Genomic DNA, 251,643 nt, shown 5'->3' with positions numbered 1-251,643 from the left:
GCAAATTAAGTATTTTAATAATTAAGTATTATAATAGTCACAGTAATAGTAAATCGTTGCTGAAATATAGCTAGGGATGCATGATGTCCAATTCAGTGGACAGATTAATCAGAATTTCCTCCCAATCTAAAATTAATATGTGGAGAATTTAACAGTGATATGACTCCTTAGGTGTCACTTGATTTTACAAAAAAAGTTTTTACCTGCAAGAGTCTCATTGAATAGAAGGAATGGATATTCCGGAGCAACTTGGCATTTCCGACTGGCCGTCCGCCATCTTGGTTTGGAGAAAACAAAAAATCCCACATCCAAAGGCTTGCCACTTGATGGCAGTGTTTAAGATGATGCACTAGAGTCCACTGTAATGGTTGATGTCAGGACCGTTGCTAGTGGGGTGAAAGGTGGTGACAATTATAGGGGCCCCACAAAATCCAGCAGTTATACTATATCGGCCCCTGTTGTATGAATAATTATAATATTTATATTAGTTGTATGCCTGAGATTTAAATCTCCATTAAATCTCCATTAAATCTCCTAAACCATTTCTCTCATTTAAAGATCTTGAGAAATTAGTGCACGCTTTTATTTCATCGAGATTGGACTATTGTAACGCATTATATCTAGGAATTAGTAAACAAACACTTTCAAGGTTACAATTTGTCCAAAATGCTACGGCACGTTTTTTATGCGGAAAAAAAAAGAGAGAGCATATCACACCAATTTTACGATCGTTACACTGGTTACCAGTGTGCTATAGAGTAGATTTTAAAGTATTACTTTTAGTATATAAATCTTTAAATGGACTAGCACCCACATATCTTGCGGAACTACTAATGGAACATAAGCCTGCAAGGTCTCTACGTTCCTCAAATCAAGCCCTACTGTCTACTCCAAAATCGCGGCTGAGGCGCAGAGGAGATCGAGCCTTCTACATCGCTGCCCCAAGACTTTGGAATACTCTCCCAATCAGCCTAAGACAGGCTCCAACTCTTAATATTTTTAAATCTAAACTTAAAACATTTTTATTTTCGAAAGCGTTCGACTAAACTTTTGTACGTTCGTATATGTTTTTAAAACCTTTATGTTGTTTATCTGTGACTTTGTGGAAAGCACATTGGTCAGCACCTGCTGTGTTTAATTTGTGCTTTATAAATAAATTGTCATTGTCATTGTCATTGTCATAAATGAAAACCACAAAAACATGCAATTTGGTTAAATATTTTTTTCCAAATATCTGCTTGTATTACCTCCCTAAAAATGGTTTAGTCCAAATCTAAAGCATTTATTAATTGTTCAGCCAGTGACAAACATCAGATGGACCCAATAAAATTGCAAGTCCCACCCCAGCTCGTGAACAGAACCAATCAGAGTTGAGGCGGCAGTGCCTGAAGTTAACGATGAACTTGGTGGAAGAGCAGGAGATTGACTGAAAAATGACGGGGAAAAGAAAACATAAATCAGGGTACCAGAAACACCATGAAAAGATGGAGAGGGAGGCCAGGGGAGTTGTTGTATCCCAGTCGATCAAGACGTTCTTAAAGACAACTTGTATTGTTATTTCGCTGGGAATAAGAAAACTGCCGTCTACAGCCTGCCGGGTCCTGTCACTCTTCATTATCGGTGTGCACCACAATCGACCGAATAATTACGTGGTCAAAATTCCTGTCTTTTTACATCATTGTAAATAGAGTTAAAAAATTGACACGAATCACGACGCATTGCATTATGTAGCCGACCTGACCTGCCGGCTGATACAACACGAATACAACACACTGCACTTGGATGAATACATTTATTAGCTTAATTTAATAATATATTACCAGTTCCAAACGATCTTTATTAAAAAATAAGACAATAAATTATAAGACAATAATTTACTGTATTCTTGTCAATTTCAAATTTCAAATGTCATCAATTTTTTTTCAGGGGGCCCCGAATCCTCTAGCTATGGCCCTGGTTGATGTGCAACTATGACATTCCAGAACCCATGCATACGAAAGAATGGCTTTTTAATTAGCTGTTCACTCTAGCGTGAAAGGGTTAAATCTGGGATGAAAAGTAGGCTAGTTAATGCTAAAATGGCGTGATAAATTGAACTTACTTAAAGGGTTAGTTCACCCAAAAATGAAAATTCTGTCAGTAATTACTCACCCTCATGTTGTTCCAACCCCGTAAGACTTTCTTTAATCTTCAGAACACAAATTAAGATATTTTTGATGAAATCTGAGAGCTGTCTCACTCCTCCACAGGCTTATGGACACTATAACTTGCTGGCCCAGAAAATGTATTAAAGACATTGTTAATATAGTCCAAGTGACTCCAGTGGCTCAATCTTAAGTTTATAAAGCGACAAGAATACTTTTTGTGCGCAAAAACAAACAAAAATAACGACTTTATTCCACTTTTCATTTCCTTCTCTCTGGGCCTCGAGTCTTTTCACGTAGTGTTTAAGCGTCACCACGTAGGCTCACTATTGGCTGACGGTGGTCATGTGTGTGATGCGTGTGACGTGCGTGTGTTAAAGGACAAGTTCGGTATTTTACACTTAAAGCCCTGTTTACAGATCGTTTCTGATGAAATAGAATGGTTGAGATAAAAATGTGGACACATGCTGCTGTCCCGAGAATTTTAGGTTTATTTCCCTTCTCCCCCCCACCTACAGAATGGCAGCCTATGGGCACTGGAACAATCCTTCCTAAAACGCATTAAACTTTCGATTACAAAGACGTGAAACTCACCGAGTGGTCAGGGGTGTTCACTGATATGCTCACACAAAAATCGCTGCAAAAGATGCTTTCCAACAGGTTTTATCGTAGTTTTTGTCCAACTCCATTGACTTGAATTGGATGGGCTGTGTGAGGTACGGTATTACTCCGCCGCTTCTTCTTCTGCTTCTTCTGTGTATTCAATGAAATGCCAGTGGTTTGCTTGCAATTGGCAAAGGTGCATTATCGCCACCAACTGGGCTGGAGTGTCTATTATTCAAGCTCTCAACGGAAGAATCTACGGGTGTGAGACGTTTGGAAAAATAGGTCCACAGTTTTACAACGAATGGTAAAACACCTGTTGGAAAGCATCTTTTGCAGCGATTTTTGTGTGAGCATATCAGTGGACACCCCTGACCACTCGGTGAGTTTCATGTCTTTGTAAACGAAAGTTTCATGCGTTTTATGAAGGATTGTTCCAGTGCCCATAGACTGCCATTCTGTAGGTGGGGGGGAAAGCGAAATAAACCTAAAATTCTCGGGACAGCAGCATGTGACCAAATTTTAATCTTAACCGTTCTATTTCATCAGAAACGATCTGTAAACAGGGCTTTAAGTGTAAAATACCGAACTTGTCCTTTAACTATATTAACAATGTCTTTAATACATTTTCTGGGCCAGCAAGTTATAGTGTCCATAAGCCTGTGGAGGAGTGATCCAGCATTCAGATTTCATCAAAAATATCTTAATTTGTGTTCCGAAGATGAACGAAAGTCTTACGGGGTTGGAACAACATGAGAGTGAGTAATTACTGACAGAATTTTCATTTTTGGGTGAACTAACCCTTTAAAATTATGAGCCGCTTATAGCAACAGTTTTAAAGTAGGCTCCACAACAATGCTAAAAGTGAAGAATATAAGACAAGTTTCTGCTCTACCAGTTCAAGATTTTTATGATACGTTTATGAGGTTGGTTGGTTTTGTTGAAGGATTAAATATGCTGAACTATTGTTACTGTACTTGTTTGTATGATTATGTGCTTGTCTGTATATCGATGTTATCGGTACATTGTCTGACAGTCGTATTATGTGTGTGTGAGTGAGCTGTTGTTGATCTGTATCTATAGTGTAATTTCTAAACGGATGTTGATTTATATCATGTTGTATTGTTTATAGCGTAATTGTTATGTATGTATCATGTATATATACAGTACTGTGCAAAAGTCTTAGGCATGTTAATATACCCCCCCCCCCCCCCCCCCCCCGAAAAAAATGGTTTTAAGTCAGTTATTTATATCTTTTGCTGTAGTGTGTCAGTAGGAAATATCAGTTTACATTTCCAAACATTATTTTGCCATTAATTGTAATAATCCAGTGAGATTTGTGTATGCACAAGGAGTCTGACAACAGCCGGTCTGATCTGATCTCACCATCATCGAGTCCGTCTGTGATTACATGAAGAAACAGAAGAAACTGAGACAGACTAAATCCAGAAGAACTGCGGGAACGTCTCCGAGACGCTTGAAGAAACCTTCCTGCAAAGCTCCCTGAAAAACTATGCGCAAGCGTACCTGGACAAAAGCCGTTTTAAACGCAAAGGGTCGTTACACCATATATTGATTTGAATTAGTTAATAGAAGTTAAATCATAAATAAATTCAATTTGTGATTTTATTTTTGAAAGCATTCTCACTTTACAGCATTTTAACACAAGTGCCAGTGCTTTTCACAGTCCTGTAGCTTTGCAGGAAGGTTTCTTCAAGCGTCTCGGAGACGTTCCTACAGTTCTTCTGGATTTAGTCTGTCTCAGTTTCTTCTGTTTCTTCATGTAATCACAGACGGACTCGATGATGGTGAGATCAGATCATACCGGCTGTTGTCAGACTCCTTGTGCATACACAAATCTCACTGGATTATTACAATTAATGGCAAAAAGAATGTTTGGAAATGTAAACTGATATTTCCTACTGACACACTACAGCAAAAGACATAAATAACTGACTTAAAACCATTTTTTTTGGGGGGGGGGGGGGGGGTATATTAACATGCCTAAGATTTTTGCACAGTACTGTATATTGTTTTGTATTTTTAGGGTGACAATTTTACCACCAGTCAAGGAACATCAGATGTAAAATAGCCTTTTGGCTAATTCTGGCACATTGTACATTTATGTATTATTGATGTGCATTGTCCCTGTCAAATAAACCTGACAAAAAAAAAAAAAAAAAAGTTGGTAGGACACACTTTAAAATGGGCTGTGCATCAGCGACATGTTTCCCCCTTCACGGCTGGTTATTAGCGCAAGTTCAGTTCCTCTACCATCAATGTAACATGGACCATCAACCCACTCCACTCTTACCTCTGCCCTGGTTACTGAGCAGTATCATCCACACCTCATTTTTCAATCATCCCCACCTTTCTCTCTCACTCAACACCAAGATGAATGAAATATCACACAATGCACATGGCGAAAAATTCGTCTCAGAGACACCTATTCAGTGGGATCATCAATACACAAGCCAACACGGGCATGTCGGCTCTAACAGCCCTGTGGACTCGAGGACCAAAAGCAGCACCTTCATTAAAACTTCACCAAAGTGTGTGACTGACAACAAACCGCTCAGCAGATGTGTCATGACTCGCAGTGAGCTCGGAGTGAAAAGGCTCTCGGCACTTTGTAAATGGAGCCGAAACGCATTGCTGTCCCTAGTGTCTGCCATTAGAGGAAAAATCCCGTTAGGGCTGAAAAGTTTTATGTGTGGAAAATTGCCGTGGGTTCTCTGAGGTTCACATTTGACCAGGTCTGGAGTCATTACGATAACGGGCCACTGCTTTTAAAGTAGCTGATCGTAATCCAGAAAAGAAGTGGAGATTTGAGCATGCCTGAAGCTGACATGCACAGCACGTTTATTTAAGTAGCCTATCATTGAGATACTATAATACATGTAGTATTTTGAATTGCTTTTTATTTTTATATTTTTCATTTTCATTTGCATTACAAGTAACATGCATTACGTAATCAGATTACTTTTTTGGAGTAACAAGTAAAGAACACATTACAAGTAACGTGCATTACACAATCAGATTACTTTATTAATGTAACAAGCAAATTAACACATTACAAGTAACATGCGATATGTAATCAGATTACTTTTTTGGAGTAACGAGTAAAGTAGCGCATTACAAATAATGTGCAATATGTAATCAGATTACTTTTTTGATGGAACAGGCAAATTAACACATTACAAGTAACATGCAATATGTGATCAGATTACTTTTTTGGAGTAACGAGTAAAGTAACGCATTACAAATAACGTGCAATATGTAATCAGATTACTTTTTTGTTGTAACGAGCAAATTAACACATTACAAGTAACATGCAATATGTGATCAGATTACTTTTTTGGAGTAACAAGTAAAGTAACACATTACAAGTAACGTGCATTACGCAATCAGATTACTTTATTAATGTAACAAGCAAATTAACACATTACAAGTAACATGCAATATGTAATCAGATTACTTTTTTGGAGTAACGAGTAAAGTAACGCATTACAAATAATGTGCATTACGTAATCAGATTACTTTTTTGATGTAACAAGCAAATTAACACATTACAAGTAACATGCAATATGTGATCAGATTACTTTTTTGGAGTAACGAGTAAAGAAACACATTACAAATAACGTGCAATATGTAATCAGATTACTTTTTTGGAGTAACGAGTAAAGTAACGCATTAAAAGTAATGTGCATTACATAATCAGATTACTTCTTTGATGTAACGAGCAAAGTAACACATTACAAGTAACAAGCAATATGTAATCAGATTACTTTTTTGGAGTAACGAGTAAAGTAACGCATTCCAAATAATGTGCATTACGTAATCAGATTACTTTTTTGATGTAACGAGCAAAGTTACACATTACAAGTAACATGCAATATGTGATCAGAATGTTTTTGGAGTAACGAGTAAAGAAACGCATTAAAAGTAATGTGCATTATGTAATCAGATTACTTTATGCCTGAAGCTGACATGCACACGTTTATTTTAGTAGCCTATCATTGAGATACTATAATAGTATTTTGAATTGCTTTTTATTTATTTTTTTTTATTTTTTTTTTTTCGTTTTCATTTGTAATATTTTCCATTCCATTCATAATTTACATTAATAAAACAAACTACTTAGTACTGCGGAGCCTTCTAACAACCAGCCTTGTGTTGTAAAACCAGGATTTTTTCTGGGAAGGTTGTTGATGTCCACTTTGCCAATTGATCGGCTGGGAACTCAAAGTGAGGCTCTGATTTTCTGCAGAGATGCTCTTGCATCCTTTGGTCTGCAGCTTGAAAGTGTCACAGTCCAAAGCACCGGAGAGCAGCCGGTTTTAAATCAATAACCCTGAATATCGCCCGAAGGTCAGAAAACACAGAGGGAGGCGGAATTCATCAAGCAACAGGAGACGAAGCCGAAGGGATTTACATGAGTTTTGCAGATTTTATGGTAAAAGGTCAATGACTCCTTAAGAAAAGGGTGGGTTTGTCTAAATAATTCACTTTCTCCTCAAGGGCCTTAAATCAAAATCTCAGTTCTAGTATCTTAAACACCCACATTGAATCTGTACAAACAAATGCAATAAACTAGTTTTAGGATCATTAAGAGTTTTTTACTCTTAGTTCTCGTAACTGTAGATAAATATAACGGCAAAAATACCTAATTTCTGTAAAAACGTTTTAGGTATTAACTCTTTCCCCGCCATCAATAGATTTTTTTGCGTCTTTTATGACACAACGCTTCCCAGCCATTCCATGTTTTAACTGATCTACTATAGGGGGCGCTATTACGCCTCTTCTAAAAGAGTACAGAATCTCTGGATCAAAACACAGGCGAAGAAGATGCAGAAACAAGCGATAGAAGCATTGCTTATGCACATGTCAAATAACACGACCATTAGACATTCAACAGCATATAAATAAAATATAATAACGTTACTGAATGAAATGACGAGGTACAGGACTGTGAAGCTTTGGGGGTCTTTGTTTTGATCATCGTTCTGAATCCCATCCAGACACGTGATCTGCTTGCTCTTTTATGAAACTTTCAAACATTCAAGTGTTGATAAAAAATAATGCATGCATTTTTGTTTGTCTGTTTGTTTAAAAGCAGAGGCTCTTTTCTGTCTTTTGATATATTGCATGTAAAGATATTGATACAACAAAATATTCTGGGGTGCCATGACATTTTTGTGAAAATGATCATAAATGCTGGAGCTGGCTGGTTATGTAATTAGGTGAACCAATAATATCACCCACCTTTACTAAAATGTTGATTTACAGCTTAAATAACAAATTTTTGCTGTTAAAAAGTGCTTTAACCAAGACAGCATTTTTATTAATAAATGTAATAAAATAAATTCTTCAGAATTTCTGCAAACTTTTTTGTATCTCCCTAATATATCTGAGATCATAAATCAGAGGCTTTCTACAAAAATTTTTCCCACTTAAAAAAAACAAAAAACATAACCTTGTTCATTTTTCAGAGTTTGGCTTGCATGAAGGGAACACGACCGCAGCCGACCATGACAAACACGAGCTTCACAAGCGCAGATCTCTGCCAGCTTTGGGATTTTTGCAGCATGCAGCCATTTCTCAGCGATGCTGTCAAGATGAGAGGATCTGCCTGTGAGCCCACATACAGCGAGCCTTGGGCTGCCTATCGTACTGCTATGAGAAGAGGGCTTCATGCCGGCATTTTAAGAGCATGACTGACAAGTTTGTTGAGATACACATGTACAATTTCATATAAAACACTGTTATCATTGCACAACTTAGAGAACGGAGATTCGAATCAAAGTTACCTTGATAATTTAGGATAAAACAGTGAGATGTACAATGAAAATATACTGTATAACTTTCCCTCACAGCCCAAAAAGACCATCTATTCAAAGAAGCAGCAAAAATATGACATGTTCAAAACAATAACACATGAAAACCCACAAATAACTTTTTATTTGATGCTCAATTTGGTCCTGCCAGTCCAGCCCGTTCTCATCCCAAGGCGTCATATACTGACGCTTTTGACATTTCGTCTACATCGAACGCACATGGCACCCTTTAGCGTCAATATGAGACGCAGATAGATATGGGCCAGAAGGCGCCTCCTAGCGGTCTAACCCTAACCCTACCCCAGGCCTAAACCTACCCATAACCGAACAAAGCTCTGTGCGTGTCATATTGACGCTAAAGGGTGCCATGTGCGTTCGATGTAGACGAAATGTCAAAAGCGTCAGTATATGACGCCCTAGGATGAGAATGCGTTGGCCAGTCATATGAGCTAAGGAGAAAGTAGGATACTGTGATTCAGCAGAAAAACTAATGATAAGAGTAAAACATGGAAAGTCTGCCAAACCTTGTGCTGATCTTGGTTGTGTAGCACCTACAGCTCTGCTGATGCTTCTAAAGATTCCCAATGTAAGAAATGAAGATGAGATGCAAACTTTATTGGACCCAAACAGCAAACCACAGCTTCTGGTTAGCAGAGCAAAGCACAGCTGAGCTGCTCATTTCACATGCAATGTCTTAAAGGCACAGCGACATAAAAAATAGCCCTTTTTTAAAGTCTTGATTTCAGTCTCTACTAGAACAGGTTTTCATGCTTGAATGTTCAAAAACACATTTTTCTTATTTTGCAGCTCCTCTCTCCCCAGTCTGTCAGTAACGCTCTGTTTAGTCCCTGTCTCTATGAAGCCCCTCCTTCTGAAAAGCACACTGTGCTCTGATTGGTCAGCTGGAGCAGTGTGTTGTGATTGGTCGAGCGCTTCGAGTGTGTTTGGGAAATGTTCCGCCCCTTACCATAACCACCAGTTTCAACACACTACTAACTAACTCAACCAGGCCCCGCCCCTTTATTCTGCGTATGAATTATTCAAATGAGGAATATTATGACGTGTTCGTTCCCGGAAGAAAACTCAAGACTACAATGGAGGCGTTTCAGGGAGTTCAGAAACACTGACACTGATAACTTTTGCAGACCTTTTTCATACTCAAACAGAAATATTATACACTTAAGAAGAACATGGGGAAAAAGCATTATGGGTATACAGTGAAAAATGGTTATGAAACACTAACTTATCATGCAAAAAAATTATTACAATGTTATTTTTAAGACACAAGCACTTACATTCGTATTAATAAGAGTTAATGATGGTTTTTAGAAGGCAGTGGTTCAGTGCACTCCTGTCTCAGGCAGCATGTGTGTGTTCACATGCCATAAAATCCCGAGTGCTCCGATCGTAATTAACCAGATGAAGCACCAGTAACGCTTTCGTCTCGACGGCATTCATGGAGACGGGATGATTGACAGCAATGGCATTTCTGACAGCTCGCGTGTCTCAGGTGTGGTGTTTTTCTAAATGTTTTGGAGTCATTCATATGTTCGCTTTCTTGTACCGAAGCCAAGGGAGAGAAATCACAAAGCTGTGAAAAAATAACAGAACAACAAGACCAAGGAGCATTAGTACAATACTAACTCAACTAAAACACTAGATTTCGTAAAGGAAGTGTTAAAGTCAGCATGAAACGGAAGTTGCGCTAGTTTTTTCTTCTCTATTGTGACGTATATCCGAGTGAAACGGCTTCTGGAACAAGAACAAATGTGGGCGGGGCTTGATTTTGTCTGTGGGGAATTGATTGGATGGTTGTGGTTTGCTATTGGCTGATCTCATGTGAGTGACAGGTTTAGCCCCGCCCTCATCATCAGAGAAGAGAAGAGCTGTAAGAGGGAGGGTAAATTATTCTGATTCAAGATTATGAGGAACATGAAAAAATAATAATAAGGATGTGCACGATAATTCACTTATAATAAATACTGCAATATTCCATAAAAAAATAAATGACTATACATTTTTAGGGAAGTTTAGGTTGCCTATGAATTAAATAGTGTATATTTGTGCATGAGAATTAACAAATGATGGGCAATGTAAATTCTGTTGTAGACGGTTAAATTAGATGCAAGCAAAACCAAGACCAATTACAATTGAATATGCAAATAAATACAATGAAGTAGACCAATCAGAATTCACTATGAAAACAGAGGGAATGCATTGACGTCACTTTCCCACCGGAACACACTCAGAAGAGCTGAAGCGTGACTGGATCAGCATATTTCAAGTCACCACATTAACATCTCTCATCTTATGGGTGGGGGAACGGATTCCGACAGCTGGATTGTTTGCCGTCGGATTCTGTTCATGTTTCTTACAACATGAGGTTCTAATATTAAAAGAAATCCTTCCTCCTCTATCTCCTGCCGATAGCGTCATGGGCAACGCGCTGACATATAACACAGCTGTGCTTCAGGAGACCCGAGTTCGAGTCCTGGCCTTTTCCTGATCCTGTCCTCCTCTCTTTGTTTCTCCCACTTCGTTTTTTGTCTTCATACTGTCCCATCATGATAAAAGGATAAAAATAAATCTTTAAACGGATGCTGGTTAAGCTCCTTCAACACATAGAACACAATCAGAATCTTTTATGTCACTACAGCATCTCTCATCTTATGGGTGGGGGAACGAATTCTGACAGCAGGATTTTTTGCCGCCGGATTGTGTTCCCCCAATGTTTTAAACACAAGGTTGTAATATTTATCAAACTGATGCTGGCTAAGCTCCATGCACACACCCGATAGAATCAGCATCTTACAAGTCACCACATTAACATCGCTCACCTTTAATAGAGGAAACTGCGAAAACATGAGTAAAACAAACAATTATCCGTTTAAACTAAAGGTTGGACTTGATATAGTGTTCATTACAACTTACCAAAGATCCAGTGATCTATGGATATTGACATGCAGCCAGGAATCGTGTTTCCTGACATTTATATGAGCCTGTTTTCAATGCCGGGGAAATACATAAAGCAAATTTGCCTGTGAACGCTTTATATAAATATAATATAGGTATATCTAAATCACTTATATCAATGATATATATAAATCATCATATCGTCCAGCCCTAAAACTTGTATAGTTTTTTTGTCAGTGTTTATCTAAAAACATCCAATTTTGCAGAATATGCGATACTAAATATTTAATTGATAAGTTGTCAATACAATATATAGGGTATTATTTCCCCCCAAAATTCAGCATATTGACACAAAATGATAACTGCAAATCCACCTTTTGCTGCCTTGAGTCCAGTTGTTTCTGTGTATTGCAGCGATCCATTTGCTTCTCTGTTCTGTATCGGCAGTCCGTAAAAATATACCTCAAATCTCAAAGTTCTTTTCTTGTTTTAGATGTTTTTTGTGTGTTTTCCACGGCATTCACGATGAAAACAAATGCTGCCGCCAAGTCTTTTTACTCAGTTGGCGTAACCACAGTCACTCGGCCCAACGATGACGTCACGCGCATACATCATATTACAAAGTCATTAATGTTGGTTAGATATCAAATTGCAAACAATGATATAAGTAAATGGTAGAATTTAAGATTAAAATTTTAAAATATAACCTAGAAAAAACCTACAATAGATATCAACATACCTTTGAGATTGAATATTGTGGAGGAGAAAAAGATGAATGTCAAGACAGTAAACGTAGAGTTTTGCATGGGCTTTTGGAGCTTCTCTCACTCATAAGTTCCTCTTTCATGCAGGTTCCCCGGAGAGATTATGTCTCATATAACAACTGACAAAATATATCATACGTTCATATTCGGGTGCAATTGTGTCGCTATCTGGCAGCTGGAAGTCTGGAGATTAAACTTATTTCCAGCCTCATCCTCCTTTGGGGACGGACATTCTAGGTCCCGCAAACAATAAGCGGCGCTTCGACTCAAAATTATTCTGGTTTTCACTGTAGCTAAATCTTATTAGGCAAAACTAACACACACAAAAATAGCTTTCCACGAGTCGGGAGAGAAGCAAAGTTGAGGAAGAAACACAGAAAGGAAAAGATAAACTTATCTGAATTCACAGTTCTCTGATTGGGGAAACATTTCCACTGGAATAATTTTGAATCGTGGATGCATTTAGACTAGAGTATCATAATGGTTTAGATATAGTGCATATGCATTTTTGGATTAAAAATCATGATGCTCATTAGTGCACTTTTTTTTTTCTCTCGCAAAGTCTGTCTATGCAAAAAATTCGGTTGTAAATCCAAAAGGACAAATACTTCAATAACAAAAAGGGATGCAATCGACATTTGGTTCAGATCAGCTTTATTAATATGTTTTTATTAATATTTAACAGAGCACCTAAAGGGACATGGGAATATGAGATGGGAGGAAAAAATATATCTTATATTAAAGCTGCAGTCTGTAGTTTTTCCTCTTTGTCGCCATCTCTGTTCAAAATCTGCAATTGCAGTTGTTCGCGGAATTATCAACTTTATGTGGGTTGTGCCTCGGCACGGCACAGCGCAGATGAATCCCATGTTTTGAGGAGAATGTGCGGCTCTCAGCCGCCGCCGGTGTGGATCCTGGCATTCGCAATCACAGATTCTACTTTTTGGAAGTATGACCAACATAAGAATTTTCACCGGAAAATGTCCTCTGAACAAGTATCATCCACTTTTATTCTGACCAACTAAGGGGGAAATTAAGCATTGCAGTAAATCGCGCTGATTAAATCTAACGATCGCTTATCATATCACGTCAAACCGTGCAAATTATACTTTGTTCTCAAATTGTTAATGTTAACAACATCAGCATTGCGTGACTACATTTAATGCCCTTCCAATATTTGTCCTTGTTTTCGCATGGGCCGGTTGCAGTCTCTTTTTTTCTGTAGCCACTCCGAAGTCCGAAGTCTTTTGCATTTTACAGCGGGTGAATCTCCGGTTGTCACTGGTTATTGTCGTTTGAACCTTTCTGGTTCCGCCATCAAATTGATAAGTTTCATTATATCAATTGCCGTGAGAAAAGGCTATAAATCTCCACCTCCAGCATCCTCACACTCATAGCCTACTAGCCGAGACTCTTCTTTATGTGTACAGATGTGACGATAAGACGCAAAGACATGCTCAAATTTCCCACGGAAATCCACCAGTACCGCTGGAGTTAAAAACATTATTACAAGCTTACCGTTTTGAGTCGAGCTACGGCAAGCAGAGAGTTTTAAACACTGGCTGGATATGTACTTGCTCAAAAATTTATTTTGGATCATTTTTAACCCCAAAAAGTTACAGATTGTAGCTTTAAATAATACATATTTAAATTATAGTTTTGCGTTCCCCCAAGAAACTTTGAGTTTCTTTCACAAAAGCATTAAAATATACTTTTTCCATCACCATCACCACTTTAGGCTCTCTGTAAAATATTAACTAAGTATTAATAAAAATATTAAGAAACCAGATGTCGATTGCTTTCCTTTGTGCCTGTTTCAGATCAAGCAGTCAGATCGAGTGTGAAAATGGCTGTAGAGAAAACCCAGAGGAGATCAAGGTCTAAACACACAACAGTTGTTAGGCTGCCATGGCAACCGCATCCCTCCAAAAGACGAGTGCGCTGATTCTGGTCTTACCCGAGACAACATCTGCCTCTTTACTCCCTGACTGACATATCTAAGTGCGAGCGAGGCAGACGGAAGGGAAGAGAGACGTGAGATTGGATGTTCTCTGAATCTCATTTGTACGGGGGGCAAAGTAATTCAATTAGCTTGGTGGAGATATCAGGGATTAGTGCGCGGGGCAAACCGACAGCCTCGAGTTTCACTCAACACCTGCTGTATGGTTCCACAGGAGCGGGAGATGGTCGTGCCACGGGCGCTGTGCTGTCAAGTCAGGACTCCAGCCAAGGTCGTCTCACACACAACATTGGACTCAGTCTCAGTGCTCATCAAAGCCCTGTCAAGTGGAGCAGGGACTGAAAAGTTGAACAAAAAACTCTTTTCAAGATCATTATTTCATAATCAGCCCAGTAGCTCATTAAATTGAGGACATCTATGGTGTGAGGCATTCCAGAAAGCTCATATATAGAGAGCGTTATTTTAGCTGTAAAATCGATGCATTTCCAATGTAATTGCTTTTCGTTTTTTTTGTTGGCATCAATGTTTCCATGAAGAAACCTTTAAACAAACAAACTCTTTTTAGGATTATTATCTCATAATCCGCACAGTTGAGTAGATCTATAGGGGAAGGCATTCCAGAAAGTTTAATAGCAGAAATGTGAAACTCATATATAGAGAGAGTTATTTTAGTTGTAAAATTGATGCATTTCCAATGTAACTGCTTTTCGTTTTGCTTCATGTTTCCATGAAGAAACCTTTAAACAAACAAACTCTTTTTAGGATTATTATCTCATAATCCGCACAGTTGAGTAGAGACATAGAGAGTGTCATGAATCTGCCATCTAGTCCATTTCATTCTTTAATTCTTGAGGCAGGATCATGACAGACCCATGTTTTGTGCAAGCACATGGCCTTTTGTTTGGGCCATGTGCTTGTGTTGTCTCATTCTCTTGCCCCGCCCCCTTGTTATACTCGTTTTGTCATTATTGCTTTACCTGTGTCACCTGTTGTTTTATCATTAGTCTCTCTATTTAATCCCCTTGTGTTTGCTGTCTTGTGCTGGTTCATTGTGTGATTCTCAGTGTGTGTATCCTGTGATACATTACCTGTGTATTAACCTTCCCGTGAGTACCTTGTGAAGAACTCTGTCTTGTAAAGTCCTGATTTTGTTGCTGTTGTTAGTTATTTGTCTAGTTATCTGTCAAGTCTTAGTCTAGTCATAGTTTAGTCTTGTCAGCCTAAGATTCCTTGCCCTGTCCATGTTTTGCCCCCTCGTGGGTTTTGTTTTCCTGTTTTTGTACCAATAAACCTAGTGTTCATTGTACACTGTCTGCATTTGGGTTCATCTCCTTGCATCTTCATAACAGAGAGAGTTATTTTAGCTATAAAATTAATGCATTTCCAATGTAATTGCTTTTTAGAGGGGTTCTTTATTGGCATCAATGGTTCCATAAAGAACATGCTGCGAAACCTTTAAACAAACAAACTCTGTTTAGGATTATTCTTTCTTAATCAACCCAGATCTACAGGGGCTTTCGCATCAGAGGAATGTTTTCCTATAACTATAACTTGCATTTTGACGTGTTCGCACCGAGCATGTGTGATAATATTGAAGTTTTAAGGCTATTTCGAAACTTTAAGGCTATTTTTTGTTATGTTGATCCTGCATTATTTGGCCAATGAATCTATGTGACTTTTCCAGTCATTTATGGAGTTATGGAAAACAGAGTTTGAGTTTTGCGCGCAACAGTTTTTGGACCGTGGAGGTGATTCAATATGAATGAGAGAAACGAGAAACAAATCTGACTGAGAAACACATCTAACAACGCTGCACATTTGCAAAACATTCCTTTATTATAAATAAATCTTCATTTTTTTTTGGTATAAAAACTAGCATGCTTCAACCATGGCATTTTACAGCTTCACAACCCCGCGGTCAGCCAATACAAGACACGTCATCTCAGAATGCAGGTTTCTGACAAAGTGGGACAAGAATGAAAAAATCTGCACGACCACAAAAATACAATAACAACAAACATAGTTCGACTGTGTTAGTTTTCATATATTTTCTTTTTTTTTATTTTTACACATCCACATTTCCAAAGTTAACCGTGAATGTTTCCGTCTGCAGAATGCTTACACGATTATTTGTGGAAAGTAATTTTTTCGTATGACTGCAAGCCTGCACCTTCAGTTTTGTGAGTGTGTGCGTGTTCACTTGTGTGTTCATGGCAGGATCGGTAGCTCTTGAACGCAGTCTCACTGGAAGGTCCCGTATGTCCGTTCGTCTCCCAGGATGCTGCGGGTTTTAGATTGATGCAGAACGATATAAAAATCTCATGCTCAGATGCCCGTTCCAGGTCAGCGCATGTCACATGACCGCGCCGCTTCAGACGGGCCGGCCCTCGGCTCCGCCCACAGAGAGTGGCCCTCTTCAGATGGCATGATTGCTGTAGCTGACGTACGTCATCTTGGTGGAAGAAGCTGCTGGAGGGGAAAGCACATTAGAGAATCACATTCACTCACTCCACTGCATGTGCATTTCAACAACTCCATTGTTTTATGGTCACTGTTCGTATGCAATTTTATCTACGCTGCCGTTCAAAGGTTTGGGATCTGTAATATATTTTTAAAAGAAGTTATTATTAAAAGAACATTCATTATTATTATCAATGTTTATTTTTTTTATTTTTTTTTCTGGATTCTTTGATTAATAGAAAATTCTTACTGAGCCCAACGGTAGAGTATAATGTTACAAAAGCTTTCGGTAACACTTTATAATAACTGCATGCTATTAATCATTAGTTAAGCATTACTAAACAGTTAATTCATCATTTATAAAGCATTAATAAGCAGCTTATAAATACAGCTATAAATGCTTTATTCTTGATTTATAAGCATATCTATAATGTGTTTAATAATTGTATTTTCATACTTTATTAATGATCACTTTATCATTTCTAAATGAAGTATAGCATTATTTACAAACCAGTTACATTATTTACACACTAGGTGTTGTCATTGATTAATTAGATCACTTAGAAAGTGTAAGTAAATGAAGTAAATTCAGGTAGTTATAACGCATTTAGTAGTGGTCAGTTAACTATTTTGTGAGCTCATCTAAAGTGAGGACTATTTATGCTTTGTAATGTCTATTAATGCTTTATAAATGACGAATTAACTGTTTACTGATGCTTAACTAATGATTAATAGCGTGCAGTTATTATAAAGTGTTACCAAGCTTTCTATTTCAGATTGAACTTTATATTATCAAAGAATCCTGGGGAAAAAAAAAAATATTGGATTGGTTTCTTGAGCATCAGATCATCATATTAGAATGATTTCTGAAGGCTCATGTGACACTGAAGACTGGAGTAATGATGCTGAAAATTCAGCTTTGATCACAGGAATAAATTACACTTTAAAATAGATTCAAATAGAAAACAGTTCATTTAAATTGTAATAATATTTCACAATATTACTGTTTTTTTTTTCCCCAATGTAATCAAATAAACCAATCCCTAACTTTTGACCGGCAGTGTAAGTTGTTCCAGATTTTGGCTATCCCTACTAAATTAGACAAGCTTTTATTTGATTTTATTTAGTAAAGAGAGGACTTGGAAGAGGTAATGAGAAAAAAGTGGTGGAGATCTTGATTAATTTAAGTGAATCTTGTGAATCACCAAAAAAATTAATTTCAGCAAGGTTTCATTGCGAGTCCTTCTTATTTGAGTCCTTTTTTCAATAAATAAATGAACAGCAATACCATGACAAACTGTCACGAAACTGCTCCGAGACTCGAAGGTGAGATCCAATAGCAGCTTTATTAAGGGTCAATCCAAACACGTAATCCAATAAACAGGCAATGGGTCAAAACACAGGTAGACAGTCCAAACAAACAAAACAAAACAAAAACAAGACAGGCAGGGGTCAGAGGCAAGAGAGTAATCCAAGGAACAGGCAAGAAATCCGAAAACCAAGAAACAAGAAAACCAGGAAAACGCTCAGAGTTGCAGTGTGACACTAAACAAGTGTCACTAAACTTTACTTTGCAGGGAATGAATGAGTGTACAAGGTAAAAATAGGCTGAGACTAACAGGGTAATAAGATACAGGTGAATGCAATCAATGATGATGAGTCCGGGGAGTGAGTTCTGGGAAATGTAGTTTGTGAGAGTGACAATAGTCTGGTGTGCATTGCCCTCTGTTGGCTCTCATGGGCACTCCAGCTTGTGACCGTTACATAAACTAGTGAGCCCTGACCAGAGGTGGGTAGTAACGAAGTACATTTACTTCGTTACATTTACTTGAGTACTTTTTTAGAAAAATTGTACTTTTAAGAGTAGATTTGAATGTGGGTACTTTTTACTTTAACTCGAGTACATTTCTAATGAAAAAACTGTACTTTTACTTCGTTACATTGGGCGACGTTCCTCTCGTTACTTTATTTTAATGCAATATGTGTTGTTAAATGCGTAGTTTATTCCAAGCGCCCTGTATCTTTTTTTTCTGGACTTGAGCGATGCTCAATTCACAAATGAATGACTCTTTTGAGTCGATTCTGTTCAAAGACTTCATCAAACAAGTTGGCAGATCTGTCTAAATCGGTTCGCGAATCAGTTTGAATAATTCAGTTCCTGATTCTGTTCAGTTCCTGCACGCACTGAATCATCTGAAGCGATTTCAATTCACACTGGACTCGGAGCCGTAACAGGAAGATTTAAGCACATCAAGAGCGTTAGATGAAGTGGCAGTGGACCTACAGTACAGTCAAGTGAGAGCAAATCTTCAAATGCATCATATTTTTGCCAGCGATGAAGATCTTTATTAGTTGAACATCTTCGTAAGCTGTCTGTGAATGAATGATTCCACAGGAGTCAGGACGATATATTCGATTTCATTTCACTCAGGTAATACATTTTACAACCAAACAGATTATTACGCCACGATACTAGAAAGTATGACATTACCCGTTTTTTGGACATATACATTAATTTACATTAAATAAAGCTACCATGCTACCAAAGCTTGTCTACTTGAAGCTTGTCTACTATGTTTTCATGAAAACAAGTTTAAATTGAGTAGTTTGCGATGTCGTGTTCTTTGTGAATGAATCAGTGTTTTTGAACGAATCTTTTGAGTGAACGAACTGGTCATAAATGTGTCAAAAAGGCCAAAAATCAAATGTAAAAAAATGTCAAACATATTCTCATGCAAACAAGTTTCAATTTGTCTAGTAGTTCTTGGTGAATTAATCTTTTGGTTATTTTCAATAGTATTTTCAATACATTCAATTAAGTGTCTTCTTTTAATAAACACTCTTGAATTTTAATTAAGAATAATAAAGTATTGTTTAGGTTGTGAAAGACAAATCTGTTGAATGAATGATTCAATGATTCATTAATAACACACAAACAGGCAGACTTTATGCCTACCTACTGACATAATGATGTAAAAGAGTTACAGAATTAATCATTTTGGTGAACAGATTCACTGAAATGAATTGTATTTCCCGTTCCCTCCTCTGAATCCTCTCTTTGCTAAATAAAAGTGGCAAAAAGGCCTAGCATCAAATACAAACTTGGCTAATTTAGTTTTGGGTGGTCTTGATACTGACACATGAGTTGTTCTTTAATGTTTCAGAAGGCAAAGCGTCACCCACGGCACACAGCAAAGTAATTGGCTTGATGAAATGGGCTTATTTCCCCTCAAAGCTTTGGATCACTTCTGAGTGATTAAATTTTCAACACTCCATAATCCCACACTTTGCAGAACAAAAAATAAATAAATAAATAAATCAAAAAGAGCCAATTTTTTTTATCAAGCTGGCAAATAACGCAGCTAGTCGGATATGCTAATCAGACCCAAGACATTGATGTCATGCTTTACTTTGCTTGTCTACTTCCGGCAAATATCTCAGCGGGAAACTTTTGGGCTTAAAACAAGACTTGTGTTTGGTTAAGTTTACCATTCTGTAGTAAACAGCTGTTCAACATACAGATGGAGCATTTACCGAACATCTGGAGGAAAAATAGAGATAAATGTGACGCTAGCAGACTTGGATTAACAAAGCATCTTTCCTATTCATTTTCTACATTTAAATAAACTTCAACCAAAAGCTTTAAGTCTTGAACCAAACCAACCAGTTCCGAGAATAATCACAGCATTCGATTCAAAGCAAAAAAACTTTTTGAAAATCAGTCCAAATTAACATCTGCTATGCGCAAATTAATAAATGAACTACTTGTCATGTAAAGCAATGGGAATTCATTAAATCAGTCTTGGTTTTTGTGTCTTTTTAATGCAACTTATTAACTAGCACTATGGGTGGCCTCCTAACCTTTAAAAACCAAGTGGTCGTGGATAATCGCTCATTTGAAAGGGATTTTCTGAAATACTCACTGTTGGTCTCCATGCTCTCACAAAGCTCGGTCTTCACCTCCCCGTTGGGCCGGTCGCTGCCCTTCGGCACTAGTTTTCCTGACATGGTGGCGGCGGTGACGATGGCTTTGAAGCTGCGCTTGCGTTTGGGCACGTTCTGCTCCGGGTGGAAGAGGATGATGTAGACCTTGGGCATGTAGAGCATCCCGAGAGACACAGACGCGCTGAGGCTGAGAGAGATGGTGAGGGTGGTCGTCTGGATGTACATCTGAACACAGAGAGAGAGAGACTTGACTTTAAGATCACTTTATTTACAAAAACGTTAAAGATATAACATTTTTAGTAAAAAGCTACAAAAAAGCAGCTAGAAGGGAACGTAATGGATTTATAAAACAGAGTCTCAAGACGTGAAACAGCATCTTAGACACGGCAACACTCGTTTCTAAAATATGTTTAAAAAAATACAAAAAGTTAAGGTTTTCCCTCTTATTCTTTCCTTTCCTTTACAATCATAAAAATTCCACTCATGCATGAATATGAGAGAGAGAGAGAGAGAGAAGGGGGGAGAGAGAGAGAAAGAGAGAGAAGGGGAGAGAGAGAGAGAGTTAATCAGAGAAGGGCCAGATCTGTATATTGTTCCTCCCTCAGAGTTCAGAGTCTCTCTAGATATAATAATCAACTGTTTTAAAGGGGTCATGACATGAGAGATCAGAGTTGCCTTGAGGTCTTTGTACCATTAAAACATCCAGCAAAATCCTCCTTGTTATAAATAAATTATTTAATCAAGCTCTAAAAATGGTTTGTTTTGATATTGCGGGATCTGTGATGTCAAACGGGCAAATGCATTTGCATATTACTGCCTCCAAACAAGACATCGATGCATAGTTATACATCATCGCATCATAGGCCCCGCCCACTGGCGTTCGGTCGCTTAACTCCATTATAATGTACACTGGATACAGTATACAGATGTGTGTTCAGTTTCTGACGGACTCGAGCGCTTGAGTCTGCCGACAACAGAACAACTGGAATTTTATAATTACAAAAATTACAATTTGTGGAAAATTACAATTTTATTTTGAAAATGAGGCACAGTGTAATGGAGTGTTTGCTATCCATCCATCCATCCATCCATCCATCCATCCATCCATCTATCTATCTATCTATCTATCTATCCATTTATCCATCCATCCATCCATCCATCCATCCATCCATCCATCCATCTATCTATCTATCCATTTATCCATCTATCTATCTATCTATCCATCTATCTATCTATCTATCCATTTATCCATCTATCTATCTATCTATCTATCTATCTATCTATCTATCTATCTATCTATCTATCTATCTATCTATCTATCTATCTATCTATCTATCTATCTATCTATCTATCTATCTATCTATCTATCTATCTGAAAATCACCACAATACATGCTACATCAAATACATTAATAAAATACAAAATACATTATTACAATTAGGGGCGAAAAATCTTGTACGCGTGGTACAAGTTAATTTTTGACTCAGATCATAAAAACTCATAATAATCATGCTAAAACTAAAGAACATGTCTGGATTTGTTATTGATCAGGCATTTCGAGCTTGATAAAGTTTCACAGAAGCCACACACACACACACACACACGCACACACACACACACACACACACACACACACACACACACACACACACACACACACACACACACACACACACACACACACACACACACACACACACACACACACACACACACACACACACACCAAGACTTCTCAGATGCTGGAAGCATAATTAGCGGCTGATAAGGACACACGCTCGCACTCAGCGACAGATTTACAACTTTCCTTAATTAGAATTTAAAAATGAAAGCTCTTACTCAATTAACAGACATGAGCACATGCAACACACTCAGTGCTGAGAACACACACACACGAACAGAAGAAGAATCCTCAAAGGCTAAGCACTCATGTGTGTCTTTGTCTCCAGCAGGGGGTAAAACTCACGGTGAATGACTGCTAACAGATGGCGAGACACGCTCGAGTCCAAACGCACGGCAAAAATGAAAGACAGATAATAAGTGTGCAAACGTAGAAGTGCGAACAGCCTGTAATGAAAAGCATGGCCATGAAAAAGCAAAGCTCCAGCCACCCGCTGATCCCTGATCCGTAACCGGACGGGACTGGATGGCATTGGTTGGTGAGCTGACATGTTCAGAGCAGTGATCAGTGCGCTTTTAAAGACAATCCACTGGGGTAAATGCTTAGTGACATTTACTGAGCGAACGGATACAGGCTAAAGCTGCTGCTGGAGGAGCAAGATCTCAAAACATGAGCTGCCACATGGGAAAGAGGCATGCTAAGTGTTCAATCCACACTAGCTAAAGCCTAATACAGAAATAAAGCTCTGCTGCTAAACCTATGAGCTGCTCTGCAGACTATTTCATACATAGGTGGCTGCCTTATAAGTGAATCGAACCAAATCTCAAACAACCTCATGAATAAAGAAAACAAAGACAGCAAATAAAGCATAACTCATTTCCACAAAAGTATTAAGCCAAGCAATTGTTTTCAACACTGATAATAATCAGAAATATTTCTTGAGCAGCAAATGATTTCTTAAGGATCATGTGACACTGAAGACTGGAGTAATGATGCTGAAAATTCAGCTTTGACCACAGGAATAAATTACACTTTACTATATATTTACATTTTACTATATATTCACATAGAAAGATATTTAAATGTTATTAATATTTCATATTTTTACTGTTTTCAAATAAGAATAAGCGACTTAACCCTAACATAACCCTAACAGGAATAAATTACATTTTACTATATATTCGCATAGAAAGTTATTTAAATGTTATTAATATTTCATAATTTTACTGTTTTCAAATAAGCATAAGCAACTTAACCCTAACATAACCCTAACAGGAATAAATTACATTTTACTATATATTTACATTTTACTATATATTCACATAGAAAGTTATTTAAATGCTATTAATATTAATTTCACTGTTTTCAAATAAGCATAAGAGACTTAACCCTAACATAACCCTAACAGGAATAAATTACATTTTACTATATATTCACATAGAAAGATATTTAAATGTTATTAATATTTCATAATTTTACTGTTTTCAAATAAGCATAAGCGACTTAACCCTAACATAACCCTAACAGGAATAAATTACATTTTACTATATATTCACATATAAAGTTATTTAAATGTTATTAATATTTCATAATTTTACTGTTTTCAAATAAGCATAAGCGAGTTCAAAAACAACAAAATTGTACTGACTCCATATTTCTGTACTGATTTTGATAGTTATGTAAATGCATATATCATACACTCAAAAAAGTCAACTAGCCACTTGCTTGATTTGCAAAATACAAATATGTCTGATTAATAAGAATATAACGAGTTTACTTGTGTTAAATGATTCATTCTTGTTATTTGTAACTAAATTAAGAAATAATTAAACGAATTAGATCATCACTTGTTGATTCAATGAGATTGAGTGTATCATCATGACATTACAAGAGTCGCATAGACAAACATACACACACACACACACACCAGAGAACAATTCAAACTCACAGCCGTCAATGAATCCGTGAATATTCTACCTTTCTAAGGTCGGAAATTGCAGGTAATCACCTGAGACCGGCTCCGCAGATATTGATCCAAAGCAGTCTGACACCGACTGGATATTTTCCACTAAAAGCTACACATAACTCAGTGTTAATTTGCCAGTAGATCAAAGCCAGTCAGAGGAACCACTGCTCATTATATTTAATCACCAAACTTCTGAGTTCTCACAAACTTCAGCTGCAAACCCAGAACAACTATAGGATATATGACAACTCTGATGCTATTTGCCATCATCTTCCACTCCGCGGGAATATCATGTATCGATCTGTGCAATCGCGCTGTATTATGAGCAGGGGCTCTGGCAGACAGTGGCTCATACTGTTAGAACTTAATACTCCCATAAACCCTCAGGAGGGACCGAACAGAACTTTCACAGCAGAATGTAAGTTGTATGGCATTTAATATAAATTAAATATAGATTGATGTTTGTTAAAGCTTAATTAATGACATTAATGACATAGACAGCAGCAGGTTTTTATAGGTTGCTGTCACTTTAAGAGTTAATGCACGGATCCAATATAATGATACACATCCGATTTCTTTCCATGTGATCTGTCATTTGTGTTTATGAGAACACTTGCCTTGTATAACAAGTACTTTGAGATCATTTTTTTGTATGTGTCAGATAATATCTGTGGTGTCTTTTCAAAAGTTTTATGTCAAACAATGTTTTATTCTATCTATTAAAGTTGATTTATAATGTTATGTCATTATATGTTCTCGATCATGACTTCATGGCTGTTTCTGGACTTGTTTTTGAGCTGTACCATTAAGAAACACTATACAGGGAAAGTACATTTCCTCGAAGTTCATTCATTTTTGCAGCTATTTCTGATCTGGGAAGGAGGTTTTGAGCTCTGAAAGTTATGTCAAACTCTTTCAATCAATGGAAATTTGTTTTCTCTTGATATGACCCCGTAGGCTCTTAAAGTTGGAATAATAATGGGAAATCCCTGCCAAATAGATGATAAATCAACTCTCAAAGGACCGTTAAAACATTTTCTCAGCAGGTTTTTAATAGAATCAGCCGTATATGAGCAAGAGGAATAATTAAAACAAAAATCACATCAGGACGTGGTGAATTTCTGAAGTTTCACAGCAACATAAAGAGACAGAGTGCATGTGACTGTATAATGGTGTCACACTGAGCACTTAATCACATGATGATTACCCAGAAGCCTCTCAGAACCCTCGAGGTCTGAAGTTAAACATATGATTGTGCCATATATGCCATACATTCTTAAAGTCTAAATTACACTTTCCTTAATGCATTTCAGAGCCAAAGCCAAATAAAACGGTACAACTGCTGTGTATTCAATTAACCTGGAGATATACACACACACACACACACACACACACACACACACACACACACATAGGCCTGTCACGATAGTCAATAAATCAATTAATCGCACGATAAAAAAAAAAGAGCTCGATAATTTTTACGGCCGCGATAATTCCATTTGCATGCTTGTTTGTTTTCCTCGTCTCTCTCTCTCTCTACCATGCTCTCTACCAAATAGACTGGATGACCACTCTCGGTTCCTTAGCATATAGGAGGAGTGAACCCTCTTGTCAGTTGCATGGTCTTTGTGTGGGGTGGCGACGCCGCGGCGCTTGTCAGTCACATGGTCTTTGTATGGGAAAGCGCCGGCGGGACTGCTTGCGGCGACTGCCGGGAGAGACAGAAAAGACGCTAGTTGTGAGTTGGAAGGAAAAAAAAAAAGAAAAAGATGGAATTGGTTTCAAAGCCAAACGCGACAGCGAGCCCGATCTCATGAAAATGCGTATCTATACCACGAATGTTATTTCTCGTGCCATTTATACGTCAAAAATAGTTTTTGCGTGCATATGATACGCACTTTATAGCGTTTAATATGCACGCACTCCTCACCCCTAATCCTAACCAAGTATTTTCAGTGCGTAGCATATACACGCAATAAAGCGTGTCTCCATCTTCCCGACAGTAAACTACACAATCACTCGGGCGTTTGTTTAGTCGACAAAGTAACAGGAGGACAGTGCAAAATGCTGTGGTATCCTGTTGAGGCTTTTTTTAATTTGTTTACAAAGGTCCTAATCGGCAGTTTTGCCTGTTATGGAATGTATCACTATTTATGTCTGAGCCTAATGTTTAATATTTTTTGAAGTGCAATTTTGTTTACATCCATTTTATTTATTGTTTTTGGTATTTATTCAAGTGCATTTTTTGTTAACAGACACTGAGAGTCCATTTCTTTTATTGTTTTTGGTTGTTTTGTTCATTTTTTGTGGATATTTAAAATGTTTTTCCGTTTTCAATGTTTAATATTCTTAAGAAATAAAAGTTTATAGATCTTTGAAAAGGTGTACCTGCATTATTATGCCATTATCATTATATTAGATGAAAATGGTGTTGAACGACAATATTATCGTTTATCGCAATAATTTCTTGGACAATTTATCGTCCAGCAAAATTTGTTATCGTGACAGGCCTACACACACACACACACACACTAAACTAACCTCTGACCTCCCACACCTCCAATTTACGGATTTGAGGAGACACACGAGGGCAAGTAACACATGTACGCAATATCTCGTGAAAACTATTCCGACAGCTAGAGCTGCACTTGCTTTATTTATATCAATGACACAGAAAAATATATCATTACTCGTTCATTACTTGGACTGGGCAAATGTCCACTGTCCATTATGTGTAAACTGCTTGCTATTTACTGTATTTGTGAAGCGTCCTTGAGCTTGGGAAAGGCGCTATATAAATTAAACATTATTATTATTATTATTATTATATTAAGTGTATGCTGTTACTTTAAGACCGATTGCACGGACCGATAAAAAAACTTTTTTTTTTTGCCAAATATCCGTTTCTTTCTCAGCTGTTCACATATGACATAAACGAGAGAATACTTGTCGAGATGGTCATTTAGGCCGGTATTTTGACAATTTTGTGTTTATGTGTCCGTTCAAGGCATAGACTGTGGTTCAAGGGCAAGGAAACGCGAAAGAGGAATCAATTCTGCATTCGAGCGCTGTCTGAAACGCGCCTCTCTCTCTCTCTCTGCGCTTCGAGTGTGTGTGGCTTTGCGCACAGATAACGCACGAGTCCTTCCGCGATTAAAATTGTTTGAATGTGTAAATTGGCATGTCAATACACGTCCAAATTATGAACTTTTACTCTATGATGGTTAAATTTAGCAGTTAATCCGGGAATCTCATGAGTGCCGAACCGAATCTAGTGCGATCCGTTCCACCCCTAGCGCGTTATCTCGTTGAATATCATTGGCAGAATCGTAGAAATGCAGGATTAAGAGCGCGTGGGGGGTTGAATCGAGATCGTGATCTTTTAACGATTAATCGTGCAGCTCTACCGACAGCTCTAAAACAGGCTTACCATAGTGAATCAGGGTAAGACAAAAACACATTTTGGAAGAAGGATTGATGATGTAGGCCTATTGACTGAAAAACTTACATAGTGCACCTTTAAGTATATTTTGATTACAGATTACAAAGACAAACTTTTTTCTTTGGTTTACATTTACATTCATTAATTTAGTTTCTTTCATATAACATGCTCTGATAACAAGACAATGAAATTCTGTATTATGCAGGCCAGACAAGTAATTTGGTGATGTCACTTTGTAAAGAAAGACTACGCGCCTGCGCACATACATATTCAACGCGCATACCTATAGACTAAACAAGCAATATGCATGTGCACGCCGTCACCGTTTTCACAGATTCACGCTTTTGAAGTTTACACAGAGATGATAATGTTTAAACTTGCACCTTGGAGCCTATTTCAAAGTTTGCGTTCTTGAGCCAACAAACACCAGCGCTGCCAACTCTCACGCATTGAGCGTGAGACTCACGCAATTGACACTTTTCACACGCTCTCACGCCACACATCCATTTTCTCACGCACAGAAAAATTGCGGAGCAAAGAGGTACTTTTGATATTAAACTAATTCTCAGCTCTTAGATTCCGTCAATTTTATTACGAAATTCAGACAAAAATACGTTTGGCGCTTGTAAATGTGACGTGACAGATCGCTGAGCGCCTCAGTTCAAGAGCACGTGAACCGATCATCTGTTACTTTTTTATTTAAAGATGCAGTACAACTTACCAAAAGTATACATAATATCGACCAATTAGTGTTTTTCAACCACGGAAAGAGGTCAATGTAACAGCAGGAGAACACATAACGTTACATTTAGCTCAGGAAAGCCATTTAATGACCATAGCATGTTAATTGAATAGAAAAAATAGCTAGAGAGGAGATTTTGCTGAGCACTATTACATATTTATTATATTTTTACTTATGTCATTAAATAATTGTTATTATAACAAAAACTGCATTATATTTAATTTAATTTGTTATTTTCAACCTTTAATAATACCAGCAGATTGGGCCCTCTATGTTTACAGCATAAGGTGAGATTATTTTTTTAAATAAAATGTAAAATAAACATGTATCCAAATTAGTCAATATTGAATCAAAATTGTAATCAAATCACAAGAATGGAATTGAAATCTTGAAATTTTTGTCAAGCAATAATAAAAACTGTATTCTACCAGTCATTGTACCATGTAAACATTGTACCATGTTGTCACTAAACTTCATAAAATTCTATTTAGTTACCAAATGTTTTGACAATCACAATTACACTTATTGTGATGCAATATTTGTTTTTACATACCACCCCCCTCCCCCCCCCCCCGCCAAAAAAATTAAATAAAAAAATCTCACTCCAAGCTAAACTCAAAAGTTGGCAGCCCTGAAACACCGTTAAGCAAATGAACGGCTAGAACACATTAAAAGTTTTCTGTTTTCAGTTAAAACGGTGTCGTGTAACTAACGATGTTTAAAACGCAAGTGAATCAATCAAAAAACGTACTTTAGGTGGATAAGAACTTTATTCTAGAGCTGCTGTAAAGCCAAAACAATCTCCACTCCATTATTTTCCAAGTATCACTGTAAAGCTGCTTTGAAACAATCTGTATTGTTAAAAGCGCTATATAAATGAAGGTGACTTGACTTGACTAAAAGCAGGAATGTGTGTGTATATATAATAACGTGCTGTCTAGCTTTCGGATCAGAGCTCCTGTGTTACGGTTGTTGGTGAGGAGATGCTGGTGGTTTATTGCTGATCTGTTTCCTCGCCGCCCACCCAAATAGAAGGACGGATTGCAATAAAATCTGAATTACTGTTGCTGCATGATCCAATAGCACACACACACACACACAGCGCTCACCAGAAATGACCTGTGCAGTGTCAGTCCTTGTTTTGCCTGCCAATTCCCCTGTTGTTTCATGAAGCTTCTTAATGCCCTCATGTCACTCTTAATTAGTTTTGAAGAATCCCAGTCCAGCAGCATCCAGCAGACTATCACCCTGCACTTCTAATAGTCCTCCGTCTCCAAAGCCCGCGGCTCACAGAACTCATTGGATCAGGTTTGTAAAGGCTATTTCTCAGGTGACGGCACATGTTATTTTCCGGGCCGGCGAGCACAACCCCATGTGTTCGTGTTGGGGTGGAGTTTGGGATAGTAAAAGTAAGCAGATCACAGAACTTCAGTATTTCTTATGTCACTCAACGGGCCACATAAACATCACATGCAATTGCGATCTGCTACAAAAAATTATTTTATGCATTTATTTATTAACTTATGCATGATAAACATCATGCATTTGGCGTTGGAAATAACGTGAGCACAACGCTCAAACACGTATAGAAAACGGGTTCTGTGTTAATGGCCCCTTATAACATATTTGTGTTATCTGGGTTTGACTGCATGTGGTGTTCAGCACTTGCACATATGCGTAACCAATTCACGCTTTTCATCTGAAACACGAAGTATGGGTGACAGCTGTCCGAGAGCAACCAAGTTAACTTAGCATGCACAGGTACAAAAACTAATTTCTCCTTTTTGTCGCATAAAAAACAGCTGAATAGTCAATGTTTCCTCTTTCTTTCCTCAGCAGCTTTAATGGATGCATACTTTAAAACCAGCATGAAAAAAACAAAACAAAAAAACATACACCTGTGCTGAGACAACATCTGTTGGTCACCATAAACAAGCGTGTGAGATTTCCTTCTTTGAATGAATTAAAACAGGAAGCTGTTTATAAGAAATCATTAGGTCACTAAAGCCCAACTAGAGGCTTGAAAACAGCGCTCAATTAAATCATATTTGAGAGAATAACTCTGACATGATGTGGAATTAATGTTCAAAACAGATTTGCATCAGAGTGGAAAAGCTCTCTAAATTGTTTGCGAATCTTTGTCTGAAGAAATTAACTTCACAGAACAGTTCAACCACCTCTTCAAACTTTTAAATCAACATGAAATTGTGTTCACGACTCATTTGACTTGGTGAAACAGACTATTCTGCAAGTAAAATATAAGATCAAGAGAGTGTATTAGGCAATATCAGCTACATACGCTTAAGTATTCTGCGTTAACTTTTAGTCGAGATGAATCAAAATGACAATGACTTGTTAAAGTCGGCATGAAACAGAAGTTGCGCTAGTCTTTTCTTCCCTATTGCGCAGTATATAGAGCAAAACGGATTCTGGAACAAGAACACATGTGGGCGGGGCTTGATTCTGTCTGTGGGGAATTGATTGGATGGTTGTGGTTTGCTATTGGCTGATCTCATGTGAGTGACAGGTTGAGCCCCGCCCTCATCATCAGAGAAGAGATGATGTCACTGCAAGAGGGAGGGGAAGTTATTCTGATTCAAGATGGAACATGAATTAAAAATAATAATGATGTGCTCGGATAAATAATTTATAAAAAGCCTACTTTTAAAAAAAAAGTTTTAGTTTCTTGTCTTTTGTTGTTATTTTATTAGTTTGTCTTACACATTTGCTTGATGATTTTAAACAATAATAAGTTATTAATCACTCAATGCCATTGTTTTGATATAATATTTATATAGGCTACACCTTTGCATATAAAATAAGTAAAAGTAATCAACTTTATTTGTCTATTTTGTTATTTTAAGTCCTTATTAGGTGCATGACACCAGATACAGATAATACACTGCAATATTCCATGAATAAACAAGAATTTTGATTTCATGGTGACTTTTAACATCGACTGATTAATTCTCATTGAGCGTCAGTGCATCTTTAGAAGTCGGACAGCGTTGGACTTAGGCTAGCGGTAGCGGTTAGCAGCTGATGTTCCTGTTCATGTGTGTTATCAGAGTGATGGAAGCGAGACTGACAGCCATCTGTTCACCCAATCACACGGTACGCAGTTGCACGACAATTAATCAAAGCAGGATTAGCCACACATATGCCAGTGCACTCACTAACTACAGATGTTGAACCTAGAAACACTGACCGCTAGGTACAGGTCAGGCTCAGAGATTCTGCTCTCGGTCTCTACACATCTGCCCCTCAAATTTGACTGTCAAACATGAGCACAACTCGAATTTGTTGTTCATCAGATTGTACGTGTCTGACATAAAACAGCGAGACGGAAAGAGGAGATACATGAAGGAATGTTTGATCGCAGAATTCGCTGCCCGAAGACCAAAATAAATAAAAAATCCAATTAGATTACGATGGAGAAAAAAAAATTGCTTTATATTAATTTAGTAGTTCCCAATATAAATTTAGGACGGTGTCATGAATAGACACAACACAATAAAACATCATATCAGAATGATTTCTGAAGGATCATGAGACACTGAAGACTGGAGTAATAATGCTGAAAATTCAGCTCAGGAATAACTTACAGTTTACAATATATTCACATAGAAAACTGTTATTTTAAATTGCAATAATATTTCACAATATTACAGTTTTTACTATATTTTTTGATCAAATAAATGCAGCCTTTGTGTGCAAAATTATTTCCGACCACAAACTTTGAACTTATAACTCAAAATAATATAATAGGTGGTTTGCAGTCACGTGATTGTGATGACGCGCGAAATTCAAATGGAGGGCAGGAAGTGAAGAGCGGAATGGACGAGATGGAGGAAAGTCTGTACTGTACCAGAGCCCGTCTACGGAGAGCCTGGCCACTCCCTATTAAGTCCTATTGTACCGAATTTTGGTTGTAGTTCCACCAGAGTTCCACTGGGGGCGATCGCCATGAGTGCAAAATGAATGGGAGTCTATGGGGCTAGACGGCTAAATTTGTCTCTTTCACCCGATTGCCGTTGAGAAATCTCAGATCTGATTGTAGATTTTGCAAGTTCAACATGAGTTATAGGTCGAAAGTTGAATGAACGAGTACTTATGTCCTTTTGATTTCTTACAGGTTGAGTTGTTGTTGCCCATAACACGCTAGCATTCTGCTAATGAACGCTGATTGGTCAGTGAAGGACTGATTACGACCAGAGATACCGCTTGATGGCATCGTGGCATCCGAAGCGGGACCAGAAACAAACTAAACAAAAACTCTTCTAGCACGTGTATTTCCCTGAGTCAGCTGTGTTGTCGATGCCTCGAGTGAAAAGAAAGTGCAGAGCGCGAAAGCACCAAAGTGACTGAAGGATTGCTGTAAAGCAGTATCTCTGGTCGTACATGTGTATGACGTCATTGACACTTTAAAATACTTTTTAAAGCAAATAAGTGACTCAAAAAAATCTAACACCCTGCAATTTGTAATTTATTTGCATCTCCTTTCGAATACAACATTCAAATTACTAGACAAAAAATTATATCCTGAGAAAAGTGGATTTTGAGGGGTATAGCGCCATAGACCTCCATTCATTCTGCACTCGTCCTGTGAGCGCCCTCATATGGAGCCAGAGTGGAACTGCAACCAGTTCAGAAGCCGGAAGTGTACTGAGAGTGAAACTTCTCGCCATATTAGACATTCTCTGACTGTACTACTTTAGACGCCATTACAAGAGAAAGATATAGACAAAAAATCTAAACATATGTTGGATGTGATCCTTGCGTTATGAAGAGGAGTGATTTTTCAACTGAATTGAAAGATTTGCCTCTCATTCTTTTTTGTCCTGTGGATTAATCCGTAACGTTAACCCTAACAACCATTCAACGCTGCGGCGCTTCTCGACGTTACTTTTACGGCTGTTTACTTTACGTTATTAGGTTAACCACTCTCAAAGGTCCGCCGAAACACCACTAAACCCCTGAAGGCTGCACCCTCAAAACACTTTGTAGGTAGCTTTGCTAACGTTACGCATTTGTCTTCAGTTACAGGGGTAACTTACAAACTCAAAGAAAAGAAGAAACAATTACTTTGACTTTAAAAAGTTCGGAAACTGGTAACTGTGTGTGTGTGTGTGTGTGTGTGTGTGTGTGTGTGTGTGTGTGTGTGTGTGAGAGAGAGAGTTACATTACACAAACATAGCCACATAAGTTGTATTAACTGACCTTTGATGAAGTGATCACTGCACACACGGGCATTTTCCGATTCCCGACCGCAGACGTAGGTTTGCAAGCCATTTTTTCTGGCGTTTTTCGGTCAATTTCTTGCATTTTTCCCCCTTATGAACAACAACTTTTGGTACACGATAAACACTCCTCATGGTTTCTCGGTTTGATCAATTTGAGCAACCATAAACGACGCAAAACAGGCATTTTGAGTTTGTTATAGTGCTTCCTAAATGTAGCAAATCACTTCCTGACCTCCATCTGCATTTCGCGCCATGGCAATTCAGTAACGTGACGTCATATGCAAACAACCTATATACAGATATTTTCAAGCTCTGCTTGAAAATCTGAGAGGGCATGTCTGAATGAGAATGACATGTGTGAGTGACACAATATCCAAAGAAAATCCCATCAGTTCTGTGTATAAATGACAGCTGTCCAGCTGTGCTGTCAGACATCTCTCGGCTCTTCAACACCGACTCCATCTTTAATGGATTACAAGTGTAGAAATCACCGCACTAGCGCTCAGTGGCTTAGTGTCATTCTTCCTGTTCGATAAACAAATTCATTTGGCTAATTGAACACTATAAAAAAAATCAATGTGTTTCAATGTGTAATGTGAAGACCTGTGTGTGAGAGAGAGCTCAACGGAAACATCACTTTTGCAATGCTTTCCTGTGCAAATTAATGATCAAATTAATTATAGATGTCTTGTCGAAAATTCTGTTTCACTTGGAAATTAATCCAAGATTTTTTTTTTTCATTTGCACATCATATACCAACGCAAAGTGAATGTGTAAACAGAAGTGGACCTGCGTTATCATGCAATACATCATAGTAATGTATGAATAAATGTATGACTTTTAACACATACGCCTTATGCATAGTGCAACTACATTATGCAGCCACAATCAAACAAATTAAATGCATTTTTGTCTAACATGAACAATTTTCAATGTGAACAAAATGTTCAACTAGTTTATATACAGTAGTCAACATTTGAAGTGGATCTAAACCTTTCATCAAAGTTAGACATGAATTTTGAACAATACCCGTTCTTGTCTTAGGACAACTTTGATGACACACACACACACACACACACACACACACACACACACACACACACACACACACACACACACACACACACACACACACTAAAATGGCCACTGAGAGACATTGTTGTAGTGTACTGGAGAACGTTTCTCAGTGTGAGACTGGGCTGTGAAGAAAAAGCAAGTGAAAGCAATAAAGAAACCATTCAAACAAGCAGAACCAATCGCTTTTCAAACGAGAGAGTTGGTATGACTGTAGCTGACCTGATCCCTGGCTTATTGTTTGCAGTTGTGACTCTACCTTGAGCTATTCTACCCATTCCTCTTTTGTACAGTGTCTTCTCTCTGGTGAGAGTCGTGGCTATATCGTTTATATCTATTTTGTACCATAGTTATACACTGACAACCTCCAATCACAGTGGAGATGAAGATCACATGATGAATTAAAGCTCATCATAAGCAGCTTTTTAACAGAAAGTTAATACTAATATATAGAAGCTGCACAGTGTCTTTCACACAAACACTAAACACCATCATGGTAACACACGTGCAATTTTAAAAATGCACTAAACATTAATTTAACAGCATTAAATGTAACATAACTGATTAGAAAAAACTAAGAAAAATATGAAGAAACATAGTTATCTCAACAAAAATACATCAAATGTGAAGTGTCACGCAGGGAATTGTGGGAACGTCAATTTACGTTTTTTCACTGTAAATTATACAATGACTTGTTCTTTTTCACTTCCAAAAACTGACATTTTACAGTCAAATTACATTAAATGTACCGTTCGATCTATCACAGTTGTTTACCGTATATAGTAAGGAAACTGTGGCATTTTTACAGTCTTTGACTGTTAAAATCACAATCATTTTTTACAGTGCTGGGCAGGAACATCATCCGCTGAGAAGACTTCATTATGACCAGTGCTTTTTTGTGGCAGGTTCACCTTCATGTATTATGATATTAGCAGAGCAAATGTTACTAAAGCTTATCTAATCTGAGGTAATACGGCTTTCACTGCACAGCATGATCCTACACAGGAGGAGAAATAGCGTGATATGTGTGTCTAGAACAGATATGATACATTACAAATAAGAAGCAACAGCCTTAGCTAGCACATTTATAAAGATCAAATGAGGTGTGTATTTTTTTTTTTTACAGGATCTAAACAGCAGAACATTATTTCTAAGGTCACCAAAATGACAAATATGGAAAATAGTTTCAAAGATTGTAGTGGAAATTAGTTTTTTCCAAAAAGAAAACACCACCAAACACTTGGTCTTTGATTCAAAACACCCTGAAGAACAAAGGAGGCAGAACTAATCGTGAACAAAGCTGGCCTTCAAGGAATTAAAGACACTAAAGTGAAACAAAAACATCTAAATGTCACATAAAGATCCGGTTTAGGTATGGTGTCTCGGATAGAGTAATTGAAATTACTGCTCAGGGAGCGCAGGCTGATTGTGTTATTTCAGTCATAACATTCCTTATGCAAACTTAAATCTTCATAACATCATTCATCACTGAAAAATAGTACAATATTTCACGCTCCAGCGAGAATATGCTTACACCCACGAGAGGATTATCATAACAGGAGTGCAGTTACTAAGAACTTTGCCACGTTTCAGATCATGTTGTAATATGACTGTGCATATCAATGTATTTCACCCACTGATCCGCTTGAAACGTGCATTTACACACTGAGCCAAATCACTTACAATACAACAAAAAAAGCCAGGAAAAACACATTTCCATACATTTTGGCTAACAGCCATTGCATAGTTCAACAGAGACTCAAAACTTGCCTAAAAAAAAAATCTAAATAGCCCAAGCTTAAAGGGGGGGGGTGAAATACTCATTTTCACTCAATCTCCTGTTAATCTTGAGTACCTATAGAGTAATATTGCATCCTTCATATCTCCAAAAAGTCTTTTGTTTTATTACATTTTTAACAGAAAGATAGGCTGTACCGAGTCTTTCCGGAAAAAAACGAGCGGCTGGGGGCGGGCCGTGTGGGCGAAGCTTAGCTGTGCTAACGCGCCAAGCTAGTGACAACACACAGAGACATTTGTTCAACAAACAGTTTTACTCACCGTCCAGTTCCAATGCACGACCGCGAATCTTTATCATTGTGACTGCTCGATCCTTAAGCATTAGACGATCTGCAAATCCGTAGATATGGGCTTTGTTTATAAAACAATCATCGTCGAAATGCAGGGAACAACAGTCTTACACAACTCCGTTTATGCTCAGGAAAACAAACTCCATCCACGGGTTCCTTAACGCTGGGTTCTTTGGGAATCTGTGCAGGGTTGTCTTGCCCTGGCAACCAAAAACACACTTCTTTGGTGACATTGACTTCCCAAAAGCCGGGCAGGGCGCTTTGATGGCGAACTGCTTTCACTCTCTTGCTCTGGTCTAAGAGTGCGCGCGCGGCCGCGATCTTACCGGAGAAGTGCCCTTAGGACCCATATAAGGAAATTCCGCCCTATCTTACGTAAGACAGAGCCATACTCGAAAAAAACTTTCCGAAACTTGTGACAAACCGGAAGGAGTATTTTTGGAACAAAAATACTCCTTCAAACGTACAACTTAGTTTTTGAAACTTTGTCCATGTTTAGCATGGGAATCCAACTCTTTACCAGTGTAAAAAACTCAGTATGCATGAAATAGCATTTCACCCCCCCTTTAAGTCAATTTACCATGCATTTCAATTATTTGAGGAACGCATGGGGCTCCCGAATGGAGATCACACAATGATTTATATGAGACCTGAAGGGGGTGGATTGGAATAAACTGTAATGAGTGATTACAATCAAGGTATTAATCAATATTTTTCCTTCTAAATATCAAATGAGTTGAATGACTTCTCTGGAGATTTTACTTCGTTATAGAAGTTACCAGTGTGATTACTGAATACGTATTCTCTAATGTCTGTATTTGATATCTGAATGCAGTAACGGTGCTTGCTCATTTAGCCCGGCTTACAGAAATGAAATAGGGACTTGCTTTGTGTTTGAGAAAGATCTTCAACGTGTTAAAACATACAGGGGTCATTGAAGCCAATAGTTTAAGGGACCATTTCTTTGTTGAAGCCTTACTTTCCAGTTATACTAAAGTGTCCTCTCCTTGAGAGAAAGAACGCATTATCTTGATGTTTTGAGAGGACTCTCCTTTTTATAGTTAGAGCCTAGCCAAATCCAACCTTGGAAAAGCAGTGTGTCGGTGTGTGTGTTAGTCTTCTTGGTTACAGGTTAAGGAACCACTGGCATTATTGGAGATTGACTGAGTTGTTGTTCTGGACATGTTGGCGCCCAGCAATGCAGATCTGAGACCTGGAAGGTCACGACGTGCCTAACTTCAGGGTCAGAGTGTCAGCCGCATAATCGATGGAGAAATGCTTCAGTCTATCTGTATATGTGTGGAAAATTACTGTTTATCTATTTCTTAGCCAATGAGAATCATTCAACCTGAAGCAAGGACGTAGCTTAGACCTTGGTGTAGGGTATAACTGCTGTGTGTGTGTGTGTGTGCGTGTGCGTGTGCGTGTGCGTGTGTGTGTGTGTGTGTGTGTGTGTGTGTGTGTGAGTGTGTGTGTGGTGAAGGGTATAACTGCTGTGATCTTTGTAACTGTAAACAGGGCGGACTACAAACTCCCGTGTGAGTCTTGAAGCTGAACTTCTGCTGATGAAAATGCAAACTATCTTCAGTAAATCTTTTCTTCAATTTATCATAATTCTGACTCCGGGTCTTCTTTCAAACATCTGGACCTTGGGTCCTAAACTGTTACCCCCTAACACTACAATATGCAGAGCCAACTTTCAACAAATTTTTACAATTACAAAAACAACACTGTATAACGGGGGAAAAAATGGTATCTTCATGACTGGTAATAATGTAAATGTTGGCTAACAGCCATTATATTGTTCTACAGACTCGCATCAAAACTTAACCCAAGCTTAAATCAATTTAGCATGCATTTCAATTACGAGGAATGCATTTCTAAATGGGGCTCCCGAATGGAGATCGGGTCACATGGTGAATTTAAAACCCAATAAAACGATCTAGCAGTTGTTTATATGAGACCTGGGGCCGGTTTCACAAAGCTATTTTAGACCGGTCTATAGTGTTAGACAAGTCTAAAATTTGCTCATCGACTAGTCTAATGCAAGTTAGACTGTTTCACAAAAAATAAAGACTGACTTAATTTAGACCAAAAAAATTAGACACCTTACCCCCAGGCTAACCTTGGCAACCAGCAGTAACAATCAGTTACATTACAAACAGCCAAAAGAAAAGGGAAATGGCTCATAATTTAAATATTTCTTCTTGTTACTACATTCTCCGCTAAATTTCCCATGTAAAATGCCCTTGTAACTTTATACTCCTCCAACAAACACATATTTTCCGCTGGGGTAAACTGCACCAAGCGGTTGAATGCGCTTACTCGATCTGCCATGTTTTTTGTTTTGAAAAGTGTCTTATTTTACCCAAAATGCATTGCAGTGTAGTCCTACTTAAGATAGTCAGAGTCTTAAGTGCTTTGTGCAATGGTCTGATTTAGATGTCTATCTGAAGTCTGACTATCTACTATATCTAAGTCATAGTCAAAGTCTATCTTTGTGAAACCGGCCCCTGTAATGTGATTCTACAGCACGCAGAGCCAACTTCCAACACATCTTTTATAATTAGAAAAATAGCACTGTATAATGGGGAAAAACGCCAAAGAAAAAAACTGTTAATAATGTAAATTTTGGCTAACAGCCTTTATATTGTTCTACAGAGACTTACATCAAACCTTGACTTCAAAAAAAATCTAAAGAACCCAAGCTTAAATCAGTTTACCATGCATATCAATTATACGAGGAACGCATGGGGCTCCCGAATGGAGATCGGGTCACTCGGTGAACTTAACGAAACCCAATAAAAATATCTGTCAGTGATTTATGCGAGACCCGTAATTTGATTCCACAGATATGTGGAGTGATTATCTTAACCAGTCACCTTTGGAAGGCATTGATTTCCCGAGGAGTCGTGAGCACGCTGGCCGCTGTTCATGCAACACTTTATTGACTCTTTATGATTCTGCAGAGTCTCTACATTGGAAATGTCAAAGTGCACGTATTGGTTTTTTGGCGGTGATACCATTCTCCAATGCAGTGAGTGTAGATCGTATCACACTTGATATCTTTATGCTAGTGGAGGTAATAGACGCCGCAATGAAAATCCACACAAATTGATTTTTGAAGCATTAACCAAAGCACATTTTTAATAATAGAGGGATATTTTACAGGTGGTGGAGTTTTAGCTACTTCTCTACTCTATTATGGTTCTTTGCACAAATGTGGCAAATCGATACGACATTCACTCTTTGTTATGATATTAATTCAGTCGTAGTCATTTTTTCATTACAAACCAATTATGAAGCCCTTTTGCTTGGTGTGGTTGCCAATCAGACGACAGTTCAATAAATATAGACTCAAGGCCATGTTTTGTTATTCGTGACAAAGGGAACGGCTCATTTTTTTCAATAAGATGTCTTTGTTTCCTTATCAAATGATTCATGTCGTTGCTTTCTTATCTTGAGTAATGTGATGGGTTGGGGGGGGTCTATGTTAATAGAATGCCATCCATCCCACAGTTCTAGCGTTAAATAAGAATATAAATAAGCTTGTTAGTGTAAGGAATAATTGGTATATCCATAATTGTCTCTCTTGGCTAGCACACAGCGCAGCAGTCACAGTGAGAGGCTAATGTGACTAAAGAGAAATGTGGTAATGAGCTTTTATCGTGATCCACTGTGAAAGCAACTCAAACTCAAAAGTTTTAGCATTCACACTGAATAACTTGTTTGCATAGATATTATACTTCTATGGCTTTTAATAACACAATGAATTCATCCAAAAATTAATTTTCTGTCATTGTTTACACAACCTCACATGGAACCTTGTTTCCGCCACAGAATAATTTTTTTATTTGTTCAGAGTTTACATCTCACAATTCTGACTTTTTTCCTCGCAATTACGAGTTTAGATCTCGCAATTCTGACTTTATAACACGCAATTGTGAGTTTATATATCACAGTTCTGAGAAAAGATGCCAATTGCGAGTTATAAATTCCAATTCTCAGAATTGTGAGTTTATATCTCACAATTCTGACTTTATAACACGCAATTGCGACTTTAAATCACGCAATTCTGACTTTATAACATGCAATTGCAAATTAAAAAATCTAAACAAGCTTCCATAACCTCATGTTGTTCCAAACTTATACATGTATGCCATGTTTTTTTTCAGTACAATAGTAACATGCAAAAAAACAAACAAAAAAAACCCTTGGCATACATGTATAAGTTTGGAACAACATGAGGTTATGGAAGCTTGTTTTGATTTTTTTAATTTCCAATTGCAACAGGACTGGAACATAAACAATGATTGAATTTCAATTTTATTTTAGGGCTAAGCTATCCAGAGTTTTCATATATTTCAGAGATACTTCTTGGGTTGCACACTATCTGATCAATATTGCCACCCACCTGATCGCCTCTGACCCATTTGTCTGTTTCCTACAGAGCACCTGAAGCTAATATCCATCAATCTGAGGGTGTGTAAAACCCTGCTCTCGGCTTCCTTAGGTTAGCCTTTTAACATTAATGTTCTGGAGGCTATCGCCTGCTGGCTCAGGTGAAAGGGTAACCAGCAGGCGATGTTATTATCTGTAGCCCACAGCCACCTATAGCTCACACACACAGAAACAAACATTCGCAGTCTCACACCACATCCTCTTCTTAATGCCAACGGGAGCACTGAAGAATCAGATGCATATAAAAATGGTGCATCTGATTCAGATGCACGGAAAATTGTTTGCGTTTCAGGGCTGAGAAAGAATATTATACGTAGCATTGCTAAAATTGTTCTAAATTACAGAGAAATAGTAAACCTTTCAAAAATAAATTAAGTGCTCAAGCACATGCATAAAGCTTGGCACAGCAAACCGGCAAAAGTAATGATTATGAATGTGAAAAATCTGAAACGAGTCTGTCTGAACATTTTGATAAATATTAATAAACTATGTTGGTGGCAAAGATGAAGTTGACGACGCTGACTCTCATTGTCACAGTATGGTGGATGCGCATCTAAAGAGAAACACACATTAAACTGCTTGACTTTCGCCACTTATTGTGGAGTTTTTTTATCTGCGACTAACCGACTAATTTAGTTGACTATTAGCGAACTTAAATGCAAAAAAATATAAATAAATAACAGCAAAAACTCTTAATAATTTTAAAAAAATCTAAAAAAATACTTGCATAATTGATCATTGCTGTAACTTTGGGGAAGCCCTACTTAAAAAAAAAAATATGCAAAAAATGCAAAAAAAAAAATTAAAAGCAAAAATTCTGAATATATACAGTATATATATATATACAGTGCTATGCATAAGTTTAGACACCCATGCTAAAGTTGACTAAAAAGAGGAATAAAAAATCATCTTTTGGAAATTGAACTTAATGCCTTAATAAAAAAAAATAGGAAAAATCCAGCCTTTAAGGACACCAATTTTCTTTGTGAATGAATAATGTATCGTAAATAAATAAATGTTCTTCCTTAAAATACAGGGTGCATAAGTCAGGACACCCCTATGTTAAATTCCCATAGAGGCAGGCAGATTTTTATTTTTAAAGGCCAGTTACTTCATGGATCCAGGATATTATGCATCCTGATAAAGTTCCCTTGGCCTCTGGAATTAAAATAGCCCCACATCATCACATAGCCTTCACCATACCTAGAGATTGGCATGGAGTACTTTCCATAAGATCATTTCTCAATGCAAATCAAACTAGCTATTATAGGCTAACTGAAATAAAACCATGCCAATCTCTAGGTATGGTAAAGGCTATGTGATGATGTGGGGCTATTATTCATTCACAAAGAAAATTGGTGTCCTTAAAGGTTGGATTTTTCCTAATTTTTTAAATTAAGGCATTAAGTTCAGTTTCCAAAAGATGATTTTTTATTCCTCTTTTTAGTCAACTTTAGTATGGGTGTCTAAACTTATGCATAGCACTGTATATATATATAAAAACTTGCATAATCGATCATTGCTGTAACTTTTGAGTACTCAAATATCCATGCCAGTTCCTACCAAAACTGTGAGAACAACCAGGGCACATGTATTCACTATGAAAATAAATTATTTGCAATGACATTGAAGATTTCGTACAGATTTATCACTTACCCTTTCTGCTGATTGTGCGGTGCCAAAGAAGATGGGTATAAAAGCTAACCAAATAATGCAGGTAGTGTACATAGTAAATCCAATTGGCTTGGCCTCGTTGAAGGTCTCTGGCACGCCGCGGGTCTTGATGGCGTAAACAGTGCATGTGACCATCAAAAGGATGCTGTAGCCCAGCGAACAGATGAGCGACAGGTCCGAGATGTCGCACTTGAGAACCCCGCGGGCCTTCGCCGGGTCGGACGTGCGTTGCTCGCCGTAGTCCACGACCGTGTGAGGCGGGTCGACGGCGAACCACACGAACACGCCGAGCAGCTGCACGGAGATCAGGCTGAAGGTGATGACCAGCTGGGAAGCGGGGCTGATGAAGCGTGGCGCCGCCACCGACTTCTTGCCTTGTTCGAAGATGCGATGGATACGGTTGGTTTTGGTTAACAGCGCCGCGTAGCTGAAGCACATTCCCAAACCCAAGAACACACGCCGGAAGGAGCACACGGCCAAAGTCGGAGTGGCGATCATCAAGAAAGTGATGGCGTAGCACAAAAAAATGCCCGTCAGCAACACATAACTCATCTCTCGACCAGATGCACGGACTATGGGAGTGTCGTTGAAACGGACGAAGGTAACCACCACAAAACTAGTAGCCATGATGCCAAGAACCGCAACGAACACCGGCACGGCGGCCCACGCCGAGTGCCACTCGAGTTTGATGATGGGGATCGGGATGCATCCGGTGCGGTTGCGGTCTGGACGCTGCTCGTACGGACAGAGCTCGCAGAGGAACTCGCTGGCCTGGAAGTGGTAGCCTTCACATCGCTCGCAGTGCCAACAGCACGGCACTCCCTTCACGACCTTCTTCCTCTCACCCATTTGGCAAGGCACACTGCACACCGAGATGGGAAGAGTGGGGTCGCCGGTTCGCCAGTGCATGCCGTCCACCTGGAAAAGGACAAGGAAAAAAAGTCCAAAGATGAAGACCAGAGCTTTATTTTGATGGTCCCTTTAACACATTCTGTTGACTGTAAATAACGTTGCACCTACATGTCTACTAACTCTCATTAGAGTGTTAACTGAGTATAGACATATTCGTCTAAAATAATTCTGTTTTCAGTTTCAGAATCAAGTCCAAGCCTGTTCATTCACACCCACAGTGTCAAAGCAAATTTAGCATTTTAATCAACAGTTCATTTTTTGTTACCCTTTTATCATATGTCTTGGAGTATCGCAATAATATCGTATCGTGAGTTCAGTATCGTGATGCTATGTATCGAATCGTGACATGAGGGTATCGTTACACCCCTAGTAGTTTAATCTTTTAAATCTGAGTGGAAAGAATATAACTGCTTCAGAAATGTATATATTGAATTGTTAGTAGTTTCAGTGAGTAAATAGAGGCCTTTAATGTGACCCACATACACACTGTAAACAGTAAAAGTCCACATGCAAAGGATAATGAAAAAAGTCCTGTCAAAGACGAAGAGCAGAGGCGCAGTGTTGAATTAGAAACTGTGCATTCAAAAGAAAGTCTCATTACCCACACAGATGCATCACACCAATGTAGGTTGTGTCATGTGAGAAAGAATTCATTTTATTATTCCATAGCGCCTGAAAGCAGTGGAAAATAAGAAGCCAACGTTGCTCTTTTAAGTGCAGCTGCAGTTTGGCTCCCGGGCGCAACTTTGATGACAGATATATTTTGGGACAAACTTGTGCCAGAGGCGTTTGAGATGAAATAAATAACATGACAAACCCAGAGATTGATGGCAATATTTAATGCACAGATCTATTAAGTAAGGAATAATTGATGATGGGCCATTGAATTATTAAAAAATAATGCACACCCGAGGTTGTAATGTGGCCACGATGTAAATTTCTAATAATTCAATGGACCAGAGACAATTATTCCGCAGTTACCTCAAGCCATTGTTCAGATGTTGTATTTCAAGACATTTTTTTTTCCAGCTTTTTGTTCTTAAAATGCTTCTTATTTCTTTTATCTTGTCACAACAGTTTTTGGTTCTCAGAACATTCTTTTTAAGGTTTGCCAGGAAAGTTTTCTTAACAGAAATCAAAAGTTTTTGGGTTGTAGAATGTTATTCTAACGTTCCCCTATACACTCAGTTCATCATGTTTATTCTTACATATTCATACATCCGTTATTTAAAAATAACTACCCTGCAACCTGGGAATGCTATTTTATGGTTGCAAAAAAATAAGACATAAAAAGAAACGTTCCTAGAATGTTATTATTTAGCTCCCCAAAACAATATCCAAACAGAACGTTCTGTGAAACTGTAAGTTTATCTGCTTCAAAAACAGCACCATTGTTACATCGCTAGTGAGAAATGTCATGTAGATTTTAAGTTGATACACTTTTTTACGGCTAAAATCGTCAGAGCAGCGCTGATTTATGTGCAAGTGTCTATCCGTACAATGGAAGTATAATTAGATAAGATTTTATGTCTTGTTTTTCGGGGGAATTAATCAAAATTAAGTGAGTGTTTGCTTAAAACAAGCAAAATTATCTGTCCATGGGGTAAGAAAAATAATCTTAATATTTTGATGAATACTTATTATTCAATATTATATGAATATTTTTTGAATACTTAATATCTTATATTCAAACAGAAACAAGATTATTTTTCTTACCCCATGGACAGATAATTTAGCTTGTTTTAAGCAAAAACTCACTTAATTTTGATTTATTTACCCAGAAAACAAGGCATAATATTTTATGGCATTTTACTACTTTAGTAAATGGATCTTGATGTAAAAATATTTTTTTGATATTTTGATATTTGGACTGAAAACAAGACAAAAATACTAAGTAAGAAAAGCATTTTTTGCAGTGTGTGTGTGTGTGTGTGTGTGTGTGTGTGTGTGTGTTTGAGTGGGAGAAAGAGAGCACATAATAAAACTTAATTTGGAGCACAAAACCATGAAATAATTTGTCGTTTTTATCCTATTGTTTACTATATTTATTTGCTTGCTCAGTGTCGTTGTGGGTTTGGTTCTTTTGCTGTTGTCGGCTGTAAAGACCTTTGAAATAACTGAAGTCATTTGGCGAAGTGATGTAGAACTGTAATGCGGACAAGTCCTGCTGGAACTACTTTAGCCCTGCATTTCCCTGAAAATAATTGCACACCTTTGAATGTTCGTCAACCAATCAGATTCAAGCATTTATCAGCCCCGTAATATAAGAAATTTTATTGCAAGATTTTGCCAAACCAACCAAGGACAGCTCTATACTTCTGCTCTATGGCTCTCACTGTCGCTGCTGCAAAGAGAAGGCTGTGAATGAATTATTCATGCCTGAGACAAATTACGCCTGGCAAAAACAGATTGGCTTTAATTAGAGAAGCAAAAAAAAAGGGACATATTAAAATGAAAAAAGACAGAATTTGCAAATGAACAGAAGTTTAATTTGACTTATCACATAAAAGGGTATGAAGGGTATTTAAGAATAATTGAAAGACCAAATCCCTTCATTTGATTCTTCCCATTCTCTGTCTGAAACAAAAGCCACACTGACCATTCACAATTAGGCTGTTTAATTCGGTTTTATTAATCCTGAAGACACACTAATGGGGAACAAGAAGGGTGTTTGAGGTTCAAACGCTGTCAGAATCAACGCTAACCATTTACATGTTTCAGTATTGCTCAGGGTGAGGGATTTGAAATAATCTTTAACCCCATGTGCTAAATGTTGCAGCATAACTCGTCCCAATAATTTGTGCTACAGAAATCAAATCCCTCAAACTGTGTGACTTGTGAGATGTGCAGTTACTTTTCTAAGTGATCTGACTTATTTATTTTACTTTTACACACCCTCAATCTTGCTTATGCTACAGTATATAACTGCTTCGGCAAGTTTGCTATTAGTAGTTTCCCTTTAAAGTGGCCCACATCTTTCAGTGCGACACATTGTAAACAGTAAAATTGCTAAAATGATTTTCCGTAAATTAAATGTTACGAGCCACAATTTTTCAGGGCTAACAAAGTCTTTTTTTCGGTATGCGTCGCCCGTAATGAGCTGAATGCAAATCACCATAACTCTGCTTCCCATCCTCTGGAACACATCCAGTGCTGATCTGTTTAAGCGCTTAAGGGGCGGGTTTGATACCTGAGTTAAGAAGCGAGATTTAGAGAAGTACAAGCGGCTGGATCACAGCTCTGTAAAGCGACCACTTCCCCTCCCACACACCCAGAGGAGCTGCGATTCTCCGTCACCTATTGAAAAACTACACTTCAACCTCCCCACTGCTGCGAGAGCTTCTGGCCATGAAAACACCACTCGTTTTTGGCTCCATTAATTTCGTTTTGCAGCCAGGCATTACAAGCTTATCTTCCATCCCGTTGACTAATGAAGGCCCGAGAGTATTCATGTCACATGCATCATCAGCAAAGATGAGATTTCCAACAAACATTTATGCTTGAATGTATCTTATCTGAACATGCGCACATTGTTATGCTCTGGAAAAAACTGGATAGATGCATGAATGCATGGATGGATTTCACCATGAGGAGCAGAGAAGGCTCTTCACTCACATTAAGATGCAGTTTGTTTGTCCACTGGCCGATCACTTTGTACTCAGCTGTCGATTTGTTGGTGATCTGATACTGGAAGATGTCGTATCGTCCCGGCGCATCTCCGTTGTGGTTGAAGACCACCGGAGTCCCTGCACTTCCTGGAAAACAGTTGAGGAGCTTGTTTAGTTGCACGCTTTTTTTATTCCGTGGACAATAAAATGACAAAAAATCATATTTACAATTTTCCCACACACTGTTGAAGGAGGCACCGAAGTCAGCATGAAATAAAAACTCAGCATAACTATTTCCTAAAAAAAATTGTTATTGTGAATAATTCATCTGTGCATGTTTCAGTTGTTATGTTTTAACCTCGTAATGTTTATTTCAAATGTCATAAAAATGGATGACTTTTCTTTATATCAGAAAGAGATTATACTTATACTCCATTTCAGTGTCACTGTTTCTGAACTCCCTGAAACGCCTCCACTGTAGTCTTGAGTTTTCTTCTGGGAACGAACACGTCACAATATTCCTCATTTAAATAATTAATATGCAGAATAAAGGGGCGGGGCCTGGTTGAGTTAGTTAGTAGTGTGTTGAAACTGGCGGTTATGGTAAGGGGCGGGGCATTTCCCTTGACCAATCACAACACACTGCTCCAGCCGGCCAATCAGAGCACAGTGTGCTTTTCAGAAGGAGGGGCTTCATAGAGACAGGAACTAAACAGAGGTGTATTTCCCAAAAGCATCGTTAGTCAACTATGGTCGCAAGTTCCGTCGTTATCAGCATAGTTTAACGACTCAGTGTTTCCCGAAACCATCGTTCCAACGAACATTCGCAAACAGCATCGCAAAGTTGTGTAGTCTGAATGACAGATTTTGACCTGTGGTTAGAAGCATAGTTTCTTGTTTGCATGACATGTGGACTTAATAAATCCTTATCTTAAGCAAAATAATCAAGCTGACATTCATTACAATCTGTATCTTTTATTTAGGATACCTACTAATTTACATCTTTTAGTTTGTCAAGAGACCGTTTTTGAAGAGTGCGCATTTGTGTACGATCTCTGCTACGAAAGAATGAGCCTATGAATGAATCTGGAAATGAAAATGAGAAATAGTCCTCAGATGCCATGTTCGTAATTTATAGCAAAACATCTAGCGTTAATTCGATCTCAAACAGATTAATTAAAAGAAGTTATTACCCCACCACGTGCGTGACGTCATAAACCAACTTGGTTGAACGACCGGTTTGCGACAGTACGGTTTCGGGAAACAGTCATGACTCGCTAGTTGATTTCTTCAACGATGCATCGTACTATGGCAGTGAACTAGCGAGTTACGTTGTTGTTTGGGAAACACACCCCAGAGCATTACTGACAGACTGGAAGAGAGGAGCTGCAACAATGGAGAATATGTGAAATGTGTTTTTTGAACATTGAAAACCTGTTCTAGAAGAGCATAAAAAAAGACTTTGTAAAAGGGCATAATAGGTCCTCTTTAAGATATTAAAGTATTTATACATTTACACATTCTCGTAGCTCCACAAAACCCACTGCGTTGCAGGATCGGGTGTCACAGCAGGTGTAAATAATACATGCCGCTTTCTGCTGTACGTGCAAAGATCATTGCAACCTTGTGAGGAGGTAAGAAGGTGGAAAGGTCATAAAATCAGCCAACCTTCACTGAGGTGAGTGTCTTAGAAATACCACCTGACCTCTACATCCATGTACCTTCACCAATGATGTTGTTTTGACACTTGGTTTGGTTGCTTGGCTCAAACTTGAATTCGAACCTGCATTTTGAAAACCGCTTTGAGATCAAATTAATGAACTAAATGTCAAAAGAACTTGGATTTGCATCTATAATTCTAGCGTGAAGCCCTTAGGCCTTAAACTCTGATTAAAAACCTTGAACATCCAAAAATGAAGGGAAGTTATTAAACATATTAAAGTGGGGTTGAAAAGTCGGACATTTTTCTGACATAACACAAATATTTTCATAACAAATGTTGAGAATTGAATCGATTATGATTCAAAGAGCAAATTAGACTTTCTTCAAAGTCCTCAAACTTTGTTTATGTCACGTACTGCTCTGAGACAAGAAGGTTGAGGATCCAAACGCAGTATTTATTGAACAGGGTAATCCAAAGACGTAATCCAAATCCAGACAAGGGTCATACACAAACAAGCAATCCAAACAATAAGAGAAAAGGGCTGAGGCAAGGAGAGAAATCTGAGGGAACAGGCAAAGAATCAAGGTAACCAGGACACAAACACGCTCAGAATTGCAGTACAAACACTAAACAAGACTTTGCAGGGAATGACAGAGAGAACTAGTGATGAACTAGTTCATGAATGATCCGTTCATTACGTCCGTCACGTGACAAATGAACGAAAGACTCGGAAGGTAAAGTAATTATTTATGTTCCCTGTAAATTATTTTTGACTGCATTATAATGATTTCTTAATTCAGAATATGATCGAGATTGCGTAGGTGGATGTGGAATTTCGGGGAATTTGCCTGTTAAAAGTACAACATTTAAAGCCACTTAAATGAACGAAATGACTTGAAAAAAGATTTGTTAATTTTGATGAACGAGATCGAACAAGAGAGTCAGTATATTGATCCAAACTTCCCATCACTAGAGAGAACCAGGCTTATATAGTGTGAGCAAACAAGAAAATGAGGCACAGGTGAAAACAATGAGAGCTAATGAGTCCAGGCAGAGAATTATGGGAGATGTAGTTTGTGAGGGAATGTTGTGGAGTGCCTTCTGGTGGCTCTCAAGGGCACTCCAGCTGGTGACCGTTACAGCATGGAAAATGTCAGCGCCTATAAGTTCACTTGTACTAAGCAAATCAAAATGTCCTAGGAAAGTTTTAACATTTTTACATGCCCTCGACTTTTGGAAAGGTTGTTATTTGTAGTGTCAGTACTTTATAAGGGCACTTTCGACCATCAGATGCCCTGGCTTCAGAAAAACACAAAGAAGAGAGAAAATAATGTGGCGATTTAATTGCTTAAGAAAAGCAGTACGCTTAAACAAATGTCAGGAACTCAGTCCCCGGGGGCCCTGAAACACAACCACATCTCACAAACTAAAAACAGATTAAAACCAAATTAAAAACAGAAAACAATCTAACAGGCATGTCTATGTCTTTATGCATAACCTTGATAGAAAAACTCACAAGTTCAGCCACACAAACATGAACATGGTGCTTTAAACTCATACAAACCAGTTATAAAGTCTACAACGGATGGAAATAATTACTTTTTTGTGAACTGATTAAATTTTAAATCCAACTTGTTAAACATTTTAAAACATTTACAAAGTATTTTTGAAGAAAATTATCTTAGATCAATAATAGATGACTATGTTTCATGAGACTTTTACCCTTCAAAACAAATATTTTGTTTTGTAATATTATGTAATATAAGAAATATAAGAAACACCCTGTTGGCTGGATTAATGCCCATGTGAAAAACACAATTTCGGGTTTCATTCATCTTATCATATTAGAACAATCTGAAAAGTGAGAGAGACACAATACTATATTACAGTGTTATTAGCTTTGCTAGATGAAAGTCTAACAAAAAAAAGCCACCACATAGTTAATTTAGTCCACTGCTAAAGCTACATGAAATTGTTTTTTTTTTTTACGCTTCCGGCTACAATTATTTCCTTTCCACTTCAGCCGAGTGAAACAAAACTCTTAAAATACTCTGATTCCCTCCCAAAAGCTGCTACACCCCTGAAAGAATCGTGCAACCATCACTAATAAGATGTTTCTATATTTGTTTGCTTTCGATCTGCATTTAGACTCTCATTTGTATCCGAGGTTCTGGCCACTGATTAGCCGAATCTCTTTTCTACAACTTTCTTCAATCCCATCGCCATCGTCTTCCTCATCAGCGCCTTCATTACAGCGGTTCTTGGGACCGTTTGTCTGGAGCTCAGACGTAAGAGGACCTCAGTCAGGCCTCAGTCGCTGCATCTATACACACAAAAACCCCTTTGATTCGCCCACCATGAAGGAAAGTGAGAGCTGAGGAGGGCAAAGCCTCCGGAAGCAATATTTTCAGCGAATATAATGAGCCAGATTCGGCAAGCGTTTGTGCAGGGAACATCCAGACAGCTCTGTTCTTTTATTTAAGGAGACATCAAGAGAAGGAAAATACCGCTCCTTTCTGCAAACCCAAGACAGTGAGTGTTTTGTGTTTGCTGTGCATGTGAGAGCTGCCATGTGAGATACAACATCCATTGTCTTTAAATCTCTGCTCTCGCATGCAAACATCATTCCCCGCGTGGCAAAGGTGGTTACGGCTCTCTTGGGATCAACGCAGGCTTGTTGTCACTGCAAATCAACACTAGATTAAACATTTTGTCAAGATAAACTTTGATGTTGGGTTGAGGAAGACTGACCAGAAAGTTTGAAGGTTTTCAGTTTGAAGTAGTTTAAAGTTTAAAATAGTTTTAAGGCTTTAAGGCTCAATTTTGAAGGCAATACAGTCTACCAGAAAACAGACAGACAGATAGACTAGCATAAATTAGCACATTGCAAACTTGTTTTTTGCACGTTTCTAGCATGATCTAGCATGAATTAGCATATTGCTAACATGCTTTACAATGTTCTTAGCATTAATTAGCATGTTGGTACCATGAATTAGCAAACTGCAACCATGTTGCTAGCATGAATTAACACACTGCTAACATGTTTTTGCATGTTTCTATCATGATTTAGCATGTTGCTACCATGAATTAGCAAATTGCAACCATGCTAGCATTAATTAGCACATTGCTAACATGTTTTTGCATGTTGCTAGCATTATTTATAATGTTGCTTGCATTTTTTAACATGTTGTTAGGCTAGTTGTTAAATTTTGCAAGTGATAGTCAGCTTAAATACTCTATAAGGGTTATTGCATGAAAGTTCTGACCCCCCCCCCCCCCTCCCCCTCAATGAAAGTCTATAGGAATTTGTGATTGTTCGGAAGTCCGATACGGGAGTTTCGAAAGTCAGATCAGTTAGAAAAGATACATAACAGTCTGAAGGTCTGAGGCGAGTTTGGTGGTTGTAGAGTTAAAGCTCGAGGAGGAATACATTTATTTTCAGAAGAAGAAACTTAAATATCATTTCAGTATGTTTGGCTTTCTCAAGTCTACGTAACACAAGTAAATAAGCCGGTGTGCAGGTTAATAGATTACTTCGTTATTAATCTAGCAACATAATCCCTGCATAAGAAAATGTTCATGATGAGAGAGGATAGCGGCACAGAAGACGAATCGACTTACTGAGTTTATCCACTGATATTGATCAAAGCGTGGCGTTCCAGGTGGACCGGGGCAGCGGGAAATTGAGGATTACAGGAGACCAGACAGACGCAACAATGGACCACTCGTGGGATTAACCTTTCTGCCAACCCTTACATGCTGCTTCTGTCAGCAGAAATCACTGTTACTATCGCACATTTTGGTAACACTTTACAATAAGGTTCATTAGTTAACTACCTTAGTTTACATGAATGAGCAATACTACTTCCACATTTATTAATCTTAGTTAATATTAATTTCAACATTTACTAATACATTATTAAAATCAAAGGTTGCATTTGTTAACATTAGTTAATGCACTGTGAACATTGTATTTAACTAACATTAAGATGAACTAATATAGTAACAAATGTATTGCTCATTGTTAGTTCATGTTAGTTAATACATTAACTAATGTTAGCTAATGAACCTTATTGTAAAGTGTTACCCACATTATTTAGGGTTAGTGATTTGAACAACCCCCAGAAATATACTTCACACAAGTATGCAAATGCACACATACTTGAGTGACATACAGTACAACGCTGGTGGGTTGTCTTGACATGAGCCAAAGTGTAACAACACACTGCCTTTCCTCTCAGTATAGCCTGTCTGAATGTCTTTCTGTGAACATGATATGATACTCCTCCTAAGGCCGTTCCTGTATTATTTCAGCAGAAAATGATTTGAGAAGAGGATAGATCTCTGTTACGGAGTTAAACGCCAGATCCTGCCGCCGCTCTCCGTTTTAAGATTCACCGTCACGCCGCCTCGACTTACATGGGGATTTGTTTTACACAACACAATTATCATCCCTTTTTTCCCCCACAGCTCGTCTGAATGCACACATCCACAATCTCACTTCCCGCTCCGTCCATCTCCAAAACACTAATCTAAAAATAAGTGTATGTAGGGAAGCACTGGAGCGGGGGGTAATTGTGGCTGAGCTGCAGGCAGTGTGAGGCTCGAAGTTGGACGTCTGCCTTCGTATCAACTTCCATTTACCGCTTCTGTGGCCTCTTTTCTCTCCAAACGCTTCTGTGTGCACACTTATGAACATGGCATACTAGCATACTAATCCTATTAGCAGATGCGGTGTTTGCAATGACATCCCCACCTAGAAATGAGTGTGTGGGGGGGGGGGGGGGGGGGGGCAGACAAAAACAGTGTATGCAGTGCGGCTGCAATTACTTTATTATCCCTGTTCGGGGTGGTTGCTAGGGTGTTGCTATGTGGTTGCTAGGGTTTGCTTTATGGTTACTAGAGTACTTGGGGTGGTTGCTAGGGTACTCCAGGTGGTTGCTAGGGTATTGTTATGTAATTTCTAGGGTACTCATGGTAGTTGCTAGGGTGTTGCTATGCAGTTGCCAATGTATTTGTGGTGGTTGCTATACAGTTGATAGTGTACTCGGGGTGGTTGCCAGGATGTTGCTATGCAGTATAGAATAAATAAATAAAGTTTAAGGCATGTAAGAAATATTTAGTAATATTTTTTTTTTTTTTTTTTTTTTGAAGTCTAGGGTACTCATGGTGGTTGCTAGGATGTTGTTATGCAATTCCTATGGTACTCATGGCGGTTGCTGAGGTATTTGGGGTGGTTGCTAGTGTACTCCAGGTGGTTGCTAGGGTGTTGTTATGTAATTCCTATGGTACTCATGGCGGTTGCTGAGGAATTTGGGGTGGTTGCTAGTGTACTCCAGGTGGTTGCTAGGGTGTTATGTAATTGCTAGGGTACTCATGGTAGTTGCTAGGGTGTTGCTATGCAGTTGCCAATGTATTTGTGATGGTTGCTATGCAGTTGATAGTGTTCTCTGGGTGGTTGCCAGGATGTTGCTATGCAGTATAGAATAAATAAATAAAGTTTAAGGCATGTAAGAAATATTTATTAATCTTTTTTTTATTTTAAAGTCTAGGGTACTCGAGGTGGTTGCTAGGATGTTGTTATGTAGTTGCTAGGGTACTTATGGCGGTTGCTGAGGTATTTGGGGTGGTTGCTATGCAGTTGCCAAGGTATTTGTGGTGGTTGCTATGTAGTTGATAGTGTACTTGGAGTGTTCATTTGCAGTATAGATTAAATAAATAAATAAAGTTTATGAAAAAATATTTATTAATCATTTTATTTTATTTATTAAAGTCCAGATGCAGGTTTGGCAAACAGTGAATTTTGGACACTGTAGATGCCTCTTATTAATGCAGTTTTGTGAAATTATTTGACAACAATGTAACAATGTAACTCAGCATTCTGAAGCATTCTATGCAACATTCCATTAGACATTAGTATGCAGTGCACTAGCATTCCTTCTCACACACTACACAAGCTGACCTGTTGCAGACACACACACACACACACACACACACACACACACACACACACACACACACACACACACACACACACACACACACACACACACACCTACAACCCTTCACACTTTTAAAAGGTCTTTTCTGGACCTCCACACACTCTCATCCAGTCCTTCCATTTCTCTCGTCATAATTGGCCAGCGCTGTGTTCATTATCACACACTGGCCCATAGTTAATGCAGTGTGTGTGTGTGTGTGTGTGTGTGTGTGTGTGTGTGTGTGTGTGTGGTGTCTGAAGGCAGTAACGAGAGCTCCAGTGCGGGTGAGTTAACTCATCAACCGCGGCTCAGATGTAATTGTTCCACAGTATCAGACATATTAATGAGAAACCTTTCGCTTCCCCTGTGATAACGGCCAAACGGCAAGACATCGGATATCCATCAACCAGTACTGTTCAATAGCACGAGAGTGTGTGTGAGTGTGTGTGAGCTCCTTTATAGGTGCAAAAGGGTGAATCTATCTATCTATCTATCTATCTATCTATCTATCTATCTATCTATCTATCTATCTATCTATCTATCTATCTATCTATCTATCTATCTATTTCCTTTTGCAAAACACAATTTTTTAGCCCAAAAATACAATCTTACAGGAATTAGTGGCATAAAATGTGGATGTTTTCGCTCCGTCACACTTGCCATTCTATGACATCAACAATAGTGTTTCCATTAATCTAATGGTGCTTTCCAATTCATTTATTATTATTAGTAGTAGTATTGCATACTTAGATTTAGTGACTGGAACACTAACCCTAAATATTAAACCAGATTAATTAATACTTTACTAGAGCATGGCATGGCCAAACCCCAATAACACTGCTCATTTCTCATGAGATACGAAAACGTAAAACTCTAGTCTTTTGATTACAATCATAAACTCACCCTGAGAACAGTTGGCCCATTTCTGTTTAGAAGACACTCAACGAGGCTAGTTTACAACGCTGTTTCTCACAGTAAGGACCACTTTGCCTAGATACAGCAAAGAAAACATAAAAAGAACAGCGGCGAATGCATCGCTGAATACAAAGAGTTCAGATTGGGAGGCACGGCTTTGGGAACTACCATTAACAACAGAGCATAAAAGTGTCATCATAACAAATGGCAGGTGTACAGCAATGAGAGGCAATGCAACCTCTAAACAGGCCTAATGCTGATCCACTGCGATGCATGTGTGACCCTGGATCACAAAACCAGTCACGAGTCGTACGGGTATATTTGTGGCAATAGCCAACAATACATTGTATGGTTCAAAATTAGCGATTTTTCTTTTATGCCAAAAATCATTAGGATATTAAGTAAAGATCATGTTCCATGAAGATATTTTGTAAATTTCCTATCGTAAATATATAAAACATTGATTTTTGTGATGAATGCAGCACAATCGCGAACATAAATGGACAACTTTAAAGGAGATTTTCTCAATGTTTCGATTTTTTTGCACACTCAGATTCCAGAAGTTCAAATAGTTGTATCTCGACCAAATATTGTCCTATCCTAACAAACCTTACATCAATGGAAAACTTATTTATTCAGCTTTCAGATGATGTATAAATCGCAATTTAAAAAAATTGACCCATGTGACTGGTTTTGTGGTCCAGGGTCACATATGAGCATTCGTTCAGCGGGATTCACCTCCTGGATCTGATCGCGAACGATTCTCTAGCTCTGGTTTATTCAATAGCAGCCAATTAACTGCAGATTGTTGCGTTATAACTGCACCAAAACAACAACAAAAAAAATACGGTAAATTTACAGTAAAAAAACAGCAGCTGTGGTTGCCAGAAATTTACCGTAAAAAATACAGTAGGAAAATTTTAGGTTTTACAGACTGAACTTAAATTTACATTAAATGTACGATTAGATCTATCACAGTTATTCACCGTATATAGTACAGAAACTTTCTTTTAACCAATTAACAGTTTTTTAATTTTAAGTCTTTTACCGTTAAAATCACGATCTAAGTGAAATGAACCAGTGTGCTTTCTCTCATTGTTTTGGCCACGTCTGCTTTCCTACGGCAGCATCATGATGTAATGTGAGGCTCTGGTGTCAGGACTCTGAGGAACTCTTATCTGCGGGAGTTTCTGATCCACTCCAGGAGGGTGTCAATAACAGCCAAGTGTCTGCAACGGACCGTGGGATCACGCGCGGCCCGCCTCATGCTGCTGAGAAAGGTTACACCAGCACGAAAAAGAGCCGCAGGATCGTTAAACAGACTCGTTTGGCAGCCATAGCCTTTTCCCAGAATGCTCCAGGGCAGAGTAACGATTTTGATTTTGATTTCCTTTTTCCATTCGAGGTTGCTCAGGAGACAAAAATAAGAGTTTCAACTTTAAAAGATCCATAAGATATCTCTTTTAAAATTACTTCATTTCGGTCTCCATTTACTCTCTATTGATCTCCATAGGCCGTCTAAGTTGCAAATTTAAGTTATGCGCATAAAACATTTGAAAATAAAGCACTGTTTCCATCCCATGTGTTTAAGAGAACAAAATCGGCACTTCCAGGGATATTCGCACAAAATATCTGTAAAAGAAAAATGAAACTTGATGCGATCAGGGAAGCCACATGGATCTGTTTTCATATTTCATAAATGACTTGCGGACGAAACGCAATGTCATGTTCTCTTGCGTTCGGATGCCTGGTGTTTGGGAACGCGATCATCTAAAACACATCTCTGAGGTCATTATTCCCAACCATTTTGATGACAGACTTTGACTCAGGCGATTTCAGAACGACCAAACCAACACTTGAGATGCTGAGCGATGCGATTGGTCCACTGATTAGGCCAATTATCCAATCACGTGAGTTTTTTGTTGTGCATTGAGGGATTTATTCTGTAAATGTGTTTCCATCATAGTTTATGTGCATGTCTTCCTATTGGATAAAAAATTATCCGTCTAAATTTAGGCATTTCAATCCAGCGTTTTTATGCAAAATCTGGCAAAAAATAAGTGAATGGAAACAGCTCTTGATGTCTAAGGGAAATCTCATTTGTGGTTTGCCTTTCTTACCACCGTTAAGACACCAAGGTGATTTTCCTGCATGGTGAGAATGTAAAGGAATACGCTGTTGGGTTGATGAATTGGATTAATAAAGATCTCTGTCCCCTGTTTCTGACTTTTCACAGAATTGCATGCCTCCCGTGATCACCGCTGGTTTGAATATTAATGAGGAACATACTGAGTCCTCTTCACCTCGCAATTAACTTTAAACAAGAGCATCTTAACCTGATCTCACCTAAACAAAAGACCACACATACACACAAATAAAGAAGCTTCAGTGGTGTCCATTTCTCTCAAATCACCAGCAAAGACAATGACAATCCAACAGCAATCAGTAGAGCCAAAAGTCAGTGTGTCATGCCTGTGTTTAGGTGTAAAGCTGAGTAATAAACAAAGTTTAAAGGGTAACTCTCGCCAAAATTTGAACCAAGGCTCTTTTTGTGAATCTACCCGAGTCAAACTTCCGTGTAAAAGCATAATTAGAATGGAAAAGCCACTTGACCGTATTTTCGTTTTAGGCCAAAATGCCTTTTGAATGGGAGTGCTTGGAGCACTTCTATGATAGCATCAAAAATCACTATTTTTAAAACACTAATGCGGCTCGACACAACATGAAACTGTGCTTGAAGTATCCCCAGGGGCTCTACACATTAACTCCAGCATTGAGAACATTGTTTGTGTACACAGAGTTTACTAAAAAGAAAGGTGTTGTCCTAAAAAGAAAGGAAAGTTGTCCGACTTTCCGGTGGCTGGAATTTTGTCAGTCAAAAGTAGTCGATCTCCGAATGCAACGTAATGAACTGACTCCATATGAGGAAATGTCATGAACTTGTAATTTCAATGAAAAGCATGATAACGTAGATAAAAAATGATCCGTGAATTTATATGGAAGCAAGCTTTAGGAAGCTTTTCATCTTCACTCTCCTCATGTTACGTTGCATTCGGAGATCGACTACTTTTGGCTGACAAAATTCCAGCCACCGGAAACGCTAACTGATAAAGTGAGTCGGACAAAACCTTTCTTTTTAGTAAACTCTGTGTACACAAACACTGTTCTCAATGCTGGAGTTCATGTGTAGAGCCCCTGGGGATACTTCAAGCACAGTTTCATGTTGTGTCGAGCCTTCTTAGTGTTTTAAAAATAGAGATTTTTTTATGCTATCATAAAAGTGCCCCATTCACTCCCATTCAATAGGCATTTTGACCTAACACGAAAATACGGTCAAACGTAAAAGTGGCGTTTCCATTCTAATTATGCTTTTAAACGAAAGTTTGACTCGGGTAGATTAACAAAAAGAGCCTAGGTTCAATTTTGGCGAGAGTTACGCTTTAACTGAAATTATTGGAAGCAACCTTTTATGCTTTTTTCCATGATCAACTCTCTTTAGTGTGTAATGTTGCTGTTTGAGCATGAAAAAGATCTGCAAAGTTACAAAGTCCCTCCAGCAAGAGTTCTTCTCTATATCAGTGTCAGTGTTTCTGAACTCCCTGAAACGCCTCCATTGTAATCTTGAGTTTTCTTCTGCGTCACAATCATGGTTGTTTTCCCATGTATTGACTGACAGCTCTCCTGTCCTCATGTTGAGAGGAATCGTGAGTAAAATGTGTGTGAACATGATAGTTATTGTAGATCTATATGAGAACATGCATTTACTCATCTCACTTGCACAAAAACAGATTCAGTATTCCTCAAAATGAATAAAAACAGTTAAACAAACTCAGAATAACGCCATTACTTTGAAAAGTAACAATATTTCCCATTTAAATAATTCCCACGCAAGGCATACACAAAATAATGGGCTGGGACCTGGTTGAGTTAGCTAGTAGTGTGTTGTCTCCATGTTTTTTTTCCACCCCGAATCTAAACCCCCTTTTTACGGCCTTTCTACGTTTCTGGTCAATCCACTTGTTTTTTCACATTTTCATTATCCGACTCAGATCACAACACACTGTTCCAGCCGACCAATCAGAGCACAGTGTGCTTTTCAGAAGGAGGGGCTTCACAGAGACAGGAACTAAACAGAGCGTTACTGACAGACTGGGAAAAGAGGAGCCGCAACAATGGAGAATATGAGGAAAATAATGTGTTTTTTGAACATTCAAGCGTGAAAACCTTTTAGAGCACAAAAACAACATCAAGACTTTGTAAATGGGCAAAATATGGCATCCTTAAAATAACTTATTTGAATAAATTTTTAAATGTAATTTATTCCTGTTATCAAACCTGAATTTTCAGCATCATTACTCCAGTCTTCAGTGTCTGTCACATGATCCTTCAGAAATCCTTCTAATATGATGATTTGCTGCTCAATAAACAGGAAAACAGTTCACCTGAAATTATTGGCTGCACATAACAACTATTTTAACTCTAAACCATTGCTTCATCAAACTGTGCAATCGATACACATCAGACTAGAGCAGAAAAACATCTACCAGGTCTCTCTCTCTCTCTCTCTCTCTCTCTCTCTCTCTCTCTCTCTCTCTCTCTCTCTCTCTCTCTCTCTCATTACGTTTCTGGTCACATTCGAAAGAAGCATGCGCTGTCTGTCAGTGAATTTTCCGTATCTGTCTTTCACTTCAAACAGTCAGATGAGGAACGCAAGGTGCTGGAGCAAATAACCCAGGTTGCACTGGCCGCTAGAAAGTGAATGAATGAGGTTTTAATGGACGCGCGCAGCCCCGCCCCACCGCGCGCGCAGCAATCGCTCAATGCAGTTATGCAAATTACACAACTTGAAGGCAAACATAAGCTAGCAGATGATAACAAAACGACGGAGTTGTGGGGTAGAAAAATGAAAGAGTAGTGAAGACGCATGGAGAAAAACTAATATTTAAATGAATCGTTTGATTCCGTTTCAAAGAGAATGTTTAACTTCCTTTGTTTCAACATGATTCAAGGCGCACGAGGTGAACAAAAACAGTCAATCACGCGCAGCTCGCCTCGTGAGTTATAATGCGCTCTTATTAAGACACGAGCTGAACTGCACATTATGAAGAAATATGAGCATCCCTGCATGCGCTTAACTCACATTTCCCAGCTATGACGCATGTGTAATGATTTCAGGGGTCACTGAGGGGTGCCGTAAGGGTAAGACACGGAAATGACAAACACAAGAGGGAAGAAGATTGTGCCAGTTGCACAGGGCGATCTGTGATTGCGAGGATTAATGAATGATGCTAGAGGTAAGAAATATGAAAAATGAGTGAAAACACTTGAATATGTACATAGAGAAGCTCGACTGTTAAGATAAGTATGCTGCATTGTTAATAGACATGCCAGCGGCGTTGCATAGTAAAATATGGCATAACACTGTATAATAACTTTCATTAATATGGCTTTAACACGCATTATACTGTGAGGCTAAGAGGGAATAATTGAAAAATGAGAATTCTTTGATCATTTATTCACCCTCGTGTTGCAAACAAAACATTTTTTTTTCTTGGAATACAAAATTCCATGATATTTAATTAAAAGTCATTGGTTTTTAAATCTCGTTGTATCAATCACAACACTAAACATTTGAATATGCACAAGGGGACTTTTTTTATTAAAGCAAATAATAACTTCAATTTGAGTTCTCAAACAATTCTTCAACATCTCTTTTTGTGCCCCAAGAAGAAATTTTATAATTTGATATATACCAATGGTACATAAAAATAATCACTTGTACATGTTTTATGACATTTAAACAGTTTTAATGTACACTGCTGTTCAGAAGACTCTTCTGCTCACCATGGCTGCATTTATTTGATTAAAAATACTGCTATATTGTGAAAAATTATTAAAATTTAAAATAACTGTTTTGTGTGTGAATATATTGTAAAATGTAATTTATTCCTGTGATCAAAGCTGAATTTTCAGAATCATTACTCCAGTCTTCAGTGTCACATGATTTTTTGCTGATTTAAAAAAAAAAAAAAAAAAAAAAAAAAATATATATATATATATAACAGCATTTATTTAAAATGGAAATCTTTTGCAACATTATAAATGCCTTTACTTGCACTTTTAATGCATCATTGCTGAATAAAAGTGCTATTTTATTTTATATTATCATACTCACCCCAAAGCTAATTAAGCATTACATAATGTAAAAATGTATAATATTTGTATTAAAAGTAGTTGTAAAGTGTAACCAGAGGCAGAAACCAGACTTGAATCACTTACTGTACATTGCAAATAAATTGACTTGAAACTTGACCTCCATCATTGATTTGTGAACAGCACTCTTGAGATTTGGTTTGAGACTCGCAAACATCTCTGACTGTGGTTCAGCTGAGCATCTGAGCACTCACCATTGAAATTAACGCTCCGGATGTATCCCAGCAGCTCCTTTCCATTGATATTGCTCATGCGGGGACAGAGTCCGGGGTATCCGAAGCAGTAATCCCTGTGCATGCGGTGCAGAGCGTGTGCCATCGCATACACCGCATCCATCACGAACTGAACCTTCCCTTCCTGCTCGTAGCTGGAGTCACGGCCCACCTTCTCCAGGCCTGCGCAAACACACACAAAACACACATCTTCAGCAAACACAGCTTTAGTCTCTTAACAGGGAACGCTCTCAGGAGGTTCTGGCAAGGTTCTTTTACAGTTATGAACAAATGTTCTTCCAGTAATGTTAATAAAATGTTCATTCTTAGTTATCTGGTCTTTCATAATGTTCTCAAAACGTAAGCACAAAAACATTATCTTTACATCGGTCATGGCCCTTTTTTTTTTTTTGGAAATGGTTTAGTTGGAGTTTATTTTATTTTATTTTTTTTTACAATTTTACCACTTGTTTCGGAATGTTCAGAGAACATTCAAAAGTAACATTCCAAAAATGTTTGCAAAATGATCAAATGGAATGTTCACTTAAAGGGGCTATATGCACTTTTTCTACTAAAATGAATCCTTTTTTTATTGCCTGTGTAATCTCACATTAAAATGATCCACTTGGCGGGTTTTGCTATTACCTCTGAAAGCAAGTATTCATATTTCTATGTGAAGGCTCCGGGTCGGATTTACCGCGAAATCCAGTGACGTGACTGAGACATGCATGCGCGCTCCCGAGCCTCTCGCCTCGTCTACTGACTTTGCACTCAACAGCGACGACACTGCAACTTATGACCTGGAGTCTGTTAACACTAAGAAACGACCTGCTCCCAGCACAACACAGACTCCAACACAAACTCCACATAATGATAAAAAACAAAAAAAAGTTTTATCTGCTGAAGCTCGTAAGGCCAAACGTGAATCGGATCAACTTCGGACGAAAACACGAATCAACATCGGCACTCGCTTGTAAACGTATTGGTTGCAATCTGAAACATCACCGCTAGAGGCCACTGAAAACTACATATAGCCCCTTTAACGGTCGCATTACATTTTTAAAACATGAAAAAAAACGTTTAGGGAACATTCAGCAAAAAAAAAAAAACGTTTTCATAGGAACGTTAACCAAACATGTTTTTGCTGCTGGGGAGCATAAGATGTTTAATTTGGAGACTCCACTCTTGCAGATGCAGTAATTCTCGTTGTAATAAATTGCTCTTATGCACGTATGCACTCGTTAGAGTAATTAGCTAATCGAGTCCTTGAGGAGGCGTGTGTGTGCCGGCCATCTGATGCACACATTCTCCGTTAAAGGCAACAGCGAGAATGTGATCTTTCCAAACAAATATGTTCTTCCATATCTCTCAAGATGGCGAAAGTAATATCACGCCTGCCGTTCTGAACAAATATTCCAGCTGTTGTTGTGCGTAAATTGAATTTGGCTCAGGCATCTATGATTATTTCTCTCATAATCACCAGAGCGCTTTCCAAGTTGGTGTATTTTCAACAAAAGCATCAGATGCCTCCAGGAAGATCTTTCTTCTCCCGCCACAGTTTTTGACGCAATGAAAGATAAATAAAATATGAAGGTGAATTAGCAAGACCTGGAGTCCTCCATCGCTTCTGCTGTCAGTGAGGAATTAATAGGCTCCTGTAAATGAAATCCAATCCGCTTTTATAGTGCTTTCAGAGCAATGGGAAAATGATGCATTTGGTCTTCCAAACACCAGACAGATTACCTGACCTGCACCGTGTGATAAATACAGCAGAGAAAATCACTCCCAGTGTCAAAACAAGGTGGACATCACGTTTATTTGTGGTTTCAACAGCACAACGACATAACATTTACACTCAAACTCAAAAGTCATGAGATATGTTTGGAAAGCAATGCATATACTATATAGTTCCTACCATTAGAAAAAGAGAATGTAAAGCATCATGCAATGATTTCAAACAGTAGTATGCTACCATGATGTCACATGATTTCAATATTTCACCAGATGTTATTATGTAATATACAATATTCATATTCATCCTTTACATTTTATGCGATTTTCCAATCCAGTCAAATAAGAAAACGTGTTAAGAAGTGTGACTGATATCATTTCTGGCACATTTGTCAACTCAAACTATTTTGCAATATACAGTGTGTGCACTGCATATACTAGAAGTGAAATAATCAGATGACCTATTATTCTAAAATATGACACACCCAAAGGACAGTGGCTGCGTCCGAAATCACATAAAGTAATTACTTCACAATCTCTAAAAAAGTATGTTCTATACAGTATGAATGTGTGTATAATCTGGACGTTCTACATTTGCCATGTTGTCATTATCATGTGACCTACCAGTCGCTTCACTGCCATTCACAAACCCTCTCCCGTGGCCTCATGGGATAGTATAGTGTCCATCATATGCACACTTCAGAATCTCACTAGAAGTATAGGACATCTGGGCACTTTCTACCGACTCTTTTATGAGTACTGTGAATTCAGACATGCTTCTTTTGTCACATAATGTTTTTCACCTATTATGTAGTGAGGAAGTATGCGATTTTGGATGCAGCCACTGTGTGGAATACTGTATCCCACAATGCAATGCTCTCGAATTGACCTTCAAACCAGAAGTAATGACAGATTTAAAAATTTGTAACATTTTACGCACCAAAAGTTGACACAAAACTAGATAAAAATGCAAAATACTCAGTTTGAATATTTTAAATAAATAAAATATAATAAATAATGTAAACATGTAGTTAATTAATATTACTCAGTACTTATGTTACGATTCCTGTTCCAAAAAAAGAACATGGGAAACACTGGGGTTTAAATACACAAGATAACAATGGCTGGAACAAGGAACAGGTGAGAGTGAGTAGCTATGCAGATAAATAAGGGTAACTATGGAAACAAACCAGGGACTAAGGAAACAAGGCAAACACAGGATGTAAAACACAGAAACCATGAGGACAGGAACTACATATCAAAATAAGAGTCCTATGACACAAAACGGGGAAACACAAAATGTATAATTATTACACTGAAACAAGTACCATTACAATAAAGTGTAGCCTAATATAATATAATATAATATAATATAATATAATATAATATAATATAATATAATATAATATAATATAATATTATATAATATAATATAATATAATATAATATAATATAATATAATATAATATAATTAGTGCTGTCAATTTGATTAATCGTGATTAGTCACATCTAACATAAAAGTTTATATATATATATATATATATATATATATATATATATATGAAGAGTTCAGATGCAAAAGCCTCTAAGTGCCATCTGAAATTTTCTTCTAGAATGATCTTTTTATGAAGCTCATATTTAAGTTCAGTAATTTCACTTAAATGGCAATGGAAATTACCTATTAATTGCCATTTAAGTGAAATTACTGAACTTAAATAAACGAGCTTGATAAAAATGATCATTCTAGAAGAAAATTTCAGATGGCACTTAGAGGCTTTTGCATCTGAACTCTTCATATATATATATATATATATATATATATATATATATATATATATATATATATATATATATATATATATATACATACAAAATGTTTGCTAGGTGCGATTAATTGTGAATAATCAATCTGACAGCACTGTATAATATAATATAATATAATATAATATAATATAATATAATATAATATAATATAATATAATATAATATAGAAATTATGGAAACTACTCACATGTAAAAAATAAAAGCCTATACACTGCATACTCCACAGGTAGTGAGCTAGTATTCTGAACAACCTTGCATATTTATTTTGTTCATCAGATGCTTTCATCCAAAATGACTTACAAATGAGGAAACGTGAGCGATTAACCCTAAGACGGCAATACTAGCAGTGCCACGATCCAGAAGTTCACATGTTGCCTTGGGTGCAGAGCTGGAGCTGAGGGGGTTTGAGTGATCAAACAATAATCACAGAACAATGTCCTGTTTTTATGTTGATTAAGGCTGTTCTGTGTCTCTGTTGAGCAGGACTAGAGGAAACAAACTGACGTTTATTGAGTGTTTGATGACAGCACGGATGACGGACAGCTTAATGAGACGAACAAGAGTCTAAATTAAATGTCAATTACTGGCACAAATTAAATTCCCTCCCTTTCATTTCGCTTCCATTTCTGGAGACTACTACTGTTAAAAACACCAGTACTTTCCTCTCTCACTAGAGTTTGTCGCAGGCTGACAATATCATAGAAAAGGAAGAAGATTGTGCTCACCGTAATGACTGGCAGTGTCATGAATATGCACAAATTGTCCGGCTTCCAACTTATGCAACTCTCACACTGAATTACGCCGTGTGTGCCAACATTGAGACAATAATCACCATTCTATATGCTATCTTATGCTAATGAGGACACTTTTGCTACATAATATATGCACATCTGACTACATTACTCAGGCCAAGCTTGGAAAAACATCCAAACCTGTCTTTGTCAACAGCAGCACTTGAGCTGAAGTGTTCAGGGCTGGTTAAAGTCATGTGGTTAAAGCTAAAATAACAAATACATTGTTGCATGTGCAAACAAATGACACACAATCACTATCTGAGTCAATCTAAAAAGACTATTGAAAGAGCCCACCCACAGGTCTCTATAGGGGTTTTCACACCAGGTAATTATAGGAACTTAGTAATAGGAACCAGTAGAAGTGAAACTAGAGGAGCTGAGTAAAAACATTAAGGGCCCTATCTTGCACCCAGCGCAACTGACGCATGTATCATTCCTATTTTGCACCCGACACACAGCGGACTCTTCCCTCCACAGACGCACGTCGGTAAATTAGGGAATGAACTTGCGCTCCCGGGGGCGGTTCAGTGAAAAGAGGAGGCGTGTTCTGGCGCAAACGTTCCCTGGTGCTATTTTGCAGTTTCAGAAAACAATTCCTCCACTGACCAGGAAAAACCTCGTCTAAAGTCAGTGGCGCGTTATTCAATGGTGCGTTCAAATGCTATTTTAAGGGCGCATGCTTGGCCATAATGTAGCGTGTGCACAACGCGCATACACTTTGCTTCTCTACTCTACACAGACGCAGCAGTTCACATTTTTGCAAACCATACATAATTACAAGGAAAAATATTCCACACGAGGGAAATCATTGTGGTGTCCATGAAGATGTGAAAAAATAGGCATAAATCTAGCTTACACATTTACCCAAATTATTATACGCCTGTTTAACCGAAGCTAATCTGGGTGTGTTTCTCCATCCCTATTAGGGATGTCAACGATTAATCGGCGATCGATTAATTGTCGACAATACGTTTAATCGATACAACTTATCGATCATCGATTAAGCAGGTCTTCATGCGCGTGCGCGCTGCTCAACCGCGAAACATGTAAAGCGAGCGCGCCGGAGTTATGTTTGGGACCATTTTACACCTTCATCATGACTATAAGTTTGCGTGTGTATTCGCAGCCTTTTGTTTTGTGCAAATGTAAGTTGTAATACTGTTTATTTTGTTTATGCCTATATATATCTGATTTATCTCATATTGGATGCGTTTGGTTAAGAATTAACTCTGTAGTAAAGCGTCAGCTTCAGCGCGCGCAGCTCAAACGGCAGTGCACGACTAATAATGACTATTGGGACTGTAATATTACATAACATTATAAAGAGAACAATACTGTAATAAAACGTGAATTATTTGGGTTTAGTTGCCGTGTCGCGTTGCTCCAGGAAGAGCGCGTCCACAACATGAGTAGTTCTGAATGAATGGCACGTAACTTAGTTCAATCAATCACAGTTTGTGCATGAATTTGCGTCATTTTGTGCAGATATAATTTGTAATATTATGTTTATTTTGAATATATCTGATTAATCTCATATAGGATGCGTTTCTTTTAGATAAATAATGTGCTAGCAAAGTGCTCCAGTTTAACGGCAGCAGATTCATTCAGCGCGTGCAGTTGTTCCAGGAAGAGCGCGTCCACAACAGTCACACATTATAAGCGCATACGAGGCAGCGTTGGTGACACGTTGTATTAGTAGTTAATTATATTTGATTATTAAATAATTAATTTAATTATCAATCACATCGAAACATTTTACAATCCTACTAGCCCTTTATTTATATTTAAAACCATTCTCATTGATTTGGTGAGGAACATAGCGTTTTGAGCAACATTTGCAGACAGGCATGCTGTTGGCCATAGTCACTGCAGTAGACGCATATTGCAGTATTACGGCTAACGATTAATCGATTAATTGATCGTTAATTTAAATGACGATCGATCATGGGAATTTGTGAAAATTGACATCCCTAATCCTCATACAATGTCACTTCTCTGTGTTTTACGGCCCTGATGAGAACGTCGGTCTCCTCGGCTGTGAACCGCTCCTGGCAAATCTGGCGTTATAATAGCAATCCGCCATGGAACAAGCGCGCCTGCTCTTAAAGGGAATGTGAGATGACGCTCTGATTGGTTTATTTCACGTTACGCCCAAACCACACCTATGAGTAATGAAGCGACTTCAGACCAACACATTTTAGATTTGCGTCGGGCGCAAGAGTCATTTATCCCGCCGGTATAATAGCAACAGCGCCCGAGATCCGCCCACAAAGTTACTTGTGTTTCGCGTTTGATACTTGCGTTTCAGATCGTTAAAATAGGGCCCTATGACTCTATGATTTTCTGATCCAGAGATATCTCTCATCTTTTAATGGAAGTCTAGTGGTTGCTAGGGTGCTGTAACTGGTTGCTAGGTCTGGTTTTAGAATTTATGTCACCACTTATTGGCTGCTTGAACAAAATAAGCCCAACCCACAAATCTTCGTGACATTCTGAGCTAGAGATACGATCTCACAAAGTTCTTGCCAATGTTAAGTCTATTGGACTTTTTCACCCAGTTTTCCCTCCCACCAGGACGAACATCATAAGCCCGATCGATTATAAAAGTCATATCAAGCCACACGATTGGACGAGTTACACGCCAAATTTATGTCCGGAAGAATAATAAGCATGAGAGATTACAATAGAGACACTAATTATAATCTCACATATATAAAACTTAGTTTGAGATGCAAACATTTAAACACTTTAAATGATAAATGTAATATAATCAAACCAGAAAAGGCAGCGTTTCACAGTTTCGCCTGCAAAATAACCCCAAAAAAGCCCCTGAATCTGACCGAGGTCCAGACAGCCGATCCGGTTTGCCACCGGGGAGCACATTTCTCAACCCATCACTGCAAATTCTCCAAGCTGATGGGATTCCTGAACTTCAAAATGAGACTGACACTCACGCTGCCCGAGACCCGGTGCCCTCTTTCCCCGAGCCATTACAGCTCACGGTGTGCTGTCGCCAGTGCAATACAGGACTTTAAACAGCTTTGATTCATGTGAGGAAAGGCTAAACACATTCAGACAACTGTTATTTTATTTCAAAGCGTTCTCCTCTTTTCAGCAGGTTAGTCATTGTGTAAGTGCTCGCCCGGTCGAAGAAAGAGTCAAAGCACGGCATGGCACCGGAGACTAGTGTTATCGTTGGCAATAATACGGAGCGTGAAATCGCATTAAGAGTTGCGGCTGAGGTTCTGCCACCTTGTGCTCTCCAGGGTTTGCAGGGATAAAGTTTTCCAGGGATGCGAGACCGACGCCAATCTCACAGGAGTCGGATCCGTCGTGTCAGAAGAGGAAGTCAAGGCTGTTTGTTCACTTAGACTTCCTGTTCCTCAGCGAGGTGAGAGTCCCAACTGAGGATGCTGGCTTTTAATTACCACTCACTCAGGGTAATAAATTACACACTCCAGCAGAGGACTCTCACACTGACAGACTGAGCCCATTCATCACTCACACACCACGAGGTGAAATGGAGAAATAGAAGGAAAAAAACACATGAAACACGTCCAAGTCATATTTTACTTCAAAATCTGAAGAACGAAATGAGAAAACACATTGAAAAGGAACTTTATGCCAGTTTCGCACATCACCATCTCAATTTTTTATTGTTTTAAATCAAATAAATAGTATAATAAATAAATGAAATAAAGATAAAATAAAATGTAAGCTACAATACAATTAAAAAGTAAAATCAATTTAAAGTACAATAAAACAAAACTAAATAATAACAACAATAACAATATTAACTAATTACTAAGAACATTAATATAAATATTAATGTAATGAGATATATATATACACTGTATCTATCTATATATATTTGAAATGTGTAGTTTGTTTAAATTAAATTACATTTAAAATACAATAAAACTAAACTAAATAAGAACCAATAATAGTGTAGTATATATAATAATATTTTGTATAATATTTCATAATTATATATTGCATATATAATAACATTTAAATTTAAAGTTTACATTTTTATTTATTTTATTTATCATATTATTTTATTTATTTTTACTTCATTTAAATAACTTTATTTTAATAAATGGTAGTATGCTGATTCAAATAAAAAAGTCCTATGTATTGTTGTATTTTAATGATAACAGTGAATAAAAGTTTTACAGAAAAAAAATTAAATCATCATTAAAAATCACAGGTATTACAAAACAAATGTAAATGAAAACATGAAAATACCTAATGTAACATTTAAAACATTTTAAAAAAATCTTCCTTTTCTTCTTGCAAAATCTAACTAATCTAGCGAAATGTGAAGAGGATGTGCTTTAATGATAGTAACCTTCAGCACTTGGAAAGAGGAAAATACACAGCGTTTCTGAATTATTCTCTTGTTTTTTCCATGAAATGGCCAAAATTGCTCTAAATGGTGCCAAGTTATAGCAAGTGCAGCACTGAGAGGCTTCACAACGCTTGGTGTTACAGAAACATAAAAGAGACACACATCTGAACAGTAAGTGCATGTCACAAAGTCAGAAGATGATGTGATAAAAGCCAAGCATGTGATTTCCAGCGTGATTCGCAGTGCATGATGGGTAATCGAGCGCCTTTAGCATTCACAGCACGATCCTCCAAACACCGCCTGCCGTCTTCAAAACCCTTTACTCCATTATACGTCCTCTGTCTGAAGACGAGCGCTCTCATGTCTGAGAGATCAATGAGTCTGGCGTGTGATGATGAACCACGAAACCCTCCGAACGAACGGGGGAAAAGCAGAGAAAGACAAACTTCCATCGTTCAGCTAATGACACCATGCCTGTTTCCCACTGAGAGCTAATAGTCGTGTTTTCTATAGGGAGATGAAGACACGTTTCTTTGACTTTTTATCAGATGCACATGGGGTTTATTCACTTTAGCATTCTCTTGTTTCGGATTAAACAGAAATAAACCACACAAGTGACACTACAACAGCAGCTCCAAAGTTAAAGATAGCATTTCTACTGCAGAAACATCAGACTCTGCTGAACCTGTCACATCACAAGTGGTTATCGCCGCTGATGACTCTGAATTTGTCAGTGCAAATCGCTGTCAGACTTTCTGACCAACAGGACAAGGAGTTCAGAATTGTAGGTCAGTCTGTGAAGGGTTTTAAACGACCAACACACACACGTCTCAAACGGCCCTTCAGGGGTTAATCAGATCAGCAACATGCATGTGTGTTTCAGATTATTAATGTAACAGATGAATTAAAACTAACATATACTATTATAATATACACTTATCATTCATTTATGTATCTTTTTTTTAATTAATTAATACTTTTATACAGCAAGGATGCATTAAATTGATCAAAAGTGACATTTATAATGTTACAAAAGATTTCTATTTCAAATAAACGCTTTTGATCTTTGTAATCATCAAAGGATTTTTTAATTAGCACAACTGTTTTCAACATTGATGATGATCAGAAATGTTTTTTGAGACGCAAATCAGCATATTAGAATGATTTCTGAAAAAAAGATATTCTTATAGAAAACAGTTATTTTAATTAATAATAATATTTTACAATATTATAGTTTTTACTGTGTTTATGATCAAATAAATGCAGCCTTGGTGAGCAAAAGAGACTTCTTTTAAAAAGTAAATAAAAATAAAAAAACTTTAAAAGCGACGTTGGTGAGTATGAAATGATGTCAATCGTTAGTTGGCTGGTAATATTTTTTATAACTTCTAACTAGGGCTGCACAATTAATCGAATTTGTAATCGCGATTACAATTACAGATGCCACAATTATGTAATCGTTTAAAGGTGCAATTACAAAAAAAAGTTCACTTACATTATTCTGTGTGCTTAAGATGTGTTGTTGTTCTTTCTACAGCTTATCTTAAGGGTTTTCCCCATTGTTTTTTGTTTTTTTGTTTTAATATAACATTATAATATACCATGCATATATTTAGGCCTACTTTGGTTTGGTTTCTTGAATTGTTTTATACATATATATATATATTATATATAATTATTATTATTTTTTTTATTATTTTTTTTTTGACATTTGAGGCTTAATGCTATAGAAAAGCAAAAATAAACGTTTTCCAGGAAGAGTGTTTTCAGCTGGTTTATTTTGATATAACAATATGTCATGCAGTGGCTTCAAACAATGGCATAAAGCTATTCAAAACATCATTCAATGTAAATTGTATCAGGAATAATCGACAATTATGATTTTTGTCATAATCGTGCAGCCCTAATTCTAACAATGCAATGTTGTGAGAACATGAACGATGCTCGGGACGGTGCACAGGCCAGCGCTGCACATTCACCAAAGTTTAAGAATTGCCCATTTAAATATTCAAGTGCAAGAAGGAGCGATAGGGAGCTCAATCTGTTACTCACGCGTGTGTGGGAAGTTTAAACACCCGAAGCGCGCACACAGAAAGCTGCGTCTTCTTGCGCTTGAATGGTCAAATTCACACAAAATGAGGTTATAAAACTGCCTGTCTCAGCGAGTATCCTAGCAAACACTGCCGGTTATGGCTTAAGTGAACGTAGACACTGGAGAAAGACAACGCATGTGTATCAGTATCAGTGTATTGGATCCGTGCATTCACTCTTAAAGTGACAGCAGCCTAATATTTCTGCAGCTCTCTGTGTTTTTAATGTTAATAAACAACAAAAGGCAAAGAATAAAAATGACTCGCTGCTCTTGACTGAATAACTTCTGAAACTTTAATAAGGATTAATTTGTTTTTTTATCCAGTGAAGACTATCCAGTGTTATTTTACATTTGATTACTTTATTCAATGTCTCTATCTGAAAACTACTGTTACTTGTCTTTAATAATGTCTTACATTTATATTAGTTAGGCTTGTCGTTTTAGCTGTGGTATCGAAATTGGAATAGAAAACTGTGAATTTTCATTGCTATCTAAAATTTTGGTAATAGTTTTTGCATAAACAGTTTCATTGCCGGTAAACTGGCCATTGGCAGGCGTTTTAGGCCCTGAGTGCACATAATTAATTCAATATAATAGAAGTAATACGTTTTTAGATGCAAATCATGTTTATTAAAGTAGCTACTGGTAATTTTTGAGGTAACATTTCAGAAGGCAAGACATGAGTTTAAATGTGATTGGATATTTGCTTTGATTTGACTATTCCAGTCTATGAATACATTTCCCAGGCGTTCTCTCGTCTCCATCTGAGTCTTTCTTTACAAGCAATCAGGCTGTTTAATTACACCTGCCATGATCCGTGTCACCGCGACACGCGCCTCGCGATGGATTCCTCACCGGATGATTGTTTTCCGTGTTGATGATGCAGAGGTGACGAATCCACCCAGCTCTTATTAATAAGAGCACGAGCGCTCTTGACACTCGTGTTTGTGTTCGTCTGGGTGTTTCAACTAACAGCCCTTGTTTACTCACTCAATGACCGAACGAGACACCATCCGCAGCTTCATTACAGACAAGCCTGGCGTTTCAGCGTCACTGTCTTCCATCATTAGACATATTGACGCTGGGCAATCGATGGCTTTATTTAGGAAACAGCGGTATTGAAGGTCTAGTGTGTGTTGTATTTAATGTCATGGCTGTGTAGAAGCGCTGATAGCCTGACAGGAGAGCTTTCTACAAGATAAGTTCATCAATATTTGAAAACACACTTCAACCTGGCTGGAGCGTCTCTGGTTGTGATGAAAGAGCTTTTTTGCGCTGACAGGTCTGTGACCGACTGCAAGTTTTCTATGAAGAGTAAAAAAGCTGTAAATGTGTTGGATACGCATTAGTGTTGACATGTGAGGTGATGAAATCGTGGTCCTGTTTTCCCTTCAGCCGCATGATTGTGGAGATTTTCACATCATACCGAGGTGTTCTTTTGTTTAGTTGTTATTTACGTCGTCTGCAGCAGTCAAACACACGGAGGGTTTTAACAAGATCACGTCGACACACAGAGATGAGATTGGAGTGTGTGCGACAGCGTAATGTTTTTGTTTGTGTTTCTTTCCTCTTTACAGTCTGTCAAGCGTGACATTGATTTGAATTGGATCCAGGAGCTGATAGTAGTCCTCGCAGAAACATAATCTGCCTTTGATTTCTATCAATTTAGATACTGTATGATTGGTGAATTGTGAAGTATATAGGCTACTACTTTTTTTTCTTCTTCTGCTCACCAAGGCTGCATTTATTTGATCAAAAACACAGTAAAATTGTGAAATGTGTTTACAAATTAAAATAACTGTTGCAATATATTGTAAAGTGTAATTTATTCCTGTGATCAAAGCTGAATTTTCAGCATCATTACTCCAGTCTTCAGTGTCACATGATCCTTCAGAAATCATTCTAATATGATGATTTGATGCTCAAGAAACATTTATGATTATTATCAATGTTGGAAACTGTTGGATTCTTTGATGAATAGAAAGTTTAAAAAACACTTTTTTAAACACTTTTTAACATTATAAATGACAGTTTTGATCAATTTAATGCATCCTTGCTGAATAAAAGTGTTAATTTGTTTTATTATTAACACTTATTATTACCCCCCCCCCCCCCCCCCCCCATTTAAAAAAAATCCTTTTCTTTTAAATTAAAGATTTTCCATTATCTTTTAAATACTGACCCTAAACTTTTAAACTGTATATTTGGCCAACAAATATATATGATTGTGTAATATAATAATAATAATAATAATAATAATAATAATAATAATAATAGTTCGTTTTTTTCAACTAATAGTAAAAACGTTGGTCATCATGTTGTTTTTGAAAGTGCATTTTTCAATAATCATAACATATTTAAATAATAAATACATTTGAGGAAAATTCAGAAAAAATTGCTATGCAATTCTTCTGACCACAATCCAACGCTTTCCTAAGTATTGTTGCAATGCTGTTATACTCAGTCAAAAGCATGATTTATAACAAATATGACCAATTAGAAAGGTAATAGCACACCTCTCCCCTAGAAAACACATGATTTGAGGAATTATGCATGCCAGTAACACAAACACTGCAATGCTGTTTAATACTTTAGGTTTGTCAAATCCATAAGCCTAATTCTGAGCAAAAGCAACAGTGATGCTTAACTATGCAAGCCCTAAAAGCGCTCTATTCCGCTCAGTTTTCTGTCAGTCTGCAAGCTTAAATGCAGCTGTAATTCTGCACACACAACCAGCAGTGTGTTTCTTTTCTTTTAGTGTGTGGCAGTGGCCTCGTGGCTTGAGTTACTGTGTGCATTATCATGGGAGAGTAGAGAGCGCAGAGAGGTTTGCATCAGCTCTGGCAGTCTGTCGATAACATTTACACATGCAATTAGAAGTAGATGGAGGCTTCATAATGACTGAGCAAAACAATATCAATTTGAAAGTTAAACCTGTCATTATTCATTATGCAAACATTATTTTTAACACATAAAGACACACCTAGTCTGTTAAAACACAGATACAAAATCAATTTTTTTTTTAATAATTAAGTTATATATACACACACACACACACACACACACATTCATATATATATATATGAAGAGTTCAGATGCAAAAGCCTCTAAGTGCCATCTGAAATTTTCTTCTAGAATGATAATTTTCATCAAGCTCGTATATTTAAGTTCAATAATTTCAATTAAATGGTAATGCAAATTACCTATTAATTGTCATTTAAGTGAAATTACTGAACTTAAATATACGAGCTTGATAAAAATGATCATTCTAGAAGAAAATTTCAGATGGCACTTAGAGGCTTTTGCATCTGAACTCTTCATATATATATATATATATATATATATATATATATATATATATATATATACACACATATATTTAAAAAAAGAAGTCTCTTCTGCTCACCAAGGCTGCATTTATGTGATCAAAAATAAGTAAAAACATTCAAATATTATTACAATTTTAAAAAGCTGATGTACATATCTGAGAATTCTCCTCTTTGTTTGATAATCACCTGCTAAACAAATTCTTATATCATTGCATTCAGCAAAATGAACCTGCTTCAACTTGTTAAAGAGCGGCTGCTTTGCTGAGAACTGCTGTGGTGCTTTTGTTCGTTTGTTTGAAGAAAGCGTGTGATGAAGCTTTTCCGCTAATGGTGCCGTTGCTGTGTTTGAGTGCGAAAAACAACTGATACTGCGAACGACTGAGACGTCACAGAATATGAGTGCTGGCGGTGTGTGTGATGGTATAATTATGTTCATTATGTCAAGCACGTTCTCTCAGAAGGGGCGGAAGTTTCCTAATATGAAAGGGTTGCGTTCGTTCCCCTGTGCGCTTTTCCAAGCGTACATTCAAATCTTCTGTCACTCACAATGGCTTTCTTACTACTCAACTGCAACTCTCACTCTCCTCTTTACTGTAGATTTAATAGCAGCTCTGCTGAGTTTTTATTTCGTTTAGTATCAGATAGCAGGGCGCACTGTGGATTTTCTTGCTCGTTTGAAATAATAAAAGTTTGATGTGCTGTATATAAAAATCTCCAGTCCATCCACAACTGTGCTGCACAAGCTCATTAACATATTAATGAATGCACATTTGCATATTATCACCTGTGCAGGATTCAGCCAATTTACAACATTAGTCTTTCCCAATAAAGGTAATTTACATACAGTATCCAAGCCTTAAAGGTACAGGAGGAAAAGCCACAGTTGGTCTCCAGCTAAATATATATGTGTGTTTTTGCTGATCAGTGTTCATAAAAGCCTCAATTAAACCTATTCATCATATAAAGTGATCGTGTCTTTTCAGAAGACTTGGATTAAACCGCTCAATTCACATGTACATTTTTTGAACACTTTTGAAGCATTAGAGTTTGGGGTGAATAGGCTTTCAATGGAGGGACTGAAATCTCAGCTTCATTTGTGTTATGAAGATGAAAATAAATCTTATGGGATTGGAACGACATGTGGGTGAATATATTTTCATTTTTGGCTGAACTAACCCTTTAAGTCATTTTGCGTCTCAAGTAAATCCATCTTGATTTAATATTTGTACTGTAAAACAAGTCAAAGATACCGAGTAAGAATATCATTTTGTAGTTGATATAATGCACACACACTTATATTATCCTGCATTAACATGCACGCACACACGCAAAGTAATGCAAAGTAATGTATTATCATTCAAAATGACACACACAAACACACACACACACACACACATGTCTGGTTCACTATCTTTGTGGGGACTCTGCATAGACTTAATGGTTTTTATACTGTACAAGCGGTATATTCTATCTCCTTACACTAACCCTACCCCTAACCCTACCCATCACACAAAACTTTCTGCATTTTTAATTTTCCAAAAATACTCATTCTGTATGATTTATAAGCTTGTTTACCCATGGGGACCTCTATTTAGGTCCCCACTGTGACACGAGTCCCCATGAGTCTGTGTGCATTCAGGTTGAAGTCCCCACCAGTATAGAAAAACATGAACACTAACCCGACCCCTAAACCTACCATCACACACACACACATACTCACACACACACACACTAACCCGACCCCTAAACCTACCCATCACACACACACACATACTCACACACACTAACCCGACCCCTAAACCTACCCATCACACACACACATACTCACACTCACACACACTAACCCGACCCCTACACCTACCCATCACACACACACATACTCACACTCACACACACTAACCCGACCCCTACACCTACCCATCACACACACACATACTCACACTCACACACACTAACCCGACCCCTACACCTACCCATCACACACACACATACTCACACTCACACACACTAACCCGACCCCTACACCTACCCATCACACACACACACACACACACACACACACACACACACTAACCCGACCCCTAAACCAACACAGAAAACTTTCTGCATTTTTACATTTTCAAAAAACATAATTTAGTATGATTTATAAGCTGTTTTCCTCATGTGAACCAAAAAATGTCCCCACAAGGTCAAGGTCCCCATTATATAGGGTTTACCAGGACCAGGACCAGGACCAGGACCAGGACCCTCCCCCCGCACACACACACACACACACACACACACACACACACAACTCAACTCAACTCAGCTACAGTAACCTCTGAAAGCCTGCGTCAGCGTCTGCATTATCTGAACTGGAGTGCTGGAGGTCAAGGCTGATGTTCAGGTTCTGCTGACGGTCACTGTGATTCTGACCCGGGTTTGTGTGAGCTCATGTTGTGGGACGAGGTCGCAGGACTCAGGTAGACCAGATCACACACTCTGTGTTCCCCTCAGATTAGCACAGTGACTCACGCCACACACTGAGCTTCCTCTCCATCTGACCGCCGTGTGTGTGTGTGTGTGTGTGTGTGTGTGTGTGTGTGTGTGTGTGTGTGTGTGTGTGTGTGTGTGTGTGTCGACAGGCAGCTCCAGGCTGACAGCAGATTGCATCCCAATTGTTGTAACAATACAACATTCCCCCTGGCATACGGTCACAGTTACTGTAGAGATCAGCCTATATTGTTTTTAAAAATACTAATACTGGTTATCTATATTTTTATTAAAGTCGCCATGAAATTCAAATTGACAGACTTCACACTTATGAATTTTAACCAAAGCTACTTGCATTGCATTCAAAGGAATACAGTTGCATATCAGTTAATACATGGTGTTATATAAAAGTCAAACTTATGACATACCAAGTCATATTATTTTTTTATGGAATAATGCAATATATATTATAAATTATTTTTCCGTGCACATCATTATTATAATTTTTTTCATTCATGTGCATCATAATCTTGAATCAGAATAACTTCCCCTCCCTCCTGCAGTGACATCATCTCTTGATGAGGGCGGGGCTCTACCTGTCACTCACATGACATCAGCCAATAGCGAACCACAACCATCCAATCAATTCCCCACAGAATGGTGGGTGTGGAAATTTACAGTCGCAACACAAGCGACATTCGAACATTGTCAGAGAAACTAACGAGTGAAACAAATGTGTGGTTCGGCAGTTAATGAACCCATAAACGTGCCTTCTGTTCAGTTGTGTTAGACTGTCAATCCGGGCACACTTAGACCTTTAGGACAGGAGAGAGGAGAGTAAGGATGAAGTCAGACACTGGACACTATTGTTTGCATTGACGGCTCGAGCACGGGCACCTGACAGCCCTGAAGAGACGTGTCACTTCCTGTCCTCTCGAAGCCATTTGGCTTTTGTTGCATCTTCCTTTTTCTCTTTCAGAGATGAGTGGCTGACCTAAATAAATAATGTCTCGAACACAAACACATCTTACCGGTGCACTTTTTCAGGCTTCCGGGCCGTTTTCCGTGCATCCCGAGCTTGCATCCGAAGTTCTCCTCCCAGAATTCGGCAAACCACACATTCCTTCTGTTGTTGGAGAGCGAGCGACTGCGGAAGTAGCGATCGAACGCTGAGGAGAGAGAGGAGAGGAAAAGAAAGCGATAAGAATCTGAAGGAATGAATTACAGAGAAATGCAAAATAACAATGGAAAAGTTTTGAAGTAGAAAGACTGAAATAGTATTTTAAATTGTTCTTGTAAAAATCATACAGTACACATTATTTTGGTAACACTTTACATTAAGGTTTAATTGATTAACATTAAGCATCATACATTAGGTAACATTAATTAAAAATGAGCAATCATTTTTTACAGCATTTGATAATCTAGGTTAATGTTAAGTTAAAAATATACTATTGTTTATTGTTAAAGTGCCTCATACATAAAGTCTCATACAATAGGTTTATATGCATCCTTTTCTCACAGTGTCTGAAATGCTTCAATCAAGGATATGGTCTCTCGAAACCCCGCCTTTCTGAGAGCCTACTCTGCTCTGATTGGTCAGATGGCCCAGTCTGTTCGGGATTGGTCTACTCTGCTCTGATTGGTCAGATGGCTCAGTCTGTTGTGATTGGTCTACTCTACTCTGATTGGTCAGATGGCCCAGTCTGTTGTGATTGGTCTACTCTGCTCTGATTGGTCAGATGGCTCAGTCTGTTGTGATTGGTCTACTCTACTCTGATTGGTCAGATGGCCCAGTCTGTTCTGATTGGTCTACTCTACTCTGATTGGTCAGATGGCCCAGTCTGTTGTGATTGGTCTACTCTGCTCTGATTGGTCAGATGGCTCAGTCTGTTGTGATTGGTCTACTCTACTCTGATTGGTCAGATGGCCCAGTCTGTTGTGTTTGGTCTACTCTGCTCTGATTGGTCAGATGGCCCAGTCTGTTCGGGATTGGTCTACTCTGCTCTGATTGGTCAGATGGCCCAGTCTGTTGTGATTGGTCTACTCTACTCTGATTGGTCAGATGGCCCAGTCTGTTGTGATTGGTCTACTCTGCTCTGATTGGTCAGATGGCCCAGTCTGTTCGGGATTGGTCTACTCTACTCTGATTGGTCAGATGGCCCAGTCTGTTCTGATTGGTCTACTCTACTCTGATTGGTCAGATGGCCCAGTCTGTTCGGGATTGGTCTACTCTGCTCTGATTGGTCAGATGGCCCAGTCTGTTGTGATTGGTCTACTCTGCTCTGATTGGTCAGATGACCCAGTCTGTTGTGATTGGTCGACCACTTACAGCAACTGCTATTTTTTGGCACAATAAAAAATCACTACAACAACATAAACAGTATATGCACTATACATTTTAAATGTATTATTATTAGTAGTAGTAGTAGCATTAAATAATTAAAATTATGGACTGGGAAAGGAGACAAGCATCTAAAGGAATGACACACATTTGTGTCAGTTAAGTGGCAGAGCATTTGTAAATCCTCGGCGGTATTCCTGTCTGGATGTCTGCGTCTAATCCCTGTCCCCACAGACACAATTATACAATGTGTTCTGACAAAAGTGCTCAAATTGGTGGGTCTATTCCCAAGCTGTTGCCTGAAAGCCGAGAGCCGCTGCTTGAGGGACAGTGCTATGATTACTTGAGTGCAGACAACCACCAGGAGGAGGCTGGGATGCACTCGCCACTGTATGGATACGGTATTAAGTGTCGGACTATGATGCTAATTATTAGCAATGCTTGTCTGACAACATTGGAGAGCAGAAATAAATGTCTCCACTAAGTCTGAGCATTGCGATCTAATGGGTGAATTCAGGTACAGTGAGAACTTTTTTCTATTGAAATGACAGTAAGATTGTTGACCAGTTTAGTTGAATACACCCAAGTTTTTTTTGTTTTTTTTTGCCTACAACAAAAGGATCATTAAATAAAAATGAAAAGATATTCCATGACATTTTCATGATTTTCCATGTCTTTTTATATTGTTTTCCAGTTAAAAAAAAATAAAAATAAATCATTTTATAGAGATTGCACTCACAAAACTCATTTATAGCCAGAACTAGTTCACTAAAAGCAGGGGGAAAAAATAGATTCACTATTGAATTTTTTATGATTTACTGTGACTTTTCGGGCCCTATATTGCACCCAGCGCAATTGACTTTGTACACCGACGCATGTATCATTCCTAGTTTGCACCCGACGCACAGCGGACTTTTCCCTCCACAGACGCACGTCGGTAAATTAGGGAATGAACTTGCGCTCCCGGGGGCGGTTCAGCGAAAAGAGGAGGCGTGTTCCGGTGCAAACGTTCCCTGGTGCTATTTTGCAGTTTCAGAAAACAATTCCGCCACTGACCAGGAGAAACCTCGTCTAAAGTCAGTGGCGCGTTATTCAGATGCTATTTTAAGGGCGCATGCTTGGCCAGAATGTAGCGTGTGCACAACGCACATACACTTTGCTTCTCTACTCTACACAGACGCAGCAGTTCACATTTTTGCAAACCATACATAATTACAAGGAAAAATATTCCAAACGAGGGAAATCATTGTGGTGTCCATGAAGATGTGAAAAAATAGGCATAAATCTAGCTTACACATTTACCCAAATTATTATACGCCTGTTTAACCGAAGCTAATTTGGGTGTGTTTCTCCATCCCCAATGTCACTTCTCTGTGTTTTACGGCCCTGACGAGAACGTCGGTCTCCTCGGCTGTGAACCGCTCCTGCAAATCCGCCGTTATAATAGCAATCCGCCATGGAACAAGCACCCCTGCTCTTAAAGGGAATGTGAGATGACGCTCTGATTGGTTTATTTCACGTTTAGACCAACCCATTTTAGATTTGCGTCGAGCGCAAGAGTCATTTATCCCGCCGGTGTTATAGCAACAACGCCAGAGACCCGCCCACAAAGTTACTTGCGTTTCACGTTTAATACTTGCGTTTCAGATCGTTAAAATAGAGCCCTTTAAGGTTTTATTTCCTTCAGCTTGGTAATCACAATTTTAAATTCCCTGATATTTTCAGGTTTTCCTTTTTATATTTATTTAAATCATTATCTAGTTCTAAATATCGTTTTGCTAAATATCGATTTTCTGGTTACTAACAAATAATTAGTTTAATTAATAATTGATTGCTATGGAGCCCCAAAAGGGACATGGTGAAGGAAAACACTATGAGAAGGGAGCAAAAAATATTTGTCAATGCTTTTTGCGTTATCTGAGAAACCGAGAAACTTTGCATTCACTCACAAAGAACTCAAAAGTTTAGCAAGCAAATGCAAAGTTTCTTGGGGAACACAAAACATTTGCGAGAGAATGCAAAAGCATTGAAATATATTCCTTCCATCCCATATTTTTCCACCATTATTTCCCTTTAGGGGCTCTGTGAATTGTCACCAGCATTCAAAAAGTATTAATAATGTTACAAAAGATTTCTATTTCAAATAAATGCTGTTCTTTTGAACTTTCGGTTCATCAAAGAATAGAATGCATCATGGTTTCCACAAAAATATGAAGTAGCGTAACTTAAAGCTACACTGTGTGATTTTTACCCCCATCTAGCGGTGAAATTGTATATGACTACCCAGTGAATATTAGATTCTGTTCCTCTCAATTCCGAGGGCGTTTTAACTCCTACGGTGGCCGTATTATTCCAAGATTAACATAGCTTCCAGTTATCGACTTCGTCCATGACAATAATAAACAATAATACGTCTAAAATGAATAAAACTACAGGACAGATGTCAGGAGGTAAACGTCACCCTTGGAATCGGCTATCCCAGCATAATCAGATTAGGCTAACGTTACAATGTGTACAAAGTAAAAGCAATTAAAAATAACTAAAATTTACAGTGTCCTTTTTTTATATAGCTTAAAAAATTGCGCCTTTAAAACTATTCATTACCTGTGATCCGTCGCAGCACAGATTTATGTTACAAGGTAAACAATACTTTTTCACCATTGACGCGAGGATGAAGTTATACTAGAGGTCGTTCTGGCGTTATGCACAACCATGCTATGGTTAGACAAGCAAAGTTATAAAACTTCGAATTTACACAAATGAATTACAACAGGCTGAATTACCTGTCGAGAAGAAAGCAGGCAACCTCGGCGTCCGTTTTAAAATCTTTTCTCCTCATGAGCTCTTTCCATCTGGGAAAAGTTACTCCAATATTGACTATGGTCTTGCTGATTTGTCTGTCGCGTTGACGTTTTAATTCTCTCTTTCAAATGTGAGTACGCACGCACGCACGCACACACACACACACACACACACACACACACACACACACACACACACACCACACTATCTTTCAAATCTGCCGGCACTCGCGAGCTCGCGAGTAATCTCCCCCTCGCATTCGTCACGGTGTCACTGAGTGAAAAACGCAAAAGGCGAAGCTTGAATTTACAGGCATGTCCCTCTTTGGCTAATGTAGTTTCAAGATGGAGGGGCAACATGGCGACTGGCATTCGAACCCCACACCCGTATGTACTTTCAATGGCAGATTATAAACTTAAGAGAATACTTTATTACTTGAAAGAAGTAAATATACATTAATGAGCACAGATATTTTTGAAAGAACTAAGTGTTTTTTGCTAAGAATCAACTAAAAAAGTTACACAGTGTAGCTTTAACTAGCGTAAATAATATACAGTTAAAAATATACAGTTTGGGTCAATACTTAAAAGAAAATTGAATTTTTTTATGTTTTTATGAAAAATAATGTATTTTTGGGGGAGGGGGTAAATTAACACTTTTATTCAGCAAGGATGCATTAAATTGATCAAAACTGTCATTTATAAAGTCATTTATAATGTTAAAAAAGTGTTAAAAAAATATATATATTTTTTAAACTTTCTATTCATCAAAGAATCCAAGTGTTTTCAACATTGATAATAATCAGAAATGTTTCTTGATCATCAAATCATCATATTACAATGATTTCTGAAGGATCATGTGACACTGAAGACTGGAGTAATGATGCTGAAAATTCAGCTTTGCATCACATAAATAAATGATATTCTAATAAGTATCAAAATATAAAAACTTTTAAACTGTAATAATATTTCACAATATCACTGTTTTCACAGTAAAGTAAATGCAGCCTTGGTGAGTAAAAGACACTTCTTTCAAAAACACTTGAGCGATCGATAGTATATGTCACATGTACACACCGTCCACCGTGGCTCTTTTGGGCAGGATGGTTATGGCTCCTTCCGCCACTTTCTCCTGCTGGATCACCGGAGAGATCTTGGCTCCCCAGCTGTCAGACCCGACCCACAGAAAGTGGCCCGTCTGGTTGCTCCTCTTGGCAGCATCCAGCACTCGTCTGTGGACAGAAACAATGATACATCAGCCTCAAACAGCACATCTATATCTCATCTAGTGAAGCGCTTGAGTTCAGATAAATGTGTGTCAGGAGCTGCAGGCTCTGCGACTGATATTCAGATAAAGACACACTCGTTCCTCACTCACGTCAGAGACTCTGAGATGCTAAAGCCTTAAGAAGATCTGTAACACTTACAATAAGGTTCATTAGTTAACATTAGTTAATGTATGACATGAACTAACCATGAGCAATACATTTGTTACTGTATTTGTTCATCTTTGTTAACGTTAGTTAATACAAATACAGCTGTTCATTGTTTGTTCATGTTAGTTCACGGTGCATTAACAAGATTTTTATTAAGTATTAGTAAATGTTGAAATTAACATTAACAAAAATATGATTATTAGTTTGTGCAAACTAATGTAGTTAACTAACGTAAACTAATGAACATTATTCTAAAGTGTCTTGTAAAGATCTTGTCCAGCTGTCTCATGGATATATATTTTAATCGAGAGGGATTTGGGAAAGAGGACAGGAGTTCTGTTAAGATATTGCTCATTCTGTCAGTCAGGGTTATGTTTGTGTTTGATCTGTTTCCCTGTTTTGTTCATGTCTGAGTTTCACATGTTCCTTTGTTCAGTTTCCCGCCTTTGTTCAGTTTCCATGGTTACCGTCATTAGTAGTTCATTGGTTTCAGCTGTGTGTCATTTATTAGCTCTTTAAGCCTCAGCCTTTTGCCTTCACTCTTGGTCCAGTCTCTGTTATGTTGAGAAGTGTTTGCACTGCCTGTTTGCTTGCTGTTTGAGTACGAATTAAACTTATTAGTGTTTTGAACCTGAGTCTTCTGTCTTCAGCTTCCCTGCATGCATCGTTACACTGTCACTGTGAAAGATGAAGAGAGAAGTGACTGGAAAGAACAAATTAACCCAAGAATTATTAAATAATATCTGGATTAACTGTGTACAGAATGTCCAAGATGATATCCAAAAAGAGAAATTGAGAAAACCAATTTGTAATGGAAAAGGTCTGATTCAGAATCAAAGTAAATGCTTATCAGTTATCAACTAAAAAGTTAGATATAAGTTCAAGCTAAAACTCATCTCACTCTCACTATCTTAAACCTAAGTCTCTCCATATATGTTCACAGAGTGAAATAGTTAGCATGCCCTCGGTCAATCTGTTAATAAGCCCAACATTTAACACTCATTTTCCGCCTGTTTTGCCTGAGCTTGCTTTAAAACTCTATGCAACTTCAGTATGAAGTCAGATTAGCATTCGCCTCCAAGGCATAAAAATAAATATTGTACTCATCAGCAGCTGTTAAATCAACAAACATATGTATAGATGGCAGGAAAGCCAACATTTTTTATTCGTCTCTGTGTGATGAAGCCAAATCTGTGTGCGCAGAGCAGCTCCTCGGGGACCGGCTCAGGAAAGCTGCGAGGACCTCCACAATCTGAAGAAGCAGAGGAAAGTAGAGCATCCCTCCCTCCAGGCACAGAAAGCCTCACTTCACACCCTCTCCAGCATTCTTAATTGCTTTCCATCTGTACTTAGTGCAGTAAAGTTAGACAATATACAGGTGGCAACTGAGATAAAGGAGGGAGTTGAGCAGAGGCTGCTGGGAGGGACGGTGCGTTAGGAGAAGTGTGTTAATGAGTGTGTTTTAGCTGTTCCTCCCCTCTTAATCGCTCTATGGCTGCGTCCCAAATCACACACTTCCCTACTAGTAAGTGAGAAACAGTATGTGACCAAAGAAGTATGTCCGAATTCACAGTACTCATACACACATTCATATTCATACTGCACACATACTACACACATTCATATTCATACTGCACACATTCATATTCATACTACACACATTCATATTCATACTACACACATTCATATTCATACTGCACACATTCATATTACACACATTCATATTCATACTACACACATACTACACACATTCATATTCATACTACACACATTCATATTCATACTGCACACATTCATATTACACACATTCATATTCTACACACATTCATATTCATACTACACACATTCATATTCTACACACATTCATATTCTACACACATTCATATTCATACTACACACATTCATATTCTTACTGCACACATTCATATTCATACTACACACATTTATATTACACACATTCATATTCTACACACATTCATATTCATACTGCACACATTCATATTCATACTGCACACATTCATATTCATACTACACACATTCATATTCATACTGCACACATTCATATTCATACTACACACATTTATATTCATACTACACGCATTCATATTCATACTGCACACATTCATATTCATACTACACACATTCATATTCATACTGCACACATTCATATTCATACTACACACATTCATATTCATACTGCACACATTCATATTCATACTACACACATTCATATTCATACTACACACATTCATATTCATACTGCACACATTCATATTCATACTACACACATTCATATTCATACTATACACATTCATATTCATACTGCACACATTCATATTCATACTATACACATTCATATTCATACTGCACACATTCATATTCATACTATACACATCCATATTCATACTATACACATTCATATTCATACTACACACATTCATATTACACACATCATATTTATACTACACACATCCATATTCATACTACATTCATATTCATACTACACACATTCATATTTATACTGCACACATTCATATTCATACTACACACATTCATATTCATACTGCACACATTCATATTCATACTACACACATTAATATTCATACTGCACACATTCATATTACTCACATTCATATTCATACTACACACATTCATATTACTCACATTCATATTCATACTACACACATTCATATTGCTCACATTCATATTCATACTACACACATTCATATTCATACTGCACACATTCATATTACACACATTCATATTCATACTGCACACATTCATATTACACACATTCATATTCATATTACACACATTCATATTCATACTACACACATACTACACACATTCATATTCATACTACACACATTCATATTCATACTGCACACATTCATATTACACACATTCATATTCTACACACATTCATATTCATACTACACACATTCATATTCTACACACATTCATATTCATACTACACACATTCATATTCTTACTGCACACATTCATATTCATACTACACACATTTATATTACACACATTCATATTCTACACACATTCATATTCATACTGCACACATTCATATTCATACTGCACACATTCATATTCATACTACACACATTCATATTCATACTGCACACATTCATATTCATACTACACACATTTATATTCATACTACACGCATTCATATTCATACTGCACACATTCATATTCATACTACACACATTCATATTCATACTGCACACATTCATATTCATACTACACACATTCATATTCATACTGCACACATTCATATTCATACTACACACATTCATATTCATACTACACACATTCATATTCATACTGCACACATTCATATTCATACTACACACATTCATATTCATACTATACACATTCATATTCATACTGCACACATTCATATTCATACTATACACATTCATATTCATACTGCACACATTCATATTCATACTATACACATCCATATTCATACTATACACATTCATATTCATACTACACACATTCATATTACACACATCATATTCATACTACACACATCCATATTCATACTACATTCATATTCATACTACACACATTCATATTTATACTGCACACATTCATATTCATACTACACACATTCATATTCATACTGCACACATTCATATTCATACTACACACATTAATATTCATACTGCACACATTCATATTACTCACATTCATATTCATACTACACACATTCATATTACTCACATTCATATTCATACTACACACATTCATATTGCTCACATTCATATTCATACTACACACATTCATATTCATACTGCACACATTCATATTACACACATTCATATTCATACTGCACACATTCATATTACACACATTCATATTCATATTACACACATTCATATTCATACTACACACATTCACATTAAACACATTCATATTCATACTACACACATTCATACTGCACACATTCATATTACACACATTCATATTCATACTGCACACATACTACACACATTCATATTCATACTACACACATTCATATTCATACTACACATAGTCATACTACATAGAACATACTATATAGCGTTCGAGAAGAATTTCTTATTCAAAATAAGTACCAACTAAAGTATGCGATTTCGGACGCAGTCTATCTCTATACACACACTAACCATCCACATTATTAGGTACACCTGTTCAATTGCTAAACCCAAAAATCTAATCAGCCAATCATATATGGCAACAACTCAATACATTTAGGCTTGTAGAAATGGTGAAGACGACGTGCTGAAGTTTAAACATCAGAACGGGGAAGAAAAGAGTGACTTCATATGTGTCATGGTTGTTGGTGATAGACGGGCCGGTCTGAGTAATGCAGAAACTGCTGATCTACTGGGACTTTCACACACAATCATCTCTAGGGTCCAGAAAAGAGAAAATATCCAGTGAGCGGCAGTTCTGCTGGTGAAAATGCCTTGTTGATGCCAGAGGTCAGAGGAGAATGGCTGATGGCTGGTTGAACGACTGGTTCATCTGATAGAGAGGTTACAGTAACTCAAACAAGCACTCGTCTCAGCCGTGAAGCAGAAGAGCTACAGCAGCAGAAGAAACACACCGGTGCTCCTGTCAGACGAGAACAGCAAACTGAAGCTACGATTCACACGGACTCAACAAAAAAACCTTGCCTGTTCTGATGAGTCTTGATTTCTGCTGCAACATTTAGACAGTCGGGTCAGTATTTGCTGTAAACAACACTAAAGCATGGACCCGTATGCCTTGTATCAGTGGATCAGCTGCTGGTGTAATGGGGTGTGGGATATTATCTTGCCACACTTTGAGACACTTAGTACCAATTGAACCTCTAAACGCCACAGTCTATCCCTGACGTCCATCCCCAGCAAGCAATAGCCGTCATTTCACCATCTCTGTTAACTGTTGACCCGATATAGTCCGGCTATGAGTAACCCACTTCCAGCCAGAACAACCTTGAATTTGGTTAACTTGCAAGGTGTCTGATAGTCCATCATGTAAGCAAAGTAAACAGTGATTACAAGGTGTTTGGTTTCATTTCTTTGACATGCTCATGTTCTAGATGACTCGTCTATTCTTGGGATATGGTTAGACATCTACACAATTTTCACTGACAGCCCAAATCTTGCCTTGTTTTAGCCTAGACGTCAGGGCTGTGCTTAGACAGCTATGCAATCACATGCAATGTGATGATGTGTTTGAAATGTCTGGTATAATTCACCCTGTGGTGAATATCCAGTTTTTAATGTTGCTTATATGTCTATGTGGTGTTTTTAATATGCTTTAAGACAAATTCATGTGCAAATTCAACAGCATTGCTGAGTATTTTCTCCTTAAAACTGCAGTGAACCAAAGACAGTCTCAAAAACACGGTTTGAAATCGCTGGTGTTTCTGACGTCACAAACTACCTTGTAACCAATCAGATCAACGTGTGATCATCAACCAGTGGATCTCTGAGCTGAGTGAGTGAGTGGAGGCAGGGCTCATTTGCATATTCATAGATCCACGTATACCTAATGAGGCAAGGGTGTCGAGTTTCATTCAAGATATTTTAAGGCATGACGATTTTATTTTTTCAAGGAAAAAACATTAAATATGTAATTTTGGTGATCAAAGATGAGTTTTAAGTGATAAAATGATTGACTACAGGGGACTTTAAATTTTTTAAAAAGCAGTAGGCGGTATATATATATATATATATATATACACTCACCTAATGGATTATTAGGAACACCTGTTCAATTTCTCATTAATGCAATTATCTAATCAACCAATCACATGGCAGTTGCTTCAATGCATTTAGGGGTGTGGTCCTGGTCAAGACAATCTCCTGAACTCCAAACTGAATGTCAGAATGGGAAAGAAAGGTGATTTAAGCAATTTTGAGCGTGGCATGGTTGTTGGTGCCAGACGGGCCGGTCTGAGTATTTCACAATCTGCTCAGTTACTGGGATTTTCACGCACAACCATTTCTAGAGTTTACAAAGAATGGTGTGAAAAGGGAAAAACATCCAGTATGCGGCAGTCCTGTGGGCGAAAATGCCTTGTTGATGCTAGAGGTCAGAGGAGAATGGGCCGACTGATTCAAGCTGATAGAAGAGCAACTTTGACTGAAATAACCACTCGTTACAACCGAGGTATGCAGCAAAGCATTTGTGAAGCCACAACACGCACAACCTTGAGCACAATTTTGAGCGTGGCATGGTTGTTGGTGCCAGACGGGCCGGTCTGAGTATTTCACAATCTGCTCAGTTACTGGGATTTTCACGCACAACCATTTCTAGAGTTTACAAAGAATGGTGTGAAAAGGGAAAAACATCCAGTATGCGGCAGTCCTGTGGGCGAAAATGCCTTGTTGATGCTAGAGGTCAGAGGAGAATGGGCCGACTGATTCAAGCTGATAGAAGAGCAACTTTGACTGAAATAACCACTCGTTACAACCGAGGTATGCAGCAAAGCATTTGTGAAGCCACAACACGCACAACCTTGAGGCGGATGGGCTACAACAGCAGAAGACCCCACCGGGTACCACTCATCTCCACTACAAATAGGAAAAAGAGGCTACAATTTGCACGAGCTCACCAAAATTGGACAGTTGAAGACTGGAAAAATGTTGCCTGGTCTGATGAGTCTCGATTTCTGTTGAGACATTCAGATGGTAGAGTCAGAATTTGGCGTAAACAGAATGAGAACATGGATCCATCATGCCTTGTTACCACTGTGCAGGCTGCTGGTGGTGGTGTAATGGTGTGGGGGATGTTTTCTTGGCACACTTTAGGCCCCTTAGTGCCAATTGGGCATCGTTTAAATGCCACGGCCTGCTTGAGCATTGTTTCTGACCATGTCCATCCCTTTATGACCACCATGTACCCATCCTCTGATGGCTACTTCCAGCAGGATAATGCACCATGTCACAAAGCTCGAATCATTTCAAATTGGTTTCTTGAACATGACAATGAGTTCACTGTACTAAAATGGCCCCCACAGTCACCAGATCTCAACCCAATAGAGCATCTTTGGGATGTGGTGGAACGGGAGCTTCGTGCCCTGGATGTGCATCCCACAAATCTCCATCAACTGCAAGATGCTATCCTATCAATATGGACCAACATTTCTAAAGAATGCTTTCAGCACCTTGTTGAATCAATGCCACGTAGAATTAAGGCAGTTCTGAAGGCGAAAGGGGGTCAAACACAGTATTAGTATGGTGTTCCTAATAATCCTTTAGGTGAGTGTATATGTATAATAAAACAGGATTCAGTGTGCAGGTATTATATTCGTAAACGCAGCCAGCTTCCCTTTTGCTTCCTCTTTCCTTTCTTTCTCAAGGCACTGATGATGGGATTCTCTCAGCTGGAGATCTTTAAGGGAACAGGGAACGGTTAGCCAGGGAAAGTCTTTTAAGAACAGAAAGGAGACACCTGATATCGTCCTCGTTTGCGAACATGATGACGGCCCGAGCGTTGGGGGTCTCCAGGAGCCGGCGGATGATCTTGTCGAATTCCCCAGGCCTGGGTTCCCGAGGGATCTTCAGAGACTGAGCGATACACACGCCACCTAGACAGACACACACACAGAGAGTTAGGCTTTGTTCATTCTGCACACAAAACCTGATTCAGGCTGTGCAACTTTCAGACAAAAACAAATAAAAACAAAACAACAACATACAAACAACAAACATAATGACTTTTTTTTTTTTTTTTTTTTAAAGAAATTAGTAGCCTACTTTTATTCAGCAAGGATGCATTAAATTGATAAAAAAGTGACAGTAAACACATTTATAATGTTACAAAAAATTCTATTTTGGAAAAAAAAGCTGTTCTATTCGTCATAGAATCCTAAAGAAAATGTTTCACAGTTTCCACAAAAAAAATTTGAAGCTGTTTTCAACATTGATGATAATCATAAATGTTTCTTTAGGAGCAAATCATCATATTAGAATGATTTCTGTAGGATCATGTGACCATTCAGGTTTTATTCACATAGAAAACAGCTATTTTAAATTGTAAAAATATTTCACAACAATATTACTGCTTTTACTGTTTTTAAGCAAATAAATGCAGCCTCGGTGAGCAGAAGAGACTTCTTTCCAACCTCAGACTTTTGAATTCTGAGACGATGGTAAAGCAACAAATTCTGTACATAAAAGAAAAGTAAAACGACTTAAAGAAGCACCACTATGTGGTTTAGAGCAGGTTTGTAAATTACTGGATTTCATGCAGTCAAATTAAGAAAAAATACACCAAGCAATCTGTCTATAGTTCAAAATGACTCAAACATTTACAACCTATTACTGATGTGGACATAAATGAAGTTCGTTCCATCATTCAAATCGCGTCTCCAGGTGCTTGACATCATTTATTCAAACTTAACACGACAGACTTACAAAAATCAGGTCTTGACATGCCATATTGAGGTGGACAGAGTCATATTTCATATTTAATGTAAGTTAAGCAGCCAACCCTTTGAGCGCTCGATTATACCATTAACGTCCCACATGGGGGTGACTGATGGACTTCCTCCTGGATGTAATCTCCTCCTGTTACAGTCCATTTAATGAGCGCCAGCGTTTCCCGCTAAACCAATGCGGCTCCTTATATGTTCTGTCAAAATGACAAATACTAATTAGCTTTAATTAATGTCCCTCACAATGGTAATCACCAATCTGTTGCGTTCATGCCCTCCTCCGATCCGTGATAATTGTGAGTTTATGCAGTGCAATATTTGCTTGGGTTACTACACTACTGCGGAAACAGTCATTTAGCCCATTCGCTGCCATTTTCAAACACGCACGAGCCGTTTCTGTCATTTCTTTCTGTGTATTTGTTATATTTATGCTATTAAAGCCTGATGGTGATGTTTCTAGCCTTCTGATGTTATCTTTTTGAAAATGGGGTTAGCTACATATTATGCTACCAACAAAAATAACTATTTTGAAGCTTTAAAAGTTTTGGGTCAGTTTTTTTCCAAAAGAAATTAATACTTTTATTGAGAAAGGATGCATTCAATTGATCAACAGTGACAGTAAAAACATTTATAATCTTACAAACGATGCTGTTCTTTTGAACGTTTTGGTCACGCTTTAGACGAGGGTCCAATTCTCACTATTAACTAATAATAATTCAATAATCTCAATAATTACTGCTTATTAATAGTTGTTGTTAAGTTTAGGTCAAGGATTAGGGATGTAAAATACGGTCATGCAGAATAATGTATTAATATGTGCTTTATAAGTACTAATAAACAGTCAATATTCTAGTGATATGCATGCGATTAAGAAACTAGTTAATAGTGAGAATTGGACCCTAAACTAAAGTGTTTCTGACCTTTCTATTCATGTCAAGAAAATGTTTCACAGTTTCCACAAAAATATGAAGCAATGTTTTCAACATTGATAATAATCATAAATGTTTCTTCATATTAGAATGATTTCTGAAGGATCATGTGACTGAAGACTGGAGTAATGATGCTGAAAATTCAGCTTTGATCACAGGAATAAATTACATTTAAATAAATGCAGCCTTGGTTAGCAAAAAAAAAAAGACTTAAAAGAAATCCTAAAAAATCTTACCGACCCCAAACATGAAACACACACCTATTGAATGATAGTTATTTTTATATACCTCAGTGTAATAAGTATTTATATAGTATTATGTAGTTGATATCCTACAGTACGTGAAAAACACAGTAACAAACAATTTCGTCACACTTCAACAAAATCTACACTGTTCTGAAAACAGCTAAGCTACTGTCACGCTACCGAACCAATGTAGTGACAACACGGGCCACAGCGCGACTCACTGATGTCTCTCCAAATCTCTTTCCCAATGCAGAATGAGGCTTTTATGTGCCATAAATGGGAAAACATCAAAAGGCCAATGAATTAGCATTCCGGAGCTTGGTGGCTTTTCAATACACCAAATTCCTTTTACATTTTGTGCCTCTCCATTTATTGTGCGTTCAATGGCAGATACAGCAGCTCTTGTGCTGCGCGGGGACACAAACACTCAGCTAAACGGTGAGGAAGAGAAACACTGCTTTACTAAAGCTCATAAACTGATTGCATGGGCAGACATCAGTATTGCAGCATGTTGCAGGGGGTGAGCTGGAAGATTTTGGGTTTGACATGAACACTGAGATAAGCAGCTCTGCCTACCGCTGACTAACACATGTGTCAAACCCAGAAATTAGTCACTTCACAATTAATATGCATGAACGATTGCATTCAAATAAGGCTGGCTTATTTTTAGTTCTGAAAGAAAAGGAGGAATAACTGCGAAAGCATCATGCACTCACTCGAAACCTTCAAAACCATTCTCTAATTGTTTCAAGCAGGAGTATGAAGTCATTTAAGCAGCTCGTGATAATAAAATGATCCATCTTAAATCACGGACACGACGAGCTCCGGCGTCTCTGCTAATCTTTAATGATTGGATTTTCACTGCTTTATGAATCATGAATTATCTAATTGTATCCAACCTTGCGTGTCGCCGCTCAAACACACACACATGCGACGGATAATGCTGTAATTCATCTCCAGTGGTGGGAAACTCAACATTTTCCTAAGTAAATCACTTTGGGTAATTAACTTTCCTGTTTGAGAGCCATTGGGTTTTGTGACTGACCGGAGGTTTCAATTTGCTGACTAGGACACCATAACACATTCATTCTGTCCAAAATGGCCATCTTTTGCAATAGCATTTTTGCCAGCTTTGCCAATTTTTTGGATAATCCATTGAAATAAACACAAAAACACCCAAAACCTTGGCACTAATAGTATAAAATGGAGCAAAGACGAGACACTGAAAGTTACATTGAAGGTGATTTGTTGCCAGTCAGTCTGTCCAAATTTTTTTATATAAATGTAATGTGATGATTTGTATATCAAATTCAGATTTATGCCAGATTTTCAACCCCAGGTATGCACTAGGCTATATATTAAATCACCATGAGGTTATGCATACTTTATTTTTTTGGATAATGTATTAAATAAAACAGTAATAGTGATACTAATAGTATAACATGGACCAAGAGACACTTAAATTGCCAATGAAGTTACCATCAGTCATCACTTTATCTTTTTCAGTAGCATTTCTGCCAGATTATCAACCCCAAAACTGATTTGTATATTAAATCACAATGAGATAATGCCTATTTCTTTGGATAATCCAGTGAATTAAATGCTCAAATACCCAGACAAAACGACACAACTTCTAAAACAGCCCAAGGAAGAGTGTCAATGAAGTGGATTTGTTGCCTGTCATTCTGGTAGGGATGCGTGTTGATCCTTTAAAGCTAAATGCAAACATGAAATTCATAAACATTCGTTCGGGCTCGAATCATGAGACATATGCTTAATGGATATTTTGATTCATTCCACATTAGTGCCCGTGTGACAAAGCATGTTTCAGGACGGTAATGGCACAGGACTCAGCAGCACAATCCTTATTATAGTGGCTTATTACACCATCCATTAAGCAACAAAATTGTGCCGTACTTCCTCGTGTTGAGAAATTTAACACTTTCTGAGGTGGTGCTACTCTTCCCGAAGGAGCCGATATCAGGCAAAGCAAATAACGCTCAATAGAACTCAAGCATCAGAACGGCTGTGTTATAAAATATCCATATTTAATGCGTAATATCTCATGTGTATTATTGTTTCCCCATGGCGCTGACCTCCTCCGCTCTCTGCAAGAGGTGATTCGGTCGTCAGTTCCTCCAAACATCAAATGTGGGAGCGTTTCTCGCTCATGAAAGCAGCACAGAAGCTTCGGGAACGTGTTTATTCAACATCTCCACCCACACACGACTCACAAAGGTGTTGGAATACAACCCGCATCCACCCACGCGCGCGTGCCTGACGCCATGCGTTTCACACCCCACACTCACTGCCATACGCTCGCCGTTCCACACGACCCGCTGCTGAGGAACGTGAAATGCATGTAAAACACCACAGTCATTTTGATGCAGAGCATTTCTGTGCACTAAAGCAGGACTAAAGGGATTGAGGAAGGACCTCGAGTGATTGGACGGAACCAGAGATAGTCTGGATTGTATGGAAGCCCAGTTATGCATAGAAGTAGAAAATTAAACGGGTAATTATGAGATACACTTCAAATGAAGAAAGTCACAGAAAGAAAATTAACATTTTGAGATACATAGATACATATATATAAAAAAAAGGAATTATGAGAAATAATGTATATATTTATGATATAAGATATAAGAGATATAAGATAAGATATAAGAGATATAAAGTCATAATTATGAGATAGTCATAATTATGAGATATAAAGTCATGATTCTGAGAAATTCATAATTAGTTGTGAGTAATGTTAAAAATATGAAAAAATATGTAAAGATTTTGAGATGTAAAGTCATAATGGAAAGTCATTATGAATTATGAGATATAAAGTCATAATTATGGAAAATAAAGTTGAAATTATGAGACAAATTCAATTATGAAAAGTTGGAATTAAGAGATATAAAGTCATAATGGTACGTCATTATAAAAAATATATTTGGAATCATGAGACAAAAATCACTTATGATAAACTGTCTGAATTATGAGATATAAAGGCATAATTATGATAAATAAAGGTGGAATTATGAGATAAAATTATGGAAATAATGTTAAAATTATGAGACAGAGTCAATTATGAAAAAGGAAGTCGTATGAGACATAAAGTCATAATGCAAACTCATTATGAAACATATATTTATAATTATGAGATAAAAAGTCACTTATGAAAAACGATCTGAATTATGAGATATAAAGGCATAATTATGAAACATTAAGTTGGAATTAGGAGATAAAGCCATAATGGAAAGTCATTATGAACAATATATTTGGAATTATGAGACAAAGTCAATTATGACAAATAATGTCTGAATTATGAGATATAAAGGAATAATTATGATAAATAAAGGTGGAATTATGAGATATAAAGTCAGAATTATGGAAATAATGTTAAAATTATGTCAATTATGAAAAAGGAAGTCGTAATTATGAGACATAAAGTCATAATGGAAACTCATTATGATACATATATTAATAATTATGAGATAAAAAGGCATAATTATGAAACATGCAGTTGGAATTAGGAGATATAAAGCCATAATGGAAAGTCATTATGAACAATATATTTAGAATTATGAGACAAAGTCAATTATGAAACATAATGTCCGAATTATGAGATAAATAAGGTGAGATTTGCTATTGTGCAGTGCAAGTTATGGAAAAATAGCTTGCAAACCAACAAAATGAACCAAACTTTGACATCAAACACACTTGATCCGAAAAGCGCTGTAAGTCTTTGCATCAGCATGAGTTTAGAGCGCCATTCCCTTAGTCCTAAAAAACCTGTTAGTGCTTCGTTCGACACTCCATCGTGGTTTTAAAAAAAGACAAGTTTGTGTTTTGCAGGCCAGAGGCACATTGGAAATGGTGCTGCAAAGACTTTGAAGTGGGGCATCTGGTAGAAACGAGCCTTAGACAACAGAGAAGGACAGACAGCTCTTCACTCGTGCTTGGGGAACCACAACCAATTGGATTCTGAGGACGGGATTTGGGCGAATTGGACTCAACAGAACAGTAATACTTGGTCTTGTTTGGAAGGGAAAAGCATGCTTACTGTTTCGGTAACTGATACAGCCGCCAGCACTGGAAAAAATAACTTGTAGGATTTACTTACTTGTTTGCACTAACACATTTTAAGTAAATTTTTACTGCTACTGCTCTGTACAACTTACCTGTTATTATCAAGTAAAATCTACTTACTATTGAACTTAACATTCATTTGACATTTAATTGACACTCAACGTTTAATTGAAGTAATTAAGTAAATATTACTGAATTATATTTAATTTATTTAACTTCACATATAGCATTAACTAACATACTTACCTAAGTTAAGTATATTTAACGAAATTAACTTTTAACTCAAGCAATATAACACTGAATTAAATTAATGTTTTACTTAGAAACTAATCGTTTCTAGCAAGTTACTAAACCTAACAGCAAGTTACTAAACCTAACAACAGAAGCAATTAAAAAACAGTGTAAATACAGCTGGAAAACAGTGAGAAGTCAACCTTATTAATTACTCAAGCCCCAGTGAATGATGGGAACACCAGTATTAGACAAGTTGAGTAGGTTTAACTTAATTTTATATCGTTGATATTTACGCTTTAATTTCTACAAGCTTAAATTGAGTACTAATATAGGATTTGCTTTGTTTTTCATAACAAACTTTTTCATGTAGAAATTACATTTGTTTTTACATTTTTATCAGTTGAGAGGCTTCGTCTATAGCACGGATCAGCTGTCTTCAGGCTTTGAGCGAGTTACGCTAGAATCTGACGAGAGAAGAGTGACCGACAGCGGATTCCTCAAGGTCAGATCTCTACTCTAAATCCCAGTAGTAAATCCTTCTGTCCCATTCTCTTTGTTCCAGACACCGTCCTTTTCTCTCAAGTGTTGTTCTCACATATCAATGAGTCAGAGGGATGTGTTTTGTCTGAGGAGTTCGACAGACTCTTTCTCACTCGCTGTACAAATGCAAACCTGTGAAGATGTGTCGCCGCGACAGAAACATCTCATTTCCCCGTATGAATCCTAATTAAGTGTCTAGCTATTAAAGCATGCTTAGACTTGCCTGTGGAAAACAATAAGACACAAACAGACAGTTGTGTGTTCATAAGTGTCCAACTACACTAAAAATAATCTGAAGAACCTTTTTCCATTGTAAAGAACCTTTTGTGGAATGGAAAAGTTTTTTCCATTTTATTTTAATTTTTTTAAATATAAACATGCCAGAATGAGAACATGAAAACACGGATGTGGAATGGAAAAGTGTGGATGTTAATGTTTCTTCATGGAACCATCAATGCCAATAAAGAACCTGGTCACATGTTAGATTAGGGTCCAGTTCTCACTATTAACTAACTATTAACTACGAATCTTGCCTCATTAAGCTCCTTATTAATATTTAGTAAGGTAATTGTTAAGTTTAGGTATTGGGTGGATTAAGGGATGTAGAATATGGTCATACAGAATAGAATCATGTATTAATATGTGCTTTATAAGTAATAAACAGTCAATATCCTTGTAATATGCATGCTAATGAGCAACTAGCCAATAGTGAGAATTGGACCCTAAACTAAAGTGTTAACAGAACTTTAATTTTTAAGAGTGCAACACACAGATAATCAATATTTGTCAGTATAAATGATTTCATTTAAAGGGATAGGACCCCCAAAGAGATCAATTTTGGTAATTTTTCCCCATGAAACCGCATTTAATGAGCTCTCGAGCTTCAAAAAAGCTTCATGAAAGTACCATAAAAGTGTCTCAAACGAGTCACCATGAACCATACGATAGAGGATGACTTTGACTCTTTAAAGGAACACGCTGTCTTTTTGGGACTTTAGCTTCTTCACCGTATCCCCCAGAGTTAGATAAGTCCCTTCTCATCTCCGTGCGTGCCGTAACTCTGTCTGACGCACCCACCGCTAGCCTAGCTTAGCACAAAGACTGGAGGTAAACGGCTCCAGCTAGCATACTGCTCCCAATAAGTGACAAAATAATGCCAACATTTTCCTATTTACATGTTGTGATTTGTATAGTCACAGCGTGTACAAACAACAAGGTCACATGAGACACAGCCATCTTCTAAATGGATACATACTGGGAACTATATTCTCAGAAGGCGAAGCACTGCTACTTCTGCGGAGTGACTATACAAATCACAACATGTAAATAGGAAAATATTGGCATTATTTTGTCACTTATTGGTAGCAGTATGCTAGCTGGAGCCATTTACCTCCAGTCTTTGTGCTAAGCTAGGCTAGCGGTGCGTCAGACAGAGTTACGGCACGCACGGAAATGAGAAGTATGGACTTATCTAACTCTGGGGGATACGGCGAATAAGCTAAAGTCTCAAAAAGTCGGCGTGTTCCTTTAAAAGTAGTAGAGATGCCTGATTCGTAATTGAATCATTCCTTTAAACCAGATCTTTTCAGTAAACCATTTGATTCAGTTCACAAAAACATTATCATTCTATTATGAATCGGACTGATCAGGTTCTCAGGTCCAACTCAATGAACGGCTCACTGGAGAGAAAGTTTATGGGTTAATTTAATTTCTCATGGCTTCAGAGGACTTTAATTCTGCTTTTATGGTGCCTTTGCTTCCTTTTTGAAGCTTGAAAGGTTCAGTGCCTATTAACTGCAACCGCTTAGAAAGACAACGGCCAGTGCTCTTCAAAATGTCTCCTTTTGAACGACAAAGGGAAGAACAGTAAATTATGAACCGTCAAGCACATGAAAAATCAGTTTGCTACTCAGCTAAAGAGTTACTAGTAAGAATTAACCCATTTAAAACAAGAGCCGCTGTTAACTGCGATTCCAGTCCAGCTGAAAATCATGAATATGAATCATAAACTGCAATAGAATCTAAATACCAGACAACATGCCACAAAAGCACACTTATTTCACTGGAACGTTATGACTTTCTCTTAGAAGATATGAAAAATTCATCTCCATTATGACAGACATAACCCCTGCTGCTGCACAACTGAGTATAACTGAATATAGAGTGAGAATATTTCCTTTTCAGTGCATATAATAAGACTGCAGTGGTTGTGAATGAGCCGTGGCAGAAAGAAAGGAATATGTCTTTCGATTAGTATTGAAATGAAGTTCTTCCCCCTCCATCTACAACGCTCTTTACCGTCACGCCGTCTGATGATTTTTGGGGTGTAGATTTTGCTGCTCTGTTAGTCTCACTATGCGATTCAAACATTGACATTTTTAAATGCACGCAATATTCCCGTATGAGCTCTGATTAGACTGATCAATGAAGAGAATAGGAACGAGGGAAATTATGTTACATATCATTTAGCAGATGCATTTGCAAAGTGACTTATAATAAACAAAACTGCAGAGCGATGGGTCGTGATTCATCATCATTACCAAACCTTGCGTTACTGTTAGCATTGCACTGGGTAATAATGCCAAATCTCTAAATATGTTTAACTAGGATGCACAGTGCTTGAAAAAAGCACTGTTTTTTTTTGCTACAGGCAATTTTTAAAGGATGCATGAAACAAAAAAAATCACATTTTCCACATTTTTAAAGGGCACTCAATAAATAAGTGACTCAACAGAACGAAACACTTTATAACAAGCCAAGTAAGCAAACTATAAAAAACTGATGTTGAGATCTTAATTATATCAAATTAATTTGTAATTTAAATGAGATAAAATGGTTGTATCAGCTTTATAATTAAGTTGGTCTGTGCTTTCAGCAAACATAATATAATAAGTTCTACAAACTCAATAACGTTTTTTTTTTGTTTTTTTTTACTTGTGGGTCCGAGTTTTGAGCTGAGCATTAACATTAATATGAATGCAGAATTTTCTTAGTTTGTCTAACTTGTGTTTCAGCTTGTTTAGCAAGCAAACTATTCTAGAAACACCTAAACAAGCATGCACTCAATGACGTGGAGGAAACATTACAGAAGAGAACCCTAAACACTCTAACATGAGACATTCAACTTTTACAAAAACACTACATATATTGCTAAAACTTCAATTAATTCTGAATAACAAATATTTATGTCCTCATGATTTGACCAAAAACACAAATCATTCAAGTGCTTCATCAGTGATTAAATAGTTGGATCCTCATCAACAATTTGACATTGTAAGTTGTTTAATAGGTTACACTTTATTTCTTATAAGCTTCTTATAAGCTTAAAGACCCCTGTAGTCAATAATTATAATTATCCCTTAAAACTAATCTTTGATCACTAAAATGACATATTTAAACGTTTTTTCCTTGAAAAAAAAATGTCTTCATGTCTTAAATTAGCTTGAATGTAACTCTACACACTTTGATTACTTATAGTTACTTATAGTCAGTAGATTATAAACCTTATTGTATTTCTCATCCCACACCATTTGTGCTAATTTTCTTATGCCAGGTTTAGAATACACAATATTTTTTGCTGGTTTACGATAGTCACGGTGTCAGATTATGCAACTATGGCCCTGTTTACACTTGTATTAAGATTTTGGATGCGTTTTGGATGATCGGATCACAAGACGAGGGAGACACATTCCCGTTCACACCTGGTGTTTTAATCCGGTGTCTGATTCGAATGTATTCAACATGAGCGTTAACACAATACATGCGTATTCAAAAAGCTCCGGAAGTGGTTAAAAGTGGACAAGCTCAAAACTTTATGTCTTATAAATATATCTTTATATACCTTGTGACCCGAAAACACATCTTAATACTAGATGAACCTTGACTCCTAAATTCTTGTCATGTCGTGGACAAGAAACATGTCACAGTACACGCTGCTTCCCGACCAATCATCTCTTGCTGTCTTTAACGACGTGCGTGATGTCATCGAGAAGGCAGAACTAATGACTGAATTCTGGAAATAAAAGCGTGAAGACTGTCTTGGCTGTCTGGCTATCTGTCTTGTCGTCAGAAAAGCCCAAAATAAGAAAGAAAACCCCAAGTTTCTAAATTGCACGAAGAGGACAGTATGTGCTTTCAATCTTCCAAAGAGAACTTAAAGGGATGGTTCGGAGTAAAATCAACCTAGGGTCCTTTGCACCATGACCTCGAGCAAAACACCCCCCCAGAAGCCTTTTTTCCCCTTGGTTGAACATTATTAAAGTTAGAGCTTATTAAGAGATATCAGCCGGATGGCTTATTGCAGGCGCTAACGGATCCAAGGATGTATCTGGTAAATCACCCCACTAATAATGCCCAGAATGGCACCAAACTTCTACAGTAGTACAAATAGGTTCTGTACTCATAAAACAAGGCATTGGAAAGTTTGTAAGTACATCAGGAGTTTATTTAATTAACACTTGCCTGACGGCTCATGCTACTGCTAACCCGGACATCGATTTGGGAAACGTGTAACGACGAATTATAATTTTTTCCGAAGTGTTGACAACTTAGTGTTAACTAATAATTGTTGCAAACTGGTTCTACAAACAAAATATTAGTGCATTCCTGGAACTGGGCGTCGTTACACGTCGCTTTCTGCCAGGACTTTTACGGGCTTTTCCCAAACCACGGAAGTGACCTCGACGTCCGGGTTAGCAGTAGCATGAGCCGTCAGGCAAGTGTTAATTAAATAAACTCCTGATGTACTTACAAACTTTTCAATGCCTCGTTTTATGAGTACAGAACCTATTTGTACTACTGTAGAAGTTTGGTGCCATTCTGGGCATTATTAGTGGGGTAATTTATGGGATACATCCTTGGATCCGTTAGCGCCTGCACTAACCCATCCGGCTGATATCTCTAAATAAGCTCTAACTTTAATAATGTTCGACCAAGGGAAAAAAGGCTTCTGGGGGGGGGGGGGGGGGGTGTTCGAGGTCATGGTGCAAAGGACCCTAGGTTGATTTTACTCCGAACCATCCCTTTAAGTAGCCTGGGAAAACCCAGACAACTTCCGGCAAATTTAGATTTGCTCTGAAAGTAGTCTGGCAAAGAGCTCATTCAAGCCCATTTCCATGGCCTCGAAATCACGGCACCAATCAGAATCGTTGAGGCGGGCTTTACAAGATGACGATCGCTCTGATTGGTTTTAGGACTAGCCTATCCAATTGCGCCCAAAGGCATTTGAGCGACGTCCGTTGGTGACGCCCCTTTGGAAATGAGTTATTAAAGGAGCTTTGCCAGACCATAACTCAGTTACTACTGAGAATGGTCTGGTTTTAACCAGGCTACCCTTTAAGGTAAAATATCCACAAAGCTTTCCTCCATTGCATAATTCCACCTAAGCACCAAATCGGGCTGATATTGTGTAGTCTGAACCTGGCATTAGTGCTCTGACAGATGAAAACATAAAGCTTCGTCTGCAACACAAAGTCACAATTCGTCTCACAACAGAATATCAAAGCAGAACCTGTGTGTGAACCTTTGGCTCTTCATATTACTGAGATTTTGAGAGTCTGCTATGACATAAAAATAGAGAAACGCACTCTAGACGGGCCTTTGGATCCGTAGCCCAATTACTCTGAGGGATCTTACGAATGTGGACTGTATCGAGTATAAAGAACGTCACATCTGAAGAGACTGAAACACTGGAGACCATTAGGGTTTGATCGTTGAAAGGACAGACGCAGAGACATAATAGAGCCGTCATATACTATAACACACCATGGAGTAAAGAAGCTTTCAGAATATAAATACTAGCCTCCTGCTTACTAAATCCTGCCTACTATTTAAAATCTAAAATAAATAGTGTGTAAAACAGCATGCATTATGTAACGATAAATATTTCAACTTCATTTTCATGGGTTAAATTCTCAGGGAATGCAAGCACTGATAAAATGCATTGATTTAATGTACAAATGTAGTATCATGCTATTTTGCAATCATTTGACGAATGCTAGCAGGGAAAGAGTTAAGTAGCTATTAGGGCTACAATGTGCCTGTATAGCTTAATGACTTTAGTAGAAAAGGGGTAGTCATTTCAGAGGTGGAACAAGTTATTATGTTTTGACAAAAAATGACAATAACAAAGCCAAATGGGTCCATTTTTGGCAATCTAATTAAGTAAAGAAGGTTTTTAAGAAAAATCACAGAAGAATAATTGCTCGCCATTACACTGGAAATAAAAGGTCAAGTCAAGCTTATTTAATTTAAAATATAATATTAAATGCAAAGTGGGTCAACTAGGAATGCATAGAGAAAACGAGCATATTATGCACAGAATTCATAATGTATACAGCAGATCAGTGAGTTGTATGATAACAGCATGAACAGTTAGTGGCAAGATCCGCTGATTGTTCTGGTAGTGACACGTCCATGTGGCGTTTTTCCAAGAGGAGCTTTCCAAATGGATGTGACATTGCATCCCTGAGGGCCAAACATGGTTGGACTCGGAGGTCACGATCCTGACAACTAGAGCACATATGCTCCACATCTTCAGGCTCACATCTCATTCAGCTTCTAACTACCATCTGAGACCGTCATGAACCTCCACAGTTACAGCCTGCCTTTTACACGCCAATTCAGACGCATTATGATGAAGCTCTATTACAAAGAAAGCTCTGAGATTTCCCACGGCTTTGTTTTTATGGACTCTTTGCTTCTTTTTTCCCTCGATGGGCCTGTTCTGTCCTCTCAAACACGATGCAGCTCAAACACACTTCAATCTTTTGCAGCTCTCCGGAAAAATAAAGGTTTACAATTGGCAACTATAGATCCTGAAGAAATGTGCATGTGGCTTACAGCAGGGAGGCTTAAGAGTGAATTAGCATATTATAGGTTGACAAATAATTTATTGGGTTTTTGTGATGTATGGTGTGTTAATGAAGTGTTATGTATGTTATATGAGGAGCAATTTGTTTTAAATTTTTGAAGGAGGTTTTATAATAATAAGAATATAAATGTGACCCTGGACCACAAAACCAGTCACATGGGTCAATTTTTTTTAAATTGAGATGTATACATCATCTGAAAGCTGAATACATAATCTTTCCATTGATGTATGGTTTCTTACGATATGACAATATTTGGTCGAGATACAACGATTTGAAAATCTGGAATCTGAGGGTGCAAAAAAAACGAAACATTGAGAAAATCTCCTTTAAAGTTGTAAATTTATGCTCGCGATTGTGCTTCATTCACTCACAAAAATAAATGTTTTATATATTTACAGTAGGAAATTTACAAAATATCTTCATGGAACATGATCTTTACTTAATATCCTAATGATTTTTGCCATAAAAGAAAAATCGATAATTTTGACCCATTCAATGTATTGTTGGCTATTGCCACAAATATACCCGTGCGACTCGTGACTGGTTTTGTGATCCAGGGTCACACATGTATTTATAGTAGTGGCTATATTGCTCATAATTGTGAAGTAAAAATGTAAAAATAAAGGTATTGTTAAACCTCTCTCTCTCTCTCTCTCTCTCTCTCTCTCTCTCTCTCTCTCTCTCTCTCTCTCTCTCTCTCTCTCATTGACGATGCGTAGCACACGTTTTATTCCAGTATGTGAAGCAGCTGGTCTTTGCTGTCTACCTCCACGACCTGTTAAAACTACCTCCTCTCCTCATGTAAAAAACATCAGTGTGTTTCACAGCTGAATATATGAAGCTCAGATCAGAAGACATGCTCCACTACTTCTTCATCTTAACCTCTGCACAGAAATGAACCCTGCAACACAAACACCATGAGGTCCTTTGGAGAGGAAAAGTTTGGCCATAATTTAAAATTCACTTACTCAGCCTTATGTTGTAAGATATTTTGTATAAAATATATGTGTATGTAAAAATGTTGGGGTTGGTAAGATTTGTTTTTGAAATAAGTCTCTTCTCAGCAAGGCTACATTTATTTGATAAAAAATACAGTAAAAACAGTAATATTGTGAAAATTTATTACAATTTAAAATAAATGTTCTGTGGTGCATAGCTGAATTTTCGGTGTCAAATTATCCTTTAGAAATCATTTGACTTATCAATGTTGAAAACAGTTGTGCTGCGCAATATTTTGTGGGAAACTGTGATACATTTTTTTTCGGGGGGGAGGGGGGATTTTGATGAATAGAATAGGATTTTTTGTCAATTGAATGTGTCTTCGCTGAATACATTTTTTACTTTCTTTCAATCAATCAATCAATCAATCAATCAATCAATCAACAAATCAACCAATCAATCAACCAACAAATCAATCAATCAATCAATCAATCAATCAATCAACCAATCAACCAATCAATCAATCAATCAACCAATCAATCAATCAATCATGACCCCAAACATTTGAACTGTAGTGAATAGGATAGGATATATATATATATATATATATATATATATATATATATATATATATATAAACACATATATGGGGAAAAAAAATACTGAATATGTATTGCCAATCATAAATGTAGTTTGAAGTTACTGAAAACTTACTTTTATGGTTCTTTTTTTTTTTTTTTTTTAGCTTGCCAGTAAAACTTTCATTTTGTGAACCTCAAACATTCTTCAAATAATCAGCGTTTGTGTTCCATAGAAGATTTGGAACAACATGAAGGTGGGTAAAAGATTTTTGATTGTGATTTTTCCATTTTGGGGTGACCTTTCCCTTCCTTTCCCAAAGTGAGCATCTTTTATACCAACGAGCTTCTGTTAATCCACTCATGTCTCGGTGCCCCGGCCATCTGAACCCAACATCGTTACCGTTACGCCGAAAACCAGATAATCTCTACAGGACACACGGCGTGTTTACTTCAATCCTGAAGCACTGATCTCTATTTGTCAGGACGCATTTGAACAAATGCCATTCTTGGTTTGGCTATGGTTATTTGCGAAGACAACACAGTGTGACCAAGAACAAGAAAAAGTGACCTGCGATAGCTCTGCTGGCATTTGCTTTAGTTTAATAAGGTCAAACAGTGAGCGCTTGATATCGGCAGAATATCCTCGCGTCCCCGTCGAGTGCCGGCGTGTGAATTATTCCTTTCCTCCCGCTGATATCCAGGGAGGAATATGACAGCTCTCAGCTGCATGTCTCCGAAGCACCCAAGTGCAGATTCTGTAAAATTCCTCAAGCAAACTTGAACAAGGGGGATCGATGCACCATTCTGATTGCTTTTGCTCTACTGAGAGAATGAGAAAGCGGGCAGACTCGAGACAGCTTGGTCTCATGTCTCCTGCACACTGGGGGAAAGAGCTCTGAGCAGAGACCGTATGCACTAATTCACTTATAGGTCAGACGCTTCAGGCTAACTGTGATCCTGATGGGACAGTATTGTGACGGTTAAGGCCACAATGCTGTCAAATCAGGTATACTAGTGCTCAATGGCATGAAAGTGAACATTTTGTGAATCCCAGACTGTATAACTGCATGGCGACACTGTGGCGTGAAGCAAAAAAAGTTCATGTTTAGGGATGTACCAATTTGACAATGAAATTTCTGATCACAGAATGTAAAAAACAATTCACGTTCTAACAAATGATAAGAGCATGTACTCTAACCTTGCACTTCAAATTGAGAATATGCTGCCAAGTTTGATTTTGTGTCATTTTTTATATTCATGATAATATGACATTATTTATAAAAAAAATTAAAAAAAAAAAAACTTATTTTAGCAAAGTAATTTAATTTAAAGACTATATGGAAATGCAATTGAAACTTATGCTGAGATCAATGAGAATTGTGCGAGGATTTAATCTGCTCAACTTGATGATGTTCTCCTTTATTCATATCTGATCTGTAATAAATGTAGTCCAACATTCATGTAATTTTCTAATTGTTCATTCAAAGTGAGAATTTCAGTATTCATCCAACCCTAGAATGAAACACAAATGATTAAAGGGGTGGTTGATTATGATTTCACTTTTTTATCTTTAGTTAGTGTGTAATGTTGCTGTTTGAGCATAAACAACATCTGCAAAGTTACAACGCTCAAAGTTCAAAGCAAAGGGAGATATTTGCTTTTAAAGAAATCGCTTTTTAAGGACTACAACAAACGGCTGGTAGAGACTACACCACAGGGTTAGTGACATCACCAACCCTAAAATTTACATAAACCCCGCCCCCGGAACACGATTTATAGATTATCAAGACAGAATATGCTAATCAATGACTAGAAGATAGTTAACTACACATAAGCTACATAAATTCTTCAACTAAGCATTCAGAAATGTCCTGTTGCTTCTACATGTTGTCACTTCTTCTTGAGTCTCTCCATCTTTCTGAATCTGGTTTGAACATAAAAGGCTAAAAGTTTTTGAAATGTTCAGTGCATGTCTGTGTGAGTGCAAGCTCTTGAAGCTCCGCCCTCTGTGCCAGGAGCAGCAGCTCATTTGCATTTAAAGGAACAGACACAAAACGGTGTGTTTTTGCTCACCCTCAAAAAGTGACAATTTTAACATGTTATATAAAAATATCTGTGGGGTATTTTGAGCTTAAACTTCACACACACACTCTGGGGACATCAGAGACTTACTTTACATCTTGTGAAAAGGGCATTATACCACCCCTTTAAGTTTAATGCTTAAAGGAATAGTTAACTCAAAAATTAAAATTCTGTCATCATGTGCTTTAAAATATTTACGTCATACAAGTTTGTAACAACATGAGGGTAAAATGTGTGTGTGTACTATCCCTTTAAGAATTAGGGTTTGTTCAGATCCATAGTATGAGTGATAGTAACTGATGCATGACTAAGCAAACATCACTAACAATGCTCTACAATAGAGCAATCAACCAAAACAACTACAAAACAGGACAGAAATCACTCAAAAAGCCACTTTCTTTTCAAGTCAGACCTTTATATATAGAATGAGACTGGATTCCCTCACTATATTTATTTTCACCTGCTGCTTTCTCAGCGGTTAGCACCTGGGTTGTAACAGTGGATAAATGTCAAGAGCCATGTACGCAGAGTGACAAGACGCAATTTCTGTGTTGTCAACATGCCAAGTGTTTGTTCTGCCAAAGTGTGTGTTTGCCGTTCTCTAAAATGAACACGATGTTCTGCAGCTGCTGGCGTTACTGCATCGCTGCTGGCAACACACACACACACACACACACACACACACATGCACGCACACACATGCACGCACACACGCACGCACACACACACACACGCACACACACACACGCACACACACACACATTCTTGTACATCTATCTTTATGAGGACATTCATTGACACAATGCAATCTCTAGCCGCTTACCCATCACAACTAAGTGCCTAACCCGACCCCTGACCCTAAACCGACCCTTAACCTCATTATAACCTTATCCCTAAAACCAAGTCTTGACCCTCAAACAGGCCTTTAAAGGCTCTCAGAAAGTGAGGACCGGACAAAATGTCCTCACTTTACTCTCTTTGTCCTCTCTCCAATGGTCTAAAACTCAAACTGGTCCTCACAAAGATAGTTGTACAAGTACACACACACACACACACACACACACGCTAACGAAATACAGACACGCGTCCACATTATGCAAACTACATGTTCTGAACGCTAATCAATAATTCAAATGATTCTCTAAATTATAGAAACAATCCTCAAGCCAGGACGGTGTCTGATGTTTCTTATGCCTGACTTCCCATTAAAACTGCATTATAAGTTTGGCATTTGAAGGATGAAACGTCTGCCTTTATACGAATTACCCTCCCTTTAATTGCATTATTATATCTCTGATTTCACCAGCTACAGCAATTTGTAACATTCGACACGGTCTCCTATACAAAAAAGACCTGCGTGGAGCTAAAGTCACAATAAAGTCAAAACTGCAGAGCATTAAACAGGTCCATATTATGGTTTTTATCTTTCTTTTTTTTACATCTTTCTTTAGTGTGCAAAGTTGCTGTTTGAGCATGAAAAAGAGAGTTATTCTCTATATCAGTGTCAGTGTTTCTGAACTCCCTGAAACGCCTCCATTGTAGTCTTGAGTTTCTTCCGGGAATGAATAAATCACAATATTCCTCATTTAAATAATTAATATGCTAAATAAAGGGGCGGGGCCTGGTTGAGTTAGTTAGTAGTGTGTTAAACTGGCGGTTATGGTAAGGGGCGGGACATTTCCCAAACACACTCGAAGCGCTTGACCAATCATAACACACTGATCCAGCCGACCAATCAGAACACAGTGTGCTTTTCAGAAGGAGGGGCTTCATAGAGACAGGAACTAAACAGAGCGTTACTGACAGACTGGGAAGAGAGGAGCTGCAACAATGTGGAATATTGGAAAAATAAAGAACATTCAAGCAGGAAAACCTGTTTTAATAGAGACAAAACAACAACAACAAAAAACACCAGGACTTCGTAAGGAGGCATATAGGTCCTCTTTAAAATGTTAAGAAAACTGGGGAAAAAAAAGTTCTCCAGAAAAGTTCGATCGGACAGCTGGAGTTGTCGAGTAGCCTGACAGTTTGCGGATAAAACTGGATGTTTTCATCACCCACTGCACGGCAGAGTTTCTAAACAAAGCCATGATGGATCAAATCAGGACGCTCACCATGACTAGATGCAGAGGAGGACGCTTTGCAGACCGACTCTAGTAAATCTTCTCTGGAAGATGCAGAAAAAGACTCCTTTGCCAAAGACACAAGTGCCTCTTTCTTGCTTAAATGTATTTAAATGCTTAAAACCTTTGCTGAAGTCATTGGACTGTTTTTATGCTAAATTGAACCAATATTTGGAACAAAAAAAAAAAGTGTAATGGGAAGAAAAGGTATAAAAACAGGGGACTTAATCAAATGTACAATACAGCAGCACTACGGTTCGGACCCGAAGGTGATTACACCAAAAAACACAATATGCAAAATAATGTCCTGAAGCTTTGGTAACTTATCAAAAATATGGGAACTAAATCAGAGTTTTAGAGTTACCTTCCAGGAAAACATTACTGCTATATTAAAGGTACTAAACACAAACAGCTTTAATTCACACCCACAGGGTGTCATGACTAAGCAGAGTTTAATTACTTTATAGGCTTTAACAGCGCCATTGTACAGACTGAAAGAAAGAAAAGAACCTTGAATCCAACAAAAAAACCATTTGATCTGTAACAAAGCTCTGCTAGCATCACTGCTCAATCTACAGGACCACAGCAAAGGAAATTATATTTTAAATGATATATTTTTTGAAGTTTTCAAAGGTATATGTTCTGAGTGGTTTCCAGGATGTTGCTATGCAGTTGCTAAGGTGTTGCTAGGTGGTTGCTATGGCATTGCTAAGGTGGTGTTGAACTGTAAGCACCACCATTGAATCTAAATTACTGTTGGACCGGTTCTCTTATGACTAATTAACAAAAAGACTTACCAATTTGAATCAGTCTAACCAATTTGGATAAATGCTCAAATACTCAAATGCATAAATGGATGGATGGATGGATGGATGGATGGATGGATGGATGGATGGGTAGACAGATGATAAAACAATAAAATGATGGATGGATGAATGGATGGATGAACAGATGATAGAATGATGGATGATGGATGGATGGATGAACAGATGATAGAATGATGGATGGATGGATGATGGATGGATGAACAGATGATAGAACAGTAAAACAATGGATGATGGATGGATGGACAGATGATAGAATGATAGAACGATGGATGGATAGACAGATGATAGAGTGATAAAACAATGAATGGATGGATGGATAGAAAGATGGATGGATAGCCAGATGATAGAATGATAGATGATAGACAGATGATAGAACGATGGATGAATGGATGGATGGATGGATGGATGGATGAACAGATGATAGAATGATGGATGGATGGATGATGGATGGATGAACAGATGATAGAACAGTAACACAATGGATGATGGATGGATGGACAGATGATAGAATGATAGAACGATGGATGGATAGACAGATGATAGAGTGATAAAACAATGAATGGATGGATGGATAGAAAGATGGATGGATAGCCAGATGATAGAATGATAGATGATAGACAGATGATAGAACGATGGATGGATGGATGGATGGATGGATGGATGGATGGATGAACAGATGATAGAATGATGGATGGATGGATGATGGATGGATGAACAGATGATAGAACAGTAACACAATGGATGATGGATGGATGGACAGATGATAGAATGATAGAACGATGGATTGATAGACAGATGATAGAGTGATAAAACAATGAATGGATGGATGGATAGAAAGATGGATGGATAGCCAGATGATAGAATGATAGATGATAGACAGATGATAGAACGATGGATGGATGGATGGATGGATGGATGGATGGATGGATGGATGGATAGACAGATGATAGAGTGATAAAACAATGAATGGATGGATGGATAGAAAGATGGATGGATAGCCAGATGATAGAATGATAGATGACAGACAGATGATAGAATAATGGATGGATGGATGGATGGATGGATGGATGGATGGATGGATGGATGATAGAATGAATGATGGATGGATATAAATATTTTGCTTTTCAGAAAATTAATATTTTTACTAGAAAACAAAGTCAAAAGTGCCGATCATGAAAATGATATTTTGCTGCATATGGAATTAAACATACACATTAAATGCTTAGCGCAGAATATCCTTATGTAGATGTGTGTGTCATCCAGGTGAGATTACACCAGTTTAACACAGGAATCATAGTTATAGATTTGAAATATACCTCGTCTTTATTGCTTTCATCGAAGCGTGCTTTTATATGTGTGTCCATGATTGTTCCGTTTAAAAAGAGCCCAGCAAAGAGATCTCAAGATCTCATTGAGTTTTCCACAGAGAGGCGGGAACATATATATACGCTCCAGCAACAAGCAATCAATGCACAATTTATATATCTCCTCCACAGACTGGTGTGGAGCAAAGAGGAAAAAGACCAGCAAATCAACACACTCACATTCACAAAGAAAAACCAGCAGAGAAATAAATACATACACTCACACAATCCATCTTCTTATGCTTCCCCATAAAACAGCATGATTATTCCCTGGACGCCGTGATAAAATGGCCCGCTTCATTAGGCATTTTCTGAACGCAAGCAGTGCTGATGTTTTGTGAAGGCCAGACAGCTGCGGCTTTTATTAGTGGATCTTGCTGCTTTTACGCCACTTTCTGATGCATGCACAGAGAGACAGTCTTCGGTGGATGAAGAAATCATTTAAAGTCCCCTTGTAAAGTCAAGCCCGAGGGAGTAATCTGTGCTCCTCTGGCTTGTAAAGCCTCTGGGCTACAAGTAACAACAAGTGACCCCTAACATGACCCTCAAGAGTCACCGCTACACATGGACATAAAACCATGAATTATTCTTTCCAGAAAACTCTGCATGAGGCTTTCATTTCTGTTTATGAGTTTATCTGAATGAGATGGACTAGTGGCCAACCAGACAAAAATACACTGACAACTCGTAAATACGAACCTCCCGAAATCCGAAAAATAAATAAATAAATAAATAAATAAATAAATAAGGTCTTGATTTAAATATACATTATATAAAAACACTATGCTGTAAAATGCATGTCATTAAATGTCTTTTGTTACTGGAAAACAAGACAAAAATACCATAATATAATAATATTGTAATTTACCATAAATTGCATAGTATTAATTAGACATCTAATGTGCATCATTTGCTCTTTATTGGTTTGACAAAAATACTATAAATCACGCCACAGCTAAATATGATATATTCAAGATACTGTATATTCTCCTAATATGCCTTAATTACATTTAAATTACCTGTATATAAAAACATTATACTATAAAATGTGTCATTAAACATCTTAATGTCATATGCAGTTTTGCTTTTCAGTAAAAAAAATGAAATTAATAATAATCTACTGGAAAACCAGCTAAAATATTGATTAAGATGTCAAGATAAATTACACACATATAGTACTCATTAGACTAATCTAATGTGCATCCTTTGCTCTGCTTGGATAAGGGGGGGTTAAATACCACATTATTCCCATTAAATCACACCACAGCTGCTGAACTCATAAATATGAACTTCCGTAATGTTACGATTCCCGTCTCGCGCTCCCCTGTCTTGTGTTTAAGGACTCTTATTTTGAAGTGTATTCTTGTTCCTATTGCTGCTGCTGATTGTCTTCCTGTGATTAGTTCCTGTTTTCCTTGATTCTATTGCTCCCTTGTTTGTTTGCATAGTTACCCTCATTAGTAACCATAGTAGCTACTCATTACCTACACTTGATGAATGACATGATAAATTACACTGATGTAGTATGTGCTTTGAAAAACACCTCTATTTTGATATTACTGCAAAATAGACCAACTTAACCCAGATTTTTCCTGCAGATCTGGTTTTATTGAGTAGTGTTGTGCTGGAATAGCCATGTTGAATAGCAATGCATTGCAATTCAATACAAATCTGATGATTTTGCTATTAAATCAGCACCTAATTTGCTGATCTTTTCATAAGTTCTCTCGGATTAAATAATTGTCTCCTTTGAAGGCATTCTGCTTCAGGCAAACATGCAACACTGAAAAACAGACGTCCTGAGGCTATAAGGATAACGTTTACTTCATAGAATGATCACTTAAAAGTCTTCCTTTCGAGATAACACCGGCGTTTATAGCATATGCACAAGTCGTGCTTTGAAGAAGCCAGTTCGCTCATCTTTATTCCCATCAGTGTGTTCAGTGGAGGTCTGGATGCCTGAACTGTTACTCCACTGATGATTACAGCAATTCCATTTCCTGGAAGGCAGCTATTCATTCAGACGCGCAGACACGTTTGGAAAAGCCGTGATGAACGGAAAATGTGTGGAGGAATAAGACATCCTCTCATGAATTTCTCAAAGTCGTAGCGATGAGAATGACCTCGAGGTCCTGAGAGAGAGAGAGAGAGCGCCTGATTCAGAACGGTTGTTCAAACGGACACTGTGTCCTCCTTATATTACAATGGCAGAGATATGCCTTGCTTCTAAAAGAACTGTAACAATTTACTCAGCATAAAATACTGACTATTATGAAAATGAAAGCTTTCAGATATCTAACTTGAACAAAAACATGAAAAAAAAAAAAAAAATTAATTAATTATATATATATATATATATATATATATATACTTTAAATTATTTGTTTAAAATATTCATATAAATACAATACGTTTTTTTATAATATTAAATAAATAATGTAATTTAAGAATTATATATTTATATTATATATACACATTGCATTATATATTATAATATATTATATAATAAATTATGATTTAAATTAAATTAAAATCGAAAAATAAAATATTATTAATATAATTTATAAATGTATATTTTCTAAATATAACTATATAAATACTTATATTTATTATTATTAATAATTATATGATATATTACAATTATATTATAATAAAAAAAATATATATATATCATAAAAATTAAATAAAAAATGTAAATATTAAGATATAATATAATATATATTAATTCAAAATTTCAGGTCAACATAACCACCTACACTGTAAAAAAATCCAACTTACGTTTTGTATGACAAATTCAGTTTTTAAAGTTTATTCAACTATTTAACATGAAAAAAGTTGAGATAACTCAAACATGTAAGTTGAGAAAACTCAAAAATGTCCTGCAGCTGGTTGCCTTAAACTTTTACGTTTTCTCAACAGTGTATTTCAGGCCAGTACTTGACTTTTACCGCATTAACTTTGCAGTTTTGATGTCAGTTTGATTGAACTGGATTTGATCCACAGCGCTCAACTACACTTCAACACACAAACACACATCCATGGTAATACCTTACGGAAACCAATAACCAATTTCCATTAAGGGTTTAATCTGTCGTTCGACAAAACCTGCCCGAAAGGAAAACACAACATCCTGTTCCTGCACTTTCCCATAAGCTGTTTTATCTTTCTCCACAAGAAGCTGAAGGAAAGGGATTTCTAACATTCTCTGGCATTGGCAGAATGCAAATGGAGCTCTGCTCATGAATATGGACGACGGCACCAGCGAGACCTCTTTTGAATACATTCTTTCTTTTAACCTGATGGACAAACAGGCCGTGTGAGAACACACTTCCTCTCCTGATCATGCATTGGGAGTCCTTCAGTGATGCACTTCAACTCAAACGTATCAAAAATACGTATGTGTGCAGCCGTGAGAATTAAACACAGGCTTTCTTTCAAGTACATGTTTATATCAGTTCTTCTCAAAGTCTCACGCCCTCTCTCTCTCTCTCTCTGTCTCTCTCTCTCTCTCATTATCTGTGTCTCATTCAGTCCTTCATAATCTCACACTCAACAGTTCCCTGGTTTCTACACTGAACTTTCTCAAAACAACATAATATTATATTCAATTTTGCATTAAAAAAATCAAGCCCTGTAAAAAATATTTTTGCAATTTAGTTATTTCAACTTATTTTTGTGAGTAGAGATAACTAGATTGTCCAGACAACAAGAAATTTTAAGTTTTCTTGTCCTCAACTAGACTGAAAGTTGAATGAACAACTTAAATTGTTATTTTAACTCAAAAATGTATGTTTAAACAACTGCACTAGATTGTCTGTTGAATTAACAAGTATTATTGTTATTTTAACTTATACATTTAAGTTGAAACAACTGCACTAAATTTCCTGCTGGTTTTACTTCAATTATATTCTAATGAAGTATAAATGACTTTAATAGAAGAAAATTTACTTTGTAAAGTAAACTTAGTAAACTAAACTTAATTTATCTATATATCTTGCTGTCTGGTAGACTGCATTAAAACCTAAACTTCAATTTTATTTTAGTGTGTAACGTTAGCCTACATTAAAAACATTACTATTATTTAAAATTATGAGCACAAAGTAATTAAATTACACAAAAAAATTGTATAGCTGTTTCAGTTTTTATCTTATTCATGGTCAGATTCAATCCATCATGGGCGGATTTGAGCGATTCATGAAAATGAACCTCTCAAGATGATTCGGTGAATCATTTTTTTTCTCTCTGAGAATTTTCGAGAAGCCCGCGGAAACTGGATGATTTTCCCTGTTGGACCTTAGCTGCTACGTGTCTTCAGAAGAAGTGACACAGAGTAAGTGAAAGTGGATGCAAGGTTTTAGTTCGTTTTAGAATTATATTATCCATTTCGAGTCAGAGTGTTTTTGTACATAGAAGATTCGCTGATTTGTTTTACTTCCTTGTGTTCAAGCTTCAGTCAAAAGCTGCTCGTTCACCAACCGGAGTTACCGGACCAAACCGGATTTTTTTTTTTTTTTTTACCTCAGTTTCATCTCAGTTGCAGAGCGCCAGATATAGGTAAGTTTTCACCAAAATATTTGAATTAAAAAAGTAACTGTCAAATTGAATCGATATGGGTGATAAATATCAAGTAACGCTAATACGTCTGTGGTTTGAAATGTCACGGTTTCCAAGTTAGGCTGCTGTTCAGTGTTTGGATTTTGCCGGCCTCGCGCCATTTCGTTCATGTTTTAAGAAATTTTGATAATAGGGTGAATTAACGTTACTCACGATGTTGTCACGAATTTAAGACTATTAAGTGTATTTTTTTCTGCACATAGAATATTCGCTCATTGTACTTTCTCGTGTTGACTCACAGGTTCAGTCGACTAAAGCTTGTTCATCAACCGGAATTTTTTAAGTTACCTCAGTCACTTCAATTCAACTCAGTTGCAGAGCGCCAGATATAGGTAAGTTTTGACCACAATCTTTGAATTAGAAAAGTAAATGTTAACGTGAATCGATATGGGTGATGTAAAATTAATACGTCTGTGGTTTTAATGTTTTCATTATTACTAACGTTATTCGGAGTTTGGATCTTGTGCCATGTCGTCGCGCTTATGTTCATGTTTTAAGAAATCTTGATAATAGGATGAATTAGTCACGATGTTGTCACGAATTTAAGATTATTGAGTGTATTTCGAATCAGAGTGTTTTGCACATAGAAGATTATCTCATTGTATTTCCTCGTGTTGACAGGTTCCGTCAAGTTGACTAAAAGCTTGTTCACCAACTGGATTTTTTTACTTCAGTCATTAGGCTACATAACAGTTGCAGAGCACCAGATGCAGGTGAGTTTTCACTGTAATCTTTGGGAATTCTTAAAATTAACTATCAATTTGAATTGATGTGGGTAAAATAAGTAACTTATTATATCTGTACTTTTAAATGTGACTGTTTTTATTAATATGGGAAATGGTTGTGATTGACACGCACTGCATGTTATGCGTGTTTGAGTCACTTGTAATTTGAGAACACATTTAAACCATCTTCCTAAATTCATCATGTGAATCGTTTATAAACCTGTAGTCTGAAGTTTTAGGCATTTGAAAGCAAAAATATTTGGGTTAGTTCATTTAGGGTTAGTTCACCCAAAAATGAAAATTCTGTCATGCATTAATCATTTCTTGTAAAATAATTCTGTAATTACTCATCCTCATGTTGTTCCAACCCCATAACCCCTAACTTCCACCAACTGCGGAACGGCTGCAGATCTACTCCGGAACGGCGGCGGAGTCAGAAGGTTTCCATTAAACCTCAATACACACAAAAAATACACACAAGTTAATGTGTGTATTTTCATTGAATGCGGAACGGCTGCGTTCCAACTCCGGCGATCCGCAGCCCTCCGGAGCAGATACGCAGAGCTTCTATTTTTGCCAGATGCCAGAGAGCTCCGCAGCAATTCAGCACTTATATCGCGCGATCATATACTTAGATCTCGTGGGTCCTTGTGACCTCAGCTGTCAGTCATGGCCACAGCCATTCCGCAACAAATCCGGACCTGGTGGGTATTGAAGGATGATGGAGCACAGAGCCGACACGCAGCGGAGCCGATCCGCAGCCGTTCCGCAGTTGGTGAAAATCCGGGTTAAGACTTTCGTTCATCTTTGAAGCACAAATTAAGATATTTTTGATTAAATCTGTGAGCTGTCTCACTCCTCCATAGGCTTCTAGGCAATTTCATTCTGCCGGTCCAGAAAAGTTAGTACAAACATTGTTAAAATAGTCCAAGTGACTACAGTGGCTCAACCTTAAGTTTATTAAGTGACGAGAATACTTTTTGTGCGAAAAAAACAAACAAAAATAATGGCTTTATTCAACTCTTCATTTTCTTCCATGTGGGCCTCTGACGTGAGTTCACGAGAGCGCCACGATGCATGCGCGAGAACTGAGAAGATGTTGAAAAAAGTCTGGGGGTTTTTTTTGCACAAAAAGTATTCTCGTCGCTTGATAAACTTAAGGTTGAGCCACTGTAGTCACTTGGACTATTGTAACAATTTTTTTACTAACTTTTCTGGGCTGGCAGACATCGATTACCCAGCAGTCTATGAAGGAGTGAGCCAGCTCTCAGATTTCATCAAGATGTTCCGAAGATGAACGAAAGTCTTACGGGGTTGGAACAACACCTTTAATGCTTTTCAGAGTTTCTTTTTGAAAGGAATGTTGTGAACAGGATGTTTCATGTGTTGGTATGTTGTGGGAGTGGCATTTTAGAGTGTTTAGTTTAATTGATGAATTTGTTGAAGCTTGAGTGCATAAATAATTGGTAACTTAGTTGATATTAAAATGGCATTTAAGCCAATTCATAGGTCTTTAATGTGTTTAACAATGTTTAAACGGTTTCTTTTGGAGCAAAGGATGTTTCTATAGTGAATGCTGTGGGTTGATCTTGTTTAATGTTATTTAACAAATTAATCCACAAGACATGCATTGAGACAGGTGTAAAACACCTTTCCATGAGGTTGTTTTCTGCAATTTCATTGCAAAAAAAAATTGTATTGTATATAACACCTGATGTACTCGTTACATCATAAGAAGAATGGCATCTACGCTAATGTTAGTCTTTGTTTATTCCAAGGTTTACTGAAGTCAGCCGGATCCGGGCCGGATCCAGATCAGGTGGTGGACCTGCGCCTGGACCCATCTACAACTCATCCCTGAAGTGCCAGCCTCATCAGCCCTGTGAAGGCCTCATCGACACGACAGCCATCAGCACTGATCCTCAACAAACTCGTATACATACCGGCGTGACTCCAACTTCCAACCAGATGGAACTGGATAAATATTCTGAATGTTCTGATCCAATCTGACTTCTGACCTGTAACGCTGCCTGAATCATAATCATACACTGTTCGTTCTTTGGCCAGAGGAGAACTGGCCCCGACTGAGCCTGGGTTCTCCCAAGGTTTTTTTCTCCATTCTGTCACCTGATGGAGTTTTGGTTTCTTGCCACTGTTGCCTTGGCTTTTGGCTTGCTTAGTTGGGGACATTTAATATTTAACAATATTATTGATCTGCCTTAATTAAGGTGGAAGATGATGCAATTTTCTTCTAGAAACAAACTTTGTTGTATTATTTTCATGTTATCACTGTGAAGCTGCTTTGATACAATCTGTATTGTAAAAAGTGCTATATAAATAAAGGTGACTTAACTATTGTAAATTGTATCAGTGATCGATAATTTTCCATTTTTTTTTTTTTTTTTTAATCAAATGTATTTTACAAATTAATGTTCTAGTAGTAATTAATTATTTGGTACTGCTGCAGGTTTCAAAATACTACTTTAGTTGGCTGAACTTATTAGATGTAGTTTAGAAAACTTAACTTTAGTTTGCTGAACTTATTGGATGTAGTTTAGAAAACTTAACTTTAGTTGACTTAACTTAAATTCGAAGTTAACTTAACTAAATTAAATCAGTTCATTGTACTTCATAACTTGTCAGGTAAACTTTTCCAAATTTGTCAGGTACACTTTTATAAATAAGTTAGTTTAACTTAAAAATATCCATGCAAAAAGATAACAAAAAATAATGAGTTAAGTCAACAAAATAATTTTTTACAGTGTGTTAGGACAAATTAAGATTTATATATATATATATATATATATATATATATATATATTCCATAAAAAAAAGTCTTGCTCTGGTAAATCATAATTATGACATTTAAAGTCAAAATTAGGACATACTTCGAGATAATTATGAGATTATGACTTTAAAAGTCACTATTATGACATAAATAGTCAAAAGTATGATACACTAAGTGATAATTATGAGATTATTATGGCTTTATTATTTCATTATTTTGACAAAATGTCGAAATTATAAGTTGCACTTATGACTTAAAATGTCAAAAATATGACATACTAAGTGATAATTATGAGATTATGACTTTAAAAGTCATTATTATGACATTAATAGTCAAAAATGATATACTAAGTGATAATTATGAGATTATTATGACTTTATTATGTCATTATTATGACAAAATGTCGAAATTATAAGTTGCACTTATGACTTAAAATGTCAAAAATATGACATACTAAGTGATAATTATGAGATTATGACTTTAAAAGTCATTATTATGACATAAAAAGTTTTAGTGTGTCATAATTATGACTATTTAAGCCATAATATTTACTTTTCATTTTATTAAGATTTACCAAAGCATGATTTTTTTTTATATATATATATGTGGTGGAAATGGGCTTCCATATATGAATGATACATTTATCAAACATTTATATCTAAATTGTAGATTTTAGTATTGTCCTTAAAACAGCGTGTATTTCTGTAATGACTGTGCATGCCATATTTTCCCCAAAAGTGAAATAAAAAGGGAACTAAACACAGGGAACTAATTTGTTCATGACACTGACCCAGAACTCAGTTCTTTCTCTTCATCCAGCAGAGAGCGAGCGCAGATGATCCAGCTTTCTAGCAAGATGGGAAATTAAATTTTAATCAGTGACATTTAGAATTTATGACATCATGAATGGAATTTTCACACACAGACGATAAATCTGAAATGTCAGCAAGGAAAGTGACTTTATGTGCTTGTTTATGTGGGACTATCCATTTCATGAAGACACACAGGAGAGACGGATATGAGCGACAGCGCTAAGGGCGTCTTAAATATCATATTTACTCGTGCCTAACAACGCCCCTTAGCTGTTCTAAATCCACTGTAAAACACGGCTTCGCATTAATTGCTTTAATTATTTATTTCTTTTTTGCAATGTCCATTTTTCTTTCTTTCTTTTGCATGTATAATCAACCCTATTTTAATTCATTTTCTGTTCAAGCAACAAGTCACTGTTCAAGTCTTTTATTAACTAGCACACTAATCCTAACTTAAACACCCACACAGTTCTCTGTCTCTGTTTGACTAAATGTGCTAAATGAATATAATTTAATGGCTGTAATCGCCTCCATCAATTTGATTGCAGACTCTAATAGCGGGCTTCGGTCAGTGACTCATTCCTGCTCTTTTATTCACTCTTCTCTCATATTTCTGGAGTATATCTGACACACGGCTCAGTAATGGGATACAGAATGATGCTCTCTGACCTGCTGGCCAAATATTTAATGGGTCATTCCTGTTATGTAGGACCTTATGAACTCAAAATGAATATGCTTGAACAGTCTATTCAGTAAAAAAAAAACCTTTATTAGACTTTCAGATTAGACTTTTCATTAAGGAACTGGTTCAGATTTATTATTACATTTATTATGGTTGCTTTTATTTATTTATAAAAATTCTAAACATCCCTTTTAGAATTTTTTATCTTGTAATCAAAGACATTTTCAGATTTTTTTTATTATTTTTTATTTTTTATTATCTTCAGCTTTAAAAATTCTGAGTTTGATATTTTATCCAGTATAAAAAGACATGGGCTTTCAATCTTTTTATATAAAATTAATAAATTAATTATAATAATTTGTTTTTTATCCAGTATAAAAAGACATAGGCTTTCAATCTTTTTATATAAAATTAATATATTTTTTTTTTATCCAGTATAAAAAGACATGGGCTTTCAATCTTTTTATATAAAATTAATAAAAAATTATAATAAATATAAAAATATTATTAATAATAACAATATTTTAAAACAAATTTGTATTTATAAAATGTATCTAAATAATTACACTATAATGTGCATACACGCATATTTATATATTATTTTGCATTTTTATCAAGTAATTTTTTATATAAAAAATAAATTAATAATATATATTTTTTATATATTCACAGAAACATGAAAGGGATGAAATGAGCTGCATAGATGGAAGCACTCAAGTGGTTTGTTAGTATTCTTGTTACCCTTGAAAGCTGTTTTTGGGATCACAATCCTGCACGTTCCCTATGAGGACAGACTCACCGTGAGTTTTTAGCATTCTTGGGAGAGAGACACAGGCCTTGTTGATTTGCAAAGTGGCAAAGGTTACAGAGATGTTTTCTTTAATTGACAACACTGTCGGCCCAGTTATTAATGAGGCCAGTGCAGTGTGTGTAAAAGAATGAGCCCCCACCCCAATTACAGCTCCAGTGTTCTTCTCAAAAGCCTCTCAGCGGGATGATTAATTCTAATCACCAGTCCTTTCCTGCGCCCTCCACGACGAGCTCATTACGACACCGATACGACTGTGAAGATCCAGCATCCGCGCTGAAGAGAGTGTGTGAGCCAATCAGAGCAGCGGACCACATATTAAGCCAGACAATTACTCGACTTCTTGAAACGACTAAGATAGACAGAACTAACACTGAAGAGTTCATCAAAGAGAATGTGTCTCCAATTTGGATGACTAGCTTCCGCCGCTCTGACCATCAACTCTCCTTTAATGACACTCACGTCCAACAGAAGCCAGTCTATGGATTCACTATATCAGGCTTATCTTATATTTAGCACTCACTGTCACTGATCTGAAAACAGAAAGAGTTTTACAGCAGGAATGAGTCAAAAACTAGTCAGTGTTGCTGAAAAACCAATCAATCAATCAATCAATCAATCAATCAATCAATCAATCAATCAATCAATCAATCAATCAATCAATCAATCAATCAGTATGTCTGTCTGTCTATCTATCTATCTAACTCTCCATCTATCTATATATCTATCTATCTATCTATCTATCTATCTATCTATCTATCTATCTATCTATCTATCTATCTATCTATCTGTCTGTCTGTCTGTCTGTCTGTCAGTTAGATTGGACTAAAATTAGATATTTTAGGAGTTTACTGCTATTTGGAACATCCGTCATGCCCATGATGCCTTAAAATGATGCCTAGGTAGAAAGCTCGCTAGGTTAAACACAGAGAATAATACAGAAATACAGTATGTTCGACTTTTTGAAGAGAAAAACTTTAGTTGTTTAGCTCATAAAGACACCAAAAGATCCAATAAAAAAGGTCAGACAACTGAAATAAGCAACATTTAACTTCCCTGACCCCTAAAATGAGGCCAAGTTGAAGAAACGTAATGATCTCAATGTGTCATTCCGACATGATTTTGGAGGAAATATCTTGATTTCTTACCCGGCATGCTTATATATCACACTTACCCAGCGGGTGCCATCAATCTGAACCATACATCACCTCAGTCACTGCTTCAATGACGACTGACACACGAGTAAATCAACAGAGGAGAGAACAGTAAATAACGGTGTGTATCTCTAACACGTAAAGAGGCGAGCGTTGTAGTCCATTCAGAAAAATTACTGCTACCTGCAAAGAGAGAGAGAGATGAAAGTTTCTAAAGGGCGAAAGAGCAAAGCTGACGGAGATAATGATCAGACTCACACATCCCGGCATGAGGCGAGCAGACAATCAGGCAATGCGGTCTTGTCATTTCTCTGGCTGTGCTCGGCTCATGCCTTGCGCCTCAGGCACGGCGTACAGATGAAACTCACAAAACCAGCCACTAAACCCCATGCTTTATGGTCTCGCTCCGAACACGACGGGCTCCGATCCTGATTATTGAGATTGCATCTTCATTTGAACACATTAGACAAGACTCAACCCTTCAGACTGTAAAGACATACGGAGACATTTAGCAGAATGTCCCAGATCTTTTCCAATGGGGACAAACACTTTTGGGCTCCAAAAAGGACAAAATGCATCATTGAATTATTATAAAATCCGTCCACAACTTCATGCTGTGTTGAAAGTCTTCTGAAGCTGCACTTTTATGGTGCTTTTTAGTCATTTTTGGAGCTTGTCCTTGTGAAAAAGAAACATACTTTTTAGCATTCTTTTAAAAATAGCACTTATTATGGAAATATAAAGGAATATTTTTAAGTGCAAACTGAATGCAATGTTTTTGGACACTTAATTGCACGTAAAGTGCAATTAAATGAATATGTATTCTAGTTTTTAAAAATTTGCTGAACTTTAGAGTTTCAGAGTTAGAATTTTTGACCCACTTATTGTAAGTACTTTATGTACTTTCATAATTACCTTTGACAAATGTACTGGCAAGCATTTAAACTACTTTTATGTCATTTATTTACAATTGCATGTCATGTACATATATTTGTATTTACATATAAGTTATAATTTAATATATTAATTTTAAATGTGATATCAGTTACATTTTACTTTACATGTGCTTTAGTACAAGTTTAAGATTATTAAAACAGAATGATTTACTTAGCAAAACCTTTTTTTTTTGTGCAGTTTTTAAGTGTGTTAATAAAGTGTACTCTCTGTAAGTGGCCTTTTATTCAATTCATATTATATTATCTGCAAGCACAGTTTTATTAGATTTAGGTACACAACAAGTGCACATTAAAGACAATTAAATTTACAAGGGTGAAAATGTCTGGCCTCAATCTTTTCGTGGAATAAAGAAAATAATCTGATCCACAGAAGAAAAAACGTACGACATATGCATAAAATCGTCATATTTGAGTGAACTGTTGCTTTAAAGGGTTAGTTCACCCAAAAATGAAAATTGTGTCAGTAATGACTCTTCCTCATGTTGTTCCAACCCCGTAAGACTTTCGTTCATCTTCAGAACACAAATGAAGATATGAAATCTGAGAGCTGTCTCACTCCTCCATAGGCTTCTCTGTAATCGAGATCTGCCATCCCAGAAAAGTTAGTAAAGACATCGTTAAAATAGTCCAAGTGACTACAGTGGCTCAACCTTAAGTTAATCAAGAGACGAGAACACTTTTTGTGTGCACAAACAAACAAAAATAACGACTTTATTCGACCAGCATCACACACATGACCAGCGTCGGCCAATAGTGAGCCTCCGTTCTGACGTACAACCCAGAAGTTACACTACGTGAAATCACTCAGAGAAATATAGTCATTATTTTTGGTTGTTTTTGTGCACAAAAAGTGTTCTCGTCGCTTGATAAACTTAAGGTTGAGCCACTGTAGTCACTTGGACTATTTTAACGATGTCTTTACTAACTTTTCTGGGATGGCAGATATTGATTACCTAGAAGCCTATGGAGGAGTGAGACAGCTTAATCAAAAATATCTTCATTTGTGTTCTGAAGATGAACGAAAGTCTTACAGGGTTGGAACAACATGAGGGTGAGTAATTACTGACAGAATTTTCATTTTTGGTTGAACTAACCCTTTAAGTGCTTCTCCAACAGTTCTGCCTGCATCTCTGAACATGAAGATCTGGCAACCCATCTGATTTCACCACGAGTCTTCTGGCCCGAGGAAGCTGGTGTCTGGAGCTACAGACGCTCGGGGTCAGATCTGTGACAAAGCCGAACCGACAACCCAGCCGACCCTGGCGAAAACATCATTAGTCCTGCACGCGTCCACTGACTTTTTGCACCATTCTTTAATTTTCCAACAGTCCAAGCGCTGTGTTTCACGCGCCGGTGAACTGCTGACTTCAACGTGAGAACAGCATTACCCTCAGAGGTGTGGAGGAAATACATTAAAAGCGACGCAACGAAGGGGAAAAGCACTTCCTCAGAGAGAGCTCAAGCAAACACGATAAGCTTTGCAAGTCACAGCTGGTTTTTCTTAAATGATTCTATTAAACATGAAGGAAGAGTGGAGGAGGAACGGAGACATGGACAGATACTGTAATAGAACAACGCTTAATCCTGTCCTTAAATAGAACGAGATGGTTTTTGTGGACAAAAATATTACTAAAAGAAGAATGCAACGCTATTACTAAATGTCAAGAAAGACCCACTGGTGAAAAGCAAGCGCTTAATGTTGTTTATATGTCTATGTGGTGTTTTTAATATGCTTTAAAACAAGCCATGTTCAAATTCATCAGTCAACACCATTGCTGAGTATTTTCTCCATGAAACTGCAGACAGTCTCAAAAACACGGTTTGAAATCGCACCGTTTCTTACCGTCACAAACATGTAGCCAATCCCGTTGACGTGTGGGGCTTTTCTACAGTGAGCACAAGAACATACAGCAATATAGCGGGTGAATTATGTTTATGATGGATGTTATGATGAGCTATGCACGTCCAGATTTTGCCAAGTTAGACACGTTCATGGGTCAACCCCTAAATCTAACCCTACTCATAAGTTATCCCTAAAATCAGAGGGAAATGAGAGGGAATAACACATGTAGAAGCACCTAACCCTGGTTGTAAGCCTAAACTTGACATAAACTGTAAACTTGTCCCTGAAATCTGATTGGTTGATTGGAATGTTGTTCGGGGACTAATTTGCATATTCATGGTTCCACCTATACTAAATGAGGCAAGAGTTACATTCAAGCTATTTTAAGGCATGGAGAAATTACTTTAACAGTTAAAAAAATGTTTATTTTTATCAAAGATGAAAAACTTATTGACTGCAGGTGGATTTTAAATAAGGTAGTTATTAAATAAGTAAATTAAGGATATTTTATTTTTTAGAACAATTAAGAATTTTTCATCAGACATAATTGTCATTACAATTAAGCACATTTAAACCCAATGACTTTGACTTATGCTTCCTGCTTCCTGCTTTGCTACTGTTCGGACGCTTTTGCCTACTGCTCCGCACTTTGCTCTATCGCTTTCGTTATTATTACATTTTATCACCTAATTTTAACTTCAGTGAATCAGCACAGTGCTCAGGACGCTTGGATTACTATAAAAAAGCAGAATTAGTTTCATTCCTTCAGAATTCACTGAAGCTTACATTCCGAGGAAGAGAAAACTGAACTGCTTACATTCTGGCGGAAGAGAAAACATTCACAAGGATAAGAGAAAATGCGTCCTTTTGATTCTCACCTTTGACTACAACCTGAGAAAGTAGTTACTATGTCTGATTTTGAAGAAATTGATGGCACAATTCTGAAAGAAACCGTTCAGCACCTTAAAACATCAACCTGCGCTCTTGACACACTTCCCACATCTTTTTTTAAAAGTGTGTTAGACTGTTTAGAAGCAGATCTCCTAGAAGTGGTAAATGCCTCACTTTTCTATGGAAGTTTTCCAAACTCCCTTAAAACTGCTGTTGTCAAACCCCTCCTGAAAAAGAGCAATCTGGATAAGACTATATTAAGCAACTATAGACCGATCTCAAATCTTCCTTTCACAGGCAAAATCATTGAAAAAGTTGTCTTCAACCAGCTGAACAAATTCTTAAACTCAAATGGATACTTTGATAATTTTCAATCTGGCTTCCGATCGCATCACAGCACAGAGACGGCGCTCATTAAGATAATAAACGATATTCGCTTAAATACGGATTCAGGCAAATTATCAGTGCTGGTTCTACTCGACCTCAGTGCTGCATTTGACACTGTCGATCACAAAATACTTCTAGACAGGCTGGAAAACTGGGTGGGGTTTTCTGGGACAGTTCTAAAATGGTTCAGGTCATACTTAGATGGGAGAGGTTATTATGTGAGTATAGGTGACCATAAGTCTGAGTGGACGCCCATGACATGCGGAGTCCCTCAAGGCTCAATTCTTGCGCCACTCCTGTTCAACCTGTATATGCTCCCAATGAGCAAAATAATGAGAAAGAACCAAATCTCTTACCACAGCTATGCAGACGACACACAGATCTACTTAGCCCTATCGCCTAATGATTACAGCCCCATTGACTCTCTGCTTCAATGCATTGATGAAGTCAACAGCTGGATGTGCCAAAACTTTCTACAGTTAAACAAAGACAAAACTGAAGTCATTGTGTTTGGAAACAAAGATGAAGTTCTCAAGGTGAACGCATACCTTCACTCTAAAGGTCAAACAACTAAAAATCAGGTCAAGAATCTTGGTGTGTCTTTAGAGTCAGACCTTAGTTTCAATAGTCATGTCAAAGCAATAACTAAATCAGCATACTATCATCTGAAAAATATTGCAAGAATTAGATGCTTTGTTTCCAGTCAAGACTTAGAAAAACTAGTGCATGCTTTCATCACCAGCAGGGTGGATTATTGTAATGGACTCCTCACTGGCCTTCCCAAAAAGACCATAAAACATTTGCAGCTCATACAGAACGCTGCCGCCAGGATTCTTAGCAGAACCAGAAAATATGATCATATCACACCAGTACTCAGGTCATTACACTGGCTGCCAGTTACTTATAGGATTGATTTTAAAGTATTATTACTAGTATATAAATCATTTAATGGCCTAGGACCTCAATACATTGCAGATATGCTCACGGAATACAAACCCAACAGATTACTCAGATCATTAGGATCACATCAGCTAGAAGTTCCAAGAGTTCACTCTAAGCATGGTGAGTCTGCTTTTAGCTATTATGCCAGCCGCAGCTGGAACCAGCTTCCAGAGGAGATCAGATGTGCTCCTACATTAGTCACATTCAAATCCAGACTCAAAACACTTCTGTTTAACTTTGCATTTAATGAATGAGCACTGTGTCACTGTTTGTCCGACTGTTTATACTGTGTCTTATTTTAGTCTTTATTCTAAACTGTTTTAATTATTTTTAGTTCTTTCTCGTTTCTTTATTTTAAACTGTTCTTTATTCTAAACTGTTTTAATTATTTTTAGTTCTTTCTTGTTTCTTTATTTTAAACTGTTTTGTATATTCTTATTTCTTCTGATTATTTTTAATAGTATGTAAAGCACTTTGAATTACCATTGTGTATGAAATGTGCTATATAAATAAACTTGCCTTGCCTTGCCTTGCTTAAATCAATAAATAAATAAACTTGTTGCAGTATGATGATGAGAATTTTGGGGGAAAACTAAAAATATAAAATGAAAGAAAATTTAAATAAACTACTAGACAAAATATTGATGAAATGGAGAGCAAATGGAGACGCTAAAGCAATCAAAAGTCTCATTATGAACTCGTTCACTCTTGCTGCATGACAACAGCTGACAGATTTGTATTCCTCTCCAAAGGAATTTTAGGAGAAACATCTGAGACTAGGCTGACACTTAAATGAAGCATGTGACTGTCCCTGGAGTCTCTCGCTCTCTCTCTCTCTCTTCATTTACAATCCAGCCATGGCCATCGGGAAGAGCAGGAATCCTCCTGGACTGAACTGCTGCTAAAGCGCTCCATGAGGAATGCCAGCGTGACTGGGAATACAGAGACACTTTCACTCTGTAGGAATATATTATTAACATCACTGGGTTTCATCCGGAAGCTCATTCTGAGGGACTCCACCACAGTAACAAATAACAGAGAGTTTTTCTCCAGCCGTCTGTCGTGTCCCTCATCCTCTCGCGCTCATATTGCCGGATGACTGAGTCAGAGTCAGACACACACGAGATGGAGAGCCTCCGGGGGTCTAAACATACTCTGTGAATCAGATCTAAAAATACTCGTCATTAATAAGCCCAATCTGATACGCATGAGCTTTCGTTTCCCCTCCACTGCTACTCTTTTACCCTGTTTCGCCAGTCATTATTACACATTCGGGTCATAAGAGACCCGGCTCTATATCTAACATGATGGCTCTCTAACCGCCGCAACAGTATAAAACTATCCTGATATTTAAACAACAGTAAAATAAAGCATATTTCATTACCTTTTAAACTGGGAAGGGTTCAGTTTGAGGAGAAGCTTTTGTAATATCATAACTGTCGTCGTCAGATTTCATTTCCCCATCTGGCTCATATTCGGCATCTCAAAATCATAGTTTTTAATGTTTACAAAATCAATATTTTTATCACGGACAGCTACTTCACTCCAGTGTACTTGCTTTGCTGTAAATCGCTGAGCAATTTCGAGTTTCCTGGGTCAATTAAGAAACGAGGTATGAATTTTTTAACTTTGTGTGAGGAACAGTTCAAAATGTAAACTGTTATTCGCTTAAAATTGTCCCTTTGCTTTAAACTCTCAAATTTATGTTCAAGTATGCCAATATATCAATGACTTTAAAGTCATTTAATGTCATTTAAGTCAAGCATGCATCTCGAGGCGCCATGTTTGAGATTGGAGAGTTGGACTGGAGGGGAAATGAACAACCTTTATTCATACAAAGCTATCGTTCGGCTTTAGAAGACTCTGAATGAGTCGTATGGACTACTTTTATAGTGCTTATTTCAGTTTGTTGTGTAGAAAAGAGCAGCGTGAACATTCTGCTGGGAAAAAAAAAAGTAAAACATCATTCATGTTTAAAGCTAAACTAATGTTTTTGGGGGGCGAACTTCCCTTTTAAACTATGCATAACGTTGCCCTTTTAAATAAATTGAAATTAAATGGCCCAATTACTGCTTTCTTTCATGTTAAATCAATATGTCAAGCCTTTTCTATTTATGGTAATGCAGTCCCATCACTTCACTGACAGGCAGCAGACTGCAAGCTCCTCTTGTTCCCACACTCCCTTTCAGCTAATTTTCCCAACACAGAGAAGACAGCATGCCCGGAGAATCTCATTTGCGCTAATACAGTCGTGTTGGATTCGCCGCAGAAAAATGACAGAAAGGGCATTAGCTGTTTTTCAAAAGCAACATCTTTATCTAGATGAGTGCCGGCCCTCCCCGCAGGCTTCCCTTCCCATTCATCCCGTGTTTCCTGAGAGCGCTCTTGACTGATGGCCTGTCAGCGCTGGTTTGTAATTACCCCACATCTACAAGAGGTACTTCATTCCAGAAACTCAATGGACTCGATAGGTGAGCTGACGCTAATGAACAAGTGAGAATATTTTGTCATATGCACATCCAGGCAAGCATATTCAAAAAGATGAGATGTGCGACAGCAGTAAATGCAGTCTGGCACTTTAAAGGGCTCAAATTGCATTCGTTATCGTGAAGTCCCCTTGTCCTAGACTTCTGGGGGCCCTAAGCAAAACTATGCTATGTTCATAAAAAACTCCAAATGACCCCCGACCCCTTTAATCTGAGCTTTCAGTGCCGTTTCACTGTCAACAAACAACAGTTTAAAATACTACACAAATGAAAATGACAAACAATAGGACAATTACGATCTAGTATACAGAAATCGAATAAAGTAATCAAATGTAAAAATAAAACTCTGTATAGTCTTCTTCACTGTATTAATTAAATATAAACTGATTCTTAAAGTTACTAAGGTTATTCAGTGAAGAGCAGTGAATGATTCTCCCGTTTACTGTTGTTGTTTGATTAACATTAAATGACAGGTTTATTAGGCTGTTGTCACTTTAAGACCAAATGCACACAGTTATTGTTATTGTTCACTTAAGACATACCGACTGCGCCAAGACAGGCTTTTTTGACATATTTTTGTGTGTTTTCGTCCGTTTAAGCGCATACCCGAAGCCTGTGTGCTTATATATGTATCTGTATCTATAAATCTATACAAATATATATATAGACATTATACATAAAACAGCTATATAGTTTATACATTGCATATAGTTCAAATTTAATATTAATTTATTTGTTATTATTTAATTACACATTTATTTATATAGAAATCACTTAATTATTAATATATACAGGCTAGTTATATCTATGAAGAATGTAACCAAAAACAGAGAATGCTAGATGCTAAATACACATTCACTTTTACTCACTTAATATTCAGATATATTATTATGACTGCACTGACACTAGAACTGAACTGCATAATGGCATCAATGTTTTCTACAGAGCTGCTTTATTAATTGAACTCATTTAATAACAGATGTAGTTTACACAGTTATTGAACCAAAATGAATCAACACTGAACACTGAATAATGACTGTTTACTATTGTCTTTTTAGAGCTGCTTTGCAGCAGAATTGAATTCTGTTTGCATCAATGAATCATTACTTTCCAGTTTATCCCTAAAGCTGCTTGAAAAAAAATCTCTATTGTATAAAGCGCTATATAAATAAAGGTATTTTTAAGTATTTAAAATGGATCAAAAGGTCAAAGTTAGTAGTTTAAAGGGGTGGTATAATGCCCTTTCCACAAGATGTAAAGTAAGTCTCTGATGTCCCCAGAGTGTGTGAAGTTTTAGCTCAAAATACCCCACAGATATTCTTATATAGCATGTTAAAATTGTCACTTTTTGAGGGTGAGCAAAAACGCACCGTTTTGTGTCTGTTCCTTTAAATGCAAATGAGCTGCTGCTCCCGGCACAGGGGGCGGAGCTTCAAGAGCTCGTGTCCTTTTACCTCTCACACACACATGCACTGAAAATTTCAAAAACTTTTAGTCTTTTATGTTCAAACCGGAGTCAGACAATGATGGAGAGACTCAAGAAGAAGTGACAACATGTAGAAGCAACAGGACATTTCTGAATGGTTAGTTGATAAAACTATGTATCTTATGTGTAGTTAACTATCTTCTAGTCATTGATTAGCATATTCTGTCTTGATAATCTATAAATCGTGTTCCGGGGGCGGGGTTTATGTAAATTTTAGGGTTGGTGATGTCACTAACCCTGTGGTGTAGTCTCTACCAGCCGTTTGTTGTAGTCCTTAAAAAGCGATTTCTTTAAAAGCAAATATCTCCCTTTGCTTTGAACTTTGAGCGTTGTAACTTTGCAGATGTTGTTTATGCTCAAACAGCAACATTACACACTAACTAAAGTTAAAAAAGTGAAATCATAATCAACCACCCCTTTAAATGAAAATAATAATAATAAATAATAACCAAACACCTGCATTGCTATTTTATGTCCTTATACGTCGTCATATGGGTATCTTATGCAGCTTCACCTGTATTGCCCAAAAAAGTATTATAAAATAAAGTATTAAGTATTAAGTAAGTACAGTATCAGTGTGTGTGTCAAGCTATGGAATGGCAAAATGGTTGGAAGTAGTATCTAACATTCAATTTAACAAACTTAAAGGGATAGTTCAAATCAATGTTTTCATTTTCATGTAACATGACACTTTTCATTCTGTTCAGTGTCTGGAGTGACAGAAAGCTTGTCATCCGTTGTTCTTCAGCAGAACAGGGCTTCAACCAGGCTTGACAATCAGAGGGAGTGTAGGTCTCGCAAACACAAGGTCTCTAGACCGATCGTGTCCCTACAGCGGACAGACTCACTTCGAGCACAAACAAGAATCAATGAAAGCAAAGCCCCATGGGAAGGCCGGCGCTGAGGCGAAACTCTTCTGTCGATTGTAATTCAGCTGGTGGAACGCCAGAATTACGCTGGACCGGCAGAAGATATCACAGCTCGCCAGAATGCATCACGATGAGCAATATTACAGCACGCGCGCATCTGACCAGGTGTTCGACTGCCAATCACGGGACAAAAGAGCCATTCTGCTGAACACACTGTCACGGATCTATTGTTGTTAACAATGGCGACGGACTGAGAGGTCTGACACTACAACCGCCACTTACTCGCTTTGAGAGGGTCTTGATTCGCATGTCAATTTGATATTGCCTCTGGTGAAAGTCAAACCCTGTCGTTTAAAGGGTGACTCTTCGATAAGAGAGATTCGGGAAACAGGGAGGTCGTTTCAAAAGTCGAGTCGAGACAGCATTCGAGGAAATTACTGTTAGAGCTGTTTGCTAAGTGAAATTGTGAGGCTCGTTTAGGACAGACATGCTTTCATATGATTTTTGCATGCATGAATCCCACTTACATTAAAAAACTTAAGAAACCACCAAGTAAACACAGAACGCCCGAGCAACCGCATATCCACAAGATAAAATCACTCAGAACTTTATAGCAACAACATATGAGCTTGCTAAAAAACTATTTATAGATACAGCTTTATAATATAGTTAAAATGTTATTTTCATGCATATGTGTATATATATAAATATATATATACAGTATATATGTGTGTGTATGTATATATATATGTATATAAACGCAGACACACACACATATATTATATAAACACAAACTGTGATGCGATTAATCATGATTAATCGATTTGACAGCACTTACCAATACTATACTTTCAATTTGATAATGATATTTTAATATTGTTTAATTATAAATGAATGTATATAAATTATTACCTTTACTATCACATATGTGACCCTGGATCACAAAACCAGTCACGAGTCGCACGGGTATATTTGTGGCAATAGCCAACAATACATTGTATGGGTCAAAATTATCGATTTTTCTTTTATGCCAAAAATCAAAGATCAAAGATCATGTTCCATGAAGATATTTTGTAAATTTCCTATTGTAAATATATAAAACATTTATTTTTGTGAGTGAATGCAGCACAATTTATTAAGCTTTCATGTGATGTATACATCTCAATTTCATAAATTTGCTCCATATAATAAAGCCATGCACTGGATCGTCCACCTGGAGTTGGATTTCTAACTGTGCTAAAAATACTTTACTATAAGGCATGGACTTCTCTAATTACATTTATTTACATTGCATGAATAACAGCTGTCAGTTGGGCCATGCAGATTTGTTTGCATATATGAATAATTATAGTAGTTGAACATCCTGAAGAAAAAGCTTGTTTTGTAGAGTGTTAATATGGCCTAATGTGAAGAATATATTGCATGTGGGGTAACAGCTTTACACAAGGATCTTTAAATCCACTCTGCCAGAGTTTTCACATATGGCAGGACGCTGCTCACTCACTGAGATGAGATGGGTTTGCTTTGCTGCGCTCACAGAGGAACAGTTAGAGCGAGCCGAGGCAGATGTCTGAGTGAAACCACGGTAAACCGACTCAATCAGCCACACTCTTACGGGAAACATGGAACATGTGGAAATCCGAGGGCCTAATTAGCCAATTTCCTTCATGAAATTACGCATCTGCGATGGGTGATTGGACCACCATGTCAATTTGAGACCTTGATCCGAGGCTAATTGCGTATCCCTGAAAAACCCACCCAGGGACACGATTGAAGTTAATCTGACAAGATTCACCCTTCTGACTGCTAGATGGTATTAGTGTGCTTTACCCTCAGAGCCAAACACGACCTGTGCTCTGTTAAAGATACTGCACCCTCTGAGGCATGCATGAGCCTATATGAGACACATTATTTAAAAAAATAACATCATAAAACTGACAATATTCCTTTAGGACAGAAAAAGAAGCACAGAAAAATATGAAGGCTATTCGGAATGGAATTATAGAACAATGCTTAAAGTTTGCAGAATGTACATAGAGTTGTGTTGAAAACAGTATGATACTACATTAGTCGTATGACTTCTATCAATATCATTGTATGTATGCATACTGTATGTGTGTATATATGAAGAGTTCAGATGCAAAAGCCTCTAAGTGCCATCTGAAATTTGCTTCTAGAATGATCATTTTTATCAAGCTTGTATATTTAAGTTCAGTAATTTCACTTAAATGGCAATGAAAATTACCTATTAATTGTCATTTAAGTGAAATTACTGAACTTAAATATACAAGCTTGATAAAAATGATCATTCTAGAAGCAAATTTCAGATGGCACTTAGAGGCTTTTGCATCTGAACTCTTCATGTTTATATATATATATATAGTCAATTATATCAGTCATCCTAGTGCGAATGTTGGTACTGGCCATTAAAAAATGAGAGAGACCGAGAGACCGAGAAAGACGAGGCACAGAATATAAAGGCAGGCCTAAACCCTGCATAAATGCACATCCCAAGGCTGAATAATAATTTTTTTTTTCTGTGTGAGAAATGAGAGGCTTGGGAATGATGAAACTTTTAAATCCATGGTTTTATGGTGTTTTGTGGTATGGGTGAATAAATTACGTGTCAAGCACGGACGCGGCCAGAATCGCTTCATTTGAAAAATTGAGAAAGAAAGGAAAAACCACACCGACATCTGAGTTTGCATTCTCTCTCTCTCTCTCTCTCTCTCTCTCTCTCTCTCTCTCTCTCTCTCTCTCTCTCTCTCTCACACACACACACACACACACAAACACACACACACACACACACACACACACACACACACACACACTTTAAGTCCTTCATGATAGTCTCAGTCTTCCTCAAAGCCTAAATGAATTTATAATGGACATTTTGCTTTATTCTTACAGATATCCACACTGGAATTGTGCATGTTATTCAAAATAATTTCATATTCGGCTGAGGTCACCTGTGTCACACAGTGCAATGTTACTGATAATCAAATTTACTCCCGCCCTACTTTTATTTTATTATTTATTTATTTTTTTTGCATTGAATATCTTGTTTCACTTGGAAATACTTCTCATTAAAAAGTGGCTTTTCAATGCATTTTAAAGTCAACTTCAGTGTGGCATGATCTGCATCACGACATATGTAAATCTATTGTAAATAATAAACTTAAGATTATAAAATGCATGTAATTCACCCAATATTTGCCTGAGCAATGCATGTAATTCACCCAATTTTTGCCTGAGCACGACCCCTAGTGAAGGCACATGCTTTGAGATAGCAGAACCCTGGCAGACGTCAGGACAGCGTGTGTCATGACAGAACGTCTCTGAAGACTTTAAAGAGTGAAAGGGGTCAAAAGATTACATCAAAGTCAACAAAACGCCTGACGGGACAGCGTCTTTCCCTGTGGGCCACCGGCTCTTGACCTCGAGCAGGGAAGCGGTCCTGAGACGAGAACTGTGGCGGCAGTAAACATTAATTTCCATTCAAATGTTTTTAAAAATGAAATATATATATAAAAATATGAAATATAGAAATATTATAGAAATATTAATTCTTCTCAGTCTCAAGTCAAAAAAAGTGCGTCAAGTCATTTACAGTATGTAGTGCTTTCCACAATACACATTATTTTTAAGGAAACTTATCATTTTATAATGAAATATCATCATATAAAACTGACTAAATTCACATTCCTGGTTTTCATCGGTCATGTGATATAATCCTGAGCACTCATCAAAATTACTCTGAAACATTTCTTTTTTCAGCTGACATCAAGCCCTTATATTTTCTCCAACCCCTCCCATCACTTTTCACTATCCAATCATATTCCAGTTGATCAGTTAAGTCCCACCCACTTTATCTCATTGAATATACTTGTAAATACATCACATTACGTATGGTTAAATGGGTTGCAAACTCATTTCATGTTGATTTTAAATGACTATAGTTGTCAAAGAAGAAGAATAATTCATATGTATAGAATGCACAGAGAAGTGATAAAAGACAAAGTGAAAGTAGAAGGCGAGAGGAAAATGATGCAATGTAACACACACACACACACACACACCGCTGTAATTGTCAGCTAATCAGCACTGGCGGACAGTGACATCTATCACACAGCTGGCCAGAGCTTGATTCATTATCAGCCGCCAGCTGCCGCTTCAGAGCGACTCTGGGATCGGCTTATCCGGCCTGGCAGGTGGGGAGCTTCGGGAGCGTTTGTCTTTCCTAAACCGTAAAGTTGTCCGAGCTCGTTAAGGAGAACAGAGTCCGCTTGCACTGGGATCAATGGCCGTAGTCAATCTGCAGACATTGATGAAATAGAAAGTATGGATGTTCTGCTCCCTCCGCCTAATCGTATATCCACTAGCCAATGCGCTCTGACAGCTTGACTTTCAGCCGGGTCACTTTCACTGAAATGACAAATCCCAGTCTGAGCAGCCAGTAAGTGTGCAAATCCGCATCTGAAACCAGACCAGCTAGACACTTTTCCACAGCAATGTTGAGCTCTTGAAGCTGGACTTCTCTTAAAATAAAGTGTTATCACACCATTGTTCATTCCAGAGTTCCCCATGAAGTCTTCGTCTTTATAGGCATTCGTATGAGTTCTCGAGGCGTTTCCATTTAGAAGTACTTCTACGCTCTCGTGTTTCTCCACATAATAACGGGAGTATTGGTTTTGCAATTTATTTCAGCCGTGATACTCCTGACCTCCCTCTAAAGATGTTTCCTGCAAGGCTTAAAGTAAAAATAAAAGCAAGTGAAGCGGAAATTTGCAGATGATAAAAGCTCTTTCAGGAAGTCGAGGCAGACGTTCACACACATATTCTGCTCTATTGTCAATAGTGCGGGTTGAGGAATTAAAACTGCATGTGAGTTATTCATCTTCATGTTCTTGAATCAGAAAAGTTTAATGGATAAGTTGAAACTTGATTTAAAGAAACGTATTTAATTGATCATAAATGCAAGGTTTACACATTGTTTCCCACAAAATGAGCACAAGGAAGAACAATATTTAATCATTTTCATATGCATATCAATCATTCAATGTATAAGGAAAAACATTTTTCTGTTAAGTTTACGGGTGTTTCCTTCAACCCTCAAGCACAACACAACAATGCAAAATACAGGTAAAATACACTGAAAATAATAATTCGTTGAAATTAATCAAAAAAATTATCGTAAGTGGTTGCATCCAATTGATTTTATCTACATTTAAACAAATGCATTAAGTTGAACTAAAATTGATTGAGTTCAACTTAATGCATTTGTTTAAAAGTAGATCAAATCAATTGAATGCAACGCCTTACAATAAAAAAAATTGATTCATTTCAACAAATCATTTTTTTCAGTGTACCTGTGAAAAATCAATATGGAAAATTCCTTTCCATTAAATTCCATAAATTTCCATTTATTTAACACTGGGCCATAATTTTATGGAGTGTATGGACGAATGTAATGTAATATCCAGTGATATTTACATACAGTATTTATTAAGATATGTACTGTATATTAAAAAAATATACATATATGAAAAAAAATATAATGAATGGAAAATTCAGACAAAGAATTTCATGAACATTTTTGAGTGATGAATAACTGAGTTTTGAAATAATTCACTGATTGAACAAATTCCAAATCCAATGACATTTTGGTCACTAAGTTTAAATCAGAGACACTCGTGAGTCATGAGGAATTGCCAAAAAAAATCTAATAACACAATCTTTAGGATCTTTTATCCTTTGTAAGTTTTGTAAATTATCCAGATTGAGAACTTTTTGTCATTGATGTTGCACACTGTTAAATAAAATGAGCAAATGAAAGTGTTAACTGGAAACATATGTTGTGATTGATGTCCTGTGGTCGTGTCTCTCACTTTTGAGAGCTGATAATGGCGATGAGCGAACACACACTGTCAAAGATCTTGATAGCTTGAGTTACAGTACCTAGAGGACAATTATGATATCCAGTAATATGTTCCCTAATTGTGCTTTAGTTGTTTAGTAGGAAAATTGTGAAAATATCTAAACCAAACCATGTCATGGCGTGTCATGTGATTGGAGGAAATCATCCCATCTGAGTTGTTCCAACTCTCTGATTGGCTGACTGTTAGATTTAATCTTGTCTTCGTTTGCATTTAAATTAGTTTTCTCCATTTGCATTTTTTTAGCCCTGATGAAGGCCCGTGTGCCGAAACACATTGGCAAAATGAAGAATAGATTACTTCCAGCTTCATATTCTGATTCATGCATTTCTCCACTCCACATGTGTTGCTGGTTTTGTGTTTGTGATCATCATATAAACCAAATTGCAAACATTGTAATGTTCAATCTGTTTGGAAATAAAAATTCCATGCACTGCAAAAAAATAAAATAAATGTATTAATAAAAAAAAAAGCAAATAATAAAAAAGCAAAATTACTAAAGGTACTAAGTATTGTTTTCTTTTTTCAAAATGATCAAAATTAAGTGAGTTTATATACTTAAAACAAGAAGAAAAAAAAGATGCCAATTTATTTTTCAGACCCCATTGGTAGATATTTGTTCGTCTCTTAATTTTGATGAATTTTCTCTCATGTCATTTTGCTTCTAAAGTAAATGTGTCTTAATTTAAGAATGTTTCGATATTTTAGTGCAGAACACAACAAAAATGCTTTTTAGTAGCTTTCAGAAACCCTTGTTATTAGCGACTCCGGTGGCCGTTAAGTGAACTGCAGCCAGAAACGTATTGCTCGTGTTTGTACAAGAGACTGAGCGTGATTTAACCCTGATTCACTCGCGGTGAAGTTCTTTTTCCTCCTTTGCCTAGAAGTAAAAAGATAGATGAACATTAACTTTTCATTAATAACATACACACAATAATGACAGCGGTGAGAAAACAGCAGTTCAGAAAGCATCTGATCGTAGCGATGAGGAAATGTTTGCACCAGTTCTGGCATTCAACGGCATCATGTCGACACATGAGGTATTAAATGTTATGATATTATAAAGTATATTTTAGACTATATAGACTATTGATCTGGCTATGTGAGACTATAATGTGAATTAATCACGTTTCTTTGCATGACACATTGACATTACAGTACAGAATGGCTTTTCCAACATTATCCTGAACATTGTATAAGCATTCATTTCATGTGTCATAAAACAGAAGAGAGAGTATAAATGTCAAATCCTTTTGATTCAGTACTTCACATAAAAATCAGTCTGCAGACTCTCATAGACGTTACCTTGGAAGGTCTCGTTTGTTAAGTTTTGTTACAAGCTGTTCACACATTGCCAATAAAAAACAAATTAATACATGAAAATTCTTACATATGGCCTGTTTAAAGAGGCACTACATAACTTCTTTATGAATTCTACTCTCTACAGATCTAACCGCATCCAAATGTCACCATGTATGATGTTAGAAACACTATATGGGTTGTGCTGTGCGGTTTGCACCATCTGTTCCCCAGTGGCGTTCACGGGACATCACTTGGCAGCCGTCTGTGCAGGTCACAACCCCGGAATAACAGAAGCCGGTGTTTAATCTATAGACAGAGTTTGGCTTCCTAGGAATGTGATGGCTTCATTAGGCCCTTTAAACAGAGAAGACAGGCTCCTCTCTCCTGAATTCCTGTGGGAATGCACTGGACCTCTGCGTTTGAAGAGCGCGTAAAGTCTTCAGCGGCAGGGTCACGCGTTCAGCTCAGGAGGTTACCGAGGATGACCAGTTTAGATATGAGCAAAGGACTGTGAACATACTATAGAAGGACATGTTGGACAAAGGGTGGTAAGATGGTAGAAATGTGTCAATCTCAGTCTATCTAGCTCATCATTTCAGTCTAGTCACAGCACTTCAGGTCCCAGACATGCACTGCAAAAAAAATTAGTATTTTTTAATATCTATATATTGTTAAATCAAGATACAATTACTTGAGAAGCAAAATTACTTCATGCCTAAAACAATAACAAATATCCACAAATGGGGTCAGAAAAATAAGTGTTTTCCCATTTGAATTAAGCACTTTTCTGACCCCATTGGCATTTTCTTGTTTTAAGTATAAAATCACTTAATTTTGATAGAAAACAAGACTTAACACTTACTTATTGCAGAAGTGAAAGCAGCTTAAAAAAAAAAAAAAAAAAAAAGTTAAAAAGTTACTAAAGTTTAAGTTTGCTGTAAAGCAACTAAACATTTTTTTATTTTATTCAAAACAAAAATTGCTTGGAAATGTGTATCCAAGTTGTATTCCAAATTTAAAGTTGATATCACAAACATTTAGCTTGCTAAAAGGATTTAAAGTACCGTTTTCATGGTAACTCAGTTTTATAATGAATGAATTTTGAGAGTTTAAGCTTTCAAATGATACCTAATTCATTATTACTAAAAACATGTGACAGGAAAAAGGTCAATAAATTGCTAATTCTCCCGCTTCCGGGACACTGGCAGGTGACAGGTTGTGAATGTTTGGATATATGTTAAACAAGATACTGAGTGAGAAAATCCTTTTTTTGCAGTGCATGTCTGGGCCCTGAAGTGCTGAAGCCCAGCTGCTGAAGTGACCGTTTCACATAGCTTTTCCGAAACTACAGGGAAATCCCATGACACACATTAATGCAATAATCTATGGCCCATTGGCATGGTAATTAAGGCTAATGTCCATTAGCATCTATTGCTACTCGCTCCTCAGAGAAGTGTTCTCACTAACCTCGTCCTGGCAGCTGCCTTGATGCTATTAATATGAATTTACACATATAAAAGACTTTTAAGAATCTTAGTCTCCTACCTGGACAAAGACAATATGGAGCTATTAGCATGTAGACAAAAATAGGCAATTTTTTCCTGCACACTGTGCTGCAATTTCAAAGAGAAATCAAAACTAAAAGCGTATTAAATTTTCCCAGAAACAGATGCACATGAATGTGGCGACATTGTATTGCAATGGTTGTTGTGTATCTCGCAGTTTGCATTTGAAAATAATGTACAACCTACTCTAAATCCTACACTAAACCTAACGTATAAGCAAATGTGAAAAAAAGATGCATTTACCATGCCATTTTAGCTTGCTTCTACAAGTCTTTTATCGTTACTTACGTGAGCTACAGAGCAAGTTTACTACATCTGAAAAGACATACTGTACATAATGTCAAAATGTGTTCATGAACTATGGTAAAAGTGTTTTGCGGTCATATTGCGCAAGAAACAGTGCAGAAAAAAGCTGTTATTAATCAATAATCCGCTCCATGATAATAGTTTGTGTGAAAAGGCATAAAAGTTAGAAACTGCAGTGAATTGTATTGGAATTCCAAACTGTTGATACATGAATGGAACACATGAGAATTCTTGAGTTCTTAAAGGGGTGGTTGATTATGATTTGACTTTTCTAACTTTAGTTAGTGTGTAATGTTGCTGTTTGAGCGTAAACAGCATCTGCAAAGTTACAACGCTCAAAGTTCAAAGCAAAGGGAGATATTTGCTTTTAATCGCTTTTTAAGGACTACAACAAACGGCTGGTAGAGACTACATGACATTCCTCCCGGATTAGTGACATCACCAACCCTAGAATTTACATAAACCCCGCCCCCAGAACACGATTTATAGATTATCATGACAGAATATGCTAATTAATGACTAGAAGATAATGACATAAGCTACATAAATTCATCAACTAACCATTCACAAATGTTGTCTACATGTTGTCACTTCTTCTTGAGTCTCTCCATCTTTGTCCGTTTTGAACATAAAAGGCTAAAAGTTTTTGAAAATTTCAGTTTATGTCTGTATGAGGTAAAAGGACACAAGTTGTTGAAGCTCCGCCCCCTGTGCCGGGAGCAGCAGCTCATTTGCATTTAAAGGAACAGACACAAAACGGTGCGTTTTTGCTCACCCTGAAAATGTGTCAATTTTAACATGCTGTATAAAAATATCTGTGGGGTATTTTGAGCTAAAACTTCACATACACACTCTGGGGACATCAAACACTTATTTTACATCTTGTGAAAAGGGAATTATACCACCCCTTTAAAAAAAAAAAAAAAACTATATGACTAAGAAATTTTTCCCCTCTGGGGAAATAAAATGGTGTTAGTGTGATGGGAAACTGTCCACGGCGTGTTGGCACAGATAAGTCCGCATAGCGAGAGTCATCTTTACAAGAACAAATGCAGTGAGACAGGGTACTTTACCCAATTATGGATACCTCTCAACAGTCACACGTAATACAAGCTAATCCAGCGTAGTTCTTGCCTAACCATGGGATGGCTAATATAAAACGATGTAACAACCACAATGACAGTCTAGCTCATCTACTCAGCGAGCAAAATCCAGTCTATATACCCTTTTTTGCCCCCTGAATTTTGGATGAAACCTTAAGTCTGTTGGTTTTAAGATAAACTATAGTTGGTCTGCCAGGTTAGCCAAGATGGCAAGGTTCAAAACCCCTATAAAACCATTAAACTAGATGGGTTTTCACCACTATAGCTCAATGCATCAACGCATACACGCCATCCACTAGGTCATGACATCTGTTCACTCTCAGACAGCGAATACAAACGTGCACGAAAAAAAATGGTCCTTAATTAAACTCAAAGTTTGTAGAATAAACTGTGGTTAATGTTTATAGCCTCAAAAGGGCAACTGCTATCTGATGCACGGTGATTTCCTGAAGTAGTGACAAGCAACGAGGAAGATCTCAATTGTCTCGGCCATTAGCGGAAACTACAATGAGGGCATCATTGTTGCAAAGCTATTGACTTTTCATTCGCTTGTTGCATGACATTCATTTTAACGGCTAATTGCATGCTTGTTCAATTCTTTTCTCTCCGTTTTAATCCACCGCTCACGTTACTGCTGGGACACTCGAACCTGCAGTCTGGGAAATGCAACACATGAAACATAAAGCTCCTTCACAATCTGCAAACAAAGGCAAGGGTAACTCCTCTACCATGGCCACATCCTTTCTTAGATCGTCTCCCTCCATCTTTTACCATATTTAATTGAATTCAGTCCAGTGACAATAAAAGCCATTCTTTTGATTGAAACGTTTTCCTTATAAAATCAAGCTTAATTATGTATCTCACAGTATCAATGAGTCTACTATAGCCTACTATAGTAAAAAACATATTTTGTTTTGTGTTTATTATAGTTCTTATAGTTCAATTTTGTAGTTACTTTGGTTTTATTGCAAGTGCTGTAGCAAAATCAAGGCTATTTTTTTTTTTAATTACCATGGTTTTACTGCAAATGCAGTAGTAAAACCATGGTTAGTTTTGTAGTTATAATGGTTTTACTACAAAAAACATAGTTAAACCATGGTTACTACAGTATAAAGCATGCTTAATTTAAAAAAAATATATTAAAACCATGGTTTATTTTGAAGTTTCTGTGGGTTTACTACCAAAACCCTAGTTAAACCATGTGTTACTATAGTAAAACCATGGTTAATTTTGTAGTTACTTTGGGTTTACTACAAAAATATATATAGTTAAACCATAGTTACAATAGTAAAACCATGGTTAATTGCTATGATTTTACTACAAATGCTGTAGTAAAACCGTGGTTAATTTTCATAAGGGTTCTTTGCCCAGTTTTAAGTGTTTGTACAGTAAATGCAAAACAAAAAATCAACCATTTGAAATGTCAACACTGCACTCTAGTAGCTAAACATCATCTATCTCCATGTGCGAGGGGGGAAAACTCTCTTCATGCTTCAGCTAGCTGCATTTTCAGTTGTGCAGATTCTGTCTTGTCTCCGGTTAACTCCTTTAAATGATGAGCAGCAAGTAGCTTGAGCAGAGACAGTTTCTAAGTAGCTGTGAAACACTACGTGTGATGGTAAACACTGGAGTCCGGAGGATGCTAAAGTGGATGTTATTACACAAATGTGTATCATCACTCATGAATTTTTAATGCACAATTAAACCGTGCGATTAGTACAGCTGTGTGATGTTTGCATTTGCGGATCAGCGGGGTCTCTGCTAATAGCTATAATTCCATCTCGTAGGGTGAGGAAGGGGGTGAATAATAGCGTAGACGGGGTTTACCGGAGGAGGAACTGTGTGTTAAAGCCCGTCATTACACTTTCTGTCCATCCGTGTCCTCCTCTCACCCATTCCCTGCTTATATCTTCATCTGAGGGTGTTTATTGATACTCCAGGGCACTTGATAGCGGTCAGCGCAATCATTCCTGAAGAGGATGTGCTTCGCATACTAGTCCATTTTACACTCTCCCATCCAGTTTGCATGCCTGCTTAGGCAATGTGCAAACCCAGTGTTTGTCTTTCTAGGGCTATTAAAGTGCCCATTTTCATAACTTTGGAATACTTTTACATTGTTTAAAGCAAAAAAAAACATACTGTACATTATTGCAGCACCTCTTTTCACCCTCTGCCTGAAACACTCTTTCTTAGTTCCTGCCTCTTTAAACCCCGCCTTTCCGAGAAGCCCAGTGTGCTCTGATTGGTCAGCTGGACCAGTCTATTGTGATCGGTCAACCGTTTGGAGCGCATGTCGGAAATGTGTCGCCCCTTATCATAATTGGGTTTCAGCTCCCGAGACTTCATGAGCAGCTGTAGTAACAAATTCCTCAGTATTGAAAGTCCATACAATGTTTTTTGCCCTCGCGGTGCAAAGAAACCCAGTATCTCCTCGACATGCAACTGTTTTTTGAGGACTGGCTGATGCAGCAAATAGGCGGTCACTATGCAAATGTGTAACATGATGACGTAGCTAAGTCACTGAAATAACGGCAGGACTACAAACAAGGCGTTTCAAGTGTTTTCCGTTGGATTGATGAACTCTTTTTGGTGTGGATTGTGGCATGCACGCATGCATTGTTTACATGCACAAACTGCTATATTACACACAAAAGGAAAGGTAAAATCAAAAAAGCATGATATGTGCCCTTTTAACTAATGTTCTGGGTGTAACAAAGGTTAGGTCCTGAATACCAACTATAAGCAGACTACTGCTATTTGCCCTATTTTATGGTCCTGAACCTGGATAGATCTTTAAAATGCAGAACGTGCATTTGGCTGCATGGCGTGTCTGGAAATGTGCCCAGTTTTAACCCTCTTCTCCATAATTTCATGAATTACTGCTGCCATGATCAATTAAAAATATCTTGTCTGTTTACCTGCAGAAAAACAACATTAAATGCATAAAGGGCTAATCTACTGTATAACAAGCCTCATTCGCATAGAAATGAGATGCGTTCGCTCTGATAAGAATGACAATTACCTAAATACGGCTGGCACAGCGCTAAACAACACTAAAAAAATATTTATTGAAAGATTACTGGAGTATGTTCTACAAGAAAATGCTGTTTCAGTTTTTTCTACTTCGAAATGGGTTAAGTAATGTCTGAGTTGGCAAACTTTTTCAGTGCAATATAAGTAGCCATTCCCACCAGAATTTTTTCAGATATTTTTAAAATTGTGATTGAAAATCACATTTTTATTTTACATTTACATTTAGTCATTTAGCAGACGCTTTTGTCCATTTTATGTCCATTATATAAGGATTTTATATCATTTAACTTCTATCAACGTTCAATTAGTCCCATGCGTTTAACACAAAAACATAAACATGCCGTTGGATTACATGCGCAGCCATGGCTCTTTTAACATGCAATCATAATTATGGATTTTGATTGGCTGATACTGCTCTCAGGCTAATGTTTTCTGCGTAAAAAAATAAAAAATGCATTAAATGAGTCTGCACTAAAATTCTGTGATCACAATCCTGGAGAGGCTGTGTGCAACATTTTAAGGTGTTTAGTGAATAAAATGCAGGTTTGTGTTGAAATAGCACATGGTAAAGTAGTGCTTCACCCTGTGTTCTTTCTGTAAGACTCTCTCATTGCTGCGTGGTCAACAAACACCTACGGTCTACATCACCTTTGGCTTCTGTGAGCAATGTCAACATCCACTGAACGTACAGTAAACCGCTGAACACTCGACCCAGAGCGCTCCTGGTCCCATACACCATCAAAACCAAGAACATCCATGACATTTCGGTCAATATGTGAAAGAGCAGAGGTTCAGGAACACTGCAGTACGTAAATCCCCGTTTATCCTTAGTTTAACAACTAAGAATTAATTAAATGGATTCAACTTCTGCACACGGTGAGCAGATAAGAATGTGCGAGATAAGAATAATAATACGCTTTCCCTGCTTTGACGAACTACAGGCTGGAACACACTACACCATTTCTTTCTTTAAATCTGAATAGATTTTAAAACCCAATTTATCATTCACTTGCCAACTTTGTAAGAGTAAAAACTAGGGATCATACACATGCCAAATGAGGATTATACACTACCAGTCTTTTAACTCTTTCCCCGCCATTGATGGAATTTTCCGGCTTTCCGTATTTTCACTGTTATATGGAGGCTTGTTTCCGCCACAGAATAAAACATTTTAAAAGATAATTGCGACTTTTTGTATCACAATTGCTAGTTTACATCTCGCAATTCTGACTTTATTTCTCAGAATTGTGAGATATAAAGTCAGAATTGCGTGATATAAACTCGCAATTGCGTGTTAAAGTCAGAATTGAGGGATCTAAACTCACAATTGCGTGTTATAAAGTCAGAATTGAGGGATCTAAACTCACAATTGCGTGTTATAAAGTCAGAATTGAGGGATCTAACTCACAATTGCTTGTTAAAGTCAGAATTGAGTGATCTAAACTCACAATTGCGTGTTAAAGTCAGAATTGAAGGATCTAAACTCACAATTGCGTGTTATAAAGTCAAAAATGAGGGATCTAAACTCACAATTGCGTGTTATAAAGTCAAAAATGAGGGATCTAAACTCACAATTGCGTGTTAAAGTCAGAATTGAGGGATCTAAACTCACAATTGCGTGTTAAAGTCAGAATTGAAGGATCTAAACTCACAATTGCGTGTTAAAGTCACAATTGAGGGAACTAAACACACAATTGCATGTTATAGTCAGAATTGAGGGAACTAAACTCACAATTGCGTGTTAAAGTCAGAATTGAGGGATCTAAACTCACAATTGCGTGTTATAAAGTCAGAATTGAAGGATCTAAACTCACAATTGCGTGTTATAAAGTCAGAATTGAGGGAACTAAACTCACAATTGCATGTTAAAATCAAAATTGAGGGATCTAAACTCACAATTGCGTGTTATAAAGTCAGAATTGCAAGATTTTTTTATTCTGTGGCAGAAACAAGCTTCCACAGGGCGCTGTTATGCATCTTCTGAAATCATACTTAATCTCATGATCTAAACAGGCGAAGAATAAGCAGAAAAAAGCGATAGCATATGTATGCAGATGCATATGTAAAATAACGCGATCATCAACGTTAAAGGGCTCATCGGATGACAAATTCACCTTTATATGGTGTTTGCATATAAATGTGTCTTTGCAGTGTGTGGACACAACCACCATACAATGAAAAAAATCCATTCACTCCTTTTTTTTGAATCCTCAAAAAGTCTAAACACTCTCAATAATCAGGCCATTTGGATATTCTGAGCACTATGATGTCATATTTCTCATGCTCATTATCATTTAAAGAGACATGCACCGAAACGGGTCGCTGTGAACAGAGCTGTTTTTAAAGAGGTAAAAAGGGTGTTGTTTTACACAACCATTGAGGAATTTTAACCAAAGTATATTACAAACTTTACATGAAGACCCTAAAGAATCTTACCAACTTGTGGAAAATGGGCATCTGATGACCCCTTTAAACATTGTATAAATTTCCTAAAACTGGTTTAAATTCATCAATGCATCAAGCCAGTCTAGGCAACCAGGAAAAGCCATCTTACCAATCTCTCGAGAGATCTGCACGAACGCTTCCACGCCGCTTTCCCCGTAGTTCCCTTCCGAGGCCAGCGTGGAAACGTAGTTCCAGCCCATCGCCGTGACGATATCCAGCATGGCCTGGGCCTGGTAGGAATCCGGTGGAACGACGCGGGAGAAAAAGTCATAGCGAGTGTTGTCGCTCAGCTCCGGAGCTGTGGATGCATAGCTGATCTGAGGAATCTGCAGGGAATAAAGAAAGAGAGCGTTCAGAGGGATGGTTCTCTGCTATCACAACATATTTACCCAACATATGCTGTTTTGTTTGTGCATACAAGTATTGCATTAGCTTAGCAACATGTGCTAACTAGGATCGTTAACTAAAAAATAATCTAAAACCATTAAAAAAATGTTTTTGCAAAGCCCTACACATGATGTGCGGACAAAAATATATATACAATGGTAACAAATTATGAATTTTTCTCTCGTTATAGTAAATCGTGGCCATATTGTACTAATTCGTTCCCTCATTTTAATTTAACTAAAACAAGGGAATTAATTATTACAACTTGGCCACGATTTAGTAAAAATAGGGAACAAATTACAATATTGTGAGCACGAGTTGGTAAAACGAGGGAACGAATTAGTAAAACGCGTTGGCGTATTAATAATTTGTGGGAACAAATTGTTAATTCGCTGCCACAATACTATTTTATTTCAGCTTGTTGCATAGGAAATATTTCTTATTTTCATTTAGTTGTAGTTAAAGTGCTAAAAAATTTAACCAAATAACCTAAAACTAATAAATAAAAATGAATAAATACTACATAAAATAACTAAAAGAATAAAAATTACAAAAAACACAACAAAATGACTAAAACTAACCACATTTAGTTAAAATAAAATCTATCAAACTCTACTCAAAAACTAGGTTTTGTGAGAACAGTGAATTCAGGCCAGATATCTCTGTTTGAGTAGGCCGGTTTGCTGCTGAGAATCATGGGTAATGGAGTCAGGGCGGTTGGAGGTTTGACTGACAGATTCATAGTCTAGAGGAAGAGTACAGGTGGATGTTAAAGAAGCTCACGGCTGAATTATCCTGAAGTGTTCCATTACAAAACTGTTTTGAGATGCAGCTCACGTCAATCTACACAAACAGAGTTAAATCCAAACATCCCCAGAGGTGCGACAGCACACAATCACCTAGACTGTGCGTTCACCGCTCGAAGCTGTAAATAAGAAAAGATTTAGCCACAAAGTGCTTGAGGAACATCGCTGTATGTGTGTGGATAGCTTTGTCAAGTAGATCCATGAGTAATGATGCAGAAAGTTGTGACATTGAAAAATATATCAAATTTACACCGTCTCCATCCAGCAGTGAGGAGTGGAAATTGAAATCTTACACTGTAAGACTGATAGATAATCAAGAGTTTTTGATAAACGTGCAACAAGAATGCCATGTAGAGCTAAAAAAATAAGACAGACTCAAAGCTCGCAGCGTCTTACACATAAACTATGTTGCTAATAAGATGTCAAGTGAACTTTTGCAGGTTCACTCATCTCAAAAGGTTAAACATTTTGCAATGCAAACTTTCATTAAGTATAGCAGCGGCGGCTCATGAATATTTCATGAGAAAAGGCTACACAAATAAGAAAACACCCAAGAGGCCAAGATACATAAAAGACGGGAAAGATAACTCCACTTATTAATGTATAAAACTTTTAAAATAAACAAATTGCTTTCTGAGATAAAAGTAGCATATTGTGAATATTAAGTAATTAATCATTGGTATCTGGTATGATGAGCATCATAATTAAAGGAGAGTGAATTTTAAACATCTTTGCTTATGAAATAACTAAGTATTACACATGGAAAATGTTTTACCACGTTTTTACTATTACAGTTGTCAAGGTTAACTGATTGTGGAAAGTGTTGATTATAGCATTATATTTAGATCTATGGCGTTATATTTAGATTGTGGCATAAAAGGTTGCAGTGATGAGCATGTAGCCAATCACAGATATGTTGAGCGCATGAATGCAGTGATCTCATCATTGTAACTCACGAAATGCTTTCATCATAACTAACACTGCAAACACGAGATTTGTTGATTATAACAGGAGTTTTGGCGAGAGTCCAGAACTCAGTCACTGATAAACTCTGGGTTTTGATTGACAGGTCCGTCAATTGTAAAGGGAGCTTTCTTTGAACGATTTCTATCATTTAATCACAGTTTAAATAACAGATTATTTTCATCCTACTAAGAGAAACAATGTGAAATTGACAGTTTAGTCTGTTTGCAAAACCTGCACCGATACTGCAACTGATTTACCAAAGCATGCGCCGAAATTGCGACTGATTTACCAAAGAATCCCCAGTGAAATGTACCGAATACAGTTACATTAGTGTTACTAAATGTTAATACACATTAATAATACATGACAATATCTAAAATGCACCAGATTAAACCAAATTTTCATCCGTTCAGAATAGAATGAGGCATTTATATAGCGCTTTCATATGTACTACTGTACACCCAAAGTGCTTTACAATCATATCAGGGGATCTCTCCTCAACCACCACTAGTGTGCAGCATCCACTTGGATGATGCGACGGCAGTCACAGTACAACGGCGCCAGTGCGCTCACCACACACCAGCTATAGGTGGAGAGAGGAGAGAGAGTGATAGAGCCAATTCAATGTAAGGGGATTATTAGGAGGCCATGATTGGTAAGGGCCAATGGGTGGAATGTGGCCAGGACACCGGGGTTACACCCCTACTCTTTACGAGAAATGCCATGGGATTTTTAATGACCACAGAGAGTCAGGACCTCGGTTTTGCATCTCATCCGAAGGACGGTGCTCTTTGACAGTATAGTGTCCCCATCACTATACTGGGGCGTTAGGACCCACACAGACCACAGGGTGAGCCGCACCCCCTACTGGCCTCACTAACACCTCTTCCAGCAGAAACCTGGTTTTCTCAGGAGGTCTCCCATCCAGGTACTAACCAGGCTCAGCCGTCTTGGGCTACAGGGTGATATGGCTGCTGGCGTATCCCTCAACTGAGACATTCACATTGTTGAAAATGAATTACCACATTCCTAGCATTAGGATCCTTGGGAAAGTAATCAAGTAAAGTGATCCTGTATCTCTCCTCTCCCTTCGTCATCTCACTAACACGCCAGTGGACGGGCCAAAGTAGCATGATGAAGTAGGCGTTGATTTTCTTCTCTTTCACCTATCATAGATAGGTATATTCCACAACAAGTCGTTCTCTGGCCTTGATTTCAATAAAAGCCGTTTTTGTTTTTCTTACAGGATATTCTTATAGTATGATGACCTCTTATATGTCAAAAGCTCAAAGAAAATATGATGGCCCCTTTAATTGTAAAACCACTATAGATCAAGTTAAATTACAAAATAAAATGAATAACCCATCCCCTGTGAACATAAAAGCATTAAAGTGTTTGATTTTTACAGTCAATGAACTCTTAATCCTTAGTAATCACATTTTTCTATATTTCCTCAAGTTATTGCTGCATTTATTTTACCAAACATTTAAAAAAAAAAAAACACAAAAAAAAAACCTTTGTTTACCTGTCACCTCAAGTCTCCAATGCAGGTGTAAAACACGCCAGAAGTAGTTTTAAAGCTCACTGAATGAGAACTTTAATATTGAGCTGAATATTGAGCGGTTGTAGTTTATGATTCCGGCGGATAAAAACACTACTATAAAGATCTCTGCATGAAATGTTCTTCTGGCCAAGCAACAGAGATCTCACAATGATCACACCGCATGAGCACAGAGGCATTTGCATTAAAAGAACACGGCATTGAAGACATACAAATGAAGGGACATAGCAAACCCGAGGTGATGTACGAAAGGCTGGAAGATAAGAATGAAGAAATGGGATGTTTGTGACAGCTCTGTGGCTTTATGCAAAAAGGAAGTGATAAAGAGATCCTTGAGCATTTAAAACCTAACAATCCTCAGATTACCGCTAACTCAAGACCTGTTTAATGGTTAAAAGAAATGAGATAAGCTGTTGACAGCATTTGTGACAATGTTTATTACCACAGACTACAATGCTGACATATGAACAAACATTGGATGGATGGATGGATGTTTTTTGGGGCATTAAATATTGGTAAAATACCAGTAAATTGATGAGCACAAAGCTTTTTGTTTTTCAAAATATTACTTTTTTATTGTTTTTTAACACCAAAAGAGTGTTTGCGCTGGTGCAAACTGTTGCTAAATTCGACCCTAAGTGCCTTAGCCTACTGTAACAGCATTTGACATAAATGCTGTGGTTTATTGTGTATATGCATCCATAAACAATTATGCCATTATTGAGGAAAATTCTCCCAGAATGCTCTGCACTTTTGAAATTATTTGCAGATTGTGTTTTCATATAGAGAGGTCAAACAACTAAAGCTATAATGCAAGATTGGAAGTCACGAGTATAATATCTGATCATACTCACAAATATATGTGCGTGCGCATTAATCTGAACAGTGTGTGTGTGTGTGTGCGTGTGTGTGTGTGTGTGTGTGTGTGTGTGTGTGTGTGTGTGTGTGTGTGTTTGAGTCCCAGGATAATGGAGCTGCACTCTGCTGTATAAAGCTGATAGATGCTTCTCCAGCACTGCTAATTAACCCTTGCACAGACCTTTATTGTCCGACATTCAGCAGCGTAAGGCAGACATGGACCTTAACAAAGGGTGCAAATGCAAGATTGGCTCCGGACAAACACACACAAACACACAGGCACCCTCATGTAATTACAGCTCCATTGATTAATGCGTCTTGTATGCTGAGATTACATGGATCTGACGACACGACTGATTCCCTGGCGAGTCTGTATTGTGTGAGTAGAGGAGACGTATTATATTATAAGTGTGTGTGTGTGTGTGTGTGTGTGTGTGTGTACTTATGCATGCAATAGCACATTATAGAAGGCTAACACCTCATTACTATCAAACCTTTTCCTCAAATCTTAAATGTACAGTATAACAAAATTAAGGTAAACAAAATGTATATATTACAACATATCCATACTACAATATAATTAATTGATACCCTTTTATGTAAAGTAATTCAAAATCCCAAATTGCCCAAATTATGCATTCAGTTTAATATTGTAATAATTTTCCAATAAAAATTATCTGTAATTTCCTATTTTACAAGACTAAGAACATTTTTGGGGTAGCAAACTAGTTTAGATAGATTACTTGGTTTTAAATCAATAACTAATTTAATAATAAAACAGCCTCTGTGTATAAAAGTCCCATTTTTCTGAGAACGTAACCATAGTAACTGGCTGATTAAGATCAGATTAGATTATTAAGATAATATTGAACAGTACATCAACAAAACAGTAGAGCCTACTGTCATTAGTTATAAATCTATTATAGATTTAAATATCATGTATAACAAAAACTGGTCTTTAAGACAATAGATGTTTGGCTAACTGTGCTAGAGGGACCAAAAGACAATTTTTGGGGTATTACAATACAAACAACAACCGAGAACGCTCTGAAACGATCCATAAAAAAAAAAAAAAAAACTTTAAAAAAGGCTGAACCTCCTGAAAGTTATACTGTATGAAATAAATTAAAATAAATTAATTCAATTAAATAAATTAAATAAAAAATAGAACAAAATAAATAAAAATGTACAAAATAAAATAAAAAAGTATATAAAATATTTAAGATTAAGACAAACAAAATGTATTTAATTTAAAATAAAGCATATGCATACTATCATTAATTGATTCATTTCATTCATATAATTAATGAATTTTATTTAATGTAATTTAAAACTCAAAATTGCACAAATCATGCATTCAGTTTAAAATAATAAAAAAAAAAATTAAGATTAAGAAATGAATTTTTGGGTAGCACGAGATAAACAGCCTGAAATTATCTATACATGTAAATACACCTTTAAAGCAGTCATTGTATGATTTGCACAGCATTTCCAACTAACAAAAATGTTTCATGCACTTTATAGGCCAAAAAGATGTGGGTAATCAGGTCGTGTAATGCATGTTCCCCCTCAGTTCCTCTGTGACATCTGGTTTAGTGTTGCTTTCAGTCCAAACAAAGGGATCAGCTGTGGGCATAATGTCAAACACAAGTGAACGTCCAGCATCTCGGACAAAAAGCAGGTGGACTGAAGAGACATTGTACATTTAGCTGTAAGCATTTGTCTTTGTGCTAAAACAGTAGATTGGATTAGTTGCTCAGCTTTGCCTGCAACAACATTATAAACACCTTATCTCACATTTAGTGACAGAAGCAAGACGACCACACACAATACAAACAATAGGACTCTCGCCCAGAACAAAATCCACTGCCAATATAGTAGCATTACGTCCTGAAAATAAACCAACACCTCAGACTCTGAATGTCAGACGTTTGGCTCAGTAGACTCAGTAGTTTGGTGCTAGTGTTGTTTATATGTCTATATGCTTTAAGACAAACCATGTGCAAATTCATAAGTATTTTCTCCTTAAAACTCTCCTTTCAAACACGGTTTGAAATCGCTGGTGTTTCTGACGTCACAAACTACCTTGTAACCAATCAGATCAACGTGTGATCGTCAACCAGTGGATATCTGAGCTGAGTGAGTGAGTGGAGGCGGGGCTCATTTGCATATTCATATACCCGCGAATACTAAACGAGGCAAGGGTGTAGAGTTACATTCAAGATATTTTAAGGCATGACCAAGTTTAAAATATGTAATTTTGGTGATCAAAGATGAGTTTTAAGGGATAAAATGATTGACTACAGGGGGACTTTAACCCTCCTTTAACCCTTTAATCCTCTATGCGCCGGCGCGTTTTTCTGGATTTTTTTCACATATAGCAGCAAAATAGACTTAAAATACTCCGCCATTTATGGTCATACAGACTTAAGGAATATGAAAAAAGAAACTATTAAATGTCTACTTTTTTATGTGTCCACTTACAATCGAAACAACACATTGTGCTTTTGTAAAATAAAGAAAATAAAACAGGGTGTGCTTTCTGCCTCTCCGTCTCCGTGAACTTTTTTTCTGGAGCACGTCTCTAAACTTAAACTAAACTCAGCGAATACTATTCACCCAGGCATGAGCAATATATCTTTATAATCATTTAAGTGTCTACTATTGAATTATCTAATTCAAAACTAAAACAAATATTCTCTGTTTATGTAATCTGTATGAAAAGAGAGAGATGTCAGTCGTTCTCATTTCAGCTCATTATCTGCTAATGTGAACACGCCTACTGAAACGATCTTCGAGGAGCAACGGATCCAGCTAAGGATTAACTACCTTGCAACCAATCAGATCAACGTGTGATTGAGTGGAACTCAAAGCTGCTGTGAGTGAGTGGAGGCGGGGCTCATTTGCATATTCATAGAAATGCGAATACAAAACGAGGCAAGGGTGTAGAGCTACATTTAAGATATTTTAAGGAATGACCAAGTTTAAATGTGTAATTTTGGTGATCAAAGATGAGTTTTAAGGGATAAAATGATTGACTACAGAGGGACTTTAACCGATAACAGCCTGAACAATGAGATGAAGCACTTGAAATTTACTGTATAATTTGCACAGTGGTTCCAACAGGGTTTGTTATATTTTACAAAGCTATTTTACAAAACTAAGATCATTTTTGGATAGCCAAAAAAATGCAGCTGATGCCAAGCAGTGACCACAGTAAAGCAACAGGGACCCAAACAACTCAGACTCTGAATGTCAACATGGCCATTTCACCCGCAATGAGGCGGATCGCTTACATTATGCTCTACTGATAATGGCAGCGTCGGGGTGTAAACGCAAAGCACCCTCTCTCCTCAGCGGGACACACACATTTGGCAGGTGGCTTAGCACGGGCTTCCAGCGCCATAGTTTCATCCGTCATCTGGACGGCCTGTCGGATTGGACGCTTGGACTGGCAGAGCTACGGGTGGTCAGAGACAGATTCGCTGACGGGGTTTATGTGACTGTTGAGATAGCAGAAGAAGCCGCTCTATCGCCTTACATTACCACTTTACGTATGAAGAGATGTTTGCTGTAGGCTCAACTGTAATCAGACTGATGCAGCTCTGCTATCGTACAACAAGAGGTGACCTTTGACCTGAAGGTCTCATTATTCTGCCATTCAGACACTTATACGTTATTAATTATGACTTGACTAGTTGCACGAGAAAATGAACAGAATTCAAATAAAGAGATTAAGCCTTTGCTCGCTCAGTGAGGGACTGGGAGTTTACATGAAGGTGACAACGTTAATTCTAATATTTTTAATAAATAAAATATTATAATATATTATAATTATTCAAAAATAAAATATTTGTATAAAGTAAAGTGCATGTACACTGTAAAAAGTGAACAGTTGGATCAACTTAAAAAAATTACATCAATTGGTAACACCTAAAGAAATTAAGTTTTCTCAACTTAAATTATCACATTTTATCATGAAAAACGTGATAATTTAAGTTGAGAAAACTTAATTTCTTTATGTGTTACCAATTGAAGTAATTTTTTTAAGGTGATCTAACTGTTCACTTTTTACAGTGTATATCACAGAAACAGCACCAAAAAGGCACCAAAATAATTTTTTTGTGCAGCACAAGACAAATATTAACCGAATGTTTACCGAAATGACCCTTTAAAGTTAAATAATTTAAAATATATATATTTTGGACCACAAATCCAGTCACATGGGTCAAATTTTTTACAATTGAGATGTATACAAAACCTGAATGCTGAATAAATAAGCTTTCCATTGATGTATGGTTTGTTAGGATATTACAATATTTGGTTGAGATACAACTATTTGAACATCGTGAATCTGAGGATGCAAAAAAATCGAAACATTGAGAAAATCCCCCTTAAAGTTGTCCATTTATGTTCGCGATTGTGCTGCATTCATCACAAAAATAAATGTTTTATATATTTACGGTAGGAAATTTACAAAATATCTTCATGGAACATGAACTTAATATCCTAATGATTTTTGACATAAAAGAAAAATCGATAATTTTGACCCATACAATGTATTGTTGGCTATTGGCACAAATTTACTCGTGCGACTTGTGACTGTTTTTGTGATCCAGGGTCACACACATATATATATATATATATATATATATATATATATATATATATATATATATATATATACACACTGATCAGGCATAACATTATAACCACCTAATATTGTGTTGGTCCCCCTTTTGCTGCCCAACAGCCCTGACCCGTCCAGGCATGGCCTCCACCAAACCCCTGGAGGTGAGCTGTGCTCTCTGGCACTGAGATGTACGCAGCAGATCTTTAAGTCCTGTAAGTTGCGAGCTGGAGCTCATGGATCAGACTTGTTTGTTCAGCACATCCTACAGATCTGGGGAATTGGAGGCCAAGTCAACACCTCAAATTCATTGTTGTGCTCCTCAAACCATTCCTGAACCATTTTTGTATAACGAGTCGTTTGTGGAGCTTGATTAAATAAATGCTTTGTTTATAATGAGGACAGTTGAAGCTATGTAACTTGCAAGATGTTTTAATGGAAGACCTTTTATATGTCCATAGATCAAGGCAAATTTGATTTCTCATTTCAATTTTATCCAGTATATTAAGGGGTATATGAAGGGGACATGAACATGTCAGATTATACACTTCCCCAACGGGCTCGGCAGACCCAGGTGATTAGCATGCTAAGCCTCTGAGATCACGACGTCTCCCAGCATCTCACCCTGTCCTGAACGCGCTGAGAATTGGATGATCTCTCAGCTCACTCCTTTCAGACTTACTCTATCCTCGTTTCAGTGTGAGAGACGAATATCACAGCTCCTGTACTCATACCACCCCGTTACAGCCATCCTGTGCCAGAATTGAGAGGATCACAGAAGTCTCAAGCTCTGAAAGCAAGCCATTGACCATCCACACAATGCATGCAAATATGACAAGAAATATTGCTAGGTATTTTGCATGCATATACGGAGTAATAATAAAAGTAATACCTTGTGCGTGCGTGCGTGAGTGAGTGAGTGCGTGCGTGAGTGTGTGTGTGTGTGTGTGTGTGTGTATATGCATGCATAGTGTATAGAATAAGTAATGAGAATTTTTTTAGATATAATCACATATAAAGCTCGACATATTCATGTAATAGGTGTGTTTGCGCACATTCTTGCTTTGAACACATGCTAACCATCCCTCCATTTATCTCTGTCAAACGCACATGTATCATAAGTGGCCTCATGGGAAGTGTATGTTTTTTTACTTTTAGCAGCTCATTTAAACCCTTAAGCACCACCACTTATAACTATTATCAGTAGCCAGCGGTTCAAACGCGTCACGTGACACATCATGATCCCCAGTGATGTCAGCAAACTCTCTTACGCCATAACAGCTGTTCCAATTAAAACCACACGTCTAAAGCCTCTCTGATCATCCCTGCGCTTCCATTACTTCCCCGAACGCTCCCTCGGCGTTAGCCTCAATGCTAATTTCTTCCTGGTTGCCGCAATAAGGGCAAATTCGACAAACATCAGAAGTGTTTTTGATGGTGGGAGGATTTGGTGACTGAGTCAGAGCCGCTGAGGAGTTTGATGGCTCTCTCTGAATACCAATGTGCCTGGCAGGCCTCCATCATATTGTTGACTGAATACGAGAGGGAGAGAGCGAGCGCTAATGCACCAGTTGAATTGCTATGCAGCTCGACGCTTTAAGGGTTGATCAGCGCTAAAGGCGGAGAGCGCAGGGTCTCTGAGGGTTGAAGAGTGTCATTTACCTTCAGCCTCGACTCAAGTTCAGTAATAAGTGATAGGGACACACTTGTACACCACTGCTAATTTAAATAGTATTGATAAAAAAATGAAATATCCTCTATGAATTTGAACACCGATTGAATATCGATCCAGACCTTTAATAGAAAAGATCCCTTTTATGGTAGAGAAACTGACTCTTTGTTGATTCTTTGCTAATTTCTTTCAGGGAAAGAACAGGGAAACTTCCTACTTAGAAAAGTGTGATAAAATACCACTTGAAATCAACAAGCAAAAGCAACAGAGACTAGAGGTAACTAGCATAAACATTATTGCACAGTCCAAAACTGCCTAGAACATTCATGGTTTTTGGATTTTTTTCAATATTAAAAAATGTAAGGTAATACATACCGTATGGATTTGTATATTTTAACCTGAGTAGAGGAAAAACATGCATTTTAAATTAGTCAAAATATTTAATAAAATATAAATTATCGATCTGAATATGAAATCATTCAATTATTTCTAGAAAAAAATATATAAATCACACACTAAGCAGCAGAAAATGTGAAAACACCTAATTTAGAGTGCAGAGAGTACTTGATTATTCAAAATATTATATTATATTCAAAACTTTTAAAAAAATAATCAAAATAGTATTTGCATTGTCTCTAATAATCGTTTGTGAATAATCCTTCTGCTTGATAAAAGTCAAGTTGATCCCCAGATCCTTTTTTGCGGTTTACAGTGTCTAAGACTATCTTAAAATAAACATACAAATAAATCAATAAATGCAAATATAGCTTCACTTCTAAATCAGCTCAGAGTATAAAAAATATTATTTTTTTAGGTTCTATTTAGAACTTTAAAGGGTTCCATCAGGTGCTTCATACATAGAACCTTTAAAGGGTTTCAATCATGGGATCATTTTATGGATTTATAGTCTTAATGAATATGTTTTTTAGTTTTAATAAAATGTTATGAATTTAACAACAGCTTGTAAACATACTTTATCACTATAAAAAAAATTTTTTTTTAAATATTTTAAAAATATGAAAGTGTTATAATCATTAAGACATTTCTTCTTAAATAGATCCTTTAGGAATAAAGGGTTCTTTATAATTGAGTCGAGAATCCTAAAGTTCTATATAGAATCTTTTCATTTGCATGTTCTTCCTGGTATCTCTCCCAGTAGTGGATCGAGCGAATCTCCATTTATCCCTCAAGGCATCTGGGTGTTTTTTCTCTCCTCTCCACTCCATCCGCCTGAAGAAATCCTCTTGTTCACCGTTCACTCTTAAAGAAAATAATCTCTCCCACCCATCTCTGCCAAGTGTCATTTTAAAGGCAGCTAAGCATCCACGTGAACACATATGCCACAGAAACATCCACCTTCTTGTCTTCATTTTCTTCCTTTAGCAGCGAGCTGTCGGTGTGTGGGAGGCCTGTGTTTCTGCACGCCTGCTCATTCCCCACCGAACACCACACAAATCACCTAAACTCATGTGGCTAAATCAAATGTGACTGATAAATCTATACCATATATATATTATTGCACTGCACTGGCCTGAGACGTATACTGGCCCATCACATCCCACTACAGACAGCTGTCCACTGTATAGAACACATGGAGATTATCACTGTATTGCCTATAATTATAGGCTGATTTTCACTCTATTTAATATAGAACCATTTTAATAATTAATAATAATAATTTGTAACATTTATATAGCGTTTTTCTGAGTACTTGAAACGCTTTGCAAACTTCCTTGCACAGAACTTTTAAAGTGCCGCTATTATGCTTTTTTAAAGGCTAATTTTGTTTTCGAGTCTCTTACAAAAGTTTTACACACATCTAAAGTAAAAAAAAAAAAACTTTTCTTATGGTTCAATAAAGCATGTGGTCTCTCTAAACCCCGCCTTTCTGAGAGTCTGCTCTGCTCTGATTGGTCAGATGGCCCAGTCTGTTGTGATTGGTCTACTCTGCTCTGATTGGTCAGATGGCCCAGTCTGTTGTGATTGGCCTACTCTGCTCTGATTGGTCAGATGGCCCAGTCGGCTGTGATTGGCCTACTCTGCTCTGATTGGTCAGATGGCTCCGTCTGTTGTGATTGGCCTACTCTGCTCTGATTGGTCAGATGGCTCCGTCTGTTGTGATTGGTCTACTCTGCTCTGATTGGTCAGATGGCCCAGTCTGTTGTGATTGGCCTAATCTGCTCTGATTGGTCAGATGGCCCAGTCTGTTGTGATTGGTCTACTCTGCTCTGATTTGTCAGATGGCCCAGTCTGTTGTTATTGGTCTACTCTGCTCTGATTGGTCAGATGGCCCAGTCTGTTGTGATTGGTCTACTCTGCTCTGATTGGTCAGATGGCCCAGTCTGTTGTTATTGGTCTACTCTGCTCTGATTGGTCAGACGGCCCAGTCTGTTGTGATTGGCCTAATCTGCTCTGATTGGTCAGATGGCCCAGTCTGTTGTGATTGGTCTACTCTGCTCTGATTGGTCAGATGACCCAGTCTGTTATGATTGGTCTACTCTGCTCTGATTGGTCAGATGGCCCAGTCTGTTGTGATTGGTCTACTCTGCTCTGATTGGTCAGATGGCCCAGTCTTTTGTGATTGGTCTACTCTGCTTCCAGTCTCAGCTACAACGACAGTGTTTGAGGGCGGGGCAAAGCAGACGCTGTGAACAGCCAATGAAGAGCATAGACTGGCATTATGCAAATGTGTTACAAACCTACAAAGACTTGTGCAGGAAGACTGGAATTACTGATGGAATTGTCTGAAAAAGCATAATGGGGCATTTTAAATATTTGTATATCTCAACAGATTTGTATAATTTAATTGTAAGCAACAGCAAACAACAAAAATCTAGGCCAAAGTAACTACAATTGAATGTCAGGTGTCATACACAACACAAATTGGCTAAACTAAGAGCGATTGTTATAATGTTATTATATTTAATGACACTACGACATTGCTTATTGTATTCTCTCAGTCATAGTAAAAACACGAGAAAGAATTCAACCTCTTTTATCTCCTGTAGGGGAAAAAAAGCCTTAAGAGATTCATTTTAGTGGCGGTAATTGAAAAGATTAAGTAACACTGGAGTTCAGCAGCGGTGCATTGCACAGAGCGAAAGACTGATTGAATTTTTAAGTTATCAGGGGGTGTTTGATTTGCATTGAGAGTCCGCAGTGGTGCCACTTTCAGCGGAATATAGAAAATTATTCTTAACATGCTACATTATGGGTGGAAAGGATTTTATAAATCAAAGCACTAAGGAAAAATTGCAATTAACTCAAACGCACACGGCATCTATGAAAAAATGGCAGGGTGTGTCACTGTTGCCTTCGAGCTGAGCATGATGGGATATTTAAAGTAGTGTTTGCTAACGCAAGCATCACTAATATGGAAATCTGTTTCCGAATGAATGAATGAATGTACACTTTTCAATATCAAAATGTGACTTTCATTCTTATTTGAAACTTTATCTCACAATTAACTTTAATATTTTGCTCTGAGGCAGAAATGGAAAGTGGACCTTTTTAAAGAAATATGACTTGAGCTGAATATTGACACTATTGTCCTTTTCAGAGCTTCTTTACAGCAGAATTTGAATATGCTTCATATTTGATGAAGTTTGCGTCATTGATCAAACAAGTTCACATGTTTATGTTCATCCTCAATGTCTAAAAAAAAAAGTGGAAAGCATTTCCTTCCTCATTAATGGTAGGTAAATGAATATTGTAATAGATATCGATATCATATGATGTAGAAAAAATATTGTGATAATATATTTGGTCATATCGCCCAGCCCTACTCTAAAGTGGACAATCGAAAGTAAAGTAAAAGTGTATAAATAAAGTGTTCCCTTTTTCTTTTCTTTTTTTTCTAATAAAGCTTGCAGACTGGCAATATATTGCCAGAATCAAGGAAAGCATTCAACAGGAACAAGACTCGGATCAGAAGTACATTATGAAGGCTTTGAAAGAGGTTTTGAAAATCTCTTCACATCAATCCTTGACGCCGGCTCTAAGAACAGCAAGAAGAAGAAGAGAGAGAGGCTCATGGACGCCAGTTCGCTCTCAACAATAACACTCTGACTCAACAGTCGGCACACCAAGAGAAAAATAATGATTCAGATTCTTTGTCCGCTGAATTCTAGTAAGTGGAGGAGGGATATCAGGATACCTGTGCGTCTGAAACATCAGCTCTCTGCCATCAAATGTGGATCGGTTCCTGCGGTGGAGTGGCTCAATACTCGAGTACTACAGTGTTTCTAACCCGAGCAAACACACAATATTCTAAACAAACCACTTGGAGAAGTCTGCACCATTATGTAAGATTCTCATAAACACTGCGATAATATCAAGTTGCCTTCATTTCCGCCAGAACGGCTTCACTCACGCGAAAACGCACTGATGTATTTTTCATTAGAATCACAACTGGCAGCATGCCGAGGTGGCACATAATTGCTCTCATATCTTCTCGGATTGTAACCTGATCTTTTTGTTGCAGAAAAACGCACAAGGCTGGGTTATGAAAGCCTAGCCGCAGGCATGCTGGTTTACATGTGAACACACACCTCCCTGAGCTCCACTGGCTTCAGAAACATCTCAGCACATTACAGACTCCATCTGACGCCACGTGCCGGTGACGGGCGCTGAAGGAACGAGGTCTCCACAGGGCACTGAGCCCAATACAATTAGGCAATCAAAAAGTGATCCCTGCCAGCACAAAGACTTCATTTTTCATGGCCAACAAGTAGACCTGAGCTTTGATAATACACTGGGATGTGCCGAGTGGGATGAGTGAAGAGTAAAGGCAATTTAAAGGAATATTCAAGTGAAGTTAAGGGTTCAGTATAAGTTAAGTTCAATCAACAGCATTTGGGGTGTAATATTTCACACAAAAAAATTAGGGATTTACAATGGAAGTGAGCAAGAGCAATTTTTGGAGGGATTTTTTTAGGGATTTATCGTTTATGCATTGTAAAACTGGATATAACTTTTCACAGAAAAGGTGAGTAAGCTTTTTGCCCGCGTTAAAATTATTTTTACCATGCATGATGTGTATACGTCGTGTGGCTGTATTTCCATTCACTTCCATTGTCTCACCAAAACCCAGATTTTGTTAGACAAAGAGAGACGATTAGAGATATTCTTGACATGAATGCTGAGTTAAGTCAAGTAGCCGACATCAATCATCAAAACACAAAATCATAAAGAAAAAACAGAGGTTATGAGGCACTAACAATGGAAGTGAATTATACCAAAATTTGGAGCATTCAAAAGCAGAAATGTGAAATGTGCATTATTTGAGCTGTTTAAATCATCATTTTTACAGTAGTTTTGGGGTTTCATATGCATATTTATATGCATATTGTTCATGTTTTGTTGCTGTATTATTGAAACAGTGAGTATTTCCTTCCACTTCTATTGTAAGTGCCTCCCTGTAATCCAGATTTTGTTAGAAAAAGAGAGATGATTGAAAATGAAATTGTGAATATTCTTAACCTTCATTATTTGAGCTGTTTAAATCATAATTTTTCACAGTAGTTTTAGGGTTTCATTGTTTATGCGTTGTAAAACTGGATATAACTTCTTAAAATTAAAGTTATTTTACCATGCATATTGTTTGCATCTTTACTATTGAAACAGTGAGTATTTCCATTCACTTCCATTGTAAGTGCATCACTGTAATCCAGATTTTGTGGATATTAGAAATATTCTTGACATTACATGACATAAATGCTGAGTTAAGCCAAGTAGCTGACATCAATCATCAATATAAGGGTAGCTGACATTTATCGACTTTTCAGCATCAATATTTCAGATTAAAATAAGGAAACTGTTTATGCAACATTTTAATCATTTTTCACTTCCATAGCTTTGCTGTGTGACGACTGCATGAATTCTGTAACGCTGCTGTTAGTGCTTAAGGCACTTCAGCGAAATCAAAGAATGAGCTAGAAGAAAATCAGGCCAAAATGAAGATCGGTTTGTGTTTGTTATGGGAGTTCGAAACATGACATGTTTATTATGGAGTCCCAAATTGCAGAGCTCGTGCAAACATCCACGTCGCCATGCTTTCTTAACGACTGCTTTCTCACCGCTGTAATTTTTGTGTGTTTGTGTTGTTGTTGAGAGGAAAGCGTGCAGCACATATTTACATATTCATCTGATGTTCGTAAACAGTAATCATGTATTTCAAACTTCTTTTTACCTCTTAAATGAAGAAAGGAAAAGATCTTTTGTATCACGGCTTTAATCTGTCATGTCAAACACTCAAGTACCCAGTGTGAGTCTCTCTGAAACTTAATTCTTACCCCTGCATAGCTGTCAATAATCTACTCCCGTGACCCAGCCGCTCAGGAAAATGAAACAGGGTGACCTTTAGCGGCTGCTTTGATGCTTAAATGAATAATAAATGGTATAGACAATAGTGCTTTGGTCAAGTATTAACTATTTATGATTACAGGGAGACCCCGTGGTGTGCAATCACAGAGAGAGCGGTCGATCTTCATCGCAATAATGCTGCACTGTAAAACACAATATTGTGTCAGGGGTATTTAATACTATTTTATATACTATTATAGTATTTATTTATAGTTTAGCATTAGTTTTCATTTAAATTTTATAATAATAATCATTTTTATTTAAATAGCGCATTTCAAGACCTCAAGGTCGCTTTACAATAAATAGAAAGTAATATAAAAACAAGTACGGCGCCGACATAGCGCCCTTGTGTTTCGGGAGCTTTCCCGATCCCGTCCCCCTTCTCTCTCTCTCCCACCTCACTTCCTGTCTAGCTACTGTCCTATCATAATAAAAGGCAAAAATGCCACAAATAAATCTTTTAAAAAAAATTAAATAAAATAAACATCTGAAATTTGCTTCTAGAATGATCATTTGTATCAGGCTCGTATATTTAAGTTCAATATTTTCACTTAAATGGCAATGCAAATTACCTATTAATTGTCATTTAAGTGAAATCACTTAACTTAAATATACAAGCTTTATAAAAATGATCATTCTAGAAGAAAATTTCAGATGGCACTTAGAGGCTTTTGCATCTGAACTCTTCACATATTCTATTCCGATCAAAACCTGTGACTTTCTCATTAAAAGAAAACACGCAGATCTTACTTCAACTCCAGGCTTTGTGCAGAATTTGATCGATTTAATTTGATATGCGAGATCTTTTCTCTCGAACAGTCTAGAGTGTTACTCAGTCAAATGTTCAGGGACTGAAATGCCTGTCTGGCTTCGCTGCGTTCTTACAGTTCAAGACCTCCAAATGTCACCATCCGTATTAAATGTCCTTCCTCGCTCAGGAGATCAACTACTCGGACTCTTTTTGCAATGCTAATGGCTGTTTTAAGCGGCATTATTTTATGAAAATAACAACCCTGTTAGTTGCAACTAAAGTGCCAAAAATAAATGTCTTTCTTTAAAGTAACACAGCAGCATGACACCCAGTAAAGAGCTGCATGAGGCTTGCCGCTAAAACACAACACACATGTGTGATCTGGACAAATACAAAGAAGAACTGACTCAAATGATGGGGAAATTGCCACATAAAGAATAGTAAAGTTGTGTTTCAATTGGAATACTGGCATTATACTTTCTGCATACTGTCTTTTATTACAAAAATAGTACGCAAAACAGCAATGAGCATTTCAAACAGTAGTTTGCTACACGTCACATGACCTCACTATGCTTAATTCAGCTAATGGCACTCAGTTATCAACTTAGAAAATTTGACTGCCGGCGAACAACGTCTACTTTGCCCCTCAAACACTGTAGTTGTAGATCCAGAGCTAGAATTCAGATATGATTATGAGCGTTGTAAACGGACGACCAATCACAACAGACTGGGCCATCTGACCAATCGGAGCAGAGTATAATATCAGAAAGGCGGAGTTTAGAGAGATTGAATCCTTTATCAAAGCTTTTCAGATACTGTGAAAAAAAGAGGTGATGCTGCAATGTATATTAGAGTTATTTCGTTTGTTTTTTAACCTTGGATGCATGTGGATGCATGTAAACCCATAGTAGGAGAAACCAAAACAAAATTAGGAACATTTGAAGTAACAAAAAAAGGGTCACTAAAATTAAGGTTGCAATCACTTCCAATTACTTGAAAAGGAAAAGTCAAAATGCATAAAATTGCGGTATACGCAGTGTTTTCTAGTTGTACACTTCATCTTTTAAAATTCGCACTAAAAGTCCAACCTGAACTTGAGAAAATGTAACTATTTTACGAGATGGCGATTTCATGTGAATTCGTACAACGTGACTCATATGAAAATGTACGATTTTTAGAAAAATGAGAGCACAATGCTCCACCCCTAAAACTATCAGTGGGGCATAAGCAGAATAAACCAAAATATATGAACGAGACTGTACAGATTCATATGAACTAGCCATCATTTCACCAAAACATCAAACAGTTGGGAATTGCCATGAGATTGTGTTGGCTATTCATAGTAACTGTAGAGCAAAGTGTTGACACTATAGCTTTAGCACGTTCTCGCTCCAGTACTATGACCGTCTAGTGCATAGACCGGGCCACATTTCACACTTCACTTTTACAGCTGAACAAGTACATCATCCACGCTCACGTATGTTCGTTTTCTCAGCGTTAACCACAAATTAGCACTAGGGCTTTGACTTTTGCCATAATATTCAAATATATTCGGATATTTATTAATAATATTTTGACGGAGATAGCATGGAGTCGATTCGGGCCTGCCTCGCACCCAGATCCCTCCCCCTCCTCCTCTTCCAGCTTGCCGGAATGTAGTGTTGACAGGTGGGCTCTCATGTTGCTGGTCGTCACGTTTGGTCCTAGCCTGGGAAAACCCAGACAACTTCTGGCAAATTCAGATTTGCTCGAGAAGTAGTCTGGCAAAGAGCTCAATCAAGCCCATTTCCATGGCCTAGAAATCGCGGCACCAATCAGAAACGTTGAGGCGGGCTTTACACGATGACGATCGCTCTGATTGGTTTTAGGTCTATCCAATTGCGCCCAGAGGCATTTGAGCGACGTCCGTTCAACTTTTAAATGCATTATTATATTCAAATTGCAAATACATGAGGACAGTCTCCATGAAAGACCCACTGGCAGATGAACGTGCTACTACATTTCTCTCCGAAACGGTAGGAAAGATTTAATAGAGGATTTTAACTGTGACACGATGATTGACAGGGCAGTTTAAGTGACAGGATGCACGCGACAGATCCGTCCGATAAAGATGACGAAGTAGTATGTCCCAAAGCTTGCCTACTTTTTTGCTACACATTCAAAAGTAAATACCTTTTCTTCACAAAGAGAATACATACTTTTATGGCGTAGTGTAACTTAGGCGAATTGGGACGCAGCATATGGCTTTACACGATGACGATCACTCTGATTGGTTTTAGGTCTATCCAACTGCGCCCAGAGGCATTTGAGCGACGTCCGTTGGTGACGCCCCTTTGGAAATGATTTGTCTATGGAGTTTTGCCAGACCGTAACTCAGTTACTACTGAGAATGGTCTGGTTTTAACCAGGATAGTTTGGTCCTACATATTTTACACATCACTTTGTCCTTACTCATGATTTTTTCCTGTTTCTTTGGGAACCCAAAGTAGCACCACATGTTGCTTTTCAAATTGTCAGGAGTGTAGAAATCGAACTTCTCGTCATGCGTGTCTGTTGTAGGCGTTGGCGCGGCCATTGTTTTGGTATACAAAATAGGCATTAACCAGGACGCTAACGTCACCTACCGGAGCCCAGATGATCAATAATAGCCTAGCTAATGAGCTCACGATTCACAACTTCACCAGGCGTGAAAAAGCCTCGGAATCCGTTTACAAGTGATTTACACATTTACAAAAAATAATGCCCATAACAGGTTCGAATATTAAAGCCTGCCTAATATTCGTTCGAATATCATTTTTTTTGTTAAATATTCGAATTATATTCGAATAACGAAGTTCGGAGTCAAAGCCCTAATTAGCACTCACAGCTACCCTGGTAATCCAGAGTTCTCGCGAGAGCACAAATTGAATTTGCTCAGCGAGTTACTCTGGCATTGAATAATGATGCTCATTAACTATGCCCTAGTAGCCGAGCTGCACCAATCACATCGGGTTATCTGATAACGCTGTCACAGCGCTAGTGACAGTGCAATCACGACAGTGATTGGTCGTAGTGTTATCCAATTGCGTGCAGTGAGATTTTCAAATGCATGCTTGGTGCCGCCCCTCGAGCTGGCCGATTTTCATTACTCGATGCCAGACCCTTAATCTTTCAGATCTGGGTCTGGATTTCCAGGCTAACTCACAGCATATATACTAAAAAAATGCTGTAGAAGAGTGTGAAATGGGAGGCAGCTGAAGAGAGAAATAGGAAGAGAGGGAGAAAATGAACACGACTCGACAATGTTTCCCCTAAATAAGACAGAAATTGTTGCATGGATCACAATGGCATTTGGGTGACATTTACCAGTGTAGCCTGAGGGGATCGAGAGCATGTCCTGCTAATTTAGTCATTAACCGGGTTCGTTTCTAAACTTCAAACAGAAGCGATAAGGGAGCAGAAACCTGTAGATGATGACAGAAACCAAGCTCGTGTTCATATCACCGCTCTCTACCAAATGTATCTGTTAATTATGATACAGGCCTTTAATAATGAATGGTGGCAATGGATAATTGATATGGTCTGTGTGAACTGCAGTGTCTTGCTATTTCTGCACTCTAGATAATGATCTTCCCTCACTTTTGTTTGAGAGTTTGATGAAGTGATGACAGACTGTTAACACAATAAACCCTTTTCACCCCCAAGACCATTAAGAAACCAAGCGAAACGGAGCGAGCGAGAGCAATATTACAGGGTGTAAAAGACATGAAGAGTGTGAAACAGCTGCTCAGCTTCAGTCTGCTCATGTCGGATGTTTAACAATGAAAGTGTAAAACTCACAAAGCCATCCAGTCTCACAATGGAAACGTCATGTACAAAACCTCTCAGTGGTTGTTTTTGACCTGATCCAATGAAGAGTTTTTGAAGGACGGGGAGCCAGAACAACAATTGTTTTCAACTATAGTCCTTAATGAATTACATTTGAATCTATCTATCTATCTATCTATCTATCTATCTATCTATCTATCTATCTATCTATCTATCTATCTATCTATCTATCTATCTTTCTATCTATCCATCCATCCATCCATCTATCCATCTATCTATCTATCCATCTATCCAGCCATTATAATATAATATAATATAATATAATATAATATAATATAATATAATATAATATAATAATCTATCCATCTATCCAGCCATTATAATATAATATAATATAATATAATATAATATAATATAATATAATATAATATAATATAATATAATATAATATAATAATCTATCCATCTATCCAGCCATTATAATATAATATAATATAATATAATATAATATAATATAATATAATATAATATAATATAATATAATATAATATAATATAATATAATATAATATAATATATAATATAATATAATATAATAATCTATCCATCTATCCAGCCATTATAATATAATATAATATAATATAATATAATATAATATAATATAATATATTATAATATAATATAATATAATATAATATAATATAATATAATATAATATAATATAATATAATATAATATAATATAATATAATATAATAATCTATCCATCTATCCAGCCATTATAATATAATATAATATAATATAATATAATATAATATAATATAATATAATATAATATAATATAATATAATATAATATAATATAATATAATAATCTATCCATCTATCCAGCCATTATAATATAATATAATATAATATAATATAATATAATATAATATAATATAATATAATATAATATAATATAATATAATATAATATAATATAATATAATATAATATAATATAATATAATATATTTAGGGCTGTCAAACGATTAATCGCGATTAATCGCATCCAAAATAAAAGTTTGTGTTTACATAATACATGTGTGTGTATGGAGTATAATTATTTTCTATATATAAATACACACACATGCATATATATTTAAGAAAAATGTGTTATTTATATGTAAAATATTTATATATAATATAAATTATATATAATATAAATATATATACACAGTATATACATGCAAATATTTCTTAAATATATACATGCATGTGTGTGTATTTATATATAGAAAATAATTATACTCCATACACACACATGTATTATGTAAAAACAAACTTTTATTTTGGATGCAATTAATCGCGATTAATCGTTTGACAGCCCTAAATATAATATAATATAATATAATATAATATAATATAATATAATATAATATAATATAATATAATATAATATAATATAATATAATATAATATAATATAATCTCTTTAAAATGTTGTTATCGTATTTAGGCCTATGTTTATTTTATTATTTTTCATTTTTAACTTTTAACTTTTATTTCTGGTATTTATTTTAATGAGACCATATACATAAAAATATGGTGTCTAAAAATACAATCAAATAATTTGAAAATCACGTCTGTCACAATCATTCAATCCTCTGACATCGAAACGTCTCTTGAGAGAATGAGTAAGAACTGTACGAGTGTGAGACTGTTTAACCACGGTGAGCTTTCAGACTACTGTTAATCCATTAAACAGTAATGTGGGAGATATTCCACAGCAAAAGTGTCTTCCCACACGCCTGTAAATGTGTACCAGCACACACACACACCTGGCAGTGAGTGTCAGAGCGCTGAAACTCCACTGACCCGCAGACGACAGGAACACAGCACCCGTGAGTTTGCTCATTTGGACAGAATGAGCCCACGCTGATGCCCTGTTGTTGTTTCTGCTTGATTGTGAAATACAGTTGTCTCTCAAAAACTCACTAATATGTGAGTTTGCCGGGCTGGGGAAGCTTTCACACCACATCATTACATCATTACATCAGGAAAAGTGCTCATACTGAGGGTTAGTGATTTTAACAAACCCTTAACACTGAGTATTAAACCACAATGTATAACTATCAGCCTGGTTTATACTACAGACATGAATGAAGCGAGAGAGAGTATTGCTTTTCAAAAGCCCTATGAAAACCAAAGAAAAGAATATTAAAGGGACTTGTTGATGGACTGAGAACAGTAAGAAACCACCTAGCAACCGCCTAAAACACCATAGAAACTACAACGCAACACACTAAAAACCATTCAGAACACCTTCAGTCGGATGGATGGATGGATGGATGGATGGATGGATGGATGGATGGATGGATGGATGGATGGATGGATGGATTTTTTTCAGGATTGTTTGTTAAATAAAAAGTTCAAAGGAACAGCATTTATTTGAAATAGAAACATTTTGTAACATTATAAATGTATTTACTGTCACTTTTAATCAATTTAATGCATTCATGCTGAATTTGTGTGTGCGTGTTCGTGTGCGCGCGTGTGTGTGTGTGTGTGTGTGTGTGTGTGTGTGTGTGTGTGTGTGTGTGTGTACTTGTACAACTATCTTTGTGAGGACCAGTTTGAGTTTTAGACCATTGGAGTGAGGACAAAGAGAGTAAAGTGAGGACATTTTGGCCGGTCCTCACTTTCTGAGAGCCTTTAAAGGCCTGTTTGAGGGTCAAGACTTGGTTTTAGGGATAAGGTTATAATGAGGTTAAGGGTTGGTTTAGGGTCAGGGGTCGGTTTAGGCACTTAGTTGTGATGGGTAAGGTTAGGGTAAGCGGCTAGAGATTGCATTGTGTCAGTGAATGTCCTCATAAAGATAGATGTACAAGAATGTGTGTGTGTGTGTGTGTGAGTGCGTGTGTGTGTGTGTGTGTGTGTGTGTGTGTGTGTGTGTGTGTGTGTGTGTGTGTGTGTGTGTGTGTGTGTGTGTGTGTGTGTGTGTGTGTGTGCATTTGATGTGTGTGTGCGTGTTATCCCTTTAAGAAAGAGTGAAAACCGGATCCATGTATAATCAGTCTCCGGGGTGTTATTGAGAACTGAACTGTGAACAGGGCACCTCTAGGACACTCTTGACTTCTAAACGACCCGAGATTTTTCAGGCCAATTCACAGTCAGCACGTCACAAACAATGAGCTTTAATCGGAGGGATTGCACTTCCGTGGATGGTGGAAGAATAGGAAAACCCTGGATGAAGAGCCCTGGAGTTACGGAAGAACAAAGTTACTTTACGGCGAATCAAAACAAAAAGTCCATGGGTGAAAAACCTGATGAATTGAGTGGGTGTGGATTAAGAGATGAACCGGAGGAGGAAGGCGTTGCCGACGGAAAGCTTTGAGCTCAAGAAAGGCTGTAGCCAGAAGCTACAAAAAACTGTATTTAGTTGCTGTCAGAGTCGATTAATTCAGCTCGTGTGGAGAATCCACAACACAAGAACACAGACGCACGCGGCTCTCTGGGGACCGAACTAAAACACCTTTTAGAATACAAAACAACCCGTGCAGATCCATAACACACTCGATACATTACAGATGTGTGAAATCACAAGCTAAGACTTTGTGATTTGGAGACGTCGCTTTCAAAGCGAAACCTCAGACCTGCTAATGGTTATGAAAGCCCCCTGGTTTGGTTTCAGATGTATATTCCACCACAATTCTGTCATTATATGAAGTTTGAGATTATGAATAGGTGATGCAATCGCGAGCAGACACAGTCTACAGTCATGTGATCTTTGTCAAGGATCTCTGATGTTATGATCCAGTCTGGCTTTGATTCAGAAGTCAATACTTTTGGGATTTCATGTTACTCATGTTTAACTCAGTATGTAAGGGTTTTTATACATAAGCAGGCCCACACAAAACACCTGTCACTCACACATACACACACACAGACATACAGTATATAAATACATATACTAAAGAAACTTGGCACGGATCATAATAACCCATTTCTAATTTACCCTTTCTTTCTAAATTATCAGGAAAAATAGTTGCTCGACAGCTAGATGCTCGTCTTACACAGAATAACTTGTTATTTCACAGCACTTATTAAAGTTGTGAATGATTTGTTGATGGCTGCGGATTCTGGACTTTTATCAATGCTTATTCTTTTTTATTTAAGCGCAGCTTTTGACAGCGTTTATTTCTGTTTTATTTTTTGCTTTTGTTATTCATTTTTTATTATGTATTGTAATATATTTATAAATGTTGTGTATTCCTCCTTTTGTTGTGAAGCACTTTGTGATTTTTATCTGTGAAATGTGCTATACAAATAAATTTTACTTACTTACTTACATAATGTTTTATTGGAGAGACTGATTTCCATTGGAATCACTGGTATTTCATTTGTCTGGTTTAGATCCTATTTATTGGGTCAGACATTGTACGTTCAAATGAAAGGTTTCAGATCGTGGACCTCTCAGATTACTAGTGGCATGCCTCAGGGCTCAGCTTTGGGCCCGCTTCTGTTTATAATTTATCTTTTGCCTTTAGATCACATTTTCATTCAATTCTGTATAATTTTTTATTGTAATGCTGATGACACCCAGCTCTATCTAATCAATTGGCAATTTCCCCTTAAATTCCACTTAATTCAACACAAAAAGCTCACAGATTTCACCTGGTGACATATAAAAGATAACTTATTTACATAAATGTCAATTCCGCAGTTTTTCCCCTAAAATGAGCAAATGAATAAAAAATAAATAAATAAAAAAAAGCTCACGGATTTCATATGGGGGATCTTTATGAGAAGTAATATATACATTAGCAAAACAATTTTTTTTACAATTTTTCCCAAAATGATCTCTAAAAATGCAAAACTGTCTGAGCATGCTGTACTTCGCATCGTACAAGAATACTAACTGAATGATTATTCTTACAAAACAATTGCATTATGCTAAAATAAATAAATAAATAAATAAATAAAATATTAAACCTTTTATGGGCCATGACTCACTTTGAGCAAACATGTTGGGTGTTTCATTATGCGTTTCAGGTCTCATTTTTTTCTTCTTTTTTTTGGTTTGTTTTGCTCAGCCTAGCAGGAAGTTTCTTTTTAAATGGAGCAGGTACTGTGTTTAAAACCACAATGAAGTCAGGAGTCATCTGCATTTGAATGCTGGTTTAAGTGTATATTTTTCTTTCTCGCTGAGTCACGGAAGGAAGTTTACTGCGGTGAGTGAATCGAGGCAGAAAAGCAGGATTCTTCCGTGCTGTGTGCGTGTTCCAGCTGGTGTCTGCTCACCTTTCACCTGTGGAGCGCTCACTCCCCAGGACATACTAATGCACACAATGGGGGCATTTGCTGGTTCAGAAAGCAGAATTGGAATCTGAAGGTTTTTGTTGTCTACTGGAGACATTTTAAAGGTGCATTTTGTGATATTTAGGAGGATCTGTTGACAGAAATGCAATATCATATACATATCTATGTTTTCAGTGGTGTACTAAGGCCTTACATAATGAACCATTATGTTTTTATTACCTTAGAATGAGTCATTTCTCTCTACACACGACATGTACATCGACATGTTTCTACAGTGGCCCTAAACGGACAAACGCGTTTCGTCACTATGTTGTTCTTCATGCAAAGAATCTAGCTAAAGTCAGCGAATAAAACACTGACACAATGATGAACAAGTAACAATAATATTCGCAAAAACATAGTTTGACTGAATAATTAAGTAAACCTAATTTATTAATTTATCTTTGTAAAGAAACCTCATTGCTTAACTGGCTACTCTGCTGTCTCAGACGACGACATCTTTTCCTGTCGGCCACCATAACTTCTGTTGGTTGCAATTCGCAACCTCACCACTAGATGCCGCTAAAAATCACACACTGCACCTTTAAACAACGGACATTACGTTAATGATATCAAAATTGATATTTCTGGTCTTATTGTGAACGATTCATCAGCGCAAAATATTCTAAAGATGAAAATAATTTGTGATAATATGTAATAATTCACTGAAATGTAATAACTTGCGCACCTGTCATACAGAGAGTGATTTTCACTGTCCGATTGATTCTTGATGCATAAAATGAAGTAATTTTCCCCTTGTTTTCCGTCACATTGCAGAAGGAAAATAGGTTTGCATGTTGACTTAATGTTAAAAATATTATTTGGTAACACTTTATTTTACAGTATCCATATATATGTTGCATGTACTCACTGTAGTAATCAGTAAATTATGCATAATTACATGCAACTAACACGAAAACCATATCCATAGGAAGTACATGTTATTAATTCATATTAATATTACTAATATTACCTAAATGCATAATCTGAAACAAGGACACCTTAAAATAAAGGTTAAAATTAGCTTCAAAATACTACTACTACTATTAATAATAATAATAATTCTAGAAAGGGCGCAGGTAATGGAGACGCAGGGCACCTGCTGATACTAGCGTCCTGAATGTTGAAGGAGAACCTGTTGTTACCAGACTGATGTAAAAGATAACAGTCGGCATGACAGAACAAGACAAGAAGGTCACGGTGGACAGCCTCAGCATTAATGCTTTTCAGCATTTTATCAATAATTATATCAAAGTCAGGTGGTAGTAAACATAGTTCTCAACCCTGCAGTGTCAAGAGAACATGCACAGGTCAACATTAATTCGAAATTGCTCTATTTACTTTAATGCATGTTCTTGGTCTTATGAATGATTCATCAGTGCAGTGTAATTTCAAAGGAAAAAAAATATCTTTGTAATCGTTCATCAAAACATAATAACATGCTCCGCTTCTAGAACGACTTTCCTTCTCAGCTGACAACTACCTGTCACATTCAGACAACCTTTTACCAATCCAATCAATTCATGACGAATAAAATGAATTGCTGTCCTACAGTTTTGTCATGCTAATTATCTTGTTTCACTCCAAAATTAATCACGTTACAAAAGTAAAATGCATCGTAAACCTTGTTTCATGCTGATTTTAATGAAGAAACTGAGGACTTTGAGGACAGAATCGTTCTGTGTGACACCCTTTTTCTCATGGCATTTAGTATTCATTAAAATCAAATCAAATGTGATTGAATGTGATTGTGGTGATTGAACACAATGATCAAAAGCTCAGACTAAATAGTGAGTCTCTCTGCTGGGATTCAAGTTGAATTTCATGATGGCAGTGATTCATGTTCTCCACATTAAACGCAAGAATTGCCCAGAAAGTCAAACTTTACTCTACATTTGTCATTAATCTACAGCAAACTGAAGTGAACACATTGACTGGGCAGTTCTCAGAGATGCAGATCTATACGCTCACCAGCGGAGACAAAACACTTCAGAACTCAAGACATCATGACTGTTGCTATACCGATAAAACTAATGCGCAAAAGTCAAGCTGTTGACAATCTCACGAAATCTGTCTGGAACAAAATTAACAGAAAGGGAGTTTTGTTTGCTTAAGAACTGGATGGATGGATGGATGGATGGATGGATGGATGGATGGATGGATGGATGGATGGATGGATGGATGGATGGATGGATGGATGGATGGATGGATGGATGGATGGATGGATGGATGGATGGATGGATGGATGGATGGATGGATGGATGGTAAAAAGAATCTTAGTGGTCCATAAAATAGACTTCACAAAATTTACAGGTGAAACTTTTGATATTGGGGTGAAGTACGACCTGGGCATATTTCCATTAGATTCAACCAGCCACATTTGTGACAAACTAAAATAACATCAGGCCACACTGACAGAGCTATTACAGCTGCATCATTTCCTGTGAAATGAAATGGTTTGAGACAGACCTTTTCTTTTAGGATGTCAATTCCACTGGTCCGTCTGTCCATGGAGAAACTAAAGTATATCATAATGCGAGTGCTGCAGGGATCAAAGACATCCTTTGGTTTCAAGTTCAGTCTTTAAATGAGACGAAATCTCAGAAAAGGTGATGTATAACTACAGCCTTCTTGTCTTTCATCTCTGCTATTCGTCATTCTCTTTTCATCAATTTCTCATGTGTCACACACTGATTCAGCACCGGGTCTTCCTGTTTCGTGTCAGCTATTAAAAATTCAAGACAGGAAATACTCACAGCTACAGCAGAGATAAGATGTGCCAACACAAACATAAAGCAACAATGGATGGATGGATGGATGGATGGATGGATGGATGGATGGATGGATGGATGGATGGATGGATGGATGGATGGATGGATGGATGGATGGATGGATGGATGGATGGATGGATGGACGGAATAAAAAATAAAAAGATAGATAGATAGATAGATAGATAGATAGATAGATAGATAGATAGATAGATAGATAGATAGATAGAATGACATAGATAGATAGATAGATAGATAGATAGGTAGATGGATAGATGGATAGATAGACAGAATGACAGATAGATAGATAGATAGATAGATAGATAGATAGATAGATAGATAGATAGATAGATAGATAGATATAATGACATAGATAGATAGATAGATGGATAGATGGATAGATAGATAGATAGATGGATGGATGGATGGATGGATGGATGGATGGATGGATGGAATTAAAAATAAAAAGATAGACAGACAGACAGACAGACAGACAGACAGACAGATAGATAGATAGATAGATAGATAGATAGATAGATAGATAGATAGATAGATAGATAGATAGATAGATAGATAGATAGATAGATAGATAGATAGATAGATAGATAGATAGTAGGCTAGTTTCAAGCCTGAGTTAATAGTAAGAACGCTTCCATCTGTTGCAGTGAGAACAGAGAGCATGATGGGGGATGGTGTTGTCCTGGCCGTGGCGCTCAGGTTGGCAGCCAGTCCTGCTGGTGGAGGAGTGAGGGAACACACACACTCTCGGCAGGACGACTCCAACCTTCTGTCCCGCCGGAGGGAAGCCCGGGAATCAAGGCATCGGGACCGAGAGCGGTCAGTGAAGCGGAGCAGAGCCAGACGGGTTCTCCGGGGCCGAGGCCAAGGGGAAGCGCCTGAGGTGTCAGCGCCCTGTCCAATGCAGGACCGGCCCAGGAGAACACACCACATAGGGGCTTTGGTGTTATACATCCACATTTAGAAACACATTTGTTCACAGTTTGTAATTTCCTGTTGCCATTTCCTGTCACGACAATAAGTATAATCACAGAGTCCAGTTATCCCCTGTGAAAAAGAAGTGTGCCTAATTGTGTTGAATAGTGTACTTCAAATAAAGAAAAAACTGTACTTGCAGGTAAAATATTAATGAACCACTTAAGTGCACTTAAAGAGAGTACACTCTCATGACGGTTTTAAAAGTGCACTTTGACATAAGGTCAAACTAAAGGTTTTGTTGCGGTTAACAGAGAAGAGGAGAGTCGAGGATCAAATCACAGCAATAGTTTATTAAATTAACACACAAAGATAATCCGAACAGAGAAGGAAGGAGACAATAATTCATATAGGGAACGGGACGCAACAGCTTGTAACATGTAAAGAGAGGTAAATGTAAAAGCAGGCTAACAAGGAACAGGTGTGGGTAATGAATTGCCATGAAACAAACAAGGGTAAAAGGCGAACAGGAACAAACCACAGGAAGTGAACAAAGGGAACAATGGAAACAGGAAATACACTTCAAAATAAAAGTCCTAGAACACAGAACACAGGGAGAATAGTGACTTTCGCTTAAAGAAAATCATCATCTTTTGTCGTGTTTTAAAGAAGTACACTTATTTTGATGTGTTGACTAACATGCTAAAGCACTTGTAAAGTACATGATTATAATTTTAAATGGAGTGCACTATTCAGTATTACATATATATATTTAAATGTACTAAATTGCAAATTCATCATCATTAACAAATGTGTACATTTAAATACACGACATACAAATTTCAATAGAAATTACATTAAAGTATATTTTAGTTACCATAAATGCTTGTCAGTATTTAACAGTACACTAACTGACAGTAAAATTAATTATGAAATTACATATAAAGATGTACTTAAGGCCTACTTAAATGGGTCAAAAAGCACCCTTATATTCAAATAACTGTATTTAATTGTTAAAAAAAACAAAAAAAAACCTAAGTATGCTACTTCCATAGTAAGTAGCCTACTCTTTTTAAAAGTATGCTCCTGTTTCACAAGGGATTCCTAATTTTTATCCTTGAAGATATCGATAGAAAATACAATCAATCAAAACACGTTTGCTGAAATAAGCACCACTCACACCGACAGGGAGCCGCCAACACTGCAGCGCTTTTCCACGCAACGCCACAGATTAACGACGGTTGCATTTCTTTTTTGTCATAACTATCTGCTCGCCACCAATAACACAGAAAGGAGAGGCTGCACAGTGATGAAAGATGAGCAAGAGACGCACTAAATGACAGGAGGGTTTCTCGGTGTCAGGGAGATTATTTGTGGTTCTCCAAACCCATAAATCAAGATCCTGCGGGCTGACGGCGAACCGCTGTGAGTCACAGAGTTCTGGACACTGAGTTCCCTTCATCAACTCTGACCTTCAACTAGAACTAGCAGTCCTCTAAAAACCCCACACAGTCTCTCCAACAATGCTCTTAGTCAACACCGCGGTACATCTGCAGTGCCAGACACGCCACACACACCCTCACCACATTTAAATCAACTCCAAACATCAAAATCACTGCAAAACATGTCTGTTGCATTCTCTTTTAATTGGTGCAAGTACATGCAGGAACACTTGATGACAAACAGAACAAAGCAATTTATGTTTAATACTCATGAGACGTCTGCTTGCTTGCTGTACAGACAGGCTGCTTAGCGAGATGTAATCTGCTCTGAAATGTTTTCTGCACTTCTTAAAGTCCCCCTGTGGTGAATATCCAGTTTTTAATGTTGTTTATATGTCTATGTGGTGTTTTTAATATGCTTTAAGACAAACCATGTGTAAAGTCAACACCATTGCTGAGTATTTTCTCCTTAAAGGGGAACTATGTAGTTTTTTTTAGCTTAATTTACCTTGACTGAACAGCTTCGGAGTCATTGGAATGGTTATATGACTTTTTTCGGGTTGAATGGTGGTCTTATTGCTCGCCCTAGCGCCTGTGAGCGGATAAACCACCCTTGCAATTTCACGTGATATCAGGTCTCGCGATGTAACGAATCACTTTACGGCACTGCACACATACACTATCTAAACATTTATATGCTAGCCTTCTGTGTGTCATACATACCTCAGTGGACATGGCTCCGTGCGTTTGCACATGACAAGAGGGAGAAGACGGGAGGGGGGAGAGTCGCCAACGAGTTTTGACGACAGTGTTGTCAAATATCTATTCCGAAGCTGTAGGGGGAGCTCTATAGAGAAACCCGCGAGCAAAAAGCGAGAAAACAGCGAAGAAATTGCCAAAACTGCATAGCGCCACCTTAAAACTGCAGTTTTGACAGTCTCAAAAACACGGTTTGAAATCGCTGGTGTTTCTGACTTCACAAACTACATTGTTATTAATCAGATCAACGTGTGATCGCCAATGAGTGGATCTCTGAGCTGAGTGAGTGAGTGGAGGCGGGGCTCATTTGCATATTAATAGAACTGCGTATACTAAATGAGGGAAGGGTGTAGAGTTACATTCAAAATGTTTTAAGGCATGAAGATTTTTTTTTTCAAGGAAAATTTTTTTTTGGTGATCAAAGGTGAGTTTTAGGGATAAAATGATTGACTACAGGGGGACTTTAAAGGGAACCTTTTGTGCCGCTTTTTACAAGATGTAAAGTCTTAGGTGTCCCCAGAATGTGTCTGTGAATTTCAGTCCACAGATCATTTATTAAACCATGTCTAAAATGCCCGTTTTTGATTGGAAACAAAAACACGCTTTTTTCGTGTGTGTGTATCTTTAAATGCAAAGGGGGCAGAGCCTTTACAGCTTGTGCCTCGGATTATCCAGAAACAACAAAACAGGAGAAACAGTATGGGGCTGTTTCCACAGAACGCATTCTTGAATTGCACTGTTTTTCCAGTATTTGCTATGTAAACAATATTATTAAAAACATTTTTGTAAGAATATTGCGTAGTTGTGCTTGGAGTCAATAGTTTTATTTGTGATAATAGCGCAATGACACATGAAATTTTGTGCACATCATTTTTTAGCAAGGCTGTCATACAAAGATATTATAAACACATGCACACACACACACAAAAAAACAAAAAACAGAGAGAAACAATGAAATATTAATAACTGATTATGTTGTAGTCAATAAATGTTTGTTTTTTTCCTGTGAGCTTTTTGCTTTTCTACACACATCTGTTTTTTGTGTTTTTTTTTTTTTTTTGCTAAATAATTTTGTCAGATAAATATATTAACCAAGTTTAGTGTTTTGTTCTTCCCTCATATTTAAGATGTTTAAAAAATATAATATATACTATCATATTTTGATAGTTTAACCAAACTTGTAGGGACATTAAAAACAAACATCCCCTCCGGACATCACTTTTGGCCACTTCTGTATGTGCATGTTTTTAATGCAAAAGCTGTATAATTACATAGATTATGTACCTGTGAACTGTTTATTTGATTATAAACAAAGAACTCAAATTCTTAATTTTAATTTTAAACTTAAAAAGAACTCAAATTCTTAATTTATTTAATTATTCAAGTTAGAAATTCATAACTGTGTACTGTGATTAATGCTGTGAAAACACAATTATTAAAGTAATAGCTTAGTCATTTGTAACAGATCATTTTTTTAACTTGATGGGATGCAAACACTTTTGCATGTTGATTTAAAAAATGTGATTTATCGAAACATTTTGAACCGTTACCTGACCAATAATAAGAATATATATATATATATATATATATATATATATATATATATATATATATATATATTTTTTTTTTTTTTTTTTTTAAGTTACTCCTCCTTTCAGGCATTTCTTCAGACTTTAATAATTCTAGAGGCAGATATTAGATGCTGTGTCGCAGAGATGAGATGATTTGGTGACAGAACAAGAAATCTGATGTTCACTGTGGTAACAAGATTAGATGCGCTGAGGGATTGGAATGGGAAAAAATAACCAGAATTCCAATATGAAGAAAAGACCGTTAAAAATATAAGCAATACTTCCTGGTATTTTCATCAGATCTGATTCTATTAGAGTTCAGGCTGGTTCTGTGCCTACAGAGCCAATTTCATGCTCTGGACTTCATTTTTATTACTTCTCCTAAAACCCTTCTCGTTTCTGCCCCAGTAAACATCAGTAGTTGAAGTTTTTTGATAGGCATCAACTACATACGGATATCCTCACATTCCATACATGCAACACACAAAAATGGTAATACACACAGACAAATTTGCACAAACAGAAAAAAATATGTGGGAAATACTTCAAAGAGTGTGTTTGAAGTGTAAAAGGATGCATATCATCTTCAGCCAGAGTTGTGCGTTTGATATGAGCGCCTGATATTTTGATATTTTTTCCCAGGGTTCAACAGTCTGCTGTACATATCCACACACTCTCCACGCGTCTGTATACAGCAGCACATCTGACACCTCAACATCTGCAATAAACCTGTAATTCACTCTTACACATAAAAGTTATTTATATCGCATCATTGCACAGAAAGTTCTTTATAGTGGAAAAAGGTTCTTTAGATTATTAAAATGTTCTTCACACTAGAAAAGTTCTTCTGAAAGGTTCTTTGGGGAACCAAACATGGTTATTCCATGGCACTGCAACAAAACCCCCTTTTGGAACCTTTTTTTTTTTTTTTTTTTTTTAATTTGAAAAATATCAATAGAATGTTTAAAACATAACAGTGTCGATGTCATCATAATATTTGCATATTGTAATGTATTGCATTTGGTCTTTGGTCAATATGAACATTTATACCAGACAGACGGATGGATGGACAGATAGATGGACCGATAGAACGATAGATAGATAGATAGATAGAACGATAGATAGATAGATAGAACGATAGATAGATAGATAGATAGATAGATAGATAGATAGATAGATAGATAGATAGATAGACAGACAGACAGATAGATAGAAGATAGAACGATAGATAGAACTATAGATAGATCGATAGAACGATAGAACGATAGAACGATAGATAGATAGATAGATAGATAGATAGATAGATAGATAGAACGATAGAACGATAGATAGATATATAGATAGATAGATAGATAGATAGAACGATAGAACGATAGATAGAACGATAGATAGAACGATAGAACGATAGAACGATAGAACGATAGAACGATAGATAGATAGATAGATAGATAGATAGATAGATAGATAGATAGATAGATAGATAGATAGATAGATAGATAGATAGATAGAATGCCAACAGGCATCTTTTCCCATCATCCCGTGTATTTAATGGGAACAGCCAATTAATGTAGTCAGGAAAAGGAGAAGGATTGCGCTCCTGCCCCTCAGGGGTTAATCATTTCTCAAGTACTGCCTGTATTTTGTACTTTGCTCTATGCTCTTTAAACTCTCTTCTCCTTTTCTTCCTCTCATTCTTCCCCTTTCGTGGCCAATCTTTGCCCGTGGCACTTTGAGATCCGGGTTTCTCTCCGTTACCTTTGAAGGTCAGAGCATGTGAATACAGAACGAACCACCAGATACTTGGGAAAGCTCCCTAATCACAGAGGAGTGATGCGCTTTTGTTTCTTTTTAGACAGGAAAAGCTTTCCAGAACTTTCCGGAGTACAACTCTGCTACAAGAAATCAACGGCCTAAATTCAGGCACAGCAGGATACGAGTCAATATATATAAAATGTAGGTATTATATATATTTACATTAACAGTTCTTAAAAAACTAAAAATGGTGCATTTTTGCATTTCAAAAACCCTGCATTTTTTTGTCCTAACAAACACTGCAAGAAGCTAAAAGAAGACTGCGCTGCTGTGAATAATAAGTAATTCAGCGAGAATGTGAGACGCCTGAGGATTCACACATCTTAATGCGACAGACATTATTCTGCAGATTTAATTACAGGTAAAATGCTTATACAACTCAATTCAGTCTGAATGGAATGTTTAGCTTCACAATCCAATCAATATATGACACACAGTTGATATTTACTTGGTATTAACCACTATTTAATATCAATATATATAACTCCATATTGATCGTTAAAATCAATCATTCCTGCAGCTAGAATATAATGAGTCACTGTGATACTATAACATAGTATAATACCTGGTGAAACTGTCGGAGTGCAGCGATTTGTTGCATTTAGTGGCATTAGATCTCATTAATAATTGACTTATTGATTCACTCATCACCTGTCGAGGTCAGAAACACTGGACAAAAACAAGACTTTTAGCAAGAGAAGTCCATTATCTTGATGCATATTGCACACGAGGAATTTCTCAACTAAATGCATACATTTTACAGAAGAAACTATAGTCAATCCCAGTCGGATACAAACTTTAAATCTCTTCAAATGTCCCTTTAAATGTCAGTCAGGTCAGTCTATGGTCAGAGTAAGCTGTTATGGAGACTGTGACTTTGTTCAAGTTGCAATCAAAAAGCCACTCTTTGACCTTGCTATTCCTAATGAACTAACGCGCAGTCTACAATCTTCTTGCGACTGGCGCCCTGTAATTATTTGTAATTAAGCGACTGCTGCAGAGAGAAACTAGCCGACGTGTCACACACAACATTTTCACAGTTATCTAGCAGTGTCAGTCACCTTTACACACACACACTAACACACAGGTCCCCCATCATTACGATTAGCATGCACACGCGTCATGCATTTATAAACACACAACTCGCCTCTTCTGCCACCTTCCCACACAAACACATGCTACGCTTCCTCACGCTGGTATCATGCGTCAGTGCATTCATACACACAGCATCATATGAAAAACATCCCAGTGAGAGTCACAGGATGAGTGTGTTATTAATATCTCCACTCGCTTCACTTTGAAAACTCTTCGTCGTAAATTAGTGTAAGCCTAAAGAAAAGTCTTGAGTTATAAATTACCGCTCAAAAGTTTTTTTTTTTATGATTTATGCACACCAAGGATGTATTTATTTGATAAAAAACAGAAATATTGTGAAATAGTATTACAATCTAAAAGAACTGTTTTCTATTTGAATATCTTTTAAAATGTAATTTATTCCTGTGATCAAAGCTGAATTTCCAGCATCATTACTTCAGACTTCAGTGTCATGATGTTAATTATTGATTAGCCTAGTATCTCATAATTATGACTTTGTATCTCAATTTCAACATTTTATCTCATAATTATAACTTAGTATCTCATATGTTTTACTTTTAATCTCATAATTCTGATTTAGTATATTCATTTCGATTTTTCATCTCATAATTGTGACTTATTCTCTCATGATTTTGACTTTTTGTCATCAAAATTTCTCATAATTTCAACTTTCTCATATTCTCAAAATTACGATTTAATGCATAATTACTATGATCTCAATTTCAGCTTATGTCAATTATTAATATCTCATAATTATGACTTAGTATCACAATTTCAACTTTTTATCTCATATGTAATAATTATGAAATTTTACATAATTTAACATTATTTTTGTCTTTTTATCTCATAATCATTAAGTATCTCATAATTATGACTTATTCTCTCATGAGTTTGACTTTTTGACATCAAAATTTCTCATAATTTCAACTTTCTCATAATTACGATTTAATGCATAATTACTATGATCTCAATTTCAGCTTATGTCAATTATTAATATCTCATAATTATGACTTAGTATCTCAATTTCAACTTTTTATCTCATATGTAATAATTATGAAATCTTACATCATTTCATTATTTTTGTCTTTTTATCTCATAATCATTATGTATCTCATAATTATGACTTTTTATCTCATAATGATGCCAGAATCTCATATCTTTTACTTTTAATCTCTTGGCTGATTTTGATCCTCCAGAAATCCTTCTAATATAATTTGCTGCTCAAGAAACATTTCTAATTATTATCAATGTTGAAACAGTTGTGCTGCTTCATATTTTCATGGAAACTGTGATACCTTTTTTTCACAATTCTTTGATGAATAGAAAGTTCAAAAAACAGCATTTATTCGAAATAGAAATCTTTTGTAACATTATAAATGTTTTTTAATCAATTGAATGCATCCTTGCAAGTATTAATTTCCTTCAAGAAACTTTGAACGGTAGTGTTTGTACACAACTAAACACCACAGGTCAAACACTGGATCCCACATAGAAACAGAGTGAGAAGATACTACACGTCGACAGATCAACAAAACCCATAAACAACTTACAGGCATTTTCAGTCTGTAAATGCAGCAAAGAGAAAATATACAAAGAAAAAAAACACCAAATAATGAGAATGAATTTCTGGAGATGCACAAGAGATGCCCATTCGTCTGTGCTGAACACAAAGGCATTGTTTTATTAGGCGAGAGGCACAAAAAGTTTGCCAAAAATTGCTATTGTCAGAAAATTTCATGGTTGCAGGAGCAAAGGCATCATTTGAGGAGCCGCTGGGCGGGTGAGAGACACTTTTCTAGCTCTCAGAAAATACATTTCAAGCATTAGTGCCTCCAGTTCTGCGGCTCACGCCTTGCCGACCTCACAAAAACACTTCAAATGAGTCGCGTCGGCTGCGGTTCAGAGGTCCAGACGCGATGATTCTGAGATACACAAACACACAAATCTGCTCTCAACCAGCAAGAGACAAACCTCACCAGTAGAGATCCTAGTTAACCCGCCTGACTCTCAAACATCTTCCACGTGAGTAATATGAGCTAAAAAAAAACATGGATAAATCAAAAGTAAATTGGCTAAGCGTGTGGCCTCTGGTTTGTGTTGCGGATGAAGGGGGTTTCGTCAGAGGTGAACAGGTTTTACTTTGACAGACCGTTGGTTATGACAACCGACCCACACACTTCTTTCACACTCCATTTGGTTTGATTTCCATCATTTTACCCGCCGTCGAAGGTAGAAGGAATATCGCGCCCACACACATCGAAGCAAGGTAATCTTTGGTTCAACTTTAATCGTGGAGACAGTCATCAAAGCCGAGCAGATGTCATGCTGGATGAGGTCGTTAAATTAAGGTTATGGCACTCATGATAATGATTTCATTTATTAGGATCTCAGGACTATAAAGCATGGCCTCATTTGCCGCAGTTTTATTCACTCTCAACACGTCAAATGACTATTGGTTCCATCACCAAAAAAAAAAGATTCACAGATGTTTAGAAGCCCATTTCCGACACATAAGAAGAAAAAAGAGTATGTTTTGTAAGCAGAAATTATGAGATACTAAGTCATAAATATGAGATCAAAAGTCGAACATTATGACTTTCAACTTTGTCAATTATGACTTTTATCTCATAATTAAGTCTTAGTATCTCAACTTTGACTTTTTCTATCATAATTGTGATTTAGTGTCCCATAAAATACATTTTATCTCAATTATGACTTTGATCACATAATTATGACTCAGTCTCATAATTTCAACTTGTTATCTCATATTAGGACTTTTTATGTCTATTATTAATTAGTATCTCATTATTAGGACTTAGTATCTCAATTATGACTTTTTATCTCCTAATTATGATTTAGAATCTCATAATTAGGACTTAGTATCTAATTTGTTTGCTTTTTATCTCATAATAATGATTTAGTGTCTCATAATAAGGACTTAGTATAATTTTTTTTGCTTTTTATATCATAATTATGATTTAGAATCTCATAATTAGGACTTAGTATATTGTTTTGCTTTTTATCTCATAATTATGATTTAGAATCTCATAATTAGGACTTAGTATCAATTTTTTTTGCTTTTTATCTCATAATTATGATTTAGAATCTCATAATTAGGACTTAGTATCAATTTTTTTTGCTTTTTATCTCATAATTATGATTTAGTGTCTCCTCTTTAAATGTGTCTCCTTAAAACCCAACAATGTCTCAAACTGTGTTCAGTTCATCAGGATACTAAAGTCTGCAAAAGTTAGAGATCTCAATAAAGAAAAAATAATAATAATAATAATTTAATCAAATGACTCCAAGAACAAATCAAAGCTATGCTACCAGTGAACAATGGTCTCATTTGTATCTATTCCTCTAAATGAGGAAAATTTGAGGCAAATCTGGTCCTTAAATAAAAGCAAATGAGGGTTCCTGAGCTGTGAAAGAGCAGAGGTGATATTTCCCAGTGGTACAGTGCAGTTACAGCACATTTCATTCACACACACTCCTCTTTCATACAGACACCGAGTGAAACACTTCCTTTAATGCTTCATCTCATTCTCTCTCACACTCCCTTCTTCCGCACATTTCTTTATCAATGTACGGTGATGTGTTAAAACAGAAGAGATGAGATGTCACGTCTGCTCTGAAATTCAAGCACAGCATCTGTCATGAACATTTCACAGTTTAACACCAGAAGCATTTATAACTCATTTGTCGTCAGCCAATATATAATCAATTAGATGACTCAGAATCCTCTTAAAGTTATACAATAAGTCACCTGTGATAGCTGACTTTCCACAAAAAAAAAAAAATGCAAAAAAAAAAAAAAAATCACTCGAATCGCTTGTAAGAGGTAAAGAAGTTTTCTAATAATAGTATGTGAAACAGTATTTAGTATGCAGCAATAAAAAATGAAATGAAATTAAATGAAATATTGCATATTTATATTTCTGTGCTCTCTTGCCGCTTTTATCTAAAGTGACTCCCAATGCATTCAAGATATACATTTCACCAGTTTATGTGTTCCCAGAGAATCAAAGTAGCTGAGCTGCAAAAACATGCAAAAAAATACTCTTTGCACTTTTAAATAAATTAAATTCAAACGTTACAGGCACAGGAGTAAAGGAACGTGATCACATCCTAGTTTATAAATACATTTTCAGCTGAATATTTATCGCGAGCGAGCGCCTGCTGAGATAAACGCTACGCCAATTAACAAGTCATAAGAGCCGGGGTGATGGAATCCATAAGAGAGAAGTCATCTGTTGAGTCTGACAAATGAATCCTTTGTAACACTCAGGCCGTCCCGCTGAACGGAGAGGAAGCAAAACACCTTTTTGCTGCATTGCATAGCCCCATTGCATCCTGGGATTGCAGTAATGTATTGTAACATTAGGGAGATGTGCCGAGGGGCGTCGTATATGAAAGTGTCTTCTGCGACTCGATCAGATTACTGTTAATTGGAAACAACCTGAAAAACTGTTCTTTGGCACTTCAGTCTGGGATGATTTAAGTATGTGCTGCCATTCTATCTCTGGTCGTCCATGAGTCCACGTTCATATCAGAAACACACACATTCTTGTACATCTTGTGAGGACATTCAGTAACACAATGAAGGAATTGACTCTGATCTTCAACCAGATGGAACTGGATAATATTCTGAATGTTCTGATGCAATCTGACTTCTGACCTGTAATGCCTGAATCATAATCATACACTGTTCGCTCGATGGCCAGAGGAGAACTGAGCGAGTGAGTCTGGTTTCTCCCAAGGTTTTTTCTTCATTCTGTCACTGAACGAGTTTTGGTTCCTTGCCACTGTCGCCTTTGGCTTTTGTCTTGCTTAGTTGGGGACATTTAATATTCAACATTATAGATCTGCCTGCATTGACACCATTATTTGAGAACTGAACTGAGCTGGATGTATATATATATACTAAATTAATAACCTTTTTACAACAAAAATGAACCTTCACTGAACTTACTTAAAGGGTAACTCTCACCAAAATGCAACCTAGGGTCTTTTTGTTAATCTACTCGAGGCAAACTTTCGCTTAAAAGCATAATTAGAATGGAAACGCCACTTTTAAGTTTGACCGTATTTTCGTTTTAGGTTAAAATGCCTTGTGAATGGGGCACTTTTATGATAGCATCAAAAATCACTATTTTTAAAACACTAAGAAGGCTCGACACAACATGAAACTGTGCTGGAAGTATCACCAGAGGCTCTACACATGAACTCCAGCATTGAGAACAGTGTTTGTGTACACAGAGTTTACTAAAAAGAACGATTTTGAACAACTCACTGTGTTTCCGTCCGCCGGCATTTTGTCCGTCAAAAATAGTCGATCTCTGTAACAGGGAGGAGAGTAAAGATGGAAAGCTCCTAAAGCTTAGTTCAATATAAATTCAAGGATAATTTGTTGTTTGCTCGCTAGTGAAAATCAATATTGACCTTGTATTTGAAAAAGGATCCTCATATAAGAAACAATACTAAAATTCAGAGTCAGTTCATTCGCATTCGGAGATCGACTGTTTTTGACTGACAAAATTCCAGCCACCGGAAACACTAACTGATAAAGTGAGTCAGACAAAACCTTTCTTTTTAGTAAACTCTGTGTACACAAACAATGACCTCAATGCTGGAGTTCATGTGTAGAGCCCCTGGTGATACTTCGTGCAAAGTTTCATGTTGTGTCGAGCCTTCTTAGTGTTTTAAAAATAGCGATTTTGATGCTATCATAAAAGTGCCCCATGCACTCCCATTCAAAAGGCATTTTAACCTAAAACGAAAATACGGTCAAACTTAAAAGTGGCGTTTCCAATCTAATTATGCTTTTAAACGAAAGTTTGCCTCGGGTAGATTAACAAAAAGACCCTAGGTTGCATTTTGGCGAGAGTTACCCTTTAAGCTGGACTATGACGCTATTTTCTTCTAAATCTGCTGTACAGCAGAAACAAACTTTGTTGCATTATTTTCTCTGTAAAGCTGCTTTGAAACAATCTGTATTGCAAAAAAGCGCTATATAAATAAAGGTGACTTGACTTGACTTGACTTGACAATGAAATCTCTAGCTCTTTACCCTTAAAGCCCAAAGTATACTTCGGTTTTTAGTGCATGTGACGCAAATTTCGTCACCAGAATAGAGTTTACACGAGCGCCTCCCATGAAACTATTAAGAGCGAATGTGTCGACAGCCTACATTCCCGCATGCTATCAAACGGAGTATACTTTGAAAGGCTAAGCTAGCGCACACATAAACAAACTGAAGTATTCTTACCTATCACACTCAAACCCTTACCCTAAACCAGCCCTTAACCTAATTATAACCTAATCCCTAAAATAAAGCCGTGGCCTTTAAAGGGGTCTCAGAAAGTGAAGACCAGCCAAAATGTCTTCTCTCCAATGGTCTAAATCTCAAAATGGTCCTAACAAAGCTAGCTGTACAAATACACACACACACACAAACTAATATTATGCAAACGTGTGTTTTTAAACTTAGAGATTCTTTTATAACAATACTAAAGTCCTTATTAGAGCAAGTCAGTTCCTCTGTGGCAATCTTAGCATTGGGGAAGCTGTTTTCACAAACACTTACAACGTTTATCAAATAACCAATGAAATCTGACAACAAATAGCTCAAAAGCAGGTTGACAAACTGGCAATCTTTGCCAATAAGGTGATTGGTGGGAAGTTCCTGTTTATGAGTTTTGCACGATGTGATGTGACTTTAAGTGATTTGCATCGGAAGACAATTTTAAATTTCTCTTTTCCACTTATTGACAAATTCAAGAAGCTCTTTAGTGCTAATGGAATAAAATGAGGAGCAAAGTACATTAGGCGACGCTCTGTGATCGGGTATTTTGTAATTCTCCAGCCGCCACAGAGAAAGATGGGAAATGCAGTTTGGTAGCGCAGGCCTGTCACCTCATAAACAAGCTAAATTAGTATTTCTGACAAGCTGTTCTTCTAGGAAACCATTTGTAGTTCGCGATCCTTCATCAACAGTACATGAAATGCATTCCCAAGTCCTCAGTACTTTAGCTAACGTTCTGGCAAGGTTCACTCAAAAGTTATGAACAAACGTTCTCAGAACCAACTCAGATAGAAAATCCCTGTAAATATGATCATTCTGACATGATTTGAAGGCAGGATTATTTTCCTACAACCGCCACATTGAGCATCAGGATTTCTCTTCAACAATATGTTACTTCTTTAAATGGGAAAATCAACTAGAAAAAAAAAAAAACGTATAGGACAGCACATGGTTTTATCTATCGGGAACTAACTGGATAGTGAAAAGTTTCAAGTATTGAAAAATTAGAAATTGATATCAGCTAAAAAGTAAAGTTATAGTTTGTTACTTTTTTTGTGTTGGAATAATGTACACTGATGAATTGCACACAATATCACTAAGGAAGTATAGTTAATTTTGATTTCATGTTGAATTAAGAAAAAAACCTGCAGTGTGCAAGTGCGAATACGTTCACTTTGCCGTGTAAACTGCTTAAGGACTTTTAATCAAATGCACAACCGAAAAACTGTTTATTTTGATGCCTACATGCAGGTTTTGATGGGGTCAGATGAACTTTAAATGCATGCTATTTCCTGCGCTCCCGCAGAGATAACATTAGAAGCAGTGCGAGGTTAATCGCTTCGCACTAGGGCGTCAAACAACTCCACGGCCACATATGTCAGGCATCTAAAGACATGCTTTAATGCACAACACCTCCACTGTGAAAATGCATGCATTGCCAAAATCTCCATCAAAACATTTCATTATTGCGTAAAAAACGAGCAGCTGCGAGCTCACGGACAATGGAAGGAGAGGCAGTAACTGGAGTGGGCGCGAAGCAGGTATTTATCGTTTCGCTGCGACTGCAGATTTTGATTAGCAGGTGCTCTGACAGAGGAGTGTGTGAGACTTGGGTGCAAACAGCAGATGGGTAATTTCAGGTTTTACATGTGGAGAAAAAAAGCTGTCACGTCCGCCACACGGGAAGCGTGAGCCGGTTGGGGGTTCATCCGCCACCCACTCGCTCCTTCCCACACATGCTCCAGAAAAATCCACTTTTTATGACATGATTTCTCATGCTGAGACTGAGACGTCTTCCCCGGGGAGGTGGAGGAGATCTTATCAGCTCCCCGAGTTGCAAGATTAATACTTGCTTCTAATAGTGCACTTATCTGGTCACAAACAAGAGCGAGTCATTAGTGACTCCGTGTGAAGAGCGGGCTGGAGAGGGATCCTGGGGGGCTCAATTAGCACCCTGCCACGGGACACAGCTCCATGTGAGGGCCGTCGGATCGGAGAGCCGGGGAGCCGGGGAACTGGGGAACAGAGGCAGATGGCCTGCAAACTCTTTACTGAAGGCTGCATGCAAAATGGAGGGATTTCAGGCGATTTTCGTATTCATTTGACAGTAATAGAAGATGCCATGCAAGAACATCAGTTTCATGTTTAACACAATGCATTTTCATACAAGCATCAAAGCAGAAGTTCACCCCCCGAGAAAACTTTCTCAATCACAATAGATGTTTTGCAAAATGTTCATGCAGCTCTTTTCCATACAATAAAAAGTGAATGAGGAATGAATGCTGTCAAGCACTAAAAAAAAACCCATAAAACCACATAAAAGATTCCTGCTTTTGAAGTCAATTTGATAGTTATTTGCTGAAAATACTTTCTGCGGACGCTCTTAAATGTCATTTGAACACATTTAAACTTCAGGATGCATCAAACTTCATTGTTGTTTTTTTTTATGCATCTTTCAATGCTTCTGAATTGAATGCAAGAGATTTTCAACAAATAACAGCCGATCTGTATTGTTCATTATGCAAAGCCATTGTATGACTCTAGAAGGACAATTTTTATGATTTTTTTTATATGATGCTTTGAGCTTAACAGCCAGCATCCCATTTATCTTTGTTAATGCATGAGCAGCTTTACTAAATTGTCCCAATTTAGTTGCATGGGTCGAAACGTAGACAGACATTACATGTTTACTGACTCAAATAAAATGCTATGTGAGTACAGAAGGATCCTGTACATTTGTAAACGTGCCACCCATGAGTGAAACAGAAAAGAAACCTTAACAATGAACAATGTGGGTCATTTAGTGAATTACAAACCCGACACACAAACCTCGACGTGGCGCAGCACGGGGAAAGCATGTCAGTGGGTTAAACGGGGGAAGCATTAAAAAACATTCAAAGGAAAATGTTCCCTTGCTCTCTCTCTTCTGTAGAGCGTGAGAGCGGTGAGGTGGGGAAATTTACGGTGTGAGTACAGGAGAATGGGGCGCAGGCGGCACGACTTGTCATTACAGAAATGGAAATGGGATTTATAGAAGCGCAGCGCCGCTGTGACTTCTGTCGTTCCCGAGGGCATTTCTCACAGCACGCCTCCCACCAGGACCTCAATACACACCCAATTACTATGTGCTTAAAACTATTATATGCACTCAGAATAATGCCCCTGTCCATTACCCTCACCGTAGTCAATGGAGGAGCATGCTGGGAAAACAATCTCCCTTCCTGATATACCTTTTCAACAGGGTTGCAGTCGAGACCATTGCAGTCAACAGCATGACAAAATCAAGACCCATCCAGACGAAGCGTCCAGGCATTTGCCTGACAAGAACAAAGGTCATTTGCATATCAAGAATGTACATACAGGTAAAGCAACTTTAATTCTGTCTAAAGTGAAGGGCGAAAAATGGCCAGCTGAATCAGGCCAGTGATGCATTTGAAAAAAAGAGCCAAGCAACTCAACTTTAGGCCATGAATTCATGGCTTTCAAAGAGCTACAGTTGTATTTCCAGGTATCATTGCAAAAAAAAAAGAAAAAAAAAAAGACTAAAAACACTAATTAGTTAATTAAATAAATCTGAATAATTGATTGTTTTTATAATATAAATATATCACATACAAAATATGTAAATAATCAGATTTATTATTTTGTATTAAACCTCCTTTTTATACAAAAAAAAAACTTAATGTAATATCATGATTATTATTTTTTAATTATTTTTTAAAATTCTGACAAATATAAATATGTAAAATATATATAATATAAATAATAACAATATTAGACTAAAACACATTAATTAATAAATAAAAGATTTAATGTTTTTAATTAAACTTCTCCCTTTTTTTGTAAAAAAAAACCTTAACCATTTATGTGTAGTATTGTATTATTATATATTATATAGTATATTGTAATGTATAACATTAAAAAAAATCTGAAAAATATAAATATACTACATAAAAAATAGACTAGAACACATAAATATAAATAAACAAATAAATAAGTAATTAATGAAATCTTGCCCAACATGCACCTATAACTTAGAAAGCTGTAAATTCTGATTCATAAAACTCGTGACTGGAATTGAGTGGGATTTGAAGTTTATCACACTGAAGTCAAAGCATTTCCGCTGATCAGTGATATGCGAGCAGCCGTCGTGGCAGACAGCCAAGAGTCAGCCAATGCCCTCGCACAACAACACGACTGAAGCCAGACACGGAGAGGAAACATCTATCAGCGGAGATTCTGCTTTGTCAAACTTTGTGCACTTAAAAATGACAGTTCGATACATTTTTGAATTTCAAATTCAAATTTAGAATTCCGCATCCTGTTTCACACCGACATTCAAATTCCGGAACTCGACTCAAATTCTAAGGTCATTCTAAATTCAACTTTGAATGATGCACAACCGCACGATCAATCTGATTTACTGTTTTTAATTTGACTTCTCCCTTAAAGAGAAACAGTGTTTTCATGCTCCATTGACAGAAGCGAGCAACAGTCAATCACATGTCCCTAGTGTGTCAATAGGTCAGGTCATCTCATTCACAAGCTATCAGGGTAACTATATGGCCTTTTCTGACTATTTATATGCATTCATCAATGTTTTTTGCATCACACTTTCTCCTCCAACGTTCCTGTCCGCAGTCTCGCGGGCTGTTCTGTTCAGAATGACCCCCGACGGATTCAGGCCTGACCTTCAGAGCCCGTATAGGACATCATGAACGCTCGGGTCCCTTCACTGATAAAACTTTATGGCCATCTGTGTCTCTGTGTAGTTTTTACATTTTATTACCGACCTGCCTCGTCAAAAAGACGGATGAACGGACGGAGCTGTTCGTGTCTATGCGACCCACGGCGGGCTAATGTGCGACAGAATATTTTATGACATATATCCCCATCCAGATTCTGCACAACATTGTGTTTGACTCGTACAGCTCTGTGCATTTGCATAAGGCATTACAGCTTGTGCATATTGAAAAATGTAAAATCAAAGTCACACTACTGTCTACAATTACTTGGGGCACATTATTCCATGAGATGTTTTAAAAAGAAATTAAGGATGACTTTAACAGATTTCTATTTCAAATTAATGCTGTTATTTTGAACTTTCTATTCAGCAAACATCACAGTTTCCAAATAAATATGAAGTTTTCAACATTGATAATAATCAGAAATGTTTCTTGCATATTAGAATGATTTCTGAAGGATCATGTGACACTGAAGACTGGAGTAATGATGCTGAATATTCAGCTTTGATCGCAGGAATAAATTACAATTTAAATTACATTACAATAGAAGATAGATATTTTAAATTGTAATAATATTTAATTGTTTTTACTGTATTTTTTTATTTTTTATTTAAATGCAGCCTTGGTTAGAAGAAGAGACTTCTTTCAAAAACCAAAAAATCTTATTGACCCCCAACTTTTGAACAGTAGTGGTATATATATATATATATACAGTATATATATTTAATCAAAATGAGAAAAAAAACAACAACAGCATTGCTCCACCTCTGAAACGTCTTTTCTTTTCAGCAGATGTCCTTCCCTATTGACAAAATCAAGTCTAATCCTACATTTTTTCTTGTTGAATATGATGTATTTTAATCCAAAATATGACCCACTACGGAAGAAACATGCTGATTTTAGCACACCTGTGTAAAGCGTTCACTTCAGCTTTCTTCATCATTCCCACTCTAAAAGCTGGTCAGGGATTTTAAAGCTTCCCTTTTTCTTGGAAGCTCCTCTAAATTCTGTTGAAGTCGATACAACCCAGATCGGAGAATTGTGCGTGTTTCACGCATCCCTACAGAGAGGAAGTTGCAACATCCTTAAAGAGAGATTACCAAAGCCTCTCTTCCACGACTGCCGCTCCAGATCTCTTCAAAGACACACATCTCTACAGACAAAAGGAAACATGCGCTCGGGCCATTTTTCTAACAATACGTTCCCACGAAATCTGTGCAAAGCATGTTCGGAATTCAAATGGATAATACTTGGAAAAAGGCATAAATGCCAACTTCTATGGATTAACAACTGGTTGCATTTGATAGAAAAGATCTTATGGAAATTGTATGCGCCGCTGTTTCATTAGCGAGTCTGATGGGATTGTATATTCCGCCTGGAAAGGAGCCGGTGGTCGTCATACTGAATTAATAAGGTCAATTAGCAAACACACAAAGCCATCTAGAGCCAATAGCAGAGGCCGAGAAGGAACACAGGTGTCTGTTTACTCCTCAGCGTGGCATGGCTTTGATTTATGGACACTTGACTTCTCGGCTAAACACGTTTCTAATAGAGCGGCGGCTAGTGAAAAATGGCCTGTAGTTAATTATATATGACAGGGAGAGGGCTCTTATTAAAGGGAATTTTATCAGGAAGTGCCACTGCGTTCTTCTCAGCGAGAAAATTGTGATTCATTGGGAGCGAGAACGAGAATCGCACATGCTATTGTTATTAGCTATGATATCTGCAGCAGCAGCGATGGAGAAAAAAGTTGTGTCTCACATGCGGTTACAGCAAAGAATGAAACGCTGCAGGATCTATGTGCAGCAGATTTATTTATAACAAAAAAGAAAAATAGCAAAAAATCTCAGGCTATTTGGCAGTCTTGAAAACTGAGAACAAAACAACCACATTTACAATGACAATAACGGACTAACTCAAGAATAAACTGAGGGATAGATGTATACAAACTAATGATGGGTAAAACAGGACAGGTGTGACTTAATCAATGAACTAATGAGTAACCATTAAAAACAACAACAAGAAGAACAAAGGAAACAGGAACAGAAAACAGTGCAAAAATGTTTACACCACAACAATGCAACAAAAACTGGAAAGCTTTTCCTTTGCGTATTTTTTAGTACAGATGTGAACATTGTCAAAATGATTTACGTTCACACGGATCCACGAAAATGACTAAAAACACTGTATTCTGCTGCCGGGCCAGTAGATGGCGATGTCGCATTCGCGTTTTTGTAGTTTACACAGAGATGATAAATATATAGTTTTTAAAAATGTACACTTTGAAACCACTTTTTAAAAGTTTGCATTTTCAGGCCCTCAAAACACAGTTGCCGTGTAAATGAGAGGCCAAAACACATAAAAAGTAGTCTCTAGACTAGCGCTGAATTTCAGGACGAACAGCTCAGAACAGAACGTCACATGTTGCCATCTCGAAACTACGGTGATTATGGCATGCGTGAACACAGCATTTCTCACTCAAACCAATGTCTGCTGCTGCTGTTTTTGAGGCGTTGAGCAATGTAGCCAATCACAAACCTTTCTGAACTCACTGACCAATCAGATGCTTTTCAGTTAGAATCCACTCACCGCTCAAAACGCAGCTAAAACAAACAAAGTGTAGACATTATGAGAGAATCATTGTGCAGTCGGCTTCATTCATTATAACGGAGCTTTGTGAGATCGCGATAAACTAAAATGAATGACAGGTTTTTAGTGATTATAAAGGGAGCGCTCTTTGCACACTTTCTGTCATGCCAAATCACGCCGATGCTAAACAGTGGTGTGTGAACATAGACACTTTATCAGGATGTCTAGGTTGTGCTGTGACGTACTATTTCATGTAAATGTATTTAAATGTGTTTTTTAAAGCAAAGCGCATCTCCTTAGCCTTACCCTGGAGCTGATTCACCCTCCGTCTATATGGGACTCTTTTGAAAAAAGTTACCAACAAAAAAATAAATAACTATATGATTTATAGCAGTATTTACTGTATGTGGCACCAAAACAATGACTCATTTCGACAGTCCGACGCAAATATTCCTGCTGTGCTGTTCAGTTATAATGCAATTTGAGAAATATTATACAAAGTAAAATGCAAAAAAAGCAATGTTTGCACGTTTACTTGTTGAGGAAAAATAGGCCTATAGGCTCCTCGTTACTGGAAAGCTATACAGTATTAAAAAAACAGCTTGTGGCATGTCTAATTTTAGTAAGCTACTCCCAAACTGGGTTCCACTAGCTCTTTTAGCTTAACTTCTAGATGATATTAAGTCGAAAATGTTTTTTCACCTGTAGCTAATCACATACGCAAGTCAGTCTGCTTCACCCATTCATTCACCATAACCATCCTCCATCTCTCATTAGCAGCCGGCAGCACCTCAAACAACCTCCTGACCCGCCTGGAAGCAAACTCTAATTAAAACTAGTAGACTCGAGTCTTTCAGAGCCGTCCGAGCTCTAATTACAGGCCAAATACGAGGCTTCTCTCGTCTGATGGGAAAGGAGTGTGTGTTGATTAAACTCGCTGCATTTCTGTGCTGCCATAAAAAAATGCTGTTTCTTTTTTTTGTGAGCCAAAACCAGAAGTTCGCATCACCCTGCTTCCCTCAACAAAATCCCAATAGGGTTTTTCCATTGGCTTTTGGATTGTTGCATAAAATAAGCTCGGTGAGGTGACCAACAAAAGCTGAAGAGTTTTTCCTTTGCGTACAGTAAAACTGATCCCTGTTCACACAGATCTGCAAAAGAAAAACATCTAAAAACGGTGTACTATTCTTACCAAGCAAGTAATTAGCAGTGTCACTTTGTAAAGACACTATGGGCCCTATTTTAATGATCAGGAACGCAAGTATCAAGCGCAAAACGCAAGTAACTTTGTGGGCGGGTCTTGGGCGCTGTTGCTATTATACCGGCGGGATAAATGACTCTTGCGCCCGATGCAAATCTAAAATGGGTTGGTCTGAAGTCGCTTCATTACTCATAGGTGTGGTTTGGGCGTAACGTGAAATAAACCAATCAGAGCGTCATCTCACATTCCCTTTAAGAGCAGGCGCGCTTGTTCCATGGCGGATTGCTATTATAACGGCGGATTTGCAGAAGCGGTTTACAGCCGAGGAGACCGACGTTCTCATCAGGGCCGTAAAACACAGAGAAGTGACATTGTATGAGGATGGAGAAACACACCCAAATTAACTTCGGTTAAACAGGCGTATGATAATTTGGGTAAATGTGTAAGCTAGATTTATGCCTATTTTTTCACATCTTCATGGACACCACAATGATTTCCCTGTGTTAATATTTTTCCTTGTAATTATGTATGATTTGCAAAAATGAAAACTGCTGCTTCTGTGTAGATGAGAGAATCAAAGTGTATGTGTGTTGTGCACACGCTACATTATGGCCAAGCATGCGCCCTTAAAATAGCATCTGAATAACGCGCCACTGACTTTAGACGAGGTTTCTCCTGGTCTGTGGCGGAATTGTTTTCTGAAACTGCAAAATAGCACCAGGGAACGTTTGCGCCGGAACACGCCTCCTCTTTTCACTGAACCGCCACCGGGAGCGCAAGTTCATTCCCTAATTTACCGACGTGCGTCTGTGGAGGGGAAAGTCCGCTGTGCGCGGGTGCAAACTAGGAATGATACATGCGTCGGTGTACAAAGTCAATTGCGTTGGGTGCAAGATAGGGCCCTACATGCATATACACAAGCGCAAGATGTCACCGTTTTCACAAATTCACGTTTTTGTGGCTAACACGGCGACGATAACTGTATCGATTTAGAAAACTTGCACTTTCCACTTGCAGCTATTCAATAGTCTTGTGTTTCCACACTCCCAAAATGCTGTTGTCTATTAAATGAGTGGCCAAAACACACGAAAAGTTTTCCGTTTTAAAATCGTATTGTGAAAATGGTGTAGTGTAAACGACCCCTTAGTAATCATGTCTGAAAACAGTGTTTCCAACAACTAGGGAATACACAGCCTTGTTTATATATTTATATACAGGGCTACACTGCCATCTAGTGGTTACACCATGGTATTACAGGTGATAAATGGTGCATAATTTAGAGGTAAATATTTAGTACCGTAAAAATCACACAAAAAAATAATATACCACATTAATTTTTTTATATACACAGTATATATATATTGTGTTGGCAAAAGCTAGTATTTCCCATGAGCCCCACTGACTGGTCCCACCTGTGCCATCCCACTTTCTCTGCTGCAACTCCATTTTATTCTCTTTTTCTGATTTTTTTTTTTCCCTTATTCTCTCCGCTACTTCAGGATTGTGTGTGTGCTCAAGAGGAGCTGAACGGTATCAGTGCCCCGGCTGGCCTTGGGGAATGTGGGAATTAAAGTCGAGGGGTGACGCAAGTGGTCAAGTGAATGGAGATTATGTGCCTCCATCAAACTGCAAATAAAACACACTTCTTCCTCCTCCTCCTGTGACAAACTCTCATCTCGTCCCTGCACATGAATAATTCACTCAGATACTCCAAAAGGAAGAGCTATTAAAATTACATGGGGACGGGAGAAGCAGATGAAATATTCGTACCTTTCCTTTCTTCTCGCTGTCCTGTAGCTCAGAGCTCACGATTAAAGCAGTCCGTTTGAGTTTTCTTCACCCCCTTCTACACATTAGTAAATGACAAGATATCCAGCAGCAGTAAATATCATCTGGGCGAGAACTTTGCATATTGGAAAATGTTCTCATTAGCATATGTTTGAGTGAGAACCTGTTAAAAAAGCAGGTCAAATATCCCCAAAGCTCTGAAGGAAAATCGAAGGCCTCGTCCAATAGTGTTTAGTCTCAGCGGTGAAGCATGGTTTGCTAATCAGAGGCAGGTGACATGTTCATTCTAGAGATCATTTGATTGGTTAAAAGTTTGGCAAATGGACACATATAGACTAAAAGCAACTAAACTCCAATTTTAACGTCATGGGATGTTTAAGCATCTTTCATTTTACCTCATTAGAGTTGAAGGTAACTCTCAGCAAACTGTACCTGAAAAAAACAGGCATTTTTTTGTTTGTTTTAATCATTTAACATCAAAATGAAGTATAAAGAAAATAAAATCATCAAATATGTAAAATCGTGCATTTTCTCGTGCAAAATGCCTGATATTTTAATTCCAAATAATGAAGGTATAATTAGATTTTGTTGAATGTAAATGTGATCTTGCTAATTAATTTGCTTATTAAACAAATTAAATAAAAAAATATATATATATATTGCATTACTCATTAAAGAGTTACAATTGTGACTAAGTTTATTTTTAACAAAAACTAAAATTGTTTTTATCAACTGAAATAAAGCTGAATTCAAATGAAATCATTTATTTAAAATAAAATTTAGATGAAAAACTTAAAAGTTACTCCTAAATGAAAATTAGAAATGTTGCCTTGAAGAAAAAAAAAAACTAAGCTAAAAAGAAATATTAAAATAAGCACATAACAAAACAAATAAAACGTAAAATGCAAACAGAAATTATAAAAGTTAATTCAAAATATGAATAAATATTATAATTGCATATAAATATTAGCCTTCTAAAACAACTCCTATAGGTTCCGCATCCTGGGATAACGTTCATGGGTTCAAATGCAACGTTTCATAAACAATTCAAATGCAAAATTACATTGATGAAATCAATACGCAGATCTGTAAAATCAAGACGACGCTTCTCGATTGACGAGCTGAACTCAGGCTTGCGACACAGAGAAAGCTGTATAACTGAAGTGCATTGATGTCTATAGATCTGTGATGCACATTGGCACTGCCGGTGAACATTTCATGCTTTAATTAGACACCGAAGGACTCCTGAGGGACTCCAGCTCTCAATCTACTACGGCAAATCAACTAGTCACACATCTCTCTCTCTCTCTCTCTCTCTCTCTCTCTCTCTCTCTCTCTCTGTGCTAATGTTTTTTTCTGTGTCTTTTATCAATAATGTCACCAGCCTAATAAAGTGTGCGAGGCTTTCCCGTGAGGCGGGGAGGAGTTCATGCTATATCGGTGACGGACACCTCCTCCCATGCTGATCAGAGGGACCGAGAGAGCCGAATGCACTGTCAGGTCACATAAACGCCTGTCGCTGTCACATATCGCCCCGAATGACGCTGACAGAGAGACGGAGGAGGAACGAGACATTATCATTCAGGTGAGGCGAGAGGAGGCTGTAGCACTGCAGTGATGACATATCTTTACAGGCCACACCGGAAGTGATCATCAGCAAGTGGATCTCTGAGCTGAGTGAGTGAGTGGAGGCGGGGCTCATTTGCATATTCATAGAACCACGTATACTAAATGAGGCAAGGGTCTCGAGTTACATTCAAGCTATTTTAACACCAGTATAAAAAACTGGACATTTTAAATGTTCTGAGAACATTTCCATAACTTGATGTTATCTATATAACTATCCCAGTTCACTTAAAAAATAAAAATAAACTGACAAGAGGATATTACTGATGTATTGAATAAAACGTGGTGAAAATATCATAAAGTCCCCCTGTAGTCAATCATTTTATCCCTTAAAACTCATCTTTGATCACCGAAATTACATATCTAAACGTTTTTTTCTTAATGCCTTAAAATATCTTGAATGTAACTCGACACCCTTGGCTTATTTAGTATGCGTGGTTCTATGAATATGCAAATGAGCCCCGCCTCCACTCACTCAGCTCAGAGATCCACTCGTTGACGATCACACGTTGATCTGATTGGTTGCAAGGTAGTTTGTGATGCCAGAAACATCAGCGATTTCAAAGCAAAGTCTTTGGTTCACTGCAGTTTTAAGGAGAAAATACTCAGCAATGGTGTCGACTTATGAATTTACACATGGTTTGTCTTAAAGCATATTAAAAACACCACATAGACATATAAACAACATTAAAAGCTGGATTTTCTCCACAGGGGGACTTTAAGCTAGTGTTAAACACACCTCATTTCAGGCATTTAACCAAAAACCCACGATGGAAACAGAAGTGCTAAAATTCTCATTTCTGGGTTTAGATTTCAGCCCAAATCTTTAACCACTTGGCCACACGATGCGATGCGAGTGCTGATGTAAATCGCCTGGAAAGCCCACATCAGCAAGAAAAGCAATTAAAAATTTACAGGGGAGAAGTTCTAAGCCTGCTAAAGGATGTGCACGGATTTCAATCCCACTCGCCGTGAAGTCTGGCCTGACCCATAAAGCAAAAATGAGAGCACAATTCAGGCTCCTCCATCTACAAATCGCCACTCTGTCAATGCAAGAGGTGTTGTTTACCAGCAGTCTCTGAAGAAGCTTCCTCAGTCATTTTCAGCCAGGCACCAGATTTCACACTCATCTGCTTCGTCCCAATGGGCTTTACTGTGGGCAGCTAAGACGCTACGCTAGCAGTCAAAACACACTCCAAAGTGCTCTGGATTCACTGCTCCAAATGGGCGTCCAAGTACAAACAATGCCGAGCACTTCAACTGCGTGTGCATGCATTCTGCTCTAATATCTATTGCTCATTTGCATGTTTAAAAGAATAGTAATATTTTGGAGGTTTGTAAGGCTCTATTCTGTAAAGCTGCTTTGGAAATAGATGTGTTGTAAAAACCATGGCATTATTTTGAATCAGTCAGAATCAGTATTTTGTGATTATCACTGTAAAAAAAAAGAAAGAAATTAAATGTATGTATTTAAATGTATGTTTTATTATTGAATGGCATATTGGTGCATGTACACATAAAAAAAAAAAAATAAAAAAAAGATTTTTGTCTTGTTTTTCAGTAAAATATCTAAACATTCTTACAATAAGAAACATTTACTTGAGAAGCAAAATGACGTGTTTACTTAAAAAAGAAAGCATAAAAATTAAGTGACTTTATGCTTAAAACAACAAATATCTGCCAACGGGGTCAGAAAAATAAAACTTGTTTTCCTTTTGAATAAACTTTTTTTTAATGACCCCATTGGCAGAAATATACATTTACATTTACATTTAGTCATTTAGCAGACGATTTTTTTCCAAAGCGACTTACAAATTAGGACTAAATTAAGCGTCATCATGAAGAGGCAAAAACAACGCAAGAAGTGCTCAAAATACGAAGTTCAGGCATTATTCAGAGTAGCATAAGCCCGATAAGTGAGGTTTTAAAGGGAAAGGGAAGGGTTTTTTAAGCCTAAATATAAGTATAAACTCACTTAATTTTGTCCAACTAAAACATTTCATGAACAATACATAAATGTTTTGTTGTGCTAACATTTTAAGAATATTATTAAAAACCATAAAACTTCTAACGAACCCTGGAGGAACGTTTGTTGATAACTTTGAGAGAACCTTGCCAGAACGTACCCTGTTAGCTGGATGTCAGCTTGAAAAAGTATGAGCTGTCATGAAATGCTCCTTGATTATTTAATTTCATAGACAAAAACCACATATTGACAACCTTTGAGTGTCGTGACCCCTGCTAGGAAGTAAATTTAAAGACTGGGCCTGAACTTTACCCCTATAAACCCGTGTTATTCTGTGTTTGTGTGTGTGTGTGTGTGTGTGTGTGTGTGTGGTTCTGTCTAATGAGCTCGCTGTCTGTTTTGTGCTCTGAGTCCATTATCACACTCTTAATTCTCCTCATGGAGGAAATCAGCGGTTGGAATAGTTAAGTGGCACCCATGGCCTCTCGCCCACACGTCCTCGCTCTCATCCTCACGAGGTTTCCACCTCCACCAAAGCATCTGAGAGCCGGCGCTCTTCAACCTGAACCCGTGTGCCGCGGGCAGCGTCTGAGAACGAGGCCCCTGAGGGCCGACGAGTACATGTACATCTGAGACTGCGGTTATGACGTTAAAGAGGTCCTTCACCGCTGGCAAAATACGCTTTCAGTAAAACTTGGCTGCCTATGCAGTAGAAAGGTGAAAAAACCTGCTACCTGACTAGAGAAAACAGAGAAAAGGGGCTGTTGTTTTTCCTCTTGCCAAATAGGTAGGAAAACTTCAACACCCACAATGCACTGGGCTTGTTGCCATCCAAGGCCACTCCCACTAGTCTGTATGGATACGATTATCAGAGTCAAATACCACCATGCTTTAGTAGGCAAGGCAAGTTTATTTATATAGCACATTTCATTAACAAAGGTAATTCAAAGGGCTGCACATAAAAGGAAACAAATACATAGGAATAAAAATGAAATGCATAAGAAATACAAATAACAAAAGGATGGAAGAGTCAGAGTTTCACAGCTGTTTGTTTTACTTTGTTTTCTTGGCGCCTAAATAATCTTTTGAACGTCTCTGTTAGATCCGATTTTTCACCTAAAATCGTCCAGGAAGAGCTCTAGGACTGACCCTCCAGTAGGAAATACTTCTTGGCAAACTTTTATTTAGTTAGACTTGTATTGTTCACGGGTGCAAGGATTCAAAGAGTAAGTGTTTAGCGGGAGTGAGGTATGTTCAGTTTCTAGTGAAGGATCCAGTGTGTTGTCGGCAGTGACTAAAGGCTCCGATGTATCATAAATACGGAGCGAAAGCCTCAACGCAAATGATAAAAAAGTCATCATTTTTGTAGTCAACATTTCAGACGTCAGTTCCGCCCGAAAGCAAAACAAAGTCGCGTAACGGTAAGGAAGCTGTCGACATAGTGTTCAGTTCGTACAATAATGCAGAGTAGACAAAGTACGATACAATTTTCAGTGATAAACCTAAACTCACAACAACTGTTTAGTTAATAACCGTAATGTCAGCGGACAGGGATACACAAATATTGAAGTACAATCTGTAGTCTCATGAAAGCCCTGGAGCTGGCAAATGTTTTGCTGACAAATAAACGGTAATTTCTCGGTCCAGGTGACATGGAGAACGAGTAAACATTGTTCATTTACATATACTGACACATTGTAAACAAAGCAGATCGAAAAACAGCGAAGTTACACTTTAAAGGGATAGTTCACTTTGAAATTAATTTTTTTTATGTTTTAGCTTACCTCAAGGGCATCCAAGGTGTAGGTGTCTTTGTTTCCGCAGTAGTTTCAATTTTGATATTTTTAGGTCAAACCGTTCTTGTCTGTCAGTCGTATAATGCAGGTCTATGGTCACTGTCTCAAAGAGCATGCACAGAGTCCAAATTAAACAATTCCCCATCGTCCAAATTAAAACAATTCCCCATCGTAAGTACACATTGATGGCCTAAGACACGAAACGAGCGGTTTGTGTGAGAAAACGAACAGTATTTATATCGTTTTTACCTCTTGTACACAACCACGTCCAAGTGATCTGAGGGTGTGCGTGCGTTCTGGCTTAGTCTGCGCAAGCGCCGGAAAGTGTAAAAGAGGTAAAAACGATATAAATACTGTTCTTTTTCTCACACAAACCGCTCGTTTCGTGTCTTAGGCCATCAATGTGTACTTACGATGGGGAATTGTTTAATTTGGACGATGGGGAATTGTTTAATTTGGACTCTGTGCTTGCTCTTTGAGACAGTGACCATAGACCTGCATTATATGACTGACAGACAAGAACGGTTTGACCTAAAAATATCAAAATTGAAACTACTGCGGAAACAAAGACACCTACATCTTGGATGCCCTTGAGGTAAGCTAAAACATACCAAAATTTAATTTCAAAGTGAACTATCCCTTTAAATTCTGCACAACAACAGTAGCTTTTATAGTTTATTGATTTACATATTTTTGAATAGAGAGAAAATAATCAAATGCTATTTGTAAAGTACACTGGATTATTTCAAAATAGGCATTAGCTTATGAACATTTTCTCATTTAATTTGCAGGAAAACCACTATAGCATGTCATAAAACACAGGCTTTCAGCCGTGCACAGATGGTTCCAGCCAAGAAGATGCAATTTAATAGATTTAGGAAGGTGCAAAGGTTTATTGGCCTCATGCGTCGATGCCAATGATTTTCAGTGCGCAAGCAAACCCATCTGCTGAAATTAACTTAAGAGGGCTGGTTCAATAACAGAAGAAGAAAAAAACTTTATGAAAATGCCAACTTCATTACACAATCCATTATAGCGCAGTGCCAGGTGTGTGATTTATGCCGTGGCGCATTTCTGGGTCTAAATAAGCCACTGATTCTGACCTTTCCACAAATACGCAGAAATTAACAATAGCGCTCTTGCTGACTCAACCCAACATAATGTGCATCTGTTGCTTAATTACATTTTAATCTAAATGTTGTCTTTCTGGAGTAATGAAGCGCAAAATCGTTTCATAATTCACGGGCTGTGCGACACATTAGTCTTTCTCTTTAACTTCAAACTGAGATGCAGAGCGAATTTATAAAAAAACATTTACACTCGCCAATTTAGCTCTCAGCGTGAATGCGACGTGATTTTACCTTTGTTCCCTTTTACATCAAGGCAAAACCTCAAGTAAAAGCCACTGTGGCTGAATGGACAGGGCTACATGTTGCTACTGGATAAACAAGTAATCTCAATGCCTGTGGCTTGTAATTGAATCAGGCTTTCAGAAGTACAAAGGTTGGTGTGTTTCAACACAATTCTGATGGACGCTCTATTGATCAGCCGTATTTTTGCACATCGCCGTCAAAAACCACCCAGACATCTTTTGCTCACAGCTAAAATCAAAAGTCATGTATTTGTCTGGCATGCTGCATCTGCTATTTGCAAAGACTGTGCGATAATGTTAGTATGTGAATGTGCATAACTATTACTCATTAGGCTATAGAAAACGTTTAAAAGTTGGCAAGTAAAGCAAACCAACAAAAAAGTTTTTCCTTGTGTGCCTTAAAGGGGTGGTTGAATATGATTTCACTTTTTTAACTTTAGTTAGTGTGTAATGTTGCTGTTTGAGCGTAAACAACATCTGCAAAGTTACAACGCTTAAAGTTCAAAGAAGCTCCGCCCTCTGTGCCGGGAGAAGCAGCTCATTTGCATTTAAAAAACGGTGCGTTTTTGCTCACCCTCAAAAAGTGACAACTTTAACATGCTATATACAAATATCTGTGGGGTATTTTGAGCTAAAACTTAACACACTCATTTTCAACTTCATTTTACATCTTGTGAAAAGGGCATTATACCACCCCTTTAAAATCCACAAAAAGCTTTAAAAGGATGTTGTTTAGATCAAACTGCCTGTAAAATCCTGTTACAACACAAATCCTGTTCTCAACAGCTTTTTGTATTGCAAATAAAAGAATGCTACACTCAGACCAAAATCATTACTATTCAAGTCTATCTTGAAAAGCGTTTCTGGGGAAAAGTTCAGTCTGAATGCACAATGAATGCTGAGTGTTGGGGCCTGAACTCATGAATATGCATGCCAATTGTTTGCCAATGAATGTAATATTACTACAGTAAATATTGTTAAATAAATAAGAACAGGCAGCAGTGAAACAACGTCGCTCTCACAAGGGTCATCAAAGCCATAACAGGCATCTTAATTAACAACTAAACCCACCGTCCCACCAGCACCGATGGCAGGGGAGTGAAGTGATCCGTCCCAAAAAGTATTTCTTGTTGATAAGGCAATCCTAAAATGCAGTGCAAAAGGCAGTAAAATGATGATAATTACGGTAAGAAAAATAGTTTTAAATAAAACTACAAAAATTTTGTTTAAAATAATAAAAACTACACTTTTACTCCATTTACATCATTTTAGTCCATTTACATATCTATTAAAACATTTTGCTAACATTACCATTAAGTAGTGAAAACGTTGTTTCTGAATGTTCTCTGAAGGAAACATTCCATTTGATCATTCTGCGAACATAATGGAACGTTACATTTGAATGTTCTCTGAACATTCCGAAACAATTCGTAACATTTAAAAAACGTTCCATGAACAAAAAAAAACATTCCATGAACAATGCATAAATCAAATTTTGGTGCTAAGGTTTTGAGAATATTATTAAAGACCAGAAAACAGAACAAGCGTTGAATTAAAGTTACTGGAAGATTATTTGTTCATAAGTTGAGAGAACCTTCCCTGTTAGCTGGGAGGCAGTCGACAGCACAGCAGCTCACTACATCTTCCACTGCATATATTACACAACAGCATTATGCATGTAAGAGCCTCTTTCACTCTGCCAAACACGACTGGAGGCACTTCATAGCTCTCAGAAATCTCCTGAGGTAAGACCACACCTGCAGGGTGGCCCTGATAAATCACCTCCCCGATGAAATGCATCTGAATTGCACCTGCAGTGCGCTGGGACCGTCGGAGGAATGGAAATCAGGGGGACTAACAGCTTGAGGCCACCCTCTCGCTGGGCATCCTAATGCTGTGGCGATTACCTAAACAGGAGATCTGACGGGGAACTCCATATGTCCCATTCAGAATCACTATGCGCTGGCATCAACGCCTGTTCACTGTTATGCAGGCACTTTCAGTGGTGGAGAATCTCTCATACTAGCAAGTGTTTTCAGTGTCTAAACTTAACATCAGTGTATTTCAAATGTGCTATTTAAAGTCTCATGAAACCCCCACCTCAGCACGAGTCAGTTTTCACCATCATTTTGAAAAGTAGCCTCTTTAAGTGAGCTCAACTGTTTATCAGCTGTCTCATCCACTTACTAATGAGGAAAAGCACAAAATCTCCATCTACAACAATGCACAAGTATGCAAAGTAATGAGCCATTTTTATTTGAACTCGCTTTCAAATTTTTAGTAAGTTTGAGACTTCCACAACATTGATCTTTAGATAATTGGTCTGGTCGTTTGTGCTGCCAAGTGTCAGACTGCATCTATAGTCTCAGATGATCCACAGACCATAACTCAAGCAAATATACATTCGCAGCCAATGCTTCTGTAAAACGACAAAGGGATAAAAATGATGCTCTGCTGATGTATAGGAATACTAGCACTCACCAATGTCGCATTAGTAAGTATCTAATAATAACAGCGTTTTGTAGGCCTTTAAATGGCCATGACCTGATCGCAAAAGAACATGCATTCCTGTTGAGACAAAACACATACGCAGCCAAATGTATATTTACATGCACGGCACCCAAGAAGACAACGTCTCTTCTAATCCTGTTTAACGTGATTGCTTCCTGATATCAAAGTCTGGCAGCTGACATGGTGTTACAGAAAAAGATCTGCGCTTGCAATATGGGACATGCGTCATTTAGTGCGGATGGGTCGTTCGGCACAGCATGTCTACATCAATCAGTCAAATCATGGTCAGCTAATGAGTGTGGAATAAACAGCAGTTTCATTAACATTGTGTCGTTATTTGGCACAGGACGGCCGTGAGTTGTTCCTATGACAACTACAATGAGCAGTCGGCCAGAAGTGTTATTTAGTCTGCTTATTAAACATGACCGTGTTAAAATCTATTGTTGTCAAGAGGCCACTCGAAGCTCAGTCTACAGACACGTATACACCTCTTTACGGGAGATCGTTTATGCAATCCATTCCAACTCCTAGAGGCGTTGTTATTCTAGGAAAAGACTGCATTGTAAGAGGTTGTCACTGCTGAACTTTAGCTGTTTACATTCATAAATAATGACAGCGAAAGAGCCCCCTGGTTCACTTAGTTTCTACCGACAGGCATAGCAAAATACCGGAGTTTATTTCACTGTCGCATTTGGCCAGAAACATCATCTTTCTGCTGTACATTTAGACTACAATAGAGTTTGGGCGGTATCATTCTCCGGAATCATCCTGCCTTGAGATTCTTCCAGGCCACTCTCTGTCACATCATATTACAAACAACTGTAGTTTGAGTTATGTGAGGTCACCCGTGCTTATGAAGACCTTGTCTGCTTCATAGAACAACTAAAAAAAAGTATGAGAAGTAAGCAGGCAGAAACTTATCCAAAGAGTGTGCATACAAGATTTCATGGACATCCATGGATTGCCTCTTGTGCCATTTTTACCAACAGCCTTCTGGCTCCCAATCTGGATTGTTAACCACTACGCTATAATATAACCACCATTCACAACTACTACAGACTCTGGCCTCATTCCCAGGAACCTCAGACAGCCTCGTAATGTTGGCGTAGACACATACGTCCCGACATTAGGGCCTGGTCTCGATTGTATTTTCCAATGCCCAACTCTATCGTTAACAATTACGCTACATTTACAACACACTACGCCCAATTTCCAGGCCCTAGAAAGGCAAAGTTAGACCTCTTATGTGAACCTGCTAACAGCCTCATAATGATGGCAAATATGAGACACATCTGCCATGATGACCCCAAAATTTTTGTTTAACTTGGAAAATATGGGCTAGTCTCAATTGTAGGTTTTCACTAACGCTATCTCATGACCGATTCGTACGTATTTTACGAGGTGGCTAATTCGTACAAATTTGTACAACCTCACTTGTACGAATTCGTGCAATTTGTCTAAACCCAAGGTTAACTTGGCAATTTGTCTAAACCAAGGGTAACTAGACGCTATCTCATGACCGATTCGTATGTATTTTACAAGGTGGCTAAGTAATTCGTACAACTTCACTTGTATGAATTCGTGCAATTTGTCTAAACCCAAGGTTTAGGGGCGGGGTCAGGGTTAGGTCATTCGTATTAATTCATACGATTTGGGCAACTCGTAGAATACGTACAATTGAGCAAAAATCATACGAATTCGCACGAAAATAGCCACCTCGTAAAATAAGTACGAAATGAGATCGGGTTTGTTTTTACCTATTCCCTTTCAACGCCTCGCCCAGATTGTTAACCACTACATTACACTACAATGAATATTCACAACAGCTACAGACTCTGTCCCATTCCCAGGCCCAAGACAGGACCTCTTATGTGACCCTGCTTACCTCAAACATCATACTTTTGGCAAACATGATGGAGACACATCTGCCGTGATGACCCCAATGATTTGATCAAACTTGGCAAATACTGGCTGGTCTAAATTGTACACCTTTTAACCACTACACTGTACTATAACCATCATTCACAACAGTTACAGACTACACCCCACTCCCAGGCCTCAGAAAGGCAAGGTTAGACCTCTTATGTGACCCTGCTTACCTTAAACACCTTCATAACGTTGGCAAACATGATGAAGACATAAGTATTTGTCAAACTTGGCAAATATGTTCTGATCTTGAAAGGTTTAAGTCGACTCCCAGCCCAGATTATTTCTCATTACACTATACTATACTATGACTACAATTCATAAAAGCTGCAGGATACTACCCACTCCCACACCTCAGAAAGATCGTTGGGAATTATGTCTTGACTTATCTGTCATCGACAACTACTACAGTTTGCTTCCCTCTCCCAATCCACATGAGAACAAGGTGAGCTTAACTCACCTTAAAGAGCCTCAAGATGTTGGCGACCATGATGGAGACCGAGCTGGCGGCTGCACCAATGACTCCGACGATTTTGTCGGGCTTGGCAAATATGGGCTGGTCTCCATTAGCACAGCGTACATCCGAGCCGTCGCGCTCAATGAGAGCTTGTACAAAGGTGAGCGACTGCTCCAGGGCGTAGGTGTCCCGTGAGCAGGTGTCCAGGATTCGGGCGCCCAGCGTCACGTTGGGTAGCAGCTCTGGGTCTTTGTTGATAAGGTCGATGGCAAACAGCATTGCCTCCAGTCTGTGAATACCCTTCTCCTTCTTTAACTCTCCGCAGGGAACGCCACGCTCACCCCGGGAGTGAACCGGGAACAGGCCACCCAGGATGATGTCCCCATCCAGGCGGATAGAGTGGGCGTATTCAATGGGTGGCGTCTCCAACTTTTGGAGAGAGACTGGTAACCAGTAGCAGAGGAAGAAGAGGAGCTGGTACTGAGTCCGAATTAAGCGTACAAGATCCATATCCACAGGGATGTTGGGGTCAGTGTGAGAAAGTGTAGGGTTTAATTTCCAGGTAACGGGATTGAGGACTAACGGGGAAGCAGGTGGACAGGAACATCCATTCCCATTTCAGAGCTGAAGTCGAGCATCTTGATCATTTAGGCCACGGGAACGTCTCACGGGGGCACGAACACCTGGTGTGCATGTCATGTGAAAGACGTCAGTGCCTCCGAAACTCTCACATCTTCAGAAGCATCTAAATAAAAGTAAACATTGTGTGAGAGGCTGCACAAAGAGAAATCAAACATGAATCAGACACGAGCAACAAAGCAAACTCACGGACATCTTGACAGAAAGGAAATTACAACACAGTCATTTGGAGCACAGTGTGGTCTTTCATTTCTGCCTCATTGAATAAACAACAAAATCAAAGCCTCTTCCCTCACATTTGCATAGGCAACCAAAGACATTTCGCAGCGAGAGGAAATGTGTCTATTTGCGGACAATAGAGCTGTCGGATTGATTTTTACACCTCAGCTTGTGGATTAAATGAAGGTGAGTTATGACAGATAGATCTTCACAACAGTTTTTTGGCAGGATGGACATATTTAGACATTTGGGGAAATGGAGATATTCAGCAATTATTTTGATGTTAATGTTTAATTATATTATAAACTAAAACATACATTTTTTATTTAAATAATTTTAAATGATAATAACATCAGTACAGTCATCAAATCACATTGTTCTTAAAAATTTGGGGTGATTTAAAAAAGAAAGCATATATATATATATATATATATATATATATATATATATATATTTACAGTCAAACCAAAAATTATTCAGACACTTTGCTATCCTAACTTACATCAATTAACTATAGTGTCCTGCTGCATCCAATATAAAAAATTCTATATGGTGTCTGAATAATTTTTGGTTTGACTGTATATATACACCACACTAGGCTCCAAAACCAAGATAGTTCATTTGCACATTTGTTGGCACACATCAGGCACCTAAAACATTTCAGAGAGTCGAGACAGAGAGAGCCTCTCCTGAAACACCTCCACATCTCCACTAGAATGGAGAGCCATCGTTTGATTACGCGCAGTTACGCACAGCCTCGCGCTTCCGAGAGAGAGAGAGAGAGAGAGAGAGAGAGAGAGAGAGAGAGAGAGAGAGAGAGAGAGAGAGAGAGAGAGAGAGAGAGAGAGAGAGAGACACACACACACACACACGCTGCGCAATCTGCCGCCTCCGTGCGCCACGAGCATCACTCCACAAGTCCACTGCACACTTCTCAATGAGACTGTGCTCTCCTGGTGAGCCACTAATGCCACTGAAATCCCACACACTAACCCAGACACTGTGGAAAGATCCCCTCATTATTCCAGGATCTTACTTACTGTGAACTTTAGATTACCTTCAAGACAACATTCGAGATGTTCTGTTTTAGAACAATGACTATATGTTCTAATTGCTTCTCTTCTTCTGACGCTGTATTCTATTCTATTCTATTTTCTGTTCTGTTCTATCCTATATGCTCTGTTTTTCTTCTCCAGTCATCTTTGGGGAAGACCAGTGCGCATTCGTTTGAAAACGCAATTGCACATACGACGGTCTGTGCATAATTGGATTTGTTTCAGCCTAATATTCTTCTAGTTTGCACGAATTAATCTCTATATGGGAGCTCAGGTCTTCCCTCTCTTCTGTCGTTTTCTCCAGACACAGATGGAGTTATTACCCTGGCAGTCGCAGTGTGTCCCATTTCTCTTTTTAATTTACACGAATCAGTATGTGTCAAGCAGAACCATCCTCTGCTGGAGATGCCATTATATTTCCACCAGGAGAACCTGTCTCGTGGGAATCCAGAGCTCTCTCAACTGTAGTTGAAAAAAAAAAAAAATAAATAAATAAATACAATCGCGTGCAGTTGAGAGTTTTGAGTCTGTTAATGCAATTTATGAGAACGACACGAGACGTTATAAAATTCACATTAAGCACGCACATTTCTGATTCATTTCTGAAATTATGTGTATGAATCAGCATGCATGCGTGTGCATTTACGCACATTCCTTCGATGCAATGCAATGATTCACACACTGTCTAATCAACACAGCCTCTGCATTCTCCATCATTTCAATATATACATCCAATGTCTCCATAAAAGCGCAACTATTGCGTCTAAAACAAGAAAGTGCTGTGAAGTGACCATTGTCATCTTAAAAACAAATGAGCTGAACAGAAACAACTGCAACATTCCTGTAGGTCTCAGTAACACAATAAAACACAAGTTATCTGTTTGATCACTGACAGTTTTCGCGCTCAAAAGATTCCAAACATTCCAAACAAAAGAACGAGCAGATCATATTTCTCCTAGATTATTATACTTGCAGTATGATAGCAGTATTTGAAAACATACTAAGATGGAAGTGCGGTAGATGTGAGATCTTACCTTCTTTCTGCCCTCAGATGTTGGTTTGTGGTGCTGAAATGAACAGCGCATCACCAAAATCCTCCCAGTGAATGTGCCTCTCTCTCTCTCTCTCTCTCTCTCTCTCTCTCTCTCTCTCTCTCTCTCTCTCTCTCTCTCTCTCTCATCACATGCAGTCTTAAATGAAGCATGCTCTCATTTCAGAAGGAAAATGCACAGGATGGTTTCCTCGGAACGATTAAGGAAACACCCACTCTTGTGCACACACAAAAAAAAATTGATGCAGAAGTGCAGAAATAGTTGAAGAAAGGAAAGAATAAATGCAGGGATTCTAACGTTATCTGGGATTTCGCGATGCAGATTTGACTTGAAATAAATATAATTTCTACCTACAGAAACTGCATTAACACACATTTCAGTTTTTAGTGTCAATATTATGATGTCTGGTGTCATCTAACGCATTATTTTGGGATGTACTCTAAATTACCCTAGTTCAATGTATTGATTTAATGGGTGTGAATGCAAACAAGTAGCCTAGTTTCAGACTCTCTTCAGCATGCGAAGGTCTATAGACAACTATTTCTTTATTCAGTCGTTATTTTGATCACAGCTACAACTAACCAAAGCCACATCTGTATAAATTGAACTTGCATTCCCAAACAGGAAAAAAAAAAATGTGGGGAATGTCAGCTTTGGTTGCCTTCAACAGCTGGTTTATAAAAAGTGCACTATTGCCCTCTAGTGGTCTCAAACACACTTGCTCACTCATGATTCCCAAACTACCACCTCAAATACTGCACTCTTTGGGATTTAAAATAATCTTTTAGCCTTTCTATAATCAATAATACATTTATACAGAATGAGTGTGAAGTGTTAGGCTAATTTTAATTAAAAAAGAATCCTGTTACATGAGAACACAAAATGCCTTTAAACTTCACTTAAAGCTTTTGTTTTCATTATTTGAGACAAAGAAAGGAAAAAAACAAACAATCCATATGTTAATTTTCTCTGTTTATTGTTGGTCAATACAAAGAAAACAGAAAAATAAAAAAAATTAGAAATAACACTTCTACCAACTTCTATCCGTCAAGTCTCCATAAGGTTAAACAAAGAATCTACAGATAAGCACAGTGAATGCATCCGGAGACCTGTTCACTTTTTTTTTTTAATGTGAACAGACAAATGAAGAGCGTAAAATAACATAAGAAGAATCTAAAACTGATATCAGACGAATTAATGAGAGAACTGCAGGAGGACACTACTAAACAGATCTCATAGAAAGTGCAGTTCACACAAGCTCTCGTCTTCCCCAGAGCATGTGTGTGTTCAAGCACAAAACACACCTTTCCCTTAATATAACTGAAGCGGAGTCCGAGTTCATGCCGTTCCAGTGGTCTTCAGTGTCCAGTGATGGAGAAGAAACACATCCAGATCTTATCACTGAATACCAATGAGCCTGATGGGAGTCAATCGCCAGCGTCCAGCGGCCGAGTTCAACAAGAGCATGTGTGTCTTGAAGCTCCGCCTGAGGCCAATTCACTGCAACTGGACCTGGAACAATCGCCTGGCCGTTTTCGGACGGATACGTCAAATCTTATTGATGTCAGCAGGGGAATAGAAAGCATAAATATATTTCCTCTTACATTCGAGAGTGGTAAACAGATACCAGAGCACAGCTGAGAATACTGTACCGTTACATTCTCCAATATGTGTGTGTGGGACGACGGGAAAGCCCAAACACACATTTCCGAGGGTTTCTTATACCCTGCAAACTGTTTAAAGTCTTGTTTTGTACAGAACTGGGCTTTTCTTTGTCACTTCCACTGTCCAGTGTGTCTTTCCACCGTCGCTGCCAGAAGTCCAGGTCGCTGTCAGAAAATATCTAATAAAGAGAGACAGGAAAGTTAGAGAGAGACACCAAAACAGAGTGATAGAAAGTTACCATGATATCTCAGAAATGTACCATGGTAAAACCATATTTTTATGGGCATGTACTATAGTAATATCATGAAATTTGAAGTGTCTTGGGTTTCTTGTAAGTTACATCATGGTCAGTTAAACGACACTTTAAAATATTTGTATTATTATTTAGTAATATATTATCATTATTATTATTATTATTAGGCTATTATTATATATAGTAGCCAAAATACTAAATTATATAAGTCCTATAATATTTTGTCTGAATAAATAAAAAACTAAAAATAAAAGTTTATAAATTCTACAAGTGAATTTAGGCATCACAACACTATAATGTACAGAATAAAAAAAAAATATCATATTCATTTTGAGATTTTCGAAAGATTATACTCAGTGTTATTTAATTATTGTTCCTTTCCCCTTTTCTAATGCTCACTTAAAGTTCATCTAAATATAAGAGAGGAACAATCAAAATGAAATATTGAACAATACTGATAAATTAAATAAAGTAAAGTAAAGTAAAGTAATGTAATGTAATGTAATGTAATATATAGTGTTGGGTGTAATGCATTACTAAATAGTTACTGTAATTGATTTTCTCCTGAAAAGTAAAGTAAGGGATTACTCTTTCATTTTTCAGTAATTTAATTCTAGTTACTTCTGATGTAATTGCATTAAATACTGTATAGACTAGAACAATTCTATATAAAACACATTTAATTGACAGAATTACAGGAGCAGTTTCATCTCTATCCTTGTATTGTTCAACTGGGCGAGGTTGATACGGGATTTAGAAAGAAATAATCTAAGAAATACTTTTTAGAGCGAGTAATTGGTACAGGAACTTAATGTAATTAGCAGTTAGTAATTAATTACTTTTTATAGTAACTTACCAAACACTGAATTTAATATTAAATAAATAAATAAATAATATAATATAATATTGCACTGAGGCTAAATGTTTATCAGATACAATATGCACAGACTGCAGTAGTTTATTGTTTAAGTAACTAGTTTAGTTTATTGCTTAAGTGACTAGTTTATTGTTTAAGTAACCAGTTTATTGCGTAGGTTACTAGTTTATTGCGTAGGTATTAGGTAAGTAGTTTATTGATTAAGTAACTAGTTTAGTTTATTGCTTAAGTAAATAGTTTATTGCTTAAGTAAATAGTTTATTGCTTAAGTAACTATAGTTTATTGCTTAAGTAACTAGTTTATTGCGTAAGTAACCAGTTTATTGCTTAAGTAACCAGTTTATTGCGTAAGTAACCAGTTTATTGCGTAGGTAACTCTGCCACAGTTGGACTGGGAGCAGCTGGTAATCCAGCCTTCATGTGTTTTCCTGTTAGATGTAACTTACTGCAACCCAGAGACAAACACCAGGACTGAGACCCAAAGGAACAAGTGAAATGCTAACTGTCAGAGTGACATATGGACTTCCACCACGGGGAGAAAATGGAGCATTAACGGGGAAAAAAGCAAGTCAAGAATGGTCATGGATACCCAAGGCAACCCCGTCACCCTTATTTGATGATCAGAGAGCTTCTCTTGTCTCTCGGGTCCTGTGACAGAGCGTTGTGATTAATACGAGCCCTGTTTCCAAGGACACGGGTGAGTTATCTTAATTGCTTCTTAAAGAAGCCCCCCTCATGGCTCTTTAAACCTCGAGGTGAGACCGGACCGGTCTGATTTCCGGGGCCTTGCAGTGACATCCACGCTTCATTCTCCCGTGCTGGAAGTGCACCCTGGGAGTTCTCTTATTCATTAGCAGCAAGGCTGCAGTAACAATCCGCCAATCAAAGCACAATTCCTCTCTCCACACACACCGTCTCCTTCGCCATTGAAGTTCAGAGGCAGAACGAACACATGCTAGCACAGGACACAACTGCACACACACTAGTGAGCTTCCTACCTCGACAACTCCTGATTTTGTATCACGATTGAGCCTAAATATAGGCAGCATAACACTACTACCTTCTGAGATGTTTTGGCCAAATTCAAAGGCAGGTATTTGCATGCATTATTGTTTTTTTGTCAAGTATGCAATTGCAAAATGCAATGCAATGAAGTGATCTGCCTTTTGAGATGTTCTGGCCAAATTTGAAAGCAGAATTGCAGGCATTTTTTGTCAAGAATGCCGTTTCAAAATCCATTGCGATGAGGTGATCGGCCTTCTTAGATGCTTTGGCCAAATTCAAAGGTCGAATTGCATGAATTTCTAATCAAGTATGCAATTACAGAATGCATTGCGATGAAGTGGTCAGCCTTCTTAGATCTTTTAGCCAAATTTGAAAGCAGAATTGCATGCATTATTTGTCAAGAATGCAATGAGGTGATCGGCCATCTGAGATGTTTTAGCCAAATGCAAAGGTAGAATTGCATGCTTTTTATTTATTTATTTTTTGGTCAAGAATGTAATTGCAGAAAGCATTTCAAGAGCTATGTAAAAAAAAAAAAAAAAAGTTGGTGGACAAAGCAACAAGAAATACTTGTATTTTATTCAATAGCTTAAATGAAAAATAACCTGCTGTTGTGTAGACATGTTGACTCTTTAGGAGATACACTCACCAAAGCATGACCTTGGATCTTGTTCGGATCCCTGCGCTCCTTGCTGCGGTTTTTAGATGGCTTCTCTTGTGCAACCCTAGATACCGTGCCTTTTTAAAGCTCTGTCCACAGATGTTGCACACATGCAGAGATTTCTTATTCACACTCCCTTTGGGGCTACCGGCCTTCACTTTCTTGCTATTGGCTCCTTTCCCAGTCTTCAAGGTCTTGCGCATTACTCCAGGTGCTTTCAGGTTCCTGCGTGTCGGATATGGTGAAGTGTGGTTGTGCTGGACTTTCACTTCTTCTTGACCGTGATCTTTCGCGTCTTCTTTGTTCAACACGACCTCGGCCGGCTTCTTGACGGCGTAGCTCTCCAGCGACGACGAGATCCGGCAGATGTAGGAGGACTTCTTCTTGTGAAAGTCCGAGAGATGGCGAAGCACGTCTCTTTTGCGGCGCGTCTTGTAACGGCAGAGCGGACAGCTGTAAAACTTCACAAAGAAGTCCGTGCCGTTGTCCGTGTGCAGCTCGATGTGCTTCTCCAGGTTTTGCACGGAGCTGAATGAACGTTTGCAGAGCTTGCAGAAGCGCGACTTGAAGTCGAAGCCCACGGAGAATTCGGCTTTGGACGGCACCTTGTCCTCTTTAGGGCTCTTCTGGCTCTGGGAGTTACAGGAGGAGCCGGGACTGTCTGGGGCTTTCCCGTTGACCATTTTCTTGGATTCGGACGTGGGATCAGTAGAGTTGGTTGAGGAGCCGGAGGATATAATCTTGTGAACAGTTTGCAGGTGTCTATTAAGGTGACCTCGAACCCTGTATGTCCTATTGCAGAGGAGGCATCTGCAGGAGTCCGAGTCTTCTTCCGTCGGCTCATCCTGATGCTCCATGTTTTCCTCTGCATCTTCCTCTCCTTTGTCCATGTTCTCTCTTTCATCTTCGTCATCAATGCAATTCTTCTCCGCTTCATCTAACCGGACCCGGCTGTCGGAGGGGTCGTGCCTCCAGCTCTCTGTGTTCGTGTCATTGGGACTCTGGGATGAAGGTGGGAGGTCGTCTTCTTTCGACAGGTACTGGTACACGGCGTTCTGGTTGCTGGCAATCGGCTCGAATTTCAGAACGTATTCCTCTTTATCCGAGCAGGAATAGATGGCTTCAATAAGTTCTTTCATGCTTTTTTTGTCATCTCCAGAGGAGTCTAGAAGACAAACCGGAACTAGATGTTAGTTAACGGGATCATATCATGGAAAACACTTTTTTGATATTAAAGAGCACTATTTAGAAATACTATAACACTAGATACATCAAGCCATTTCAAACTAACCTGCAAAACTGAGTTCAGATATCAAATTCAGTTATATCATCACAACCAGGGTAAGAAATTAACTTTTCTATTAAATTGTAATTGATTTTCAGGGGCATTTTTTTAAATGTTGTAAAGGCAATTTTAATAATTACATTATTAAACGTATTAGAGTTGTCTTTTATGTCAAATTCTTATTTTTATTCAGCTGATTCAATTGATCAGAACACAACAGGCATGATGTAAACAATAAAAAGTTAACAACATCAACAAATCTGTTCAAAGGCGGAATAATTGCATAATTTTATGAGATTAGTGTCATTTTAAAATGCCTACTTTTTCAAAATAATTAAAAAAAAGGAACTAAATGTAATGCCTTTTCATTAATTTTCACTTTTACTTTAATCACGACGGTAGCTATCAATTTAGATTAATTGTGTAGTTAATTTTTGTTCAGTTTGATGACCCTTATCACAACCATAACAGGATCAACGGCATACAGTAATGCATCTTGACACACCCTAATTAATGGCAGTGTAAAATGTGTTAGTATATGTATAGTTAAAACAATTTAATTTACATATAGAAGTCTTTCTTAAAAGTACAGTAGCACTAACACAGATGCAACAAAAGTTGCACAATTAGATGCTGGAAAATAAACAGAACGGGCAGAATCAATGTCACCAAAACATAATTACGCTTTATTTCCATAAGCCAATGAAAAAATATCAGGGCAAACTCAACACTGGTCTTTTGGGGATTGAATGAACAGCAGAAAGGCATTGTTATACTAACCATCAGGTTCAGGCATTCGAGTGAAACAATAGATTTCCTTGTGCTTGATCAGATTGGGAAGGCCACGGAAGAGACTGCGGCAGAGTTTGCACTCAAAGATTGTGTCCACCTCTTTCAGGAGAATGTGTTTGAGCTGTGCAGTGCCTGCAAATAACCACAAGAGGGCAGTGATAGGAGTCAGTGAGATTCTGTGCCGAGTCAGACAACGGTGCTCCACATACTTTCCATTTCATTATAATGGATTGTTCTACTATGATTACAAAGAGATGAAGTAGAGGTGAGGTTACACAAAGCACCTGTGCGGAAACATTCAATGATCTGATGGATGCCAGATTTGGATGTGAGCAGCTGTGTTTGTAGCAGAGCAGGATCTCCAGGTTCTGTGGAATAAACTGAAACAGAAAAACAGAGTATTCTTACACTGTGTCCTAACCAGACGCGGCGATGCGATAAAGGGATGGTTCGGGGTAAACTCAACCTAGGGTCCTTTGCACCATGACCTCGAGCCAAACACCCCCCCAGAAGCCTTTTTCCCTTGGTTGAACATTATTAAAGTTAGAGCTTATTTAGAGATATCGAATGGATCCAAGGATGTATCTCGTAAATTACTCCACTAATAATGCCCAGAATGGCACCAAACTTCTACAGTAGTACAAATAGGTTCTGTACTCATAAAACAAGGCATTGGAAAGTTTGTAAGTACATCAGGAGTTTATTTAAATAACACTTGCCTGACGGCTCATGCTACCGCTAACCCGGACATCGAGGTCACTTCCGTTATTTGGGAAAAGCCCGTAAAAGTCCTGGCAGAAAGCAATGCATAAGGATGTACAAATGTACAAAAAGTAATGTATTCCCTACATTACTCCACTAATGTAGTCACTGACTGAGGCCCTGATTACATCTGGTATTAAGATGCGTTTTGGATCACAAGTAGACGAGGGAGACTCATTCCTGTTCACTCCTGGTGTTTTAATCAGTCTCTTTTGTCCACTTCTGTCCTGATTTCTCCGAGGTCTATGGGTGGGTAAATGTAAGGGCTTTTCAGATCTTTTCAATGGATGAAATAAACTCGCACCATTTACATATGATTTACATGGAGAAAACAGAAAAACAGCTTTCATTTCGTGGATAGAGCTCTTCCCACAATGTTTACGCATTAGGTCAGTAGATGGTCTTTTGTTGCTGTTCGAACACATTCGACCACATGAGCGTCTACCAGAGGTGTATTCACATTCATTACTCAGGTAGAAGTATAGATACTAGGGTTTAAAAAGACTTCTGTAGAAGTTGAAGTATCAACTCAAGCTTTTTACTCAAGTAAAAGTGTAAAAGTACTGGTTTCAAAACTACTTGAAGTATACAAGTAAAAGTAATGTAAGGAAAAAAATAGCATTAAGGACAAAAGCTTAGGCCGCGCCACAGGAGCCTATAGTGCACTACCCACATTTTAGTACAATGCAAATACATTAAAGAACCATATGTGTACTACTGAGCGGAAGATATGATGACTAGTTGCCTATAAGTATTGTAATGGTGCAAAAAGTCAAACTTCAAACTTTTTTTGGCTGGCTATGTTCTTGCTTGGAGTGTAACGTGATTTGTGTCATGTGCAGGTGCGATGGATCGCGTACAAACCAATAGGGTGTCGGAATGGTGCATGTTAAAGATCTTACCTCACATGTACTATGGTTAGGATGAAAGATATCTATGGACTGCTATTCTGTTTGTAGACTTACCCGTGACACCTTACTGTACCATCAGAAAGTTCATTTGTGACATACTGTCATTGTTACAGTGTAATTATATATTTAAGTACTGAGTAATATTAAGCAACTACATGTGCTTACTATAGGGTTAGGGTAGGATTAGGGTTTGGTTGAGGGTTAGTTGCATGTAATTATGCATAATTTACTGTTATTACTATGGTAAGTACATGTACTGCACTTGATAAAAGGAAATAAAAAGAAAAGTAAAAAAAAAAAAGGAATGGTATATGTTTATACTTCTCATCCAACCACAATCAAATGAACTCTATACGGATGGCGCAATTTATCTGAATAGGTTTTCCTTTCTCTTTTTTTTAACGATGGCAAGCCGGAATGAAAACAAGCCGAAATGAAATAGAAGTAACGAGGCTATTTTTAAAATGTAAGAAGTAGAAAGTCCAGGTAATTGCGTGAGAATTTAAGGAGTAGAAGTAAAAAGTCGGATGAAAAATAATTACTTCAGTAAAGTATAGATACCCAAATTTCTACGCAAGTAAGGTAACGAAGCATTTGTACGTCGTTTCTTGACACCTTTGGCGTCTACACTAGAAAAGCGATGCGTTTTCGACTACCTCTGGAAGTGGTCAAAAGTGGACATTTTAAAAATAGCCTCGTTACTCCTATTTAATTTCGGCTTGTTTTCATTCCGGCTTGTCATCGTTAAAAAAAAGGAAAGAAAAACCTATCCAGATAAATTGCGCCATCCGTATAGAGTTTGATTTGATTGTTTTAGACCCCGTTTACACCTGTATTTAGTGTCGTCCACTTGAGATTTGATCATGCTGACCAAAAACACATCTTAATACCAGGTGTAAACAGGGAAAAGAAAGGAAAGTGTGATGCAAATGAAAGACATGCTTCCTTTGCATCACAGAAAACATCCAGTGAATCAAGAGCCTCGGTTATAATACTGCCTATCTCTCTTATTAACACTTATGACAGTCTGTCAGGCTGAATCTCTTTAAATAATTCTCCCCAGACAAACTCATTATTCAGAAATGATCATCTGAAGTCGAGTTTGCTGTGCTCATGATAGTGTGTTTTGGATGGCAAATCTCACTGATATGAATCATATCCATTCAGAGGTTCAGCTTGTGCTTTCTAAATGAGACTTTATTAAAGTTTGCATTATTGATGGCGGCTGTCTAGATGAGTATTTTTGCGAAAGCGTCTGGCTCTGAAACAAAAGCCTTGATTTAACACGCATTTTTCCCACTGGATAAATCGGATCATATCTCTTACGTTTGCCAATATTTCAAGGCTGTGATTAATGAAGCGCTAGTTTGTGGAGAACATTACAGAAAATACTTTTATTAGTGGAGTTTGCAAATAACACTAGTATTATTATTGCTCAAACTTAAAGGGGTGGTATAATGCCCTTTCCACAAGATTTAAAATAAGTCTTTATTGTCCCCAGAGTGTGTGAAGTTTTAGCTCAAAATACCCCACAGATATTTTTATACAGCATGTTAAAATTGTCACTTTTTGAGGGTGAGCAAAAACACACCGTTTTTGTCTGTCCCTTTAAATGCAAATGAGCTGCTGCTCCCGGCACAGGGGGCGGAGCTTCAAGAGCTTGCACTCACACACACATGCCCTGAAAATTTCAAAAACTTTTAGCCTTTTATGTTCAAACCGAAGTCAGAATGATGGAGAGACTCAAGAAGAAGTGACAACATGTAGAAGCAACAGGACATTTCTGAATGCTTAGTTGATGAATTTATGTAGCTTATGTGTAGTTAACTATCTTCTAGTCATTGATTAGCATATTCTGTCTTGATAATCTATAAATCGTGTTCCGGGGGCGGGGTTTATGTAAATTTTAGGGTTGGTGATGTCACTAACCCTGTGGTGTAGTCCCTACCAGCCGTTTGTTGTAGTCCTTAAAAACAATTTCTTTAAAAGCAAATATCTCCCTTTGCTTTGAACTTTGAGTGTTGTAACTTTGCAGATGTTGTTTATGCTCAAACAGTAGCATTACACACTAACTAAAGTTAGAAAAGTCAAATCATATTCAACCACCCCTTTAAGGTTGTATTATCGTTGTGGTGAGTTTAACAAACAAAAACCCCATTTTATTCAATATCTAGAGATGCAGCTGTTATCTAAAACGCCTCTTAAAGAGCATTGTCCGTCACTAGAGCTATATGGGAACAGATACACAGTGGGAGACAATAACTCTTCACTACATGAGGAGGTGGAAAATCAATCGTGTGTAAAATATGGGGCATGAACACAGCTGTGGATAAAGCGACCAAATCAGCCAGAGATTGATGATGGGGATGTTGGGGAGTTTATGGCTGGAACCCAGCGGTGTGTTTAGAGAGGTCCTCAGAGACTCGCCTTAAATTGCAGGTGCTTTATGTCTGCGTGACGGATTTTCCTGGAGGAATGGCCGGAAATCTGCCAATATAAGGACCGCTAGGTGAGGGGGTGGCCGTCTACAATCTGCACTTCAACACCGCTGACTGATGCTTGTGGTTTGATGGCCTGTTTCCACCAGACCGTTCAGTCTGTACATTAGAGCCAAAGGTCCAAGTTTAGCACTTGTCAAATGGTGGGTGAAAGAAAAATAGTTTTTGGCTGGTAAATAACACTTGATTGAGTCACTAGTTGCCTGAAAGTAGTACATGACAGGGTTGTTATTGTTATAACTATAAGTAAAACTATTAAAAATCAGTTTTCGGTAACTGAAATTAAGCTGAAATAAAAGGATATATTAATATTAGATGATATTAGTTTTGTTGGACAACTGATAAAGCTAAATAAATAAGTTGAAGTACTAAAATTGCTAAAATACTAAAACTGGGATAAAAAATAAACTAAAGCAAAATTAAATAAAAAAAACAAATATATATATATATATATTTTTTTACAAAAGCATATAATATAAATTACTAAAACTTTAAAATTAAAAATATAAAAATAAATGCTAATTCAAAATAAACAAAACTAATAGAAATGACAATAACATAACAAACATGATTGAACAATTATAATGAAAAACGGAAAATATTTTTAAAAAATGACAAATAAAAAAATTCTAATAAAACTTTAAAATTAGTTTAAAAAGCAAAAATATAAAAGCTAATTTAAAATATCAATTTTTAAAAAAGTAAATTAGAAATAAAATGACAAAAGCACTAAACAAATTTACTAAAATTGAAAATATAAAAATAAAAGCCAATTCAAAATACTAATCAGCACTTTAATACATCAGTATATAAATAATATTAAAATAACACTGCTGAGATCATTCGAGGGAAATGAGCTAAATAGAAAATACAAAGTGGAAAAACAGCAGTGAGGTAGGAAAACAAGTTATTTTTCTTTGGTTTTAAAGAAAACAGTTGTACTATTAGTAAACTGCTATATCCTACAACTTAAGCCCCTCCCCTGAGCCCGCCCCCATGCACACATCATCAAATGGGCGTGGCCACTATAACAGGGGCAAAGAGCAGACCAATCAATGTTACCATTTCACCCTGTGTGTGTGTGTGTGTGTGAGATGGGGCGTGACCTCACCTCTTTAAGGGTCACAGACTCTAGTGGCCCCTACTGAGTGAAGGACAATAGCAGGCACTGGAGGAATTTGCTGTAATCCTCTAATGGGGAAGGATCAGAGCGGACGGGCCGCTATTAAAATGCAACTAATCTCGCCTCGGATTATGTCCAGTCATGTGGACAGGTCAGAATGGATCCCATTGGTCAAGTTAAAATAAGGGTCATATATGACATTTGCAAGATCCAAAAAGTGAAAGTTTACCTAGCGTCTTGCTCGCATGGTCAGGCCCGGGCACAGCGGCCTCACCTGTGATGTCATCCGTCTGACAAGACTTCTCATTGGCTGGGGTCGAGCGGGTTTCCTCCATCTCTAAACCGCTTCAGACGTGCCTCTGTGGAGATGGAGAGAACAGCAGAGCAATGACCAGCGACTCCAAAGAAGAGATGTACTGACAAACACCTCGAAATCCAGCTGACAAGACAATAAAGGACAGCGATCAGAGGCACGTTTTTTAAAGTAGGCTTTTTTGCGCACACACACACACACACACACACACACACACACACACACAGAGAGTCTGGTTCGCTATCTCTGTGGGGACTCTCCATAGACGTAATGGTTTTTATACTGTATAAACTGTATATTCTCTCTTCTTACACTAACCCGACCCCTAAACCAACCCATCACACACACACACACACACACACACACACACACACACACACACACACACACACACACTAACCCGACCCCTAAACCTACCCATCACACACACACACATTAACCCGAGCCCTAAACCTACCCATCATCACACACACACACACACACACACACACACACACACACAAACCCGACCCCTAAACCTACCCATCACACACACACACACACACACACACACACACACACACACACTAACCCGACCCCTAAACCAACCCATCACACACACACACACACACACACACACACACACACACACTAACCCGACCCCTACACCAACCCATCACACACACACACTCACACACACTAACCCGACCCCTAAACCTACCCATCACACACACTCACACACACTAACCCGACCCCTACACCTACCCATCACACACACTCACACACTCACACTAACCCAACCCCTACACCTACCCATCACACACACAAACTCACACTAACCCGACCCCTAAACCTACCCATCACACACTCGCACTAACCCGACCCCTAAACCTACCCATCACACACACTCACACTAACCCGGCCCCTACACCTACCCATCACACACACTCACACACTCACACTAACCCAACCCCTACACCTACCCATCACACACACAAACTCACACTAACCCGACCCCTAAACCTACCCATCACACACTCACACTAACCCGACCCCTACACCTACCCGTCACACACACACACAGACACACTAACCCGACCCCTACACCTACCCATCACACACACAAACTCACACTAACCCAACCCCTACACCTACCCATCACACACACACTCACTCACACTAACCCGACACCTACCCATCACACACTCACACTAACCCGACCCCTACACCTTCCCCATCACACACACACACAGACACACTAACCCGACCCCTAAACCTACCCATCACACACACTAACCCGACCCCTACACCTACCCATCACACACACAAACTCACACTAACCCAACCCCTACACCTACCCATCACACACACACTCACTCACACTAACCCGACACCTACCCATCACACACTCACACTAATCCGACCCCTACACCTTCCCCATCACACACACACACAGACACAGACACACTAACCCGACCCCTAAACCTACCCATCACACACACTAACCCGACCCCTACACCTACCCATCACACACACACACAGACACACTAACCCGACCCCTAAACCTACCCATCACACACACTAACCCGACCCCTACACCTACCCATCACACACACACTCACTCACACTAACCCGACACCTACCCATCACACACACTCACACTAACCCGACCCCTACACCTAACCATCACACACACAAACTCACACTAACCCGACCCCTAAACCTAACCATCACACACACACACATTAACCCGAGCCCTAAACCTACCCATCACACACACTCACACTAACCCAACCCCTACACCTACCCATCACACACACTCACACACTCACACTAACCCAACCCCTACACCTACCCATCACACACACTCACACACACTAACCCGACTCCTAAACCTACCCATCACACACACTCACACACAATAACCCGACCCCTAAACCTACCCATCACACACACTCACACACACACTAACCTGACCCCTAAATCTACCCATCACACACACTTACCCAACCCCTACACCTACCCATCACACACACACACGCACAAACGCACACACACACACTCACACTAACCCGACCCCTAAACCTACCCATCTCACACACACACACACAAAAACCCAACCCCTAAACTTACCCATCACACACACACACACACACACACACTAACCCGACCTCTACACCTATCCATCACACACACACACAGCCGACCCCTTCACCTACCCATCACACACACACAAACTAACCCGACCCCTACACCTACCCATCACACACACACACACACACACACACACACACACACACACACACACAACAACCCCTAAACCTACCCATCACACACACACTAATGGGCCTTTCACACAGGACGCGATATGCGCGGGGCTTGCCGCTGGGTTCAGCGTTGCCCTTCAGATACAACGCGATTTGCGCTGCGCTATGACGTAGGCGGAGTTTTAAAAACTTATATGGGGACACATATTAAAAAACTGTTTACACACATTGCCTACCTACAAGTTACCTGACTGTTAAAACACAACTATTTTTAATGTAAATCTGTCTGTCTATGAGACGATCATCCATTTTGATTTCCGTGCTTGTTTGGATCCCCTGATTCTATTGGCCGCGCTGGTAATCGTCACAGAGCGCAGCGGCAAAAGTTGAACTATTTTGAACTTTGACCGCGGCGGTCAATGATGCGCACCGCTGCGCTTGCACTTTGATCAATGCAGCAACAAAACGTCCTTGCGCGGCGCAAGCCATTGATATGAATGGGTTTTATAGCGCAGCGCATACCGCGTCCTGTGTGAAAGGCCCATAACCCGACCTCTACACCTACCCATCACACACACACACACACTAACCCGACCTCTACACCTACCCATCACACACACACACACACTAACCCGACCTCTACACCTACCCATCACACACACACACAGCCGACCCCTACACCTACCCATCACACACTAACCCGACCCCTACACTTACCCATCACACACACACACAACCCAACCCCTAAACCTTCCCATCACAGACAAACACACACTTACTCACACTAACCCGACCCCTAAACCTACCCATCACACACACTTACACACACACACACACTAACCCGACCCCTAAACCTACCCATCACACACACACTTACACACACACACACTAACCCGACCCCTAAACCTACCCATCACACAAAACTTTCTGCATTTGTACAGTACATTTTCAAATAAACTCATTCTGTATGATTTATAAGCTTGTTTCCCCACAGTGACATGAGTGTGTGCGCATTCAGGTTTAAGTCCCCACCGGGATAGAAAAACATGTACACACACACTCCCTCTCTCTCTCTCTCTCTCACACACACACACACACACACAGATATATAAATGTATAAACATATTAGCAAATGGTTTTCATTTTATTGATTAGATTATATTTGTGAAAATATTATATACTTGTGTATTTTGCATGGTAAATTTCGGAGGGAACACTTGTGCTGTGTTGTTCGTTTGGAAGCCGGTTTGGATAACAGCACGTATTAAATCAATAAATGTCAGTTTTATGTAACTGTAATTATTAAATTGCATGTATAATACTGAATGCATGTTTATTAAATGTAATTACGGTTTACCAGTCTATATGCAATGCCCTTTATAATGCATGTTGTTTATAATGATTGCAACTATAATTTATGTTTGTTTCATTCCTGTTCTGAATGGCAATACATTAAAGGATTTCTGGTGGAATGAGGGGAACTAAAATACAGGTTCATAATGTTTCGTTTTATTAGCTTGAATTTTATATTATTTCTATATTTAATAATTAAATCTGACTGACACATTTGTGACTTACCCTTGGGGGTTTTCAATTTGTATATATTTTGATTGCATCTGTCAGTATGTTTGTTCATCATAACTTTGCTTTAACGCACTGAACATGAGCCTGTCTCTTTATCTCCATCCCTGTCTATTTCACACTTCCCTTTGCTTTTGAATTACAAATATCGGTTGTATAAGATCCTACACAAACACACTCACTAACAGTAAACCCTCAGACTGAAGCCAGAGCCATCAAACACACTGTTATTGAAATTGACAGCGTAATGTTATAAGATGAGTGCTTTTTCATGGCTAGATGATTTCAAACTACTTATACTGATAAACCGCTGGTCTAATATAACTAGCTAAATGGAAACAAACAAACAAAGTCCCCACACACGTAAAAATAAGAAAAAGAACAATAGAACTGGAATTTCTTTACAAATACATGAGGATAAATTTAAAGTGGAGTGTCTAATCTGTTCTTTCCCTCATAATGAAAGTGAATATTGATCATGATTTTCATGGCGATTTTCAATTAATTCCGGTCAGTTTCTCAAACAAAGCTGTGCAACACGAGAAGGCTTGGAATACAACAAACAAATCATACACACTACATTTATGGTGTTTTGTGGTCTTTTTGTCACTTTTTGGCGCTCAAAAGCCACTTTCACTGTGTGTAAAAGAGCAGCAGGAACATTCTGCTAAACATCTACTTTTGTGTTCCACTGAAAAACAAACGTCATACAGGTTTGGTTTCTCTAAGTGTCGCCCTCTGCTGGAGTCTGGATGAAAAACAACAACAAATGCTCTCAGTCTTGACATAACTGAAGGTTGATACTTAAAAAGTAAATAAAAATCACTTTTTAAACACAGACAGAGATAGATGAATGAAGTGAAGTGATTATAAGCTGGCAATACCAAGTAAACTTCTGACCTGTCCTCAGTTGCTAGGATACCAACACCCGAGATTCAGATAGATAGATAGATAGATGATCATTCTATAATAGATTTACTAAAGTGTACATCACACTTTTTCCTAAGAATTAAAAAATAAATAAAAATCATTTTGTATTTCAATGAAAATTCAATAACAAAGATCATACCAAACTTAGTACTTTATGAAACAACTGAGAAAAAAAAAAATCTAATATCAAAATTCATTGGCAGCTAACTTCTGCATTAAACGTTCATGCTTAATTAAATGTTTTGATATATGTTTTATAATAATAGGCCATTAACACAGTCCGTGTGTCATCACATCCGGCTCCGATTAGCAGCGTAAAGGAATGTTCATCTTTCAATTATGATTAACCGTCACCCATTATTGTCTACAATATAATGCTATCCAATCATTGCACTCAAACATGGAGGATACGACTCGTTTAAGATGATCATAATTGTCTATGGGCTGGAAATATTTGCTTTATTTAAACAACTTCTAACTGATCTAAGTATTGATGATTGCATCATAAATGGAAAAAATGCGAACATTATTGTTTAATATAAGATTTGCCCAAACCTTTAATCCTCACAAAATAGACTTTAGTCATATTTCATATTTGAAACGTTGTGTAATTCTAATGCTCTTTAATGTGATGTTTTTTGTATTGTATTCTTTCAGTTTTGTAGTAAAATAAGGTGATGAGACTGAAGTATTGCGTATACACATACGAAATATGACATATTTTTCACAATACTCAATTAATGATTGTAAACTGAAGTGGGTGTCTTTAGAAGAGGTATCTGTTCTAAAGGCTACATAAATATAACACAACAATCCCATACTATGGGTAACGCATTACAAGTAACATTAGTTATGTAATCAGATAACTTTTTCAAGTAACTAGTAATGCATTAGCCTACATTACAACTAAATATCTGAGTTACGTTTTTAAATAAGTAGCTCGAGTTACTTTGTTTTCCCATGTATTGACTGACAGCTCTCCTGTCCTCATGTTGAGAGGAATCGTGAGTAAAATGTGCGTGAACATGATGGATGTTGTAGATCTATATGAGAACATGCATTTACTCATCTCACTTGCACAAAAACAGATTCAGTATTCCTCAAAATAAACAAAAACGGTGAAACAAACTCAAAATAATGCAAACCTGCAATAACTAAATGTTAAATAACACAAGCTTTTATGTATTTAATCTCACTTTATTAACCAATGTCTTTGTTGCTGACCTTCGATGGTACAATTTTACCAAACTAATAAGCAAAAATTACTTTCGATAAACATCACATTTGTGTTTCACTATATTGTGAGACTTTCCCCAACACTGGTCATTACATCTGCCTTTTCACTAACATGTTCAGCCAAAATCTCCTGAAGACTGCCAGTCTGAAAAGTTGTTCTGCATTACTGTACTTAAGTATTATCTTGGAGAATGTCCTGTACTTTAGTGCTATAGAAAATGTACACTTAGAATCTTGCATTTACAGGCAATCCTCAAGTCAGAAAACAGCAGACAATCACTTTATGAACATCTGTCTTCAAATGTCAAACACCAATAAAATCAAGTTCTAGTGGGTTTAATGCGGTTTTCGTGAACCAGTTTCAGATAAACAACTGGTGAGACAACCCTACATAGCGAGGACATTCAGAAATTGCTGCTTTGCAAAAGCTTGTATTGCATTAAACTAAGTTCAAAATTACTAGGTAGAAACGTTTTGCATGTTTTTAGCCGGATACTTTGACTTCTGTTTGAGTACATATGTTGTCACGCTATCCAAACGACCACTTCAACATATTTTATCAGTATTTTTAAAACCTCATCCACAATCTGAAACTACCAAAGTTCACGCTGACGAGCCAGACACAAGGAAGAACCACGTACAACGCGTTTTTAAACCCACAAAGGACGATTTACGCATATGAAAAAGCATAAAAACGTAATCAAACACGGAAAATAAACTTTCTAGCACATCAACATCCAGCCGCGCGGAACCGAACCGAACCTCAGGCACGCGCTGCGCTTTGCTCGTCATTGCGCGCGGCGCTGGAGAGCCTCGCGCCATTGCGCGCGCTCTCCTGACTCACACATGACAAATATCACAACAAAACACAAACCGTGTTGCTAACAACAGTCATCCGCATCTAATAAACTAGTTACACCTTTTATAATCACGCGCGGAATCGAAACCGATCGTCTCTTCGCCATCCACAGGCTGAACAACAAAACCATGACGCCATTTTCTGCAAAACAACCGCGTTCGGGGAGGAAACGCGACGCTTTTGCGCGTTTAAAACGCACGTAAACCGCTTCATCAAAGGTCGCGAGGCTTAAAACGAAGCTTTTAGGTGTTCTTACCGATATAATCCGCAGATTCCCGGAAGATACTTCGACTCTACGAGCTCTTGGATGATGTGTGACGCCTCCGCGCGCACGAATGCGAGTCTCCAGCACATGCACGTGCGCTGCTGAGCAAACACTGGAGATCTATCAGGGTCCGTGACCTAGTGCTTAAAGATCCGGGCTGGACCGAGAAGATCGGGGGTTCGAGTCGCTATCAGCAATCCACACATTTAGCTACAGCATTTGATCAGACTATCACACAAATGCCAATGCAAATAAACGGACTTAAAGCAGTTTAAAAGTTTAACCTTTCTAATAAAGAAAATTTTGGCCAATAGTGACATTTTAACTGTTTTAGACATCATTCTAATGGACTCAAAAAGTTTGTTTATAAATGTAAAAAAGTTCGTTCTTTCCATATTTTTATTAAAATATCACTTTTTTTTTGTTTTAATAGCCTAGTATAAAAGTTATATTTAAGTTCATTATAAGTTATACGTACTACAATAAAGTCATTTTTCTTATTAGTATGGTTAGCAGCAAAGATATTGCTTAATAAAGTGAGATTAAATGCATAAAGTATACTTTTTAAATTCAGTATATTTAATTATTGCAGATTTGCGTAATATTCAGAGTTTGCGTTTTACTATTTTTATTCATTTTGAGGAATACTGAAAGTGTTTTTGTGCAAGTGAGATGAGTAAATGTATGTTCACATTTAGTCTAGAACTACAAATAATAGGCTATTCTTATTATATCTATACTATGTAAATTACATAGTACCGATATAAGAATATAGTATTAATATAACTATATGCTTATTATTATTTATTAGAGATAATAGATCAAATAAAGAGTAATGATCAATATTTAGATTAATCGAATCCAAAATTGTATATGAATAGAATGTCAAAAAAAAAAAAAAAAATGAAGTGATAGATAGATAGATAGATAGATAGATAGATATAGATAGATAGATAGATAGATAACAGGGCTTTAAGCCCCTCTGTTCTTCTGTAAGACTAAACACTAAATAAATAAACTCTCGGCACAGACACTTGAATACAAATCCAGAACGCAGTGAAGCAGGTAAGAAAACTGTATTTCTGTAACAGCTGAAATGCAAAATATCATCAAACCCGAAAATACACATCTATATCATTGAGAACACATGGGCCAACAGGACACACACTGTATAAAGGACACGGGAATGAGAGAAATGCCTCTGATGAGTCCAGGTATAAAAATAAGGCCTTCGAAATCTTTACAATTGTTACGGCTGGGAAGGTGTCGCTATAATACATCTATGAACATACGCATCACGCAAGAGTAAAGGAGGAAATAACCTCAGGGCTGATTGTGCAGTGTTATGACAAACCACCTGTTTAGCGATGACATTCACTAATAATGGCAAAGTAGTAGACTGCACACATGCAACACGAACTGATCCGATCAGACTGACTGTATGGAGATTATTACAGAATTAATTCATATTGCATCAGGCGTGTTCCTTTAGGTGGAAGCAAGCGGAGTGTCTTTCTCTTTCACAGAAAAAAACAAACTGCGCGCTTTTGAGATCAATGTGTAACTGAGAATGTAGCTTAAAATACAACAATTCTAATTAAACCATCTGACAGTTAGAATCTATGGAAGCTTGTTTCCGCCACAGAGTAAAAAATAAAGCGACTTGCAATTTCAAGTTTACATTTCGCAATTCTGACTTTTTTTCAGAATTGCGTGACAGCCTACTCACAATTGTGAGTTAAAGAAAGAATTGTGAGATATAAACTATTGCGAGTTATAAAGTCAGAATTGCAAGGTATAAAGTCTGAATTGTGAGTAATAAAGTCCGAATTACGTGTTAAAGTCAGAATTGGGAGTTATAAAGTCAAAATTGCGCGTTAAATTCAGGATTGCGAGTTATAAAGTCAGAATTGCGTGATATAAAGTCAGAATTGCGAGTTATAAATTCAGGATTGCGAGATATAAAGTCAGAATTGCGAGTTATAAATTCAGAATTGCGAGAAATAAAGTCAGAATTGTGAGATATAAACTTACAATTGCGAGTTATAAAGTCAGAATTGCGAGATATAAAGTCAGAATTGCGAGATATAAAGTCAGAATTGTGAGATATAAACTTACAATTTCAAATTATAAAGTCAGAATTGCGAGTTAAAGTCAGGATTGCGAGTTAAAGTCAGGATTGCGAGTTATAAAGTCAAAATTGCGAGTTATAAATTCAGAATTGCGAGATATAAAGTAAGAATTGTGAGATATAAACTTACAATTTCGAATTATTAAGTCAGAATTGCGAGTTAAAGTCAGGATTGCGAGTTAAAGTCAGGATTGCGAGTTATAAAGTCAAAATTGTGAGTTATAAAGTCAGAATTGCGAGATATAAAGTCAGAATTGCGAGATATAAAGTCAGAATTGTGAGTTAAAGTCAGGATTGCGAGTTATAAAGTCAAAATTGCGAGTTATAAAGTCAGAATTGCGAGATATAAAGTAAGAATTGTGAGATATAAACTTACAATTTCTAATTATTAAGTCAGAATTGCGAGTTAAAGTCAGGATTGCGAGTTATAAAGTCAAAATTGCGAGTTATAAATTCAGGATTGCGAGATATAAAGTCAGAATTGCGAGTTATAAATTCAGAATTGCGAGAAATAAAGTCAGAATTGTGAGATATAAACTTACAATTGCGAGTTATAAAGTCAGAATTGCGAGATATAAAGTCAGAATTGCGAGATATAAAGTCAGAATTGTGAGATATAAACTTACAATTTCAAATTATAAAGTCAGAATTGCGAGTTAAAGTCAGAATTGTGAGTTAAAGTCAGGATTGCGAGTTATAAAGTCAAAATTGCGAGTTATAAATTCAGAATTGCGAGATATAAAGTAAGAATTGTGAGATATAAACTTACAATTTCGAATTATTAAGTCAGAATTGCGAGTTAAAGTCAGGATTGCGAGTTAAAGTCAGGATTGCGAGTTATAAAGTCAAAATTGTGAGTTATAAAGTCAGAATTGCGAGATATAAAGTCAGAATTGCGAGATATAAAGTCAGAATTGTGAGTTAAAGTCAGGATTGCGAGTTATAAAGTCAAAATTGCGAGTTATAAAGTCAGAATTGCGAGATATAAAGTAAGAATTGTGAGATATAAACTTACAATTTCGAATTATTAAGTCAGAATTGCGAGTTAAAGTCAGGATTGCGAGTTATAAAGTCAAAATTGCGAGTTATAAAGTCAGAATTGCGAGATATAAAGTCAGAATTGCGAGATATAAAGTCAGAATTGCGATATAAAGTCAGAATTGAGAGTTATAAAGTCAGAATTGCAAGTTATAAAGTCAGAATTGCGAGATATAAAGTCAGAATTGCGAGATATAAACTCACAATTGCGAGATATAAACTCACAATTGCGAGATATAAACTCACAATTGTGAGATATAAACTCACAATTGCTAGAAAAAAGTCAGGATTGTGAGATAAAAATTTGTTTTATTCCATGGCGGAAACAAGCTTCCATAGCAATCTCACTCAATTCATTGTAAAATCAGCCTAGTGAATGAAAATAAGATGAAAACAAAAATAAAAACACAAACAAAAATAAATAAAAAAAATGCAAAAGTAAAATAAAAAAAATATTAAATATAAAAAAAGATATATATAAATAAAAATAAAAATTGCACTGCTATGCCATGGTAACATTCATTAATTTCTACAAGAGGGACGTGTATATAATAATACTTCATACAGTTACAGCTCAACATTATTGATGAACTGTAGTACACAGTTTTTTTTTTGTGGCACTATTGGACCAAAACAAAGAGCCATAAGATCAATAAGAGACAAAGGGGTTCAGATCAGAAACATTACAATTGCAATCAGACTCATTCAGTTTACTTGAAAAAATATATTATTGTGTCAATAATTCCATAGAATAATCTCTAATGATTGATGTGCAATGGGAAAAGGCAAAACATGTAACGAACATCCTCTCATCTCAGGCCGTCTTCTCTCTCTGGCGTGGATGGATTGGAGAAACTCCACATGGAAGCACTTCTTCACCCATGAGAGACGGTGCTGAAGGGATCCGGTTGGTTTCTAGCTCTGGTTCGTATTGGCATCAAGGCAACACGGTAAAAATCCTACATGTTTTTTTGGGGGGGTCACAGCAAAACAAGAAGCTGGCTTTCACAGAGCGTATCGTCTTTGCACAGTCGAAACAACTATACATGATTCATATATCAATACTTCCATAAATAAACGAGTACTCAAATCTTGAAGAAAAGTGCACAAAAAAAGGATCTTTACAGGAGTTCTGTCTCTTTGAATATTAATATTCTTATGCTAGCGATGAAGACCTTCTCAGAGATCAAGCTCAAATTGTAAATCATGACAAAAAGCTTTGGGAAACCTGTTTGGAAATAATCATAATTTTAGATTTGGTGAGGTCAGTGGCGCAGAAATGACACACTTCGCCTCTGACGTCAACATGAAATATATTCAGTGAGATTCAACCGTACTTCTTTTTGTAAAAAAATCAGTCATGATGTGGCGTAACATTTATTTTAATGCACAAGATGTACACTAATAATAAAAAAATTATAATTAATTCATTTTAATTAATTAAAAAAAAAGTTTTTGAAATAAGTCTCTTTTGCTCTTCAAGGCTGCATTTATTTGATCAAAAATACAGTAAATATTGTGAAATAATATTACAATTTAAAATAGCTGTTTTCTAAGTGTAATTTATTCCTGTGATCAAAGCTGTATTTTCAGCATCATTACTCCAGTCTTCAGTGTCACATGATCCTTCAGAAATCATTCTCATATGCAGATTTGCTGCTCAAGAAACATTTCTGGTTATTAAATCAGTGTTGAAAACAGCTTCATATATTTGTGGAAGCCTTGATACAGTTTTTCAGGATTCTGTGATAAATAGAAAGTATATAAATGCCACTTTTTGATCAATGTATTGCTAAATAATGTAAATAGGAAGTAAATTGAGAAGGTCTCTTTGAGAAGGTCTTCATTTCAGGAGGTTAAACACTAAAAGGTCCACATATGACATCTTAAAAAAACAAAATTGGCAACAGACCTCGGCCGACTGCCAATACTGGCTCACTGCGATGTACCTTTCCTCTAGAAAACTGTGGGTACATCATCATTTCAGTCAGTATTCCTTTAAAAAATCATCCGAGAGTGATTATTAAACGGGTCGAGCGCAGAAACATTCGGCCCTTTCGTTTTTAGGTCTATGAAGATGCATCTGACTGAGGAAGATCGAAACCACTAAATCCTTGAACCTCTGAGAAATGCCAACAATAAATACAACAAAAAAATATATATAATAAAAGATATGTACACACATTTCCAACAATAGGGTCTCAATAATACTTAAAACTTTGAAAATGGCATACAAATATACTTCTGCTCAACGTGTGAAGCACTAATCAGGTCAGTTAGAAAATTAATAAAGACGATAAATTATTATACAAAATTCATCACCGGTTAAAAGTTGCTTTACAACATGAGTACGACTCCTGACTTTTTTTTAAATCCACAAAACACATGTGTGTCAAAAAACAAATACTCAAAAACCTAAATTCATCCAATTTAGAAAAATACAACTTGCAAAAAAACAAACAAACAAACAAAAAAAAAAGCGTCTGTAAAATATTCCCTTGGTAGTTTTTCCCTCCTTTTGTGAAGTTCAGGCATGAAATTAAGTGCACTTTAGATTGACACGGTTGAGTCTGAAGGGGTTTCCCTCCATCCACATGAAAACCAAAATAAAACTCCATATGTGTATCGCTGAATGTCTGAAACTGGTTAAATCAAAAGAATCTGAATCCATGTGAAACTGAAGTTTGTGAATATCATCTTTTCAAAAGGAGACGAGAGATTGACTTTATCTTGTGTAAAGTCTCCAACGACGGGTTTATTCCTAATGGTTGCGGAGTGGAAGAAGCCCTGTAGGGAACGCCGAGCGATCGGAGGCAGCGGTGGGATAAAGGCAGGACCGGCGGCCCTCAGGAACCACAGCGTCAGTGAGGGACCTTGGGCTGCAGGAGAGGCTGGTGGTTAGTAGGGCTGACACAATATATCACAATATATCACAATACAAAAATGCAACATGTATCGTGGATAGTGACAATATATATTGCGTATAGTTCACCCAAAATAAAAAATTCTGTGTGAGAAAAAAATCAAGTTTTATTGTCAGTACTACATTAAACTACTATATAATGTATAATTTGTAGATATTTGTGTGTCCTGATAATGCCAAATGTCTTATTACCTGTAAAAAGTGCTACATTATTTAAAACATTTTTTTAGTAAAACCACCAACTCTGCAGTTGATCCGGACATTTTTATGACCGGTGAAAAAATTCAAATTGTCTCAGAATTTAAATATCTTGGTATTATCATTGACTCCAAACTTAAGTTTAATTCTCAGATTTCAAATACTGTTAAGAAAATAAAATTTAATGTCTACCCAAGCTGCCAAAATGTTTATGCACTCTATGATATTTTCGCATATGAATTATTGTCTAACTACTTGGTCTCAGGCCAACCACTCCACCTTGCTCCCAATACAGACTATATATAAACAAACGCTAAAAATGACTGATAAGAAACCACGTCATTTTCATAATTGTAAGATTTTATCCAAATATAAATTGTTGAGTTGGGAAAACTTTGTTAAGTTTTCAAATGGCTGTTTAGCTTATAAAATTCTTAATGGCCTGGCCCCACCACCTCTTAGTGAGTTTCTGAGTTTAAGATCGGAAAACAGTCGTCTCACTAGAGGTACATTTAGAAGGGACTGTGTTATTAATTTCAGGAAAACTGCTTTTAGTCAGTCTGCCTTCTCTATTAAAGCCTCTAAAGAATGGAATGACATCCCAACGTCAGTTAGAGAATTAAATAGTTATAATGGATTTCGTTCTTCTTTTAAAACTTGGCTTTTTAGCATGCAAATATGTCAACATTGATTGATTGATTTATTTTATTTTTTCTCTCTGTTGATTTTGGAAATTGTAGGGTTTGTTGTATTCTGTTATATTTTGTTATGTTTTGATTAAATTGTTGTTTTTACATTGTATTTTTAGGTTGCCTATTGTACATCTGGCCTAGGACTGCAGATGAAAACTAGCCTTTTGGCTAACTCTGGCATATTTTGACTTGTCATGTTAATATGCATTGTCCTTGTAATAAACTAAACTAATCAACAAATATATCTAGTCAGTGACAGAGTGAAAGCATATTCGTCTAAAATAATTCTGTATTTGCAGCTCCAGAATCATGAATATTGTTATTCTGGCGTCTCTATTGTCCTGTGCTTTGGGTTTCCAGCAGTCCAAACCTATTCATTTACACACACAATGTAATATCAAATTCAGCATTTTAATCAACTGTACATTTTTTGCTAAGCTTTTATCATATGTCTTGGAGTATCGCAATAATATCGTTTCGTGAGTTCAGTATCGTGATATGTATCGAATTGAGGGTATCGTTACACCCCTAGTGGTTAGTATATTTGCATATGCAAGAACTGTGAACTGAAAACTGAAATTTAAGCTCTTAGAAGCATCAAAACAATTTCAGGCATCATTTGTAAAAACAATTCACATCAAGAATTGTATTAAAGCAAAATCATGTGAAAATAGTGTGAATGGAGGAATGCATCACAGTATCCAGGGTTTGCACACCTGTGGAACAACAAATACGGGGTTTTTTTTCAGTCAATCGTACTCATTGTTTTAAGATTATTTTATAGGTACTCAACTCCCAAAGCACAAGTTGCAGCTGATGATGAATGAAACAATTCAAAGCTAGAAACAAAGCCAGAAAAGTGTATAGTCACTATAGAATTTCCATGATTTTAAATAACTTACAAAAAAAAAAAAAAAAAAAGATAAATTAAATAAAATATACTGTATATAATAAAAATTATATACAAAAAAATATATACTGAAAATATACTGGATATAATAAAAAAAATTAACAACAATAACAAATATAATTAATAATAAAAATATTATCAATCTTTTAATGAAAATAAATAGAACAAAATATTATAAAAAAAATATCTATTTTTTTAGGCTAGAAAAGAAATGTATAGTAGACTAGACATATATGCAGTGAAAGATAAAAAAAATACCATGAATTAATTAATTAATTAATTATATTTAAATTATTTATTAAATTATAATAAATTGTATATATATATATAAAACAAATCCATTCCATTTCAAATCATTATAAACATTCCATGATTTTAAACAACATTTAAGAATATTATTAATATATGTTGTTAATAGAAAAATAAAACAAATAATTACAAATATTATAATTACATAATATGATTTATTTCTAGGCTAAAAAAAAATATATAAATGCCAACATTAATAGAAATATATGTACACTACAAAAATAGTCAAAAAATGTAAAATAAAAAAATATTGAAACAACTTCCTGGCCTGCGAATCACAATTTTAAAATTCCCTCAGATTTTTCAGGCACGTCCAATATCATATTGATCAGTGAGTGTTGCAAAATAAACATCTGAAAAGTTGTGAGAGTCTGTAAGGATTAGTGACGGGTCTTTCATGAACGATCGTCCGTCACGTGACAAATAAACGAAAGACTCGGAAGGTAAAGTAATTATTTGTGTTCCCTGTAAATTATTTTCGACTGCATTATAATGATTTCTTAATTCAGAATATGATTGAGATTGCGTAGGTGGATGTGTTCGGGGAATTTGCCTGTTAAAAGTACAACATTTAAAGCCCCTTAAATGAACGAAACGACTCGGGGGATGAACGAGATCGAACAAGAGATTCAGGAAAATTATCCGAACTTCCCAAGGATGCATTTGGACATCGTGTTGCTAGAAAGAGTGTGTTTCACCTGTGTGTTGAGGACGCCGTGGGCCGTCTCGACTGACGACAGCAGAGCGGAGCTGCTCTTCCTGAATATCCCGTCCAGTGCTGGGGATTTGGTGCTTTTACTGGGTTTGTCGCTCGATCCGGCGCTCTTCCTCTTCCTCCCATCAGAGGAGGTGTAGGACAGTGTGTTGTGAGACGAGACGGCCCCGTGATCCCCGGTGAGCGCCTGCGGGAGGGACACGTCCACACTGCCGAACCGGGGCTTGGCCCGCATGCTGAGGGCGGCCGTCCCGTTACTAGGGGTGGAAGAATACAGTATATCAGCTCATAATATATCGCAATACAAAAATGCAACAATATATACCGTGGATAGTTCACCCAAAATGAAAATTTCTGTATGAGAAAAAAATTCAAGTTTTCAGATTTTTAGTGTCAGTACTACATTAAACAACTGTATATACAGCGAGGAACATAAGTATTGAACACATCACCATTTTTCTCAGTAAATATATTTCCAAAGGTGCTATTGACATGAAATTTTCACCAGATGTTGATAACAACCCAAGGAATCAGTACATACAAAGAAACCAAAACAAATAAGCTCAGAAATTAAGTTATGTGTAATCATGTGAAATGACACAGGGAAAAAGTATTGAACACATGAAGAAAGGGAGGTGCAAAAAGGCATGGAAAGCCAAGACAACAGCTTAAAACTATTAGTAATTAAAAAGCAACTCTTCTGATTATTCTTTTCACTCCTCTGTCAGAAATCTTGCGAGGAGCACCTGGTCGAGGCAAATTTATGGTGAAATGATTGTCTTTCCCCTTCCGTATTATGGCCCCAACAGTGCTCACTGGACCATTCAGAAGAATAGAATGGCGCCTATAACCAATGCCATCATTATGTGTTGGAACAATTAGGTTGCGAAGGTCTTGAGACAGCTCTTTGCTTTTACCCATCATGAGATGTGTCTTGTGTGACACCTTGGCAATGAGACCTTTTTGTAGGCCATCTGTTGGGACTGAACCAGCTGTTATTAATTTGCACGGACAGGGGGCTGGATTGCTTTTTAATTACTAATAGTTTTAAGCTGTTGTCTTGGCTTTCCATGCCTTTTTGCACCTCCCTTTCTTCATGTGTTCAATACTTTTTCCCTGTGTTATTTCACATTATTACACATAACTTAATTTCTGAGCTTATTTGTTTTGGTTTCTTTGCATGTACTGATTCCTTGAGTTGTTATCAACATCTGGTGAAAATTTCATGTCAATAGCACCTTTGGAAATATATTTACTGAGAAAAATGGTGACGTGCTCAATACTTATTTCCCCCGCTGTATAATGTTGAATATAATGTATAATAATGCAATGGGGGAATATTTGTGTGTCCTGATAATGCCAAATGTCTTGTTACCTGTAAAAAGTGCAACATTATTTTAAATATATCTCGTCATTGAGAGAGTACAAGCATATTCGTCTATAATAATTGTGTATTTTCAGCTTCAGAATCATGAATATTGTTATTCTGGTGTCTCTATTGTTCGGTGCTTTGGGTTTCAGCTCCAAGTCCAAGAATATTCATTTACACACACAATGTAATATCAAATTCAGCATTTTAATACATTTTTTGTTAATCTTTTATCATATGTCTTGGGAGTATCGCAATGGTATCGTGATATGTATCGAATCGTGACATGAGGGTCTCGTTACACCCCTAGAGATACGCAAAAAAAAAATATATATATATAAATGCCAACATTTATAGAAATATATGTACACTACAAAAATAGTCAAAAAATGTAAAATAAAAAAATATTGAAACAACTTCCTGGCCTGCAAATCACAATTTTAAAATTCCCTCAGATTTTTCAGGCACGTCCAATATCATATTGATCAGTGAGTGTTGCAAAATAAACATCTGAAAAGATGTATGTCTTGGGAGTATCGCAATAATATGGTATCGTGATATGTATCGAATCGTGACATGAGGGTCTCGTTACACCCCTAGAGATACTCATTATTTACATAAAGAAGTCTTAAAGGTACAGTAGACAAACACAGAGTCGGAGAGAAGAGAAGCATGAAAATGGCTGTGAAATACTAAATTATGTCTGTTTTTCAGAGCATTATAGTGGATTACTGAATTATTGCACACATTTTATATCTCATGCACAATGACCAGAAGTGTTCATTTTTTCATATTGGAGTATCGCAATAATATGGTTTTGTGAGTTCAGTATCGTGATATGTATGGAGTATCATTACCCGTTACTGATGTGCGGTGGGAGATGGTAGCTGTTCCCGCTGTTCCCGCTTTTCCTGTAAGCCGCTGGTTCAGAAGCGGGAGGCGCTTTCCGTCTTTTGGGTCCCGGCCCTTCCCCTGAGGCTTTGGGCGTCCTGGCCGGTTTACTCCTCTGCAGTCGGGGTCCGGGATCGGGTCCGGGATCAGGGTCCCTGATGCAGAAAACACCAGCGCCGTTATGAGAGAGAGAGGAGGAGTACGAGAGCATCGAGACGCTGTCCACAGGAGCCGTGAGAAACGCTGAGCCCAGGGGAGAACCTTCACACGAGCTCGTCATGCTCTCCACCGCTAGGGGGACTTTCCTGTGGCAAACAGGATATGACATCACCGGCCTGTGGTAGGAAGCTATGTGGCACGTTAACCTAAATAATGTGCGTTTACAGAGCGAAAGAAAGCATTGTGTGCGATTACACAGCTTGACTCAAGCCAGTCACAT

At 37.4% G+C, this 251,643-nt stretch overlaps 3 protein-coding genes and 1 long non-coding RNA gene across 6 annotated transcripts in view; 1 reads left to right on the top strand and 3 right to left on the bottom strand.

The window, feature by feature from the left end:
- Positions 1-16,034: 16,034 nt before the first annotated feature.
- On the bottom strand, positions 16,035-220,847 carry grm8a (glutamate receptor, metabotropic 8a). Of its 2 annotated transcripts, none has more exons than XM_079870081.1 (11): positions 220,749-220,847; positions 217,805-218,546; positions 152,110-152,326; positions 93,064-93,199; positions 85,256-85,410; positions 80,065-80,202; positions 62,423-62,623; positions 47,464-47,603; positions 42,919-43,854; positions 20,605-20,851; positions 16,035-16,690 (listed from the first exon to the last, which is right to left on the bottom strand). In XM_079870081.1, the coding sequence occupies exons 2-11, from the start codon at positions 218,309-218,311 to the stop codon at positions 16,638-16,640; spliced, it is 2,730 nt and encodes a 909-aa protein (XP_079726207.1). In that variant the 5' UTR covers positions 218,312-218,546; positions 220,749-220,847; the 3' UTR covers positions 16,035-16,637. The 2 variants fall into 2 exon arrangements, with proteins under 2 accessions (XP_079726207.1, XP_079726208.1); XM_079870082.1 differs by having other exon boundaries at positions 16,035-16,687.
- An 872-nt stretch (positions 220,848-221,719) lies between these two features.
- znf800b (zinc finger protein 800b) lies at positions 221,720-240,228 on the bottom strand. Of its 2 annotated transcripts, none has more exons than XM_079870107.1 (6): positions 240,020-240,227; positions 232,828-232,957; positions 227,589-227,684; positions 227,293-227,436; positions 225,216-226,392; positions 221,720-222,609 (listed from the first exon to the last, which is right to left on the bottom strand). In XM_079870107.1, coding segments are annotated over exons 2-6 (1,524 nt in total). In that variant the 5' UTR covers positions 232,934-232,957; positions 240,020-240,227; the 3' UTR covers positions 221,720-222,608. The 2 variants fall into 2 exon arrangements, with proteins under 2 accessions (XP_079726233.1, XP_079726234.1); XM_079870108.1 differs by having other exon boundaries at positions 221,723-222,609; positions 232,873-232,957; positions 240,020-240,228.
- An 858-nt stretch (positions 240,229-241,086) lies between these two features.
- On the top strand, positions 241,087-246,049 carry LOC307158007. Its single transcript, XR_013821169.1, has 2 exons — positions 241,087-242,045; positions 243,278-246,049. It is a non-coding gene; the product is annotated as an uncharacterized lncRNA (long non-coding RNA).
- Positions 243,972-251,643, bottom strand: part of atxn7l1 (ataxin 7-like 1) — a 31,530-nt gene continuing 23,858 nt past the window's right edge. The window contains exons 9-11 of the mRNA XM_079870092.1: positions 251,171-251,509; positions 248,928-249,201; positions 243,972-246,076 (exon numbers count right to left, since the gene is read on the bottom strand). Of these exons, the coding sequence (XP_079726218.1) occupies positions 246,059-246,076; positions 248,928-249,201; positions 251,171-251,509 (631 nt within the window). The 3' untranslated portion in view covers positions 243,972-246,058. The remainder of the gene's footprint in view (positions 246,077-248,927; positions 249,202-251,170; positions 251,510-251,643) is intronic.

The sequence above is a fragment of the Squalius cephalus genome, assembly GCF_949319135.1.
Source record: "Squalius cephalus genome assembly, chromosome: 4".
Classification (NCBI taxonomy): Eukaryota; Metazoa; Chordata; class Actinopteri; order Cypriniformes; family Leuciscidae; genus Squalius; species Squalius cephalus.
This window is presented reverse-complemented; position numbering and strand designations above follow the sequence as displayed.

Coding starts and splice junctions, on each gene's coding strand:
- grm8a (XM_079870081.1), bottom strand. CDS start 218,311: ATGGATCTTGTACGCTTAATTCGGACTCAGTACCAGCTCCTCTTCTTC. Junction 62,624..80,064: donor AAGCCTGAAAAAGTGCACCG/GTAAGATGTGTT, acceptor GTGTTTGCGCAG/GCCTGGAGAAGGTGGGCCGT. Junction 16,691..20,604: donor TGAGAGCATGGAGACCAACA/GTGAGTATTTCA, acceptor TTTCCCCTCCAG/CAGCTTCTTCCACCAAGATG.
- znf800b (XM_079870107.1), bottom strand. CDS start 232,933: ATGGAGGAAACCCGCTCGACCCCAGCCAATGAGAAGTCTTGTCAGACG. Junction 227,685..232,827: donor CCATGCGAGCAAGACGCTAG/GTAAACTTTCAC, acceptor TTTCTGTTTCAG/TTTATTCCACAGAACCTGGA. Junction 226,393..227,292: donor TCGAATGCCTGAACCTGATG/GTTAGTATAACA, acceptor TTTGTCTTCTAG/ACTCCTCTGGAGATGACAAA.